The sequence below is a fragment of the Vipera ursinii genome, assembly GCF_947247035.1.
Source record: "Vipera ursinii genome assembly, chromosome: 3".
In the NCBI taxonomy this organism is placed as follows: domain Eukaryota; kingdom Metazoa; phylum Chordata; class Lepidosauria; order Squamata; family Viperidae; genus Vipera; species Vipera ursinii.
The window spans coordinates 116,795,636-117,083,993 of NC_139516.1; the positions used below are offsets into that span (position 1 = coordinate 116,795,636).

Sequence of the window (288,358 nt, forward strand, 5' to 3'; positions counted from 1 at the left end):
ACACACACTGGCCAGCCACTCACACAGCCCGGTGGCCAAGAGGCGACGGTCGGGTAATGGGCCGCAGCCCATAGGTTGGGGACCTCTGCTGTAGCAGAGCAAAAGCCATGAGATCAAAGGAACTGCCTGCAGAAGGCTTTTCAACCGCTGGTACGCATACCATCGGTGGTACATTGGCACCTGGCAGGTGGTTTTCGACCCTGCCCAGCCCAGCCAAGTGTAGCAGGGGAGGGAATGAGCCAAAGCGGTGCAGCACAGGACTTGCCATGAGAGATCCTCAGGAGCTGCAGGGCAGCTGGAGCGAGGCAAAGGACCCAGAATTGGCACTTTCGGCTCACCTGAAAGAGAAAGGAGAAGGGGGGTGGAGAGGAGAGGCTATAAAAGAAGGTAGTTTGGGCGGGAGAGGGAAAAAAAAGATCCAGCCTTGGGAAGAGGAGTCAGCTGGAGCTGCACCCAAGGAAAAAGAAGGAGTGGGGGGGGGGAGAGAGGAGATCAAACAGGCTGGCTGGGAGCCGATCTGCAACTTCTGTGGCAGCCATCTGTGCTGGGTGCGCACACAGGTGGCAGCAGCGACAAACAGGCAAGAGACGCAGCTGGGGAGGGGTCACCCCCCATGAGGAATGAAGAAAGGCAGCATGGCTGGAGGTGAGGCACGGTGGGAGGGAGGGAGGAAAGAAGTTTTGGAAGAAAAAGCTGGGGACTTGCTTTCCAGCCAGGAGGCTATATCTTTAAGAAGAAAGAAAAAAAATGAAGCACTGCTGTTTGAAATAGGCGAGATGAAGCCGGCTGTTCTGGCTGCTCCAGAGGAGATTTTACTGGCAGAAGCGAAGTGCCGTTTCAGCAGTTCGGTTCTGGATCATCTAAATAACAAACTGGGAGAGTGGAAGAATTCTTATGTGATTTTGAAGTTCTGGAATTTGTGCAATGTGGGCTTGGTGTGTTCTTAAGGAGTGTTTGTCAATTTCTTTTGCAGCTGATGGCTGATGTCCCGTGTTGGATTTTGGGTTCTAATTCTATTGCTCTATTGTTAGCTGTAAATTTTGCTGCAAGAGATTTCAAAGTATTTTTTGTCCTGAATGGATTTTGCTTGTAGCATTTGTTTACTTATGAATGGAGCCATTTAGGGAGGCTACCTTAGTCAGCAGCCAGTACTTACTACATTTGGTTTTTTTCCTTAAGTGCCGGGTGCCGGCTCCTTATCTTTCCTTTCTAGCCAGTAGCTAATTCTTGAAGGGGAATGCACTCTTTTAAGCTAGTTCAGCAACTTGTCTTTTCTGTCTCCTTGTTTGATAAATGTATGGAAGAGGGAAAATATGGGAGGGGGGGTGTTCAAATTCTTACTTCAGAAGGAAGGAGATGGGAATGACAGAGGGAGGGAGGGAAACAGGAAGGCAGAGATGAGGCACGGAGATTGGAATGAAAGGGAGGGTCTGAAGGAAGTCCTGCCTTAGCACTTGGCCACCAGCAGCCCTGCCATTGATTTTGCTTGTCAAAACTTTGCAAAAGGGCATCACATGACCCTGGGACGCTGTAACCATCATATTAATCAGTTGCCAAGCATCCAAATATAAATCACATGATCCTGGGAATGCTGCAACGGTCATACGTGTGAAAAATGGTCATAAGTCACTTCAGTGCCATTGTAACTTTGAACAGTCATTAAGCAAATTGTTGTAAGTCAAGGATTACCTGTACTTTATCACTTTTTTCCTTTTTTTTGGTCATCAAGTTTTTGACACCTTGCTAGGTGGTAGTCAAATATTGCCATATCCTAAAAGTGGTACAATCAGTGAAAAGTTGAAAAACCCTGTCCTAGACCTCTCTCACAGTTATTGCTGTTGAGCCAGGTACCACCTATTCTGTACCTATGTATTGACTTTAAAACTGAATTTCATTTTGTTAGATAGGGCAGTCTGACAAGATCTTTCTGGATCTTCACCCTATCTTCTGGGATATTGGCTATTCCTGCCAGCTTGTTCTTGTCTGCAAACAATCCAAGCATCTAAATTGTTTGGATAAGCATGATACACTGGATATAAAAGATCAGCACGCAAACAAGGTCAACAAGTAATCGATTGGAGTTGTAATTAGGAGAAAAATATTACTGAACTCATTGAGCTTCTAACCAAATATGCCTTTGATTCAGCAGCAGGATGTCTCCCACTTAACAACTTTTATTAAAACCACAGACTTTGGTTTTCAAGGGAAACTACTGTAAATTTTAGCCTAGGGACTTTGTCAGCTTAGAAACTAAATTAGTATTTGAACCAGATATCTCGTTACCTTTAACTTTGTTCTTTTAACTTATTTTAAATAGTACGCCCTGGCGTCAACCTCAACTTTTCTCACTCTTGGGTGCAACCACACTGTGCTTTATCAAAGTAAAGAAGTATTTTTTGACTTCCCAGGAAAATCAACTACAAAGTGCAAAAAGAATTTCAAGGGTTTCATTAAGAGCCTAAGTGCACGAAGCTCTTCAGACCCAGTGGTAGGTGGAGAGGACACAAAATGAGAGAAGGCATGGTCTGAAAATGGAGCACTTCACGTTGCTATTTTTTTCCCCTCTTTCATTTGCTACCATCGATCATGTCCCGTTTATGAGTGAAAAGCAGACGCCGAAAGGAGAAAAGTCCAACTTCAGAGTACCGAATGAGAAAATCGACAGTTTAGATCAGGGGGGGTCTTCAAACTTGGCTCATTTATGACTTGTGGACTTCAACTCCCAGAATTCCTCAGCCAGACACGCTGGCTGAGGAACTCTGGGAGTTGAAGTCCACAAGTCATAAAAGGGCCAAGTTTGAAGACTCCTGGTTTAGATCTACCGGCTTTCCGAGAAACTACGAGTCCCTGAGTTCCTCGTTAAATTCCCGAGATGCTTTGCCCGCGGAAGTGAACGTGAGGCCGGAGGGCGCCTCTGGGATATCGGGTGGGTGATGGAGACGGCAGGGTTACCGAAGGGGGCTACGGCTGTTGGATCGCGAGCTCGGCGGAAGCTTCTTACGGGGGAAGAAGAGGAACTCTTCGAACTTGCGCAGGCTGCGGGGAGCGCCATTGACCCGGAAGTGTTTAGGTGAGTGAGCGGAGGTTGAGGTCTTGCAAGCTTGTGGCCATTGCTTATTGGGAACTGTAAAGGCGTTAGGGCAGGGGTAGGCAACCTCGGCTCTTTTATGACTCATGGACTTCAACTCCCAGAATTCCTGAGCCAGCCATGGCTGGCTCAGGAATTCTGTGAGTTGAAGTCCATGAGTCATAAAAGAGCCGAGGTTGCCTACCCCTGCGTTAGGGTATTTCACCCGCTTTTCTTCCCCTCCGCAAAGAAATAGATGGAAGATAGTGACGGGACGCTTCTTCGCCCAATGAGATTATAGTTGCCTAAAGCATTTAATTTGTTTTCTTTGTAGATAATAACACTCAACCCTCTTGAAGAGGTGTGTCTATTTAAGTTTTGCCTGCAATTTTAACCCTAGCCCAGGGGTAGGCAACCTCGGCTCTTTTATGACTCATGGACTTCAACTCCCAGAATTCCTGAGTCAGCATAGCTGACTCAGGAATTCTGGGAGTTGAAGTCCATAAGTCATAAAAGAGCCGAGGTTGCCTACCCCTGCCCTAGCCTGTATAATAAAATGGCTTGAAGTTCCTATTTCTTAGACTACAATTTAATATATAGTTTGGGGGTAATAAAAACTGATAAGAGTTGTACAGGGCCCAGCTAGTAATATGATGGTGTTATTAGTGAATTGAAGGTGAGGGTCAGTTAGATTACCAGAATAACAGTTGGAAGGGGCCTTGGAGGTCTTCTAGTCCAACCTGCTCAAGCAGGAGACCTTATGGATGTCCAGTCTCTTTTTACATGCCTCCAATGATGGAGCGTCCACAACTTCTGAAGGCAAGCCGTTCCACTGGTTAATTGTTCTCACTGTCAGGAAACTTGTCCTTAGCATTAGGCTGGCTCTTTCCTTGATTGGTTTCTATCCATTTCTTCTTGTCCTGCCTTCAGGTGCTTTGGAAAATAGGTTGACCCCTGCTTATTTGTGGCAGCCCCTCAAATATTGGAACACTGCTATCATGTCACCCCCTAGTCCAGGGGTAGGCAACCTCGGCTCTTTTATGACTCGTGGACTTCAACTCCCAGAATTCCTGAGCCAGCCATGTTGAAGTCCATGAGTCATAAAAGAGCCGAGGTTGCCTACCCCTGCCCTAGTCCTTCTTTTCACTGGACTAGACATATCAAATTCCTGCAACCATTCTTCATATGTTTTAGCATCCAGCCCCCTAATCATCTTAGTTGCTCTTTTCTGCACTCTTTCCAGACTCTCAACAACTTTTTTTTTATATTGTGGTATTTATTTTCTCCCCTTCATGGATTACTGCCTTGTCGTGGCGAAGGGGCTTGTGTAATTCAATGAAGCTATGAGCTATGCCGTGCAGGGCCACCCAAGACGGACAGGTCATAGCAGAGAGTTCTGACAAAATGTGATCCACTGGAGAAGGAAATGGCAACCCACTCCAGTATCTTTGCCATGAAAACCCTATGGACAGTACCAAAAGGCAAAACGATATGACGCTGGAAGATGAGCCCCTCAGGTCGGAAGGCGTCCAATATGCTACTGGGGAAGAGCAGAGGGCTAGTACTAGTAGCGCCAGAAAGAATGAAGCGACTGGGCCAAAGCCGAAAGGACGCTCAGCTGTGGATATGTCTGGTGGTGAAAGGAAAGTCCGATGCTGTAAAGATTTTTTCTCCATAGGAACCTGGAATGTAAGATCCATGAATCAAGGCAAGCTGGACGTGGTCAAACAAGAGATGACAAGACTGAACATCGACATCTTAGGTATCAGCGAACTAAAATGGACAGGAATGGGTGAATTTAATTCAGATGACCATCAGGTATACTACTGCGGGCAAGAATCCCTCAGAAGAAATGGAGTAGCCTTCATAGTCAATAAAAGAGTAGGAAAAGCAATACTGGGATACAATCCTCAAAATGACAGAATGATCTCAGTTCGAATCCAAGGCAAACCATTCAATATCACAGTAGTCCAAGTCTATGCCCCAACCACCGGTGCTGAAGAGGATGAAATTGACCGGTTCTATGAAGCCCTACAGCACCTTATAGAACTAACACCAAAAAATGATGTCCTTATCATCATGGGGGATTGGAATGCTAAAGTAGGAAGCCAAAAGATAACCGGAATAACAGGCAAGTTTGGCCTTGGAGTACAAAATGAAGCAGGGCACAGGCTGATAGAATTTTGTCAAGAGAATACGATGGTCATAGCAAACACTCTTTTCCAACAACCCAAGAGGCGGCTCTACACATGGACATCACCAGACGGTCAACACAGAAATCAGATTGACTATATGCTCTGCAGCCAAAGATGGAGAAGCTCTATACAGTCAGTAAAAACAAGACCAGGAGCTGACTGTGGCTCAGACCATGAGCTTCTTGTTGCAAAGTTTAGGCTTAAACTGAAGAAAGTAGGGAAAAGCACCAGGCCAGTCAGGTATGAATTAAATCATATCCCCGTTGAATATACAGTAGAGGTGACAAATAGATTTAAGGAATTAGATCTGATAGACAGGGTGCCTGAAGAACTATGGACAGAGGTTCGCAACATTGTACAAGAGGTAGCAACCAAAACCATCCCAAAGAAAAAGAAATGCAAGAAAGCAAAATGGCTGTCTGAGGAAGCTTTGCAAATAGCTGAGGAAAGGAGGGAAGCAAAAGGCAAGGGAGAAAAAGAAAGATACGCCCAATTGAATGCAGAATTCCAAAGAATAGCTAGAAGAGATAAGAATGCCTTCTTAAATGAACAGTGCAAAGAAATAGAAGAAAACAATAGAATAGGGAGGACCAGAGATCTTTTCAAGAAAATTGGAGAGATGAAGGGAACGTTCAATGCAAAAATGGGCATGATAAAGGACCAAAATGGCAGGGACCTAACAGAGGCAGAAGAGATTAAGAAGAGATGGCAAAATTACACAGAAGAACTATACAAGAATGAGCTTAACGTCCCTGATAATCACAATGAGGTGGTCACTGACCTTGAGCCAGACATCCTAGAATGTGAAGTGAAGTGGGCCTTAGAAAAGCTGAGCAACAACAAAGCTAGTGGAGGTGACAGTATTCCAGCTGAGCTATTCAAAATCTTAAAAGACGATGCAGTAAAAGTGCTACACTCAATTTGCCAGCAAATTTGGAAAACTCAACAGTGGCCACAGGATTGGAAAAGATCAGTTTACATTCCAATTCCAAAGAAAGGCAGTGCCAAAGAATGTTCCAACTATCGCACCATTGCACTCATTTCTCATGCTAGTAAAGTTATGCTTAAAATCCTACAAGCTAGACTCCAGCAGTATGTGGATCGAGAACTACCAGAAGTACAGGCAGGATTTCGAAGAGGCAGAGGAACTAGAGATCAAATAGCCAACATACGCTGGATCATGGAGAAAGCTAGAGAGTTCCAGAAAAACATCTACTTCTGCTTCATTGACTATGCTAAAGCCTTTGATTGTGTGGATCATAACAAACTGTGGCAAGTTCTTAAAGAGATGGGAGTACCAGAACATCTTATTTGTCTCTTGAGAAACCTATATGCGGGCCAAGAAGCAACAGTGAGAACTGGACACGGAACCACTGATTGGTTCCAAATTGGGAAAGGTGTCCGGCAAGGCTGTATACTGTCGCCTTGCCTATTTAACTTATATGCAGAGCACATCATGAGAAAGGCAGGGCTAGAGGAGTCAAAAGTTGGAATTAAGATTGCTGGAAGAAATATCAACAACCTAAGATATGCAGATGATACCACTCTAATGGCAGAAAGTGAAGAGGAACTGAAGAGTCTCTTGTTGCGAGTGAAGAAGGAGAGTGCCAAAGTTGGGTTGAAACTAAACATTAAGAAAACCAAGATCATGGCATCCGGCCCTCTCAATTCCTGGCAAATAGATGGGGAAGAAATGGAGGTAGTGACAGATTTTATTTTCCTGGGCTCCAAAATCACTGCAGATGGGGACTGTAGTCAAGAAATTAAAAGACGCTTGCTCCTCGGGAGGAAAGCCATGGCAAATCTAGACAGCACACTAAAAAGCAGAGACATCACCCTGTCAACAAAAGTGCGTATAGTCAAGGCTATGGTTTTCCCAGTTGCAATGTATGGCAGTGAAAGTTGGACCATAAGAAAGGCTGAGCGCCAAAGAATTGAGGCCTTTGAACTATGGTGCTGGAGAAGACTCCTGCGAGTCCCTTGGACTGCAAGGCGATCAAACCGGTCAGTCCTAGAGGAGATCAACCCTGACTGCTCTTTAGAAGGCCAGATCCTGAAGCTAAAACTCAAATACTTTGGCCACCTAATGAGGAGGAAGGACTCACTGGAGAAGAGCCTAATGCTGGGAAAGATTGAGGGCAATAGAAGAAGGGGACGACAGAGAATGAGGTGGCTGGATGGAGTCACTGAAGCAGTAGGCGTGAGCCTAAATGGACTCCAGAAGATGGTAGAGGACAGGAAAGCCTGGAGGAACATTGTCCATAGGGTCGCGATGGGTCAGACACGACTTCGCAACTAACAACAAAAATTTATTTTCTCTCGCCTAAGTGTAAAATCTTATTTTTTTCATCATTGAATTTCATTTTGTTAAATAGGGGCCAGTGTTCTAGTCTGTCAAGATCCTTCTGGATCTTCATCCTATCTTTCTGAGGTGTGGGCTATTCCCACCAGCTTGTTCTTGTCTACAAATTTGACGAGTTCCCTTTCTAAATTGTTTATGAAGATATTGCAGAGTACTGAGCCTAAGACAAGTATCTTTAGGTATCCCACTGCATAATTTCCTCCATGTAGATGTAGTTCCATTGAGGACTACATGTTGAGTGCAGTCAATTAATTGCAAATCTATCTGGTGGTGATGCTGTTTAACCCACATTTTTCTATCTTATCAAGTAGTAGATTGTGATCTACTTTATCAAATGCCTTACTGAAGTGCAAGTAAATTATGTCCATAGCACAGGGGTGTCAAACTCAATTTCACTGAGGGCCGCATCAGCATTGCGGTTGCCCTCAGGGGGGCAGGTGGGTGTGGCCTGGGTGGACGTGGCCTACTGGGTGGGCGTGGCTAGAGTGCGTATGGCCTACTGGGTGGGTGTGGCCAGCTCTACAGCGTTGGCATCAAGGGTGCCTATGGGGGGCCTGGGCAGGAGTGGGACAGATCTGGGGGTCTCTGGCAGAAGGAGGGTCTCTGGGCCAGGGCCAAGGCAGTGGGGGCCATTCCCTCCCTGTTTCCAGGATGGCTTCGCGGGCCACATGAAACCACTTCGCGGGCCGGATCTGGCCCCCGGGCCTTGTGTTTGACATGTCTGCCATAGCATTTCACTGTCAAAGAATGTAGTAAGATTTGTCTGGCATGATCTATTTCCGACAAACCCATGTTGGTTCTGGTTGTAACTTTATTTGCCTCTACTGTAGGTGTTTGTTGTTTGACAGTCTTTTCCAGGATCTTCCCATCTATTGGTGTCAGGCTGATTGGCTTATAGAGAATTATGTCAGCTCTTTTCCAGTTCTCTGGTAGTTCCCCAGTTCTCCAGAACTTTGAAAGATATGATTCAGTGATTCCAAGATCACATGCCAGTTTCTTTAGAACTCTAGGGTGTAATCCATCTGGTCCTGGTGATTTGATCTATGGTGCACAGGTGTTCTATTGCTATTTTCTTGCCTATTTTAATTTGTATTCCTAATCTTTTACAGTTCTGCTTTTGGTAGGTTGGACTATTTTTCTCTCTTGTGTGAAGACAGATGCAAAGAATGAATTAAGTAGCTTTGCTTTCTCCCTGCCACCTTTCACTTCCTTGCCATCTTCTCCCATTAGTGGCTCAATTGTTTCCTTGCCTTTTTAAAATATATTTTGAAAGAATTTTTTTCATCAGTTTTGACATTTATTGCAAGTCTTACTTCATTCTGAGACTTAGCTTTCCTGACTTCATCTTTGCAGATTCGGGCTATCTGTTGGTATTCTGCCTTATTTATGTGCTCCTCTTTCCATTTTTTTATACTTATCCTTTTTGTCTTTCAGTTTATCATAGAATGCTGTATGCAACCATGCTGGTTACTTCTTGGATTTCTTATGTTTCTTTTTCAGTGGTATTATAGTGATATATTTCAACTGATTTGTTGAAATCAGTTCTTTTAAAGTCTAAGACATTAGTTTGATTTTATTATATTGCTTGTGTCTGCATTATATTGAATTCCAATATGACATGGTACCTCTCACCCAGAGTTCCTGGAACTTCAACCCCCTCTATCATTTCACCTCTTAGTAAGAATTAAGTCCAGTGTAGCTGACCTTCTGGTTCCCTCCTCTATGTTTTGGATGACAAAGTTATTAACTAGGCTCATAAGGAACCTGTTCAATCTCCCACCTGCTGCAGAATTTGTCTCCCAGTTGATGTCAGGATAGTTAAAGTCCCCCATTACTATTGTGATGTGTTTCCTACATACATTAGTTAAATACCCAACTTTTTATTTCGACCCCAAACCACCCCAGTGATGCCCTCGCTGTGATGTCCCGTTGCCTTGAGGCGGTTCGGGTCTAGATGGGGAGGAACAGACTTCAGCTCAACCCTGACAAGCTGTACATTCTGGCATCCCAGGACATTCAAAATGTTCCATCTCTTTCTATGGGGGGTGAGTTTTTACCCCCCGTGGACAAAGCTCGCAACTTGGGAGTCCTCCTAGATTCACAGCTTACTCTAGAAGATCACATAGTAGCTGTGACTAGGGGGGCCTTCGCTCAGGTTCGCCTGGTGCGTCAGTTGCGGCCCTATCTGGACCGGGATGCCCTGTGTACGGTCACTCATGTGCTTGTGACCTCTCGTCTGGACTACTGCAATGCTCTTTACATGGGGCTTCCCTTGAAGACCACTCGGAGGCTCCAACTGGTACAGAATGCGGCCGTGAGAGTTGTCTTGGGAGTTTCCTGGTACTCCCATGTTACACCTTTGCTCCGCGAGCTGCATTGGTTACCAGTTGTCTTCCGGGTGAGGTTCAAGGTCTTGGTGATGGTTTTTAAGTCCTTACATGGCATGGGTCCGGAATACCTCGGGGACCACCTGCTGCCGGCGTCGACTCCCCTCCGCCCTGTGCGTTCCCACAGAGAGGGCCTCCTCAGGGTGCCTCCGGTCAGAGAATGTCGGCTGGTGGCCCCCAGGGGGAGGGCCTTCTCTGTGGGCGCTCCGGCTTTATGGAACCAACTGCCGGTTGAGCTCCGGATGGCACCGGATCTTCGCTCCTTCCGGCGCGGGTTAAAGACCCATTTATTCGAACAAGCTGGCCTGGCCTGATGGGGGAATGTTAGGGTTTTAATGGGTTTCATATTCTGATTGTTTTAATTGGGCAATTATTTAATTCTTTTTTTAACTTTTGTATTTCTATTTATATGCCCTGTTCACCGCCCTGAGTCCTTCGGGAGAAGGGCGGTATAAAAATTCAATAAATAATAATAATAATAATAATAATAATAATAATAATAATAATAATAATAATAATAATAACTGATTAGCAAAAGCTTCATCTCTTTCTTCTGCTTGGTTGGATGGCCTGTGCTAGACATCTATGGCAATGTCATTCTTTTTTCCTTTTCTCGGATTCTCGGTGAATATTTTGACTTTTATGTTGAATCTGTATATTGCACAAATCATACCTCAGCTTTGGCAACAGATTGTGCTTGTCTTCATTATTGATGCTGTTATGATATACAGACAGATCAATTTGATTCCACATATTTTAATGCAAATGATACCATTTTGAAATAACATCTTTTTCTAATGATTTAATTCACAAGAACTATGTACTGGTATATATTTTCAGACAGAACCAATGAGCTCACGCAATTACCAAGTTTAAAAATTTCTCTGAAAGAACAATTCTCTTGATTTTTCATCCTTTTTATATACAATCTGCCTGAAAATGTATACATAAATTATAGAATGAAAAAGATGGATACAAATATTAGTGCTGCATTTCAGCTTCAAAAGAAAAAAGGCATTTTGAGGCACATAAGTGACATCTGTTGCAACTCAAATCAAACTTTTTTCCTGAGGTCAGATGGGTACTATGGAAACAAAGGATCAGCGTTTTGGGGAAAGAGGTAATTTAAAGAGTTGTTGAGTATTACCTGAATGATCCCATGTGTTCTGAAGCACCTTTGACCTTTATTATCCAAAACAGTGAACAATAAATCTTCACATTGCAGATTTAGACATCAGTTTAAGGATGAATATATGCGAGTTTGCATTACTGCCAGTGTATTGCTTGGCCAAGGCATAGTCACTGCTTACACAAACTTACTACAATCAATATATAAAAAAAACAATGGTGACAATTTGTCTTAATGATCTTAAAGTGGAAATCAACATAGAACGAGGTGCGCCCCCCAAAATTGCCACAAGGCCATGGATGCGAGCTCCAGAGGCTTGGAAAATGCAATTTGGCGCCCTCCCCATGGCCGATCCGGGTGGCATAAGCATTTGCCAAGCCTCTGGAGCTTGCATCCATGGTCTTGCGGTGATTTTGGGGCGCACAAGTGGCCCAATCCGCACTGTGGAGGCCTGGAAATGCTTTTGCCTGGATCTAGGGCTGCAGAGTGATTTTGTGCACCCCTCACAGCCGATCTGGGCGGCATAAGCGTTTGCCAAGCCTCCGGAGCTCGCATCCATGGCCTCGCGGCAATTTTGGAGCGCTCAAGCGGCCCGTTCCGTGCTCTGGAGGCTTGGAAAACGCTTCTGCCGCCCAGATTGGCATGAGTTGCAATTAAAAGATAGTTTTAAAGATACAGGTACTCCTCACTTCCCTTTAAGATCATCTCTTCCCCCACCCCCTTCAATATCATCTATTCCCCCACCCACTTCAGTATGATCTCTTGCTCCATCACTGGAGGCTTTTAAGTAGAGATTGGATATTCCTTTGTCTGGAATGGTATACGTCCCCTGCTTGAGCAGGGGCTTGGACTAAAGACCTCAAAGGTCTCTTCCAACACTCTTTGAGATAAGCGCTACTAACCTCTCCTCCTCCCCTCATCCCTTCCTGGGCACAGAGAAAGGAAGGGAAGGAAACAGGAAGAAAGAAAGGGAAGGAAAGAAGGAAGGAGTTGGGAATGAAAAGGAGGGAGGCAGGGAAGGAGGGGAGGGAGGGAGGAAGGAAGGAAGGAGATTGGGATAAGAGGGAGGGAGGGTCTGAGGGAAGTCCTGCCTTAGCACTTGGCCACCAGCAGCCCTGTTGCCCTTTCGCCATCCCCTGATGGTCTCCCATCCTATTGCTGAGGATGCTTTGATTACAAAGCCAGGTCTCCCTCACGTGGAGAGGGAGTGGGCCTCCCTCTGACCCACGCACTTTGCCCTCCTGTACCCACCATGAGCAACCTGGCCAAGGAGAGTGAGCACAGAAGCAGTAGCCTTGAGGAGGAGGTAAATGCAGCTGGGCATCCCCTCGAGGAAGTGCGGCTAGGATAGGCAGGGCTGTGGGGTCCTGGTGCTGTGGGAGCTCAAGGGCCGGGCTGGGCGCTTGACCTCCGTTGCACAGGGCTCCAGGCAGTCTGTGCCACCATCCAGGGGTCCCCTGTATGGCCTGAGGATCAGTGAGGCTCCTCCAGGGGACCATGCCCCAGCGCTCGCCCTGGTACCACCACCCCTGGTGCCAGAGATCCTCAGGTCCGCCCCAGTCCTGCCCAGGTCTGCACAAGTGCCCCTGACGCAAGTGACGTTAAGATGGCCACACCCATCCAGTAGGCCACGCCCATGCCAAGCACACCCACCCAGTAGGCCACACCCACCCAGTGGGCCACGCCCACCCGGCATCCAAGGATAAATAAGTGGGGTTTGGGTTGCAGTTTGGGCACTCAGTCTCTGAAAGGTTCGCCATCACTCTTACAGCTCATTCTGTGCAGAGGAGTGTGATTTAATGGTAATTTCAGTTGGATTTTTATTAAAACTGTGAAATCATAGCTCTGTCTTTTACGTTTCATCACAAACTTGTAAGTGCAACACCTGTTTTCAAGTAATTTTTAAAATCAAGATCTCTAGTCCCAGTGAGGGGGCAAAATGAGTTCCCATTGATTTTATATTGTAATCATGGGGTTATAGCTGAAAGAGTTCAATATCCATAACCCTACTTCATGATGTTATATCAAAGATAAAGAGAAGCTATTTTAAAGGAGTGAATGATATTTCACAAGGACGTTGTGATTGAATGGATAGCTTATGCTTTCACTGGAGAGAATTTCAATCATAAATTACATAAAGGAACCAAAATTCTATACTTGTCAGCACACATGTATTACATATTAAAGGTAATGGAGATTTGCTACTATGTTGAGCATAGAAACCATTGAGCTATTTGGTTTCTGCAGGGTACAGTATATGTCAAATAAATAAAATGGGAATGGTGGAAGCTTGTTCTCTTCTATTTTTGTGAGAAAGGGTTAAAGTATGTGTTTTTCAGCAGCCCTGAGTAAAGCCTTCAGTTCCTGGCAAGCAGACACAGTCAGTCTAGAAAGAATAATTGCTGCATAATCAATGCTCCTATGGAAGAACAAGAATCCAAGACTATAAACTTATAGTATTCTGATGTAGCAGCAGGTACAGAAATAAATCAAAACAGCGTAAGTCAATCTCAGATATAGTTTAAACTAGATTCAGATTGATTGGTAGTGGAAAGGCTGGTTACCTCTGAAAATCCTCAAATACATTATTGCCTGAAATAAAACTTGAACTGGAACGGATTCTCTTGTTTCTATATTTTTGGGGTGGGGCTCCCAAACATGTATGTATTTGAGTCATGGAGTACTGTAGTCCATCAGTTCTTTTAAACACTTGTTAATTTTACTTAACGACCCAGAAACAATGGATTCCGGGTACTGTAATCAAGAAATCCTGTTTGCAAATAATAAATGAAAATATTACATTCTTAACATTTATTTTCTCTCCGTAGGATTCTGCTGGATCTTTTACGCATGAATGTGGCACCTTTGGCTGTCTTTCAGATGTTGCGTTCTATGTGTGCTGGGCAGAGATTAGTTAGTACTGAGGCTCTTCCTGATACAGTACGAGGTCAGTGGTTCTCCTGTTTGTTGAGACGCATGTATTAGGATGCTTCAGAGTCAGGGTTTGGTCTAAGGCAGGAAATGAGCAGCAGTGACATGATTAATTTGGATGTTTGGAAGATTACCTACACAATAGTTTGATAATTTTCTATTTGACAAACATTCTGCAGACACAATAGAGTTATGCTAATTTTTTAATGTCCTGATATTCTTGATCTGAGACAACGTTCTAGAATTACTAAGTGTTAGGCTTTTAATGTCTGTATTTTTCGAACAGTTCACTTTGTGTAGTTGGAATTAAAATTTACAAAATATTGTTGTTGCTTTTGCTTTATTTGTTTGTTCAGTCTCTTCTGGTATCCACCAACAATATAAGTTGCATTCATTTCTTGAAAAATAACACATCAAAATGTATGCTTTTTAAAAAAAAGTTAAATCCCAGTTTACTGCATTTTTAAGCTCCGCATGGTGTTATTTTTCCAAGTAACTTATCATTAGAAGCATATAGAACAGTCATATGTTGTATCAGATCATTGAATTATCCATCTGAGTATTATCTTTGCTGATTGCTTCAACTGTGCCAGAGTTTGGACCTAATATTTTCTGAGCCAAAACTGGGGTTCCTTCTACAGTATGTACAAAGTATATAGTGCTATACTTTGTATATATTGACCTGGCATGTTTTCAATTAAATATAACAACAGAAGTAGTGCAGTGTTATAGTTTATGTTGCTTTCACTCTAAAAATTTATCAGGCTTTCTGGAGTAAGCTTTTCTAATTTAAATAATAGCTGTTTCATTAATATGCAGCCATAAACTTCTGTTGCATTACAGATGGTTCTTTGTAAGTATGACTCAGGACAACATAATATTGCTACTGTTTCTCTGCAGTTCACTCTGTGTTCTGTTCAGCAATGAAAAATATTGCCTGTTTGGTTTTAGAATGGCAGCTGCTAACTATCGTGTGTTAGGGGAAAACAGCACGTTTGAATAGTTAATTAATATCAAGGTTACCTTGGTTGTTAACCTAAGCTTCTTCAGAGCATTTGTAACAATAATTGTCCTTGGCACTGCATATATCATCCAATACTTCTATAGCTTCTAGCTTAGTGTCAATCACTAGAAGAGCAGCAAGGCAACCTGATCAAATGGAGGTTTTAAACAGCAAAAACCTAACTTAATGGTAGAAAGTGTACGGTTCTAGGGTGAATTTTTCAAGTATTAAAACTGAACAGGAGAAAGTATGAAGAGCAGTAGAAGACCAATTTATCAACGGGGAATTAGCTTGCAAGAACGGAAGTTGATAAAAAATAGGCTCTACTGTGTGTTGTGTTCTCTTTCATGGCTCTTGTCAGTTACATTATGAGCATTTGTGTTAGCCCTTGTGTAGAATTCTCGGTGCTCTCTGAGCTTGGTTGTTTGCCTGCAGTTGTTGCATTATCCAACTTATCACTACAAGCGCTAGCTGACTAATGAAATCTTTGCAAGCAAACAACCAAGCTCAGAGAGCACTGAGAATTCCACAATTCAGCCCTGATATTCTCTTCTATTAGTCTTTGTGTCTTGATTTTTCTGGCAACATGAGATTATCTCCCTGAATGTCAACATTCCTAGTAAGATCTTACATAACACTGTTGAATTTATTCTGAGGGGATTTTTTCCCTAATACTGGGAAATCTCTGATGTCCCATCTATGAGACTTAAATAATATTAAAAATGAATTTTGACCATATGTCATATTATTCACCTACTCCCTGTTCTTATATAACCCTCCTCACTCCACACTCCAGTCCTATTTTTTTTCCAAGTTGTAAAAGCACTATAGGTCTAAAAAGATGGACTGAGTTGTAATAAAACCTCATGTTGAATTCATACATCAAAAATGATTGTCTTTCAAGAAAACTTGGTTAAGCAAACTGGCTTAGGATAACATACAAAATCAGTGTGTCCTTTCTGATAGTGGAGGATACTGCTACTGCTCTTACTAGGTTGTTCCTTGCTATAAGAAACCTCTGAATTAAATTAAGGGCACATCAGTACATCTAAGAAGGCAAACATTTTTATTCATAAAAAATCTTTTGAGGGAGGGAAGAGTTTGAAAAGCAAGTCTAAGAGAAGTCTTAACCCCTTTCTTGCTATTTCTCCATTCTACCATTCGCCCCAGACCACCCTATCACGTAAGATAAAAAGAAAATCACCTCCCAGTTTAGTTTTTAATGGTGACTTGCAGAAATACGCACCTTCAGTTTTCTAGGTATGATAGAAAGAGACTTGGCACTACATTTTTTTAAAAAAAAATCCCAGTCAAGATAGTTCATGTATTACTCCTCAAAAGTGTGCCTGGAGAGTTGAGTAGAAAATAGTTAAGTATCTCCTTAACTGTCCCCAAAGTGTTTTTTCCAAGAGGCAACTGGACTTTGTTTTTCCTTGAAGATGTTTTGCTTCTCATCCTTAACTGGTGCGTTAACTTATCCTTCTTATCCTTAACTCATTCTTCTGCTTCCTTAACTGATTATCCACTCTAAACTGTGGCCCCACACTTAACAGTAACATTTAGTATTCAGTTACATTCTTTTTTTTAATAAATGTTTTATTAATTTTCTATTTTCACAAAACAAGTGCTCCATAGACAACGTGATGACTGAGTCCATGGGTGATTCTGTGGTACATGTAAGCTTCTTCCAACTAAGTCCAATATTAAACCCGCCAGTACAGCCTCTCTTCTTCTGGCAATAACCATTTTCCCGCACTAAGCAAATACAATTCTTGTTATTGTTTGTAAACATACAATTGCCTATCAACATTTGATACATTTTTCTAATAGTGTTAATAATATTAGTTTAGAATATCTTTATTAAACAAAGCATACCTTAATTGCATTTGCACTCAATTTCCACTTATTTAATCCGTATCCTATTTTTGCTTTTTTCAGTTTTAATTTCCCATCCATGTTCAAAGTATCCCAATCATTTATAATTTCAAAACAAGTTATATTTGGGCAACCAAAAGCATCCCTTATTCAAAGTTCTTAGCATACTCTTATTTCCCTTTTCATACCAAGATACAACATTCTGATTACAAATCCTAACTATCTAGTTATAATAATACTTCTGTTTCTAACAATCTATTCTTAACCATATTCAAACCTCTAATTAATAATATAGCATCCCCTCTAATAGGTCAAAGCTTCTGTTTCCTTCAATCTTGCTCTAGCTTTCTTTCTATGTCAACTAACTTTCCAAGTCAGTGCATTTGGATCATCAAATAATTCTTTCTCTGTTTTTGTATATATTATTTGAAACAAGAGAAACAATTTGGTTAAAGTGTTTTTGGAAGAGCTAGCCTGTTGATATTCATTAAACCACCTCCCTCCTTCTCCCGTTCCACACAGTTCTGTTAACGACTTTATCTTCCATTCCATCAGCTCTCCTTCCTTGTCATCCAGTATGTACTGAAACCTTAGTTTATAAAATGTCTTTTCCATTTCCAATATTATCATTGTGTCTTCTGAGTTTTCATTTATCTGAGTCTGGTCATTAGTTTCTTCCTATAGATCATCAATGTTTGTGTCAGCATTCTCTAGTTTTCCTTCTATTTTCTGGGTTGCTGGTTCCTTCTCTGTAGTTGTTTTCTAAGTTTGTAAATTTAAATTAGAAAATTGTTCTTTTATCTCCTTTGTGTTATTTTTAATTTGCTCATCAGCTAAAGTAATTGGTTTTTGTATTAATTTCAACATGGAGAGAATTTCTTTCTGTGTTTCATCAGTATTTTCTTGGTGATATGGCAAGTTAAGGCTACTGGGAACAGAAGTTAAAGATGGTGTTTTACTATTTAAAACTGAGTATGAATCATCCATTTTATTTTTTTTAAGTAGCCTTTATAAATTTATCCAATCAACTGTCTTTTCCTGAATCTCCCCATAGCAGATATAAGTAAAATTCAATTTTTTCTGTCCAGTAGGAAATATATCCTTTCTGTCCAGGGAGAAAAAAAGAACAATTAAAGGTTGTTTAACAATCAAGATTTATAATGCAAAGTGTTCCATGTGTTTCTTCCACAAGAAAATAAATCCACAATACAGTTCTGAAAGTCAGTATTTATGTTCAAAATTCAGACAGGCCAAATTTAGAATATTTGTTATCTCTGCCACAGAGATAAGCATCCCCCAAGCCTGTTCCTTTTTTCTCAACTGCATTTCTCAATAGTGAAAGCTTCCAAAGCCAGCCAAAGTCTTATCTAGTTCTGGGCTTTGAGCCAGGTTGCTTTTAGGCATAAATAAGTTGTAGTGCTGCAATTTGCCACTAGATGTCATCAACACCGCTTTCCAGTTTTTAGATCCAAAATTTATATTGTAAACTTTTTAAGTTTTTTTTAAAGGTCTTAAAAACACTTTTAGTCTGCAAATTTTCAAGCTGTATGTATATATTAATTCCAAATAAGTCTTACAGCTTTTGCCATTTTCCCCAAGTAATTAATTTGCCACTTTTCTTTTCTGAAAGAATGGGGCGGAAATTCCCTTTCCCTCTTTCATGGGGGGGGAATGCTTTGGGCAGATTTTCAGGAAGAGGTCCTTAAATTATAAAGAAAGGATCAGGTCTCACCCAGTTTCATCTATGTTGCTGTAAAGTTGCTTGGTAGTGCTTGTTGACTTCCATTGTCAGCAGCTTCGGACTAGCTACATGAATGCAGCGTCTTTCCCCCGCCAGTTTGGAGGGCTTCCTTGGATCAAATGGGAGGGCTTCCATGCCCCTCCCCACGATCAACGAGAGTCCCCTCCTTACTTGCTGCCTTTACGGGGCAACTTTTGACCCTTTCCAGGGTCCCCCAGCAGGGCAAAACCAAATGCAAAAGATGGAGCCCCTTCTTCCTGCATCTGCATCACCGCAAAGTCAAAACCGGAAGTCAGTATTCAGTTACATTCTTCTTGTAAATCATTCTTCTTTGCAATTCACTACCTACATAGGCTGCTCTACTCAGTACAATAGCTTACATAGGTATTGGATTGTGATTTTTATCATCCTTAGCCAGTGGTACAAAACATAGAACAATAGGGTTGGAGTGGACCTTGGAGGTTTTCTAGTCCAGTCCCCTGTTGAAGCAAGGGACCCTATACCATTCTGGATAAATAGCTGTCCAGTCTCTTCTTGAAAACCTCCAGTGCTGGAGCAACCAGAACTTCTGGAGGCAAGCCATACCACTGATTAATTGTTCTCTGTCAGGAAATTTCTGCTTAGGTCTGAGTTGGATCTCTCTTTAATAATATTCCACCCATTATTTCTTGTCCTGCCCTAAGGTTCTTTGGAGAATAGGTTGAGCCTCTCCTCCTCTGTGGCAGCCCCCTCAAATACTGGAAGACTGCTATCATATAATCCCTAATCCTTTTCATTAGACTAGACATACCTAGTTCCCTCAATCATTCATTATATGATTCATCCTCCAGATCCCTTATCATGTTTGTTGCTCTTCTCTGTATTCTTTCTAGAGTCTCAACATCTTTTTTGTATTGTGCTGACCAGAAGTGGATATAGTATTACAAGTGTGGTCTCACCTGTGCAATATAAAGCATTACTAACACTTCACATCATCTTGATTCTACCCCTCTGTTGATGCAACTAGGACTGCCTTAGATTTTTTGGCAGCTGCAGCAAACTGCTGGCTCATACTTAAGTGTATCTTCTAGGACACCTAGATCTCTCTTACAATTGCTACTGTTGAGCCAGATACCACCTATTCTATATCTGTGCATTTGGTTTACCTTACCTATGTATAGGACCTTACTTTTTTCACCAATGAATTGCATTTTGCTGGATAGGGCCCAATGTTTAAGTCTGCCAAGATCCTTCTAAATCTTGAGTCCATCGTCTAAAATATTAGTTATTCCCACCAGCTTGGTGTTGTCTGAAAATTTGATGAGTTCCCCTTCTCATCTCGATCATCTATGAAGACGTTGAAGAGTACAGCTCTAAGACAGAACCTTATGGTACTCTTCATGTAGACGTAATTCCATTGAGGACTGCTTGCTGAGTGCTACTTGGAGGTGTTGTAGTTCAAAGAGGGCAATGCATTAGATTTCATTCAGTCTTGGAAAATCATGAAAAAACTGTAATGCTATCAGAAATTGGAAACAACTGCTAATGAATCTATGGATTTTTGAAAGTACACAATGACAGTGATACTGTTGTGGTAATGAAATAGAATATATTTAAATTTCCCATACTTACTGATAAGGTCTGAATTGCAATTGCTATTTTGCTCATAAATTTAGCTTAAAGAGGTATTCTGATGCTCATTAGATTTTATCTGCTATTTAATAATAATTAATTTTAGATGATGCGTCTGGCCTATGGGCCAGCAGAGTGACACCCCTGTGCTAGGGTTACCTGCCATTGACTTTAAGCTGGTTGCATTTGAATAAAACACTTTCTAAGAGAGTTTATTGTATTACAGATGGAAGTTTAGTTCTGCCACCTATAACTTCAACTGAGTTTTTAATCATGTAGTATATCAATTAAACGCAGTTTGGTGTAGTGGTTCAGGCATCAGGCTGTAAACCAAGGGAACCATGGAGTTCTAATCCCACCTTAGACATAAAGCCAGCTGGGTGACCTTGCGCCACACTGAACAAGTGCAATTCCTGTTTGTTTGCTTATTTCAATAGAAGAACAGAATCAAGAAAAAAAGTATCAAAGATAAATAAGGGGGGGAATTAAAAGCAACGTAAAATAGAATAACAAAATGAAGAACATTTATTTAGTGCTGCAGACTTCAGAAAAATATTGAAATGCTTCATAAAAACCACCAAGAGTTTTTGGATTGTGACAGGATTGAAATACAGTAAATAAATTCAAGCAAATATTCAATAATTAAAAACAATAGGCAGTATAATATGAATCATGTCAGAATAAAAAATTAACAAATGTTCCTTTATATTCTAAATCCTATCCTTATTTAGCAAATCAAACAAAAGCTATTACTGTAAAGCTTCCTGCTAAGAGAAACCTCACATCTGTATGTAGAACTGTAATCTATGGATGGTTTCTAAGCTGAATTAAATTCTGTATCAGACTTGATTCTCAAATGTAAGATTATTTCTGACATTGAAATATACTTCCATATTTTAGGTTGCCATTCTTCATAGAGACATTTATTTGCAAGGACACTTTTTGTTGCTTTCTTTTCTTCAACTACTAGTTATATCAAAATATATAAGAGAGCAGTTTTCAAGTTATGCATGCAAGAGTTACTGTCGTATAAGAATCTTTCCCACTAATCAGAACCAGTAAAATAAAATAATTGGCTGCAACTGTTGTTGCTACAAAAAACTAACACTTCTGTTCAGGCATTATGTGCTTCAAAGCTTCTTTGAATTTCATTAATTCACTTATATTTCTTTTACTAAGCAGCATTTAAGCATTTACTGTGAATTTGTCTGTGAAGAGAAAAAGCTAGTTTAAAAGCTTTAAGTAAACTGTCCTTACCTTCATGTTGTAATTATTAAAAAAAAAATCCAAGGGGATGTTATTTTACACGACTGCATTTAATCAAAACAAAGCAGTATGATTAGTTTATGAAGTATAGAGACATTTAAATTGCTGTACTATTTATGGTTCAGTGTACTTGTAATGTGTACTAAGTGTTCTGGGGCTCTGTTAGATTTGGAAGAGATAGACTGTGCTAAGATTGTAGCAATAGAGCCAGTACATTTCCTTTCCCTGAGCTGTGTAGGCTAAATTCTAGCCTCATTGCATATACCTTAGAATAGAACTTTACTGATAGTGCTCTTATTGTATAATATACAATTAAGGATGGCTTTGAAATACATAGAAGGGACGCGGTGGCTCAGTGGGTTAGGACGCTGAACTTGTCGATCGGAAGGTCGGCAGTTTGGCGGGTCGAATCCCGAGTGCCGCGTAGCAGAGTGAGCGCCTGTTACTCGTCCCAGCTTCTGCCCACCTAGCAGTTCGAAAGCACGTAAAAATGCAAGTAGAAAAATAGGGACCACTACGGTGGGAAGGTAACAGCGTTCCGTGCGCCTTTGGCGTCTAGTCATGCCGGCCACATGACCACGGAGACGTCCTCGGACAAGCGCTGGCTCTTCGGCTATGAAATGGAGATGAGCACCGGCCCCTAGAGTCGGAAACGACTAGCACGCATGTGCGGGGGAGCCTTTACCTTTACCTTGAAATACATACATTAAAGATCTTTTACAAAAATTAATATTACACAGTGTCTTTATTTGTGGCATCCCCAAATTATTTCGAAAATGAAACAATTAAACCTAATAGAGCAGCTAGCTCCCATTTTCTCCTAAATACTTCCAAGCTGTTTAGAATTGTATGTGGATCTACAGTTCTTCAATCTAGGAGCTGCATGTGTGTAAAACAACAAACCCCAAAAAAGCAATATTACTACTTGGTGTGTAATAGCATTTAAAGTATGTAAAATATAGATTCACATGTTTATTTTTGTGTCTGTAGCCTTGTGGTGTTTCTAATTTGTTTCTGTGTCTCTCTTTGAATTAGAGCCCCCAATTGTGTCTGCCAAGGCCAGTAAAATCCCTGCGCCACTCTTACTTTCCTCTGTCCTTCGACCTCCACGAATAAGAGTCCCTAAGGCTGCGGTCTACGGTTCTGCTGCAGCTTGCTCGCCTCTCTCTCAAGGTCCCCCTGGCTCTTTCCAGTTTTCTTGCTGCCTGTTCTCTCCTTTTGCAGGTTGTTATCTACTGGGTTTTAGGGCAGTCTTGAGAAAGGAAAGTGACTCTCTTGCCTTCAGATTTGAAAAAGTTCTTACTTGGACTAAGAACTCTTGATTTCAGCAGAATTTGCTTCCGAGTAAACGTACTCATTACTTTAAGTTCACACATTCTGAACACCGTGCAAACGATATTCATTTCATTCTAGTGATTTTTTCAGTCCTGGATATCATGGTTCAGTTGAAAGGTTGGGGGAGCCCATTATATTTTTTATTCAGTATACAGTGTATTATTAATATGCAGACTGTTTCTAATGTGAAACAACAGCTTTTTAGAGTTTAAAGCAGATTATTTAGAATAGTACCAAACCTCTGGTAAGGTTGGAACAGCCTTGGAATGCTTGTGGTAAGGTGGGAACAGGTGTTGAGAATTTCAGCTCCAAAATGGGGGTTCTTTTAGGTCAAAACATTTTAAATTTTAAATGTTTGTACATCACTAGTACATGCCTCCAAATATATCGTCTTTGCAGCACTGCAACCTTGTGAATTATGACTGAAAGTTCCTTGTGTTTTCTGAAAGGAGTTTTACAACCACCCATATCTGTAGCACCAAGTAGGAAATGGCATGCAGATTGAGCATAGCTCATTTGGATCATACTGTTGCTATTGCATCATTTAGGTCAAGTATAGAATATTTTTTATCTATCTGGCACTGTAAATCCCTCCAGTCATTTGGAAATGTTTAAATATATACTGTATTAAACTTTTGGTTGAAGAATCTATTTCATCTAGCACGTTAGGTTGCAAGATATTATATTTTTTGTGGCAGAGTTATTTTTCTAAGATATTTGTTCTATGTCTCTTCTTCCATCAACATGTTCAACCTTCATAAAGTTTTTTGCATTAAGATATTATGTTGATCCTTGACATTCAGAATTGTGACTCGTATGCTTTGTGACACCTGAATGGGATATTCTTAATCAATTTGGGGCACATTTTACAACACACATTTAGTGGAATACCCTATTTTAAATATAAATATGTGGCGTTCACTTTTTATTCCCAAAATATTAGCTTATACTTTTCTGAGAAACATTCTCTACCCTATCTCATTTTGTCATTGTTCCACCAACTACTCCAGTTAGCAAATTTCTGGAGCTTCTAAGTTTCTTCTGCAAGCAGAAGACAATGCAGCAGCTTCTACAGATGACAAATATCTGGGACAGAAAATGTTTTTTTAGGAATCACACCAGTGTGAACTATCCTTTCTAAATCTCCATGGAGAACACTGATTTAAATCCTTGCCCTAAGATTATTGTATCTGAGGAAAGTTTTGTTTGCATCTGAGGATAGTGAAAGGTTTCCTTCATTCCTTTTTTTAAGGTAACTCGCAATTTTGTGTCTGTACAGAAGAGAATGGTGGATCCAGTAAATTATTAATGTACTTTCTCTGATTTAGTGGATCATATAATAAGTGTGAGATATCTGGAAGAAGTCTGAAAAGAAAAATTTCTTCAAAATGTTGATTCTTGTTTGGAAAGGATCAGTCATTGCTGTGAAACATAGATTTGTGGGACTGGATTTTAAAAAATTTAACGGAAAAGGTTCAAAGATCTAGTCCAACATTATTAAAAAATTTTGGTGAAATTAAACACTTTCCTGTCATACATGACAGAAGTGACCCCATAAGCTCTAACTTCCATTAGAGAGAGTGTGTAAAAAATGTATTATTTCTGTCCATGTCCTTACTTTCAAAGCCAGAAGCCAGAATTGGCTTGTAAAAGTGCTATTTTCTGCTACATTCTTCCATTTCCTCGTGTTAGTGCTGGTAACCATCTATGGTGGCCAGTGCTGACATAGTTACATAAGGCATACATCAAGGACAGATACTTTCAAAGATGCATTGAATAATAAAATTAATATGGCTTAAAATTAATTAATGGAATAATTCAGATATATTTGGATGCCAACAAGCTCTGTGATACTATTTAAGAATATCATTTTTGTTAGAGTGCTTTGAGTACAGATTCATTAAATATTATAAAAGCCAAGGGCTTTGAACATCTTCATGTCATTGACAGAAAGAAACACCATCTTTTTTCTTTTACTGTTAATTCTTAAATTGGAAATCAGGGTTCTAAGCCATGAACTATTGCAACATTGTGAAGATTCCAAACCATTACTAGAATAACATTTGAGCTTAACAAAATGTTAGTTTTGTGACTTTTATGGAAAAGAACATTTCTTGAAGTTGGGCCCACAGGGAAAAATTGGCACATTTATCAAAAGGGAACCAAAATTTGTACCCATTAAGAATTAAAATGTACCTTTTAGTCTTTGACTAAAGATGTTCTGATTGTAAACTTATTTATACGGATTAGTCTTCTTTACATCAACTAGAGGATTTTGGAGTTTGGGTAGCAGTATTATTTTACAAAGTAATTTTCCCTACATAAAGAAAACACCACCTCTAGTACTACATGCTGCTCTTAACAAAATAGTTTGGTTGTGGAGCAGTCGGGTTAGGCTACACTGCTAAAATACATAATTCATTTTTATTTCAAGAATACAAAGCACATTTTGTGAGTGGGGAGAAATTCATTAGAAGTCTTCAAAGAGAGAGTGAATCATCATCTGTCAGAGATGCTTTAGTGCAGCCTGCACTGAGCAGGTGATTGGACTGCAGTAATGATTTCTGTGATCTCTTCCAATTCTGTGATTCTGCAGATTTATAAGAAAAGGATAGAATTTGGAAAAAGTTGAAAGACGTTGTGTTCATTTTCATGTTGCTCAACAGTTGCAGGGAATATGTGAGGGTCCAGAAGAAGAAGTTTGATTATGCTATTAGCTAGTTCTTGTTTTCAGCAGTGAGTCTCAGGAAAACAGATCTGAAAAGCAGTGATTTGGATAATTCAGCTACTCCAGACCCTTAACAGTAGCTGAATTATCCAAATCACTGCTTATCAGATCTGTTTTCCTGAGACTCACTGCTGAAAACAAGAACTAGCTAATAGCATAATCAAGCTTCATATATATATTTAGGGATGCAGTGGCTCAGTGGGTTAGGATGCTGAGCTTGTCGATCAGAAGGTCGGCAGTTTGGTGGGTCGAATCCCGAGTGCCGCATAACAGAGTGAGTGCCTGTTACTCGTCCCAGCTTCTGCCAACCTAGCAGTTCGAAAGCATGTAAAAATGGAAGTAGAAAAATAGGGACCACTACGGTGGGAAGGTAACAGCGTTCTGTGCGCCTTTGGCATCTAGTCATGCCGGCCACATGACCACAGAGACATCCTCGGACAAGTGCTGGCTTTTCGGCTTTGAAACAGAGATGAGCACCGGCCCCTAGTCGGAAACGACTTAGCACGACTACCTTAGTATATTTTTAGTCTTTTATATTGTGATCTTATAGCTTGTTAGATTTACATCCCTAGATACATTTCAAAATTGTTTAAAATATTCCAGCAATCCTAAAAGTTGATAGGTTGGTCATAATAAATATCTGAACTTAGCCTTTCTTTTCCTCCAGGGAGAGCCAGAACCATTTCTGCAACAACTGGGAACCAACCTGTGTCTGATCATAGCAACCGAGAAGGATCTGGTCAGCGTGTACCACGGCAGCCAAGTGCCAGCAGACTGCAGAAGACTGGGTGTCCTGTGAAAAATACATAGATATTTAGAAAAGGGTTAAAAAATTATTCTGATGTTACAAATAGCCAAACACTGCTCATTCCAGGAAAGCCAATGACTAGAATGCTATGTAAAGTTCTAACTATTAAAGAATATAATGAACCTGTCCAAATTAATTTATTGTTCAGTTTAACCATCAGGCAGAACATAATATATAGTATATTCTGTATTTCTCATATTGCTATTTATGATTACATGTAGCTTTGTTACTTGTTTTCTGTTTGGGGGGAATTTCCTTTTTGAAATTAAGATTTTTTTAAAAATCACTTAACTTGTCTCCTAGGGAATCCATGAGCTTATTCACAGAGCATTTTTGGCAGTACAGGTGGTCCTTGATTTATGACCACAATTAAGCCCAAAATTTCTGTTGCTAAGTGAGACAATTGTTAAGTGAATTTTGCCCCATTTTATGACCTTTCTTGCCACAGTTGTTAAGTGAATCACTGCAGTTATGAAGTTAGTAAAATGGTTGGTAAATAAACCTGGCTCCCCCAGATTCATCAGGTCACAAACAGTAATCACATAACCTCAGAAAACTGCAGCCGTCATAAATATGAACCAGTTGCCAAGCATCCAAATTTTGATCATGTGACCATGGGGAGGCTGCAGCAGTCATAAGCGTGAAAAACCGTCCTAAGTCCCTTTTTCCAGTGCTGTTCTGACTTTGAATGGTCACTAAATGAATTGTTGTAAGTCAAAAACTACCTGTAGTACAGAAGTGATTTGCATTGCCTTCTTCCATAAATGAATGAATGAATGAAATAAAATCTCTCTCTCTCTCTCCAGTCAAGCCTATGGCTCTGGGATTTTCTGATGGTTTTTCATGCAAATAGTAATCAGATCTGACCCTGCATAGTTTTTCCAAGATCAGCCAAAGCTGGGTGGATACTGCTACTCAGCTTGGCTTTAAAACACACATGCCATCTTTCACCCAATAAGCAGCCATCCCTAAACCCTGAAGTTTTATACAAATGTTTTTGGGAATAAATTCAGTAAGAATTGGGGTTATTTCAGTCTGCTATTGTATTCCTGGAACAAATTCATTAACAAATACAGAGCAAAGATGCAAATGCAATTCTAAGCACAGTTAGTCTCTTAAACATGCTAAAGGACCATTCAGGAGCACTAATTAGAGAGAAAATAATTTTGTAGTCAAAGTATTCTTCAAGAAAGGTAGTGACTGGAGGTTCAGAACAAAATAAGGCTGTCAATGACTTTATCCTTAATATAGAGCTGCATGAATTTGAACAGCATTTGTTGAGGAACAACAGCAGGAGAGTCCTATACATGCTTATCACAGTTGTATAACTGGTGTGATTTCTGTAGTATTACATCTGTCCCTCACATAGCTCACTAACAGTTTTCCATTTTTGATATAAAAATGGAGAACTGTGCAGTTCTTAAATAATTTTTGTATTCCATATAAAAGCTTTCCTTCAGTACTTCTCTCTGACGTTTGATGTGACTGGGGAAGGTTTAAGTTTGGCTACAGTAGGATAGGCATTTGGAGAACTGAGGTGATTATGAGAGTTAGATAAAACAGAGCAAGGAGTTTAAAAAAAACAAAAGATTGCAGAAAAAAATGTCTCTAAGAGATAGTGTAAAGAAACTAATCAGTTTGTGGCATATTTTGAACTATTGCCTACATTCCTCACCATCATCTGTAGAAAGAACTGCTTCCCTGTATTCTTCAGTAATGTGAAAGCCCTATTTCTAATATCTTGAGCCATCTTGTTTCCCCAGCAGCTTCAGCAATATTTTATCTGCTGCCCTGACCTCTTCCCTAAATTTCCTCTGCAGCCTTTCACCTGAATTTAAAGTAGTATCCGTTGGCACATTACATTCTGGGAGGCAGTTCCTCACCGCAATTGTCCCCTCCTCACTGCTATTTTGTAAGTGTATATTATACACTTAAAGTAATAAAATGAACTATTTTTTTTACCTTGGATGCCTCTCTACACTAGCTGACAGCTGTACTAAATCAGTGTTTTCTTTGCCTGGAGATACAAGATATTTAAATAACAATGTTTGCTTGCTCATAGAAAGATGTATGCTTACAGGGCAAAATTTCACTTCACTTTGTGGCAGCCTTAAATATTATTTTGGTGCCCAGAATTTTGTTTGTCATTTGATCAACATAAATGATTATCAATCAAAGTGGAAGGCAAGGAATTGAGAAATGTGCAACTTGCTTAATTAATTATAACAGTATGTGTGTGTGTGTGTGTGTGTGTGTGTGTGTAAATTTTTTTGGATTGCTAACAAAGAATTAAAGGGAGGTTTAGCCCGTATTTGGGCTGGCAAGGTATTCTAAAATGCTTAACAAATACTATATATGTGTGTGTGTGTGTGTGTGTGTGCGCGCGCACACATGCATGCTAGTCGTTTCCGACTCTAGGGGCTGGTGCTCATCTCCGTTTCAAAGCCGAAGAGCCAGCGCTTGTCCGAGGACGTCTCCGTGGTCATGTGGCTGGCATGACTAGACGCCAAAGGCGCACGGAACGCTGTTACCTTCCCACCGGAGTGGTCCCTATTTTTCTACTTGCATTTTTACGTGCTTTCGAACTGCTAGGTTGGCAGAAGCTGGGACGAGTAACAGGCGCTCACTCTGTTACGCGGCACTCGGGATTCGACCTGCCAACTGATGACCAGTTTTCAGAGCTATGTCCATTGGAACATCCCCATAGTTACATGATCAAAATTTAGGCACTTGGCAACTGTCATGTATTTATGACAGTTGCAGTGTTCCAGGGTCATGTGATCACCATTTATAATCTTCACAACTGGCTTCCAGCAAACAAAGTCAATGTGGGAAGCCAAATTCCCTTAACAGCACATGATTCATTTAACAGCTGCAGTGATTTGCTTAACAATTGTGGCAAAAAGGTCATAAAATGAGGCACAAGTCACTTAGCAACTGTCTTGCTTAGCAATAGAAATTTTGGGCTCAATTGTGGTCATACGTTGAGGACTACATGTATTTGCTAAATACATAGTAAGCTGATGGCAGTATTATTGTTATGGCTATTTTTGCCTCCTTCAAGGTAGGCATAAATAATAATTTATTATTACTGCAGTACAGTAGGTAGTTATCCACAAATCAGCTTCTGGTAAAACATACAGAAAATACAGTATTAAGATGAATAGCATTAGAAGAAGAAATGCTCAGGTTTAATTTAATTTGGATGTATTATAACTGTTTTAGGAAGATTTGACTTTGAAGAATGGCATGTTCTTTCGGAAATAAAATACTAAGCACATTAAATAAAAGGAGTATTATAATTTGTATATGTATGCATATATGAAAGCCAAAGTTATATTAACTCCTAAATACTAAACGTGGGAAATTTTTTGTTTGTTTATTAGTTCAAGCCACTTTTGGCAATGAGGAAGTAACCATTTTCCAGACTAAATCCTACCTCTGGGTGCTGTTTGCTTTACAGGGCAGCAGGAAAATACAGACTTAACACATTACAACTAGTTAGAACTCATATGGAAGAGGAAGGGGTCCAAAACAACCCAACATTCATGGATGGAAAGTTTTAGATTTAGATTCTAGTCAGGACAAAACGGGAAGACACCTTGATTAAAGGTGGCCAGCTCTTTAGAAAACCTTGGGACTGAAAGTTGATGCTACAAAAAATTGCAAAAGCCTAGTTAGATCAACTTGTGTACTGTTACTTGTACTGAGTATACTATTGGCTGCCATGATAAGAGCAGGGAGGGGCTTACCAGAGCTCTGTAGTACCCTTGGGGTGTCTTTAAAAAAGCTGGGGTGGCAGTTCAAAGCTTAGTTGGATTGTTTAACCAAACTGGAAAATGTTCCGGCTTTTCAGACATACGAAGCAGCTATGTTGCTTTCAGATGAAACGAACATTGCAGAAACCACTTTGGCCTCTCACTTTTTCAGCAGTAACAAAGCAGAACAGGTAAGTGAAGAAAAAATAGCACTAAAAATGTTGACATCTTCAAGCTCTGTAATTAGGGTTTTACTTTTACGCAAACTTTTCCAATGGTGATCTACCTAGAAAATTGGATAAGAAAATTCTGCCTTAATCATAATGAGTATTGGAATAATAGAAGTCAGGGTGTTTTAAAATATTAGGATCACCAGCTACAAATCTGTAAAAAGCCTCTTAAAACTCTTTTCTCTATGAAAAGCATACACAAGCATTTTCAACTTTCATCTTCTGTCTTGCCTTTAATCTTGATATAACTTTCGCTATGTCTTAGCATTTCTTCTGTTTGTGAAAGATCATTTGTGAATGTGTATATCTGAACCCTACAAGAACAATGGCTTATATCATTTAAAGGAACCCAGAGATTCTGATCCATGAGAATGCATGTGTGAGAAAAACTTTTCCAAATTATGTAGTTTTTTGAATAGCAAGTCTTAGGTAATCTTTTTCTTCCACTTTTTCCTGTTTTGCTACTTTTATACTCTAATGTCCCATCCACTATTGCATTGAAGTCTCCTACTAAGCAAACATTTTGATACTCCATTTTTCAGATCTCAAGAAGACAGTTCCAATGGTCTCACATAATATTTTTCATCAATGAAATATTAAACCGAAAAGACAAATGTCAATGCAAGATCCAAAATTGGGATTCAAAATTCTCCCCACGCTAAATAGCATATTGATGCAGACCTTATTCCTTTAAATAGGAAAACGCTATTATTTACTTTGATATCCACTTTTTTTCTAAAGCTAATTTTATATTTATAATAAAGTAATCCAAATTAAAATTAGCATTACAGGTAGTCTTTGACTTACAGCAGTTCATTTAGTGACCATTCAAACTTACAACGGCACTGGAAAAAAGTGATTTATGACTATTTTTCACAGTTATGACCTTTGAAGCATCCCCGTGATTCTGTGATCAAAATTCAGGTGTTTGGCAACTGGTTCATACTTGTTGCAACCTTCTGACAAGCAAAGTCAATGGGAAGCCAGATTCATTTAACAACCAGGTTACTAACTTATCAGTGGCAGTGATTCATTTAACAACTGTGGCAAGAAAGGTGGTAAATGGGGCAAATCTCACTTAACAACTGCCTTGCTTAACAATAGACATTTTGGGCACGGTTGTGGTGGTAAGCGGAGGACTAGCTGTATCTCTATGACAATAGGAAGAAAAAATCAGAATAAAAACAAGGAGACTGGATTTTTAGAATACTCTTTTTTAAATTTTATTTTTAATTTTAACTGGGGTTTTATTTGTTCAGGGACGGATATAATTTTTTTAAATCTGTTTTTAACTTTTGTATTTTTTGTTTTAATCACCCTGTAAACCGCCCTGAGTCCTTCGGGAAAGGGCAGTATATAAATATAATAAAATAAATAAAATATTCTAAGGGACAATAACTTAAGTAATACATCCACATACTTACCCTTTGGACCTGACCCCTAGTGCTGTCCAGCAATGTTGATCTTCTGCAAATGTAATCAAAGGTCTTTGTATTAAACATTAACCTCTTGATAACAATATGTCAGGGTTAGGATGAGTGAGTATCCTCTGGGCTATTGGAATGCATGTGTTTTTAAGATGCTGTAGATCACAACACAGTAAAAGCCTTAATTCCGCAGTTCACCCAAATGCTAAAGGGCAAAGAAAAACTTAGATACTATTCAAATATCTCATTTGTTCATCCGTATTTAAAGTAAATGTTTCTATTTTTCTCTTAATACAAGTTTGCAAAAAAGTAAAATCTATAAAGTAAAATCTGTAAAGTACTGCCACAATACAGTCAGTGACAGTATAACAAAACAGAAATTATAGAACTAGTTCTCACCAGTTCTCAAAGCCCTTTTTAAGAGAAAGAAAACATAACTGTAGAAAATAAAAGGAGGCCATTTCAAGAGCCTATCTGAAAAGGCAGCACCTGAATATCAGGGTGAATATCAAAACGTATTTTGGTAGAGACTTACCTAATTTTCTTCAGTGGCAGAAAAATTGAAACAAAATTCGTTGGAACTCGAGCATAGAAGCAAATCATCACTACCATTAATAGGACCTTCTTTTATTTGTTTATACAAATCAAATTTGTTGATACAGATCTCACAGAATTGGGGGTGCCTGCAATATATCTATCATTGAATGAGCCCTCTCTTAGCACTAGGAATTTCCACATTTATTTATTTGAATGCAGCAGTAGTCTTATCTGAAGGCTGCCACTGCAGCTCCAAGCACTTTTGTGTCATTGTTGATTGTAAGGTACTTCACTTTTCCAAAGCTTCACAGGGGATATTGCAGATGGAGTGACAAAATAAGCGCTGCAGTAAGTTGCTTCTCAGATTGTATGGTAATGCCTAAACGTGGAGCAACAGCTGTTTACACAATGGGGTTTAATTATAGTAGCCTTGGTGGAGCAGTAGGCTAATGCCTCCTTAAGTAACACCAGCTGCCTGCAATTAGTGCAGGTTCGAGTCCCACCAGGCTCAAGGTTGACTCAGCCTTCCATCCTTCCGAGGTAGGTAAAATGAGGACCCAGATTGTTAGGGGCAATAAAGCTGACTTAGTAATAATGCCGCTTGGGGGGGGGGGGCTGAAAGCCCTAATAAGCAGGCATATACATAGAATGAAGGCTATTGCTAAGCACATTGATTTGTGCTTTAGATTGTAAGCCGCCCTGAGTCTTCAGAGAAGGGCGGGATATAAATGGGATTTTAAAAAAAATTACCTAGCTAACAAGAGATTGTGAATATTCCTTTTCCCTGAGTATAAATATACCTGTCCTTGTTATTTACTTGTGGGATATTCATAAGACGAGCAAGGTCCTTACCTACATCAGCCTGAAACATGTTTGTTTTGTAAGGTATTCCTCCTAATAGTGTAGAAGCCAGAATTATATCTAAATGTGTATTGTGAAAAACCTTTCCTCTCTACTTGTTTTGCAGTTTCTCCACAGATTCTATACAACCACTCCAGACAAATTCTCCATGGCCTAAGGATGTGGGTATCCTTGCTCTGGAAGTATATTTCCCATTCCAATATGTAGAACAAAGTGAGTTAGAGAAATACGATGAGGTAGAATCAGGGAAATACACCATAGGCCTAGGCCAGAAGCAGATGGGTTTCTGTGCTGCACACGAAGACATCAATTCCTTGTGCCTGACTGTGGTACAGAATCTGGTACAAAGAAACAATCTCTCCTGGGATTCTATCGGCCGCCTGGAAGTTGGAACAGAAACTATTATTGACAAATCCAAAGCTGTTAAAACTGTTCTGATGCAGCTCTTTCAGGATTCAGGGAACACAGACATTGAGGGCATTGACACAACCAATGCCTGCTATGGAGGTACAGCTTCTCTATTCAACTCTGCTGATTGGGTGGAATCCAGCTCCTGGGATGGTAAGTGTTGGCAGACTGAGTTCAGTTCTTTTAGCTGGAGAATCTAAGTTTTCTTAACTTCAGCAACTTTAAGATAGGTGGACTCCAACTCCTACAAATCTGGGAATTGGAGTCCACCCACCTTAAAGCCACTGAGGTTAAAAAAAAACAGTGGTATAGCTAATGTGCCTTAAGTGCACATTCTGAAAAAAAGTAACTATTCAAATTGTTTAATTGGTTAAATTTCAGAGGTAAGGAAGCTGATCCTTTGATTCTACTAAGCTGTTAGCTACTAACACTATATACGGTATTCAGCATAATGTAGTCACAACATATACCCTTTTAGCAGCAGATAGAAAGTGGAATACTTTCAGAATTTTCTCAACATATAAGTCATTACTGCATAGCAATAACAAAATAATGCTGGAGACACAAGGTCTCTTGCTACAGAAGCAACTTTGCTTTAATGTTTCTAATATTCTCCAGTTTTCTGATTTTCCTTTTTCATTTAATCTATTATCAACTCTTAATCTACCAAGCTTCAAAATACAGTTCTGTTTTTTTCTAGGGTTTTTCTTACTCTCAGTTCTATCCTATTTCCATTCAGCCTAGTTTTCTGAACTTTTCAGTTCTTCCTTACATTGCATTAATGATTTAATTTTATCCAGAAACAATGCTATTTTTTTTGTCCAAACAGTTTGTTAATATATATTATGTCTGGGACTGACAGAGACAGAAAATGACCCTGGGGTTGCGAAGAATTAGCTGTAGTACTTTCGTTGTAGAGAAAGAAGAGGAAGAGGTATGGGAGTCATCAGATATACCTTCCATTATTCCCCGCTCCCCTTGAGCTTTTGAAAAATAGCCGATTCAAAGTCCATGCACAAATTCTAGGATAGCAAAGAAAAAAATTGCAAAGAAGAGGCAAAAGTGCGTGATGACAGGCCATTTGTAATCATTGACCGTGTCCCAAGAGCAAGAATGATGTAAAAAAGCAGAAAGTACGTGAAGATCCCCTCTCAGCTACTTCTGCAAAGAAGCAGAGCTCACTCTGGACAAAATAAAATAGAGCAATTAAGAGATTACAGTATGGGATGCATTCCTCGTGTCACTGTCCTGTGCTATTATGTCAGCAAACAAGGAAGCAGTCCTAATGTTGTCCACTAACTAATGAACTAATGCTGCCCATTAACAGAACCACCAATGTGGGATGACCCCAATGCTATTATTGGGAGAAAATATAGAGGCTTCAATATATCCTGAGTTTCCTATACTTTAGCTGTTAGTCTAGCCTACAGCCCCCAAAAGGAAATCCCATAGAGTTTCCTGAGTCTGACCTTTGAATAAACATGTTATGGATTAGATTTTGAGACACTTGATCACCCCCTTAAAAATAGGAAATGTGTAGGTAATTAAATCCTACTTTTCTCAGTTGCAGTACAATTATTCTTGCCGAGAAGGTTCTGCATAGAAGCTCCTTTCTTATTTCAAAATTGCAGTGCAGATTTCCAGATTTCAAAAGTGCACATTAGTAGTTTTCCATTAATCTTTGAATCATGATATAATAAGTTCTGCCCTTCGGTTCTAGAGCTTTGCCTGCTTAGAATCTGCCTGACTGCTTACCAAAAGTAGTGTAGACCATTAAATAAAAGCCCACACTTTAGTCTCTGAGATGTTAATTCTGTGGCCCTTGGAAAATTCAACTCCATTTCAACCAACTTGGGAAGAATAGTTCTACCACTGCTATGATAAAGTTCAGAGAGTAGGCTGGGGAGGTTTGGGACTCCCCAGTGACTTTAAAATAGTCATTTTGTCCTTGCTTAGACACTTGGCCTCTACCCAGAGTTCATTGAGGGGACTATTGGACAGCAGCTAAAGAAAGGGCAATAAAGGTTGTGGCTGCTTCCTTCCACAAGGCTGTCATGAATATTACTACTGGTAGGAAATGGCTACTGTTTGCTAAAGGAGCCACAATTTCAGAAAATGTCATTCTGTGCCATCATAATATTGAGTTTGGGGATGCCCCTCGAGGTCTTTTTTTTAAAGCACAAAATTTAGCTATGCAAGCTATATCTACCCTTGTTATGAGTTTTATGACTGATAGTGCTGTTGTGATTTCCCCCATAGCTGTTTTCACCAACAGGGAATGGTTGAAAAGTATTCCTTCCCTACCCAGGTTTCCCAAATCAGGCTGCAACTTCCACTGCCACATCTTTCAGCTGAAAGGACAATTTTTAGGGGAGGGGGAAACCCTAACATATTATCACATGTATTTTTGATCTAGATCCTTCCTTTCAAACCTCTCTACTGTGTATCCATTCATGAAATCTTAATTCTCACCATATGTAAACTGAATTCAATCATCTCTGTGTTTCATCTGTCTGGTAATTTTTTGCTTACCTTTTCTGTACTTCTATTGGCTCTTTGATGTCAAAACGGAGGTCCTTGGTGTAGGGCATGGGTGTCAAACTTGATCGCATCATGTGATGTATCATGATGTATCACAACATTTTTTGCCTTTGTGGAGCTGCGGTGGGTGTGGCCTGTGCGTGACGCATCTGGCCCACTGACCGCCAGTTTGACACCCCTGGTAGGGGCCTCTCTTTTTTTGTTTAGGCCAATGTTTCAGCAAAGTTAAGATGGGTGGACTTCAATTCCCAGAATCCCAGAGCTGAACACATCTTAAAGTCAGTACTATTCAAAAGCGTTGGCTTAGGTAAATATGTTCTTGAATAGATAACAGCTACTGGAACAGGAACTGAAGCTACAAAAGAACTTCAGCCCATTTTATGAAGAAAATTAGGTAGAATTTATCTATTTATTTATCTCTTCATCAGTGTTGATATTTTGGTGATGCTCTTGTCATGCCAGGACGCTACGCCTTGGTAGTTTGTGGTGATATTGCTGTGTATGCAACTGGAAATGCAAGACCAACAGGTGGAGCTGGAGCTGTAGCTATGTTGGTTGGACCAAATGCTCCTCTGACTTTAGAGAGAGGTCAGTAAAAACATTTACATTTACAGTATTTATGGATTTCAGCTAAAGCCAGTTTGGTGGGAGGAGAGGAGTATTCATTGCAGAAGAACAACATGGGTGGATGGATGAAAACAATTCCTTTAAAGGGGGAGGTGATAATGAAGATGATCCTCCAACAACATGAGTCTTGTTGCAACCTTGTTAGCATTAATAGTTACACTGCTCTGACAGGCACACTGCAGGGCAGACACTTGTAGGGTAGAACAAGTCCAGAGCTATGAATTTATTCTACTGCAAGTGAAATAGATGAATAGGACAAAGGTGGGTTTCTGCCAGACTCCATGGTGCTTGCTAATTACTCAGAAGTCAAATACTCTGATGTATGCTGAACCAGAAATTCAAAAGAACTTGCTGGTGGAAAAGCAGATTGGTGATGGTAAAAATGTGTCTATTTCAGGGACATAGAAGGCTTCTGGGACAAAGCTGCTCTTCTCTTTATAATAAGCTTTTCATCTGCAAGAAAGAGTCCTTTGTGTCTGAACCATTAGTATGCTTCAGAGGGTATACTTAGAGTAGCTGCTTGTATTTTATGACCAAACCACACTTACCTTACCTCTCCCTCACCCCTCTACCCTAACAGTGAGGAATTATGTTTGCATTATCTGGAAAATGAGCAACTTCTGAACAAAGCTAGTCAGAGCTTATATAGGGAAGATTTGGGGAACAGTCTACTTTTACCACATGTCATATCAAGAGTCCTTTTTAGGTATTTTCCCACTGTACGATTACCTTCTGTGGGGATAGTTTGGGAGGAAAAATGAGAAAATAGAGAATCTTTCCTACTTAAGGAACTTCCAGTGCATTTCAAAATTTTGGTAGTCTAGGGTTAGTTTTAAAATGATATATGAAAGGCCATATTCTAATAGCTTTCCCAAAAGTAGGCTCATGTTCTGATACAATTCTTTCTCCTTAGCAGCATTGGCACTGCCTTTACCTATCATTTACCGGTCATACAACATTACCTGTCAGTAATTTATTTCCATTATTCCAGTTGCTCTGCAGGTGAGATGGGCAATCTCTAAATTTGATATTAAAATAAATAAAATTATGAAGAATATCTTTTTTCATGAACTAACTTTTGTGGAGATACTGAACAAATGCCACTTATTTACACTGTGTTCATGACCAAGAACACATAACTGAACAAACGTCTTTACAAAACACTGGTCCATGTTCTTGTTAAATTCATCATGGAAAAAAAACATTTCATATCATAACCGAGAAGATTATATTCCTTTACTCTTGAACCTACTCCTGCTTCTTTGACAAGCTCAAATCACACAAGATCGTTAAAATCCCTTTGGGTCAACAAATGCGGCTGACTTGAAATGTTGAATTTTTGAATTAATATTTTCCCTTATGTGCCCTTGTATGCATTATCAATATCAGTAGATTAATTGCACTAAACATCTGGAGGATGTAGTACAGGCAACTGCTTACTGTGTAGGATTGATCTCATTGCACATGGTAAATCAGAGTATTTTACAATGTGTTTACTTTTAGAGTGATTCCCGTTGCACTTGTTAGGCAGAAATTACAATCTAATGAATGGTCTTTTGGCTCCCCCCAAAAGATAAGAAAGGCAAATGGCTTATAGCATTTAACTATCTTGTTAGAAATCTAACATGTCACACAGTAATTGTGTGGGCCCAATTCTTATCTCAATCAGCCACTTTACAACCAAAATAAATTTCATAGCATTTTTGACAGGTGGGATGTAGTTTCACTTCTGAGTTTTAACAGTTAGCTCACCACATGCATAGCAAAAAGTATCAGGATGATTTGAACAGTTTTATGGCAGGATAGCATTATGTAGATAATCTATGTAAACATAACGCTACAGTATAAAAATTAAACTAATATTTAATGGAATACAGGAAATATAGACTTAAACTTCATACTCTGATCTAAAACAGGAACTGCTTTTCAAGCAGAGATAGGACTCATGTGCAAACATGATTCAACCTGCATAATGAGCTAGCTATCATGTCTACTTCTTTTGTCTTGAGGTTATTTACATTGAACAATGATAACTAGATTTTGCTCAATGTTTGTTACAAGCATGTTTCTCTAGTTAAAAAATAGTATTATAATAGACCTAGTTAAACTGAGTAAAATGAGAGTTCCGGTTTTGCGTCATAGCAATACAGCCGAGGGATTGCAGGGCTCCGTACCCTACAGCTGGTTTCGTCCTGCTAGGGGACCCTAAATGGGTTTAAAGTCGCCCCAGAGAGCCAACGAAGGAGATCCCCCCCTTTCGATCAAAGAAAGATGGCGCTCAATCTATTTGATCTGTGGGAAACCCTCTAAACCGACAGGAGAAAGGCTAGCTGTAGTCCGGTGACTAGCCCAACCTACCAGCATCTGAACTCCAAAAGCACTAACTAAGAACAACTGTGAACAACGTGTTTGGAACTGGGTGACAATATTGATCTTCTCTTCTCTATTTTGAGACTGATTTCCTGGAAAAGATCCCCAAGAAGCAAAAAATCCTCCAAAAGTGAGAAGGAAGGGGATTATAACCCCACCCCTTCATAGATGGAAGCAGCGATTTAATTTTTATGGGAGACAGAAATACATTGAAATGAATTAATATAAATCTGCAATCTGGATGAAACTGAACATTATGGAAATTGTTCAGATTTTCCATTTGAAAGAATATTGATGAAATTACTAGAAAATAATTTTTCATTTTAAAAGTTGGAAAATAAATAGTTACTGACATCTAATCATGGATTAGAGTATAGAACTAGAGCTGTCTTGGCTCAGAAATTGGCAAGATGCCTAGAAACAGAGAACAATTTGTTCCTTTGATCCTCAGTGACTCTTAGCTAAATAGAGAACAGCTGGGAGCAGAGGAAAGAAAATACACTGGGCTATCTATTGCAGAATGAGATTACAATTACAATAAATTACAATTACAATAAAAACTGCTGAACTTTTTGGATTACAAACACTTACTGAGCTGTGATCTTTAAGTTCAAGAATTGTTTGCAGGAAAAAAAACCTTGACTTTTTGGCTATTCTTATAGAGGGGAAACTACTGGATAGTTTTTAAGAGGTTGAACACTTTGAACTGCAACTTTGGCTGGTTGATAATTGTAGGATCCCTGAGCAGAAGAACCATTATAAAATATTGCTGTTAGTGGTGGACTGACAATTGAAAACACATTGGACTATAAAGGCCATACATAAAGATAAGGATTATATAAGACTTTGGTGTTTGGAATGTAAGACTAATTGGTTTGATGAAAATGGAGGTTGCATACTAAAAGTGGTAGGAAACCACACTCAATATTCTTTTCCAAAGTCCCCAGTCTGGAACATCAGAGACCTGTAGGAGTAATACTTCGAGACAAGACAAATATCTTCCAGAAGGAAATGCATGCTATGTTGCAACTAATTCAAATGACAATGTTTCAAATCATGATGAGATTAAAAATAATTTTGATGATATAAATGAGCACATTCTTGATCTAAGCTCACAATTTAAAAAATTTGGTCTTTGGCTAATCTTCTAAATGAGAAATTACTGGAAAACTTTTAGATGGTCAAATACTTTGAACTGAATCCTGGCTGGCTGATAATTATAAGACCCCTGAAAATAAAACTGCCACAAAATATTGTTTTCAGTGGTGCATTGAAAATTGGAAATGTACTGGAATATAAAACTATTATATAAAGACAAGAACTACATAAGGTTTGGCTGTTGGGATTTTAAGATGGATTGGCTTGCTAAAACTAATTAAAAAGACTATGACACCAATGGAAAACTACTTAGAGAGGAGAAATCAAATGGATATTATATACCTATCTAAAAATAATATAAAACCATACCTAACACCTCTTCCTGAAGAACCCAGTTGGAGCTTCAAAGATCTACAGGAACAATGACTCAAGACAACACAAATACATTCCAGGAGAAAATACACACAATGCTGCGACAGATTCAAACAATAATTGTTTCAAACCATGATGAGATTAGAAATCAGTTTGACAATATAAACGAACATATCTCTAACTTAAACCTACAACTAAATGACATTCAAAAATGACAACAAAGAATGAACAAACAAATCAGATAACAGAATATAAATTAAATGAAAGTGACTTAAATAGAAAAGCTACAAATGAAGAAAACTACAATTTAGTACAAAGAAATCTGCAAAACCTTACTAAAATAAAGACAAAAAAGATGCCTTATCCTCCAGGACTTCAAAACAAATTTGAGGATAAAAAAGAAGAACAAATAAAATGGATTAAAGGACTATCAGATGAATCATCAAAACGTGGGAGGCAAAAACTGGATACCTTACTTGCTTTGTCTTTTTTGTCCCCAATAACATTTACAAAAATACAAACTGGCAAGCTAAATTTACTGATCTGGAAAGCGACTTGGCAAAAGAAGAAGATCAAAGCTGGAGTCAAGAGACCTGATTTAACTTATCAGGTGGAATATTATATGATTAAGCATTTGTTTGAATATTACACACACACACACACACACACACACACAGAGTAAGAGGAATAAGATATATAAGTAGTATAATACTTTTAGAATATATGAAATGTTAAAACATTGAGAGGATCTATTTAAATGAAAAGTTTGGATTTTAAAGGTAATGAATTTTGAGAAAACTATGACTGATAAGAATGGTTTGAATACTGAAGGGAAATTAAGCTTCAATAAGCATCTTGAAAACAGGACATATAATTTTTTTATAAATACAATGGAAATAAGCTCATTAAAACATGTTATATGTTGATATTATTATATGCATAAATACTAAAAAAGGTTTATGTCCAACTTGATTTGTACTGAAAATATTAAGAATTATATTTGTTTAATGTACACAAAAGGAGAATATTACAGGAAGAAGAGAGGATCAAGAAATATATATATTAACATTGATTAATTTGTTGTAGCCACAAGGAAACTAAGCCTGATGAGAAAAAATATTGATTTCATTTTTGAATTCTGCATGGAAAAGTCTGCTTAGAACAACAATTACATCCTTGTTATAAAATTTTTATAACCAGTATTACCAGGGTGGGCTTCTAAGCCCAGGTAGAACTTTAAAAGGAAGAATCCTCAGTTTTTATACTCAGAAACTGATCGTTTTTCAAAACTAGTGAGATATATAATCAAATAATCGGAGCGTACTATATTCAATTACAGTAACTTAATTCAGTTTTTGTTTTAATCAACTGAAGTTTTTACCCATCTTTAATAGCATCACTATGGGAAACTCATTATAGCAGGTGATCCTAGAAGATTCCAGAGCAAGGGTGGCTTATTCAAGACAGACGATAACTGGTCCCCACTACAAGCTGACAATTCACTATAGAAGCTATATAGGCCATCAATTAATTACAATAATAAATTCAGGAAATGCTCTAGATCAGTGATGGTGAACCTTTTAGAGACCAAGTGCCCAAACTGCAACCCAAAACCCACTTACGTATCGTCAGGTGCCAGGTGGACATGGCCCATTGGGTGGGTGTGGCCAATTGGGTGGGTGTGGCCAATTGGGCGGGTATGGCCCATTGGGTGGTAACGGCAGATTGGGTGGGACTAAAAAGTTCAATCGATCAATTCCAACTTTGCGAGATCTTTTTTTTTCCTGCGAGAAGTTGAAATTGATTGATTGATTGAACCTTTTTTTCACATGGCGATGGAGGCCTAAAGTGAAAAGGTTTTATAAAACCCAGCTGAAGGCCTAGGACTGGGGCAATGGTGCGCGTGCCCACAGAGAGGGCTCTGCGTGCCACCTGTTGCACGCGTGCCATAGGTTCGCCACCACGGCCCTGGATTATGAACTTTAGAGGGGTCACAATCCCTTTCAGAAGTTATAAAATATTTCTCCAAACAGGTAACCCACCTGACTACTAGCTTTCTCTCTGGTCAGGATGATGTGGTTGTTTTAATTCACTAGTAGTCAGGACCAAAACCAAGAAAGACATATGGTGATTCTTCCCAGCTGAGTTCTTTATTGTTTCATATCTATAGACATAAGTTTTATAAGCAGGAGAAATTAGAATCTTCTTGGAAGAATCATATGCTTAGTGGAAATTGCTTGGTGAGATGACCAGCCATAGAAATCACTCAATCAAATACTGAATGTCTGTCACAACTTCAATGGTCATAACATAAAGAAGATCATGTTTCTATGACAGATTATCACGTCTATGGTATCATCTTCCTATTCAGGTGTCCGAGGAACCCACATGGAGCATGTCTATGACTTCTATAAACCAGACCTGGCTTCAGAGTATCCTATGGTAGATGGACCACTTTCCATTCAGTGCTATTTCCAGGCTCTTGATAAGTGCTATGCCACATATCGAAAGAAAATTGAAAGCCAGTGGCAGAAAGGTCTGTATGTCTTGAAAGCTAAAGCTAAGCTTTCCCCTATTTTTCCTCATCCTCTTATATGCTGATCTCTTTATGCAAGTATGGAGTGCATGGAAGTTGTACTTAAGATGTGAAAAGGAAATAGTAAATACAGGAATAGGAAATAAAAGAGAAATAGCCCTCATCTTATGCAACCCTATTGAAAGGGGTCATGATCTTAAAACTAACTAATCTGTGTTTTAGATTAATATTTTGGGCAGTAGAAAAGGAGAGGGAAGAATCTTGAACCCATAGCTCTACTCAACAATGGAATCTGAAGTAAGAAATATACTCCTCCTTATTTCAGGGCCTTTCCTCATGACTGAGTTACTGAGTATCTACCTTGTAGAAAGCAATATTTACATGAACATTCACTGTCCCCATTGCCAGTTCTTCTCTGACCTCAGTTGTCTCTGTTCCAAGCTGATTCCCTTATAAGATAGTACAAGTGATATAGCCTAACAGATTTTACTTACCTTAATAAGGGCTTAGACTTAGAATAACGGAAGGGACCTTGTAGATCAGGGTTTTTCAATTGATGGTACACGTACCACCTGTGGTACATTGGCACGTGGCAGGTGGTATGCGGCCCTGCCCAGCCCAGCCCAGGGTAGCAGGGGAGGGAACAAGCCAAAGCGGCTCAGCGCAGGACTTGCCATGAGCGAGTCTTCAAGAGCTGCAGGGCTGCTTGAGGTGAGGCAAAGGCCCCAGGATCAGCCCTTCTGCCATCCCCGTAAGAGAAAGGAGGAGGAGGGGGGGCGGAGACAGGAAGGGATATAAAAGATGGCAGTTTGGGCGGGAGAGGGAGAGAGAAAAAAAGACACAGCCTTGGGAGGAGGAGGAAGAGTCAGCTGGAGCTGCACCAAAGGTAAAAGAAGAAGGAGGAGGAGGGACAAGAGAGGAGAGGACAAAAAACAGGCCGGGTGGCAGTGAAAAACAGGTAAGAAATATGGCCTGAGAGTCCTTCCTTCCTTCCTTCCTTCCTTCCTTCCTTCCTTCCTTCCTTCCTTCCTTCCTTCCTTCCTTCCTTCCTTCCTTCCCTCTTTGTCGCTGGTTCACCTCGCCTAGCCGCTCCATGCGGTGAGGAGAATGCACCTCTCCCTGCCAAAACCAGGCTGGAGTCTGGGCGGCGTAGTGCAGGTAACATGGACTCTCATGCCACTTGCAGTGTCCCCTTCCCCGGAGTCCACGGGTGTGTGAAGAGGGCGAGGGCCATTTGCTGATCTCCTTCAGGGGATGCCTGTTTTTCTCCCTCTCTCATTACAAATATCTTCCTGCCGCTCTGCTCTTAACGCTGTGCGGCTCTTGTCCAGCAATTTAGAGTGGCCTTTCAAGCCATGGCCACCAGCAGCACAGCCACCAGCCATGCTGGCAGCCTGTCCCCCTCCCCTTGTCCCTTCCTGGGCAGGGAGGGAGGGAGGGGGGAAGGAGGGGGGAAGGGACAAAGAGGGAAGGAAGGAAGGAAGGAAGGAAGGAAGGAAGGAAGGAAGGACAATGAGGGAGAGAGGGAAGGAAGGAAGGAAGGGACAATGAGGGAAGGAAGGAAGGGAGGGAGGGAGGGAGGGAGGGAGGGACAACGAGAGGAGGGAGGAAGGGAGGGAGCAAAAGGGCCCATTGCAGACCCATCCCCCTCCACCAGAGACCCACGGATCCCCTCCACAGCCCTGCCTGAACCCCCCACAGGTGCCCCGCAACCTGAGCAATGAGCTGGCCATGCCCCCTCCCAGCCATTGACTTCACTTGTCAAAAAGTTGCAGAAGGTGATCACATGACCCTGGGACACTGTGACCATCATAAGTATGAATCAGTTGCCAAGCATCCAAATGTAAATCACATGACCCTGGGGATGCTGCTATTATTATCCCTCTCACAGTTAATGCTATTAAGTCAGGTTTCACCTAATCTGTATGTGTACTTCAGTTTTTCTTGCCTAAGTGTAAGACTTTACTTTTTTCTATGTTGAATTTCATTTTGTTAGATGTTCAAGACTGTCAAGATCATCTGGATTTTGAGCTTATCATCTAGGATATTGGCTATTCCTGCCAGCTTAGTGTCATCTATAAATCTGATGAGTTTCTATTCCTTCATCTAATTGATTTATGAAGATATTGAAGAGTAGTGGGCCTAAGGCAGAACCTTGTGGTATCCCACTGCTTACTTTCCTCTATGTAGATGTAGTACCATTGAGGACTAACTCATTGAGTATGGTTTGTCAGCCAGTTACAAATCCATCTGCTGATGATGCTGTCTATCCCACTTTTTTCTAGCTTACCGAGAAGTAGGTTGTGGTCTACTTTGTCGAATTCCTCACAGAAATCTAAGTATATTATGTCCACAGCATTTTGCTGGTCTACTAATTTAGTCACTTTGTCAAAGAATGAAATAAGATTGGTCTGATATGATCTCTTTGTAACAAATCCATGCTGGCTTCTAGTTATAACTTTGTTTCTAGATGTTTGCAGGTCTGTTTTTTTATTATCTTTTTCAGTATCTTCCCAGGTATCGATATTAGGATGATTGGTGTGTAGTTTCCTGGGTGTAATTTTATTCCTTTTTTGAAGGTGGGAAACAAATCAATTCTTTTCCAATCCTCAGGTAGTAATCCGGTGCTCCAGGATTTTTTTTAAGATATGATACAATTTTTCTGAGATCACATCTGCCAGCTCTTTCAGAACTCTGGGTTGTAATCTGTCAGGTCTCGGTGATTTATATTTATCAAGATCAGACAGCTGTTCTCTTACCACTTTCTTGCTTATTTTAATTTTTATTTCTAGTTTGTCTTTTACAGTTATGTTTTAGGTAGGTTGGGCTATAGTTTTTTTTTGCGTGAAGACCAATGCAAAGTGTATGAGTTAAGCAGCTCTGCTTTCTCCCTGTTGCCTGTTATTTCCTTGCCATCTTCTCTCTTTAGTGGACCTAGTATTTCCTTGATTCTTTTCTTGTTATTTATATGTTGAAAGAAACTTTTAAAATTATCTTGAACTTTTGTTGCATATCTTTGTTTGCTTTGAGCCTTTGCTTTCCTGACTTCATCTTTGCAGATTCTAGCTATCTGCTGATATTCTGCCTTAGTTATGAGTCCCTCTTTCCATTTTTTGTACTTATCATTTTCGTTTGTGCAACCATGCTAGTTTCTGCCTGGGGGTTTCTTGTTTTTCTTTTTGGTATTGTGGTATTGTGCTGGACGGGGCTTTTATGATAAAATCTAAGATTTTTGTATGACTATGTTCTATTGCTTGTGGTTGCATTATGTTGAATTCAGTGGTGGAATTCAGCCGGTTCACACCGGTTCAGCAGAATCGGTAGCTAATTTTTTTTGAGTTCGGAGAACTGGTTGATGCGTGGCAGAAACGCCCCCCCCCCTTCCCTTCCTCAATCGGACCCATGAGACATCTTCTTTCCAACTCCGACGTAGTCCTCCATCACTTCCTCCACTGCCATGGGCAGACTAAAAAAAAAAATTAATCTATCAATTCAAACTTCGCAAAATCTTTTTTTTTTGCAAGAAATTGGAATTGATTGATTGAACTCTTTTTTTTTTAGTCCCACAAACTTCTTGTTTGTGAGACTGTGCATGGTGGCAGAGGAAGTGACGCAAGAGCTGGAAAAGTTAGAAAAGAGATGGTTTGGAAAGCGAGGGCATCTGGGCAGTAGTGGGTGGGACAAGCTCTCCAGCCTTGTGGCGGCAGAGAAATGCTTTCCAGCTCCAGCGCTCCACCTGCTGCTTTGGCGGCTGTGTGGGCAAGAGCTTTGAAGAAGGCTCGGAAAGGGAGTGAAAGGGAAGAGGGTGGCAGGTGAGGTGGGGTCTGTTGAAGCCATCCGGAGGAGAAAACGAAAAGCAGCCCCACCTCATTCACTGCTAGCAGTTCGGAGAAGCTGCCTCTGAGCTGGACAGCCAGCCGACAGCTGAGGAGGTGCTGCAGTGGGTCAAGCCCCAGAAAAGGAGAGTATGCGAGGCTAGGAGGGCTGGGACCGGGGGAGGGGAGGGAAACCAGATGGGCTGGGATGCATCTGGCCACGTGGGGCCTCAGTGAGTTAGCGGGCGACTGGTTGAAGAGAGGGACAGTTGCGGTTCTGCCTGCTTTATTACGCAACAGGCTATTAACAGGCAGCCCACTCCATTTAATTAAAAATAAAAAAGAGTTTTTTTAATGAAATGGAGCGGAATGCCTGTTAAAAGCCTGCCCCATAATAAAGCAGGCAGAAGTCCGACCATCCCTCTCTTCAGCCACCCGCCCACTAACTTTGGTTCCATAGGAAGAAGGCAGGTATCAAATGGCGACTTATATTTTTTTCTCCAACCGCCTGTTTCCGGTGTTAGAACTGATAGTTTTCAGGGAGACTGTGTGGTCGAGGAAGGTACCACTTGTAATCAAAAACATAAGAGGCGCTGTCCTGCATCATGGTGAACCACCATGGAGCCCCATCGGTGCGGGTGGAGACAGCCTGGGGACAGCCAGAAGGGGGCCCTTGCCTGGCCTGGGCCTCATCCACTCAGTGGCTCTGACGGGGATGGCAGCTACTACGGCTCCTGCTGCTACGAGCCCCTCAACTGGCTGGCCACGCAGGGAAGCAGGAGAGGCAGCCGGGGGTCTGGAGCCACCTTGGCTGCCCACTGGCCACAGCCAGCCCTGTCTCAGCAGCCAGACAAGGCAGCAGATCTGACACACTGGCTGCCCAGCCTCATGGGGCAGCAGGGCCTGGGCAATGCATGGGGCTGGGCAGGAGGTTGCGGCTGCAATCCCTGCATCGCCAGGCCCGGTCAGCAACAGTTGTGTCGCCCATCCTTGTGCTGCTGGGGGCGGTGGTGGGGGAAGGTGGGTTCTGGTGTGTGCCCATCCCTCGTTGCTGCCACTCCACATCATCCTCCGTGCGCCCCTGGCCCACCTCCACCCCAACAGATGCTGCGCTGTGGAAGCGAGTTGGTGACGAGTGGTCGGGGGCATGCGCAGGATGATGTGGAGTGGCAGTGGCGAGGGGTGGGCGCGTGCCAGAGCCCGCCTTCCCCCTACCAGCCCTCCTCAATTAGTGGCTCCAGAGGAAGGGCAAGGGATTTATTTATAGTAAATAATTCAATTTTTTTATGTTATGCATAATTGCAGGAAATGTTGGTGGTTATGCAGCAAGGGATGGGTTGCAGAAGTAAGGGCTTCTTACAGAGAGGAGCATGGTCTACTGAAGAAGTTTGAAGGGCTGATGGGGAGGAGATTTTCTGTATCTGTTTTATAAAACACCCTTCTCTTTGGGTGTATTTGCCAAGTTATTTCTATTTCTTATTCTGTAAATTATTTTACTTGAGCAGCTGGGATAAACAAACTCTGTACTCTGGAAGATTTCCAGTTCATGATCTTCCACACGCCATTCTGTAAGCTGGTGCAGAAGTCTTTTGCACGGATCTTTTTGAATGACTTCCTTGCATCTCCCAAATCAGACACAGACAGTGGAATCTACAAAGGGCTCAAGGATTTCAGGTCAGTGAAGGCTACAAGAATTCCTTCTCCAATTCTATACATATATATATAAGGAAATTCACAAACCTTTTGATGAGAGGTGCCTTTTTTATTGAAATTTTTACAAAATTTAAAAAACATATAAATTTAACCCCCCTTATAACTCTTTAACTCCCTTATAACAAAACTGTGGGGGGGGGACAGTGAACTACAACTATGAATTTAATAGCTACTTTAGAATTTAGACAGCAAATTTTAGGAATGATCACTACCTGGGTGATTCCCTACAGAGAAATAGATGATGAGCATAAATTTGTAGAATCTTAAAATAATCAACTACATTTATTCCTTTGTAATTCCCCATTAATTCATAGAATTCGTTCCCCATTTAAGTCTCCTGTAGCAGAGCCATTTAGTGTGAACAAATCTAGTCTGTCTATAAGCTGGGCCACTCAGAAGCCTGTCCTATTACAGGGTTTAGACTGTCAAGCCTTTAAAGCAGGGGTCCCCAACTACTGGTTTGCGGACCACTATCAGTCTGTGGCCTGTTTGGAAACTAACCAGGGGTAGGCAACCTCGGCTCTTTTATGACTCATGGACTTCAACTCCCAGAATTCAACTCCCAGCATAGCTGACTCAGGAATTCTGGGAGTCCATGAGTCTGACTTTTTTGTCCATCACAAAATAAGAAATCAAAGCTAATGGATAAAAGCACACCTTGAAACTATGGTAAATAATCAATAACTTTGTCTCAATTTCTTAGTAAAACCTGTTTTTGAAATTAAATGGTATGATCAGGCAATTTGGTATTAGTGCATTCTTTAATGGGACAAAGTTATAATTAAAAAATCATGGCACATGATTCTTTATTGGGATAAAATATTTTCCTTTTGTAACAAAAAAATATCAGTATCTGATATAATGGGAAATTTTGTTCATTGTTGTAACTTAAGTTAAGAAATAATTTTTAAAAACACCGTATACAGTATCTATCTATCTAGTCCGATTCACTCATAAGGAACTAGACGTGCTTGCTCTCTTTCAGCAATGTGAAATTGGAAGAAACCTATTCAAGTAAGGAGGTGGACAAAACTTTTCAGAAGGCCAGCCAGGAGCTGTTCAAGCAGAAAACGCAGCCCTCTCTCTTTCTTTCTGCCCGGAATGGCAACATGTATACCCCATCAGTCTATGGCTGCCTGGCATCCCTCTTGGCCCAGTAAGTTGTAGGTCTGATCTCACACCCCAGGAGTCAGTGAGAACATACAACACCCTTCAATTCTTCAATATGCTGCATTAAGAGTAGAATATTAAAGTTTTGTAAATGTTGTGTAACAAATAACTAAATGCCTTTCTTACTTATGAAAATCTGCAGAAAATGAATTCTTCTAAATAAGTGTTAGGGCTAAGGCATCCAGATATATTGGTGGTCCCTAATATTGTTACAATATGAAGTAGTTTTTTATCCAAACATTTTTATATTTATATTTTATATTTTTATATATTTATATCCAACATTTATTTTTTTCCTTTTTAAAAAAAAATCAAAGCAATGTCAAATATTTAGATTTAGCAGTTTATTGCTCTCTGTTTAGAACTGGGTAGTTTAAATTTTTGCTTGAAATGGAGTTATAGTAGTCATTTATCCTTTTCATATTGACATTCTATGTGTATTTTATGCATTATTTTGTTCTTTCTAGAGAAACAAATAGATTTAAGTATAATTAGAAGGTCAATATCCCCCTCAAGGCCTCAAGATTTCCAGACATTTTTGCATCCCATCCATGTCAGCATGAATTAGCGCAATTTATAATTGTCATCTTCAGAAAGGAATGGTTTTATAGGGACACAATATGCAGATAAACAAGCTACTGGAGGGAAAAAAAACATGGTCTTTCCCCCTGGGACTTTATTTACTCTACATTTTTGCAGGTATTCTGCCAAGCAGCTGGCTGGATCCAGAATTGGGGTTTTCTCCTACGGCTCAGGATTGGCTGCCAGCATGTTTTCCCTGAAAGCATCTCAGAACTCAGATCCAGGTAAGTCTGTTAGGGCGGATTAGGAAACCTTTTTCATTTCTTCCCACACATTTGGCCAACTGGAATGGGCTTATAAATTAAGCCATTTAAAAGGCTGTGTTTCAGAAATAATATTTTATGTACATATTGTCTTATTTTCTTTGTTTTCATGACAAAGGAATAAAAACTATATTGGGTTCATCTCTGGATTTAGGGTTATTGAATAAAGTGAGAGCATTAACCCAAGGAGGGACATGCATAATGTTGTTTTCCAACAGCGAAATTGCATTGGTGGATTACATGATTCATCACGACCAACCTCTTTTCCTGATGCTTTTCTTTTCAAAATCTCATTTTTCCTGATACGTTCTGGCAGTATAGTATGTTATCAAACTGCAGGAAACTTCTAAAGGTATCATAGAAGTCATCTAGTCACTGAAGACAATATGTATTTTTTTAAATACATATTATTTAAAAAAGCAGGGGGAAAAGCTGCAGAGTTTTTAATCTGCTTTGTAAAGGAGCTAAAAGATTATAAAATTGAGTAGACTGTAATAAAATGTGATTATGAAATTGACTATGTGCAAAAAAAATGCACGATAAGAGGGAAAGGATATCCTCAATTTCTGTTTCTCCAAAAGATTGATTGATAAAAAAAGACTTGTTTTCTTTTCTTAAAAGACTGCATCTAATGAGCAGGAAAAGAAAATTGAATTTGTAACACTCACAAACAGAAAATGAAGTAAACTAGCCCAGCAGCAATTGGAATCTCCAGTTACAATCCAATAGGTATCCACAACACGTAGCCTTTTTATCCTTCTTCTCCCTCGGTCATGGGAATGTGCCTCATGTTCAGATTCTAAACAGAACATATGTTGCATTGATGCAGTTTGTCTGTCATGCAAATAGATAAACCTGAACTACCACAATACTTTAGAAGTCCTCAAACATTTTTTTTATTAAAAAGTTTTACAATACATTTTATGTTTAACAAACCAAAAAAAAGAAAAAAAACCCTCCCAACCCCTTCCCCCCCACCCTCTTCCCCCTCCCCAGCCCTCCCCAACCCCTCCCTCCCTTTCCCCTCCCCCCCCCCCCCGCTTCCCAGAGCAAAATACAGGGTATAAAAATACAAGCAATCATAATCTAACTTACGCAAACAATCCTAAACTATTTAAACTACCGAACTTTAACTCATATAAGAAAACTCCAAACATATATATATATATATATATATATATCATATCAATAATTATACAAATACAGAATAATACTTTCCAATCTAATACCAAGACACAGGGTATAAAAATACAAGCAATCATGATCTAACTTACGCAAACAATCCTAAACTATTCAAACTGTCAAACTTTAACTCATATAGGTAAATTCCAAACATACATATATATATCATGTCAAGGATTATTCAAATACAAAATAATACCTTCCAATCTGATACCCAATAAAAACAATCTCAAATAAACCAATTTATATCAATTGTCTAAAACTATTCCTCATTCCAACTAAGCTTTAAATTTACATTATCCTAATGTGTTATACAACTTAAAATACCATAGATTACTTTCCAAACTTAAGAAATTTTTATATAATCACATCATTCTTGTATTCTTATATTCTATTACCTATTCCAATATTACCCATAAAAATATTACAAATTAACTTCAATCACAAAGAAAACAATTTATATCAATTTTATAAAACTATTCTTCTATCCAACTAAAAGCTTAAAATTTTTCATCCAAATAACAAATCATAACCTACAGAATATCAATAAACACTACTACAAATCTTCCCAATTAACTTTTCATAATCATCTTAGAACTAAAGCAACACGAAATATTACATAATTATTTTATAAGGGTAAAAAATATATCCCCAAATATTTAATCCTTCTAGCAATTCCAATTCCCATAATCCTTATTACATTATTGTCTCTTACAGTTATGTGACTAAATCTTCAGGCTTGATTCATTCGTCCAGAAGTAACACGCCTCTTCCAATTTCTGGCCTTCTCCAGTGATAATGAAATTTGACCCCCTCCTGTATCTTTCACATCTGCCTGCGTTAACCCTTCAGCAACTTGCGGGTTCTCTCTAGAACGTTGAGACTCTCTCTCACCTTTTTTCTTTGTAGATTCCAAAGATGGCATGGGGACTGCTTTTAAAACATTACTGTAGAAATCACGTGCCTGAATCTCCGTGGTAAAACAGTACCTCGTACCTTCATAGGTCACCACCATGCCCACTGGTATTTGCCATCTAAACTTAATATCACGTCGTCTCAATTCTTGTGTCAAAAAAGCAAATTCCTTCCTTTTCCTTAAAATCTTTGCAGGGATCTCTTTTAAAATCAGAACTTTTTGCTCAGCAATTACAAAATCAATATTGTAGGAGGCCTGGATAACTTCATTTCTAATCATTCTCTTTGTAAAATAAACCACCACATCTCTGGGTAATTTCCTTTGTCTTGCGATCCATGAATTAACACAGAAGATTTTATCTATATCTTGCATTATTTCATCTGCTGGTCGCTTCAACACCCCTTCCAAAGCCTCAGAAACCATTTTCTCCAAATTTTCCTTAGGATTTTCTATTAGGCCTCTGATTCTTAAAGCAAACTCCATCTGAGAATACTGTGTCGAAATCAAATCATAATTCATTTTCTCTATTACATTTTCAGTTTCTGTCATTTTAGCTTCCAATCTAATATCATTTTGAGCACTCTGTCATCCAAAATCTCAATACTTTTAACCATGCTTTCTATTGCAGATGTGATGTCTGCTCTCATTTCTTTTAATTTCTCTGTAAACTTCTCCTCCAACTTTTTCTCCATTATCTCAACAAATTGCTGCATTTGCTTTTCCATAGTCTCTTGCAACAGATTCTGCAAATCTTTTGCTGTAAAAGCTGATACAAATTCAGATGCAGAGGACAATGAAGTTTTCACCGAAGACTGCTGCCTCAGGGCAGGAACTTTAGAAGATATAGCCACCATTTTCACCCTCTATTGTTAACTACGCACTTTCACATGCAGATTCAGCAAAGTCCATTGAGTTAAAGATCAAAACATCATCTTCACCAAAATCTCCTGCATCGCTCTGCCTGCGTCCTCGTTCTCAAAAGCTCTTCCTTGCTAGCAGGGATGGTTGCGAACGCCCTGTTCTGCTCCAAAAAACCCGGAGCAGCGGCGCCTCGCAATCCGGAGCATGCCCAGGCTTCGGGGGGGCTCAATCCTTCCGCCGCCAAAACTCTAAGTTCTGGCAGCCCCGGAGAGCTCTACCCCTACCTGGACGCTCACCCCCTCCTCTTCTCCTGAGGTGGGGGCTTCTGAGCCGCCGAACAGCTGATCAACGCTGTTTTCGGCGGCTCTACAGAGCTGCGAGGCTGACAGCCAAGAAATGGCTGCCTCCGGCGTCGCCTTGCCATCCGGAAGCCAGAAGTCCTCAAACATTTATTTGCCCTTCAGTCTCTCATGCATGGGCAGAAATATGGTATGGCAGGAGTGAGTGAGCAGCTTTTGCATGACCAAGGACTGTACTTTACTGAAAAAGGGCTGAAGTCACAAAATGGGTGGGAGCACACATATCAGCAAGGCTGAGTATAGAAGAAAATTTGCATTTGACTAAGGAAAACAGGATATAGCCTAGGAAATCCAACCCAGTGGTATTTTGCATGCTTTATTTGTAGGGCAATCTAGACCTGAACTGAATGTTTGTACCAGTATTGGATGAGAGTTTGGAAGCAGGTGGTGACTCATGGCACAGAGGAGAAACAGCCAGGCATGTGGATATTAAACAAGTGGCCATACATATTGCACATAGCAAAATAAGAATTGAAACTTGATTCAAGCAATGACAAGTGAGTGGGGAGGACAGGAGAGGACAATGATTTCCCAAATGTTGTTGAGCTGCAATCAGCCCTACCAAAAATAAAATCAACTCCATAGGTTAACTAAAACTACTTTTATTGTGATTGTCTACACTAATGGAATCATGTAAGTCTGATATTGTTGTGCCTCCTTCCCTTTCTTATGTTGTTGTTAGCTGCGAAGTCGTGTCCAACCCATCGCGACCCTATGGACAACATTCCTCCAGGCCTTCCTGTCCTCTACTATCTTCTGGAGTCCATTTAAACTCACGCTTCAGTGACTCCATCCAGCCACCTCATTCTCTGTCGTCCCCTTCTTCTCTTGCCCTCAATCTTTCCCAGCATTAGGTTCTTCTCCAGTGAGTCCTTCCTTCTCATTAGGTGACCAAAGTATTTGAGTTTTAGCTTCAGGATCTGGCCTTCTAAAGAGCAGTCAGGGTTGATCTCCTCTAGGACTGACCAGTTTGATCACCTTGCAGTCCAAGGGACTCGCAGGAGTCTTCTCCAGCACCACAGTTCAAAGGCCTCAATTCTTTGGCACTCAGCTTTTTTTATGGTCCAACTTTCACTGCCATACATTGCAACTGGGAAGACCATAGTCTTGACTATACGCACTTTTGTTGGCAGGGTGATGTCTCTGCTTTTTAGTGTGCTGTCTAGATTTGCCATGGCTTTCCTCCCAAGGAGCAAGTGTCTTTTAATTTGTTGGCTACAGTCCCCATCTGCAGTGATCTTGGAGCCCAGGAAAATAAAATCTGTCACTACCTCCATTTCTTCCCCATCTATTTGCCAGGAATTGAGAGGGCCGGATGCCATGATCTTGGTTTTCTTAATGTTAAGTTTCAACCCAAGTTTTGCACTCTCCTTCTTCACCCGCAACAAGAGGCTCTTTAGTTCCTCTTCACTTTCTGCCATTAGAGTGGTATCATCTGCATATCTTAGGTTGTTGGTATTTCTTCCGGCAATCTTAATTCCAACTTTTGATTCATCAAGCCCTGCCTTTCTCATGATGTGCTCTGCATATAAGTTAAATAGGCAGGGCGACAGTATACAGCCTTGCCGGACTCCTTTCCCAATTTTGAACCAATCAGTGGTTCTGTGTCCAGTTCTCACTGTTGCTTCTTGGCCCACATATAGGTTTCTCAAGAGACAAATAAGATGTTCTGGTACGCCCATCTCTTTAAGATCCCTTTCTTATACTTCAGTGAATTAGGAAGTTGTGTGTCGTGAGTTGCTTACAAATACTATCAGTTTGTTGTAGACAAAATATTTTTTCACCTCTCTGCACTTTAATACTAAAATGCATCCTGCATATCTCCATCAAAATCATATTTCTTACTTGCTACAGCTACAATTCCCAACAGTCCCAATATGTATCCCTGAAGTAGAGTCTGAATTCAACAGTAGGAGCATGCAAATAATTTCATGAAGATGGGAATGATGAGCATGCATCAGCAATGCTGATAGCCTGAAACCTATCCCTTCACAATTTAGTGAAAGTAAGGAAGATTTGTCTGCCACAACTTAAACGCCTCTCTTCCATGCTTGGCCTCAAGGAAAGCATCTTAGAGCCAGCCTAATATGAGATGAAGACAAAAATGTGGGGGCCTCAAGCAAGCAAGAGGGCACTGCCTTCCTCTATGTAATGGATCCAGAGTTCTATTCTATTTGCAAGTACTAAGGCAGCCACCAATTTCACTGTATTTGTATTTGTATCTGTTTTTCAGTCCCAAGAGTGATTTTTTTAGCTATGTTCACAGTGCTTAAACATATTACCTCACAAGCTTTTTAATTCATACTGTGTGCAAAATCAGCATTTATCAACCTTAGCAATTTTAACTTCAACTCCAGCTGAGGAATTCTGGGAGCCAAAATTCCACCATCTTACAAGCTGACAAAGTTGAAAAACACTGAGTAAGAAGGTGAAATACTCTCCTTCCGGAGCATGAAGTTGTTGTGTCTCGAGATAGCACCGGCTTTATCACTGAAAGGTATCTGATGTTTTGTTTCAGGCTCCCCTCTGGAGAAATTGGTATACAGTCTTTCAGATTTAGACAGTCGCTTAAACTCCCGGAAATGTGTTTCTCCTGAAAAGTTTAATGAGATCCTGAAAATCAGGGAAGACACTCATACTTCAGGTGAGCTTAAGAAAACAGTCTTAGTTTTGTCTTGTGTACACCAATGCCATCCATCTGTCCACTCTCAAAATATTCTTGAAAAAAGTGGTAATCTGTGGAGATTGCTGCCCTCCCCAATGGTTGGCTTTCAAAATTTGGGACTATTTTTGGAATTGAGGAGAATGAAGGGGCAAAACAGTACCTTAATAATTGAAGATGCTTCAGGAATTCATTCAATCCTTAAACTTCTTGCAATACCATCACAAAAATGGTTATTGACCTCCCTACTTTCAGAAGGTGTGGCTGAAATGTTAAATAAACTATTGATCCTTTGAGGTAGAAAAGTCCTGAAACACTCGACAAGGATTCTGGAACTCAGCAGAATCTTGAAAACCCAAAGGAGATTCTTTCTGTCCTTCATATACTAAAGAAAATCAGGGTGGGGGATTTTTTTCTTACATCCTCATATCTATTCCAGTTGAATTTCTTTTTTGAGGACATCTCTGCTCTACAGGAACGCTATACTGCATGATAATTTGGGGATTGCCCCAACCATGTTAATTTCCTATGCCATGACACCCCATGCCCATGCCATGCCATGAGATACAAACATTTCTAGTCTTCCTTGTTTCTTAGTCACTGATTCTTACTACCATGTTTCCATGAAAATAAGACCCACCCTGAAAGTAAGCCCTATCCTGATTTTTTAGGGTGGGCCCTATCTCAAAAATAAGCCGTGGGGGGGATGGGCTTGGCCAGCACAAGAGGTGGCAAGTGCACATGGACCGATGGTGTCCAGCAGCAGCCCCAGCCCACTGGCCCCTTGGTGCAGCGCAGATAAGTCCAAGCGTGAAGGCAGAGGCTGGGGGGGACACAGGTGATCTGGATGTGCTGCGTGGCCACCTGGATCACAGGAGGCTCGCAGGAGGCTTGTGTGGTGGCACTGGCAGCAGGCAGAGGCAAAGGAACAGTGGGGAGGCAGGCAATTCTGTTGAAGCAGTGGGCAAGCTGAGAGGCGGGAGGACAGAGTGGGTGGCATGTCAGGATCTCCTGCCTCCCCCCCCCCCGCCCGGTACCTCTGCCTCCATCTGCTGCCAATGCCATCATGCAAGCCAGGTAGCTGCACAGCATGTCTGGATCACCTGCCTCCCCCCATGCCTCTGTGTCTGCCCAGCTCTTCCACACACTATTCGCCCAGCGGGAGACTGGAAGCATCGTCTATTTGAAAATGGGGCGCTTTGAAACAGAACAAATTGCTCTGTTTCAAAGCGCCCCATTTGCAAGCAGACGAAGCTTCCAGTCTCCCTCTGAGCAAAAAGTGTTTGGGCGCCTATGGGGAACAGAGCAAATCTCCCCACTTCCAAGAGCCCCATGGGAACCAGAACACTTTTCGCCTGGACGGAGAAATGACAAGAGACTGGAAGCTTTGTCTGCTTGCAATTGGGGCACTTTGAAACGGAGCAATTTAGCAAATAGACGAAACTTCCAGTCTCTGTCATTTCTCTGTCTGGGCGAAAAGTGTGTCTGCCCTGGGAAGTGCATCTGGCCTGGGAAGCCCTGTAAACCACTGTGGCCACGGGCAGGCAGATGGTGGGAGGGAGCAGGCGGGCAGCTGCAAAATAAAACATCCCCCGAAAATAAGACCTAATGAGTCTTTTGGTCCAAAATAAGACCCAGTCTTATTTTTGGGGAAACACTGTATTGCTAAGTATTCCTAGAATAAAAAGACTACACATCCCTGAACACCCGAACTGAATGCACAGGAATCTCTGCTGGACTTTTGAAGGAGAATTGTAAATGTACGTAGTAGAAGGAAGACAAGTGAGCATGTTGTGATTCAGGGTCAGCCAGTGGGTTCGGCAGTTGGGTCGGATGACTCAGAGGAGGAGGAGGGGGGTGTTCAAGACCTTGCTGAGGGGGTTGAAGATCTTGCTGATGAGAGCCCTCAGCCAGGCCCCTCCCACTTGGTCACCACGGAGACCCAGCTGTGTGAGCCTGACAGCATGGATGAAGATGACCCACAGCTGGCCCTGTTCAAGGACACCCGACGCAGGAGGCAGTCAAGTAGGAGTAAACAGAGGAAGGCAATGGGGCTTCTCGGAAGGAGGCAGAGAGAAGCCACGCCCTGAACTCTATATAAGGGGAATGTGTGGGGAGGGCTGGTTTGCTGAAGGCAACCGCTTGGATAATTCGTGTTTCTTAAAGCTCCTGTTTCTTGGCTCGTGTCTTGTTTGTTTTTGTAGTAATAAATTTGGCAGGCGTAATTCCAGCCTCTTGCCTTATTGTAAAAGGGGTTGTCCCTGCCTTTTCTGCAGGGCCAGTAGCAGGCTGGTACAGAAGAGAGCATTGCTTTGAGAAAAAGTGTGAGGTATCAACGCTAACTCTTCATATTGATTTTTATTGATTCGTATTGACTCATGCTGATGTTGCTCTTATCTTCCCATAGTTGATCACACTCCCCATGGATCCGAGGATGACCTGTTCCCAGGAACCTGGTACTTGGAGCAAGTGGATGAAAAAAACCGCAGGAAATATGCACGAAAACCAGTTTAGGAACATAGAGCTGTCATTAATGAGAGCTAGATCTAAGAGCCCTAGATCTAAGAACCCTTCATAGAAAGGAGACATGCAGACGGAAGGATCAGTTGCCATATCAGGCAAAAAGAAAAATGAAAATGCTTATGGAAATAAGAAATTTGTCATAGTTTGGCAACTGCCTGTCTACCTATCCTTCTGTACAGAAACATTTAAAATAAAGCACACAACCATTAGACTTTTGTAACTGGAAGAGGAATATGCCAATACTGTTCTTTCAAGCTATTATGTGTGTGCATTGTTCAGCTGGGCATCAAAATAGGCTGATAAACAAAGTTTGAATGGTTGGTTATTCATAGACACGTGCAATAAAGAATAATAATAATAATAAAATAATAATAAAAAGAGCCTTGGTGGAGCAGTGGGCTAATGCCTCCTTAAGTAACACCAGCTGCCTGCAATTAGTGCAGGTTCGCATCCCACCAGGCTCAAGGTTGACTCAGCCTTCCATCCTTCCGAGGTAGGTAAAATGAGGACCCAGATTGTTGGGGGCAATTAAGCTGACTTTGTAATAATGCCGCTTGGGGTGTGTGTGAAAGCCCTAATAAGCAGGCATATACATAGAATGAAGGCTACTGCTAAGCTTGTAAGCTGCCCTGAGTCTTCGGAGAAGGGCGGGATATAAATGGAATTAAAATAAAATAAATAAATAAATAAAAATAATATATCAGAAAATAAAATTCCCACATGGCCTGTATCCCTTCTACCTTGCTTGATATCAAAACAAAAGGTGAAGAAAAATCTTACAAATACAGGTTCTCCTTGACCTGTGACCACAATTGAGCCCAAAATTTCTGTTGCTAAGCAGGACATTTGTTACTTAAGTGAGTTTTGCTCCATTTTACAACCTATCTTGGCACAGTTGTTAAGTGAATCACTGCCGTTGTTAAGTGAATCTGGCTTCCCCATTGACTTGGCTTGTCAGAAGGTCACAAAAGGTTAAGAGTCTGTCCCATATTTAGAACTTTCATCACTATTGTAATCTTTGCTAATTTTCTCACTTTAACCATAAACAATCTGTCATGTAGATACATAACATGTTTGAGTGACATATTAAGAACAAGCTGCCCTTTCTATATGCAGATACTCATTACTCACAATTCTGATTCTCTGATCTCTGAATGGCCCAGTTGCTTTTTCTGTGCTTCCATCTTGCTCATATCCGTTCTTCATATTACAGCAGAATAGCTTCCACCATTAGATCACATTCATTCAGAAAGTTACATGATTGTTCCCAAATTCATTTTCGCTTCATTTTTACCATTGACTGGAGCAAACCTATCATCAGCCTAAAGATACCAATTTTCAAATGCACCTTCCACAATTCTAGACGGTACCAATTTATATTTTGTGGTACATATTTTAATTCATTCATTAATAATTAGGTTTATAGCTTCACTTCCCTGCATATATTTTATCAATTTTACTTCACAAAATCAGATGTTCTTCATTCAGGTTTATTACATATTTCCCACTGTTATACAGCATACTTATGATTCATTTTATTCGTTAGCTATACTATTTACTCCACTTACATTTCTATATCTTGTATATGCCACAGTGTTTATCAGAGAACCTCTGGTATCCATGATTTGATCAATACAGGCTTTCATATATATTTTAGTAAGATAGAGGTGTTGATAAAGTCACCAGCCTTAATCATACCTGTGCCAAATTCAGCATTCCCACTTACAATACTAATATGCATTTAGGATAGACGAAAGCATGCTAATAACAGGGGGAAAAACCCTTGCATTTATTTCTATTTAGAATCTTTCATCCTCATGGACAGAATCAAAGTAATAGCTTAACAGGAAATAGGATAATCTAAGCTTTTGAAGATGGCTGCTGGATTTCTATTGTACTGTAGAATTTCATTGCTTATTCATGCTTGCTACCAGGACTCCAATTTACCCCTTAGGCTGTATGTGGGGCAAATTTCAACTTTTGTATTTTGTGATTGTTGAGTTGCCATGGTCACCTGCCACTTATCTTAGTATCCGCCTCAATTATATACTTTTCTGAGTTTTGGGATGGGTAAGAACAATAGTACATGTATAATGATATCAAGAAGCATCTGTCATGTCATATTATTTCCATCAGATTGTGGCTCACAAGTAGGTAATAATGCATTGGCTTGGTCATACTATAGCAGATACGTTATTTTTGGCATCCCCACAATTTGTTGTGGATACTTGACAGTATGAGTGATTTAAAGGAGTATTTTAATTTTGTTAGGACTGAAAATAGTGGTAACACAATATACATTTGTATGCTGAGATGATTACTTTGATTATCTGCAAACTGGGTTTAATTCAGCACCCACACTTTCCAATATATCAATCTGATACCAAACTCCATGCCTCAGCTTTACAGTTTTATTCTTTAATATTTTTTTTTTAAAATACTGGGAAATTAGCATGCTGCAAAGGAAATCATCAGCCTCAAACTATCATATTTATTTCTGGGTAGCTCTCATAAAGTTTTATTTTTACACTGTGGTGAGCAGCCCAGAGTTGATCTTGCTTGAGGCACAAATGACCAGGTTCAAATTTTATCCTATTTTGGACACCTTATGTGAAGATCCAGCTCTTTGGAGAAGACTCTAATGCTGGGAAAGATAGAAGGAAAGAGAAGAACAGGAAGACCCAAAGTGAAGTGGCTGGATTCAGTTACAGTGGCAATGAATGCATCATTGGGAAACCTGAAAGAATAGGTTAGGGATGGATCATCATGGAGCACACGTATCTATGTGGCTAGGAGTCAAAAATGTTTTGATGGCACATATGTGCTGAATGCCATTATTACCTTAAAGATTGGCTATATTAAATAAAACTTTCAGAACTACATGTTCATTAGTTTTTCAAAAGGTTCACCTAGCTCTAGATGCATGCTATATAAGAAATTCAAGCAGTTATTTTTTTAAAACATGCTATTTTAAAAAAATAACTAATGAAGAATAGTGTGTTTTAAGCAACTAGTGACTGTTTTAAAGAGATGGGTGTTGGGGAGTTATTGATATTTCAACCAGATACTTGAGGCATGAATATGGGGAACTTAAGGGATTAAGGAAGTTATGTAGTAGGACTGGGATGGGAAATTCTATCTCCAATTAAGCTTAAAATAGCTGTTTTAAGGGAGCAGATGTGAGGTGCAAGAATTCAGGAACCAGGATAGAATTCAATGGTACTACAAGTTTATTGCATGCTACCTATACACAAGAATCTGATCTACTAACAGTCAAAGCAAATTGGTACCAGATAAGAGTTAATGGACTTCAAGGGGGACTGGACTTAGGTCATAGGGGTATAGAGACTCCAGACTGATGATGCATTTGATCGTACCTACAGGCTCAGCCTGGTCCTCTTCTACATCAGAATTACATTTTATAATGTTTAAATTATAGAAAATATTGTTTGATAGCACTCAATACATCAATGCTTATTGCCTTCCTAAAAATATTTAGGTCCATAGCTATAAAAAGATAATCAGAGGACTGAACATTTCTGTGTACTAATAAATAAATTAGTGAAAAATAGAGGGAGGGAATTTTCTCAAGAAAAAAGAAAGAAAGTTCCACATAAGTCTGCAGAGGATGCTGGTTTCCTGAAAATTTTGTTTCAGATATTGAAGGTGGTAACTGGGTCACTCACCCAAGATACAAATCCTCTGAAGAATTGAGGTACAATTTTTTCCCCGAGTGTGAAATGTGCTGAGTGTGGTTTGTAAAATACTATCCTTCAGACTAACTTCTGAAAAATGCACTGTAGAAATAATATTAAAATGAATCTGTTATTTGCAAACAAAAGTAAGAAACGTATGAATACTGAATAGTAAAGCTACACATTCTGGGTTTTTTTTTCCAGAACTAAGAGCCAGCTTGAAAGTTTTTTATCAGTAAGTAGTCAGGAAGAGCATTTCACTTCTCACACTGAAATACATTGGTCAGGTCTCTCAAGGACAACAACTGTATCATACATAAAAACGATGATGCACAAAATTATTTTTGCATTATTTTTAATTAGATATATAAGATTCACATTGCAGAAAGTGGTGGGCCCTGTCAGGTTCTTCACCAGAACTTAAAGTGTCACCTGGAACACTTCTGTCAGAAGTGGCTTCAGTTCCTGCAGGTTGTGTAGAGCAGAAGATAGACTGAGGACATTCCACTCGTATCCACTCTCAGTGCTGGAACGGTGATAGCACAGCAGCTCTATTTTGGTCTTCCTTAGCAGATCTGAAATCAGAATAACACCCATTCCAGAGAGCTGACTGTGCATTTGCAGACCTGTAATCCTCTAAGCCAGGGGTATCAAACTCAATTTCATTGAGGGCCGCATCAGCACTGCGGTTGCCCTCAGGGGGCCAGGTGGTTATGGCCAGGGTGGGCGTGGCCTACTGGGTGGGCGTGGCTAGAGTGCGTATGGCCTACCAGGTGGGCGTGGCCAGCTCTACATCGTTCGCATCAAGGGTGCCTATGGGGGCCTGGGCAGGAGTGGGACAGATCTGAGGGTCTCTGGCAGAAGGAGGGTCTCTGGGCCAGGGCCAAGGCAGTGGGGGCCGTTCCCTCACTGTTTCCAGGATGGCTTCGCGGGCCACATGAAACCACTTCGCGGGCCAGATCCGGCCCCCGGGCCTTGTGTTTGACATCTCTGCTCTAAGCCTACACTGCTAAATACTGGTACTAAAACACAGTGATATTTTTTTAAAAAAATAAAATGGGTGCACAAAACAGATTTCTATTTTAATTTTAAAATACTTCATACACTCCCTCGATAAAGGAAAAAGAAGCCCAAAAGTTATGCCACTGTTGACACACTCCCTTATGCACTGGGAAACTTTAAAAAAAACAACACCTTCTTCATAATGGCTGCCTGTCATATAGCACATCTTACGAGTTCATTACAGATTTCTTTCCATACAGGTAATCCTTGCTTAGCAATTCTAACTGGGGAAGGAATTTCTGTTACAAAGCAGTCATTACATGAAACATGTGATCACACCACTTAACAACAGCAGTTCTGGTAGTCCCAGCTGCAGTTGTTAGGGCCAATAGCTTCCTCAGCTTAACACACTTCATCAACAGAGGGAGGGGGAAGATGCGGGGAGATGGCAAAAAACAGCTGCGGGTGGTGAAGGATGGCAAAAATAGGTGATGGCAGTGGAGTCCAGGATGACCAAAAAGCCAGATATGGGGGGGGGGGGAGTTGAAGCACACTCTGTGACAGTAAATGTGGATGGACTGCTTGGTGCCTGAAATTTGATCACATGACTGCAGGGCTGCAGTAATCATAACTTTGAGGACCAATCATAACTACCATTTGTTCAGTCCTGCTATAACTTCAAACAGTTAGCAAATGAACAGTCATTAAGTGAGGACTACCCATATTTTCCTCCACCCCCAAATCCCATAAGCAGATGCTTATAGGTATTATCTACCATACAGATCACATTATTCATTAAATCATGTTTAAAGTATCTTCCTACAACTATCAATTTTTCACCTGCTCTTTATCATGCCTTGGAGCACTTATCATAAATGTTCTTCTAAAATCCAATGTTATTCATAGATACACCAAAGGAGGTTACATTCATGACTCATCCTTGTCTATGGTTTTAGTCTTTGGGACACCGATTGGAGGGAACTTGGTTCTAAAGAAAATTCTTACTAAAAAGGCAGTGAAGGGGATGAGAAATGTTTTGCCTTACCAACAATTGTTGGTAACACACTGACACTGGAGGTCTTGGATTTGTAGAACAGTAGAGGGCCACTGAGGGGAACCAGCTGCTTGAAGATTGCTCCGTTGAGTTCTAGCAGGCATGGAATGGTGCCTTGCACAGTGCCAACAAGCACATGAGGGGTATTGGTCACAGTTAGTTGCAGTTGTTCACTATTGCCCAGTGCTCTGTCAGTGTGAGTAGTGGTGATCTGGGAATCAGAAAGAGGGAAGTTAGTTTTGTTCCAAATTTCTTCTTCCAGACATGGCAGAGCTATAGTCTGCAGAAAGGGTTATTATTATGTGCAGCTATAACTGTGCTTTGGAAGATGCATACCTTGAATTTCAACCTGTTTTATAATTACAAAAATATACAGAATGAAACAGCATCATGTCTTAAGAGAAATAACTTTACAAAACATTTCTTTAATGATCCTGCAGCTGTCTCAAAGGCCTGCAATAAACTAGCTCTTAGATCTGGGGATAAAGGGGGTTATGTACCTTCAACCCTGCCTCTTGAGCCAGAAGCAGCCCATTCACAAGGTTCACATCCTTCTGTGCTGTTTCTTGAAGGAGCCCCATTGCCACTGCCGGAATCAAGTAGTTGCTAGACCTCTGCAAGGTTGAACCTAGTGAAAATTGCAGGCATGATCAAATCATCAGAAGATGTATAAATTGAGGAGCCAAGTCCAGGGTTTCAAACAGAATAAGAAGAATTTCCCAGAATTAGTTTAAGTGAGAATAAGCAAGCTGAGGGAAGGACTGGATTAATCTAATCTCATCTCATCTCATCTCATCTCAAATCTAATCTAATCTAATCTAATCTAATCTAATCTAATCTAATCTAATCTAATCATCTAATCTAATCTAATCTATATCATCTTGTTTGTCTCTTTTCAGGGTAAGTAAATTCAGGACTACCTTCTGTTCTTTTCAGGCAATTATAGTACTACTTACTAGAGACCTATGCTTTAGCACCAAGAGCAAATGAGATTTTATATGCAAACAGGGAATGGACAATGACAACCTCCCATAGGATACCAACTGCAAAAATACAAAATGAGAAAACTGTTCCTACACCATGTTTTCTTAAAAAAAACCAACAAACTCTAAGAAGAAAGCAGAAGCCAACATAAAGAAGGAAACAAAAGGCATTTCAGAGAGGGTGAAAGTTACTAATTCTCTTTAAAAAGACGAAATCTTACACAAGAGAAATTATGTAGGCTGAAAAATAACGCTTTCCTGTTTAGTCGAGTAGGAAGATGAGAGTACAAAGGCAGAGGAGTGAAAAGATTTTGGTAAAAAGCCAATATCTGAAGGCCAAGCACTATGCCTGGATCTCTCATCTCACCCTCGGTAATAAGCTGCACTCCTCCATTCACTTGATGGCTCAGTCCCCGTAGCACACTTCCTAAAGCTCTGGCCAGTGCAATCCATGGCTTGGTATGGGGTGCATAGGCACTGCTGAGAGCCTGCCCATTTACCTGAGAAAGGGAAGAACAGGAGCGTGAAACTGCCTATTGGACTAGACTTCCAAGCCACAACCCTTCCCCCCAGTTACTTTGTTTACAGTGCTTGGTCACTTAATAGGTTTTCTTTATTATATACGCAATAATTACAGATGGATTACCATTCAAGCTCTAAAGCACAGTGGTACCTAGGTAGTTTATCATCAATTGGTTCCAGGAGGTGCAATGAGTACCAAAAACAATAAGTAGCAAACCATTTTTCCCATAAGGAATAATATAGTGAGTCATAAAGCAGCCAATACTGCCAGGTTCTAGCTTGTGCGTTGAATACCAAACAAACAACGATTACCGGGACAATATTTTCACGTCAAAATGCATTAAGTACCAACTTTGATGAGTTTCATAGCAGTTGAATACCGAGGTATCACTATATTGTCTTCTTTGAAAATCTATCCCCTTGGGGGATTTATCCTGAGGCCTGCTTTCAATTTTAGAGCTGAATAACTTTACACTGAGTAAAGTTCTATTTTTATTGTCATTTGTTAAAAAAAATACTGGCAGTCACACAATGAAAGTTAGCACTTATAAGATGGACTGGTCAGTACAAGCACAATACCTTGAAGCTTGGCTGAACTTTAGGTTTAACTTAGTACTGCATGTTTTAGCCTGTATTCAGGTTAGCTATGTTTATCACATCTCAAATGTGTTGTACGATGCTTTGATTTTGCTTACAAATTCAACTCTATTAATTTTTGAAAAAAATGTGCTAGAATATGCAGAAACTGAGTTTAAAATTTGTGCTGATCTTTGACCACAAATGATTTATGATGATGATGATAAGTTTAAAATTAAAATTAGTTACATGAATTTTAAAAATGATATACAAATCACAACTCGCTGAGGACTGTATGTAGGACTCACAGTGCCAACCAGTGCCTTGCCCTGGGCCAAGTCTACAAGCTGCATGGCAATCTCTCTTCCACAGCGGCTCTGAGCTTCTCTGGTACTGGCACCCAGGTGCGGACAGCTGATCACATTGGGATGGTTAACCAAGGCTTTATCCTTGGGTGGCTCCTAAAAAGGAAAAAGAATTTGTCTAGTTATGAAATGCTAAGTCCAGGCTTAGTTGAGTTAGAAAGAAAATCTTATCCTTAATAATGCAAACACTGTAAGACTCCAACTAGTTTTGCAGTGAAATAATAAGGAGCAGCATTTTCTATAGAGAAATCAGATAGTTAGCTCTAGAACACTAATAGGCAACTATGAATTTTTCATCCTGAGGTGCACACTTTCCCCAATCAGAGTACATGACCAAAAATATGGCCTTTTGCTTCCAGAGTTCCTCAGCCAGCTTGGCTGTCAGAGAAATCTGCTGTAGAACTACTAGACCAGGGGTCAGCAACCTGAAAGAGTGAAAGAGCCACTCGGAACCAGTTCCCTCACAAAAGGAAAAACTGGGAGCTGCAAAAAATGTGTGCACATGCGCGTACATGCACGCATGCACAGAACAGGGTTTGACTGAAGAGTGGAGCCAAGGCGAGATATGCACCTACCCTGCATATTTGAATTGATTGGTTGAACTTTTTTACTCCCACTTTTTTTTTTTGGACTGCACGTGGCAGAGGACTGGGAGCCGCAGGTGACCGCGGGTTGCAGACCTGTGTACTAGACCCAACAGCACCACCAGTCTGACCACCTGAACTGATCTGCTGAAGGCAAAACAAGATGTCATAAAGCCTCACCTCTGTGAAAACATCTAAGGCTGCTCCTCCACAGCGGCCAGACTGGAGAGCCCGCAAAAGGGCACCTTCATCCACAATACCTCCTCGGGCACAGTTGATCACCTGGACGCCATGGCGGCACTGACCAAAGGTAGTGTCATTGAGAAGCCCTAGAAAGAAAGCAGCAGCAAAATCAGAGAACTTGGGAGTAGAAGTCCAGCCATATTCTCCTTCTTATATTTACCCTTGTTAGAAGTTTGCAACACCACAATTATAGCACATGCCAAGAGAACTGACTGCCTTTCTGTTTATATAAAAGATTGTGTACTATCTTTTCCTGAAGGAAAATTCAAAGCTACGAACAAAGCAATAAACCAGCTTAGAAAGCCTTTTTCTAGTAAGTTATCATAGTAACTGCTTCTCTCATGGTTACAGCTGCAAAATTTTAATACAAAGACACATAATTGCTCCTCCCCCCATTAGCCAGAATTCTTAGCTGACACCTTCTACAATGTAGTAATCCTTGTCTGTACCATTAGGGTTTTCTAACATACATCCATAGTCTGTCTTCTCCATTCCTTATCCCCAAAGGATTCCTTTTGCTCATTCAAGATGCCTGTTTACCACATGTAAGTTCTCATGGTCAATCATTCCAACTTTCCTTCCTTCCTGTCAGCCAACTAGTTAGAACAGACCAGGAAATTAATTCCAGATAGGCTAAAACTACTTTTATTATATTGGTTATACATTGGTTATATTAATAGAACCATCAAGTCTGATTGTGCTATACTTCCTCCTTCCTTCAGTGAATTATAGAGGTGTCTGCTTCAGCCACTTCATTATTTCATTGTAGATTTAAAAATGTTTCACCCCCTTGTGACTAGGCAATGAATCCTGCAGATCTCTGTCAAAATTTCTTTCTTGCTCCCTACACTGACTCCTTCCTCACTCAGCTTTATTTCCGTAAGTTGTGGGTGGAGCCTTGGTGGAGCAGTGGGCAATTAGTGCACGTTCGAGTCCCACCAGGCTCAAGGTTGACTCAGCCTTCCATCTTTCCGAGGTAGGTAAAATGAGGACCCAGATTGTTGGGGGCAATAAGCTGACTTTGTAATAATGCCACATGGGGGGGGGTGAAAGCCCTAATAAGCAGGCATATACATAGAATGAAGGCTATTGCTAAGCACATTGATTTGTGCTTCTTAGATTGTAAGCCGCCCTGAGTCTTCAGAGAAGGGCGGGATATAAATGGGATTAAAAAAAATTATATACCTATTCCATTTGCTAATAATAAGCAGCAAACATGAGCATGCATAACTCAGGACTACATGTTGTGACTCAGGGCCAGCCTGTGGGTCCGGCAGCCGGCTCAGATGTATCGGATGACTCAGATGAGGGGGAGGAGGAGTGTGTGGGAGACGAACTGGCTGATGATGACTTGGAGGCTTGGCAGAGTCCCCAGCCGGGGCCCTCTTCTCAGCTGCGTGAGCCCGATAGTGCGGAGGATGATGACCCACAGCTGGCCCTGTTCAAGGACGCCCGACGCAGGAGGCAGTCGAGCAGGACCAAGCAGAGAAAGGCTGCGGGTCTCCTCGGGAGGAGGCAGAGGGAGGCCACGCCCTGATCTCTAAATAAAAGGAGTGTTTGGGGAAGGGCTGGTTGCTGAAAGCAACCCTTCCGTTTGAGGATTCAAGTTCCAGTGTTTTTGTTTCTTGTTCTGTTGTTTGAGTAATAAATCTTGGCAGACGCTTTTCAGCCTCAGACGCTCTCCAGTCTCTACTGTTTGAACAGGGGTTTGCCTTATTACAAGGCCGGTAGCAGGCTGGTTCAGAACACTACACAAGGATCCCTCCGACACAAAAAGAGACCTCAAAACTGGCACTTTACCTGTGGTGGAAGGCAGGAGTGGGGTGTGCACTGTGATGAAGTCACACAGTGGCCAGATCTGTTCCAATGACAACTGTTCAACACCAAAGACAGCCGACTCTTCAGGAGTGATTATGGGATCATAGCCTATGGTCTACATAGAGAGAAGAAAGAAATGTTGTCTGAATGGCTGAGATGTCCATCTATCACCACTAGGAAACAGGAGCACTGGCTATCCATAGCCTTTTTTCAGAAGAGGAGGTCCAAGGCAGCTGAGGGGGAAACCACTCTTACCTTCATGCCAAAGGACTGCATCCGAATGGCTACCTCTCGTCCAATCCTGCCAAGGCCTAGGATGCCTAGGGTCTTCCCTTGAAGTTCCATCCCCATAAACTGCAGCGGAAAGATGCATTGGTTTCAACCAATTCCTCCTCTCTCTATAGATATATGATTGCCCTCTCTGACATCCTCACAGGATCAACTTCTTACCTTTTTACGGTCCCATTTCCCCTCTTTCATTGAAGCTGCAGCTTGCGGGATTTGCCTGAAATAACAATTTCTGTTACAAACAGTCTCTAATAAATAAATAAAAAAGTTCCCAGGCTTTTAATCAAGTGGATACTGTTATTTCTTATTATTCTGTTTTAGTGTGATGATTACTGAATTTTGATTTCAAAACTATGTTTGATTACTACCAATTATATGCGTACCATGCCTAATATAACCAGAACCACTATATTAAGACGTACTTTACTTAAATTTATATCCCATGTTTGGAAATACAAAATACAAGCATAATAGTCAGTCTAATGAAGTAACTACAACTTCTCAGGGTGCCACCGGTAAGAGATTGCCGGCGGACGACACCCAGGGATAGGGCCTTCTCAGTGGGGGCGCCTGCCCTTTGGAACCAGCTGTCAGTGGAGCTGAGGACTGCCCCCGACCTCCGTTCATTCCGCCGGGACCTGAAGACCTGGCTCTTCGAGCTTTCTGGCCCAGGCTGAGGATTAATCTTAATTTTAACTGGGGTTTTATTTATGCAGGGACAAATATATATTTTTTTAAATTTGTTTTTAACTTTTGTATCTTGGTTTTTTAATCACCCTGTAAACCGCCCTGAGTCCTTTGGGAAAGGGCGGTATATAAATGTAATAAATAATAATAATAATAATAATAATAATAATAATAATAATAATAATAATAATAATAATAATAATAATAACAACAACAACTAGTACAGTACCTCTTAACGCCTTATGACAGTTTAACTCTTTTCTCTCAGTTTGTTTAATATTTAACTTCTTGAAAAACACAGAAGTTCAAGGTAGCCTGAGCTCTTGCAGGGACGTTCCATTCTTTCTCAGAAATACTACTTACCTGGCCAGACTCATGATCATGCCACATGTTAGCTCTGCTGCACTGAGACTGTTGCCGGTGGGAGTACTACGGGGCAAAGCAATAAGAAAGAAAGTTAATGTTAACAGTTCCTAGTCACTTGGGAGAGCAATTAATGTATGCTTCTATGTATTTATTTCACCATATTGTTTTCCCAGAGTTAAAGTAACATTCCAAATAGACACTACACACAGAACATTGAGTGAAAAACTGCTCTTCAGGAAGTTCTAAAAGATAGGTAAAGGTAAAGGTTCCCCTGCACATGCGTGCTAGTCGTTTCCGACTCTAGGGGGCGGTGCTCATCTCCGTTTCAAAGCCGAAGAGCCAGCGCTTGTCCGAGGACGTCTCCTGGTCATGTGGCCGGCATGACTAGACGCCAAAGGCGCACGGAACGCTGTTACCTTCCCACCGTAGTGGTCCCTATTTTTCTACTTGCATTTTTACGTGCTTTCGAACTGCTAGGTTGGCAGAAGCTGGGACGAGTAACAGGCGCTCACTCTGTTACGTGGCACTCGGTATTCAACCCGCCAAACTGCCAACCTTCTGATCGACAAGCTTAGTGTCCTAACCCACTGAGCCACCGCATCCCTGTCTAAAAGATAATGCCCCTTAATTGAAAATTGTGCTTTCAATCCTTTGTAGCTATTTATCATTTATGGTGGACATGTGAATAAGGCAAAGAAATATTGGAGTAGGATTCATATATTAATGCAGAAAATTCTTAAAGTGAACATAAAGATAAAACCAGAAACTTTCCTTCTGGGCCTAATGGAAAGAGAACTGGAAAAAAAATTGGAATTCTGATTTTATATATGGTGACGGCAGCAAGACTGCTCTATGCACAAAAGTGGAAGGATGCCTCGAATTCCTAACATGGACGAATGGCTACAAAAGCTGATGGAATTAAGCAGAGCTGGCCAAATTGACTGTGTTAATAAAAGAAAAGAACATAAGTACTTTTGTTTCTGCTTGGAAACCGCTTCTGGACTTTGTGCTTGAGGTGGGAAAAAAATGATATTATGGTTTTGAGTTTTACTGATTAGACTTATTTGCCAATACAGAAATGGCTAGTGCATACTACTATAGAAATGTAAAAAGTTGAGATTTGGTTTTAATGTCTGATTTTACCACAACAGAGAGAGTCAGAAGTCAATGCCTTTTGTTTCCTCCCCTCCCTTTCTTCACACTCTTTCCCCCCCCTTTTCTACTATTGTCCCCTACTATTTGCTTTTGCTTTTTCACATTTTATGTTATAGATGAATAAAACTAATTAAAAAATCCTTTGTAACTAGACGAATCCTGTGAAGAAAAGGAGGACCTTTCAAATTAAACACCACACATAAATCCCTTAATATCTATGCAGGCAAAATATCATTTACCATACACTTTTGAGGTATCACAGATGTAAACAGACGATTTTTTGTTCATTACTTATATTGCCCAAACAATCACAGGGTTTACACGTTAAAATGTAATGTTAAACTATAGCTTAAAACTGTAGGAATGAACTTAAGAAAATGTAGAGTTTGCAGCTTACCTGTGACAATGAGATTGGAATCATGATTATGTTTAACATTCTGACATATTAAAAACTGTAATTTGGTAATAAATTTTGGAAGACTGCATGTAGTCCTAATACCATATAGCTAGTTCATCTCTGTATTAAACCACTACAATCCATCTGTACAGTTTCAGAGATATTTCCAGTGGTCAGAGTGCATTTAAACAATGAAAAAAGTAAGGAAAGAATGATGAATGTGGACACAGCACAGCAGTGACGTATAAGTGAAGGCAAAAACACCATATAACTTTAAAAGCAACCTGAAATATTTTTAAAGGCAAAAACAAGGATATTTTCTCCTCCAGAGTTAATAGGAATTGTTATTCTTAAGCAGTTGCAGCTTTGGCAATGAGAAGGGGGAAATGTTTTTTTTTAATTCCACCTGCTGGTTCCTTCCTTCAAGCTGAGTTGCATGGATTGAGTTGAATACAGGTAATCCTCGACTTATGACCATAATTTAGCCCAAACGTTCTGTGGTTAAATGAAACATTTGTAAAGATAGTTTCGCCTCATTTTTTGACCTCTCATGCTACAGAATCATTGCAGTTGATAAGTTAGTAAGCTGGTTGTTAAGTAAATCTGGATTCTCCAGTAACCTTGCTTGTCAGAAGGTTGCAAAAGGCGATCACATGACCTTGGGACACAGCAACGATTGTAAGTATGAACCAGTTGCCAGGCATCTAAATTTTGGTCACATGATCATGGGGATGCTTCAAAGGTTGTAACTGTGAAAAATGATCATAAGTCACTTTTTTCAGTGCTGTTGTAATTTTAAATGTTCACTAAATGAACTGTTGTAAGTCGAGGACTACCTATGGTTGTCCCTAGGAGGAAAAGGAAGACAGTGTTTATCCAATTTCTCTTTTCCTGAGCCTATGTGGTGATGAATGTAGGAGGAGGGAAATGATTCTCTTCCTATGAAGGAATAAGTGAAAAAACAAGAAGCTAAAGATCTTTAAGAGGGTTTTTATTTTATTTATTTTAATTTCATTTATATACCGCCCTTCTCCGAAGACTCAGGGTGGCTTACAAGCTTAGCAGTAGCCTTCATTCTATGTATATGCCTGCTTATTAGGGCTTTCACACACACCCCAAGCGGCATTATTACAAAGTCATCAAGGGCAAGGAAATAGCATGCTCAGTTTGGCAGGTAAGGAAAGACCTCAGAAGATATAAAGTTATTCTGGGCCTTCCCTTCTCCAGCAAGGGCCACCCACAACTCTAAAATTCAGCTCTGAGAAAGGAAGATAGGGATTGTCACTACAGAACCCTAGTACCATATGTGTTCACCCTTAGAAGGAAAGGCATAGTCTCTTAAAACCCAGGCAACTAAAACTGCTTTCATTGAGAGCAAATGTCTTTCAGAAAGAAGCCTGCCAATTCATTGCTCCTGAATTCTCTGCTTTATGAGCAAATCCAGGAGTGAAGATTAGACCAGACAGGCCTGCTCTGAATTAGGCGCCTGGTGACCTCTGCATCCTCTTCCATGTAAAAGCAGGGAATGACTTTGCTCTCTGACAACGTCTTGCTGACTTACTTCATGACTAGGATTCCTTTCCTTGTAGCAGCCTCCACATCTACGTTGTCAACCCCAGTTCCGGCTCTCCCAATGATCTGCAACTTCTCCGCTGCATTGATGATATCTGCAGTCACTTTGGTTGCCGAGCGTACAATGAGCCCATCAACGTCCTGAAGAAATCAAAATCCAATCAGCAATTGGATGAGAAGGAAGGTGCCCAGAGAACTATCATCAAGGCTTAGAAACGTGTCCTCTATTCCTCTCCCTAATCTGCACAGATATCAGGAAACTATAAAGAGGGCTGAAAGCTACATCAGTTATAGAGATAGGGTTTCCAAATAGTGTTATAGGCACACCGATTCTTAAATCACCTCTATATTTCTTACTTTTCCACAGAAACACTGCAGAAAAGAAGTAATTTTAAACAAAGAGCCTCAGAAGGGCTAAAATGCCTAACCCACCTCCTCCTTACTTAGCTCTACTCCTCTTAGTAAGAGAACTTAGTAGGTAATGGTACTGCATTTTCAATGCTGTAAGTCAGTGGTTCTCAACCTGTGGTCTGAGGACCCCTGGGGGGCTGCAATGCCATCATAAAGGATCTGCAAAGGCTTGAAGAAATGTTATGATTTAAATATTGAGTTACGTCTTGGGGGGGGGGTTCCGTGGCCATGGTCCATGACCACAAAAGGTATTTAAAGGCGATCCATGGTGAAGAAAAGGTTAAGAACCACTGCTGTAAGCAATAGTGTGACTGATTTCAGGAGAGGAAAAGCTAGTGGGCTTTCCATTCCTGTCAGTAAAGATAGCTGATGTACCACTTAACAAATGGATTGTCAGAAAGTTACAAAAGTTGTGAAAAATGGCACAATTTGTCTAGACAATCAAAACGTGAATGCCTCATCATCCATACACTTTATATAATTTTATTTGCATAATTCTGATCAGGTTATTGATAAAAAGGGTTATTGAAATGCAGCCCTTCTGACCCCTGGAAATCTAATTCAGCCATGGAATTTAGAATAACAAAACAGGATAAAAGAATTACAGAGTTGGTAGGACCTTGGAGGTCTTTACTCCAACTTCCTGCTCAAGCAGGGGACTCTACCCAATTCTGGACAAATGGCTGTCCAATCTCTCCTTAAAACCTCCAGTGAAACAGCATGTACAACCTCCAGAGGCAAGCTTGCCTCTGGAAGTTATGTGTGCTCCATCACTGGAGATTAATTATGATTGTTAATGATTGTTTTCAGTGTCAGGAAATTTCTCCTTAATTCTGTATCTCCTTCTGATAATCTTCCATTGTTATTTCTTGTCCTGCCCTCAGATGCTTTGGAGAATAGATCAATCCCCTCTTCCCTGTAACAGCTCCTCAAATATTGGAAGATTGCTATCATGTCACCCCTAATTAGCCATAACTAGTTCCTGCAAATCATTCATTATACAGTTTAGCCTCCAGTCTATCTTTGTTGCTGTTTTCTGCATTCCTTCTAGTGCCTCAACAACTTTTTTGTATGGTGGTGACCAGAACTGGATGCAGTGCAGTATATAGCAGTATTTATTTCATATGACTTTGTTACTATCCCTGCATTGTTTTTTTGGCAACTGTAGCACATTGCTGGCTCATACTTAAGTAGTTGTCCACTAGATCCCATTCACAGCTACTGCTGTTCAGCCACATATCGCCTACTCTAAACTTGTGCATTTGGTTTTTCTTGTCTAAGTTTAAGAACTTACTTTCTCACCACTGAATTGCATTTGGTTGTACAGAGCCCAGTGGTCAAGTCTGTCAAGATCCAGATGGATCTTGAGCCTATCTTCTAAGTGTTGGCTATTCCTTCCACCATGGTGTCATCTGCAAATTTGAAGAATTCTCCTTCTATCGTCTCATCTAAATCATCTATGACAGACATGTCAAACACAAGGCCCGGGGGCCAGATCCGGCCCGCAAAGTGGTTTCATGTGGCCCACGAAGCCATCCTGGAAACAGTGAGGGAACGGCCCCCACTGCCTTGGCCCTGGCCCAGAGACCCTCCTTCTGCCAGAGACCCTCAGATCTATCCCACTCCTGCCCAGGCCCCCATAGGCACCCTTGATGCCAACGATGTAGAGCTGGCAACGCCCACCCAGTAGGCCATTTGCACTCTAGCCACGCCCACCCAGTAGGCCACGCCCACCCTGGCCATATCCACCAGGCCCGAGGGCAACCGCAATGCTGATGCGGCCCTCAATGGAATTGAGTTTGACACCCCTGATCTATGAAGATGTTGAAAAGTACTGGACCTAAGACAGAGCCTTGAGGTAACCCTCTGCACACTTTCCTCCATTTAGATGTAGTTTCATTGACGACTATATGTTAAGTGTGATTGGGTAGCCAGTCATGAATCTATTTGGTGGTGGATGCTATCTATCTCACATTTTCCTATCTTACCAAAAGGTAGGCTGTGGTTACTTAGTGAAGTTTAAGTAATAACTGCAGTATGTGCACAGTATTTCCCCAATTCACTAATTTAGTCACTTTGTCGAAGAATGCATTAAGGTTTGTCTGGCGTGATTTTTTGATAAACTCATGGCTTCTCATAATCACTTTGCTTGTTTCTAGGTGCTCGCAAACCCTCTGCTCGATTAACTTTTCCAGGACTTTCTCAGGTACTGATGACCAGTCTGTAGTCTTCTGGATTTGAACCATATTAGCTCTTTTCCAGTCCCCTGGAAAAATAATGTTCCTGGTGCTCCAAGATTTTGGAAAGATATGGCTTCCTTTTCCCATACCTCCCAGCGTTGTTCAGTCTCCACCAGCTTTTTCGAAGTGTATACTCAGGGCTGCAGTTGGCCCTTTTCTTTTTCCTGGAGCAGTACCGCACCTACAGCCACATGGCTAGCATCAGCCTAAATGACAAATGGTCTCTCTGGGTATGGGTGCCTCAGTACCGGCTTGTTGTGACTCAGGGTCAGCCTGTGGGTCCGGCAGCCGGCTCGGATGTCTCGGATGACTCAGACGAGGGGGAGGAGGAGGGTGTTGAAGACGAACTTGCTGATGGCTTGGAGGCTTCGCAGAGCCCCCAGCCAGGCCCCTCTTGCTTGGTGGAGACTCAGCTGCGCGAGGTCCACAGTGCAGATGAAGAGGACCCACAGCTGGCCCTGTTTAAGGACGCCCGACGCAGGAGGCAGTCAAGCAGAAGCAAGCAGAGAAAGGCTGTGGGACTTCTCGGGAGGAGGCACAGGGAGGCCACGCCCTGAACTCTAATAAAGGGAGTGTTTGGGGAAGGGCTGGTTGCTGAAAGCAACCGCTCCGTTTGAGGATCAAAGTTCCGGTATCTTGTTTCATGTTCTGTTGTTTTGCTTGTGAATTAAACTTGGCAGACGCTTTCCAGCCTCAGACGTTTTCCAGTCTCTACCGTTTGTACAGGGGTTGCCTTTCTGCAAGGCCGGTAGCAGGCTGGTACAGAACAGCTCTGCAGAAAAATGTCTTTTCAACTTTTCAAATGAGGCTTGGCATTCCATAGTCCACTTTCAGCTTATCTACCCCCTTGATTTTTAACACGTTTGTAATGGGAAGTGCAATGTGCAAAGGAGGGAATGAACTGCCTATAGAAATTGGTGAAGCCCAAGAAGATTTGTAGTTGCTTCCTGCTGCATGGGGTTTCCCATTCAAAAATGGCTCATACTTTTACTGGGTTCATTTCCACCCCCTCATGCGATATCCGGTAGCCTAGGTAGTCAAATCTTTTCTTTGTGAAATCCACACTTCGAAAGTTTAGCATATAGCTTGGCAGCACAGAATTTGTTTAGGACCACTCTGACCAATTTTACATGCTCAGCTTTCATTTCAGTGTAGATTAATACATCGTCCAGGTTCATCAAAACTCCCTTTATACTAATACTCATAAAGTACTTTGTTTATCAGTTGCATAAACACTGCAGGGGCTCCATATAATCCAAATAGGTGCGCCTTAAATTGGAAGCAATCCAGGGGGGCAGTTAAAAGTGGTTTTCAATTTGTCTCCTTTAATTCTGACCCAGTAATAAGCCTTCCGTAAGTCCAGTTTGGAAAACACATTACCCACCTTAGAAAGGTGGGCTAGCGTGTCCTTCATGAGGGGCAAGGGGTACACATTTTCCATGCATACCATGTTCAGATCCCTGTAATCAACACAGAGACAAAGACACTCATCTTTCTTTTTCCATTACAATACCGGGGCTGTCACCCTGGGTCTGGCTGGCTGGCTGGCTGAAACCCCGAGCCAATTTTTTATCTATGAACTGGTGCAGTTCGTCTCAATTCCCGGGGGGGGGGGTTGTCATGTACTACAATTTAGGCTTTGGTAGTTTGGCTCCGGGGACAATCTGAGTGGCATAGTCAGTGGGTCGGTGAGTTCATCTGAGATCCTTTCACTGGATACTTCAGCCAAATCGTGGTATTCTCTGGGTATGCCTCTCAGCCACTTGCTATTTGCAGTGGCCGCCCCTTTTTGATTAGGTTCATGAAGGACATGCTGACCCTCCTCTCTCAGGGGAATGTGTTCTCTAAACTGGACGTATGGGAAGCTTATTACTGGGTCAGAATTAGAGAAGGGGATGAATGGAAAACTGCTTTTAACTAACTCCTTAATGATTTTCTACCGGTTACTTCTTTTCCTGCCCTCAGGTGCTTTGGAGAATAGGTCGATCCTTTCTCTGTGACAGCCCTTCAAATACGGTACTATCACATCTCCCCAGTCCTTCTCTTCTTTAAAAAAAAGTAATAAATTGTATTTCTATTTCTCATTCCTTTACTTCTTCCATTTTGTAGTACGCTGCCTAGCAGTACGCTACTGCCATTCTCAATTGTCTCGCTGCACATCCCACTCTTTCCAACACCATTTATTTTCCCTCTCTGTGCCATTCCTTCTCTTCTCTCTTCTCCACCTCACCTAATTTTCCTTCACTTTTCAAATTTTACTTTAACTGTGTTTTCCTTTTTCTTCTACATATTTAAACAAACAAATAAATAATAAATAAATGAGGGAGGGAGGGAGGGAAGAAGCCAAAACTTTTAGAGAAAAATTAGAATTTCAGTGGCTGCCCCTACCCTAGAGTAGGGTCCCCAATCTCTGTGTACCAGGAACTGGGCCTCACAATGGGCTGCTGAGCATGCAAAGCTTCATTTGCACATGCGTGGTAGCTAGGCTGCATGCATGAAACCACCCCCTTCCTCCCAGCTGCCACTACCATTGTCAGTCTGTGATGCCAGAAAGATTGGGGGACCACTGCTATAGAACACCCTGCTCCCTGAAATTTGGCAGGGCTCAACCCTATTAAGCCTTCTGTAAGGCAGAGTGAGTGCCTGTTACTCGTCCCAGCTTCTGCCAACTTAGCAATTCGAAAGCACGTAAAAATGCAAGTAGAAAAATAGGGACCATTACGGTGGGAAGGTAACAGTGTTCCGTGCGCCTTTGGCGTCTAGTCATGCCGGCCACATGACCACGGAGACATCCTCAGACAAGCGCTGGCTCTTCGGCTTTGAAACGGAGATGAGCACTGGCCCCTAGAGTTGGAAACGACTAGCACGCATGTGCAGGGGAACCTTTACCTTTACCTTTTTAAGGCACTGAAGACCTGACTTTGCCTGCAAGCACTGGGTTAAAATGAAGTGGCTGCACATCAGAAACTTGACTTGAGACCAAGTTTCTGTTTTTATGTGTTTGGTTTTAATAGTTTTAATATGTTTTTATATTATTTTAATTTTTGATTGGAAACTCACCAGAGTTGGTTATAAGATGGGCATAAGATAATATCCTGCATAAGATGAGCAGAATAATGATAAGCAAACATTTAAGTTTCCCTGAACACTACTTGGGAGTCAGTATGACTAACGTGTTGCAGAGAAAATGGATAAATCTAAAAACTTGGTCTAATCAGAAAAACTATCTATAGCTTATGTTACTCTAAAATAAACATATAAATAAACCCTCCAAGGTTTCTTATTAGTGGGGATATTTGGTATTTCAGTTGTTATATAATGGAGAAAACCTGCCCATTCATAAATGCAAATAGCATAAAACAGTCATATTTGCAGGAGCAAATATCTAAGGCTAAAAGAAAAATACAGTAATTCTTCAAATAAATTAAGTACAAAGCAGCGAGGAATAAAGGAATAAGTACACAGCTCCAGAAATAAAACCATTCTTTCAAAATCAATTCTCTGCTCCCGTGTCGTTTTATTGAAGGCAAAGGGCAGAAGTTTCATGTATGTGCATCGTAAATCCTTTGCATGAAAAGGGCAAATAATCTTAACATGCAGTATATGGTGTTGCATCACAAAGAAGAAAACAACAAGTATAGGTCCTACTACGCCCATCACTTTCTCTACCCCCAAGATCCTCCCTAGACCCACACACTGCCTCCAGCTGATTTTTCTGGGCAAGGCTCAAACTGCAGCAACCAAGAGTTCCTTTGTAGAATGGCACACTGTATACAGTTCACCTTCCTTTTCTTAAGCTCTGAGACTAGAAAGATATTGTGTACCATACAACGTTTTACATAATTTACCCGTTCGGGAGGGGGGGTACGGAGAGAGGTTTTTCTGGGTGTTTATATTGATCACCAGGAAGCAGCACATGATCAGTTCCACCCTGCATAAAACTCATCAGGCTGTGGATCTTTCTACCCCCTTGTGTCCAATAGGCAGAGCATGAGGAATATTAAGTCAATTATCTACTCTTTGGGTGTCAGGGTAAACAAGTTCCTTTCCCCTTCCACAATCTTCCTCTGAAGCCAAGCAAATTTCATCTTCTCCCCCTTCCTCCAAACAGGAGGGGTTGGAAACAAGGACGGACAGAATTTTCCACCAACTTCCTATTTCTAACCTGGCAAAATGGTCTTGGTATTAGGAACAGCCATTGGGAACAACCCAAATCCAACAGTTGCTCTCAGGACTAGAGCCAAGGGTGAATTGGACCAGTTCCCAACCAGCTCTTAGTTCTACAATCTTCCAACATAATTGGAACAAAGGAATGAGGCAGAGTTATGCAAATCAGAGCAGGCTCCAGCTACCACTGGAGCGCTGCCTCCAACTAACTTTAAAGGACAAATGGTTCATCGGGCGAGATTCATCCCCAAATCTAATCACCCCAATTCTTCAGGTTCATTCTTCAATTTTCCAATCATCCCCAAAGCAATAGCAATAGCACTTAGACTAATATACTGCTTCACAGTGCTTTGCAGCCTTCTCTAAGTGGTTTACAGAGTCAGCATATTGCCCCCAACAATCTGGCTGCTCATTTTACCAAAAGGCTGAGTCAACCTTGAGCCTGTGAGAATTGGAACTACCAAACTGCAGGCAGCCGGCAGGCAACAGAAGTAGCCCGCAGTACTGCCTTCTAACCACTGCGCCACCAAAGCAAAATATCTTTTAAAGAAAAAACTGAAAGGTTTAGATTCGGGCCGCTAAGCACGTTTGATTTACCAATTCAGCAACCTCTATTCCAGCAAACTATTCTGGAATCTCTTATTTTTTCCCACTACCCAGCCAGAGAAACAGTTGCACTTTGTGCATCCGATTTCTATCCTGCGATACACGCATTTCGTTTTGGATTTATTGTAGTCGCCCGCTCTAGGGGACTCTTGGTGGCTCACAAAACGTAACAGATCAAAACAAGTAAAAACTTTTTTTTAAAAGCCATTAAAGAAAAGCACGACGGGGAAAGGGGGGGGGTTTGAACTAGGAACTCTTGAGCCGGAATAAATTTATCTCGCATCGCTACATCCTCCAACCTCCACCATCGGATCGCAAGAGTCTAGAGACGGATGGGAAGACTAAAACAGCGATCTCCAATCCCTTGTTACTCTTAAAACGAAATGAGGGAAAATATTCTAATTTTAGTCCCGGCATAGGGTTTCCTGCCTGAGCAGGGGGTTGGACTAGATGACCTCCAAGGTCCCTTCCAACTTTATATTATTATTATTATTATTATTATTATTATTATTATTATTATTATTATTATTATTATTATTATTATTTATTAATTATTACTATTACTATTATTATTATTATTATTATTATTATTATTATTATTATTATTATTATTATTATTATTATTATTATTTACAATACAGATATGAATTCATGAACACAGCTGGAAACTCTTTATCTTGCCTAGCTTAACGTTTTGCTTCCCCTCTCCCGACTTTGAAAAACTTATCCAGGGGATTGTTCCGACGGCTGGAGAAGCGAAGGTAACCTCACAGTTCTTCTGTCTCACCTTGATCTCGGCCTGCAATTGTTCTTTGCTGAGGTTAATTTTCTCGAGGACTTGGATGCCGGCCGCCTGCAGGATCTGCTTGCAGCAGGGGTCCAGGCTATCGCTGATCAACACTTTAGTCAGGGCCATCGCTCCTGCAGCTGCCGCCGGGGCCATCCTAGCTTCACCTCTAGGCTTCTTCGAAGTACGGCTGGAGTAACAACTCCTTTCCTAAACGCTTGCAAGCGAAAAGAGGGAGAGAGAGCTGGTTCGCAGCGCGTGATAAAGACTGACTCGCCCCTTCGTTCATTGGAGCGGAGTTGCCGAGGTCCCACCTCCTCCCCGTTTTCCTCACCAACCATAACCTTCGCCCCTCCCGTGGAATTTTCCTGCACCAGCACAAAACCCTGCATTCTTCCACCGTTGGGTGCCTCGTCGGCAAAAGTCAAGTGGGCTGGCAGCCAGCTGGCCTCGCTGCTCCCTAGCCAGCTTTTTTTAGTTTGTTAACAGTTGTGAACTGCTTACTCTAAAACAGGGGTCGGCAACCTCGGCTCTTTTATGACTCGTGGACTTCAACTCCCAGAATTCCTGAGCCAGCTATGCTGGCTCAGGAATTCTGGGAGTTGAAGTCCACGAGTCATAAAAGAGCCGAGGTTGCCGACCCCTGCTCTAAAATCTAGTGAAAATGTCTGAGCAATTTTAAAGACTCTCCAACATATTGACTGGGTTTGTACGAGATACTGAATTCAAATAAGTACTTGTAAACATGCTGTGTAAAACCAGGCATCAATTCTTGTCTTGAGCAGACCTGGGTGCGTCGTGCGGGCAACACTCGGTTGCCCCGATGGCGTGCTTGGAACGCAAAAAGGATGCCGTCGGGGAAAAGGGCAGAAGGCGGACTCCTGCTACCAAAGGGCCCGTGCTTGGCGCTCGTTTTCGGGTGTTAAGGCACGAACGAGACTGGGCGTTCATCCGAAGGGAACAACACGTGTCTGCGTTACGTCGGCAAAAGTCAGTTAACTACCACGTCGGCAAGAATCCGTCGAGGCTTATTGCTGTCTGGAAGTCTATCCGCTCAAACCATTCAAGCCTCTGCACCCTGCAGGTGTGGTCTTAGCTCAGGGGTAGGCAACCTCGGCTCTTTTGTGACTCATGGACTTCAACTCCCAGAATTCCTGAGCCAGCCAGGCTGGCTCAGGAATTCTGGGAGTTGAAGTCCATGAGTCACAAAAGAGCCGAAGTTGCCTACCCCTGTCTTTAGCTCGTGCCCCTGAACTTGTACAGAGGCTGTGGCTGTACGACTTTCTCTCCGGCAGATGTAAGCTTCAACTGGTGATATCAAAATGCAAAAATGTTCATGAACGTTGCCAAAGTCATTGGACTGGAGCAGGACATAATTGCAGTCAGTCAATAACCACAAATAAGTATTACTGTGAGTAGGAAGCCTTATTCAGTCAATATTCACCTGATTGCTCTCTCTATCTCTCACACATATGTAAAAGACATTTACAGGGAGCACTAGAATTTGTGATTTCTTAGAAGTGAAGTTTAAAACAGTTGTGAACTGCTTAGTCTAAAATCTAGTGAAAATGTCTGAGCAATTTTAAAGATTCTCCAACACATTGACTAGGTTTGTACGAGATACTGAATTCAGATAAGTACTTGTAAACATGCTGTGTAAAACCAGGCATCAATTGGAGAGTAAATTTAGACTTAAGATATATACATTTTAGGTGTCTGTTCTAGTGACCAATAAAATCCCCAGCTTGGGTCTCTATGTCATTTATAGTCATCTAAGTAATGGTTTACAAGGGACGTGGTGGCTCAGTGGGTTAGGACGCTGAGCTTGTCAATCAGAAGGTCGGCAGTTTGGCAGGTCGAATCCCGAGTGCCACGTAACAGTGAGTGCCTGTTACTCGTCCCAGCTTCTGCCAACCTAGCAGTTCGAAAGCACGTAAAAATGCAAGTAGAAAAATAGGGACCACTACGGTGGGAAGGTAACAGCGTTCCGTGCGCCTTTGGCATCTAGTCACGGCTTTGAAACGGAGATGAGCGCTGGCCCCTAGAGTTGGAAACGACTAGCACGCATGTGTAGGGGAACCTTTACCTTAAGTAATGGTTGTGGGAAGTCAGCCCTCCCTCCCCCAAAGAAGGAAATATTAAAAAGACAGAATATTATATTTCCTCAAAGGATCTTAAAAAGGCAGAAAAGCATGGCCAGTTTTTCTGAAAGGATTATCACATCTGCAGAGCTGGTTTCTGCTTGGGGGAGGGAGACTTGGGGCTATTAAAAAAACTGGGCATACTTTTCTGCCTTTTTAAGATCCTTTGAGGAAAGATAATTCTGTATTTTTAATATTTCCTTCTCTGGGGGTGGGGGGCTGACTTCCCATACGGTAATGCTGGAAATACCACACTAGAATAGCATATTGGTTGATGCATTGTCAAGATTATTCACCCAAAAATGCCCTTAACACAGAGGTCCCCAACCTTTTGGGCACCAGGGACCGGTTCCGCGGAGAAAGTTTCTCCCATGGACCGGAGAGTGCTTGGTTTTGTGTGCTGCCTGCATCCTGTGGATGGGGCTTTGCTTGTTTGTGAGGCCCAGTTGCTGGCATGCCAGGCCCAGTTGCTGGCATGCCAGGCCCGGTACTGGTCCACAGACCAAGGGTTAGGGACCCTTGCCTTAACAAGCTTGATTTTAGGACAGTTTTCAATGTAACAGAGAAATACACATAATTGTTATAATTAAGCTGAACATCTTTTTGATTATATTTTTGAAAGGTTTGATTGGTCAAACCTGAAAATGAGAAAAGCAGTGAAAAAGAATAAAATCATGACACAAAATTGCATTCCAATCAGAAAGATGGGGGAAGAAATTAAAATATGTTGTGTAATTTTTTGGCTGAAAACCCACTGAAGCAAAAAAATGTAAAATTTTAGACATAGTTACTACTTTTTTATCCCTATCTATTTTTATAGGGGTTTAAATAAATGAGTCCAGGTAAACCTTGACTTATAACCACAATTGAATCAAAATCAAAAAGGGGATCACATGACCCTGGGACTCTGCAATTGTCATAAATATGAGTTAGTGACCAAGCCTCTGAATTTTGATTGTGTGACCATGGGATGCTGCAATGGTCATAAATTTTGAAAATAGTCATAAATCACTTTTTTCAGTGCTGTTGTAACTTTGAATGGTCACTAAATGAACTGTTGTAAGTCGAGGACTACCTGTATAGCATAAATAAATTGGAATTATTATCAGCAACTTATCATCTAGTGATTTGGAAAGTTTTATACTTTATTTAACTTTTAATGCAGTCGTTAACCAGCACAAGAGAATTGATATTCAAATATCCAAAAAAATCTAAAATTAAATTGACAATGTTAGGATAGTTTTAAAAAGTACATAGAGACAAAAATCAAATGGCTAAAAGACAATATTAAATCAAATATGCCAGAGGGCTTGGTCAGTCTATATATATATGCAACAAGGAGAAAAGAAATTAAAAATAGCCATCTGGATAATATAAACTTTGAAACAGTATAAAATACAAATGTGCACATGCACACATATAAATATGCATATTCAAAAATAAAATAAAGTTATCCAAAGGTATTATAACTTCTCTTACAATCTCCTGTCAAATCTGAGAAAAATCTAGTATAGTAGCTGACATGGCATATACAATGGTTAATGCTGAATCTGAGCCATTTCTGGCTATCCATACTACAGCACATTCAATTGTTCGTAATTATTCTTTGCTGAAAAGACTATTTTCTCCCCTGCTGAATCAGAGAAAGGAATAGTACCAATTGTTGTGTCCATAGCATATTTAAGCGGTAACCAGGAGTTGGGCAGATTTCCACTCTTTTTTTTTATTAAAGAGTTTTACAAAAACAAAATTTTACAATATATCCCCAAATCCCTCCCACCCCAAACCCACCCACTTCCCCCCCCCCCACTTCCCAGAGCTAAATACAGGATTATAGTTACAATAATCATATTCTAAATAAAAATTATGCATAATATACAATTAACCAAATTCATAATGCGCTTTAACTCTCTTTTAACATAACTACAAACAACATACCAATAACAATATCCCACTAAAATCTACTCATAAGCTAAATGGTATTTTTAGTCCCATATTTGTTTTGAATATAATTTATCCATCTCCTCCAAACTGAAATATATCTTTCCTGTGAATGATCCTTCAGATAAGCAGAAATCTTAGACATTTCTGCAAGATTCGAAACTTTAAACACCCATTCTTCTACAGTGGGCAAACTATCCTTCTTCCAATATTGTCCCACCAGTAACCGTGCTGCCGTTATCATGTTCAACATCAAGTTAGTTTCTTTAACATCACAATCTACAACAATGCCCAATAAAAACAATTGCGGGGAAAACTTTATCTTTCTCTTAAAAATCTTTTGAATGTTCCACCAAATTTTAATCCAAAAAGCTTTTATATTTCTACAAGTCCACCACATGTGAAAATAGGTAGCTTCTAAACTACCACACCTCCAACATTTAGACTGTAAATTAGGATACATGTTGGACAGCTTCTTGGGATCCAGATGCCATCTATAAAACATTTTATAAAAATTTTCTCTTAAATTTTGAGCCTGGGTAAATTTAACATTTCTAACCCAAATTATCTCCCAGGTGTCCAACGAAATTGGTTCCTGAATATTTTGTGCCCACTTTATCATGAAGTCTTTAACCAGTTCCGTTTCCGAATCCAATTCAATTAAAGCATTATATATCCTCTTTATATACATATAAAGAGGCAGATTTCCACTCTTGACCTCCTTAATCTTCAGTTCAACGAAGAGGGAAAACACTACTTTAATATCAAAACAAATAAAAATGACTAGACTGCACTGGGCTGAGAAGAGGCAATAAATACGTCTCTCTTGAAAATAGCAGTATGGCAGTTAGCATGCTGTGGTAAGTGGGAAATTGAGTCTTAAGTGTAGGATAGAATAAACTTTCATGGACTAGAATCTGTATTATGAGAGGCATGCAATGCTATTCACAATAAAATCATGAAACAGGGACCTTAAAATTATTATGAATTTTCACAAATTGGTAAAGTTCAGTTTTATTTAGATCAATAACAATGTAATTTTATTTTAGAACTATCCACTAAACGTCCTTTGCAGGTGAATAATTATTTAAGGTCAATAGTAAGTAATTATGTCTTCTAAATTATGTCATTTCTTATGTCAAAATTTTGTCCATTTTTTAACACTTATTTGTTCAAAGAGCCAAAGTTTATTATTATATGTAGCCTGATTATCATATTAGAAGAAGGTCAGGGAGATCAAGCCAACATCACTTGATCCTGCAAATTACTGTTTGACTACAGTAGTTATTTACCACATGCTGTAGTTACTAAAGATGACTTTGCCAGATCTCCAAGGAAGAGAAATGAGGCTGCTTTCAGGGAGTTTAAATAACTATTCGCACGGACACACCTCTGTCACAAAAAGGTTTGCCTTGTATTCCTAATTAGTTATATTTTACCTGAGGAAGAGGGAAATTTGCACCAAAGACCAGAGGTCACTACAAGAAGACTAGGTCCTGCTAGATAGCAACATTTAAGGGAAGAGACCTGAAGCATGCCCACCCTGTCAGATCTGGCACAACTGGCAGATAGCTTCAGGGAGAGGCAATCACACAGACAACCTGGCCCTTGTCATTCAGCACTTTAAAGCAGATAATCAGCACCTTAAGTCATACTGGAAAGAAATCTTTTCAACATCAGTAGTATAATATGGGCAAATTGTGGGGCACCCAAAACTATACATGCTGCCTCATTCTAGACCAGTTATAATTTCCAATTAGTCTTCAGGGCAAGCCCCATTTAAAGTGCATTGCAATGATCCAACTAGGATATGGCCAGGGCATAAGTGACAATGGACAAGCCTCCTGGTCCAGGAATGGGCATGATTGGCAAACAAGAGTCTGTGGAAAGGCCCTTCCCTAGCCACAGCTGCAGAAGCTGCAAGTCCATGGAAACTCCTAAGTCTCTAACTCTGTCCAAGGGAGTACAACCTTGGCAAAAGTCAAAGCTGATAACTTCTCTGAACCAGGGCACTAAAATCCGAGAACCAGTGTTGAGCCAAAGCTAATTCCTTTTCATGCAAACCCTTCCAGGCAATGGGCCAACATTGGTATAGTATCACCTGGATGGCCAGAAGCAGAGATATATTACTGGATTGTCAGTGGTGATATTACTTTCCATGCTGTCAAATCTCAGTGATTTCACGTAGATGTTGAAGAGATGGGGTGAAAAACACAAGGCATCCTGCATTGCAGTGGCCTAAACTTTGCCTCTTGCCCTATCCCAACTCTTGGTGGAACTTGCCATAGAGGAAGGAGAAAACAGTGCTCTGTGCTACCATAAAACAGTGCCCCTGTTTCCAAACCTTGAGCTGGCACAAAAGGTTAATATGGTTGATGCTAACAAATGCTACTGAGAGATCCAGGAAGGCCAGGTTTAATGCACCACTCCTGTCACAGGCCTTCCACAGATCATTCATAAATGCTGTCTCAGTGCAGTAGCCCAGCCGAAATCTTGACTGAAAATAGCCTAAATCAGGGGTCTTCAAACTTGGCCCTTTTATGACATGTGGACTTCAACTCCCAGAATTCCTCAGCCAGGGTGAACTCAGACAGCACATTGGTTGAAAAATTATTACTATGTGTATGGAAATAATAAAAATAAAAACTTCTACAAAAAAAAGAACGACAGCAGAAAACCAAACCAAAATTGAGGGATGAGGGAGAAAATATATTAAAGCTTTTCTGCAAAAAAAAGTTGTGTGATATAGGATTATGTGGGACTATACAGTATATGATATAGGATTATGCAAGCTCCATAAATTTGTTATTTTATGAGGGCATTAGGAATGATTGTTATTAAATGAAATCATTAAATTGTCATTCAATATTAAATAATAATTTGTTAAATTATATAATCATTAAAAGTGACGATGGCATATTTCATGATTTGGGACAGGACAAGATAGAATCTGCTAATCAGCAAACATCTGTATTGCTACAGATGGGTGCAGTGACATCATAGGAGAAAGTTCAAGGCAAACTGCAAACAGACAAAGGAACATATTACAAGACTTGTCTCAAACAGACGTGTTTCAACTTGACACTATTTCTATGTAGGCATACACGTACATGGGTGTACAGTACATAAATACGAAAAATTCTTCATTATGGCCTCCAGCCTCTCTTCACAAACTGCAGGAGCAATTTGGCTGGCTTTAATTCTTCACAATGTCTTTCCCTCCAGCTGACCAATAAGAAGCATTAAGAAAGACAGCTAGTGGTGTCTTGCTACCTTCTCGGTGTTTCCTCTACTACAACTGCTTTCTAGAATGCTGAAAAAAAGTCAGCATAATCATGATTACAGTGTACCACACCGGTGTATAGTAAAACCACCCTTCAAAAGAGCCAGAAAGCAGCAGAGGAACACCAGAGTGCCTTGACTTCAGAAGGAGAGACAAAATCCCAGGAAATGGAGGCAGGATGAGGAGGAAGTTCTTGTTGAAGACTGCATCATCTCTTTGCCAGTCTTTGCCTATATTGACCACTAAGGGAAGGGTGAAAGACCTGGTGCTAACCTTTTTTTTTTTTTGCTTAAATGAATCTCTGGGTTTAAAGGAAGGTTCTCCCTCGCTCCAAGTTGTAATTTAGACAGAACTGCTGATTTCCTACTCCCGTATACAGTCCTCAACTTACAACCACAATTGAACCCAAAGTTTCTGTTGCTAAGCAAGACAGGTGTTAACGGAATTTTGCCCCATTTTACAAGCTTTCTTGCTGCAGTTGTGAAGTGAATGACTGCAATTATTATTTATTTATTTTATTTACTTATGGGACTTATATGCCGCCCTATCTCCCGAAGGACTCAGGGCGGCTCACAACAATAAAACAGCTATAAAAAACAGTAATACAAATATTAAAAAAGAATTAAATTACAAAGCCCCATAATTAATTACTAAAACCAATAAAATTATTTAAAAACCCCATCCTCAGTCCAGGTCGGCCAGTTGGAAAAGATACGTCTTTAGGTCACGACGAAAGGACCGGAGATCTGGGGACATCCGAAGTTCTCGGGGGAGCTGATTCCAAAGGGCAGGCGCCCCAACAGAGAAGGCCCTCCCCCTGGGGGTCGCCAGCCGACACTGTCTAACCGACGGCACCCTGAGGAGACCCTCTCTGTGTGAGCGCACAGGGTGGAGGGAAGTCGTTCCTGGCAGCAGACGGTCCTGTAAGTATCCTGGACCTAAGCCATGTAGGGCTTTATAAGTAAGAACCAGCACCTTGAACCTCACCCGGAGGACAACTGGCAACCAATGCAGCTCACGCAGGAGGGGTGTAATATGGGAGTATCGGGATGCTCCCATCACAACCCACGCGGCCGCATTCTGCACCAGCTGAAGCCTCCTTGTGGTCTTCAAGGGCAGCCCCATGTAGACAGCGTCACAGTAATCTATACGGGAGGTAACGAGTGCATGAGTGACTGTACGTAAGGCATCTCGGTCCAGATAGGGGCACAACTGGCGCACCAGGCGAACCTGGGCAAATGCCCCCCTGGCCACGGTTCCTATATGATGATCTAAGTCAAGTCGTGCATCCAGGAGGACGCCTAAGTTGCGCGCCCTATCAACGGGAGGCAACACCTCTCCCCCCATAACCAAAGATGGTAAATCTTGGACGGTAAAATCTTGGATGGTAAAAATTGGCCTAACACGGCAGAAAAAAGGAAATGGAAGCTGCCAATTTAAAGCTCTGCTGATAACTTAGTTGTTAAGGGAATGTGGCTTCCCCATTGACTTTGCTTGTCTGGTCACAAAATGTAATCACATGACACCAGGACACTGCAATCATTATAAATATGACTCAGGTGCCAAGTGTCCAAATTTTGATCATGTGACCATAGGGAGGCTGCAGTGGTTGTAAGTGTGAAAAATGGTCATGAGTCACTTTTTTTCAGTGCTGTTGTAACTTCTAGCAGTCACTAAACAAATTGTTGTTTTAATAAATCTAGCTTCAAAATATAGTGAACATCTGTTAGTATTCATTGATTGATTTAATTTGATTTTATTTATTAAATTTATATGCCGCCCTTCTCCCCAAGGACTCAGGGCGGCTCACAACAATAAAAAATTAAAAGACATAAAATGCAAAATTTAAAAAAAGAATTAAACAATGGATGTAATCAATAAATGACAATTTAACCCAATAAAAGTCTAATTTAAAACCACAGTCAGCCCACTGATGACTGGAATGCCAGAAGAAACTATGAAGCAATATTCTTAAGCCAATCAGTTAAGGATTTCCACTTAAATGGAAGCTAAAATCAAGTCTCTGCTATTTCAACAAGCAATTCTTTTTCCTCTTCCTTCTCACTAATATGTTTTTTGTTTCTTGTGGAAAAAGAGAACTTCCTTGTGGAGGCTGCCTGGTCATCGGGGGAGCCTTCCATTTTGAACTAGAAGTGCTTCAAATGATTACTGTCCCCAGTTTATCTAAGGTTGCTGGAAGCAATGTATATCCATTTGTTGTCAATTAGCGGTTAAAAGTTCGCTGTCTATAGTTCACCTCTGCCGGCCAGTGATCTAAGTGCCCGAATGAATACAGAGATTAAGTTTATTACTTTCTCAGCTTTCCACATTTATTGCCTTAACAGATTAAGGAAACATTGCATTTTATGAATGAAGACAAGCTTTTTCCAATAATAAGCGATGCCGGCAACAGCACAAGTGGTTTAAAGAAAAATAAAAGGGAGCAGGGTGCTTTCTGGTGTGTGTGTGTGTGGGGGGGAGGGAGAATCTCCTAATTTGTGGAGGGTTCAAAATAAACTGTACATTTCCTTCCTTCCATCACCATAAAATATATAGCATTCCCCACACAAATGTCACCATTTTGTTTGTGCACATGTGCATGGATTTGGCTGATGACTTGCAAAAACAACAAAAAAGAAAATCACAAAATAATTTCACAGCAAGATTGGTTATTGAAACAGTTTGCAAGTTCCCTGGAAGACCTATAAAATCTTCCTCTCTTTGTGGTGCTAGATCAGCTTTACTGAGGTGTGTTTCTTCCTGCAGCAAATATAACTGACAAAACAGCATTTCTGAGTTTCTCAAATTTAACTACTTCAAATATAGCTGGGAATCAGGCTTTGTCAAGCAGTTTCTCCCCTGAGAAACAGGGACCAGGGTTGTCTGCAGGGAATGGCCACAAAAATCAAGATGGCAGCTGTGATGGTGCAGTTGGAGCTTTGTTGTCCTGACTGCCACAACCAGGCGCCTGTGGTTGTCCCTGGCTCAGAGAAGCTGGACTCACTTGAATATGAATGGCACCTCTAGCCAAGGAAGAGAAGAAAAACTCCTCATTTTGAAAGGGTAGGTAGGAAGCAGCTTACTTGAAAATTATAGCATGTGTTGTTGTTAATGCCTGCAAACATCAGGGATCTGTATAATTAATCCAAAATACAAGAAACTCATAAACTGGTAGGCAAATAGTGAAGGAAACTGGAGCTTAACCAAACTTGAAGAGGAACAGTTTAAGAGAATACTATCCTACACATGTCTAAGACTGAAATAAACAGGCAAGTCTTTGCATGAAATTATGTACTTGCCTTGAAGTTCCTTCTGATAGAAAATGCCTAATGAAATTGTATATTCAGAAAGCCCAATCTAAATGTATTGCTTTAAAATGCCTTTGCTGCTATAGTTATGGCAAGAAAGGAAGAAGAATCAATTGAACTCTTTTCTTTTTTCTTTTATTATAAAGTTGGAAGGGACCTTGGAGGTCATCTAGTCCAACCCCCTGCTCAGGCAGGAAACCTTATACCATTTCAGGCAAATGGCTGTCCAGTCTCTTCTTAAAAACCTCCAGTGTTGGAGCATTCACCACCTCTGGAGGCAGGTTGTTCCACTGGTTAATTGTTCTAACTGTCAGGAAGTTTCTCCTTAGTTCTAGGTTGCTTCTCTCCTTGACTAGTTTCCATCCGTTGCTTCTTGTCCTGCTTTCAGGTGCTTTGGAGAATAGCTTGACTCCCTCTTCTTTGTGGTAGCCCCTTAGATATTGGAACACTGCTATCATGTCACCCCTCGCCCTTCTCTTCATTAAACTACACATACCCAATTCCAGCAACCGTTCCCTATATGTTTTAGCCTCCAGCCCCCTAATCATCTTTGTTGCTCTTCTCTGTACCCTTTCTAGAGTCTCAACATCTTTTTTACATCGTGGTGACCAAAACTGGATGCAGTATTCCAGGTGTGGCCTTACCAAAGCATTGTAAAGTGGTATTAGTACTTCATTTGATCTTGATTCTATCCCTCTGTTAATGCAGCCTAGCACTGTGTTGGCTTTTTTGGCAGCTGCAGCACACTGCTGGCTCATATTGAAGTTATTGTCTACTAAGACTCCGAGATCCCTCTCACAGTTACTACTATTGAGCAAGGTACCACCTATACTATACCTATGCATTCGATTTTTCCTGCCTAAATGTAGAACCTTACTTTTTTCACCATTGAATTTCATTTTGTTAGATAGTGCCCAGTGTTCGAGTCTGTCCAGATCCTTCTGTTTCTTAAGCCTATCTTCTGGAGTATTGGCTATTCCTGCCAGCTTGGTGTCATCTGCAAATTTGATGAGTTCCCCATCTATCCCCTCATCCAAATCATTAATGAAGATAACTAGGCTAAGCCAATATCTGCATCCAGGACAACCGTACTGTATCTATCTGCCGGTATAAATAAATGATGGCTCTGCTACTTAATTACTCTGGTAAAATGATTCACTGTTGCACTATTCAAAATGAAAAATACTGTGTTATTTCTTAAAATATACTTGCAGATTAGAGAGAAAAAGGTAACAATAATTCCAACTATTTTTCTGATAACTCCACTACTACTGGGACACTCCAGTCACATTAAAATATTATCTTCTTTGCAAATGATCTGAATATGCATTGTTATGGGAGAAAACTCCCGATAAGGTTGTTCTTAAGTATCGTTTCCTCTTGTTTCATCTTTAGATGGTTCCTTGTTTTTATCAAGAAGCTTAAGATTTCCAAGTGGCAAAATAAAAGTTAATGAAAGATGATGGAAAGTCTAAGTTCTAATGAACAACTTGAAAATCTTTCTGCTTCTGCCATCCTAGTGTGCTCTGATTGCATCACAAAAGCCAAGTTGCAATATGTTGTAAGAGTCTATGAAATCTACATATTATAGTGAAATACAGACTTTTATCAGTTGCAATGAAATGTCATCACTACAATGATGGCATGCAACTGGTTTTTTGGTTTTTTCCCAACATTTTCGGGAGAGGTGATACGAGCTGATCTCTTAGAATGGTCTACATGAGGCAAAGATGGTCAGGCGTTGTGAAGTGATTATTTCTTCTTGAAGAAACAAATTAATCACCTGGGAGTTCTTCAGATTTCTTTGGATTTGAATCTGATATTTTCATCACTGCTACTTCCAAAACTGGGCCAGATACTACCTCTAAAAGCTAACACTCCGAGACTTTAAGGATCAGGAAAAAACATAGGCGACTTAATATTAGGACAAATAAAGCCACTAATTCTTAACCCAATAGCAGAAAGTAAGCAGGGAAACAGCATACCTATTTGTGGGGAGGAAGGGCTGGCTTCACCAAGTCCATAATTTTATAAACCTAAGCAGTGGTGGGATTCCAATATGTGAACAACCGGTTCTCTGTGTGGATGCCACTTCCGGGAGTCCATTCTAGGCCTGGGCAACAAAACATTAGCTAACTACCGTATATACTTGAGTATAAGCCGAATTTTTCAGCCCACTTTTTGGGCTGAAAAATTCCACTTCGGCTTATACTCCAGTCAACAAAAAAAACTTACCGAGGACTTGTGCGCGGCCGAGGCTTTGGTGCTTCCGGGATTGCGCGCACCTCTCCCAAGCAGCCGCCGTCCGGAGACCTGCTGAAGTTTGGGGAGGTTTGGGGAGGTGCGCGCGCACCTCCCCAAACCTCCCCAAACGTCGGCAGGTCTCGGGATCTCCGTGCCTTGCCTGCCTGCTTCTTTCCGCTGCGGAAAGAAGCAGGCAGGCAGGTCACGGAGATCCGGAGACCTGCTGACGTTTGGGGAGGTTTGGGCACCTCCCCAAACCTCCCCAAACGTCGGCAGGTCTCTGGATCTCCGTGCCTTGCCTGCCTGCTTCTTTCCGCTGCGGAACAAAGCAGCCTGAACGAAGCAGGCTGCTTCTTTCCACTGCGGAAAGAAGCAGCCTTCTTTCCGCAGCGGAAAGAAGCAGCCTGCCTGCTTCTTTCCGCTGCGGAACGAAGCAGCCTGAACGAAGCAGGCTGCTTCTTTCCACTGCGGAAAGAAGCAGCCTTCTTTCCGCAGCGGAAAGAAGCAGCCTGCCTGCTTCTTTCCGCTGCGGAACGAAGCAGCCTGAACGAAGCAGGCTGCTTCTTTCCACTGCGGAAAGAAGCAGCCTGCCTGCTTCTTTCCGCTGCGGAACGAAGCAGCCTGAACGAAGCAGGCTGCTTCTTTCCGCTGCGGAACGAAGCAGCCTGAACGAAGCAGGCTGCTTCTTTCCGCTGCGGAACGAAGCAGCCTGCCTGCTTCTTTCCGCTGCGGAACGAAGCAGCCGGCGGCGGAGGCTTGCAGAACGGCGGATCGGCTTATACTCAAGTCACCAACTTTTTCCAGTTTTTGGGGGTGAAATTGGGGGTCTCGGCTTATACTCGAGTCGGCTTATACTCAAGTATATACGGTAGTTCTGCCAAAGTAGTGCAAACTGGCTGAATTCCACCACTGGACATCTCCGACGTTTGTGTGCACCCGGTTATGTAGGGTGGTGACGGTGGAGGGAGCTGGAAAACACTTGGGAGCTGCCATGCTTCTATGGAGGTCTTTTGAGAAATGTACAGAAATTAATGGGTGAGACTGGAAGGATTCAGTTCAGTTTCAACTTAGTGCTGTCATAGACCAATAAAAGCAGAGTGTTCTGTGAATATATGTATGTACTCTTTAATCAAACTAAATTTTAAGAATGAATTAAAATACGTTTATAAAACAACTTAACATCTATAAGTGACACCCAGGATGCCGCCTATATTGAATTGTAAATCCTACAATTATTTTATATTTGATAACATTTAAAATTACAACAAAATGATAATATCTAAAATTTAAATGAATGATAGTATTCATAGAATGCTCTGCAGAAGATTGGCCCATCAGAGTCCGATAGATCTTCCGTGCTGCTGCACAAAACCTCGCTATATGCACTGTAACAAGGAGTATTTCATCTATGAGCACCACCTGGGCATAGACTGAATTTGAGTGACCAGGATATCTACTAATCAAAGATAGTATGGGTCTGGTTCTGATGTCTCCTAAAAGGGGCAATGAAGAGCAGTTCTGTAGTTTCCACTCCCCCAGAATCATAGGGGAATCAGCCTTTCAACCAATGTTACCTTTTTATATTTATCATCCAATACTGCAGAGGGCAGCACAAGGCAGAGAAAGCTTCCCGACGGCTGGCTTTTTCTAGCTGTATAAGGTAATCGGCAGTAGTGACAATATATCAGTCATGTTCTGGTGACAGGAAGTCTGCAGCCTTCCCTAAATCCATTTGCTGCTCTGTATCATTTTGCTTTGCTTCAGGTTTTGTTTTACCTGATCATATTCTATCTTAGCAACTGAGGAGGAAGAGTAGCCTAGATTTAAAAGATTAGATTCAACAGGCTTGATCCTGGTGGATTGAAAACTGTCCTGATGGTGCTAGCCCTTACAGATAGAAGTTAATCCTTAATGAAAGGTTTATAGAAGCTAGAAACAGTCTTCACTCAATTGTATCACCTTGTCTCTAGACACAGAGGTGCATTTGCAGATATCTGGAGGCAGTTGTTGTTGTTGTTAGCTGCGAAGTCGTGTCCGACCCATCGCGACCCCATGGACAATGTTCCTCCAGGCCTTCCTGTCCTCTACCATCTTCTGGAGTCCCTTTAAGCTGACGCCTACTGTTCTGTACCAGCCTACTATCGGCCCTGCAGATAAGGCAGGGACAACCCCTTTTACAAGAAGGCAAGAGGCTGGAACTAAGCCTGCCAAATTTATGGACACAAAAGCAAACAGAGCAAAAACAAGACACGAACCATGAAACAGGAGCTATTCAAATGGTTGCCTTCAGCAAACCAGCCCTCCCACGCATTCCCCTTTTAAACAGTTCAGGGCGTGGCTTCTCTCTGCCTCCTTCCGAGGTGCCCCATTGCCTTCCTCTGTTTACTCCTGATTGACTGCCTCCTGCGTCGGGCGTCCTTGAACAGGGCCAGCTGTGGGTCATCTTCATCCACGCTGTCAGGCTCACACAGCTGGGTCTGCGTTGTAACCAAGTGGGAGGGGCCTGGCTGAGGGCTCTCATCAGCAAGCTCTCCAACATCCTCAGCAACCTCTCCAACACCCCCCTCCTCCTCCTCTGAATCGTCCGACCCAACTGCCGAACCCACAGGCTGACCCTGAATCACAACACCTACTGCTTCAGTGACTCTATCCAGCCACCTCATTCTCTGTCATCCCCTTCTTCTATTGCCCTCAATCATTCCCAGCATTAGGCTCTTCTCCAGTGAGTCCTTCCTTCTCATTAGGTGGCCAAAGTATTTGAGTTTCAACTTCAGGATCTGGCCTTCTAAAGAGCAGTCAGGGTTGATCTCCTCTAGGACTGACCGGTTTGATCGCCTTGCAGTCCAAGGGACTCGCAGGAGTCTTCTCCAGCACCATAGTTCAAAGGCCTCAATTCTTTGGCGCTCACCACTGGAGACAGTGGTGGGATTCAAATATGTGAACACTGGTTCTCTGTGTGGATGCCGCTTCCAGAAGTCCATTCTGGGCAACAAAAAATTAGCTATCGGTTCTGCCGAAGTGGTGCGAACTGGCTGAATCCCACCACTGTCTGGAAATCTGCTTTGATGAATTTAAATTGTACGCTCTCCAAGGAGATGAAACACAAACTGGGGGGTCAACTAGAGTCCCATAAAGGAGCTGGGGTAATGACTTAACCTGAAAAAGCTTTAGGGAGGCTGCAACACAATATTTTACTTTGGATCAAAAAAAATTGAGGATATCATTGGCAGATCTTTGTCCAGGAGCAGTAGCATATTCACAGTGATCTTTCCTTGAGCCAGTGGTATGCATAACTACTCCTAAATTCTTAAAGCTAGTCACTCATTCTATTTTATGGCCATTAATGCTCCATAAATGGAACTTTGTCCTTTTGGCAAAAGCATAATCTTGGTTTATTTCCAGATCACATACATTTGTTAACTGGTTGGCAAAGAATTCATCTATTTCTTCTGATTGGTTGGCTGGCCTGTAATATACACCTATGGCAATGTCATTTTTTTCTCCCTTTTATATTGACTCATATACATTCTGGAGGGATTTTATATTGACCCATACGCATTCTGGAAGGATTTTATATTGACCCATATTCATTCTGGAGAGATTTTATCTTCCATCACGTGGCATTTCTGTAGATATGTAGTGTTCTCGTACATATAGTGCAACTCCCCTCCTCTTTTTGTAGATCTATTTCTTTAGAACAATTTGTATCCATCCATCAGTACATTTTAGACATGGGTTTTGTCCCACCAGGTTTCTGTAATGCCAACTATGTCATATGCACCCTCGTTTACTATTGCCTCTAGTTCACTCTGTTTGTTCCCCAAGCTTTGAGCATTTGTACATAAGCATTAAAGACCTTTATGCTTGTCTTTGAGTATGTTTCCTGCATCTCCTGATTGTTGATGGAGTTTTTCTTTTTTTCTCATCGCTCCCTACCACATTGTTTGATTTGTTTTCTTGGGATTTATGATTGGTTTTGTGTTCTAGAGATTCAAAAGACTGGTCACCCTTCCCCCTCAATTTTAGTTTAAAGCCCTCCTGATGAGTTGGGCCAGTCTTTTTCCAAGTACATTTTTGCCTGTTTTCGTGAGGTGCAGCCCATCCCTTGCCAAGAGTCCTCCGTGCAGGAAGTGCAGTCCATGATCCAGGAAACCAAAGTTTCCTTGGCGACACCAATCCTTTAGCCAGCGGTTTATTTCTAGAATTCTTTTTCCCCTCAATGAGGGGTTGGCCTTTCATTGGGAGTACTGATGAGAATACTACTTGTGCTCCTAGCTCCTTAACTTTATTGCCTAGTTGCTTATAATCTCTCAGTATTGTACTCAGGTTCTTTGTTGTGTCATTCATCCCAATGTGAAGGAGAAGGAAAGGGTAGTAATCTGTGGGCCTAATTATTTTGGTTAGGTTCTCAGCCGCATGTTTGATTTTTGCTCCAGGGAGACAACATACCTCCCTGGTTTGTATGTCCGGTCTGTTTCTTGGAGAATAGAATCTCCTATTACCAACACTTGCCTTCCTTTTGGGGGAGGTGCAGTCTGGGGTGCCTTTCTGTTTATCTGAGGTAAGTTTGTTGATGTAGCTCTTTTGGGGATATTTGGTGATGTTTCTTTGCTAGGTGTCTGCATGTTTTCTTTGAGGGGGAGGTTGTGGGTCTGTATATTTTCATCTAGGGGGAAAAATCGATTGCTCAGTTTTAAAGGGGCTGCTTCTGGTTGGGTTAGATTGGGCATTAGGAGTTAGATGTATGCTACTTCTTTCTTTGATTATTGTGTTTCCTTCTATGTGTGACATACCTCCATTTGTCTTCCTCCAAGGGTTAATCAGTAGGGTCAAATCCTCTGGGAGTTATTTGTTCATTATTTGATTCTGTTTGGGTATAGCTTTCTTGTGTACGTTGGAGTTTGGCTAGAGTTGCCTCTAAGTCCCTTCCTTTTTCCTCTAGTAGTTCACATAGTTTACATTTAAGGCATGTATAATTTGGGTGTTCTTTGGGCATGAGTACATACATGGAACATATATTGCATACACAATAGTAGCAGTCACCTGTTCCATGAGTTTGTTGTTTGAAAATCCCTCTTTTTATTTGGTGCATGTGTTTTGCTGTTAGCCCTGTTTCTTCCTTCCCTGTCCTAGGTAATTACGCCTATTTTTTTCCTATCCTTTTTTCCACCTGTTTGTGCTCGTTTTTCTACCTTGTTATTTATTTAACCTTCTTACTATTATGTTAGTTTTATTTAATCTTTCCTTACCTCTATTTTTTTTAAGTTTTTGAGCTCCAATTCCTCCCTACCTTATTATTTAAGAATTGCCTTGTTAAGATTTGCCTCTTTATTAATCCTATTCTTCCTTGATTTCTAATATTCCACTCTTGTCCTTATTATTTGCCTATTTATTTGTTGACCAGAAGAAAAGCTGATTAATAAACTATATAATTTTCTATTAAATTTAAAAATGGAAGATGAACAAGTGAAATAGACAATGATAACATGAGCAAAAAAACTTTGGGCACAATATAGAATTAGAAAAATAGCAAAATCTTTGGGAAAGAAACTATAAGTTGACAATGGCAAGAAAATTTATATAAAATGTTTTATAGATGGCACTTACCACTTGCAAGGTTAGCAAAAATGTTTAAAAACATGTCAAATATTGTTGGAAGTGCAATAAAAAAAAACAGGCACGTACTACCATCTTTGGTGGACATGCCCTAAAGCAAAAAAAACCTAGGACAAATATACATATCTGGCTAGAAAAGATGTTAAGAAAACATGTAGATTTTAAACTGGAACTATTTTATTAGGTATATTATCAGGAAAATATGATAAGAAAGTATATATTTAATGTTGCATGTATTAACAGCAGCAAGAATTGTATTTGCTCAGTACTGGAAAAATGAAGAAACACCATCTGAAGAAGAGATAATCAAGAAAATACTGGACTGCGCAGAAATGGATAGACTTACACTGAAGATTAAAGAAAAAGAAGACAGAATATTTTCAAATATGGGATGTATTTTATTAATGGCTGGGAAAAACGGGGTAGGAATTTAATGTGTATTATGAAAACAAATGGACCCATACAACCCGTTGTTTACTAAGCACTTGTGAATTGTAAATGTAGAAAACTAATAAAATATTATAAAAATTATTTGTCTATATTTATGTCTTATTTTCTGTCCTGTATTTATTTTTATTCTTTACTGGTCCCATCCTATTGGGACCTCAAACTTACCATAGTTGTTGCCTTCACTGCAGTTGCTCGCTGCTCCGGCCTCTTGTTTTCTCTGCTAGTCCTATTCTGTCTTTCGGTGCTCGGGTCTTTTCAGCCTAATCACTGCTCTGGTCAGGCCTGCCATTCAGCTTTCCGGTTGGGTCAGCTCTGCTGTGTGGTCTGCTCCTCTCAGCCGGCCACTCAGCTTTAGAGACCAGAGCTGTTTTGCTGGCGTTTTCCTCCTTACCCCAATTTCTTCTTTTCCTTTATCCTTTCTATCTTCATCTAACTTTCTGCTCCTTTTTTCTCCTACTTAGTTTAGTGACTTATCTCCCTGTGATCCACTTCCTACGCTGTCACCATCTTGAAAATAGATTGATCACCTGTTCTTTGTGGCACTCTCAAATATAGGAATACTGCTATTGTGTCATCCCTAATACTGCTATTGTGTCATCCCTAGACTAGACATACCTCTCCATTTGGTTTTTCTTGCCTAAGTGTAAAACCTTCTGTAAGGTCACTGGTCCTTGGCAAAACTTGAGAAAGCATAAGAATCCAATCACGAAAACTCAAGCAGAGGCTTCTTAAAGGTACAGCTCTTTATTTTCGATCAGAATAAGTCCTGGGTGGGAACACAATCTGAACACTGGCAGCAGTTGTGTTCAGGAGGGCCACACCTTAGAAAGTTAGTAGCATTGCTTTATAAACTTTGTTAGCCAATAAAAATCGGACAACAGAGTTATTACAATATAAGGAAGACATCAGTCATTCCTATACAACCCTTATTCCCTCCTTCAGTACATCACATCCTTGCTTCAAGAACAGATCTATCACAGTCCAAATCACAGTGTTCCCTTACACTTTCTGGCAGCTGTACAATAAAGTCCATGGCTATCTCCTCCCAAGATCTGGTCGGGTCGATTACCCATTGTAATAACCCCAGACTCTTCCCTGGCAGTCTTGCTGGCAGCACAGATCACACAACTCCCCACATAGTTCTCAATGTCCTTCATTTTTGGCCACAAGAATTGACAGCAAGATGTAGAGTTTTCAGGGATCCAAAGTGACCTGCCTGCTTGGCATGGCTGCATTGCAAGTCTTGCAATCGCAGGTGGTCGGGGACATACAGCTTGTCCCCTTTCCATGCCAACTCATCTCTCATAGGTCAATTCCACCTGGTGAGCCATGAACCATGGATTGGTCATCAACTCTTGTTTCAGCTGCTGGGCAAACACATCGATGGGGGGGTGAGCTTCTCTTTTTCTCTTGCCGCCTAGTTGTTGCTTGCACCTCTTGCTGTTTGTTGGGGATGACCGAACTCACCACCTCCTGCCGGGTGTCTTTGTACTGAGGCATACAGTACAAGGCATCAGCTAGGAAGTTTCCCCCCTACAGCAGGGATGTACTTCAGCTCAAAATCAAATCTCTTGAAAGACTGCACCCATCTGACTTTTTAAGGGGAAAGCTTGTGTGGGGTTTTCAAAGCCTGTAAGTTTTTGTGATCAGTCCAAACTTTACTCCCTTCTAGGAACTGTCTCCAAGTTAACAGTGCCCTTTGTACCGCAAAAGCTTCTTTCTCCTACACTGCCCATCTCCATTTTGTTTCATTCAATTTGTGGGATGCCACCCCCACTGTTGAGGGCAACATTTGATGTAAGCTCAGAGAAATTGGCATTCTTTCTCAATCAACCCACCTCGATCGGCACAGAGATGACTAGCCTGAGTTGCTAGTTCCTTCTTTGTTATCATTTTCTGAGTTTGTAGATATAGATTAGAAAATTGTTCTTTTATCTCCTTTGTGTTATTTTTAGTCTCATCATGAGCTAAAGCAATTGTCTCTTATATTGATTTTAACATGGAAAGAATTTCTTTCTGAAATTCATCAACATTTTCTTGTTGGTATGTCAAGCTGGGGACTTTGGGGACAGGTGTTAGGGATCATTTTTTATCATTTGAAGCTAAGTATAGAACATCCATTTTGTTTTCGTATGCTGTCTTTATAAAAGGTAAAGGTAAAGGTTCCCCCGCACATGCGTGCTAGTCGTTTCCAACTCTAGGGGCCGGTGCTCATCCCCGTTTCAAAGCCAAAGAGCCAGGGCTTGTCCGATGACATCTCCGTGGTCATGTGGCCGGCATGACTAGACACCAAAGGCGCTCGGAACGCTGTTACCTTCCCACCGTAGTGGTCCCTATTTTTCTACTTGCATTTTTACATGCTTTTGAACTGCTAGGTGGGCAGAAGCTGGGATGAGTAACGCGCTCACTCTGTTACATGGCATTCGGGATTCGACCTGCCAAACTACCAACCATCTGATTGACAAGCTCAGCGTCCTAACCCACTGAGCCACCGCGTCCAATCTTTTCTTTATAGTCCAATCTATTTAGGGATTTTAAAAGTTTCAGTCAATTGTCATTTCAATTCTGAATTATCCAGCTGTCCTATCAGTCTGTCCTTAAGTCTCTCCTCAGCAAATTTAAGTAAAATTCAATTTTTTTCAAATTTTTCTGTTCAATGAAAAACATATCCTTTCTGTCCAGAGAGAGAAGAGCAATTAAAAATTGTTCATCAATCAAAGGTTTATAATCCAAAATATTCCATCATCTCAATCAATAATGCATGTTTCTTCTACAGGGAGATAGCTCTGTGACACAGCTCTAAAAGTCAGTTAGTATTTATATTCATGGTCCAGGCAGGCCAGTTTCAAAATAGTTTATTGTCTCTGCCACACAGATAAACAGACCAAGAGGGTTTTTTTTCCCTTTTCCCAGCTGCAGTCTTCAAAAGTGAAAGTTTTTCAGAACAATAAGAGTCTTATCTGAGTCTGGGCTTCAAACCAAGTTTCCTTTAGGTATAATAAATTGTAGTGCTGTAGTTCACCACTAGATGTCGTTGATGCTGTCTTCCAGCTTTTTACATCCAGACATATACTACAAGCTTTTTAAGCCTCTTTTTTTAAAGAAAAAAAATCTTAAAAGCACTTTTAGTCCCCAAATTTCAAAGTTATATATGTGTATTGATTCCAAATTAATCTTGTAATTTTCTGTTTTCCCCCAAGCAATTAATTCACCACTTTTCTTTTCCTGAGGGAATGGGGTGGAAATTCCCCTTCCCTCTCTCAGGGAAGATTCTTTGCTTTGGGTGTTTTTTCCCCAGGAAAAAGTCTTAAAGTCATAAAGAGAGGATAGAGTCTCACCCAGTTCGATCCACGTTGCTTCAAAGTTGCTCATTAGTGCTTATTTTCTTCAGTTATCAGCAGCTTCTGACTGGCCACATGAATGTAGTCAGTCTTTCCCCTGATGGTTTGGAGGGCTTCCTCAGATAAAACAGAAGGGCCGCTCCCCTCCTGCAATCAACAAAGGTCCCCTCCTTCTTTTGACCCTTTTTAGGGTCCCCAGCAGGGCAAAATTGAACACGGAAGATGGAGCCCGGTCTTCCTGCGCCTGTCATGCCATGACATCAAACTGGAAGTCTCTCCTCCAATGTAATCTTTATTGAGCAGAATAGATAGGATCAAAGTGATCCTCCAACACATAATGGCATTTCAGGTGAAGCAGTTCTCAAATGTGGAAACATTAATTATAAGTATTACCTAAATAGCTGCAATTTTACTGCAGTTTCAAATGTACCATGACTGAGTTAGAAATAAATTGACTTATTTTTGATCAGAGTTAATATCATGGGATTACAGAGATCTGGAGGTGAATTCAAAATGATTCAAAATTCTTCAAAAGTGGTGATAGTTTGCCTCAGTTTCTGTCTAGGATCAATGTCAATATAAATCTTTTCTTCAAAGTGGAAAAATAAACCTTTAAAAAAATCACATTCTGAAAAAAAATGGAGGACAAAAATAAGACACATGGAATTTCAGGAAAGTTCTATGCGTAGAATTTCTAGTTTTTTAGCCAATGTAGAGATCCCAGTTTTTGATAGATTTGCCTTTTTTGAGGGGGAAAGTACATTCCTTAATCTCATCCAGATTTTAAATTTCTTCTAGGTTTTATATGATGGTGAGAAAAATGTCACTTGTTTCCATTTCAATATTGTACAAATAAGGATTTCAAAATAACAATCTAGGAAATAGGTCAGATTACGTGAGCCAATCCAAACTGGAAGAGACATCACCTCAGTTTTTATGAATACTCAACCATCCCACTCATTTAAAACAAAACAAAACAAACAAAAACCTTCCCCAAACCATTTCCCCATTTATTCTACTGAACTGGAGTCATGGATTCTAGTGACCCTGAAATATGTATACATTTTATTTTTTAGATTTTTATCCTGTCTCTATAATTTTTATAAATAACTCAAAGTGGTAAACTTACCTAATTCTACTTCCTCTTCATATTTTCCTTCCCACTACAGGGAAGTTGGGCTGAGAAGTGGTGACTGGCCCAAGGTCATTGGTAAAAGATTGTACTCTCATTCATAATGTTTATGGCATTCAGGTAACAGCAGATTAGAGTGAAAGTTGGATGAGAAAGAAAATGTTTTTACTCAGTGCTGGATGCTTAACTCCTCATAAACATAATTTGAATTCAGTCATGTTAAGGGAGGGATTTTTACTTTAGCTCATATTAATGTCAGAGCCAGAAAATAGCTCAATGACCATAATTCCACTTGAGATGAAAATTATATTTCCTTCCAAATAGTGTCTCCATTTTGTTTTCTACTTCTGTTTTGAATTAGTAGGATTGTCCATTACTTCGATTTTGGAAAAAACACTGTCTCCTTACTAGCAATGCAAGCAGACAATTCAAAAGAGAGAATTGGAGCCTCAGAGCCCCATCATATTCTGGGTTTTGCTTCTATTATTGGTTAAACCACCAGCCACCACTTGCAGGGTTGCCAACCCAAATCACAGGCTTATTTGGAGATTCGCTTGAGTCTTTTCTGTTTTTTTATGCTTGTTAGTCCACAGAAATGGAACTTAAGGAGCTTCTTCCTAGTCTACTTGTCTTGTCATGGTGCTGTACTTTGTCTTACCTTCCTAACACCTGCTGCAGTCACTATTTGCCTATAGTCCTGAAGAGAAAGATTAGTTGCCAAGTTTTCTATTTCCCTCAGGCTTATTAATCTCCTCCAGTTGGTGTGGGATGGCTGTGAAGTATCAGCAGAGTTACAGAGCAATCCTTATCTCAGATTACACCACTTGTACATGTGTCTGTTTGTCCATGAGAGTCTCTGCCAGGAATTTCTTAAATACTTCCCTGAGATAAAAAAAGCAAGTGATTCTTAGGCTCCTTGTGCACTGAGTAGGGCTTTTAGTTTCACAGTGCAGCTGATATTCAAACACTGAGTTCACTTCTGTGATAAACCTCCCATATGCAAGTATAGCCATTTCTTTGGCCTTTTTTTGCTTCACAATGTTATTGGTGTGAAAGGGATGAGAGAAGACTTTCACCCCATGGATTCCCAAACATGTCTAATGGATACCGTACACTGTCTCAGCATCTCAATGACCTGAAGAAGGAGAACTTCAGCCTTAAGCTGCGCATCTACTTCTTGGAGGAGCGCATACAGCAAAAGTATGAAGACAATAGAGAGGACATCTACAGACAGGTGAGTTGGTAGTTTTGGTCTGTCTGTCTGTCTGTCTGTTTGTTTATTTATTTAGTCAAACAAAAATTACAAATTCAAACAAAATGAAAGAACTAAAACGTGACAGGGATGATAGGCATGCTAGTGCACTTATGCATGCCCCCTTAGGGACCTCTTAAATATGGGGTGAGGCCCACAGAAGTTAAGTTGGAATTAAAACTGCAAAAGTTAGTAGCTGAGACAACTGAATCGGGTAAGATATTCCAGACTTTGACAACTCTTTTACAAAAATCATTTTTTTGCAATCAAGTTTAAAGTGGTTTACATTAAATTTAAAGTGATTGTTTGCATGCATTAAATTATGATTAAAACTAAAGAAATCATTCACAGGTAAGTTGTTACTATGTACAATTTTGTATGCAATACCTAAATCTGACTGCAAGCATCACAGTTCTAAACTATCCAAACCAAGAATTTCAAGCCTAGTAGCATTAAGATATTCTATTATGGAGAGGTGTGCAAGAACTTTTCTTGAAAAGTACTTCTGCACTCGCTTGATTGTATTAATATCTGATATATGGTAAGGATTCCAAACAGTTGAACAATATTCTAGGATTGGCCTAATGTATGTTTTATAAGCTCTAGTGAGCAATTTACACACACACACACAAAATTCATAGAATTAAATTCACAACTTTTAGTGCTTTTTTAGCAATGCTGTTACAATGAATTTTATTACATAAATCATTCGAGATGAGTATACCCAGGTCCTATAGGGACTGGAGGATGGGGTGGTGGTGCCACAGTTGAACTTTTTTGAATCTTTAGGCAGAGTTTATTTTTATTTTTATACTATGTTGAAAAAAGTCACTGTAGGAAACTAATAATGTTTCAACATGCTTAAACGATTTGTTTTGTCACTGAAAGTTATGTTCCTGGTAAAGTTGGCTTTCAGTCAGGACCAACAGCTATTTCACTAAAGAAGGAGACAGGATTCTGATCCAACTACCTCTGCTGTTATCAGCTTTTATGCATAATTTCTTAAGAAAAATTATTGATGCATAGTCTCCAAAAATCCTGTAAGCATAGTGTGATATATCAAGTGCCTGTATGAATTTATATGTATATGTTCAGGGAACTGAGCACAAACCCGAGATGAAAAATTGCAGTGCCTGGATCTATGTACAATTTTAGTTGTAAAAAATAAAGGTGGGACATAATTTTAATAAATGTAATGGCACATGGTCCTCTCATTATTAAATATGCCTATAACTACTTTCACCTATAGCATGAAAATCATCAGTATAATCTGGCCTATCTGTTAATTAAGTCAAACAACATTAATAATTCATGTTAATTTTGAACCTGGAAAGTGATATCATTTAACAGTGTGTCAACAGTAAAATATAGAATACAATATTATATTTGGGCAAATAAAACATTTTTAAAGATGACTTTTTATTTAGAAGTTTGCTGATGGAAAGTAAGGCTTAAACGTACAGCTGATGAATACACCTGGGTGCCCACCAAAAGAAATTGTCAGGTAGTTCAGATGTATTACTTGACAGACTTGGGCTAACCAATATTTCTGCATTAATAGATTTTATAGCATTTTTGTTCTTCTACTCTTTCTCAACAAATTAACTATAAAAGGATGCATCTAAAACACTCTACTGCTTAAAATACTGGAGAGACCACAGTATTTCAGATGATGAAATAATAACTTTTAAGCTGTGTTGTGAGAAATCCTGATGTTCCTTAGATGATTATCTGGGAGTTTCCACATAAAGGTCACAAATGGTAGAAAAGCTTTCTTGAAAGACAGCTTGCCTGTCTCTGTTAATTTTCCTGACAATCTGCAGCTGTTACAAGAGATCAGAATGGTTTGGGGGCACATTCTCTATTCATTCAGTGGTGGAATGATGGACAAATGAACTTCAAGCATGTGTGGTCTGTTTTGATTGTTTAGTAGAACAGAGGTCCCCACCCTCGATCCGTGGACCGGTACTGGGCTGCAGCAAGCCAGCAACCGGTCCTCATAAACAAGCAAAGCTCCATCTGTGGGATGTAGGCAGCACACAAAACCACGCATCCTCCAGTCCATGGAAAAAACTCTCCGTGGAACCAGTCCCTGGTGCCTGAAAGGTTAGGGACCTCTGTACTAGAATACTGACTCTGCCAACTGGAGCTAAATACAAATAAAGGCTCAGAAGAAGAAGACTCTGTGGCATATATATCACACTGACGTATATACATCTTTTTCTGAAAGACTAATGTATTTTAATATAGCTGTCGGACTCTATTTGCACAATACAGATACCCATTTTCAACCATGATATAATAGTGAACCATAAACCCATCACAGAGGTGTGTTCTCACTAAAAAAAGGTTGGCTTATTTGCGATTCATATGCCATGAAATGAAAGCATTAAAACAAAGTTGAAAAAAGTCTAAAATATCCGATTAATACTTCTTATTTTGCAGATGAGGAACACTGAGACTTAGAGATAATGCATTGCCTCTAAATCAGTTATCCTACTCTTAAAATATCAGGAATAAAAACTGTTGGAGATCTACTACTACAAATTACAAAAAAAATCTATCAGGAGAACGATGTACAGTAATTTATTCATTCATTTATTTTTGCATTCTCCACTTTGAGATGCAGTTACTGCAAAATTCTTTACAGTGTGCTACAGCTCTATAACAAAATAATAAATTTAGTTTTCTCCCCTTTACTATTATATATACAGTAAATGTAAATATAAAAATGTTGTTTTAAGCATCTATGCCAGGAGTATCACCAGTTGCAAAATTTACTTCCCATCCACATAGATCCACCTCCTTCACTCAAAGGTGCTCTTAAAATGTTTATTTAGTGCCAGTGAACCTTAAATGACATGGTGGGGTAACTTTTTTAAAAAAAAGAAAATAGGGAAGAATGGACTAAAGTTCTTTCCCTAGGTATTTTGATCCCTCCTTAGTATTGCCTAGATCAGACATGTCAAACACAAGGCCCGGGGGCCGGATCCGGCCCGCGAAGTGGTTTCATGCGGCCCGCGAAGCCATCCTGGAAACAGTGAGGGAACGGCCCCCACTGCCTTGGCCCTGGCCCAGAGACCCTCCTCCTGCCAGAGACCCTCAGATCTGTCCCACTCCTGCCCAGGCCCCCATAGGCACCCTTGATGTGAACGATGTAGAGCTGGCCACACCCACCCAGTAGGCCATTCGCACTCTAGCCACGCCTACCCAGTAGGCCACACCCACCCTGGCCATACCCACCCGGCCCCCTGAGGGCAACCGCAATGCTGATGTGGCCCTCAATGAAATTGAGTTTGACACCCCTGGCCTAGATAGATAGATAGATAGATAGATAGATAGATAGATAGATAGATAGATAGATAGATAGATGATAGATAGATAGATAGATAGATAGATAGATAGATAGATAGATAGATATAGATATAGATATAGATATAGATATAGATATAGATATAGATATAGATATAGATATAGATATAGATATAGATATAGATACATACATACATACATATGCATATATACACATATATATATAATCACCTTGTCATAGATCCTGTTTTTAAAATTCTCATTTAAATTTATTTTCCCGGCAGTGTTCAAAAGACATTTTTCCCTGTTAAGATTTTCTTAGAGTTAATTACACTTAAGTATTTAAGTCTTCTTCCTCATGCAAGCCATCCCAACACTTTTACGTTTCTCATATCTTAAAACGAAAACAAAGAAAAGGGAAGAAAAAAAGAAAATATACTACTTCTTAAGCTAAAATACCTTTATGTCCAAACATTTTTGTATTCTTTTTAAACATATTCAAACCAATATTTAATCTTTAATTATTCTGTCTAATAAATCTACAGCTAATCTTTTAAAACTATTCAGAACATTCTTATTAATTAAAATTTTCTCAAAATCCATTATCCTTAAGTGTCTAAAACATTTACCTCATATAAATCATTTTTATATTTCTCATATCATAAACAAAGGATCCTCAATTCATCATGCAACCAGACTTTTAAGAGTGGTCAAGAACGTATTTTCTTCTGCCCTTTTGGGGGGGGCATGGTGGTTCAGAAAGTAGTATTTGTGCACCTGCAGGCATTCTTGAGGAGAAGGTTTTTTAGTGTTCTTCAGTCTGAGTTACAGCTTGATCTTGGAATAAAAGTAGCAATGGTTCACCTTCTCCTATGGGAACATGGCGCAAAGAATGTATTTCTATTGCTGCTGCTTTACCTATCTCATCAGAAACTTTTGATACAGTTGGTGAATGTGACTCTACGGCAAACACAGTTGTGTACCCATTTTACAGAGGAATAATATTTGGAGCATCAGCTAGGGTAATACCTGTCTTGCTATGTATGTGTGTGTGTGTGTGTGTGTGTGTGTGTATGTGTGTGTGTGTGTGTGTGTGTGTAGATCTTTGGTCATTCGGGTTTTTTCCCCCATAGAATTGGAGGTATCAGGGCAACGTTTCGACGAAATCTCATCCGTCATCCTCAGGCTGGTGACTTCAGCTTCGTTCTTCTGGGAGAAGTGTGGAAAAAACCTGAATGACCAAAGATCTACATACAAACACCCACGAAAACCTCAGAAAACATATATATATATATATATATATATATATATATATATATAATTTTTGAAAAGTGTCAACAACTATAGAAATAAGTGATCTAACACAATCAATCTTTTCAACCTGGTATCTTCATGATACATTTAAATGTAACTTTTGAAATCCCTGGTCTCCTTGATATTGTCTAATGATAGTTGGAAAACAGCAGAAGTTGTAATTGAACGCCCTAGAAAGGCATCAAGTTTAGAAAAAGTTCAAGGTCAAGGTCAATATGGATTACTAAAAAGTTTGGACAAAATTCTTCATTTAAAATTTCTGAGAAAGCATGTTATATCAGGGATAAGAGATAAATTATTTATTTATTTATTTATTTTATTTAATTAAATTTCTATACCGCCCTATTCCCGAAGGACTCAGGGCGGTTTACAGGGCAGCATAAAATACAATATAAAAGATAATATAAAATTAAAATACATTAAATTAATTAAGCCCAATTAAAGCAATATTTAAAAAGCTAAAACCCCTTCAGTCCAGGCCTGATAGATCGAAAAACCAGGACATAGCATGGAGAAATATATGGACAATTTTTACGGTACAAAAATTAATACCCGCGGGGAAGGGTGAAACAAGTCTTTTACTATCCAAGAATGGAAAATAGACTCTTGTTGATTCAATAGATCAGTACTAACTAGGTATAATACAGCTTCACATCTTGATAATAAGAGCTTGTACCTAAACGTTTGTAATCATATTCTGCTAGAGAAAGGTCACTGTGGCGTTGACAGTTGCTGTTGACAAAGCAAGAGCAGCTGCTCTGGTACTGAACGGCTTGTTGTTCTCAAATAGAGAAATTATAAATAGCTAGGTTACTCAAATATATGTTTATGACTGAGGCATGGGACTCAGCAGTCTTCATGAAAAGTAGTATCACATTGTTCCAGGAAAAAAAGTGCTACTGCTTTTAGCAATATTTGCTAATTATTTACTCAGAGCTGTAACACACTATGGATACATAGACAGCTCAAAGTCATGGGGAAAAAGAGAAAAAATGGAGGGGGTGGACTTTCTGATTCTCTTCTTTCTGATTTCTCATCAGCTCTTGATAGCATAAACCAAGATATCCTTTTGGAAGGGCTATCCTAGACAGATATTGGACAAACAATTTTTCAGTGATTTCAGTGGGTAGTGCTAAGATGTCGCTTCATCTCATAGTAGTTCTACTTTGTTGTCAGGCAAATGTGCTGTTTAGAATCTCCATGAAACCATTAAAGTTTATTTATTTATTCATTTATTTATTTATTCAATTTATATACTGCCCTTCTCCCGTAGGACTCAGGGCAGTTCGCAAGGTTATTTAAAAAACAGATACAACAGTACAAAACTTAAAATCAATTAAAAAGAATTATATAAACCTTGCTAAAAAAAGGTAAAGGTAAAGGTAAAGGTTCCCCTGCACATGCGTGCTAGTCGTTTCCGACTCTAGGGGCCGGTGCTCATCTCTGTTTCAAAGCCCCAATTAAAAAACAGTTAAAATCCCAATTAATATGCTCAGACCCAGCCAGAGAGCTGACTAGAAATGTGATATTTGTCATCAATGTTACATAGATGACATCAGATTTCTCTCTCTTCCTTTGTCCTTCTAAGTTTCTTAAATTTAGACAAGACCGTAGTCTATACCAGTGCTTGAAAATGATAACCAACTGGATTAGATCTAATAAACTGAGGATATTTTCACACATCTGTGATCCCATGCCATCACATGACATCGTGAGATGTATTGGGACTATTTTGCCATTGCCTGCAATGGGGTAGGTGCGGCTTCCGGTTGACACGTCCACCCCGCGGGCCGGCAGTTTGACACCCCTGCCATAGAAAGTCAATTTATTTTCTTTTTACTTAGTTGCAGTGATTTATACGCAGAGATGTCTTAGGTGTGTGTACCTCATCTCTTAAAATGTTTTCATTGGTACCAATAGAAAACTTGATGCTACATTTAAATACCAAGTGATTAATTAAAGGGATGCAAATGAAGAGAGAGTTTATAATCCTTCTTTCTGTAATCTACATAAAATCACTACCTCTCAAGATGATTGTTAAATTTAAAAGAAAAGTTTTATTTGTGTTAATTAAGGGTCTTTTTCTAAGCTTAAGAAAAAGGTCACAGAGGTCACAACTGAGGAGAGAAAGACATATATTTCTATTTCAATGCAGAAGAAAACAGAAAAGAGAAGAGATTAAGATACCTAAATGCGGAAGAGTGAAAAATGTTTATTGGTCTAATTTAATTACTTTGCCAGTCATAATTTGGTGGAGCAGTGGGCTAATTATTATTATTATTATTAAATGCCTCCTTAAGTAACACCAGCTGCCTGCAATTATTGCAGGTTCGCATCCCACCAGGCTCAAGGTTGACTCAGCCTTCCATCCTTCCGAGGGAGGTAAAATGAGGACCCAGATTGTTGGGGGCAATTAAGCTGACTAAATAATGCCACTTGGGGGGGGGCGAAAGCCCTAATAAGCAGGCATACACATAGAATGAAGGCTATTGCTAAGCACATTTGATTTGTGCTTAGATTGTAAGCCGCCCTGAGTCTTCGGAGAAGGGCGGGATATAAATTGGATTAAAATAAAATAAAATAAAAAAATAATTTAATTAAATATTTTGTCAAAGCTTTGCTGAAGTTAAGATGTTGTAAAACAAACCACCCTAATGCTGACCATTGTGAAGTTGGCTGGCAGACAAGCTACATGGCACTAGGTTTATAAAGTTGGGGTCTTTGTAAAAAAGGAAAGAAGAGCCCGCAGTGGGTGTAGTGGTCTCAAGGCAAGTCTCCCTGACCTCTGAGTCATCCTCAGTTTTGGTCTCTAGTATTAAAGAAGAAGAGAAGTTGCTATTAAACTAAGTTATCTTAAACTAGGAGGAGGAGAGGGAAAGAGGGAAAGATAAGTCAGAAAAATAAAAAAGACTGGAGAAGAGAAAAGGAGAAGAAAGATCTGTGGAGCAGAAAGGAGAATCAGCTGTGGGGCGGAGAGGAAAGTCGACTGAGGGCAGCGCAATCACCAGCAGAGAGGAGAAACAGGAAAGCCTGTGAGAGAGTGGAGCAGGGAGGAGAGCCAGCCTGGGAGAGAAGATGAAAGCTTATTGTGAACCATCCAGGCAGCCCTGTTTGCTGAAGGAAGTGATGGACCAGCAAACAGGAGCCACGTGGCTGCAGAGATTTTGGCGGGGGTGGTGGAATGCTGAAGCACAGTAGACCAGGTACTACGGACAGCAGTAGACCAGGGCCTACAGATGACAGCAGACCAGGTGCTATGGACAGCAGTAGACCAGGGCCTACTGATGGCAGCAGACCAGGTGCTACCGGAGCTTGACTGGAAGGCCTGCAGGCGGCAATGAGGGAGCACGACAGAGGCGGCAGAGCAGAGCAGGGGAGGACCCGATGACAGCTCGAGAGAACCTGGCTGAACATCGGAGACGGAGCAACAGCCGGAGACAGAACGGCAGAGCGGCGGATGCAGGCAGTTGGTAGGAAGGCCCAGTGGAGAAAACCCAGCTATTAAACCTTCTCAGCAGAGAAAAATCAATTAGCAAACCTGCCCAACTCAGAAAGACCAGTTATTAGACCATCTCAGCACAGAAAAACTAGCTGAACACAGAAGAGACTTCAGAAGAGCAATGGCTGGAGGCAACGAGGGGCAATTAGAAAGACCTTCTGAGTACAGGAAGGCAGTCAAAAATGCAAGGTGGAGAGGATAGAGATAAACAAGGAGCAAATTAAGAAAAGGAAGGATAGGGAAGACTTTTTAGGCAGAGAGCAGAAAGCTAAAAACAAACCCCTTGTTGAGGAGAAAGCAGTCCTTCCCTTTGTTAAATAGCCCTATCCTAACACCAACTTTTAACTTCAATATAAACTGCATTTTTTCCTTTAAAACCAAAGGGCATACCGCCACATACTTTTACCTATACCTAAATAACAAGGCAAAAAACAAACAAACACAAACAGGCAGAAAAACGATAGGAAAAAAATAGGTATAATTATCTAGAACAGAGAAGCTAGAAACAAGGCTAACAGCAAAGCACATCCACCAATCAAAAAGAGGGATTTTCAAACAACAAACAAATCAGGTGATTGATACTACCAGGGCTTTTTTTCTCATAGAACGCTCAGAACGGAGTTCCGGCACCTTTTTTGGATGGAACCTTGTAGGGTAGGCAAGGCAGGTTGTATGACATGTGTGAGTTCCGGCACCTTTTTCTTTTACAAAAAAAGCACTGGATACTACTGTGGTATGCAATACATGTTCCATGTATGTGCTTATGCCCAAAGAACACCCAAACTGTGCATGCATTAGATGTAAACTATGTAAACTACTGAAAGAAAAAGTAAGGGACTTAGAGGCAACTCTAGCCAAACCCCAACACACAAAAGAAAATTGTCCAAACCGAACCAAATAACGAACAAATAACACCCAGAGGATTTGACCCTACTGACAAACCTTTGGAGGAAGACGAATGGAGGTATGTCACACATAGAAGGAAACACAATAATCAAAGAAAGAAGTAGCATACTTCTTGCTAGATTGCTAGAAATATAAATATTATCATAACTAGATAGTTAGGATTTGTAATCAGAATATTATTTGTATGAAAAGGGAAATAAGAATATGTTAAGAACTTTGAATAAGGGATTGTTTTGGTTGCCCCAAATACTTGTTTTGAAATTATAAATGATTGGATACTTTGAACATGGATGGGAAACTAAAATTGGGGGGGGGGGGGGAAAGGAAAAATAGGATATGGATTAAATATATGGCAATTGAATGCAAATGCAGTTAAGATATGCTTTGGCTAGGAAAGATATTTTAAGATGATATTATTGATATTATTAGAAAAATGTAATAAATGTTGATATGCAATTGTATGTTTACTAACAATAATAAGAATTGTATTTGCTTAATGAGAAAAAATTGTTATTATCAGAAGAAGAGAGATTGTACTGGCAGGTGTAACATTGGACTTAGTTGGAAAAACTTATATGTATCACCGAATTATTAATGGACTCGGTCATCACATTGTTTATTGAGCACTTGTTTGTGAATATAGAAAATCAATAAAATGTTTATTAAAAAAATTAAAAAAGAATTTAATTTGTAAAAGGAAACATCTGATCGTGCTTAAAGTTGGATAAAATTAAATTAAAGAGAGAGAGATGATGGCACTCATCAAATAAGTGAAAGTTGGAACAGGTAATTTGCTATTGCTCAGGAAGACAGGACTAAAAACAGTTTGTACTGAAGTGTAAGGTCCTGCCTCAGCTAGTTCTACCAAAAAATCAGAACATTTGAAACTGGCATTGTTTCAAAAGGAACTTATATTGGAAGATAGAGAAAGCAGAGAGACAAGGCAAGATTTGAATATTCCCGCATGAAAAAGTTACTTTCAACCCCTCTCTTCAATACTCCTCCCAGATACTCAACTGCTCAGTCCATTTCCAACCAATCCATCACAACCCAGATAAATATGTTTCCCGCATTTTCTGGCAGCTCTACAATAAAATCCATAGAAATCTCTCTCCAGAATGCTGAAGGATCAGCAACCAGTTGCATGAGGCACGGGGTTTTCCCTTGCTCCACTTGATTGCTGTGTAATGGGACAGCTAGCCACATAGTTTTCAATGTCCTTCTTTAGGGATGGCCACCAAAACTGCCTCTTTAAAAGGTGGAGGGTTTTTACAAATCCAAAGTGCCCTGCAAGTTTTGAATCATGGCAGGTTTGCATAGTCTGACTGGCGGCGATGAACAACTTCCTGCCCAAACCAGGCTAATCCCTCTCACATGAAGCAAAGATTCTTATGGCTCAGAAACCACTCATGTTTCTCCAGGGCCTGCTTGAACGCAAGGGTAGTGGAGTTTCTAGTGGTTGGGCTGCTTGTGTTTGTGCTCTGCCATCTGTTTTGCTGGGAACAAGGGCTTGACAATTTTTTGGGGGTACTGTTATACTGGGGCAGTCTCAACAAAGTGTCAGCTAAAAAATTCTTTTCCCCCAGTAGGTAGCGGAGGGTAAAATTTAAACGTTGAAAATACTGGGCCCACTGCAGCTGTTTTGGGGACAATTTCCTCAGGGTCTTCAGGGCTTCTAGATTTTTATGATCAGTCCAAACTTGAAATGGGATTTTGTTCCCTTCCAGGAGGTGCTGCCAGGAGAGAAGGGCCCACCTGATTGCATAGGCTTCCTTCTCCCACACTCCCAATGTTGTTCTGTCTGTCAATTTTTGCAATGTGTAGGTACCAGGCTGCAGCTGGCCTTGGTCATTCTCTTGGAGTAGCACCATCCCTATAACTACATTGCTTGCATCAGCCTGAATTACGAAAGGCTTTTCAGGGTCTGGATGTCTCAACACCAGTTCAGCAGAAAAAAGTCTCTTTAGTTTTTTGAACACCGCTTGGCATTCCATAGTCCATTTTAGTGGTTGACTAGGCTTCAATTTGTCCACCCCTTCACCCTTAGTAGGTTGGTGATGGGGAGAGGGATTTGTGCGAAGGAAGGGATGAACTGTCTGTAAAAGTTTGCAAAGCTGAGGAAGCTTTATATCTGCTTCCTGGGGTTGCCCACTCTAACACCGCACTTTCTCTGGATCCATTTCTACCCATTTGTGGGAGATGTGGTAGCCCAAGTAGTCAATCTTTTCTTTGTGGAATTCACATTTTGAGATTTTAGCATGAAGTTTAGCAACCGGGACTTTGTTCAGGACTGCTCTGACCAATTTCACATGTTCGGCTTTTGTTTCTGTATAAATATATCGTCAAGCTACACTCAGACCCTCCTTGTACAGGTGCTCATGGAGTACTTCATTTATCAGCTGCATAAAGGCAACATGGGGTCCTTGAGTCCAAACGGGAGCACCTTGACTTGAAAACAGCCTAGTAGGCAGTTAAAAACAGTCTTCCATTCATCTCCCTCCTTAATCCTGACCTCACACAAGTCCAGTTTGGAGAATATTTTCCCTTTTGAAAGATGGGCTAGCATATCCTTCATGAGTGGGAGGGGCAGGGCTTTTTTTCTCATAGAACGCTCAGAACGGAGTTCCGGCACCTTTTTTGGATGGAACCTTGTAGGGTAGGCAAGGCAGGTTGTATGACGTGTGTGAGTTCCGGCACCTTTTTCTTTTACAAAAAAAGCACTGGGGAGGGGGTACATGTTTTCCACACATACTGCGTTCAGAGCTCTATGGTCTATGCCAGGGCTTTTCCACCTTTTCACAGATTGTACCACTTTTAGGACATGACAATATTTGTGTACCACCAGTGCTTAGTAAGGTGTTAAAAACGTGATGACTAAAAAAAAGGAGGGGGGATTTGGGGTTTTACTGATTAGATTAATTTGTTGTTATAGAAATGGCTAGTTTATAACATTATGGAAAAGTAAAACATTGAGGTTCAATGTTAATGCTTCCATCTACGCAACAGAGGAAGTCTGTTCTTTTTCCCTTTTCCCCCTAACTTCCCCCCCCCCTTTTTCCTTCCCACTATATCCTACTATTTGCTCTTATATTTTTTTATTTTATTTTATAATCTAATAAAATGTTACAAACCGTAGAAAAAAGTTTAAAAAGTACTGGTTTTAATTTCTTCAGTGGCTGTTCCTTTACTGAATCACTTTCCCTTTGCACTAACAAATGTGTGATGAATTTATCCATGTTTATTAATAGCAGCTCTGATGGGGGTGGCTGCTGCTGCTGCTCCTGCTGCTCTAAGCCCCTCAACCAGCTGGCGATACCGTGAACCAGGAGGGGTGGCTGGGGGTCTGGAGCTTCCTCGGCTGCCCGCTGACCACAGCTGGCCCCACCTCAGCAGCCTGATGAGGCAGCGGATCTTGTATACCGGCTGCCCAGCCTCATGGGGCAGTGGTGCCGGGGCTGGGCAGGAGGAGGAGGTGGTGGCAATGATCCCTACATCACCAGGCTCTGCCGGCAGCAGCTCTGGAAGCAAAGCTGTGCCGTCCATCCTCGCGCTGGTGGAGGCGGCGGTGGGGGAAGGCGGGCTCTGGCACACACCCATCCCTCACCACTGCTGCTCTGCATCGTCCCACGCATGCCCCTGGCCCACCACCGCCCCGGAAGATGCTGTGCTGTGGAAGGGAGATGGTGGCAAGGAGCCGTGTGTGTGTGTGTGTGTGTGTGTGTGTGTGTGTGTGTGTGTGTGTGTGTGCAGCCTGATGATGCAGGGATTGCCGCTGCTACTTCCTCCTGCCCAGGTGCTGCTGCCCCATGAGGCTGGGCAGCCAGTGCATGAGATCTGCTGCCTCGTTGGGCTGCTAGGGCAGGGCCAGCTGCAGCCAGAGGGCAGCCGAGGTGACTCCAGACCCCCGGCCACCCCTCCACTTCCTCCTGCTTCCCTGCATGGCTGGCTGATGGGGCTGCACTGTGGAAGGGAGACAGCGGTGGCTCTGATTGCCCCTTCTACACATTCCTACATGACTGCGGTGTGGATGAGAGGCTTGGCCAGTGGGGGGGTGGCTTTCCTTCACGGAGGCATCCCAATCTTCCTGCCCCCCCAGCCAGACCCCCTCACCTTCCCCCAGCTGGCACCTGCTGATCCCCCACCCTCCTACACCTACCCCAGTCAAAGACTCCTGCTGCTCCCCTCAACCCTACCCTTCTGCCCCCCCCAGCTGGGACCTCCAGCAAGTCCGCAACTGGGAGCTCCTTCCCTCCACTGGGACCTCCTGCACCCACCCCAGCCAACCCTCCGAGCAGCTCATTCTGACCAAGGTGGAGGGAAAGTGAGGCAGAGAACCAGTTGTTAAATTATTTGAAACCCACCCCTGCACTATTGTATGCATTCAGCTGGCAGAAGGAATATGTACATGTAACAGTCTTTCCTCCCTCCTTCTGTCATTCCTAATTGCTAGGCAAATGCACATAATATCTACTGGAAATTTGGACCAGGAACATTAGCTTTACTTTACTTTTTCTCCTCATGCAAATTCATGCCACAAGTTATTATTTCTTCTATTTTTATTTTATTTTTATTAAATACTCCAGCCATTCTAATTTGTTTTATCTTAAAATGGTATTATGAGATCAATTCGACTCCATCTCTCTGTCTACACCAAGTATGGCTCAGTAGTCTGCACTTCACCATGGTAGGACCGAATCTAACCCCTCTTAGATATTTTAAAATACACACACGTGCGTGCACACTCAATCTTCCTTTCGTGTTTTATTCTAATGAACTGCAATTTCTGTATTCTAATTCTGGTCTATGACCAAATAAAGATTTGAGATTGAGATTATTTTACTTTGTGTGGAGAGAGTGTGAGAAATGTCTTCCTATGGGAACTGTAGCAATTTAGGGCATGTGCTTTAAACTCTCCTGCTGGAGGCATCATTCCCCAGTTGTTTTTTCAGCTTTTTGATGAATCCAAGGTCAGCTTCAACTTGTTTTGTGAGATCCTGGAGTGTGGACATAGAATGAAAATAGTGCCTATGGAACTACCAGTATCTCTAGTATTTGATGAAAAGAAAAAAATATCTTAGCATTTTTACATAAAATATTTGTATCCCACGTTTAAAATAAGTCCATAAATAAGTAAAATAAATACATATTTTAAACAAAATAAAATAAATCCATAAAATTTATGACACTTCTGCTTCTCGTTTCAACCAAAGATTGTTAGGGCATATTGTTTTTCCTTTTTTGTTTGAATGTTTCTGATTGGCTACCATGAACAACAGAAAACGCTGACTTGTAGTTTTTGCAATATACTTTTGTTTTATCTATTTCCATCTCGCCAAAAAAATCAAAGGAAGGCTTTCTGTAACTTTTCACTAAATTAATGTTTGCATTTAGGAAGCATCTCTCTGTTTGTTACAATGCTTTAATGAACATCATTGGAAAGATATTTTTGGTTACACAGTAAATAAAATAAATTAAGTTGCACCTGTATGGGTTTGGATGGTTTCTTCATAGGTATGTTTGAAATAAAAAGCAATTCACTTCGGAATTTGAATTTCTAGAACAGAAAATTCAACACTACAGTTCAGTAGATTATGTTGATTCTTCACTGTTCTTTTTTTAGAACATTGAGCTAAAAGTGGAAGTGGAGAGCCTGAAGCAAGAGCTCCAGGAGAAGCAGCAAAGTTTAGATAAAGCATGGTAAGCAAAGTATATCATGTAGATTAAAATTTTATGGACATGGGCCCTGATCAATATGAGTCACAAATGTAATATGCTACATTAAGAAGCACCAAAGGTATTCTATAAAATATCAAATCCTGCCTCTCCTCCACCTCTGTGGGCACTGAAAGTCTCAAGGCCAAGGAGTATGGCAGCCATTGAATGGCACTGCCAGCAAGGAGGCGATGGAAGCCCATAATCTCACTTGCATTCTAATGTGTCCTATATGGAGGTGCCTTTTGCTTTCAACTGCTCCTCAACCTATGACCACAACTGGGAGAAGAATTTCCATTGCTAAGCAAGGCAGTTGTTAATTGAATCATGGCTGATTTTACGACCTTTTTTACTATGGTTGTTAAATCACTGCAGTTAAGTGGATTATGCAGTTGTTAAGCAAATCCAGTTTCCTCCATTGACATTGCTTGTTGGAAGCTGGCTGGGAAAGTTGCAGATGACAATCACATGACTCCAGGATACTGCAACCATTGTAAATATTCAAGTGCCTGAATTTTGATTACAGGACCATGAGAAAGTGCGAGGACCAGTCATAAGTAACTTTTTTCAGTGTCATAAAATGAATGGTTGTAAGTCAAAGACTATCTGTATTCATACTATTAAAACAGTGATTATATGGAGTATTTGATTCCTTGTTAAAAACAGCTCCATTGTTTACTAGTCTGCTTCTACATCCGATTCAAGTACTGAATATGACCATATTCTCTTCCCATGTGCCTGCAAATCACTGTATAACTGATTGTTCATTAGGTATAAACACGAAAGAGCAAGAAGAATTCTTACTTTCAAAATAATTGGAAATAATAGTTGGTGCTTATTTTTGCCTCCTGTCTGGGCTTCTAGAAAAATGAGAGAACTGTTCTTTTGAAAATGGAGTCTAGGAAACCTGGGATAACGTTTTAGCTGGGGAGTCCATTTACTTGCTTGCCGCACTCTTATGAATGCTTATATTGAGTCCTGGGGGGAGGGGTCCTAAGGAGAAAGCAATTCCTGCAAAGGAAACAAAAGTGCAGGTTAGGAATCCCCCCTTGACCTCTGAGGATGCCTGTCGTAGAACTTTTGTATTAATCTGCCTGCCTTCACATCGGTATGTTTCACTCAGGTAGCTTCTGACAAGGGGTAACCTTTCCATTGCACCAAATATTGTGATTTTCCTTTATATAATCTAGAACCAATGATGCATTTTATCTCATGGTGAGTTTCCCCCTCTACTAAAACGGGACCAGATGGTTTCTTAGGGATTGGCCTCAAGGATGACTCTGTGACTGGTTTTAACAAGCTGCAATGGAAAACGGGGTGGACCTACCCTAATAGCCTTGGGAGCTTCAACTGAACTGTGACAAGAGTTATAATTCTGACTATAAGGAAAGGAATGAGAAACTTAGGTCCCAATTTTGTGCTTGGTAATTTTAGTCTTAAATATTTAGTAGAGAGGTAAACCTTCTCCCCCACATGAAATGGCTTCTGGGAAGACTGCTTCTTATCAGTTTGTTCTTTGTACTGTACATCTTAGTGATTTGGGCTAAAGCTTTTTTTTAATGTTTGCCCAAACATTTTGCAAAGAGGTCACCCACTGATCTAGAGTCTGCGAAGTGGGAGGCTCCTGGAGATATTCGGGTATAGGAACAAACTCCTGAACAGTGGCTATCTTAAATGAAGTAAGCCCAGTGCTACTGTGAGCTGTATTATTGTATGCCACTTCAGTGAAAGACAGGAGGTGCACCCAATTAGTCTGTTGGTGGTTAACATAGCATCTGAGGTATTGTTCCACCATTGCATTTGCAAGTTCAGCCAATCCATTCGTACTCGAATGATAAGCAGATGAAAGTCCCAGGGTGGACCCAATCAATTTTACAAACTCCCTCCAGAATTTTGCAGTAAATTAAACCCCCTGTATGATATAATCCTTTTCAGGGGGTCCATGGAGTCGATAGATGTGTTTTAAAAATAACCTGCCAATTTCTGGGCAGACGGAAGCCCCAAACAAGCGATGAAATGTGCTTGCTTTGAAAAAAGGTCAATGGCAGTCCAAATTAATGTGCTTCCCCTACTTTCAAGCAACTCAACAAGTCCATGGCTATCTCTTCCCAGGGTTGGGAAGGATCTGCCACCTTCTGCAACAGATCAGGAGGTTCACCAGGGCATTTTTTCATAGCTACACAGATGCCATAGCCTTTTACATAACTTTCAATGTCTTTTTTCATTCCTGGCCACCAAAACTGCCACCGCACCAAATGTAAAGTTTTTAGGAGGGCTTGAATTCTGAGGGACATCGGAAGGTACAGTTTAGATCTCTTCCAGGTTAGTCCATCCCAATAGGTTAATAGTGATCTATTGCCACTGAACCAGGGGTCCGTTCTTAGTTCCTCTTTGAGTTTTTGTGTTAGACGGCTCTCGGGCTCATCAGATTTCCCCTGTGATTGATCCCTCGTGGTTACTTGAGAAGCCGACTGTGGTAGAAAAATGATGGAATTGGTAATTTCTTCCCGGAGACTTTTATATTGGGCATTCTAGATAATATATCCACCAGAAAGTTCTCTTCCCCCCCCCAGGGAGGTATTTGAGAGTGAAATTAAAATGGTTAAAATACTGTGCCCACCAAATTTGTTTAGGGGACAACTTTTGAGGGGTTTTTAGTGCCTCTAGGTTTTTATGATTAGTCCACACTTCAAAAGGCACTTTGCTCCTTTCCAGGAAATGGCACCAAGATAGGAGTGCCCATCTTACTGCAAAAGCCTCCTTCTCCCAAACAGCTCACCACCTCTCCGTGTTTGAAGGTTTCCTTGAAGTATAGGCACAGGTTGTAGATCCCCCTTAAGATTTCTCTGTAGGAGAACATTGCCCACTGCAACATCACTTGCATTGGCTTGGATGATGAATTGTTCCTCAGGATCAGGGTGTTTAAGAACTGGTTCTTCTGCAAACAGTCTTTTCAATTGTTCAAAAGCAGCCTGGCATTCCATAGTCCATTGCAATGGCTGACAAGATCGGGGCTTCCTCCCTCCTTTTTCAGTCTTCAATAGTTCATTAATTGGCATAGCTATTTTTGCAAAGGAGGGGATGAAGTGCCGATAAAGAGTTGCAAACCCCCAAAAACTTTGAAGCTGCTTATGGGTCCATGGGGCTGCCATTCTAGCACTACCTTGACTTTGGCAGGGTCCATCTCTACTCCCTCACTAGAGATTCGATATCCCAGGTAATCGAAGCACGTTTGGTGAAATTCGCATTTAGACAGTTTATCATAAAGACTAGCTTTCAGCAGCTTCTTGAGAACCTCACAAACTAATTTGACATGCTCCTCCATGGTCTCAGTGTAGATAAGGATATTGTTGAGGTAAACTAAAACTCCTTTGTATAGGTGATCAGGTAGCACTTGGTTAATCAACTGCATAAACATGGCAGGAGCCCCCTGGAGACCAAACATCACCTTGAACTTGAAACTACCCCAGGTTCAATTGGGTATCATAGAGTACATCGCTAGATGCAATGGCTAGGTTAGGTGCATTGCAGGGGAACCTCCAATAAGAGACCCATCTGCCTGTTCAAATTTCATGGCTAGAGGCAATAATTTACCATGAATGCCCAGCTTAAGCACTGTGAGGAGGTTGATTAGGCATCTGGTGCAACCTGAGTCTATCAAAACCTTTAAGTCTGTTTGGGTCCCTGGTTTTGGCACTATAATTTTGGTGAGAATAGCAAAGGGTGGGATGGCTTGACTTACCATCAGATCATCTTTGTCCTCCTCATCACTGTCATAAGGTGCCAGCACTGGCTGGTGTTCCAGTGGAACTCTTGCTTCCCCCTGTGATGGAGAAGAGATTTGGATGGCTTGCTCCTGCTGGGCCCAATTTCTCGTCCTGCTCGTGGTGGTTTTCTTGGCTTAGTGTTTTATCATCAGTATCAGGTGGGAAAGGTCCTGTCCCCAGTCTTCATTTGTGCATTCCCTCCTCCCACCAGATGTGAGGATGCCATTTGTCAAGCTAGCCTCCAAATTACTGCTTCAGTCATCTTCGGAACCACCACAAAATGGATGATTTTCCAATGCCGACCCATTTCTAAATGTACAAGTTCAGTTAAGTGTGTGGCAGGGGGACCTCCGAGGAGGGACCCATTGGCCTGCTCAAACCCAATGGGATGAGGCAATAGCTTGGCTCGGATGCCCAGTTTCAGTACAATGGATAAATTAAGTAAGCACCGAGAGCACCCCAAGTCTATTTGCACGGTCAGATTCATATGAACCCCTGTTTTGGGTACTATCAGTCTGGTGGGAATGGCAAAAGGGGGAATGGGCTGACTCACCATGGGGTCCTGCTTGCCTTCTCATCGCTGTACTCTGATAAAAGACTAGAGTCCTCCCAAACCTTGTTGCTCGATGTGTGAAAGGGGTGGAAAGGAGCCTTGCCATGCAAAAGTCTCTGCAAAAGAGTCAATCCAAAGATTGTGGGAGGTCCTGCAAGGGACTCTTGACATATAAAGCAGGTGCTCAAACGAAATGGTACCAAGAGCTATGGGAAATTCAGGCTCAAGGGTCCTGCCAGAATTTCTGCTAGGGAGATTGCTAGAAGTCTGGGACAAAAAGACGTTGCCGGTCCAGGCAGGGACGAAAAGACACATGTGTCCCAATTACATAAAGAATGGATTTTGTTCAGGGATGAAGCAGGCAACCAAATTTGACTGATAAATGGTACTTTCAAATACAAAATATTAAAAGCACTAAATCTGGAGCCTTGCTGAAGGATCTACAGGAAATTGGGTGAAAACCATTGAACTGGTCAGAATTTCAATACATTGGGAGGGAGAGACGCCCTATGCTTTCTGGGTCCGTCTCCTAGATGCAGGGGTTGCTTATGCCCATCATGACATGAGCAAGCCTGAGGGCCAGGAATCTTAGCCTCTTTCACTGAGCAGTCGGCCAGTGACATAAGAGGTCACTTTCATAGGATTGTGTCTAACTGGTCCACCATGGAAATATCAGAATTGCACAGAATGGCCAATTTTGTGTTCAACCGAAGGGAAAAGTTAAAAGACGAAGACAAGGAGAGAAAGGAAGCAGAAAGAGAGAGAGAGAGAGAGAGAGAGAGAGAGAGAGAGAGAGAGAGAGAGAGAGAGAGAGAGAGAGAGAGAGAGATAGGAAAAGAAGGGCAGAAAGGAAGGAAAATCTGAAAAGGTTTGTAGCCCTGTAAAATGACAGGAGAGATTCTAATTACTGGTCTTCAGATTGCCAGAAAAAATGCCAGGAGAGGAAGAATGGCCCAGGAAAAGATGTCAATATTGCTTTAAAGGTGAAAAAAGAGGGACATTTCAGGAATGAGTACAGGGACAATTTTTTTAGGATGCTGAAATCACTACCTCCCCCCCCCCCAGAAGCCCCATTCACCAAAGGGTCTCCCATCCCACATAGAACTCAGGAGGCTCCAGGGCAACCTCATCATTTGCAGTTTGAGGATGATTTTGAAATATTATAACTAGACATGGGACCAGTGAAGTTTAGTGCAACTTTCACTGGCCTCACTATCCCTCTAAGGAATGGCCCCGAAAGTGAAGCCCTCATAACCCTCACAATAGGAGGGAAAGCCTATGAGTGTCTAGGCCCTTGGTGGCGAACCTATGGCACACATGCCACAGGTGGCACGCAGAGCCCTCTCTCTGGGCACGTGCACCATCGCCCCAGTCCTAGGCCTTCAGCTGGATTTTATAAAACCTTTTCTCTTTAGGCCTTCACTGCTGTGTGCAAAAAAAAAAGGTTCGTTCAATCAATCAATTTCAACTTCTCGTGGGGAAAAAAAGATCTCGCAAAGTTGGAATTGATTGAACTTTTTAGTCCCATCCAGTCTGCCGTTACCACCGTAGCCACGCCCAGCCAAAGGGCCACGGCCAGCCAATTGGCCACACCCAGCCAATGGGCCACGCCCACTCGGCACCCGACGATACATAAGTGGGTTTTGGGTTGCAGTTTGGGCACTCGGTCTCCAAAAGGTTCGTCACCACTGGTCTAGGCGATACTGGGGCAACATCCTCCCTAATTACACAACCTTCATTTAAAGGGTTGATGGTGTCAGCTACAAGGGAATAACATCATCAGGATGGGAGGAAAATTATAACCGTGGAATCCACAAATGACATATGAGTAGTAATAGGACCTTTATTCCTAGATCACTCCTTCACAATCACCCTTGACAGACTTACACTAGATATCCCCACCAGGTGTACACATTACTTAGCTACCCACCTCCCTTCAAAAGAAAATCCACTACACCCAGACTTACAGGATCTGCCACCCTCCTTATGGGTCTGGGTTTCCACCAAAGTAGATTTCCTGAAAGGGGCCACCCAAGTTAAAATATGGCTTAAAGCAGGGCCTCTCCCATGCATACCACAATACAAAATATCTGTAAGAAAACTGATCAAAGTGTATATGGTGCAAGGGCTCCTCCAAAGCTGCACATCTCCATGCAATATCCTAATCTTCCTAGTCTAATGCTGGATAAAAACACGTAATAAAATTAATTATAAAAGATTATTTAAAAGATCTAAAATTTAATTTATGTTTCTGGTGAATCCCCAATGCTGCTGCACAGAATCTAGCCACCTGCACCATCATCACTGCCTGCTCGTCCTTAAGCAGCCACTGGAGATAAATACTTTCAGAACGACCAGGATACCTATCAATTATGGGGAGGATATGGTTTTTCCGAATGACTCTGTAGAAGGAACATCGAAGGAGTATGTGTCCAATGGTCTCCACCTCTCCTAAGCCACAGGAGCAGAGTTTTTCAGCCAGTGGTGTCTTTAATCTTCCTAGTGAAAAAACCTTGGACTGACCTAGAAGGAAACCCTATCTTTTGCTTTATGTTTTGTAAAATTTATGTGATACCCAAAACATATAAAAACCCACACACTCACCAATCCAGTTTGCCAGCTGCCCCCAAGAACATGCTGGTTGTTGTTGGGAATAAACCATTTCCTTTCCTAGCAGTTTGCCTCATGACTTCATTCTTTTCGCTTGTCGTGCCACTCTCCTTCTCTTAGGTTGAAGGACAAATCCAAACCTTTAAACAGTGGCTTGACTTGCCTCAAGAGTTTTCACTTTTTCTGTAATCTAATTAGTTCACACTTATTGTAAGTGTAATTTGAGTCCTCCATAGGTAGGAATATAAACATTGCACACAGTTTGCATGTAATGTTGTTGTTAGACTGCTTCCCTATGGCTTTGTTTTTCTTTGTATAGTTTGTTTATAGCTCCACTATAAGCAGACAAACAATGTTTTTTTTCTCTTGTGGCACTGTTTACAACTCCTCAAGAAGTAGAACAGAGTCTTTAGAAAGTATAAAAGTCTTTATTAAAAAGTCCAGTCAGGTTACGTTGGAGAAAGAGCTGGATTTTCACAGCTGTTCAAATGAATGCATTGCACATTTGGGGCTCTTTCTACTAATAGTGAGTTTCACCTGTCCATTTTTTTTTTTTACTTTTTAAAATTAATTTAGTGGTGGGCGATGGCATTTTTTGTCTTCCAGTTCCATTTGGAATATTCCTGACTGCTGCCATAGGTGGACTCTTCTTGCCAGTATGCCATTCTCTTGCTGTTATATGGGAGTCAAGGTGAAATGGATAAGAATTCTTGTCCTTGTTTCTCCTTTTTAGCTTGAGTTACAGGTTATAAGCAGTACCAAAAAGTGTTGAGTGAATCACAGCCACTTTCTGTCATTTTTCTGGCAAGGCTTATTGATTCTTACCTCGCCTCAATCTGAGGCCAAGCTTTTCACTGGGGTAGCCCATGCTGGGAGACTATTTTTTTACTCATGAAATACTGTAATCACAATAAGGAACAAATATACTGTATAGGCTGATATATCTATGGAGGCAATGACTGAGCAGAGGCAAAATAGCAAGATATGGGGTGGGCAGAATGGTGGCATATGGGTAGTGGAACAGTGGCAATGGCAGTGGCAAAGAAGAGGCAGCCTTGTATACAGATAATGCAGGAGAGAGAAGAGAGGATGATGCACACCAACCATGCCCCACTTATCCTATGCAATCACTCAGAGTTCACAACTAGTTTATTTCCACTGAAACCTAGAACAGCCAAACTTGCCAGACTTTGTTGTTGTTGGACCAATGTTGTTTGGCAAAACTTGCAGAATACTATGGTTTACTATAGATTAGAAAGAAAGCATATTTTTCATTCTTTGACCATCAGTTGAAACTATGAATTTCAGGACAGAAGCAGAGAACCAGAGCAATAAAGATGAAGCCGAGATCTGTCATCAACCGAAGAATAAGGTTGTCTGTGAGAACCTGGGGGAAAAAATCCAGACACAACACGAGGTAAGAAAAATACTGACTATTTTGATTGATTCAGTCAAGCCATACTATTGCATAATTTACTGTCGTGGCTATAAACAAATGTCAGACCTGCCCCAGACTACTCTCTCAGGAAAGTAAGACTCACAACTCCGTTTAGTTGAAGCAAATGAACTTTTACTGAAAGAAACTGGTTGCAGTAAAGTCAGGTGGCATCTGGTGTTCCCAAGCAAAATACAAAACTATTCTTTCCGATTCTCAATCCCTCCCCCCCTGTGACCAGTCTCCTAGCCAGTCAATGTGATGCTGGTATGATATTTTGAGAAACTCTGAGGTGTGAAACTGGTAACATTCCATTTTCAGGGCAAATGGCCTTGAAGATCCTGGTACAAACTGGTTTGGTGATCTGGTTTTCTTCCATTATCACTTCCCCCTCCCCTTTCCCACCAATTGATACACAGGTGTGGATTGACCCAAATGCCTCTTCCCCCCCCCACACTCCCCTTTGATAGTAGAACCCAGCAAGGCACCAGGACGACAACCCCCTTAGCAAGGATGTTAGCCCTGCAAAAAAAGAGAGATAGAGAACAAGGAAAACCAGATTTAGATCATTTGGTTTGTCAGGGTATTGATTGTGAAAACATTTGAGGAGTTTGGCAGCTGTAACCTGTTTGAGGTCCACCCACTCCATTTCGGAAGGGGAAAAGTCCATGCCACCAAGTACTGGATCTTCCTGTGCTGTTTGCTGCAATCCAGAATGTTTTTGACTTCAAAATGCTGTTCACCTTCGATCATGAGAAGGTCAGGTGAAGGTAGTGGTATTGGGCGCAGTGGGAAAAGTGCCTGAGGTTTCAGCAGACAGCAATGGAAGATTGGGTGGATGCGTCTGAGTGATTTGGGGAGTTCAAGTTCTACTACAGTATGACTGGTTTAACCAGGCGTTTAATGGGAAAAGGTTCAACATACCTGGGTCCAAGTATTTTCAAGAGTTGTCTGGATTGCAAGTACTTGGTAGATAAATACTCCCACTCTCCTACATTAAAGCCCTTAGGCTTTGTGCATTTTTGCTTGTTTTTATAGACGTCTCTCAACTCTTTCAGTGATTTTCTAGCCACTGGCCTGTTTTGTAATTGGGTCACTTAGTCTTTGAGAGAGGTGACAGAGGGGGCAGTCATGGGTAATTAGGGCTCGCAACTTGGGAGTCCTCCTAGATTCACAGCTTTCTTTAGAAGATCATATAGTAACTGTGACTAGGGGGGCCTTTGCCCAGGTTTGCCTGGTGCACCAGTTGCGGCCCTATCTAGACCGGGATGCCTTGCGTACAGTCACTCATGCGCTCGTGACCTCTCGGTTAGACTACTGCAATGCTCTCTACATGGGGCTGCCCTTGAGGACCACTCGGAGGCTCCAACTGGTGCAGAATGCAGCCGCGCGAGTTGTGTTGGGGGTCTCCCGATACTCCCATGTTACACCTCTGCTCCGTGAGCTGCATTGGCTTCCAGTTGACTTCCAGGTGAGATTCAAGGTGCTGGTAATGACCTATGAAGCCCTACATGGCATGGGTCCGGAGTACCTTAGGGAGCACCTGCGGCCGGCATCAACTTCCCTCCGCCCAGTGCGCTCCCACAGAGAGGGCCTCCTCAGGGTGCCACCGGTCAGATAATGCCAACTGATGGCCCCCAGGGGGAGGGTGTTCTCTGTGGGTGCGCCTGATCTTTGGAACCATTTACCGGTTGAGCTCCGGATGGCTCCTGACCTCCGCTCCTTCCGACGTGATCTAAAAACCTATTTGTTTGAACAAGCCGGCCTGGTCTGATGGGTTTGGGGTTTAAATTATTGTTTTTAAGTAATTTATTTATTGTATTTGGGCACCATGGTTTAATCTATTTTTAATTTTTGTATTTTGGTATTTTTGGTATTTATTGCCCTGTTCACCGCCCTGAGTCCTTCGGGAGAAGGGCGGTATACAAATTAAATAAAATAAAATAAATAAAAATAAATAAATAATTCAGGTATTGAGGCAAAGCCTTGGCCCATGGCCACTTTGAATGGGATGAAGCCTGTGCTGTTATGGACGGAATTATTGTATGCTACTTCGGCAAACAGGAGGAGCTCAGTCCAGTTGTTGTGCTGGTAGTTTACAACAGGGCTTTTCAACCGGTGGTACGCATACCACCGGTGGTGCATTGGCACCTGGCAGGTGGTACACAGCCCTGCCCAGCCCAGCCAAGTGTAGCAGGGGAGGGGACGAGCCAATGCGGTGCAGCACAGGACTTGCCCTGAGAGAGTCCCCAGGAGCTGCAGGGATGCTTGGGGTGAGACAAAGTCCCCAGGATTGGCACTTCTGGTTCACCCAGAAGACAGGAGAGGCTATAAAAGGAGGCAGTTTTGGTGGGAGAGGGAGAGAAGAAAAGACTCCAGAGAAAGAGGCAGAAGAGAAAAGGCTTTTGTCAGAGAAGCAGTGAGAGAGAGACAGAGAGACAGAGAGAGAGAAAGAAGAAAGGACCCTCTTTTACCGGTCTACTATAGAGAGCGTCCTCTCATATGGTATTGTGGTTTGGTATGCTGGTTTGACAGCGGTGGATAGGAAAGTATTACAGAGGGTGGTGAGTACAGCACAAGACATTGTGGGCTGTCCCCTGACACCACTGGATGACATCGCCAGAGCTCATTGCCTTGGAAGAGTGAGGAAGATTCTCAGGGATGACTCACACCCTGGATGGTATCTCTTTACTCTCCTACCATCTGGTAGGAGATATAGGAATATAGCCAGCCATACCAACAGGCTGAAAAACAGCTTCTATCCGTGGGCTGTTAGGCTTTTGAATGAGAAATAACTTTTGTGAATTTTATGCAGAATTGACTTGGGAGGCCGGTGTGTGGTGTAGTTGGTTCACATGGTGTAGTAAGATGGAGGGTTTGTTGTCACTGTGTGTTGTGGGGTGGGACCCCAAAGGGAGGCTCAGCTAATCTCAATGTACACATAGTTGTACTTTGACAATAAAGGTTCATTTCATTTCATTTGGAGGAATGTGTATGTGAGAATGGGGAGGATATTTGAGGAACATGTGTGTGAGACTGGGAAGGATTTGGAGGAATGTGTGCATGGGAATGGAAAGGATTTTGGAGAGATGTGTGCATGAGAAAGAGAGAAAAGGCTTTTTGTAAGAGAAGCTGTAAGGAGAAAGGAAGAAGAGAAGGAAGGAAGGAAGGAGATGGGAATGGGATGGAGGGAGGGAGGGAGACCCTTGGATCTTCTCCACAGGTCTCCCCCCGACCTGAGCGATGTAGAGCTGGCCACACAACCCCACTCCCCCCCCAGTAACCACAATGCTGATGCAGCCCTCAATGAAATCAAGTTTGACACCCAATATAAAAGGACGAGGCGGTGGGAGAGGAGATGATATAAAAAAAGGAGGAGGAAGAGGAAAGGAGAGGATATAAAAGGAGGAAGCAGGAGAGAGGAGAGGATATAAAAGGAGAAGGGGTAAGAAATTTGTTAAATGAGTTTTGTCCCATTTTATGACCTTTCTTGTCACATTTGTTAAGTGAATCACTGCAGTTGTTAAATTAGTAACATGGTTGTAAAATAAATCTGATTTCCCCATTGACTTTGCTTGTCAAAGGATTGCAAAAGGGGAATCGAATAATCCTGGGACACTGTAACCATCATAAATATGAATCAGTTGCCAAGCATGCAAATGTAAATCACATGACCCTGGGGATGCTGCAATGGTCATAAGTATGAAAAATGGTCATAAGTCATTTTTTTCAGTACCGTTGTAACTTCAAACAGTCACTAAGCAAACTGTTGTAAGTCAAGGACTACATGTACTTTCACTTTTTTCCTTTTTTTGTCATCAAGTTTTTGACACCTTGCTAGGCGACTGGTGGTACTCGAATATTGCCATATCCTAAAAATGGTACAATTGGTGAAAAGGTTGAAAAGCCCTGGTTTACACAACTTCTGAGGTACTGCTCTAGAACCCCATTGGTCCATTCACACCCCCCATTAGTTTGGGGGTGATGAGTGGAGCTTAGTCCCTGGGAGGTCCCCTAAAGGCCCAGAAACTCCTGCCAAAACTTTGAGGTGAATTGCACTCTGCAATCACAAATTATTTGTTGAGGTGCCCTATGCAGTCTATAAACATGCTGAACAAAAAGTTTAGCCAAGGCATGAGCAGATGAGATCTTTTGTCAGGGTACAAAATGTACATGTTTGGAGAATAGGTCTGTTACAACCCAGATCACCGTATTTCCTGAGCTCTCAGAGAGTTCTACAATAAAGTCCACGGAGATTTCTTTCCATGGAGTGCTGGTCTCCGCTATTGTTTGAAGGACCCTGGTGTTGTCCCTTGCTGTCATTTGGCTGAGGCATATACTGGGCAGCTTGCCACATACCCTTCAATGTCCTTGTCAACCATCAGTCTAGCGAATTCAAAATTAAGGAATCTTCACAGCTCTGAGGTGCCATAAATTAAGATAAACTTCACTGAATATACATCTCAGTACTGAAGAAGCAAAACCAACTCTAGTTTTCCCATGCTTAAATGTGGTTAGTTAACAATAGCTTTCCATAATCTCCACCCACCAAATGCTCATGTTTCCCAATCACACTTCCTTGATTTGTTATGACAACAGTCCACTTCTCCATCAGACAACCTGCTTTTGTGACCTTGGTTCTCACAGTCCGTGGATGGCTTCTTAGAATCCTTTTCTTTTCCAAGCTTTCTACCCCTCCCCACTGTTTCTATGGCAAATTGAACAGCAGTAGAAGTTAGCAGGCATCTTAGCAATTCAACCTTGGCATGCCGACCCATCAAAAAAAAGCCAAACATAGGGAATTAATAAGTACAATTATCCAAACAATCAAACATCATCCCCTTGGACACTCAGGATATTTATCATGAAACTTTCATATTAATCTGTCATCATTCACCAGAACTTTGTGGTAAACTGCACCCCCTCTGGTGAGAGATGATGTGCCTTGGGATTCCATGTAGTCTATATATATACATATGCTGCATGAACAACTTGGCCAAGGTTCAGGCTGAATGGATTTTTTGTAGCTAATGCCACAAAATGTGCTTGTTTTGACAACAGTCCAGATTACTGTATTCCCAGAACTCTCAGGCAGTTCCACAATGAAGTCCATGGCTATCTTGTCCCACGGGCTGCTGGGATTAGCCACTGGCTGCAACAGTCCAGGAGAGTTTCCTGACAGTCTTTTCATAGAAGCGCATGTCGGGCACCCAGCAACATAGCTCTCTATGTCTTTGTTCATCTTAGGCTACCAAAATTGCCTCCTGGCTAAGTGGAGGGTTTTCACAAATTCAAAATGGTCTCCTGGCTTTATGTCATGACACCCTCATCCTTTGGTTGAGTGGCACAGTTTGGAACCCTTCCAAGCCAGACCCTCACTCGTCTTCATGTCTCCTTTATGGTTCCTAAACCATTCATCTTCCTCCAGAGGGAACTACCGGAAGATTGGAAAAGAGCCTAGTTGGCAAGGGAAGAAAGCCAAAATAAGGCTGAAGAAAATTGGGATTTTAATTTATTAGAGGGGATTTCATATTATTAATTAGAGGGTTAAAGGGAGAAGTTGAGATAAGGGGAATTCTGGTCATTAGATTTAAAATATTAGGAAATTAGTTGAAAATAGGGATTTTTATCTGTTTAATATTTAAAAATTAGACCTAAAAGAAAAAAAATAAATTATTATGAATATGTTTGATCTATTGATTAACCCAGGTAATATATACAATGGTTTTGATTTATTAAAGGGGATATTGTATTATTAAGTAGATGATTTAATATGGTGGGAAATAGATAACTTTTAGTGAATAGAACAATATTATATTTAAATAGTTAAAATGTGTATTTTGGATATTAGATTGTTATGAATTGAGATAAGGGAAATCTTGGCTACCTAAAACCTGAAAATTATAAATATCAAAGATTAATTTGGAATATTGATGGGAAACTAAAAATTGGGGGGAAAATTAATAACAGGATATGGATTGTTTATGAAGATTGAATGTAAAAAATAATTAAGATATGTATAAGCTAAAAAATATTGATAAATGTAATAATGATGTTTTTACTGAGTTGATATAGTAAGAACTGTATTAGCTTAAATACGAGACAGTAAATGTTAAAGGAAAAAGAGGAAATAGTTGATGTTGTAACTTGAGATTTGTACTAAAGATTTTGTTATCGAACTATTGATTAACCTAGCCAATACGTTGCTTTTTAAATACTTAAATGAAAAATTGGAAAATTAATAAAATATTATATAAAAAAGAAGAAATAGGGGTGACATGATAGCAGTATTCCAGTATTTGAGGGGCTGCCACAAAGAAGAGGGGGTCACGTTATTCACCAAAGCACCAGAGGGCAGGACAAGAAACAATGGTTGGAAACTGATCAGAGAGAAGCAACCTGGAATTAAGGAGAAACTTCCTAACAATGCGGACAATTAACCAGTGGAAGAGTTTGCCTTCAGAAATCGTGGGCACTCCATCAGTGGAGATTTTTAAGAAGCAACTAGACAGTCACTTGTCTGAAATGGTACAGGTTCTCCTGCTTGAGCAGGGGTCTGGACTCCATGGTCCCTTCCAGTTCTATCTTATTCTAATTCAAAAATCTCGGATTGACAGGAGTTATTCTACATATGCAACACAGTAATTAAATTGAAACGAGGTTATACAGCTTTGCTTGTCTTTAATCAGCAAATCAAATATAGTTTCAGAGTCAGTAAGGCAATTTCTATACGAAAGTACGCTAAATGCATTCCTTCAACGCATTCGTCTCGGGGAAACCTCGCGTTTTTACATTAAAAAGGGCGCGGTTTGAAGCCAGCTAGAAGGGAGTAGAAGATGATGTGGCATCTTGAGCATGTATTATTTATTCGCTTGGCAGGCTGGCCAACTACATTCCCCAAGAATCTTTGCGCGAAAAGTGGGCGGACATTGTCACGGCCGCCATCTTGAAATCTGAACCGCTATCAAAAAAAAAAAAAGATTTGCGGATCGCATCAATCTTTCCCACTCTTGCGGCAGCCTGGGGAAAATGGGGGTGGTGGGGGGAGACTTAGTAGCAGGTCCAGCTTGTTGGAAGGAGGCGCTTTAAGGTCCTGAAGTCCTCAGTAGGTCAGCTGTGCGATTTGGGCGGAGACGTGTGTGTGATTGAACGGAGGGGCATTTTTGAGCCAGGCAGATCTACGGGGGAAGGGATTTTTTTTTTTTTGCTCCTCCCATCCGAGTTAGTGATGTTTCGGTTAGCAGCTAAAGCCAACCCAGCTGAGCAATAGCAAGCGAGAGGGAGAAAAGAGAAAGGAGGCCGCGAAGGAGGAAGCTGGAGGGAAATGAGGGAATCCTGTCGAATTTGTGGCCGGGAACTTTGTGGCAATCAGAGGCGCTGGATCTTCCACCCTGCAGCTAAGCTCAATTTGCAGGTTTTGCTCTCGCATGTTCTGGGCAAGGAGATCTCCCGAGATGGCAAAAACGAGTTCATCTGCAGCAAGTGTGCCTTTATGCTGGAGCGCATATACCGCTTCGATACGGTCATTGCGCGCATCGAGGCGCTGTCAATTGAGCGGTTGCAGAAGCTGATGCTAGAAAAGGACCGCCTCAAGCTGTGCGTCGCTGGAATATACAGGAAGAACAATGACGAGCCCACCGACGAGACGACGGACGTCTCCAGCCTGCCGGATCTGCGCTACTCTGCTCTCCTGCAGGAAGACTTCGCTTATTCCGGCTTTGAATCCTGGACAGAGCCGGAGGAACGAGTTGGGGATCCACAAGCGTGTCACGCTGGAGAAAGCCGCCCTAGGCGGTGTCGGGGTTGCGCTGTCCTCCGCGTTACTGATGCCGACTATGAGGCAATTTGCAAAATCCCACGAAAGGTGGCGAGGAATCTCTCCTGTGGGTCGTCCAGGTGTTCTGCCAACGTTTGTAGTGAAGACTTACTTATAGGCGAGCCAGGAATTACTGACTTGCTAAGCGACAAGGCGCCTTTGGATGAAAAAAGCGTGGAAGGGGAAACTCCCGCATCGTCCCTTGAGTCGTTGGATGCAACCGCTGGTGCATTACCTCCAAAAGAGGAGGAAACGGACACAGAGGCAAAGAGAAGCGCGATGTGTAACTGTCTAGATGATTGTGGGGCCCAAAGCTTGTCACTTCAGGGCAACAGGTTAGAGGTAGCCCTTAATTTGGTGAAAGCTTTTGACTGCAAGCCAGTCCAGAGTCCCAGAGGGAGCAAGTTACCTATTCCTGTAAAGTCAAGTTCTCATTGCCAGAACTTGGATAAAAACTCTTCTTCTGGCTTCCCAGATGTGGTGCTGAAATCTCAACCTGGCTTTGCCTTAGCTTTTCCCTTGGAGATGTCCGATCTTCAGGAATTGTGGGAAGACTTATGTATGGATTATGTTCCACTTCAAACTAAGGTAGAAGATTATTTCTTCCAATTCTGCCTTTCAAATTCTCGAATATTGTCATCTTGTACTTTTGATTCACTTTTGGCTTGAGATCCAATATTTTTGTAACCCACCTATAGTTTACTGCTTGCTTTCTTCACCCATTATTGTTGTATTCTGAAAATTGCATGTTCATTTTCTGCTGTTTTTGCCTGAAGTTTTTTTTTATTTTCTTTTAGCCTTTGGTTATGTTTGCTTTGCAAATGATTAAAATGAATGTTATTTTCTGCCTTACATGTGAAATAAGAGTTATCTTTTTAAAAAGTCTTTGTGGAGTTGAGTCTTTAGTCTAATCTTTAGTCCAGATTTGTGCTAGCTATAAGCTGATTAGGATATTCACATTAAAAATGGCATATCTTCTGTAGTTTTTTTAAAGGGAATTGATAGCAATTGCCATAAAAACATACCACTTCAGATGGTCCTCACTGGCATGCTAGATATCATGTGTAAAGAGACTGCATTATGAATTTCATTGACTTCGTTAACAAAATTTTATAAATTTTACTGACACGTTATGTGACTATTCTTAACAAATAGTACCTCTAACTGCATTTTGTTAGATTTTTTTTATCCTGCCTATTATTTCTATATACAACTCAAGGCAGTGAATGTACATAATGCTCTTTCCTCCTAGTACTTTCCATTCAACAGCAACCACCTATATGAAGCAAGTTGGGCTGAGAGAGAGTGACTGGCCAAAAGTCACCCAGCTAGCTTTTATGCCTATGGTGAAATTAGAACTCAACGGTTTCTAGTTTCTAACCTGATGTCTTAACTGTTAGACCAAACTGGCTTTATACTTATATATCTATCATATCCAGTGCTTTTTTTTGTAAAAGAAAAAGGTGCCGGAACTCACACATGTCATACAACCTGCCTTGCCTACCCTACAAGGTTCCATCCAAAAAAGTTGCCGGAACTCCATTCTGAGCGTTCTATGAGAAAAAAAGCCCTGATCATATCTATATTTATATAGCAACAAATGCTAATTTCAGTTAGCAATAGCAGTAGTACTTAGACTTATAGTGGTTTACAGCATTCTCTGAGTGGTTTGCAGTGTCAGCGTATTATCCCCAACAATCTGGGACCTCATTTTACCAACCGTGGATGGATGGAAGGCTGAGTCAACCTTGAGCCTGTCAGGAGTGAACCTCAGACTGTGGGCAGAGTTAACCTGCAATACTCCATTCTAAGCATTGCGCCACCAGGGCTCGTTACCTTAGAAAGTAGAAGGATGCTTGTAACTATAGCAGCTGGTTTTTGAATGATAATTGTAAATTTCAGCAATTTTGTTTTATCCTAGTTTTTTCACATTAATTAAGTTAATGGCATGGTGGAAACGCAGAGATAACATCACACACAGAATTGAGCTTTGCTGGAGATTATCTTCTTGCAATATCTTCAGGAATTCTATTAAAATCATGAAATTACAATTATTCTAGAATTTGTGAAAGCAAAGCTGCTTTCTATAGTTTTAATATGTATGCGCAATTTTAAGCATGCATTCAGAAATCATACTGAATTTAATAACATAGTCTTGCTTAAAATCATAAAATGTTAGAAAGATCTACTGGACTCGAACCAGGTACTTTTTATCTATATTGATATCTAGGGTGAGTTGCTTAAATTTATCATGTATGGAAAAGGGGGGTCAAACAGGCTAAAAAGTGGTTGAAAAAGTAGGTAGGTAGATAGACAGTCTTATGAGCACATCAAAGACAATAAAAGTAAAATAAAGGGTCTATTTCCAGGATAAAACAGATAAAATACAATAGTAAAATACATATACAGTATACTAAATACAAAGAATCAATAATCAGATAAATACATCACCTTTATATGGTACCCCAATCTGTTCAATATAACAGAGTTTTAGCTGAATGTCTCATCTATAAACTTAGCTATTCTGATGTAGCTAAAATATTAGAAGACAAGCTGCATTCCATTAAAAAACTAATTTTACTTCTCTCTTATGGAGATATATTGCAGATGTCTTAGTGAAAGATGTCTCTGTCTAGGGGTGTGTATACTTTATATTTTGAAATTATTTGCAAAAAATGCCTTCAAACTTATATAATTGCAGCACTTCTCTGCTATTTATTAAAGAAGGTGAATGTTTCAGCTTCATGATCCAGAAAAAAAGATGATGCTTTAACAAAATCTTCTCAAGTTCAGCAGCTTAAAGAATACGGAGCTTTGTATAAATGCTGCACTTTGCCTCTTCCAAGCAGTTTTAGTGAAATGATATAACAATGAAAGGTAAAGAATGTCTCAGCAAATACTATTTTTCTTATTCTCTTTATCTCTTCAGAATATGTTTGAGGCTAATCAGCAGCTACCTTACTGCAACATGTCATTCAGCGAAGAGGAAACTGTATTAAATGATACAGAACATATGGAGAAAATCAGCTCTTTAAAGGCTATGAATAAGGTATTTATTTAATTTCAAAAATGTTGAACATTAGCTTGGGCACAACAAAATTGTTTCTAAATGTAACATCTTCAGACAGTGTGCTGGCTAGAATGCACCTTAATGTAGTTTTGGCTTTCAAGGTTGGAAGCAATTAAGCAAATACCTTACAGCAGACATGTCAAACACAAGGCCCGGGGGCCAGATCCAGCCCGTGAAGTGGTTTCATGCGGCCCGCAAAGCCATCCTGGAAACAGTGAGGGAACGGCCCCCACTGCCTTGGCCCTGGCCCAGAGACCCTCCTCCTGCCAGAGACCCTCAGATCTGTCCCACTCCTGCCCAGGCCCCCATAGGCACCCTTGATGCGAACGATGTAGAGCTGGCCACGCCCACCCAGTAGGCCTTAGGCATTCTAGCCACACCCACCCAGTAGGCCATATGCACTTTAGCCATGCCCACCCAGCAGGCCATATGCACTTTAGCCGCGCCCACCCAGTAGGCCACGCCCACTCAGGCCACACCCACCCGGCCCCCTGAGGGCAACCGCAATGCTGGTGTGGCCCTCAATGAAATTGAGTTTGACACCCCTGCCTTACAGGGCAGGAAGATCTTAATAAGCTGAAAAATTGTGCAGAATCCAGCACAATGAAATTTTAACAGAGTCGAATTAAAAATATGAATACAGGATGGTGGGCACCACAGTGCATGAAAAGAAAAATCTGAGGTGTCTTGGTAGCTGAATGAGTCAACAGGTGCAGCAAGGCAGGAAAACGCATGCGTCTGTATTTTCTTCTGTATAAAGAAATGTTGTGTGTTTCTGTACTCCCTGCTTGTGCTTATGTCTGCTTATGTCTGCACCTGGCAGCACAGGGCAAAGCTATGTATACTCTACTAAGGGTCAAATGTCCAGGAGACATAGGTGAAAATAGAGCAGTTGGCAGCATTTGAAGAAACAACTTAGACAGATGCAGAGGAGGAACATTTTTCTGATTGAATTTCTATTCAGCCCATTTTCATATTTACTTTTCCAAGCCTCTCTGCAGCATATCAGATTTTGGAGAATTAGGCTGCCGATGGATAGAGGAGCAGGCAGGAGCCAAAGCTATATAATTTTTTTCCCAACATTTTGTTAGGTTGTCAAAGCATAAAAAATAAAATGCAATCCTAGGTGGCATAAATAGTGTAGTATCAAGATTAAGAGAAGTCGCTATTCTTCTCTATTCTGCATCTCTTAATGCAGCCAGTTCTGAGCAATGTATTTTAGGAAGGACAGTGACAAACGAGGAGTCCAGAGAGTAACAGGCCTGGAAAGAAAAATATAGGAACAATAGTTGTAGTAGTTGAATATGTTTAGTTGGAGAATCAAAAACTGTAGGGAGATAAGAATCTGAAGGACTGTCATACGGAGTAGGGATTTTCAAACTTTTTTTAGCCATGGGACCTGTTAGTTTATTTTAATCCTGAATCCCCCCCAGTTGGCAAAGCTCTACCAATAGAAAATTGGCTGTGTTCAAGTAAATTTTTATTTTATACAAATTTTAATGGAATCACATCAGGTGCCCACAGAACCCAGTTTGAAAAACACTGATCTAGAAGATGGGATAGAATTGTTCAGTCGTTTTGTGGCAACAAGTAAGAAACTGTAGGTTTAAATTGGCTGTGTTCAAGTAAATTTTTATTTTATACAAATTTTAATGGAATCACATCAGGTGCCCACAGAACCCAGTTTGAAAAACCCTAATCTAGAAGATGGGATAGAACTGTTCAGTTGTTTTGTGGGAACAGGTAAGAAACTGTAGATTTAAATTACAATAAATTTATTTTAAGTGAACATGAGGAAAAAATTCCTACAGGAGGTGCTGAAAGAAAGGATGGATGCTATAGCAGTGGCTTTCAGCAGTGAGCAGAGTGTTCAAATATATTATCTTCAAGATCCAACTCGTACATTCATATCGCAGCAGTACCAAAATAATACAGAAATAATTTTTGACTGTTAATCCATATTGTAATATTTTGTGCCTGCTATAAAGACACATTGATGATGCCTTAAATAAATGTGATTCAAAATTATCTGAAGGTCAGTAGCTATAGAGTGATTGGGGTTTCTGGTGAAAATTTAGCTATTCTAAATTTTTAGTTAAATAAACTTTAGCTAAGTTTATTTTTGATTCAGTTACAAAGAAATTGAGTTTCCGCCTAATTGAAAGCATCTTCGGCCATTCATTTTCCTTCTTTTGTTTTTGCTATCTGAAAGTTAAGTGTTATTTGTTTAAATCAAGATGAGTGCCTTGTTTGTATAGAATATCTCTTCCTAAATTAGCAAATCTTTCAGTGCAAAACTCCTGTATGGAAATCTGAAAAGCTTTTGTAAGCTAATGTGCTATCTGGTAGGCACACCTTCTTTCCATAAGTATTACCATAACTCGTGTGGACTGTAAATATATGTTTATAACTGTAATTGTGCACATTGAAAGCAATATTATGGAAATTATCCAGTAAGCTTAACAAACTAGCGTCTAAGTTCAGGCCTCAGAAAAACTGACATCTAGTTTGTGAAGAAATTATATCAATCTTAATTTCTCCTTAATTTTTCTCCTCTGATTTGGAGTACTTTTCCATATTTTTTGTGGCTGACTTCTAAAACAAATTAATAAGCTGAGGAATGAAGTATTTATTGCATTATATAGATATTGATTTGAACAGAAACATAAATTCTTGTTTATAATACAGACAACCATTTGCCATTTTTGCATTTTTGAGCTTAAATTTGTGGTGAGCTCTCAAACTAAAAAAAGTAGTTCCATTTTTGTGCCAGACTAGAATATAATCCTTTCCTTGTTACATGAATCTGCTAATATTTTCCTTTATTCAGTTATTTATTCCTTTAATATAAAAATGTTATAGAAGAAAAATGTGTGCTGTACTTGCAAGGCTAATGAAATGGGAGAAACAGTGCACTCAAATCAGAATGCGACAGACACAGCGAGCTGGATATATAGATTGCTTCTTATTTTCCCTTGAATTTGCATATATGTATAATGCCTGTGTCTGCAGAAGGCAATAACTTCCCGCTGAAACATTTAGATGCTTTATTGTACCTAATTATATTTATGATAATTCATAGTTTCAAGACAATTTGCTGTTAGTTCGCCTTTTCTTAAATGTAAGAAATAAATATCAAAATTAAATTAGTGATATAAATTTATTTATGGTATTCAGCAGCTCCAAGAGAAAGTGAATGAAATGGATTTTGAACTGAAATCTGTCCAGCATACATCCAAGAAACAGGATCACATGACCCAGAAATTGAAAGAGATGTTGAAGAGCAAGGAAAATGAGGTTTGTAATTCTTTGAAAAATAAATACTGATATAGATCTAATGACTGAAATATAATTAGGATAGGGTAGGGCAGAGCAGAGCAGGACAGGGCAGGGAAGGGCAGAGCAGAGCTGGAAGGGACCTTGGAGGTCTTTTAGTCCAACCTCCTGCTCAAGCAGGAGACTGAACAGGTGGCTGTCGAGTCTTTTCTTAAAAACCTCCAGTGATGAAGCACCCACAACTTCTGAAGGCAAGCTGTTCCACTGGTTAATCGTTCTGTTAGGAAGTTTCTCCTTAGTTCCAGGTTGCTTCTCTCCTTGATTAGTTTTCCATCCATTGTTACTTTCTATCCATTGCCTTGCCTTCTGGTGCTTTGGAAAATTAAGTTGACCCCCTTTTCTTTCTGGCAGCCCCTCAAATAGATTTTTTCCTTCTCAGCTTTCAATATTGTTTGCAAATAATAATGATCAAGGATTTGATTCAAATCACTACCAATAAATATGTAGTCAACTATCAAGATATAGTGAAACTGAAAATGCTCTCTGTGAATTTAGAATTGCCATTGTTTCCTGTAGTGTGAAGAACTAAATCGTGTAATTCATAACCAGAATGAGAAAATAGCCAAACTGCAAGAAGTGCTATATAAGAATCAGCTTGGGCAATTACAGGTATGGCTTTTACTTGAATTTCTTTTACAAATTAACATTTTTGTTTATATCTCTCCAGAAATTGGAGTTTACAGTAATTTTTTTGAGTTTTACAAGATGATTAACCCTAATAATGTATACTAAAAATATCAAGTAAAGGTAAAGGTTCCCCCGCACATGCGTGCTAGTCGTTTCCAACTCTAGGGGCCAGTGCTCATCTCCGTTTCAAAGCCGAAGAGCCAGCGCTTGTCCGAGGACGTCTCCGTGGTCATGACTAGACGCCAAAGGCACACAGAACGCTGTTACCTTTCCACCGTAGTGGTCCCTATTTTTCTACTTGTATTTTTACGTGCTTTCGAACTGCTAGATTGGCAGAAGCTGGGACGAGTAACAGGCGCTCACTCTGTTACATGGCACTCGGGATTCGACCTGCCAAACTGCCGACCATCTGATCGACAAGCTCAGCATCCTAACCCACTGAGCCACCGCGTCCCAAAAATATAACGTACACTAAAAAAAAATCCCCGTTAAATCCAAAAAGAGCAATATGCCAGCTAAACCATTTCCAGTATTAACACAAATGATACAGTAGTATATTATAAGATGCAAAGATCTTACTTTTCTTAAGGAAAAGTTTAAACAATTAAGAACTTTGGAAACTAATTCTTTACCTGCTTATAGCCAATAATTAAGATGAGCAGATAGAACAATACAGTAATGATCTGCTGTCTAAAGTTTAGAGTCTGCAGTAGAAAGAAATTGATACATTTGCTAGTTTGAAAATACTTCAGGATTTTAGAATCTTGAATTGTGTGTTAAAATATATGAAGACAATTGCTAAGAAGATGTAAGCCACCCAGAGTCACCTATGTATGAGCTGGGAAGCTAAAAAGTATGTATAAATAAATAAATAAATAAATAAATAAATAAATAAATAAATAAATAAATAAATAAATAAACAAACAGGCTTCCTAGTTCAGGACCTAATTCATCAGTGTAAGACTCTGAAGCATAAATGGGTTTCTTCTTATGGAGGTTAGGGAGAAATTTGTTTGGCTAGAACCTTGCAAATCTTAGCAGAATAGTTTTAAAGAAGACAGGAGAAAAGGCAAAGAGCCCAGAAATGTAGCTGCAGATATCCTCATAGAGGAGTCACGAGCCAGGAAATACTAACTATAAATCTCCAATTTCTAGTGATAGAGAGATGACCCAGCAATGACATCTGTAGGTTCCAATGTTTACACAACAGTGCTCAAAGAATGAAGTAGAATCCTAACATGGGAAAGCAATAAATATTAAAAAACGCAGTGACAGGAGAATCATGATTAGAAGGTAGAAATCAGAGAATATAAATTATTCAAAGAAATAGACCCAATATTATCACAGTACAGGTTTCTCGACTTGCAACTTTTCATTTGACAGCCATTCAAAGTTATGACAGCACTGAAAAAAAATACTTATGACTGTGCCTCACAGTTACGACTATTGAAACATCCCTCTGATTATGAGCAAAAAGCATTCCTCTGATTGTGAGCAAAATTTGGGTGCTTGGTAACAAGCGTAAATTTATGATGGTTGCAGCATCCCAGATTCACATGGGGACTTCTGATAAATCAGCATGAGCAATTTCCTTAATGACTAGAGCAGCAAAAGTCGTAAAATTAGACATGATTCACTTAAGGATTGCATCGCTTAGCAACTTAAGGATCACATCGCTTAGCAACAGAAGTTCCAGTTCCAATTGTCATCATAAATCAGTGAATATAACAATCTCCGGTGCCTTATGATAGAATGCATAAAACCTATGTTCATGCCATCATTTTAATGACAAGGGATTGCCTCTGTTCTGTTTCCTGCTTTTGAATCTTTTTAGAACTTAGAGGGCTGTTCTTCATTACAACAGAAACAAAAGGTAGCGTTTCTTGATATACAGAATGCCCTTTTCTTCAGTCAGTTGGAAATCCAACAATTGAAATATGCCCAGCAGCAAAAGGATCGCAAGTTGGCTGAGGCTAAAAGGACCAGCCACTTTCTAGAGACAGCGTTGCAAGAAGAACAACTACAAAAAGAAACAGCTTGGAGACATAATAAGGTATGCTTTTTGAATAATTGGCTTTAGCAATAAAGGTGAAAGATACCTTTTCTGAATCATCTAAGTCACAATCAGAGGAGAGAAACATAAACCATATTGTCAGTGCATAATCCTCCCAGTTAGAGAAAGGAAAAGAAAGGAGTCCCTGCAGATTTTACTCCTCTGTTTGTTGCCGATTATAAGGCGCAGCGCACATTTCCATTCTGAAGCCATGAGCCACCGCTGTCCAAAAACGTTTCTGAACTGGACACAATGTTCTAAATACAGTCTCACCAGTGCACTGTAAAGCAGTACTGTCACTTCTCATTGCCATGGTACTATCCCTCTGTTGATGCAGCCTAGGACTGCATTGGCTTTTTTGGCAGCTTCAATACACTTCTGGCTCATACTTAAGTGATGGGCTACTAGGACACTTAGATCCCTCTCACAGTTGCTACTGTTGACTTAGGTACTACCTGTTCTATAGTGCATTTGTTTTTTTCTCTTTAAGGACCTTGTTTTTCTCTCCACTGAACTGCATAGGGACCAGTGTTCAAGTCTGTCAAGGTCCTTCTGGATATCTTCCAAAGTGTTAGCAATTCCACCCAGCTTGATGATAAGCAATGAGTTCCACTTCTATTGGGGTATCCTATTCCATGCTTCCCCTCAGGTAGTTCTGTTGAGGACGATCTGCTGAGTGTAATTGGTCAGCCAATTGCTAATCCATCTGGTGGTGGTTCTGACCATCCCATATTGTTCTATCTTACAAAGAAGTAGGTTGTGGTCTATTTTGTCAAATACCTTGCTGAAGTCCAAGTATACTATCTAGCGCAGCATTTTGCTAATCCACTAATTTCATTATTTTATCAAAAAAGGCAATAACATTTTTCTGGCATGATCTGTTTATAACAAATCCACACTGGTTTCCAATAATCATCTTGTTTGTTTCTCGGGTGCTCACAAATCCTCATTTGATTAACTTTTCCTGGATTCCTGGATCCATTTTTTCTCCTTTTTTGTAGATTTTTTGTAGATTGGAAGCACATTACCGGTAACTCTTTTCTAGTCCTCTGTTATTTCTCCTGTGTTACATGAGCTTTAAAAGATTATATTCATTGGCAAATTACATCTGCCAGCTACTTCACAACCCTGGATGTGAACCATCTGACCCAGGTGTTTTGTACTTATCCAGGGTGGTTAGGTATTCTCTTATTAATTCCTTGCCTATTTTGTCTTATGTACCTGTTCTACCTCCCTCAGTACTGCTTTTGATAGGTTGGGCTATTTCTTCTTTTTCCATTAAAAAACAGATGCAAAGAAAGAAGTAAGCAGTTCTGCTTTCTCCCTGCTGTCTGTTACTTTCTTACCATTTATTTCTATTAGTGGACCAGTAGTTTCCCTGACTTTCTTCTTGTTTCTTACATATTGAAGTAAACTTATTATTATTATTTTTGGCAAAGTTTTAGCTCATTCTGGACCTTAGCTTTTCTGACACACACACCCCTCCTTGCAGATTCAGGCTATTTATTGGTATTCTATTTTAGGAACTGTATGTGTCCCTCTTTTATATTTAACCCTTTTCCTTTAATTTTTCAGACAGCATGTTATGCAACCATGATGGTCTCGTCTGAAGTTTTTTTGTTTTTCTTTGTCTGTGATATTGTTTTTGCTTGGGCCTTCATTAGCTCATTTTTCAGGACTTCCCAAGCATCTTGAAATGTTTTTTTCTTTTAGGATATCCATCCATGCAATCCTTCCTAATCTCTTTCTCAGCTTGTTGAGTCAGCTCTCTGAAAGACTAAAACAGAGTCCACTAACTTTCCGGCTTTGCCGACCAGTGTGGGGGGAGAGGGGATAGTTCCACGTGAGCAGCCGGCAAGGAAATGCACAGCTCAATTTGGGCAAGTGGCAGGTATACCCCCTACCATTCACGCAAATGGAGCATGTTCACACGTTTACTCACTGCTTGAGTAAGTGGGGATGTGTGCATGTGCTTGCCCGCCGCTTCTGTGGCCCGGTTGCAAAAGCTCATGGCCCAGTAATGGGCCGGTGCCTGGGGTTGGGGATCCATGGTCCAAAACATTAGTCTGACTTGATTTAGTTACATGTAGTTGCATGATGGTGAAATAGTCATTCTCCCCTAAAGTTCCTATAACTTCTACTCCCTCAATCATCTTATCCCTATTAGTAAGAATTAACTCCAGCATAGCTGTCCCTATATCAAAATTGTCAGCTAGGCACGTCAGAAACCTAGTTAGGAATTTAATTGGAAATCAAAGTTGTCAGCTAGGCATATCATAAGAGCATGGTAAAAAAACACAAGGCATTGTTAGGGCATGTAGTAGGTACAAAGTAGTAAAGGCCCAACAACTCTTTAGGAGAAGATAAAATGCCGTTGACTTTCAGAACACTACCTTAAACCAGTATGAGAAATTTTATCTTCAGGAGATGGCAAGGCAGTCTCCATTTATGAAAACATTTTACCACATCAAAATGTGTTTCAATGCTTTCTTGCTCAGGTCATTTATTCAGCTATATTCAACTTAGCCATGTTGTTTAAAATAATTATTGGTTGAAACTAATATTATCCAATGGGTTTGGGGCATTTCTGACTTTCAGTGATAATTTTAATTTATCCTGAAAAAAGGCTACTGTGTGCATGATGTGTACAAGTTTGAATTCCTTTCTCAGAAATTAATTTCTCTTGTAACTAGAATAAGAAACAGGCAAGTAGTATAATTTTCTGTTTCTCCCTTATTTTGATTTAAATATTTCTGTCTCATTTTGGGCTGTAATTAAATGTGTCAGGCCCTAAACTTAACTTATTTTTTCTGTTATTTGTCATGTGAAGGGTTTTCTTTTCCTAATTTGCTTCAAAGCTAATGGGACTTGTTTCTTTTAGGAATTCTTTGCTACTCTTCAGCAGTTAAAAACAAGTCTACAGAACAAGAACATGCAATGTGGTACTTTAGAAAAGGGAACATTGTTGAGGATGCACAGACAAGACCAGAAAATTAAGGATTTGACATACAGTCTAGCTTGCAAAGAACGGCTTCTACAGGTAAGGATCAGACAGGGATGGGCTTTTAAAGCCATCGTAGGAGCTTAGAGTGGCAGGAGAGAAGAAGCGAAAAAAAGTTTGAATAATTAAAAAACTATAATCAATAAATGCCCAAGAGCATATTTTGTGGATCCTATTCTATTGAACTTGAAGAATAGCCTCCTAAATCACTTTTTTTTGTTTGCTAGAAGGTAAGATATTTCCAGCCATATACATAATATGTACTCTGCCTCTGTATCAGGTACTGGAATGTGATAAATGGCAATATCAGTTCTAAAAAGAGAAGTGAGCTTCAGAGTTCAGTTACAGATTGGCAAGTAAAATGTTGAGAAGCATTATTAAAACAATGTATTTTATTTATTTACTTTATTAAAACAATTATTTGGCTTCTATAAAGGTACTAGTCTTTCTTATGCAGTGTTAAGAATTTTTTTGAAGGGGTCAGGTGTATGAATAGATAAGCATCTAGAGCAGGGGTGTCAATCTGCAGGCCGGATGCGTCATCCGGAAGCTGCACCCACCCCATTGCCGGCAGTGGCAAAACCGTCCCGATACATTGCGCGACGTCATGTGATGTGGCGAGTTTGACATGTCTGATCTAGACTAGAATAAACACTGATAGGACTTTTAAAAGACTAATTGTAGTTATCAAATTGTAGTCATCAATTAAAAGGTTACCTTAGAGAATGGTACTTCTTTCAAGAGAATAAAAAAATTGGGGTGGTTCACATTTTGAAGGCATTCCGCAAAAATGTGCATTAGGAGCAGTGCTTTTTACCTTATTTACAAATTATAATTAGAGACAGGAGTAATAAGTTAATATCCAATTACTGTCATATTCCAGTTGAAAAGCCAAACTAAGAAAAACACCAGAGGCATTGTGAACTTCAATATTAACTTTATTAGGCATGATCAATCTGACAAGATAGAATGAAAGCTACTAACTCTGAAGCAGTGTCGCTAAACAGATAATTAAAAGAGTAAAACCCTCCTGTTGGATTAAGTACTGCAACTTTCCCTTGTGGATTCTAGAATCGAGGATCTGCTTGACCTCATAGTGTGTTTTTCCCCCCACCACTGCTGCTTCCCCTACTGGTCTCATTGTGGATCCCCTGTGTGGTTCCAGTAAGCTGCAATGGAGCACTGAGTGCACTTTACCTACTGTGTTTCCTCGAAAATAAGACTTGGTCTTTTTATTTTTATTTTTTGCCTCCAAAAGAGGCACCAGGTCTTATTTTCAGGGATGTCTTTTATACTCATCTTCAGCACCGACAGCTTCGCCCAACCGGTCCACTTCTTCTGTGGCCGAAGGAGCAGCTTCATTCTACAGCAGCATTCTGGCCTGTATTTTGCAGTCAGGCCTTTCCAGAAGGCCTCTGTAGCTGAGTACCAAGCTGTGGATTCAATCCATAGTTTGGTTCTTGGCTATAGAGGTCTTGCAGAACTGAGCTCGATTCTCGGCTGCAGTGGCCTTCATGGAAAGGCCTCTGACTGAGAAATGCAGGCCTGGCTGCAGAAGATGCCACAGAAGAAGTGGGCCAGCAAGGAGAGGCCTGGCTACAAGGTAAGTGGGTGCAGGGCAAGTGGGGCAGCTCTACACACCCCATCCCGCCCTAGCTTGATTTTTAGGTGTGTACCCCACTCCAAAACTAGGGCTTATTTTGAGGGTAGGGCTTGTATTAGGCCCACCCCCAAAAAATCAAGCTAGGGCTTATTTTCGGGGTAGGCCTTACTTTCAGGGAAGCATGGGCAATAGCTTCGATAGTTTTAATTCTACTGTTACTGGGTTTATGTTTTAATTCTACTGTCACTGGGTTTATGATTTTTACATTAGGGAAAGGACCTATGAACTTTGGCCCTAACTTCTTGCAACTTTGTTTCAACTTAAGATACTTGGTAGGCAGATATACTTTATCTCCTACACCAGGGGTAGGCAACCTTGGCTCTTTTATGACTCATGGACTTCAACTCCCAGAATTCCTGAGCCAGACATGCTGGCTCAGGAATTCTGGGAGTTGAAGTCCATGAGTCATAAAAGAGACGAGGTTGCCGACCCCTGTCCTACACGGAATGTCTGCTGTGGAGCTCATTTCTTAGCTCCTTATTTTTTCTGGGTTTTGGCTGCCTTATGCAAAGTTTTCTCCACACCGCTCCAAACCCTTTGGAAAGAACCACCCAGTCACTTAAGGTGGTCTTGTGGGCACTCTGGAATGGGCACGAACTCCACCCCTGTGGCTAACTTAAATGGAGTGAAACCAGTACTACTGTGCACTGCATTGTTATACACCACTTCTGCAAACGGCAAAAGCTCTGACCAGTTTGCTGATATTTGACATAGCAATGCAATTCTTATACTTTACAGACAAAATACAAATTTTGTATTACATCTTGGGGAAAATGTATTAGATCCTGAACAGGCTATAGGGAACTCACTAGATACTCCTGGTTATTTCTAATAGGAAAAAAATGTATACATTTTCATATAGATTATTGATGATTCTGATATGCCTTCTGTTTTCCTAGGAATCCAAGGATCTCTTTGCGTATCATCAGGATTTGGACAAAAATTCTACAACAGCTGATAAAATGGTACAGAAATTGCAACAACTAATTAAAGACAAGGATGCTGCCCTGGAGGTACTTGTAGAAACTTCTGGGAAAATCTCCCGATTGTTAATTTTTGTTTACGTTTGGGATAGGCTTTGAGGCAGTGTACTCCTTTCCTTTCTATGGGCGATACAGGACTGCCTCCGTTCAAATTCTAAGAAAGAAAATCCCCGACTCCATTGATTTAGAGAAGAGGTATTTTTTACTAGAAAGAACTGATAGAAGCGAAAGCAGGCAAGATCTGAAGCAAAACCGCACACAAGTTACAGATAGCAAATCATCCCAAATCCCTCCTCTCAGGGTCCAGCACAAAGAGTCCAATCAACGTCCAGTAAGATGTTATGGGAAACAGGTCCTCTGCAGGTGTTTCTTGACTCCGGAGTCTCCATAGAGTTGGCCTTGGAGAAGTGTAAACCAACTCACTCAGTGGTGCCGTAGCTCATGAGTAAAAACCTTCCAATTCCCAGGAGACACACACACACACCAACACTTTTCCCACCACAAATATCTAAGCCCTCTTCCCCATTTCAATGGCAGCTGATAGCAAGCAAGTCTTGAAAATCCACTGGAGATCCGGCTGACAATGTCAACATTTTTTTTAATTAAGTGAGTTTTGTGTTTCTCTAATTTAGAAATATGTAAGTCAGATTCAAAATGGAAAAAGTACTGCTGGGTATGCACATGTTTACTGCACCTGCCAATGCTGCCTTAAGGAAACTGCAGCTTGAATGCTAGCTGCTTGATCCCAAGAAAATGCATATGTGTAACCTTCTCATGTCATTGTCCCCTTAAGCTGAATACATATTTTATTTATTTATTATTTATTATTTATTTATTTGGATTTATATACCGCCCCTATCCCGAAGGACTCGGGGCGGTGTACAAGGCAATTAAAACACTATATACAACACATAATATACAAAAATTAAAATAAATTAAACCAAGTAGCCCTAAACAATAAAACACGTTCTAAAATGTAAAATTTAAAATCTAAAATCCCAGTCCCTCAGTCCAGGCCGGCAAGTTCAAATAGCCAAGTCTTCAGGTCGCGGCAGAAAGAGCGAAGGTCGGGAGCCATCCGGAGCTCAACAGGGAACTGATTCCAGAAGGCAGGCGCGCCCACAGAGAATGCTCTCCTCCTGGGGGTCGACATTCCCTGACCGACGGCACCCTGAGGAGGCCCTCTCTGTGGGAGTGCACAGGACGATGGGAAGTTAACGCCGGCAAAATGTACTCCCGTAAATAATCCGGACCCATGCCATTTCCTTGAGCCACACTGCTATTATGGAAACCCAAGAAAAAGTAACACTTATTTAAGTTGCAGTTGCAGCAAGACCCCCGTCTGAGTATTTAACTTTTTGCCTCTTGTTATTCATGCAATACTTTCTGGGGGTGGGTGGGATTCTGTTATAGCAAGCAATAGAGGAGAAGTTCTCTGCACTTGAAGATAAAGAACAGGAAATGAACCAGCTTTATTTGTCCATAAAAGAACAAAATTGTGATCTGAAAGGTCTACACCAAGTTATTTCCGGCAACAAAGCTACTATCCAGGTAAATTGCTACCATAAGGGTTGTTGCTTTGGTTATATTGTAGGCCATAGCTTGCTAACAATTAGTGAGATTGAAACTAAAATGCAATTGTTTTTGACAACCATGGCTTGAAGGTGAATCAAAGAAGTTCACACCTAATACTTATTTTTTTAGATTGGTTCTATATAGGTAAGTTAGCAGACCAATGGCTTATCTATCCTGGCATGGCTATGCTGACTGCGACATTTTGCAAGATCTCAGTACTACATAAAATTGCTTTTTTTGCTAAATATAAATTGTCTTTGGACAACTATTTGTCTGAAAGGGCATAGGATTGCACTAGAAGACCTCCAAGGTCCCTTCCAACTCTTGTTATTCTGTTTCTGATCTGAGATTGAATAAAACTTTGTAAGTTAGGGAAGACAATCTAGCGTTCCTAATTATTTTGTACTGAAGTGCCATGAATGCCAGCCAACACAGCGGTTGGGGATTGCAGAAGTTGCAATGCAATGTAGCTGGAGGCATTAAATTCCCTTCTTCTATTGTAAGAAATAGAATTTCAGCTTGGGTGGGCGGAGCATGTTTGCTTCATGGATAATTTATCTTTTGTCCTAATACTGTATGATTGGCTTTAAAACTGTAAAAAATAAAGGTTGGAATTAATACTGTTTTGGGCCTCAGGAAATTCAGAAACAGATTTGATTTGTCTTATCTATTTGTTGTTCATGTTTACCTTACTAGTGTCTAGAGAGCTTGCTGAAAGCCAAGGACCTGGAACTGGAGAAGCTGTTAGCAGCGAACCAGAATTTGCAATGGCTGATCAAGAATATAGAAGCAAAATCTCAGAAGTGGCAGTCTGAACAAGAAGGGATTATTCAGAAGCTTCACGACAGAAACAAAGAGGTAGAGGTAAGACTTGTGATTCAGCTTGTTAGGAAAGAAGCTGGAGAGACAGGAATCAACAGTTCAAGACTTGATAGAACAATTATGTCATTTTAAGATTTAGAGCACAGTGGCTGGGATGCATAAGACATACTGCCCCATTTGGTTAAGTAGTTTTTGCAGCGGTACAAAACCAATGGTGCATATGGCTTAGGCATTTCGCTATCTTTATTGAGTATGCTGCTGATGGAACATTGCTATTAATGTTTTGCAGTTAGGGCAGCAGCAGCAAAGCCGTAGGGCAGGGGTGTCAAACTGGCGGCCCACCCCGGCTCCGCAAAGGCAAAAAAAGTCATGATACGTCACGTGATGCAATTGAGTTTGACACCTGTGCCGTAGGGAATAGAAGGCTGATCTCCTCCAGGCTTATCTTTCTTGTTGTCTTAGACCCTTTCAGCAACACTGCTCTGCAATCTGGAGCCTGGACAAAGGGACATCGTGGAAGCCCTGCACTTTCACCTTCAGCAAAAAGATCAGATCATAAAAGAATTCCTAAGGGATAAGAGCCGGCAAGTTGTAGACCCTGTGGTTGAGCTTGAGGAGTTACTTCAATCATGGAACACTAGAGAACAGCAGAATTATGTAAGTGGGACACCGTGAGTGAGAAAATCAGTCTGATCATAGAATCACAGAAGGAAAGGGTGAAAGAAATCTTACAGATCATCTAGTTTACTTCCTGCCTAGTGCTACATCTTCCTCTGTAGACCCAGCCATATTTATATTCTTGTTTGGATCTCAGTGGGTTAGGACGCTGAGCTTGTCAATCAGAAGGTCGGCAGTTTGGCGGGTCGAAGCCCGAATGCCGCGTAACAGAGTGAGCGCCTGTTACTCGTCCCAGCTTCTGCCAACCTAGCAGTTCGAAAGCACGTAAAAATGCAAGTAGAAAAATAGGGACCACTACGGTGGGAAGGTAACAGCGTTCCGTGCGCCTTTGGCATCTAGTCATGCCGGCTACATGACCACGGAGACGTCCTCGGACAAGCGCTGGCTCTTCGGCTTTGAAACGGAGATGAGCACCGGCCCCTAGAGACGGAAACGACTAGCACGCATGTGCGGGGGAACCTTTACCTTTTTACCTTGGATCTTAAGAAAACCTATTCATTGGTTGAAGAGCCAGATATAATAAAATCACAATGAAACTAAGAATCTTATTGTTAATAAAATTTCACCATTATCCTATTCCTGCAATATTCAGCAGAAGTATCCCAAGTAGCCTTCCGGTGGAATGTCCACAGGTCCATAGTCTGGCTATCATTCTAAACATCTGTTCTCGCTAAATGGGAAGTTGATGTTATTTTATTTACTTTTTATAAAAATGCTTTTTTATGAACTAAAGATTAGTTAAAAAAAAACTTGAGAAAGGAGGGCTATCAGATATTGCTTTTCTTCTTTCCATCTGCCTGAATGAAGAAGGTGGTAAATGCCTGTGATAGTGTATTTTCATCACCTCTCAAGAAAGATGCCATGACTAAAGTACCCATTCTAAATAAATTCTTTTATGTTGCTGATTGGATCATGAGGCATAGATTCAGGGTCTTTTCTGTAATGAAATCAAAATATATATTAAAATAAATATGTTTGGCCTTTTTGCAGCTTCTCTTATTTTTTCTAAGCTTTCGAGATTTTGTTTTTGACTGCTGATTTTTGGTTTCCTAGTAATTTTTCTTTTTCTTTTAAATTAGTGATGCTCAAAAATATTTGTGCATTATTCTGTAAAATTGGGAACAAGTTGTATTTGTCTGGTCACTAAGTATAGATATGTACGTAAACATGATATTGAACATTTTTATTGTGTGATTCATTTATTAATGCTTGCCTTTCTCTCTCCTGGCCTTGTTGTATAATTAGATATATTCCAAGAAGATTGCACAGGTTCTTATAGAGAAGAATTCTGAGCTGCTAATCCTGAATCAGCAACTGATTAGCCAAATTCTTCATCAGAAGAAGGAGTCTTCTATTGTTCAGTTTGTACAACAAGAGGGCTCTACTGAAGTAAGAGTATTTGGGTTTATGAGACCGCACAGTTAGGCAGATGAATATCAGGCAAGCCACAGATGGCAACAGGCAAGAGCAGTAGTTTGGTTATGAAATGAAAGGAAAGAGTGGTAAGGGCTAAACAAATGGTATTTTAAAATAGAATTCTGTATCTGAGCAAAGGTTTTGGGTAACTATTCAACATTGTTGCCCTTCAGAATTTATGTAGAATGGGTGATTTGCATAGTAATAAGTCCATCTTTGAAAAGGGGGAAATGCTATGTAGGTCTGTCATCTTCAATCAATAAAGGAAACCTTTCCAGAATAGGCTAATTAAGTGGTTGAGTTATGGACAGTTGAAACAGTACATTAATTATTTGGAAATGGCATGAGCTTATCAAGAATAAAGGACACAAGACCAACTTTATAAGCAGTCCTGTATGTCAGTTCATTCAGTGATTTTTACAATTAGGCTGAAAAAAAATTAGGCTGAAAAAAATGGGCTTACAACTGGTTCTTGACATTAGCAGGACCCCTGTGGTCAAGCGATCAAAATTTGGCCAGCCCACTGTTAACAGCTAGGGCCCCCTGCTGCTGCCAACCACTTGTCTTTGGTAAAATAAGCATGCACATTTTATTTTTATTCCAAGGCACCAAGGCAAGAAGATACTAGCATGAACATCCCAGCCATGATTTCTGACAGAGATGGCAGTAAACCCAGGAGGGATAAAGGTTGGTCCATAAACAATTTCTGAATAGTCTGATTTATCTGTTGTTATATCCTACTTGTCTAAGATTACTTTGCTTTCTCTTCAGATGATTTGCAAACAACTGCTAGACTTGAGAGGGAACTTACTAAAGCAAAAGAGCAGCTTGAATTGTTGACACAAAAAGAAAGAGAAAGCACAGTAAGTCTGAGGAATCCTGAAATATCTACAGACCACTTTTAACACATAAAACAATTTACTAGTTGTACAGGTGATCCCCAAGATATGACTGCAGCTCCAGTTGCCCCCTACAAGTCACTAAGTGGTGATGGCTGCTAAAAGACATGGTGTCACTTAAAGGCACCCACATCCTGCTCTCCCGGATGCAACCGTTAAAGGAATACATGGGTCGTTAAGCAAAGCACAGGTGTCTTAGGAGGTGAGGGAGTCCCTGGGAGGCCCAGTGCAGGCCACATGCAACTTACAGAGGTGCTGCAGCATGAGCCCAGGGAAAGAAGTTGTAGCTGCCTCAGTCTGGCCCAGCAGCACAATATAAAGGCCCTTTGCCAAAGAAGCACTAAACACCTCGGAAGGTTCCACAATGGGGCATGAAACAGCCAGCCCCCCCCTCCCGAGTGTTGTGGGGGTGGAGGAGTTTACTTCTCACCCTCAAGTGTGAATGACCTTGGGGGCATTGTGGTGGCTATACATTTGAAACTGGGTCAGCTTTCACCTTTATTGGGTTCCACACTTCTAGGAAGTGACTTCATTCCATAGTTTGGCTTTAATGTTCCATAGACGTGAATTGCTTTGTATTTTTTTAATGGAGCACTTTTTCCCAGCCATTCTCCTCCTCTTATGAGACCCGTAGAACAATGGAGTTTGCAGCTCAATTTTTAGCTTGGTGAAAATAGTGTTTTAATGCCTAACCCCCTATTCTTCTAATCAAAGGAAGACTGCTCTGGAGGACTGTTAGACCATTATAGAAAAGATCATTGTGCCAAATGGTTGGTCTATCACTATCAAGGGATTTTGGGGTACAAAATTGTCTTCATTTTTTTTCCTCCCACCTCAAACCCCTTAGCTGAAACTCTCTGCTCTTCAGTCTGTGGTGGCTTCCCAAGAGGAGGAGCTGCAAGTTCAATCCTCTGATATTGAATCTCTTACCAGAAGTACCCAGATCAAAGAAGAACTAATTAAGGTTAGTTGAATGTTTACAAAGACTCTCAGTCATCCAGGTCATGGTTGTCCCAAAGGTGCTATTTCAGGAGGGAACTGGACTTTCTTGTTTTTCTTTGAAGACGTTTGACTTCTCATCCAAGAAGCTTCTTCAGCTCTGACTGGATGGTGGGGAATGGGAGGATTTATAATCCTTGCAGACAGCTGTTCCATTTGCATTCTTTTAGAGAGTCACTGAGGCCATTTACCTGCGTCCTCAGGGTCACCTGAGTTATGCAAATGTGTGTGGAGCCTTCTTGGCTGCGGGAAGTTTTCTGCCCTGGTCCCCTGTTGAAGACAGGCACAGGCTGTTGGGGATGAGTCTAGGTTAGATTGCTTACAAAAATATTTTCAGTTTTGTCTTTCTGCAGATTTCACGGTGTTTCTAATAGTGAGCAAATTGTACTGATTTCCTGTTTCTTTGCCGTTGCTCCAGAAAGTAGAAAGTTTACATTTTTAATACCAATATATTATATATAATTATAAGCAGTAGGACTTTTAATATAAAACAGACCTGTTTGTTTTGTCTTTAATCCCAGACCTGTGCTAGTTTTTTTAAATTTGAAAGCCTCTTTTTTTTTTTGAAAATTAACCATATCATTCAAGTTTTGAGCAATGTTGTTTACCTCTGTCAAGATGCAAGTTCTATAACACCAAGTTGCTTTCTTTAATTCTCCAGGAAACATTCTTGTTCTTTTTCAGGACTTGCAGATGCAGTTGATTGACCCTGAAGAAATGCCAGCAATTGAACGACTTACTCAAGAGGTTTTGATGCTTCAGGAAAAGGTAGCAAAAATGAAATCACAGGGACAGGAAGACACAGGAAACAAGAGGCAGCAGGTATGATTTAAAAGGTGTCACATAATGAATTCAAGCTATCGTGACTTAAGCTTTTGTTCAAAGGAAATGGGATTCTGTATATTGTGTTATGTTTATTTTTATGATATTGCTGAGATACATTGGGAGGAAGTTTGGTATAGCAGTTAAAGCATCAGGCTAGACATTGTGAGTGATTCCTACCTTAAGCATAAAGTGAGCTGGGCCAGTCCCTCTCTCTCACTCCCGGGAGGAAAACAATGGTAAACCACTTCCAAAAAACCTGACAAGAAAACTGCAGTGACTAGTCCAGGCAGTCACCAGAAGCCAACAGGGGACTTGTAGTAAGCTTAAATAGAAGCAATAACATCAACATTTATTGCTAAGTGAAGTGGACTCTTCATGTTGCAGCTACTGGTGATGTTGGAGGGTGTAATAGCAGAGAAGAAGCAGCTGAATGAAACTCTGAAAGTAGAAAAGCAGCTCTATTGCAATTTGGTGAAGTGTCATGCTCATCCTGACAGGTGAGGAAAATAATTTATTAATTTTTTCTAGTTGCAAAAAAAAAGGTTTGGAATATATTTTCCTATTACTCACTGCACATCTTAAAAAGATTGTTGGTTCACAGTGCTGGATAGGATTGGGGAGCCGGAGTTGTTTGTATGCCTATAATTTTTCACTTTTTTCTTCATGTCAGTACAGTGGTGATGTTATTGTTATCATTTGTAGGATTCCTATTGTGTTCAGTTGGTACATTTTGTCCTAATCTCCTTGCTTTTGTGCCTGGTCTCACCAATTCCAGACAAGAACAGATCCTTCAACTAGAACTAGAAAAGATCCAGGCACTCAGTGGACAGCTAGAAGAGGTCCTTGGAAGAAGCCAGGAGCGCCTGAGCAGACTGGAATCATTGGACATCATAGGAGGTGGGGAACAGGAGCGTGTGACAATCCTGCCCAAGCATGCCTGCTGAGCTCTGGCCTTCCCACTGCCCTGACGCAGAACAGAAGCTGAACTAACAGAGCAAGCTTGTGTTGACACTAAGGGGGGGTTCGATTAGTACTTGCTGGAAATGGCTTTTTTTACAAGCTATTGTAAAATGGGCATCATTCACATTCCTGTCAGGGGAATGTAAATACATTTCAGTTTCTTAATTCCTTTCTAGTTGCACCCACTTTCTTTCTTCCCTCCTTTCAATTTGGCTAAATAAAGATTATTTCTATCCCCACTTGGTGTTAATTGTTATGTGCCATATTTTATGTGCATGCATAATAGAGATGTGGAGAGTAGGAATAAGTGTTTCTTTTTTATTTGCTGCATTTGTTTGATTTTTTTTTATTCTCCCCATGTTTTTGTGTAAAAAATTCTTAAAAGTCTAGAATCAGCACAATATTATTTTAGTTCATCTTAAAATTATGTTGAGCGTATTGTGAAGAAATCACACACAAATTTGGCCTCAGCAGAAACAGAATATTTCATGTTTTTAGTTGTATCTTGTGCAAACTTGCAAAGGAATAATATATTTTTACTTTATTGGTTCTCCTTGCATAAAGTGGAAGTCTTGGTTTTTCTTGCCAGAAAAAAGTCGCCTCTCAAATGTTAAAGTTCCTGGGGTTGCCTAAGTTGGTGTGGGTCCACATTCATCCCAACCGCTTTCAGAATTTTTCTGTTAGGTTAAGATAAATTTGATTTTTTTTGTGTTGATTTACTTAATCTTCCCTTTCTTCCTAAAGTCCCTAATGTAAAAAAATATATATCATCATTGAAATTTTAAATGATAGTACAGATTTTACGTTGTATCATATTCAGAGGAGTACAGGTTTAAAGTTGATAACTTATGTTGGAAAGGAATCCTATCACACATACATATCTTCTCTAGGAAACAATAAGGAAGGTAACCACCAAAATCATTTGAAATTCCTCATATTTGAATATTGTTACATACAGGTTTCAAAATCACATTTTGTTTTGAATGTGAGCATTCTTCAGTCATGTATTAGCTTAGATTATGTTTTTTAAAAACATGTTATTTCACATGAAAAGTATTTGCTACTGAATATCATTAAAACTTTGTATATGTTCTGGTATATAAAGGGTGTCAGAGTAAACATCAAAGTTTGCTCCCTGTTTCATTCACTTCATAAACAGACATCCAACAAGTGATGTGTCAATATAATTATTCCCCCCTCCCTCATTCATTCAATCAATTCAAGCAAAGGAATATTAGGATCAGGAAGATATTCATTAAATCATCAGGACTGATTTAGTCCAGCTGATATAAATCTCTTTTCCTTCACACATTTTAGAATACCAAAGTCTGATGACAAGAAAAATATGCAAGGACAATCAATAAACTACCATCATTTTCCCCAGGTATATGAAATTGTTATGTGCTTCTGGCTACTTTCCTTCGTGATCAGAGGCAGGCTCGCCTGACCAATAACCAGCCAAGAAAACAGCAAAGGCCTTTTGTTTCGTGTATTGCAATAAGCAGGGGGAGAAGCTATCAAAGCTTGGTCCTCTCTAAAGTTTCAACCCAAAATATTCTCTTCGTTTCCCATGTAACCCCTATGAGGTTACACTCTTCCCGACTGCCTCCTACGTATTTCCTGCTATGTACTAAATCATACATCACATGTACATTAAAATTAGGAGATAATTTTATGCAAGGTGTGTCAAGTTTTGGAGAATAGGTCAACCCTTGTTCTTTGTGAGAGCTCGTCAAATACTGGAAGCCTGCTATCATATCACTTCTAGTCCTTCTCTTCGTTAGATTAGATATACCTAGTTCCCTCCATTCATCATACAGCTTAGTCTTCAGACCCCTTATCATCTTTGCTGCTCTTCTCTGCACCCTTTCTAGTGTTTCAGCATCAGTTTTGTATTGAGGTGACCAGAACTGGATGCGATACTCCCAAGTATGGTCTCATTATTGCAGTGAATTGTGAATCCATCCGGTGGTGGTACTTTCCATCCCGTGTTGTTCTACCTTACCAAGTATGCTGCAGTCTACCTTGTCAAATGCCTTACTGAAGTCTAAGTATCCTATGTCTACAGCATTTCCTTGACCCACTAATTCTCTTTGTCAAAGAAGACAATAATTTAATAGCAGCTTTTGTTTTCTTGAAGTATACAGTGCCCAAAACACCCTAAATTCAAAAGCATAAAAATAATTAAAAAAAATAAAAAATTAAATCAAGGAGAAATAGAAACAAAACAAACAGTAGTTTGGATAACAGTAAAGATGTTTTAGGTGGCAGAGACTGATATAGGGATGGTGAATTCATGATTCAACACCAAATTGGCAAGGTCAGAATATTGCTTTCTTGTAGGAGCTGGGAAGGCCTTTGATGTTTGTTTTGTTTTTAATTTCACTAAGATTGCTTTGGCCTTCTATAAAAGTTTTTGACACTTTGCATTTTGAATTTTTTTTGATCTATCATCATAGTAAGATGTTTTGATTTTTTTGATTTGTATCTCGAAATGTTAGCAAATAGTAGAGCCAATTTTAGCTCGAATCTTTTGAAGAGCAAAACTCTTTGGTCAGTTTTAGGGGTTTGTTTTGATTGTATTAAAAAAATGCGCACTACTACTTTCTGTGGTCAACGGGAAAATTATCCTCCACCATGTGTTCCAGTTTTACTGTAAAACTGATAGTCCTTCAGTGATTACAGACATTTTCAATCTTTCATTGCAGCAGGCAGTGGTTCCGTAAGACTGCCATTATTTTGCCAGTACCAAAAAGGTCTTCTATCATGGGTCTTAATGATTATCATCCAATTGCACTTATGTCCATCATTATGAAATGTTTTGAAAAAGTTGATAAAGGACTTTTATCATTTGACTCACTTCAGTTTTCTTACTGTCCAAATCGTTCACAGAAGATGCTATTTCCTCTTCTCCATCTGAGCTTGGCACACTTAAAAGAAAGAAATACTCACATGCAAACGCTGTTTGTCAACTTTAGTTCGACATTTAATATGATCATTCCTCAAAAATTAGTAGATAATCTGTAGATAAACTGGGCCTTTTAGGCTTCAATTGTTTTGTGCAACTAGGTTCTTGATTTTCTCACTGATAGGCCCCAGTTTGTGCAAGTTGAGACTAATATTTCTAACACTATGTTCTTGAGCTCGGCTGTGTCCTAAGTCCGCTGTTATTCACCCTGCTGAACCATGATTGTTGTGCAAGGTTTGCTACCAACCATATTGTGAAATATGCAGTTGATGCAACAGTAGTGGTGGGCCTTATTCAGGATGATAATGAGGATGATTACCGGAAATAGTGGGTTTGATGAACTGGTATAATAAAACCACCTGGTTTTAAAGGTAGCAAAAACAAAAGAGATCATTGTCGATTTCAGAAAAGGCAGGCATTGCCATACATCTCTCTGTATTAACGATTCAACTATGGAGGTAGTTAGTAGTATCAAGTTTTTGGCTGTGCGGTTGATGAGCAGGTTAGCTTGTGAGACACTGGGGAAACAGCAGTGTCTGCATTTTCTGTGTCATGAGAAGAGCACATCATCTTTGGAAGTATTATTGTTTCGGACAGGAAGGCTGTGCAGAAAAGGTGAGGATGGCATAAAAAATTATTGGAGGTTCACTTCCTTCCATCCAGACATAGCATATAAGCTGCTTGACCAGGGTCTGCAGTATTGTCTTGGATGCTACATATCCTATCCACGCCCAATTTTGTTTCTTACCTTCTAGGAGGAGGGTTCGCAGCATCTGAAGCAGAACAAATACATTCTGTAATAGTTTATACCATATAGTATCAACCTTGTTAACTTTCAGAATTCTTTTTTCTACTATGTATTCTAAATTGTTTGTACATATATATACAGATATACAGTAAATAAATATAATTGTATAAACACACACACATATATATATATATTGCATGTGTGTGTGTACACATGTGTATGTATACACACACACACGTATATACATGTGTGTGTGTGTGTGTGTGTGTGTATAACTCAGTGGGTTAGGACGCTGAGCTTGTCGATCAGATGGCAGTTTGGCAGGTCGAATCCCAAGTGCCGCCTAACAGAGTGAGTGCCTGTTACTCATCCTAGCAGTTCGAAAGCACGTAAAAATGCAAGTAGAAAAATAGGGACCACTACGGTGGGAAGGTAACAGCGTTCCATGCGTCTTTAGTGTCTAGTCATGCCAGCCACATGACCACGGAGACGTCCTCGGACAAGCGCTGGCTCTTCGGCTTTGAAATGGAGGTGAGCACCAGCCCCTAGAGTTGGAAACGTCTAGCAAGCATGTGCGGGGAAACCTTTATATAATATTTATTTACTCTTATATCTGTATATATCTGTATAAGTTTTTATACAATTATACTTATTTATATCTAGGCTGAATTAGCTAGCATTCCTGGCTAACAAATCCTGCTTCCTGTTCTCTCACAGAATTAAAAAATAAAACATTCCATTTGAATCCATCTTGTAATGGGAAACCCACCAGTTTGGGCAGTAATTGGGTCTACTTTTGAACGCTTCTTACTGTTTAACATTAAATCAGAATGTGCCTTCCTATGTTTGGGCATAATGGCACAGAAATTGATGTCTTCAAAAAAAGCCTACCAAATCAGTTTTTCTCCCTATACGGTTGAGATCTAAAAACACAAGTTGGTTTTTGAAATACTGGCTGATTACTAGCACCAGGAATTTGAAAGGCAGCATGTGGAACAAGAGTTTATTACATTTTTTTGTAGTAACGATCTAAGGGCAACAATTCCAGGCAATAATGGTGAGGTGTTCGAATGACCCAGGGACTGGTACACTCTTCGTAGTATCTTTGTGGCAAGTTTATTTCAAGCCAGCCTTTTGCCACTGGACTTGCAAGCAGTCCAATAAATATGAGCCATTGTACAATTTGCAAATCACCATTGGGTGATTTTTGAGCTAGTCATTCTCTCTGAGTCCAGTTCGCCTCACAGGATTGTTGTGCAGGAGATTGGAGGTAGAACATTATGTATTTTTGTCAGTTTAGCCATCTATCCATCCATCATCATTAGGTTTTTTTATAGTTTTAAAGTTTTGAGGACTTGTATTATAGAAAAATCATTCAAAATCAAGATAGTCATTTAAATAACTAATACACAAAAAAAAAACTGAGTAGCAAAAGGTACAGAAACAAATCACAAGTAATTTACTATGCTCAAACATTTATTATTGTCTCAGAAGTTGTGAATGTTCCAACACTGGAAGTTTTTAAGAAGAGATTAGAGAGCCACTTGTCTGAAATGGTATAGGGCAGTGGTAAGCAACCTTGGCTCTTTTATGACTCATGGACTTCAACTCCCAGAATTCCTGAGCCAGCATGGCTCAGCTTGGAAACCTCTCCCTTTCCCCTCAGCATGGCTGGCTCAGGAATTCTTGGAGTTGAAGTCCACGAGTCATAAAAGAGCCAAGGTTGCCTATCCCTGGAATAGGGTTTCCTGCCTATACCTAGAAGACCTCCAAGGTCCCTTCCAGCTTCTATCCTATCCTATCCTATCCTATCCTATCCTATCCTATCCTATCCTATCCTATCCTATCCTATCCTATCCTATCCTATCCTATTCTTCTATTCTATTCATTGTGTAAGACTTTCTTATCCCTTTTCCAACTAACCTCATCTCTAGCTGTCAGTGCAGGAATGTTGGGACTCCAACAAAATTTATTTCTTTTTTTTTTTTTTTGTAGTCTTGCCCTTCTGGCTGTTTGGCTTCTGAAAGAGAACATCAGGAAGCCAAGATTTTCCCTCTGGAAAAGAAATGAAGACCACAGGGTTAGAAGTAGGAAGGACTAGTACCATGAGAACTGCAGTTCCAAATAAGATGGTCTAGGGCAGGGGTCCTCAACCTACAGTCTGTGGACCAGTACTGGGCCACGGCATGCCGGCAACCAGTCCACACAAACAAGAAAAGCCCACAGGATGCAGGCAGCACACAAAACCATGCCTCCTCCGGTCCACAGAAAAATCTCTCTCTACAGAACCGGTCCCCGGTGCCCAAAAGGTTGGGGACATCTGGTGTAGGGAATGAGTCTGTAGAATGGAATGAAAGATTTTCCTAGACAAAAAATAGAACTTGCTGTTCATTTTGTATTAATTTCAAGAATTGTGAACTAGATGTGCATGCTTTAGAACTTGCCAGTGAACAAGGAAGTGATCAAGGAATCTCTTCAAAGTTCTAGATGCTGTCATGATTATACATCACAACCCTGTCCTTACTATAACAGTTTCATTCATTCAACATGTGGACTCAGGCTTTGAGCTACACCAAGGCCTCTTTTCTTTTGTGAGCCAATCTTTTGGAATTCATTTGAGAGTCATTGTTGAGGTAAAGACAAAGAAGCTTTCTTGTGAATCCCCAAATCCTGAGATCTCAAATCTTACTGCAATTATTTTGGGTCTCCCAAGACAGGATCTACTCTATTAAGTTCCCAGAGACTCGCTGATTAGCAGCAATTCAAAAAAGAAATACTTTAGCCTTCATAGATCAATTACTCATTACAATCAAGGTGAGTCTTAGGAAATAGTTAAAATTTTCTTCTGAGCAAATATCTCTCCAATAACAATACTGACTCAATAGGTGGTTACAGCTATATGGCGGTAGAGTTTGTAACTGAAATAACATTTTAGTTAACTTTTTTTATTAAAGAGTTTTACAGATACATTTTAAACATAAAAAACATAAAAACCCATCCCCCCACCCAATTCCCTCTCCCTCTCCCTCCCCCCCCGACTTCGCAGAGTATATACAGGGTATTGACCCTAACAATCTTAAACTATAATATGCAAACTAACTATAATAACACTTTAAGTCCTATCACACTTTAACTCTTCTTAAAAATAACTAAATAATAACAAATCTTAACACAGAATACTTTATCCATTTCCACAAAAAAATCTTCCAGTTAAATTCCCAAAATAGGCGCCAGAGCATCCACCAACATCTCTTCCAGATTTTCCTGTGGATTTTCTCTTAAGCCTCTAATCCTCAGGGCAAACTCCATGTCTCTATATTGTGTCATAACCACATCATCATCCATTTTCTCTATTTTATTCTCAACATCAGACATTTTAGCCTCCAGCATCAAATTATTCTGTTTCACTTCTTCCACACATTCATCCAGACTCTCAATACAACCTGAGAGCCCTTGAAATGCCATCAAAATGTCCTCCCATATTTTCTTATTTTTTTCTTCAATAAGTTCTGCCACCTGCTCAGATATTTTTTCAGACTGAAGTTTTAAAGCATCTTTTAAAGAATCTTGTAAGTCTTTTAAAGTCAGTGGAGGTGCAGCAGCTGCAGCAGGTAACATCAAAGATTGAATTCCAGATTGCCGAACAGGTGATGCCCCCAGACTTTTAGAAACAGGAATTCTAGGCGGTTTGGAGGCCATTTTAGCACCTAATTAACTTTCTTTACACACTTTCACTTTTCCGCCCTCTTGCAATTGTAGTTTAAATGTTAAATATCCAAGTCTTCTAGTCACTTTTAAACAGCTCCAAAATTTAACAAAATCTTAAAGTTCTGAAAATCCACTTTAGATATTCCTCCTCAGTATCCAAACAATCACTTTCACTTTGAGAAGAGAAAAAAAAAGAAAAAAGAAAAAGGACACTTTCAATGCTTGTTACAAAGAACCACTCAGGCGCCATCTTTCGTCCTTTTTAAAATTGAAACAGGAAAAAAGTTAAAGTTCCAGAGTTAAAGTATTATACTTGCTGTTTTATATTGCTCCTGCATCCGCTCCGCCTGCATCAATTACTCCAAAAAACAAACAAATCCAGCAGGAGTGCATTCAGCGTCTTGTTCTGCTTAAAAGCAGAAAAATCCTCCGACCTGGAGTGTTTCCGGGCTTCGGGGGAGCTCTCACCGTTCAAGCCCCAGAATAAACATTCTGGGGCTCTAGGGGAGCTCTACCCCTACCCAGAGACTCCTCTTCCCGTCTTCGCCCGAGGGGAAGGGTTTTTAAGCCGCGGAACAGCTGATCGTCGGCTGCTCTGCACCTTTAACAAAACCGGAAGGCTTGACGCTGAAGCACCACCCGGAAGTCCGTTTTAGTTAACTTTTTTATATGGGCAATAATTATATCCTGAATTGATCCCATTGTTGTGGAAAGCCAGGAAAAAGTCAGATTTCAGACATCAATGTTACTACTATTGACTTACAACTTACAACCACAATTGAGCCCAAAATTTCTATTGCCAAGTGAGATAGTTGTTAGTGAGTTTTGTCCCATTTTACGACCTTTCTTGCCACAGTTGTTAAGTGAAATGAATCTGGTTGTAAAGTGAATCTGGCTTCTCCATTAACTTTGCTTGTCAGAAGATTGCAAAAGATGATCAATGACCTGCAATATGAATTAGTTGCCAAGTATCTGAATTTTCATCAGATGACTATGGGGATACTGCAATGGTCGTAAGTATAAAAAATGGTCATAAGTCACTTTTTTCAGTGCCACTATAACTTTGTACAGTCACTAAATGAATGGTTGTATTTCAAGGACCACCTGTACTAGTACAAAAGTGCTCCTGCAATGATCGTATCAGATGAATCTCTTTTACATTGTTTTATCTAATTTCTTTATTTGAAGTTTTCTGTGAATTATTTGAATCAACATGGTGGTAATCTTCAATGCTGAGAAGATCTTGGGCTTAGATTAAAACTGTTTTAATCCTTTTAGAAAGCCTTATTACTCTGCGCATCAGAAAGAAAACATATAATAGGTTAGAGTAGAGAGAGCAAACTGGAATTTTACAGACATTTGTGGAGAAAGATCAGTCTATACCTCAGAAGTGAAGAACTGGGCACTCACAATTATGGAAATGCCTTTCAAACACCTAGAGAAGTTCATTTTTAAACCTTTTCAATTATTTCAATTATTCATGTAAACTGACAGGGAAAGAAACACCTGTTCTCTCAGTAAAAGGTTTGATTATTATAATTTTTATCAGGTTTTATGAAGAATTATTTATTTTATTTATTTTAATTCCATTTATATCCCGCCCTTCTCCGAAGACTCAGGGCGGCTTACAAACTTAGCAGTAGCCTTCATTCTATGTACGGTATATGCCTGCTTATTAGGGGCTTTCACACACACCCCAAGCGGCATTATTACAAAGTCAGCTTAATTGCCCCCAACAATCTGGGTCCTCATTTTACCTACCTCGGAAGGATGGAAGGCTGAGTCAACCTTGAGCCTGGTGGGATGCGAACCTGCACTAATTGCAGGCAGCTGGTGTTACTTAAGGAGGCATTAGCCCACTGCTCCACCAAGGCTCTGAGTTAGGCTTGAGTTTTGTAGAATTACAGAAAGTTTGAATATTATTTACTGTGATTGAGCAACATCAGTATCTCACCCTAAAGATACTGCTTGTGTACCCTTTATCTTGAAGATTAGGATTAATTTGCTTTTTTTAGATGTTTAAACAATGAACTTGGTGAACGATTCAATTCATGTGTCTCCTTCGTAGAACTAGTTATGTTTTGATGGTCCCCACTCAAATGAGAGGGTGAGCTATCCCAATTTGGTCAGTTAGAAAATAAAGTCTCTTGAATCCATTGTTAACAAAAATACACTTTAATAAAGCTAAGTGATTACAGGGCAGCAAAGCTGTATGTGATGTTTTACACCCAAAGCATCTGGTTAACTTTTCCCTTCTTCCCACCTTACCTCTGGTTATCTCAAAGTGTCCAATTACATTCAAACAAATTATTTTGGTAACAGTCCCTGACTTGGTGGGCTGGATGGTCTCCCATTCCATTCCATAACTTTGAAACAGCCAGTGGCTCTCACAGGATGGCATGAAGAGTAGTTTCAATTCTGCTCATCACCGACTTTCCCTTTACCTCCCTGCACCTCCCTCCCCCCACTGCCTATGGCAGCCTGGCATCTGGCAAAGCATGGCTGGTATAGCCGGATGACAGTCCTGACATTCTGCCCGTCCTGGAAAAAAGGATTAAATCTAGGAAGAAAGCAGAGGAAAGGAAACAAGTTAAAAAGTAAATGTCATCTAGGTTTATCAGGTACAGGGAGTGAGGTGGGGCAAGCGCACATGTTCATCGACCCATTCAGTGTTGGAAGGGGGGAAATCCAAAGAATTAGATATTGTAGTTTGCCCCTATAAATGTGAGAATCAAGAGGCTACTGTTCTCCTTCAATCAGAATAAGTGGAGGTGGTGGTTTTATTGTGGGCTGAAATGTGGGTGAGGTGAATGCAGGTTTCAGCCCCAATTTCTTAGAAGGCTGTCTGTACTGCAGAAATTTGGTGGAGAGGTACACTTCTCCAACTTGGAATTCCTTTTGCAGCACTCTCCTTTTGTCTGCATATTTCTTGTAAGTGTCCCTCATGTCCTTGTGGATGACTGGCCATGTATTTTGCAGGTTTTTGATATCATCAGCTAATGAGGCATTTTGGGGAGATTGTTGGGGAGGTTCTGGCATAGGAGAAAATTCTTGGCCGGTAGCCATGGAGAATGGGACAAACCCAGTGCTACTATGAATAGAGTTATTGTATGCCATTTCTGCAAATGGAAGGAGATTGCTCAATTATCTTGTTGGTAGTTAACATAGCAGCAGAGGTATTGTTCCAGTACCCCATTCACATGTTCACAAGCCCCATTAGATTGAGGGTAGTGAGAGGAACTTTGGGATGATCCTGATAATTTCAAAAATTCCTGCCAAAATTTAGACATAAAGTGCGCCCTTCAATCAGAGATAATTCTCTCCAGGGCTCCATGGAGCTATATACATGTTGCAGAAAGAGTTTTGCTAGAGTTCATGCCAAGAATATTTTGAGGCGAGCCACGAAATGCACCTGCTTAGAGAAGAGGTTGGTAATGGCCAAAATCACGATGTTACTTGAACTTTCCAGTAGTTCCACCATGAAGCGCATTGGACTCTTGCTTGCTGAAGACCTCTTCCAATTCCCTGTATTCTCTTAGGATGAGAAAAATTGAGCCCTCCCACTCGCGAGTAGCTGCCACGTCTTCCCCTTTCACTTTCTTAATACAGTAGCCAGTGCGAGGTAATTCGGCTTTACTTTCTCTGTGGGCTTTTTCTTGGAGTGCCTTGGGAGTAATTTTAACAGTTTCTTCTTCCAGTATATTAATGGATTCCATTTTTCTAGCCAGGTAAGCCCAAGTACAGTATTGGGCCAGGGCCCACAATGAAGCTTATGGTTTCCTCGTGGGACCATATCTTTAAAATGTTAAAAATGTGACAGGGCCTCCCCCTGCTAGAGTCCATCCACTGGGAGAATGTGAGGAAAATATATATAGACAATGTACCATGAGGGATTCACAGGAGGGAAAACTTCATAACAGACTAGCTTCATATTTGAAGAAGCTTTTTGCAAGCAGTAATTGCAAAACGATGGCATATCAATATGTTTCTAATTAGGTATTCCCCTCCTTTCCTAATAGCAGTATAATGTTTGTACAGTGTTGCGGTAACTGGATTATGGAAAACGGAGAGATACCTTCTAAACAATGCTTATCAAAGCTGTCTGGATCAGGACACACAAGCCCTGGTGGGAGGGAGAGTGATGCATACACTGAATCCAGGAGCCAGAATTCAGCCAATGGGAACACCGCCATCCACAAACTTTACACAGCTGCAGTATTACAAAAGGAAAAACGAAATCACTGTGTTTCGGCTTCAAATAAACTGGTGCAGAGCTGGAAATAAGTGAATTCAGTTCCTGTAACCATCTGTTGCTGTAAATTTGAGCTTCCAAACTGAAAAACATTCAGATAGAGCAGGGGTGTCAAACTCAATTTCATTGAGGGCCGCATCAGCATTGCGGTTGCCCTCAGTGGGCTGGGTGGGTATGGCCTGGGTGGGCGTGGCCTACTGGGTGGGCGTGGCTAGAGTGCATATGGCCTACTGGGTGGGCGTGGCCAGCTCTACATCTTTGGCATCAAGGGTGCCTATGGGGGCCTGGGCAGGAGTGGGACAGATCTGGGGGTCTCTGGCAGAAGGAGGGTCTCTGGGCCAGGGCCAAGGCAGTGGGGGCTGTTCCCTCCCTGTTTCCAGGATGGCTTCGCGGGCCGCATGAAACCACGCATCTGGCCCCCGGGCCTTGTGTTTGACATGTCTGAAACAGAGCTATGATTAATCTCTTTCCTTATTTTTCTACTTAGCTTGTTATTCATTTCCTTGCTCTCTTTTTTGCAGGCTATGCCCTTTGTGCTTTTGATTTTTTTTTTCTGTTTTAATCTTACTGTTAAAATGTTACCATCAGATTAAGGCAAATTAAGTTAATTATTGCTAGATTCCTTAGCACTTGGAGACTTGCAAGGTTTTTCTTTTGTCCTGTTTTGTTTTATTAGTAAAGTCCTTAGCTGGAAAGGAGTTATCTGCTACCTACCTGTATAGTTTTCTTGGCTGATCATAAATAAATTAAACAAATTAACAGATTTTAGAATTGATTAGTGAATACTTGGATGCCCAAGAAAGAATAGACTGTAGATTAGATTGGGAATTAGAGAAAGAAAATCTCAGACCAGCTATTTCTGTATGCTTGCCAAGACAATCCAGAAGGCAGCTTTTTTCAGGTTAAACTTGGGTTGAGTCACAAAGTTATTGTATTTCGTTGGTAAAAATCCAAAGCCAAGCTTGCTGATGATTGTACTGGAGATCTCAGATAAAATTTGGTGCTTAGAAATTAAAGTACCTGAGACTCAAAATGATGATTCTCATTTTGTCACATCATGCCTAGATCTAACTACAGCTGATGACAGTAAAGATTCCAGCACTGAGTTTACAGATAGCATTGAAGAGGAAGTACAGCATTGCTCTCACCTACAGGTAAATCCCCAAAGCGTTCAAAGTGGGCTATCTGCAATGATGGTAAGGACAATGATTGTGTGAAGTGTACAAATGCTCAAAGTGTGTGGAACAAAAGGATGAACTTGAATTATTAGTACATGAGGGTAGATAAGATAGAGTTGCAATTACTGAAATTTTGTGAGATGAAACCCATGACTGGAATATATTGATAGAAGGATACAAACTGTTCAAAAAAAAGCAGATGCAGCAGAGGAGGTGGAGTTGCATTATATGTAAAAGACTGCTATATTACTGCAGAAATGTATGAAACCAAAGACAAAATCTTCCTAGAATTCATATGGATCAATATAAAAGAAAAGAAAAAAGAATGACACTGCCATAGATGTATACTACAGGCCAAGGTGAAAAAATAGATGTACTTTTTGCTAACCAATTTATTTATTTATTTATTTAATTGAATTTCTATACTGCACTTCTCCCGAAGGACTCAGGGCGGTGTACAGGGCAATAAAAGCATTACATACAAAAGTTAAAAGTAAGATTAAATTAATTAAGCCCTAACAATAAATACCAAAATACCCCAAACCCTTAGACCAGGCCGGCCTGTTCAAATAAGTAGGTTTTCAGATCACGGCGGAAAGAGTGAAGGTCGGGAGCCATCCAGAGCTCAACCGGTAATTGGTTCCAAAGGGCTGGCATGCCCACAGAGAATGCTCTCCCCCTGGGGGCCGCCGGCCAACACTCTCTGACCGCCGGCACCCTGAGGAGGCCCTCTCTGTGGGAGCGCACAGAACGAAGGGAAGATGACGCCGGCAGCAGGTGCTCCCGTAAGTAATTCGGACCCATGCCATTTAGGGCTTTATAGGTAATCACCAGCACCTTGAAACTCACCCAGAGGGCAACTGGAAGCCAATGCACTCGCGGAGAAGAGGTGTTAACAAATTAACAAATATATGTAGGACACACACTACAATAGTAACGGGGGGACTTTAATTACCCTGTCATCAACCAACAGATTGGATAGGTTCCTGAACAACCTAGCTGACATCTTTGTCGTCCAAAAGATAGAGGAGGGTACTAGAAGAACAGCCATACTGGATTTAATTCTTGCTAACAGAGGAGAAGTGATAGAAGGGGTTGAAATTATAGGAACCTTGGATGAGAGTGACCATGCCATATTGGATTTCAATATAATGCAAACACAAGCAATAGAATATAATCATACCAGAGTTTTAGATTTTAAAAGAGCTGACTTTAACAAACTCAGAGTTAGAGAAAGATTCCTTGGATGAAAATCCTAAAGGGGAAGACAACCCAAGAAGCTTGGAAAACTGAAAAATATGATCATAAAAGCCCAGTCTAGTACAATACGAGCAAAAAAGAACAAGAAATCCAAGAAGAAACCCAACACGGTTGCACAAAGATCTCTCTGATAAATTAAAAGACAAAAAGGATAAATACAAAAAATGGAAAGAGGGACATAGGTAGTATATCAGCAGATAGCTAGAATCTGCAAAGATGAAGTCAGGAAAGCAAAGGCTCGGAATGAACAAAGACTTGCAACAAAAGTCAAAGATAATAAAAAAAATTCAACCTTTAAATGGCAAGAAAAAGATCAAAGAAACACAGTCCACTAGAGAGAGAAGATGGCAAGAAGTAACAGGCAGTAGAGAGAAAACAGAGCTGCTTAACTCATTCTTTGCATCGGTATTCACACAAATTATAGCCCAACATACCAAAAAAAACCTACTGCAAAAGACAAACTAGAAATAAAAATTAAAATAAGCAAGAAAATGGTAAGAGAACAGCTGTCTGATCTTGATGAATATAATCCATCACCGGGACTTGATGGATTAAATTCCAGAGTTCTGAAGGAGCTGGCAGATGTCATCTCAGAACCACTGTACCATATCTTTCAAAATTCCTGGAGCACCAGGAAACTACCTGAGGATTGGAAAAGAGCTGATGTGGTTCCCATCTTCAAAAAAGGAGAGAGAAAAAACAGACCCAGGAAACTACAAACCACCCTGGAAGATACTGGAAAAGAATGAAAAAATAGATCTGCCAACATCTAGAAACAAAGTTTTAACTAGAAGCCAGCACAGGCTTGTTAAAAACAGATCTTGCCAAACCAATCTTATTTCATTCTTTGACAAAACTAAATTAGTAGACCAGTGAAATGCTGTGGACATAGTATACTTAGACTTCAGTAAGGCATTCAACAAAGAAGACCACAACCTACTTCCTGGTAAGCTAGAGAAATGTGGGATAGACAGCATCACCACCAGATGGATTTGTAATGGCTGACAAATTGCATTCAACGAGTAGTCCTTCATGGTACTACCTCTACATGGAGGGAAGTAAGCAGTGAGGTACACAAGGTTCCACCTTAGGCCCAGTACTCTTCAATATCTTCATCAATGACTTACATGAGAGAATAAAAGGGGAACTCATCAAATCTGCAGATGATACTAAGCTGGCAGGAATAGCCAACACCCTAGATAATAGGCTCAAGAACGATAAAGACCAGGCATATCAAACTCCCAGCCCATGGGCTGGGTGCATCATGCTAAAACTGCACCCACCGCATTGCCGGCAATGAGGGAAAAAGTCGTGATACATCGCACAACGTCACATGACATCGCGGGTTTGACATGCCTGATATAGACAGACTACAACACTTGGGCCATATCTAACAAAATGAAATTAATGTGGAGAAAAGCAAGGTTTTAAACTTATGCGGATAAAACCAAAGGTACAGATACAGATTAGACAAAACCTGGCTCAAAAACAATCTGTGAGAGGGACCTTCGAATCCTAGTGAACGATCACTTAAAACATGATCCAGCAGTGTGCAGCAGCAGCCAAGAAAGCTAATACAATCGTTGATTGTGTAAGGAGAGGCATAGAATCAAAATCATGTGAAGTATTAGCATAACTTTATGAAACCTTAGTAAGATCACAGATTGAATACTGCATCCAGTTTTGGTTGCCACTTGACAAAAAAGATGTTGAGACTTTGGAAAAAGTTCAGAGAAGAGCAACAAAGATGATTAGGGGCCTGGAGGCTAAAACATATGAAGAACAGTTGCAAGAACTGGGCATGGCTAGTCTAGTGAAGAGAAGAACCAGGGGTGACATGATAGCAGTGTTCCAATATTTGAGGGGCTGTCACAGGAGGGGGACAACCTATTTTTCAAAGCACCCCGAAGGCCAGACAAGGAACAATGGATGTAAACTGATCAAGGAGAGATTCAACCTAGAAATAAGGAGAACTTTTCTGACAGAGTAATCAACCAATGGAACACCTTGCCTTCAAAAGTTGTGGACGCTTCACCATTGGAGGCTTTCAAAAAGAGACTGGATAGCCATGTCAGAAATGGTATAGGGTATCCTTCTTGAGCAGGGGCTGGACTAGATGACCTACAAGGTCCCTTCCAACTCTGTTATTCTGTTCTGAAGTCTCTATCGTGTTTCTTAGGAACCATATAATTGGCAAGGTATATGGAGGCCCAATTTGCTAATTCATGCTTTGAGACACAATGTCAGACCTGCCCCTGACCTGTCCCTTAGGAAAGAAAGACCCTCGACTCCATTTGGTTGAAGTGATAAGTTCTTTTATTAAAGAATGCTGGTTGCAGTAAAGAGACTAGGGGTAGGCAACCTTGGCTCTTTTATGACTCGTGGACTTCAACTCCCAGAATTCCTGAGCCACCATAACTGGCTCAGGAATTCTGGGAGCTGAAGTCCACGAGTCATAAAAGAGCCAAGGTTGCCTACCCCTGGACTAGAGCAAAGTTTGCCCATGCGAAAAAGCTACAAAATGTTTCCCCTCATCTCAGTCTTCTACTCATAACCAGTCCACCTTCAGCTAATGAAGATTTTCCTAGGTATTTTGAGAATGCTGAGATGTTTGGGATAATCCACATTCTCTTCTCAGGGTGCATGGCCCTGGGTGCTGGCACAAACTGGTTCCAAGCTGCCCTGTTCTTCAGATTGCCTGGAATTAATTCAAGGATCACATTGAGATTTTTTTTACAATTATAGAGGCTAAACTATATTCAATTGGTTGACAAGCTTCTTACAGCAAACAAGACTATGAAGTGCAACCTGTCATCGACGATTCATTTCCTGCATTCACATTTGGACTTCTTTCCTGAACATCTAAGTGCAGTCAGTGACAAATATGGTGAAAGTTTTCACCAGGACATTTATTATTTATTACTTACCATGCAGCATACAATGGCAGGGAGTTTTACAAATGTTATGCTGTCCTGACAGCCTTTATTGCTAGTTCATTCTGTTTGGCATGATGTCATTCTGTTTGATCCTTGGTGCATTGCGGGGGAAGGGGGGGCAACTAGTTTCAGAAGCCAGATTTAGAAGACCTCCAAGGTCCCTTCCATCTCTGTTCTGAAATTTGTAGGGAATCTATCATAAACGCCAAAAGTTTTTCAGGAAGACAAATTTTTGGGGGGAAAAATGTCCAGTATTATCTATTCATTCAATTAGTTTAAATTCTCAGCCTGAATATTTTTGTATATAATGCAGGAAAGAAAGATTTCCGCAACTGGCATAGCAAAGTATTCCAACTATAGCTTTGTCTACAAACTGTGTCCTAGAAATGAGATTCCAGAAAATGCTATGTAATGAATGCTTTTGTCACAGGTAATCTCTGTAGCTAAATTTACTGAGATATGCTACTTGAAATTATCATACTGTCAGGAATCCTTTCAATGCTTCTCATCGGGGCTCTGCCATTCTGACGGAAGGGGGAGATTTCGCTCTACTGGGAGGCAGGCTTACAAATGTATTTCCTCTACTTTGTTCCCCCTAAACTTTGCATCTCTTTGGGTGTGAAAAGTGGGGAGAATGTGCCAGGGGCAATCTGCCTTATCTCCACTCTGTTGTGACATCTGTTGAAGGACCTGGGAACCATTCCTTATCAGCTCCAGTTCCCATAACAACTTCGTACCTGTGGATTGGCTGGATGCGAACTGAACAGCTGGGCTCTGTTTGTGAAAAGAAAGTTTTAATGTAACGATTTGCGCAGGAATTCTTTAGATCTTGCTTTGCTTTCTGCTATCACTGTCTCCCAATAAAAGTTCCTGTTTGAAACAATGCCAGTTTCAAGAGTTTTGTTTTCTTGGGAGTATTAGATGAGGCAGGACCTTACATTAAGCAAGATCTGCAAAGTGGTCAACCTGGAGAGGCATCTGCCCTACTGTGGGGACCATGTATTCTATGTTGCTCCAGTACTAAGCAACTGCTTACTCATAAGTAGAAACCCCTTTAAATTTATAAGGCAGGAACAAACTATGTTCACAGGAAAACCCCAGTTAACAAGTCTTTAAATGCTTGCTGAAGCAGTAGCAGTCCCAGCTCACATGGCTAAGGCACTTTTAATGTCAATTAATTAGTACTTCACACCCAAAGAGTCCCAGGAAACCTGAATCTTGGCAAAGAAACCTTGGCAAAGAAACCTTGGCAAAGAAATCCAAGTGAATGAAGTATCCAGTAACATGAACACTTGTCTGTCACAAACAGCCACTCCCCAAACCCCTCCTATTTATGTTACAGCCAGGGAGGGGCTGGCTAATGTCTCCTTCTTTTCCCTAAGAGCTGATAAAGAAGGGAAGTCCCACCGAGTGCAGAGAGATAGCGGTCAATCCAATTGGTCCGGGAAAAGTCTTCCAGAAACCAGCAGAGAAATTCTAGCTTAACTTCAGAGTCTAGCCCAGGAGTCGGCAATCCGCGGCTCTGGAGCTTCATGCAGCTCTTTCATCCCTCTACTGCGGCTCTCAGTCCTCCGCCGCCGTGTGCAGTCTCACAAACAAAAGAAGTGGGACTAAAAAAGTTTAATCAATCAATTCCAACTTCTCGCGGGGAAAAAAAAGATCTTGTGAAGTTGGAATTGATTGATTGAACTTTTTTAGTCCCACTTCTTTTGTTTGTGGGACTGCCCACAAACTTCTTTTGTTTGTGTAACTGCGCATGGCGGCAGAGGAAGTAAGGGAGGACCACGGTGGAGCTGGAAAGAAAGTGCCAAGTGGATCCGATTGGGGGCGCAGGGGTGCTGGATTTTTTGCCAAGGAACTTGTACAGAGTTGGGGAAATGGGGCAGGTAGGGGGGCTGCCAATGCCATTGCCATGAGGCTTGGCAGAGCCCCCCCAAGTAGCCATGATTCCCCCCTCCCCAGCCAGTCAGCCACCATTGCCCAGCCTACTCCTCACCTAGCCAGTCGCCCTCACTCTCTTCTCCTCCTCCTCGTCCTCCCCACCCAATCAGCTGCCAGCAGCTTGGATGGGTCTGCTCTGTCCGAGATGAAGAAAGCAAAGGTGCAGCAGTGGGATTGCTCTTAAACAATGAGCCAGGTGTGCTGCTCACTCATGTGTGCCCGACTTATTGAGAGCAATCCCACTGCTGCGCCTCTGCTTTCTTCAACTCAGATGGAGCAGAGGCACCCAAGCCACTGGTGCCGCTTGAGTGTCGAGGACAAGCTTTGCTGCTGCTGCTGGGCCACACCTGGGCTATGCCCTGCTGCTGCCTCCCAACGTCCACCTTTGCCACTGGGGAAGCAGCAGCAAAGCACTCTGTCCTGGGGGGAAGCAGTGGCGGTGGTGGAGTGCTCCATTGGGAAGGTGGGGGAAGCAGTGGTGCTGGGATGCTTCATGCAGGGGGGGGAAGCAGCAGCGGTGGTTAAGCGTTCTGTCGAGGGGTAACAGAAGCAATGGTGGCAGGATGCTTCATGCGGAGGGGAAGTAGCAGCAGCGGTGGAGCGCTCTGTCAGGGGGGGTGACGGAAGGAGTGGTGGGATGCTTTGTGCAGGGGGAAGCAGCAGCGGTGGAATGCTCCATTGGGGGGTGACAGAAGCAGTGGCAGTGGGATGCAGCAGTGGAGCACTCCGCTGGGGGGTGGGGAGAACCAGTTGCTGGCGGCAGGTGCTTTGTGCGGAGGGGAAGCAGCAGCAGCAGTAGAGTGTTCCATGTGGGGGGTGATGGAAGCAGTGGTGGCGGGACGCTTCATGCGGGGGGAAGCAGCAGCAGCGGTGGAGCACTCCATCGGGGGGGTGGAAGCAGTGGCAGCAGGGCACTCCATGTGGGAGGGGGGTAAGCAGCAGGATTCTGTGGTTCCCGGTTTTTTATTTTCTCTGGGAAATGGGTCCAAATGGCTCTTTGAGTCTTTAAGGTTGCCAACCCTTGGTCTAGCCCAAGCTACAAGCAGCCGAAGCCCAAAAGCACTATTTTAAGCCGCAAAAAGCCTCTGAAAGTGAGAAGAAGGGGGATCTTTGCCCCACCCTCCTACAGACAGAAGCAGTGAATTAAACCCTTAAGTGGGGACAGAAATATACTGAAATGAAATGAATATACCGTATTTTTTGGCATATAAGATGACTTTTTAACCCATGAAAATCTTCTCAAAAGTCAGGAGTCATCTTATACGCTGGGTGCTGAAACTTTAGGGACAGGGCTGGCTGGAAAACCTGGAGCAGATCTCCCATTTGGTCTGTGCAGGGAAAGCGGGACCAATTGGATAAGAAGCTGCAGTCTGTGATTTTTTACAGGCTGGGGTCTGGGCGTCTTTCCTTCTAAAGTTGAAGAGCAGCTTCAGTCTATCCCAACTTGAAAGGCAGGTGGGGAATGCAGCAGCCAGAGCAGCTGCTTAGCTCTAAGGACACATTTGACTCAGGAACTGGGCGGGCTGGCTGGAAAACCTGGAGCGGATCTCCCATTTGTTCTGCACAGGGAAAGCTTTAGAGTGAATTAGGAAAAGTTTAATCCACTTGCACTGTTTTATGTTTACATGTTTGATGACAAACAGCCTTATGTTTATAAGTGACAGTTTTCCTACTAAGCACCTGCATGTCATAAGCATTTGAATTAAAATTACCATATTGAAATCAAATCTGATGTTTTTAAATTTTTATTTGGTGTGCGTTGGAAGAGGGGTAGTCTTATACGGCGAGTATAGCCCAAACCCTATAATTTAACAGGAAATGTAGGGGGTCATCTTATACACCCAGTCGTCTTATACGCCGGAAAATACGGTAAGTCCTAAATCTGGATAAGTTTGAAATTGGTGGAAGGTGTTAGATTTCTTTTTTAAATCATGAAAATAGGAAAAAATAATTGTTTATTTTGAAAACTGAAAACTGAAAAACAAACTACTGACATCTCATGGTGGATGAAAATATAGTAGTTGCTTCAATACAGGAACTGGCAAAGCCCAGGAAAAGATAATTTGTTTTTGGGTGACCTTCAATGTCTTAATAACAGAGAACAGCTGTGACAAAAAGAAAACATCTTGGGCTACCTATAAAGAGAGAACTATAAACTTTAGAGAAAAAAAATTGACCTTTCTGGTTTACAAATACTTACTCAACTGTGACTTTAAAGCTGTCTGCAGAGAAAGGAAAACCCTGATTTTTGGCTTTTATGGAAAACCAGAGATTTGCAGAAAGAATTAGACCAAGAAAAACAAATACTTTCCAGGAGATATGTGCTAATGTTGCAATTAACTCAAACAATAATGATCTCAAACCATGAGGAAATTAAAAATAACTTTGAAAATATAAATGAATGCATCTCTAATTTAACTTTACAACAAAAAACCTCTCAGAAAATAAAAATAGAGAGTGAGCAGATAAAACGGACAACTGACGAACCAAAGAAGAGAGATGTAAAGATGGAACCATTGTGAGATTCATTGAAGTGCCTGGGAACCATTCCTTATCAGCTCCAGTTCCCATAACAACTTCATACCTGTGGATTGGCTGGACACGAACTGGACAGCTGGGCTCTGGAGTGGGGTTTGTGAAAAGAAAATTTTAATGTAACGATTTGCATGGAAATTCTTTAAATCTTACTTTACTTTTTGCTATCACTGTCTCCCAATAAAAGTTCCTATTTGAAAGTGCCAGTTTCAAGAGTTCTGCTTTCTTGGGAGTATTAGCTGAGGCAGGACCTTACACATACCTTCATTAGCTCAATATCTCTAGGCTATAATGATTCTTTTTATTTCAATTACTGTCTAATTGGTCAGAAAATTCACTCTCTTATCAAATCACCAAGTGTTGTTTTAATAGCAAGATTTGCTTTTCATGTTCAATAGTATCAATATCAATACCTAATAACTCTCCTGTTTATTTGTTTCTTCCTATACTTCCTATAGTCTCTACACAGAGGTTTTAATGCTAACAGTCTCAGTCTTCGAAATGATTTATCTAAATTAAAGTTTCACCTGTGTTGGCTGTGTTTAACTTATCTTTTATTCCATTTTGTTTTATTTATTTTAGCTTTTATTTTATTTTATGGTTTTTGTTATATAAGGCTAGTTAATATCCAAAATAAAAAGTTGACTTTGACTACATTGTCTCATAGGCAAATAATGTAGATTACAAAATATTGAATTCCTGTTCTAGGATTTGCTATTTCTTTCAATGTTAATTGATGCTTCTCCTCACTATTAAATTATGTAGTGTTTTTCTTATTTCATTGAAGGCATTTTTATTGCTAGAACTGTGTATTTATATACTTATTTAACACCAAGACAGGGGGCTGGAGGCATCCCCAGATGTTTCTGACATACAATTTCCAGCAACCTCAGATGGCAATGGCCAGTAGCTGTAGTTTAGCAAAAACATGGACACCCCAAAATTCCTTATGCCTGATTTGGCCATTTATTTTCAGAGGATTTAGATCAGACATGTCAAACACAAGGCCCGGGGGCCAGATCCGGCCCGCGAAGTGGTTTCATGTGGCCCGCAAAGCCATCCTGGAAACAGTGAGGGAACGGCCCCCACTGCCTTGGCCCTGGCCCAGAGACCCTCCTTCTGCCAGAGACCCTCAGATCTGTCCCACTCCTGCCCAGGCTCCCCTTGATGCGAACGATGTAGAGCTGGCCACGCCCACCCAGTAGGCCATACGCACTCTAGCCACGCCCACCCAGTAGGCCACACCCACCTTGGCCATACCCACCCGGCCCCCTGAGGGCAACTGCAATGCTGATGCGGCCCTCAATGAAATTGAGTTTGACACCCCTGATTTAGATTATGTCATTAGGAATAACTCTTTTATTATATCTGCACATTCTAGAATGCTAAGGGAGATATTGATGATAGTCTGATGAGCCATTCCAATTATCCTGCTCTACCGACTTTGAATAGTGAAGGCAACCAGCAAGTGGTGCTGCAGTCTCCAAAATCTATGGTTCAGCATGTTTTGGAAGAGAAAAGGAAACTGGAAGAAGAGCTACAAGACATTAAAGAGCAGATTGAGGAAGCTGGGTTTTCTTCGATATCTCAGCTAAGGTAAGCCAGACTGATGCCAGAAAACATGCTGGGCATCCAGCAGTCTGAGTTCTTATCTGTGGGCTCAATACATTTCAATATAGAAACATTAACAACTGTTAGGCTTGCCCCAGATTAGGTCCTTAGAAAAGAAACACCCTCAACTCCCTTTGATTGGAATGATAGATTCTTTTACTAAGGTTAAGTGGTTGCAGCAAAAGAAAGGTGATGACCCAGAGCACAGCACAGAGGCAATGCAGTCAGCTGGCAATTCACAAACAGTTCTTTTATTGCTCCAAATTTTCCCCAAATGCTCCAACAAAAGAACACACACACACACACACACACACACACACACACACACACACATACACACACTTTCAGCCGACTCTGGCTGAAAGTAGGTTCAGATACAGTCTGATTAGCATAAGAAAGTACTCAAGGCCATAGAGATAACAAGGAAGAAAACATAAACTTAACGAGTCTGTTTGAATCCAAGCTTGCCTGAGCAGTTTTCAAAAGAGAGAAGCCGAAATACCATCCAAAGTCTTTAAACATTGAAGCAACATGGTCAGTCAGTCCCATAGTCAGAGTTTCCAGGTTTCCAAATAGAAGTCACAGAACAAGAGATCAGCAACAATACACAACACTCCAAAGAATCAGCATTTGTTCCTGACAAATGCCCCTCCCCACCGTGTCTCCTTAAATCTCAATCTCCAGGTGTGCCTTGTGGAGAAGGGCGGGATGCTCTCGAGTAATTGAGCCTGCCTCTGTTGTTCCCTCCTTCTCTCCACTCTCCATGCTCTAGGATCAGGTGGGGGTGGCACTTGCTCATCGCCTGAACTCTGCGTCTCCTGTTCCTTCTGTTCCAATCCAGAAGGGCCCTGGCCTGCCTCGGCCTGCTCTTCCCCACATTCCTCTGAAGCCACAGACACCTCTCCCTCAGCCTCCATAGGGTCCAGTTCCAGTTCATTTTCCTCTGCAGATTCAGGCTCAGACAGAGGCATGACAGGCTAGATCTGCATATTCCCATGCAATTTCTTTTCCCTCTTTCCTTGGCCCTGCTCCTTGACCAGTTCACCAATGTCCCATAGTGTGCCATTCAGATGTTTTGAGAATTGCTTAGCTGTTTGGCACCACTCAATGCAGTTTCACACTCCATTCTCAGGCCAGGTGTCCTTGAAGAGGACTGGCATATTCCAATCTTGGCACCTCTGGATTCTGTTAAGGCTTCACGCTCCCATCTTTTATCTTTACGTTCCCATCACTACTACTCTACTCTCCTCCTCCCTTGCATTTTATGACAAGATGCCAGCAAAGCGTAGAAGCTGCAGATGGCAGATCTGACAAAAACATTATTATTTGGAGGTGGGGGAAATCTGCATTAAACAAAATCTATGCCAGATCTCCCTAAAAAGATCTACATTAAGCCAGCCAGTGTTGTTTTTGTTCTTATAGGGATATTGATTCAAGATTTCTTAATTCTTTCTAATTGTGCAATTTTTTCTTCTTTTAAATAAGTTAGTAAACAAAAAAAATCTGGGCAGGAAAAAAAGGAAAGTCCTCAATCATCACAATATTTGATGCAAAAACAGCACCAATTAGTTGAACAGAAATTTGAGGCTGGTATGTAATCAATAACACAATGTTTGAAATTATTATAAAAAATAAAATGCATTTTAATATAATGTTTTTAAGGAGCTGTTTCTCTGAAATAGAGTTAAAAAGAATTTATGAAAAAAAAGACAACCCACAAGATGTTCAGGTTTTGTCAATAAACCGAGCTCATGAACCAATGAGGAGCCAGAGTAATTTGATCACAATAGACATGATGTTCAAAATGCCTTCCTTTCGTCCTCACAGAATTATAGGATTGAAGAGGACTTTGGAGGTCTAATCCTATCCCCTGTCCAGTGTGTGAATCCTCATACCATTCTGGACAAATTGCTATCCAGGCTTTTCTTGAAAACTTCCAATGATGGAAGGTATTTCCACTGCTTAATAGCTCTCTTTATTTCAAGGATAATAAAAAAAAAGTTTCTTTCAACATATTAATAACAAGAAAAAAGTCAAGGAAACAGTAGGTCCACTAAAGAGAGAAGATAGCAAGGAAGTAACAGGCAGTAGGGAGAAAGCAGAGCTGCTTATTCTTTGCATCAGTCTTCACACAAAAAGAAATAATAGCCCCATACCAAAAAAAACTATTGTAAAAGACAAACTAGAAATAAAAATTAAAATAAGCAGTAAAAATGGTAAGAAAACACATATCTGACCTTGATGAATACAAATCACTGTGATCTGACAGATTTTATCTCAGAGTTCTGAAAGAGCTGGCAGATGTTATCTCAGAACCATTGTTCTTTCAAAAATCCTGGAGCACTGGGGAAGTACCTGAGGATTGGAAAAGGTCTGATTTGGTTCCCATCTTAACAAAAGGGAAAAAAAACAGACCCAGGAAACTACAGACCAATCAGTCTAACATTAATACCTGGGAAGATCCTGGAAAAGATAATAAAAAACAGATCTGCAAACAACTAGAAGCAAACAAAGTTATAACTAACGGTAGTAGCCAGCATGGGTTTGTTAAAAACAGATCATACCAAACCAATCTTATTTCATTCTTTGATAAAGTGACTAAATTAATAGACCAGCGAAATGCTGTGGACATAGTATACTTAGATTTCAGTAAGTCATTTGACAAAGTAGACAACAACCTACTACTTGGTAAGCTAGAAAAATGTGGAATAGAAGGATTTGTAGCTGGCTGACAAACTGCACTCAGAAGTCATCCTCAATGATACTACATCCACATGGAGAGAAGTAAACAGTGGGGTACCACAAGGCTCCGTCCTAGGTCCAGTACTTTTCAATATCTTCATAAATGACTTAGATGAGGGAATAGAAGGGGAACTCATCAGATTTGCAGATGACACTAAAGTGGCAGGAATAGACAACCACCCAGAAGACAAGCTCAGGATCCAAAAAGATCTTGACGAACTTGAATAATGGGCCCCATCCAACAAAATTTTAATATGGAGAAAAGCAAAGTTTTACATTTAGGCAGGAAAAATCAAAGATACAAGTACAAATTAGGTGAGACCTGGCTCAAAAACAGTAACTGTGAGAGGGACCTTAGAGTCCTAGTGGATGATCACTTGACTATGAGCCAGCAATGTGCAGCAGGAGCCAAAAAGCCAATTACAACCCTGGGTTGTATAAACAGAGGCATAGAATCAATATCACACAAATTATTAAAGCAAATTATCCTCAGACATATTAGCAATAAAAGAAAATATCTTGAGAATGATTGATTATGAGAACAGTGAAGTGGTTCTCCACATCCATCCTCCGAGGGTTAGGTCTGGGAGTCATCTCGATTCTTTCAATACGATCAAGTATAAAACCTCCCATAAATAATCTAAGTCCTACTTATTATGTCACTCTTCCAAACCATAGACTTTTTCAAGACATTTTATATCACTTTTTTCTAAATAACTTTTCATATCTGAATCAGAAACAAAATGGTGGCCTTTTTGTTTCCTTGCACCATACAACAAAGTAATAGAAAAAAAAGCGACACATTCTGTTCATTAGTGATAGTATCAACTGAACATAGCATTCTCTCTCAGAAGGGTTAACAGACTAGAGATCCTCTGTTCCAAATCCCATCAAAATGACCAGTCACACAGCTGGTCAAATAGTAGAAATTGCAATGCAGACAAATATTTAGAGATGTGCATTTTAATAATTTAGCTCCAGAGATTTGTGGAATTATTTCTTCTGGAAATGAAAGATTTTGTTCTGTAAAAAAGTCCTTCAATGTACTTTCACTGATTTCCACAACAATCATATAGTGTCCCATGTCAGCTAACCATTTCATTTCAATAGCTTTCCCACAAAGTAGAAAAAAATATTCTTAATTCCTTTCTGCCATTGACAAAAATATCCAGGTATTTCTTCAGGAATTGATGTTCTTTTTTTTATAAAATCCAATATTGTTTCCCAGTAATGTAGCTGTTCTTTTTTGATCATCACTCAATCCCATTGTAATTTTGGATCATCACAATCTTCATTTCTAGAGGAGCTGGAGTAATTTTTCATGGTCCAGACAACCTGAGCGAAGAGTAAAGGCAGTGACGAGGCGCCAACGGGCATAGCGCTCAGCTCCTTGGTCCTCCGGAGACCATTTTCCTAATACTAGCAGACTCAGTAAGGTCTAGACTTTGACGTATGACCACAATTGAGCCCAAAATTGTTGCTAAGTGAGACATTCGTTCATTGGGTTTTCTCCATTTTACACCCTTTCTTGCCACTGCTGTTAAATTGAATTATTGGTGTTGTTAAGTTAGTAACATGGTTTACCCATTGTCTTTGCTTGTTAGGTCACAAAAGGTGATCACATGATATTGCAACCATCATAAATGTGAGTCAGTTGCCAGCTCTCTGAATTTTGATCACATGACCATGGGGATGCTGCAATGGTCATGTGAAAACTGGTTACGTCGCTTTTTCCAGTGATGTAACAATCACTAAATGAACTGTTGTAAGTTGAGGACTACCTGTATTAGGACATAGGAAATTCAGTAGCATGGTGCATATAATAGTTGCCTGGCTTATAGAAAACCACTTGTTTGCAATACGGGGAAATGGCTTTTCTTTTTGTTGTTTAATTACTATTTTTCTTTTCCCAATTTACCCACTTTTCAGCTGAGTTTTTCTTTTTAAATAAGTCCTTATTTTTTTAAGAATCATGTAAAAAAGTACATAGCTCAAGGAGATAAAAATAATAATTAAGAACAAATTAGCTTATTTCTGCCAGATTTCTAACTGATGACATTCTACATGCAGGCAACGTGCTACTGAACCTCTGTTCTTTTTTTTACTGAAACAAACTAAAGGGGCAATCTTCAAACTGATGGAGTCTCAAAATATTTGTTCTGTTATTAATGGCAGAGCGATAACTGAAGAAGTATCTGTAGACTGAATAACCACCAGGGGAGTGTTAAATAATATTTCATTCTCAATGTCAATCTCTGTGTTTCAACAGGAAGGCCCTGCTTAGTCTTTGTCTCGAGAATGCAGAACTCAAGGAACAAATTGGAGAAGCAAAGTTGTCAGAGGTTTGGGAGAAAGAGGATGAAAAGGAAGATAAAGAGGACTTGAGGAGGGATATCAAGAAACTGCAAGAGAAACTGCACACCTCAGAGATTATGATTGGCCTCCTTGAAGAACAATTGAATCTAAAAAACCACGGATGCAAAGGCACCACCATTCACCATATGACAGCTAGCACAGCTCTGATTAATGAGCAAGGGCAGTGCACTTGCCAAGCTCTCCATGACCATTCACCATTGTTGCACTGCCCACCCAATCAAATTATGGGCAGCCCAGAAGAAACCCAGGTATGATCAGGGTTTAAAGAAACTGATTAAACCAGCACCTGCCACCATTTATTAGTAATGCCTATTCACCTGTGGATCATACTGCCCTTTTGTCATCTATATTAGAAAAGTCTAAGCTTGGTCCTCTGTGAATTAGGTTCCAGCTGCTACTCATAGGCCAAAGCTGGGATTGCTGCTATCTTCTATCATAGAGAATTAAATTATGGTGGTGTGAGAAATCTCAAATAGTCGGTGAAAACTAATCATGCTCAATAGCCAGGAAATATGGTGGATTGTTGGAAAGGGGATTTGAGTAGTGAACAAAACCCACCTATGCTCATTTACCAAGTTCTACTTGCAAACAAACTAGTGCAAATTAAATGCAATATTCTTTTTATAAAAAATTAAAACAGCCGTGGCTGTTGCTTACTTTAGCCATGCCTGTTCTGTATCATAAACCCTCCTGAGAGAATATTTATTTTCTCATATTTAAGACCCCCTTCTCCCTGGCAGAGAGAATCTGTACAGTAAAATAATAAAAGGATTTAAAAAATATATAATTTAAAAGATGTAAGAGATGTTAAGAATCTCATAAGGTGGGAGGAAGGGCTATCAGGGCACCAACCAACCCCTCAGTTGCCATCTCAATTACACGCCCCAAACAAGGGCAAAGAGCCATGTTTCTATGGCTTTCCAGAAGGCTGAAAGAATGGGACCCACCTCACCTCTGGAGAAAGCATGTTCCACCAGGCAGAGGCAATGGCAGAAAAGGCTCCATTCCTAGATTCTGCCAGTCAAAATTCTTTGGCTGATGGGGGTCTGCAAAATACTATCCCTGCCTGACCAAGTGTGCAGCATACATTGTCCATCTGTCAGGCTGGTCCTGACTCAGATGTTTAGGAAAGAAAGATCCTCGACTCCATTTCTTGAAGTTAAAAGTTCTTTTACGAAAGTCAGGCATACAGAAAAAAGCAAAGCTGGATCTCAGTATTCCCACACAAAAGTTGCAATTTTCCCTTTCCACCTGGGCCTCTTGACCAGTCCATTAGTGTCCAATAGTATCTGTTTTTGATGTTTTGGGAACGGCTTTGAAGGTTGGTGCTTCTCTGGTGTTGTTTCACATACCATTCTCAGGCTTTGTCCTTGATCAGCTTGTCTAGTCCAGATCAAAACCTCTGTTTCCTGTCACTCTGTCATCTCCCTCCCTTTTTCCTGCTCAATCCCATGCCTTACTTCCCCAATTGTCTCCCCACCCTTGCATTTTATGGTTGAATGCCAGCGAAGCGAAAGATGCTGAAGATGGCAGGCCTGACACCATATATCTTCTAGGCCAAGTAATGCAAAGCCCACCCACATCTATCAGGCCATTTCTTTGGATGGATGAAGCACTCATGTTTCTTCTTGCAGGCTGAAGAATGCAGAGTATCAAGTGGTTTTGTCCAGAAGTCCAAACAAACCCAATGCAGGCAACAGTGTCACAAATTACAAGACAGACTCTTGGTGTCAGAAGCCATCATCCAGGCACAGATAGCCCAGCTCAAACAATTAAAAGCCCTACTCAGTGAGTAAAATTACCACCCAAAGTGATAAGCTGAATAGTTCTTCAATATTTTAATTACTTGGATGAAAATATGAAGGGATTGCTTATCAAATGTACAGTATGCATAGATGACATAAAATTAGGCTAAATAGTTAATACCTGGAAGAGACAAATGTTTTGAGAAATGGGCAAAAAATAACAGAATGACATTTAACAGAGATAAATTACAAAGTATCTGTACTGTTTGCTAGTTTGGGGGGAGGGGTGTTGTTTAGTATTAATATTTTAATTTTATTGTTGTTTTAGCTGCTTAGTCCCTCCTTAAACCAAAGGAATGTATTCTTGAGTTCCAAAGAGGGAGCCCATAACAAAGCTTTCTTGCCAGCTTCACATCCAGATTATTCTGGATCAAAGCTGTTGTACTTTAATTAATCTCTTGATAAGACCTCTATGGTCTAAATACGCAATTTCCTTAACATTAACAGATCTCTCCAGATAGTTTGAACTCGTAGAAAACACCTTTTATATAGAAATACCTTTATTGCATGTAGAATGGAATACAATAGGTGGTTGCATTCAGATGGTATTCATATAGCATTTCCAAGATATTCCCAAGATGTTCCCAAGGTTAGAAAATGGTGATATTCCCAAGATCTGCTATTGAGTTTGCTTGGTATCACATGTTTTGCTGGTAATGAGATTCTCTAGGGACAAAGGAGGAGGAAGTCCATCTCAGAAAGGGGAGGGGAAAAGGATATACATCATAGGGTAGGAGGGTCTGACTGCCCACATTGTGATTTCTCCACACAGCCATGTGGTGGCAGCACACAGATATTCCTCATTTTTAGTAAAGATTAAAAGAAACCCAGAAAATACAGGATTGTGACAGAAGTAAAAACCGTGTGTTGAAATAGATAAAAAGAGCTTTACAAAAGGAACTCCTGCAGAGTGAATGGAATTAAAAATAAACCCAGTGAAATTATTTAAGGGAGAAATTGAAATAAGAAAATGCTAAAAGGCATAGTTTAGCAATTTGTATCGAAATATCAATATATCAGAGTGAATTGAAATCAATATTACTTAGTATCCAAAAAAATAATAATAAATGCCATGAGAAGGTTGAAAAATGGCAAGGCTGTACATGGAAATTGTGTTAATATTCTATTGTGGTTGATAGCTTTAATGAATGAGATATTTTCCTGTTTCGGAGTTGACAAAACATGATATTTCAGCTAGGGATGTCCGAAATTTATAAAAAATTATATAATTAGATTCAATCCAAGTCTTTAAAAATATACTACTTTCATTTTAAACACAATATGCAATGTGGCCAAATAATTTCTAAACTTCAAAAAGTCCTGTGCTTGCACAGCAATAGGGGGATGTTTCAAGAGATCTTTCCTCCTTTCTGTAGAATTTTCTGGAATGGCAATTGTTTACATAACAGTGGGTCTTCATAGTAGATTAAACAAAGCTGAAAAACATAAATCAGCCACCTCATACATATAAGCACTTCACATAAAAAGTAGGAGAGGTTTCCAGACCACCTGTGTAGTTTCTTTATTGAACAGGCAGATATCTGTGGTAGCTAGTGGTTCTATCATGAATATCTTTTTGGATAATCTCACTAAATTTGCTATCATGGTAATTTTTTTAATGTACCTAATCATAAGTATGTGCACATGGAGTCTTCCAAACCTCATTTAACAATTCCTGTCTTTTGCTGGACTTTCCTACTAAGATTTAAACCAAACTAATAGTGTGCATGCAATATCTTGTGAGCATCTGGATTTCTGGCAGAAGATCAACGGAAAATAACTGAAGCATATATTGTGACAGGTGAACCTACGGTACAGCAGGATAACAAGCAGATGCAGGTGGATATTCAAGACCTGGGCTATGAAACCTGTGGGAGAAGTGAAAATGAGGCTGACAGGGAGGAGGCTACAAGCCCTGGTAATGTAAGATGTTCCTCTGGTTGCCATCCTTAATGTTTTCAATTGTTTGACTTATAAAGGACTCCTAAACAATCTTAAGCAAAGAGTTCTTAATATAAGAAGGTACAGAAAACATATTTCAAAGTTCCATTTTGGTCATCATTGTACATGCAAATTGTAGATATTTACAAACAAAAGAGATACAGAAAATTGGAATTTGCTGTGATTCAAACTCAATTAGCCTGGAAGCCTCGATTATTTGTTTAGTCCTAATTCTTAGTCTTTTGTTGTTGTTGTTGTTTTGTTTTACTCAGAATGCAGAGATCATGATGAGCAACTAAACTTTTGGAAGAAATCACTGGAGCCCCCTCTAAAGAGACTGGCAAAACAGAAAGCATTCCTGGGTGTCAGCCAATGTGATGATGCTCCAGTTCTCCGCCAGCATATTCAGGCCCTCCAGATGCAATTGCAAAGCTTCCACGAAGTTATTCAGAACTTACAAAGTTGTGTACACTCTGTATCCACTGCCAGCGACTATGGTTCTATGGGAGATCAGCCACTCCAATTGAAGCAAGGCTACACTCTGGGCAATTCACCTTCCCACAGTATGATTGATGAAGATGAAGGCTGGCAATCTGATAGCTTTGGAACTTTCTGCCCACCAAGTCTCCAGCCCAACAAAGATTTGGCCAGACTTATACAGAGAGTGTCCCTGTTGGAAGCTCATCTGAATGAGACTAAGCCAAAGGAATTTTTGCCAGAGGAATTGAAATGTACAGCCTCCTTGGGGTAGGACATTCCAGGGTGCAGGGATAAATATGATCAGCTAAGTCTGACAGAGCATTGGTGAAAGGTTTCTGCAAAATCAGAATGGCCAATAAAGCACCTACATTAAGAGGTTGGCTTTTACATATTCAAGCAGATGGTATGATCAAACTAAACATCACTGGGCAGTTTAAGTCTCTACTCTAGCTTCCTTTCTTCTGGTAACTCCAAACAATAGTTCCCTGCATGAGAACTACTGCAAGATAAGTACTAGATAAAATTAATATAAAACACTATGCTATGTAATATATGAATCATTTCTGAATTATCCACTCTCCGCTTAAGAATTTGTAAACTCACTCCAGAATGAGAAAGTGAATTCAGCCCCCTATGATGAATGTATGAGATACTTCAGGTATGGATGTCCTTCTGGTGAATGGGACAAAGTGTACAGAAAAATCCTTGTTTCTTACTTGTCCTGAAGTTGGATCATTTAATAACTTTGGTTTGCTCTCTTTTCCCCAAGGAAATATGACTCGTTAGTCCAAACTCAGGCTCGGGAGCTCTCCCATCTGCGCCAGCTGCTGCGAGAGGGACAAGGCGTGTCTCATATGCTAAACAAATTCTTCAAGGACACCATCAAATCCTTTGAAGAGCTTCTACGAGGCACTGACATTGACTACTACTTGGGTCAGAGCTTCCGTGAGCAACTTGCAGAAGGGAACCAACTGGCAGACCGATTGGCCAGAAAACTGAACCAGGGTGAGTTCAATAGGCACAGACAAAGTTTAAATCAGCTTTATTTTTGGGTTTTTGAAATACATTTCCCATAGATTTTTTCATCAGTACTTCTGCACTATAACATAAAGAGTACAGTTCCAAAAAGATGTACATCTTGTACATCTTGAAAAGTTGTCCACATCCTAGTTTGGTGATCTCTATCTTATGGAGGGATTTACTGAAAAACAGTATTTTTAAAATGCTACAGAAAGAAATTTAATGTCAGTGACAGATACCTCAGTAGAGATATTGAAAGATATATGGGGAACTTATTTCGCATTAGAGTTTAGGGCCTGATTAAACTCCATAAAACAAGGGTAGGAATTTCTGGCCTCAGCCCGGGATGTCAACTAAATGAGTGAGGGATGCTGACTATTTGAAGATGACGATACTTCACAACTATGAAACATGGAATTAAAACTAATGCTCTCTCTCTCTCACACACACACACACACGGTGTTATGTATTCACATATTATTAATGTTATAATAGATATTAACAGGGCTGAGGTAAAAGCCACGGCAGCTTTTGACAGCTGTCAAAAGCTGCCGGACAGAACTACGCAGGCGCCAACCGACTGACAGTTCTGCACGCGCTACCGATGACAGCTCCGAGCTGTCAAAACCAGCCGGCTCCAATTGGCGGAAGCGAACGGCGCGGGAACCCGGCTCAGCCCTGATTGGCTAACCTGTTGACAGCTGCCAGTATAAATAGGAGTCATGTTCTTCTGTTGTTTGCCTGGTTCGTAAATAAAGTTAAGTTCCTTAACTTTGCTGTCTCACCTGCTTCTTCACTAAAGCACTGGCGACGAAGGTGGGATGCCTGCTTGCATAGCTGAAGTCACCGCCTAAGGGGAGAAGAGATTTTTTCCCTTAGCCTGAGCTAGTCACTCGCTGAAGTCACTTGGGAGCCTATCCCACACACGCAAGCAGCTGCACCCTTGACTAGACAGACAGCATGACGAACCACGGCCACATTCGAGAGTTCAACACTCGCCACCCAGAATGCTGGGAATCTCATCTGGGCCAGGTAGAAGGATACCTGGTGGTAAAGAAGATTACAGACGACCGGGCGAAGGCAGCCGCCCTCCTCTGGCTCAGCGAGCCCGCTGTCTACGCCGCCGCTGTGGGACTCTTCAGTCCAGAACCTATCGCCACGATCTCCTACGCTGATCTCACCGAGGGGCTGAGTAAACACTTCATGCCCACGAAGTCAGAGCTCTTCTGGAGGGTAAATTTCGTCCGAAGAATACAGCTCCCTGACGAGCCCGCCAATGACTTCATAACCCGGGTCAGACACGCCGCACGGCGATGTCGGTTCCCGGACTTAGAGGACCGAATCCGGGACCAAATCGTCATTGGGCTTAAAGATGAGCGGCTGAGGAGAAAGCTGATCGCCAAGCCCGAACTGACACTGGCTGAAGTGGCGAGGGAAGTCATCGCCTACGAGGACAGCCACGGTGACAACCAACGTTCCCCTGACAGCGGGCCCAGCGGGTCTGTGCACCAGGAGGACGGCGGTTTCAGCGGTCCCGAAGAAGACGACGGCTCCATGGACATCGATGCTGTGCAGCGGCGGTTCGAAAGACTCAGGCTGCCACGCAACAGCAGAGGGGGCCCTGCCAACAACCAGAGGGGCGCTAACTACCAGCCAAACAGGGCCAAGTGTGCCAGTTGCGGCGGAAGCCACCCGAGAGCAACGTGCCGGTTCCGCAGTGCCAAGTGCCATGGATGCGGAAAGACAGGTCACCTCAAATCCGTCTGCCTTCAATTCGCGGACGTCTTTGACAGCTCACTTGGGAAATACACAGGGCCACCTGTATCATTAAAACTAAATCCTAATGTAATGCCTGTTAGAATCAAGGCGCGAAGAGTTCCCTTCGCCTTAAGAGAAAAAATAGAAACTGAACTAGACCAATTAACTAACTTAGGGGTCCTAGAACCAGTAGAAGGGGCAGAATGGGAGACACCCATAGTGACCCCAATTAAGCCAAATGGCCAAATTAGAATATGTGCTGACTATAAAGCGACCCTAAACCGCGCTTTAAACACCCATGCCTACCCGCTCCCGGCTGTCAAAGACATCCTCGCGGCCATTAAGTCAGGCGCCATTTTCGCCAAGTTAGACTTGGCGCAGGCGTATTTACAGCTGCCTGTCACCCCTGAAACCGCCTTAGCGCAGACAATAGTAACCCACAAAGGAGCTTTTAAAATTAACCACCTTCAATTCGGCATCTCTGCAGCCCCAGGGATCTTCCAAGAAATCATGGAAAAAACACTGAAAGGGATCCCTGGGGTCTGTCCGTATTTCGACGACATCTTAATTGCAGGGAAATCAGAAAACGACTTAGCTGACAAATTAACAAAGGTGCTCCTTAGATTCAGGGAGGCTGGCCTTAAACTAAGACGAGACAAATGCTCCATAGGGGTGCCCTCAACAGAGTTTTTAGGGTTTAAAATTGACGCAAAGGGAATTCACCCCACTGAAACAAAAATTAAAGCCATTAAAACAGCACCAACCCCTAAAAATAAACAGGAACTACAAGCCTTCCTAGGGTTGGTTAATTTTTATCATACCTTCCTGCCTCACAAAGCCTCCATCGCTGAACCCCTCCACAGGTTATTAGATAAAGGCAAACCCTGGAACTGGTCACCTCAGCACGATAAAAGTTTTAATCTCCTAAAAAACTTACTAACTAGCAATGCAACGGTAGCACTGTTCAACGAACAGCTACCCTTATGTCTGGCTTGCGATGCCTCTCCCTACGGCATCGGAGCAGTCCTAAGCCACTTAACTAACGAAGGAACGCAAACCCCTGTAGCGTTCTATTCCAGAACGCTGTCAAAACCTGAGCGCAATTACGCTCAGATTGATAAAGAGGCTTTAGCTATAGTGGCTAGCGTAAAAAAGTTTCATGACTACCTATACGGCCGACATTTCACCATTTTTATGGACCATAAGCCCCTATTAGGAATCTTTACAGTAAACAAACTAACGCCCCAAATATTATCTCCCCGCATCCTGAGATGGTCCACCTTTTTGTCAGCCTATTCATTCAATTTAGAATACAAACCAGGGAAAACCATGGGCCATGCTGACGGCCTGAGCAGACTGCCCCAACCAATAATCGACCCAGACCCAGCACCAGCTGGGAAGATACTGGCTATCTCAGATCTGCCTGAATGCCCTTTATCGGTTAAGGACATTTCTGCAGCCACTGTTGCAGACAAAACACTAGGCAGAGTCTTAGGCTATGTCACGTCTGGCTGGCAATCCACACCCCCAGACCCAGAATTCCAACCTTATATTTTAAAGCAAAAGGAATTATCCACCCATCAGGGATGTTTATTATGGGGCAGCAGGGTAATAATACCTGAAAAACACAGACTTAAGGTATTAGAAAGCCTCCATGAAGGTCACCCAGGGACCGTCAAAATGAAGGCTCTGGCCAGAAGCTATGTCTGGTGGCCAGGATTAGACAAGCAGATAGAAACGCATGTAGCCGGCTGCTATCCCTGCCAACTTGTCAGAGCAGCCCAGCCCCAGGCTCCCATACACAGATGGGAAACTACAAAGACACCCTGGTCACGTATCCACATAGACTATGCAGGTCCATTCCAGGGACAAACATTCCTAATAGTCGTGGATAGCTATTCGAGATGGCTGGAGGTGGCCCCAGTGACTAGCACGACTTCAGCAGCCACAATACAAGTTTTAAGGGGGTTGTTCGCAACACATGGGCTTCCGGATGTAATAGTCTCCGATAACGGCCCCCAATTTACTTCCTACGAATTCCAAAGTTTCACAACGGCGAACTCTATTAGGCACACCACCACGGCTCCTTTTCACCCATCCACGAACGGCTTGGCAGAGGTGATGGTGAAATCAACAAAAGAGGCACTGCGGAAAATCATCTCCGGCAACTGGCACCGCAGACTTGCTCAATTCCTTTTATCGCAACACACCACCCCATGCACAACTACAGGAAAGTCTCCAGCAGAGCTTCGCTGGGGCAAGAGACTAACTACCAGACTGGACCGTCTACATCCTGACAGATCCCATCCAGACCCAGAACTGCCCCTCCAGCACAGGACTCTCAGCACAGGGCAAGCTGTCTGGGCAAGGAACTACGGAGGGGGCAACAAATGGACACAGGGGGTTGTCATTGAACAAACTGGTCCCCTGTCATACATCATAGACACAGGACACAATTCCCACATCCGCAGACACATCGACCAACTTCGGCGTCGCAGCCCTCAAAATATAGGGGAAAGGGGGAACGACGAAATGCAGGCAGAAGCCCCGCCGCAAACACTATCACGCCAAACCCCCCCCCGATCAAAATGTACTACATCAAGACCCCGCTCCAAACAACGCTGAAACAACGGAGCCATGCCCCATGCCCCCTGAGCCAGATCTCGATACGCCTGGGGAAAGGGAACAACCAGCTGAGGCAACCCCCCGGCGCTCCGAAAGAATAAAAAGACCCCCCGCCTACTTGAAAGACTTCGAATGGGGAAACCCAAAAAAGAAACAGTTGGGGAAACATCAACTCAGTCAGAGGGAGGGGTAAGGGGTGTTATGTATTCACATATTATTAATGTTATAATAGATATTAACAGGGCTGAGGTAAAAGCCGCGGCAGCTTTTGACAGCTGTCAAAAGCTGCCGGACAGAACTACGCAGGCGCCAACCGACTGACAGTTCTGCACGCGCTACCGATGACAGCTCCGAGCTGTCAAAACCAGCCGGCTCCGATTGGCGGAAGCGAACGGCGCGGGAACCCGGCTCAGCCCTGATTGGCTAACCTGTTGACAGCTGCCAGTATAAATAGGAGTCATGTTCTTCTGTTGTTTGCCTGGTTCGTAAATAAAGTTAAGTTCCTTAACTTTGCTGTCTCGCCTGCTTCTTCGCTAAAGCACACACATACACACACACTCAGATACAAGGACATACACAGACACACAGACACACACACACCCCTCAATAATAGAGCAAAGTGGGAAATCCCATAAACACAAACACAACCTAACAATCTGGGAGTTACTTATCCACTTTTTCATTAGGTTAAGCCTAACAAAAGTATGTCCAAAGCAGCTAATGGAACCATAGGTCAAAGCAAGCTTACAATTAGGCTTTATAAGGTCGTAGTATGTCCAACATGAAAGGGACGTGGTGGCTCAGTAGGTTAGGACGCTGAGCTTGTCAATCAGAAGGTCGGCAGTTTAGCGGGTCGAATCCCGAGTGCCGCGTAACAGAGTGAGTGCCTGTTACTCGTCCCAGCTTCTGCCAACCTAGCAGTTCGAAAGCATGTAAAAATGCAAGTAGAAAAATAGGGAGCACTACGGTGGGAAGGTAACAGCGTTCTGTGCGCCTTTGGCGTCTAGTCATGCTGGCCACATGACCATGGAGATGTCCTCGGACAAGCGCTGGCTCTTCGGCTTTGAAACAGAGATGAGCACCGGCCCCTAGAGTTGGAAACGACTAGCATGCATGTGCGGGGGAACCTTTACCTTTATGTCCAACATAGATTATGGAGAAAACTATAGAATCATGGGCACACTATATGAGAAACTTAAAAATTAACAAGGAAGCTAGTTGGAAACATTGGAATGGAATATTTTTTATTCTGTAAGCTCCATGTTTCTCTGTTTTTAATTTTGCACTAAAAGAAGCATATGGGGAGGCTAAATTGCATACCAAGTGATCAGTAAGGTCCCGTGATAGAGAAGCTGTACAATCACTAACTTTTTAAAAAATTCTGTTTTTAGGAAATGATCTAAACATGGAGGACAAAACAGATCATGAATTGCTTATGAGGTAATTATTATGGATTGCTAAATGCGGGCTTATTTTGGAATTATCCAAATTACCTTCATTCATTTTTCTGTGTAGTTTGTATGAAGTCCATGAAGCTATATAGTTTGCCACTCGATAAGTATTCATTTGTATTTATTTATTTGTATTTATTCATTTGTATTTATTTATTTATTATCCTTTTGGCCAAGTTGTTTGCCTCAAGAAAAACTCCCTTTTCAAATTATCAAGTAACAGTTATCTTTCTACAGGGCACCTCAATTTATTGAATTCCTTGTGCTGGAATCTATTCCATACCAGTATAAAATCCTTTATAGCCACAACAACAACAACAACAACAACAAAAACAATAACAACAACAACAACAACAACAACAACAATAATAATAATAATAATAATAATAATAATAATAATAATAATAATAATAACAACAACAACTACTGAGCCTTGGTGGAGCAGTGGGCTAATGCCTCCTTAAGTAACACCAGCTGCCTGCAATTAGTGTAGGTTCAAGTCCCACCAGGCTCAAGGTTGACTCAGCCTTCCATCCTTCCGAGGTAGGTAAAATGAGGACCCAGATTGTTGGGGGCAATAAGCTGACTTTGTAAAAATGCCACTTGGGGGGGCCCAAAAGCCCTAATAAGCAGGCATATACATAGAATGAAGGCTATTGCTAAGCACATTGATTTGTGCTTCTTAGATTGTAAGCCGCCCTGAGTCTTTGGAGAAGGGCGGGATATAAATGGGATTTTTTTAAAAAAAATAACAATAATAATAATCCTACATACACCATCACATTTGCCTATCCCATGTCCTTGGGAAGAATTTGATAGGTGCACAAAAATGCCAAAAACAGTCTGAATATCTTGCTGACTGTGCAATGAACCCTAATATTCTTCATGGGATTATTTAGCTCACTTACAGATTGTGAGAGTTGATCAAAAATCACAGAATCAGAGGGGGGGGGAGAGACGGAGTACATATCCTAAAACTGAAAAAGTGGGCTGTATCACTATCTTTGGTAATCTTCAAGGTTTGCCTTTCCTCAGGATAAACAAGGAGCTCCAGAAAGAACAATCCATCAAGATTCTCCAAGCAAAACTGCCAGGGCGCTCAGTGACCCCTTCCAGTAGCCATATTACCTCTGAGTCACCCTGCTCCCATAGCAACATCTCCTTCCTCTCTGATGGCCCAGAGGTCTGCTCTGATGTGGATGCCTTTAGTGAAAATAATATAAGTGAAGGCCAAGTCTACAATGTTCTAAACAAAGGTATGAACTTAAGATCTGGGGGTATATAATCTGGTTTGGCACGTAAGAGAAACTGTAACCATTGCTGAAGGTTTTCAGTAAAAGATTTGCCCAGAATAGTATAAAGTCTCCTGCCTTGCGCAGGGGGTTGGACTAGAAGACCTCCAAGATTTCTCCCAGCCCTATGATTCTCATAAGCAGTAATTCTTTCTATCTCATTTACTTGATAAACCAGAGTAATCTAATTACTTATTACTATTTCCTTATCTACTTATCTTTGACTAGTAAAAGGACAACTTGCTGCAGTAAGCTTGCCATGGCCAGCTTGCCACCACCAGCTCGCCTCTGCCAATTCATTCCCACCAAGTTGCCACAATATAACGCTACAGGGACAACTCGCCACAGGTGGCTGGAGGAAGAGCTGGGCAGGTGGATGAGCAAGCAGGTGGGCAGAGCACATAGCACAGCGGCTGGGGATTTTGCATTTTCAAACCCCTTGCTGCCAGTGCCGCTGCGGTAGGCTCTGAGTGGAAGATGCTGGGGATACCAGTGGCAGTCGGGGCAGGTGGCCAGGAGGTGGCAGCAGCTGAATCTTCCCATTTTCCCATTCTCTGCTGCTGCCACAGTGGACTGGGACCTGCCACTCAGAGCTACTGCTGATGCTGCTACCATACTGGCCTTGGAGCAATGGCAGTGGCAGTGGTTCTGAGCCTGCCATGGCAGCAGACGCTTCAACCCCAGTGAGGCAGTGGTGGGGAGTGTAAAAATGGGAAGCCCCCCGGCTGCCACCTTCTCTTCACTGCTCATACCAACACACTCAGCTCTGCCCACTAGCTCACTCATCTGCCCACCTGGCTCTCCCTTCAGCTGCTTGCAATGAGTTTGCTCTGTGAAGTTCTCCTGCAGTGATTTGGAAGCAGCCAGTTGTCAGTGGTGAGTTGGTGGCTTTGAACTGGCAGTGGTGAATGGGTCGTAGTGAATGGTCCCTTTCCATATGTGGAGTTCCAAAATCTGATATTGTTTTGTAATCTTATCAGTGGTATCACTTCTGTTTTTATAATACTGGACAAGATTTTCTTAGAATCAAGGGCAACCCTCTGTAACCTTCTTAACAAGTAGGGCCTCATGTTAAGTCTTATGTATTCTGTTAAGTTACTGTACTTCTCAGCTGTCTCCTTAATGTTCTGCAGTGTGGATGTACATGGTCAACAATGCATGTATGGTAAGAAGGAAGCATATTCATGATTTCTGAAGATTCTCTCTGAATCAGGGTGGTGTGATGGCTCAGGGGTTAAGCATCTTGAGTTTCTCAGCTGGAAAGCTGACAGTTCAGGTTCAAGACCCAAGCATCACATGACAGGTTGAGGGCCTGTCTTTGAGTAGCTCCTGCCCACCTAGGAGTCCAAAAGCATGCAAATGCGAGTAAGAGGAAATAGTGCTCTGGATGGCCATATGACTACAGGAACATCTTTGGATGGTACTGGCTCGTGGCTTCAAAACAGAGATGAGTGCCACCTCTTATACTCAGCAATGACTAGCAGAGTAAAATCTACAGGGACTTCTTTCCTTTCCTTCTTTGACAAAAGAACCCTGTATCTCTGGTTCAGAAGCCTGGTGCTTCTCACTAGTTGTGTTATTCTCTGTACGGAAATTTAATGAATATTCCCTTTTCTGTGGTTCAAACAGATCTTAGCAGTCAATCTGGCAAAGTTTATGGTCAGCCAACTTGCCCAGCTGCTACAGCTACATCCCACACTGTTCCAACAGAATGCGCCTCAAGAAACTGCTCCCTACATTCCTTGCAGTTTACCAACCAGGCTTCAAGAGGTATGGACTACACACTAAACAGTATTTATTTATTTATTTATTACATTTTTATACCGCCCTTCTCCCGAAGGACTCAGGACGGTGTACAGGGCAATAAATACAAACTGAATACAAAAGTTAAAAATGAATTAAATAAATTCCCACAATTAAAACAATAAAAGCTATATTAAAACCCCAACCCTAACCCATCAGACCAGGTCAGACTGCTCAAATAGATACGTTTTTAAGTTGCGCCGGAAGGAGCAAAGGTCTGAATTGATCATCAATCTTTTTTTTTAAAAAAAATCTTTCAATGTAGCTTTATGGGAAATAAATAGCAGGAAGAGTAAAACATAGGAAAGAGTGATGAGGGGGGAGGGGAGGAGGGAAGCATGGAAAGGAAGGGGGAGAAGTGAGGAGAAGAGGAGAGGAATATAAAGTAAAATAAAGTGGAATAAATAAAGAATAATACCTTCCTTAAAACATACTTTAAACTACTGTATTCCAAATGCAGGTGTAATACAGTAGAAGTTCAAAACTTCCAAGGTCAATATGAATAGCAATGCGGATAGCGGACATCCTTGTCTTGTGCTTTTCTTTATATTAAACCTCTATCTAATCCCCATTTACAATTACTTTTGCTGATTTTTATGATATATTCTTAATTACATTCATAAACTTTTCTCCAAAATCCATGCAGTTGATTGTGTCATAAATTGCCCGCTTACATTATCTAAGGCTTTTTGAGCATCTAAAAAAAATAGTGTCATTTGTTTTCCTGGGTGCATCTCATAGTTTCTAATGTATCTGCCTCTTCTCCTCCCTTGCATTTTATGGCAGGATGCCAGCAAAGCGAGGTGTACTGAAGGCAGGCCTGACAGTTACTTCCAATGTTCAGCACGTATTAACAAATTTAAAAACTTTTCACCCCTATAAGCTTACTGACACATATCTCTTCATCCCGTATCCCTCCCTTATATATAAGCAGATCAATAAAACAAAATATTTAATCCTGGTGTCAGCAGGAAGTCAATAACGTGTGGCCAGAAATGACAGAAATTGTCATACTTTAACTTTGGTCAGATAAATCTATTTTATGTTCCTTCCATTTACTTTTAACAGTTTTAATCTTTAATTCAATCAAATACTGTTGTAAGATTTGATTTTTCTTCAGTTATTTTTATCCCATTTCATATATTTCATCAATGTTCTAACAAGCTTCTTTTGTAGATGCACTAAGAAAACATTTTCCAGGTGATTTTCTTAGTATATCCTTTGTATTTCCTTTTTAATTTTTAAACTTCAACCAGTATTTAGTAAGCGTGTTGTTTGGGTTTACATATTTAACATTAATAGTAATACAGTTTCCATTCCTACCGTTTATTCCATTTTTCTAACCATTTATAAAAAATTTCCCATGTTTGGAAGTATTCTGAATCTTGTTTCCCTTTCATTTTCAAGGTGACCCTATCCATTTCTTCACAGTCCAGAATTTTCTTAATTATATCTTCTTCAGATGGTATTTCTTTGTTTTTATAATATTGAGCAGATGTAATTCTTGCTGCTAATACATGTAATGTTAAGTGTACACATTTGTTATCACAGTTTTCTGAAATTATACCTAACACAAATAGTTCTGGTTTATAGTCTACATATCTTCCTGTCATCTTCTCTAGCCATCTATGTGTTTTTGACCAAAAGTTCTTTGCTTTAGGGCAGGGCTTTTCAACCATTGGCACCTGGCAGGTGGTACGCAACCATCCTAGAAAATTGGTAGAGGAAGAGGGGACTGAGCTGAACTGGTGGCAGCACTGCACAAGCCTGAGTGGCTGGAGCTGCACGGCTGTCAGGGCTCAGCGGAAGCGCCAGGATCAGTGCCACTTTTCAGCTGATCAGCATTTCTTCGGGGCTGTCAAGGCTCAGTGCAAGCACCAGGATCAGCACCAGGCTCCAGCTGGAGCTTGGCGCTGATCCTGGCACTTCTGCTGAGCCTAGAAGAAGTGCCAATCAGCTGGAATGTTACAGTATCTCCATGGTCTTGTGATTTACATTCAGATGCTTGGTAACTGATACATATTTATGACGGTCACAGTGTCCCAGGGTCATGTGAAGTGACCAAAACCTGTTGCAACCACCCAGCAGATGGGGGGGGAGAATAAAAACCAAACACCCCACCTCACCCCACCCCTGCTACCAATCCTCAACAGAAATGCTCACAACAATGAAAACCTCGGACAGGAGGAAGAGCGCCACCGGGCAGGCAGGTGTCTTGCTCAGCTGTGGCTTGGGGGGCTCTTTTTTCAGTGCCATTGTAACTTCGAACAGTCACTAAGGGAACTGTTGTAAGTCGAGGACTACCTGTACTTCATCACTTTTTTCCTTTTCTTTTTTTTTGGGGGGTCATCACGTTTTTGACACCTTGCTAGGCGACTGGTATTGCCATATCCTAAAAGTGGTACAATGAGTGAAAAGGTTGAAAAGCCCTGCTTTAGGGCGTGTCCACCAAACATGGTAATACGTGCCTGGATTTTGTCTACATTTCCAACAATTGCTAGATATATTTTTAAACATTTTTGCTAATCTTGCTGATGGTAAGTGCCATGTGTAGAACATTTTATATACATTTTCTTTATAAGTAGCTGCTCTTGTTATTTTATGGTTTCTTTCCCATACGTATTGCCATTTTTCTCTCTACCTTGTGCCCATTTTTTTTTTGCTCATTATCATTGTTTCTTCAACTTGTTCATCTTCCATCTTTAAATTTAACAGAACACTACAGTTTCTTAATCAGTTTGCACTCTGATGACAATAGTATCTGGTCAAAGGTTGACTGATCTTTGTAAAAACCATATATTTTTGCATCTTTCTCATATCTCATTTGCATTTGAAAATGTGGCCAGCATGATAGTTCTATGCCCTGTTCTTCCAATTCTTGTTTAGTTTGTAGTTTCCCATCAGTATTCAAAATATCTTTATAGGTCACAAGTTGCTCATAATTAAATTTGGGTGTACAAACACCTCCATTGTCAAACTCTATCCTGGTATTTTCATATAAATTCTTGATTTTATCTTTTCCCATGTCAGAAGCAATGCATTTCTTAGTGGTTTTGAAAGTTCTTCCCATACCATACAAAGGCATGCCATCCAAGTTGTAGATCATGCCCCTCTAGGTATAATAATCTAATCTTTCTAAGGGTTATCAACTTTTAACCAAGTTAGTACAGCTGCTTGATAGTATAAAACCCAATCTAGTAGCCCAACGCCTCCATTTTCTTTCGCTTCTTCTAACATTTTCAATCCAGTTCTAGCCTTTTTCCCTTGCCAAATAAATTTCAATATTGATGCATTTAATTCATCAAAAAATTCTCATTTTTTATCCTTTTTGTTTGAAATAAAAAAGTAGTTTTGGTAGGATATTCATTTTGACAGTCGGTATTCATCCCAAAATTGATAGTTGTACATTTTCCCCTTTTTCCAGATCCAGTTTTATTTGTTTTAGCAATCTTATATAATTCTTTTATTGTTGCACATCTTGCTGTTAAATAAATTCCCAAATATTTAACTTCTTTAACTATTTGAAGGTTTGTTTGTTTTTTGGCTAATTGATTTTTTTGCTTTTCTGTTAGATTTTTAGTTAGCAGTTTAGTCTTTTCTCTGCCACTTCTCCAAATTCTTCTATTTTCTCCTTAAGTTTAGTGCTTGTTTCAAGCAGTTCTTCCAATTTGAAAACCAAGTCATCTGCAAATGCTTGTAGCTTATATTTTTCATCTTTTGTCTCCAATCCTTTAATTTCTATATCTTGCCTGATATTTCTGTTCAATACTTCCTGTGTTAATATAAATAATAATGGAGATAAAGGACATCCTTGCCTTGTGCCTTAAGGTTTGCCTGGATGCTTTTAGCACTTTAAAAAAGGCAAAGCTAAGCAGCAGGCAGAGTTGACCAGTAATTGGGCTGCCTGCAGGCATACTGCTGCCAATTTCATTTCCTGAAGTGCTGTTGGGCTCTACTAACAGCCCGGCTTGCAGGAACTATGCTAAATAAGCTTGCTATCACCACACTGTTATTTTAAAAAGGAAAAGAAAATCCTTCCCAATGAATGGTGATGTGTGTAGAAATAGCTGTACACGGTGGCTCAGTGGGTTAGGACTCTGAGCTTGTCGACCAGAAGGTCGGGAGTTTGGCGGGTCAAATCCCAAGTGCTGCATAACAGAATGAGCGCCTGTTACTCGTCCCAGCTTCTGCTAACCTAGCAGTTCGAAAGCACGTAAAAATACAAGTAGAAAAATAGGGAGCGCTACGGTGGGAAGGTAACAGCATTCTGTGCGCCTTTGGTGTCTAGTCATGCTGGCCACATGACCACGGAGATGTCCTCAGAGAAACGCTGGCTCTTTGGCTTTGAAACGGAGATGAGCACCGGCCCCTAGAGTCGGAAACAACTAGCATGCATGTGCGGGGGAAACTTTACCTTTTCCTTTACCTAGTACTGGTAGATAAGCTGCTTCTTTTGTTTCTTCTTGGTTTATCTTAAACAATCTATTAAAAAGTGTTCAGCATGCCTTCTTAGCTGCTCATCTAAATTTTGGCTCAGCAGTATTCATAATTACCACCATGTTTTAAAAAAGAGGAAACGTTATTCTGTTTAACAATCTGTATCTTTTGGGAACAATCTGTTTCCTCAGGATGTCCTAATTTAACCTGCCAGTCTCTTTGTTTCTCCTCTTTTTCCATCTCTAGGCTTTTATGATGACTCCTTGTCCAAGCCAACAGGTTTGCTTTTGGCTTCACTGGACTCAAAACCATCCTCCTGCGTGTCTTTCGGACTCCCATCTTCATGCTCAAGGCCCCTGCTTGGCTGCTGCAGAATGCCAGCCTTCTCCCTGACTGAGGCTCAGCAGGAGTTGCACATGCTACAGAAGCAACTTGGAGAAAGTGAGCTTTCCTGGCCCAGCACCCCATCTGGCATGTAGCTTTGCATGATGTGCCTAACCTTTTCTGCATGGTACCTTCATCACTGTCAAGGATAGCATAGACCATTGTTTGCTTCTTTCCTTGGTGATTTGTGGCTGACCTTTTAGAGGTTCCAAATATAAAATACAGCTTAGCAGGTTTAGTGTAGTGGTGAAGGCGCTGGTGTAGAAACCAGGAGATTGTGAGTGTTAGACCTTTAGGCATGAAACCCGGATGGGTCACCTTGGGCTAGTCACTCTCTCAGTCCAGCCTTTTTCACAAGTTCGTTGTTAGGGAAAAGAGGAGGGAGTGTTATGTATGCTCATTGCCTTGAGTGATTTATAAAAAATAATAGAGGGGATAAAAAAAATCATAGATAAATTCACTGGTGTGATTTATTTGGAGCTTCTATGGAAGGAATTAATATTGTTCTGCTCCATGAGGAAGTTCAGATAGTTTGATCAGAGGTAGTCAACAGTTTAGCAAAACTGCTGCAGAAAATTCTTAAAGTGAACATAACAACTAAACCAGAAACTTTCCTGGGTCTAATAGAAAGAGAACTGTAAAAAAAATTTGGAACTCTGATTTTATATATGGTGACGGCAGCAAGATTGCTCTATGCCCCAAAGTGGAAAGATGCCTCGATCCCTACCATGGACGAATGGCTACAAAAGTAGATGGAATTAGCAGAGCTGGCCAAATTGACTGTGTTGATAAAAGAAAAGAACATAAGTACTTTTGTTTCTACTTGGAAACTGCTTCTGGACTTTGTGTTGAGGTGGGAAAAAATGATATGATTTTGTGTTTTACCGAATAGACTGATTTGCCGATACAGAAATGTAAAAAGTTGAGATTTGATTTTAATGTCTGATTTTACTGCAACAGAGAGAGTCGGAAGTCAATATCTTTTGTTTCTTTCTCTCCCTTTCTTCACCCACTTTTGTTTTCCCTTTTTTTACGGTTGTCCCCTACTATTTGTGTAAGGACCTGCCTCAATTAAGCCTCCCAAGAAAGCAGAACTTTTGAAACTTGCATTGTCTCAACAGGAACTTTTATTGGAAGGCATTCACAGCAGGATAGTAAGGCAGGATCTGAAGATTTCCCAGGTGAAATGTTATATTAAAAGAACCCTTTCAAACCCCACCCCAACTGTCCATCTGGCTGGTTCAAATTAAGCCAATTCATAGGTGTCAAATTGTTGAGAGAAGAACCAATAAGGCTGTCAGGTTTTTCTGTGTCTTCTTCCCTCCGCCTGGAGATAAGGTAGATGGCCAGAGGCACATTCCATTCTCACACCAAGAAAAGAGAATAGAACAAAGCAAAGGCAATACACTGCAGAAAGAGAATAGAACAAAGCAAAGGCAATACACTGCAGAATACTCATGTCCCTTCCCCACATTAGAATGGCAGAATCAGAAAAATGTAAATATAGGAAAGGCAAAATGCATTAGAGTTCTGACAATTTGCTTTTGTATTTTCACATTTTATATTATAAATGAATAAAACTAATTTTAAAAAACAGTTTAGCAAAACTGCCAGGCTGTGGTGAACTAATACTACTTAATTGTAACTTGGTTTCTGTGAACATGAATTACATGACTTTGATGTTTCATTGCAGCACAAGACACTAAAATACAAACTAGTCAATCACACTTTGGGCTACCATACTATATGGATACTATTCTTGAGCATGTATATGTTGTATAAATCCAGAAATCTGGATTGAATATACTCTGATTAAGTGAATCATGGGTAAGGATCTTGTATAAAGACCTTCAGTGATCATCACTGTTTTCCTACTATATACATGTATATTCCCTCCTGAAAGAGAACAATGGGTTGGAAGAGCAGATATATCTTCCTGTGAATAAGAAAGTATTTAATTGCCCCTTTTAAGATAGAGAGGTTGAACTAAACAGTCAGATTACTACCGCAGTACCAAAAGGTTGATGCCCTAACTTCTCATTAATATCTCTAAAAGAAAAATCCTGAAGGCTATTGACATCCATGATGAGAGTGGGTCAAAAAAAGTAATAATATTTATTCAACTCTCAAGGAATCTGGAAGCTGACTACAATTAAAGAAATTATAATAAAATCAATAAAGGATAAAAGATAAAGATAAAAGATACAAGGGAAACAGACTAGATGGGAAAAAACCCAGTACCTAAGGCTTGGGTGAAGAGCCATTTTAAACTATAGCAGAGTGGGAACCATCCAGATCTCAGGGGGAACCCCATTCCAGAGGATGATGATGGTGGACACTGATTTGCAATATAGGTTTTGCCTTTTTTGGACAAACATTAACATCTCTCTCACGCACACACAAAGGGGTAGGCCTTGCATGAGTATACCATTCCGCTATCTTGCCCATTTTGACACACCCAAACAGATACATGTCCATGGATTCTGTTGAAGCAGGCTGTTCTTATGTAGGGTTTGGTAAGAGTCTCCCATGCATCAACTACAGCTAAATTCATTCTTTGATTACCATTCTGCCCAGGGCTTCTAAAGTCGGACAGACACATATAGGAAGAACAAAAATGTACATACAGATGCAATATGTTACTTCTTTACATGACAAGAAAATAAAATATTTCCTATTGACCTCTTCTGGCAAAAAAATCCAGGAATCATGCTCTATAAGAAATTCCAGCCTCTGATGTCCTGTTATTTGTTTCTGATCATTAAAACGCTTTTAATGAAACATTTTTGAGAAAGGAAGGAAAAAGGAAACAAAAAAGAGGCAAAAGATGTGAAGAAAAATAAAACACAAAGTGAATAGATATGGAATATAGAAGCATCACAGAATTAAATAAATAAATATTTTCAATATTTCATTAGTTTTACAAAGCTGAACCTTATGGGATTTTAAAAACCACAACCATTGTTAGTATATATCATCAATGGCAATAAAGCAAGTATAAACCATGAAAATAAAGTAATTTCAGCTTGAAGAATGCAAAGTAGAAAATTATGACTTTACTGGAAGCCAATTTCAGATATATGGAATGTATGGAATTTTATAACGTATTTATTATAATTATAATAAAAATGATTTCCAAGTTGTATTATTTTTCAAAAGCAAAGTTATTCTGAACACAGTCCTACTACCACAACTGAATTACTCATTCTTCTGCAGAAGGAACCAGAACTAATGTTTTCTGATTGCATCTAATTTCTTTTACCTACCAATACCATTGTTGATAATTTGATTTCATCTCCTGGTAAAAAGTCTGTGAGGCATTAGTATTACTGAAACTTGACAAGTATCACTTTGAACCATGAGATGGATGGCAAATAAATTTAATAATAATCTACTTACCAAGGAAGATAGGCACATCAGATGGTTGAAGAAGAAAAAAGGGCATTGGAAGAACATATGAAGAACAGTGAAGAAGATGTACTGAAGTTAGTATACCAGGAAGCCTTACTACATACTGGAGAGTCCAATCTGGGCTACAAAAATAGAGCCATGGGAAGACAAAGTATTACACGGCCAGTACATAAAAAAAACTAGCAGGCAAGGTAGATAACAAGCCTGGCAATGGAAAATTCAAGGATAATTCATAAAAGAGGGGATAATTCTGGCTGCACAAGACTAAGCCTTAAGAACAAATGCATACAAAGCTAGAATTGAGAAGATAGCAAGACAGCAAGTGCCCCTTCTGCAAAGAAGCTTCATAAAGAGTGGGCTACCTGGTTGGCTGCAGCAAGAAGATGGCACAGTCTGACTACAAATAATGGCATAACAAAGTAGCAACAATGGTGCACTGGAAGATCTGCAAGAAATACCATTTGCCTGCAAGCAAGAATTGGTGGGATCATAAAGAAGAGAAAGTAATAGAACCTAAGTTTCTGGGGAATAATAATAATAATAATAATAATAATAATAATAATAATAATAATAAGGAGGAGGAGGAGGAGGAGGAGGAGGAGGAAGGGACGGAGGTCATCTAGGTCATCTTTAGAATTCAAACAGACAGAAACCTCAGATTTAATTGTGGAAAACAAAGACAAAAATGGCAAAGAAAAATAAAAGAGAAAGATAATAAAATACAAAGACCTTCAAATAGAAATAAAACAACTGTAGCAAAAGAAAGCAAAGATAGTACCAGTAGTAATAGACACCTTGGGTGCAATCCCAAAGCATCTGTGGAGCACCACTTGAACATCATCAGCATTTACAAAATCAATTGCAAAAGGCAGCTTTATTTGAAATAGCTTACATCCGGCAGCAATAACTTTAACACCATCAAACATAGACATCTGCCTATCCAAGATCCTTGGGAAGAACTTGGTGATTAAAAATGCCAAGTCCAGTCTAAATATCTGGCCGTCTGTGTGATGAACCATAATAATAATAATAATTGTCTGTAAAAACAGGGCTTGTCCCTGTAGAATTGTGCCAATGCACTGATACTTTCTAATTACTGATACCCCTCAAAATACGCCTATGCTGTGGTGAAAGATTTGTCCATAGGACCTTCCCTAATCCTCTTTGTTCCAGGTTTGTTTGTTATTTATTAAATTTATATGTGCGTCCATGTCACAAAAAGTGACTGGGCAGTGTACAATGTAAAAGTGTGTTATATTTATACTGGTATAGATACTGCTATATACTGCATGTTCCTTTGTCTGTGGTAGCGGGCATGATATGTATCTCTCCTCTAGTAATTTATCTGTACCTTGGCTTCCAACTTTGCCATCAATAAAACAGAATAATTTATTGGCATTTTTCCTGCAGGTGGCAAAATTATCTCTTCCAAAAACAGCCATCATCCTTGCCACCATGTTCCTCACTTATTTCATGTAGAAAATACTGCTAATTCGAAGACTAAATCCAAAGAACAATTGGAGGAAAGCTGCATCCCCCCACGTACTCATCCATGCAGGCAGCCTCAGGAGGGACTTGCCTCTGCATCATGTTGCCCACCCACCCTTCCTACACATAAACCCTCACGTAAGTTCTGTGATTCTACCCTTTGGTGAATATGTGAGAAATTATTTAGAATAGAATAGAGCTGGAAGGGATCTTGGAGGTCTTCTAGTCCAGCCCCCTGCTCAAGCAGGAGAACCTATACCATCTCAGATGTCATCCCTATTTTTATTTTCTTTAAACTAGCCAAATCCAAGTCCTGCAGCCTTCATATGTTTTAGTCTCCAGTTGCTCTTCTCTGAACTTTTTCCAAGGTCTCAGCATCTGTTTGTAGTATGGTGACCAAAATTCTTCGCATTATTTGAGGTGTAGTCTTACTAGGTTTTTATAAAGCGGTACTAATACTTCATGTAATCTTGATTCTGTGCCTCTGTTTATACAACCCAGGAATGTATTGGCTTTTTTGGCTGCTGCTGCACACTGCTGGCTCATAGTCAAGTGATCATCCACTAGGACTCCAAGGTCCCTCTCACAGTTACTGTTTTTGAGCCAGGTCTCGCCTAATCTGTACTTAAATCTTTGATTTTTCCTGCCTAAATATAAAACATTGCTTTTCTCCACGTTAAACTTATTTTGTTGGATAGGGCCCATTGTTCAAGTATGTCAAGATCTCTTTGGATCCTGAGGTCTTCTGGGTCATAAACAAATTGATCCTTTGAGTTACTTAGGACATTACATGTAAGAGCTAAATAAACACATAAGAAATCAGTTTCAAGAGTTTCTTTGGGTATTTTTTTCCCCTTAGGGATAGAATGCATGATAATATCATGACGTTAAAAGTTTTAATGATACTATTATTAATTTACAAATATGTGCATTTCATCTGATCTTTTCTTATCCATGAATTTCTTAAGGTGCCAAAGTTAGCTCTTACCTTCTGAACACTATCATGATTCTCTTTTTCATTTTGTTTGCACCCTTTGTTTTTGAATTAATATAGGTGCTGATTTTCTAGAGGAACACATGTTTGAGATTCGAAGTCTCTGGCAGTGTCTAGAGAAGTCCATCTATACCAATGACCGTTTGCGGGAACAACTGGAAATATATCTCACCTCAGTGGCAAAGAGAAATGGTGCGAAAGAAGCAGAATCATCTGCTCTTGGAGTGTCAGATATAACATGCATGTGCTGTCAGCAATACCTAGCTCTTCCCCCCATTCTCATCCCCTAGTAGTTCAACAACAGGAAAAATGCTTTAATGGTGTAAATAAGATTACAAATGGCAACAAGTTTTGATAAGCACATTAGACATTACTAAAGCACAAGTTATGGTTATTAAAGTTGTTAAAATCAAAAGTTATTAGACATTTCTAAAGAGTCTGGCCAATGAAAAACAATAATTTGATGAAGTGATTGTGATTGCCACAACTTCATTTTCATTATAAAACCTTTGCTGCAAAGGTTTTAAGTATGGAACAACCTCAGTCTTTAGTATTTTGAGTCACATAACTGAATATAAAAATCTAGTTTAAAAAAACCTGCTCTATTTTGCTCTTATAAGTAAAGTTTTATTATGTCCAACCATTAGGGCAAGTGACTTCTGAATTCTGAGCTCCTTTAATGACTAGTGTCTATTCATTAGTTTTGTTATCTACTAGCATATCAATTTAAGAGAACTTGTAAAATTCAGCTTTTGGAGAGACCAAACATCTAGAAAGCAACATTCTTATGCCAACAAATATATCTCTATACTGTATTATAAGATTTCCTTAATAAATTCATATATTACAAGATCACCTCAGATACCTCTCTCAATTTCCAGAGCTGGAGCAGCTGCAGAAGGCTCTGCTTGAGTCACATTCAAAACTCCATGATGGCAAGCTGAAGCTGGAATGGCAGCGGATTGAGCAGCAGCGACTACAGGAAGACATTCAGAGCAAGCAGCAAGATCTTGCACTGCTTCAAAAGGAGGTCATAGCTTTACAGATGAACAATTCCAGGTAGGATAAGCTGGTGGGAATCTGCTGAAAAGGGGCATAGAAAAAGAAGGGTGGACTTTTTTTTCTTGACCTGGTACTTACGGAATTCCATACTAATTTTTTTGATCTTGAGATGGAAGGGGGTGTATTTTATGAGTAAGGTGACTGATACTTCAGATGGGTTATCTTTAAAATATCTAAAGAGCTCTATGGAATTAGGCCATCTGGTTCACCATTTGGTATCACAGTTGGATGCATTTATGAAACTCACTGGACTGGATGGCCAGAGTTTTCTTCCACTGCTGCTTTTAGTGATGTGCATCTTCACAAGGACTGGTCTGGTCTGACAAAAAATTTACCATGGCAGAGGTTTGTTGAGGATCACTGTTCTTTCAATCCTAGCATTTAATCCATAAAATCTTTTGAACAATAATGTTAGTTCTACCGTGTCATTAAATTCCATGAGAAATAGACGGATTTGTAACTGGCTGACAAACCACATTCAATGTGTAGCCCTTACTGGAACTGCATCTACAAGGAGGGAAGAAGGCAGCATTGTACCCCAAGGTTCCATTTTAGGCCCAGTACTGTTCAGTATCTTCATAAATGGGCTGCATAAAGAACTCTCTGACAAATTGAAAGATAAAAAAGACAAGTATAGAAAGTGGAAAGAGGGGCACATAACTAAGTCAGAATATCAGCAAATAGCCAGAGCCTGCAAAGATGAAGTGAGGAAAGCTAAGCCTCAAAATGTACTAAGGCTTGCGACCAAAGTGAACAATAACAAAAAAAGCTGCTTTCAACATGTAAAAAACAAGAAAAAAGTGAAGGAATGATTGGTCCATTAGTGGGTGAAAGTGGCAAGAAGATGACAAGCAACAGGGAGAAAGCAGAACTATTTAACTATTTAACTCGTTTTTTGTCTTTACACAAAGGGAAAAAACAAACCATCCTATCAAAAATAGTTCCATAAAAAAACAGAATAGAAACACAAGTTAAGATAGGCAAGAAAATGATAAGTGAGCACCTGTCCAGTTTAGACGAGTTCAAATCACCAGGACCAGATGGATTACACCCCAAGATTCTCAAGGAACTGGCAGATGTGATCTCAGAACCACTGAACTATATTTTTCAAAGATCCTGGAGGACTGTGGAACTACCAGAGGATTGGAAAAGAGCTGATGTAGTTCCCATCTTCAAAAAAGGAAAAAAAATGGATCCAGGAAATTACAGACCTATCAGTCTGACCTCAATACCTGGGAAGATTCTGGAAAAGATAATCAAACAACGAATCAGCAAGCACCTAGAGGCAAACAAAGTCATTACTAAAAGCCAACGTGGGTTTGTCAAAAACAGATCAAATCATTGATAAAGGGGGGGGGGGCTTATAACTACTTGATAAACTTTCCAGAGAAGAAGATTTTACTCCATGAAGTCAAGCTGGAAGGAGTGAGGATCTAGGATGGATTTTTCTTTGACATTTGTAATTGAAAGAAAGTCTTAATCCAAAATTTTAAAATGTAATTTTCATATGTTTAAGTAATTCATAAAGTATGCAAAATGTTATTGAAAATGTATTTGAGAAGGATGTTTACAAAAAAAATATTCTATAAGGGTAGTTTGGAGGGCGGGATCTAAATTTAATACTGCAGTTCAAACCCTGTATATTAAGAAGTTAAAAACAGATGCATTCGAAAGTTTTGATTCTAGAAAAATGTTTAGAGAAATAAGATCAAAGTATTTTTAAAAATATAGTGACCATTTTTAATAAAAATGATAGATGACAAAGATTATTAGGTGCAAATAGAAATACATATTATTTCCATAGCCAGGAAGATAAAACAGGAATAGTTAAATTGATCATTTTATTCAAAGAGGAGAATATATTTGAGTATGTTTTTCATTTGGGTATCACTTCTGGATATTGTTCTTGTGATAGAAAAAAAAATGAATGACTTTGGTTTATCTATCAGATAGACTTTTCGTTGAAGAATAGCTAATTATTTATTGTGTAAAAACAAAAAGTTTAGGCTGTAGGTTTTTATCTTGTACTGTGTTAAAAAGAGTTGGAAGTCAAAGCCTTTTTTTTCCCCTTGTACCTCACACCTTCTTTTCCCCTCTACTTTTCTTTCCCTTAATTTCCTATTTCTATTTTTCTTTGTATGTTATATATTAAATAAATAAAAATAGAATGTCCCAATTATCTGGGATAGTTTGAGGATTCCTGCCCGGGAAAGGAGACCTCCAAATTCTCTTGTAATCTGTTGATTCGATTTGTGAGGAAATTCAGTCTCTTTCCATGAGACTTCAATGAAATCTTCAGTGAGCAGGTTTTGGCAGAACATTAGTATGAGCACTGCAGTGACATCTGACATTCAGCCAATGGAAACCTCAATCACAACTCTTGTTTGCTGGTGGGGGGATTTTTGCAGGCTTCAGCAGAGAATGATAATGCTTCAGCAGCAGTGTGAAGAAAACAGAGTGCTCTTCCAGACCCAGAAGGCTGAATTATGTGTCTATGAAGCACAGCAGGGACCACTGCAGAAGGCAGTCTCTGGTATGTCCTTACTCCTCTCCACTCAAGCTTTGCTAGTACACTATAGGATGTTAAGTTAAAATATTCTAAGATATCAGAAAGCAGTAGGTCCATCTGAAGCTTCCTGAACAAATACTATACTTCTCTTTTTCTTTCTGTGGTTGTAGGAAACAGCAACTGAGTCACTGTACAGGAACTATAGTTGCTGATGCCAGAGCAGTCCAGAACTGCAACTTCCAACTTAGGCTAACAGTGTGGTTCTTCCTTTGTAGGGGAGCATAAACTGCTGCTGACAGAAGATGACAAAAAACAAGGAATTCATGTCATAGGATACCTTCAGGACTATAATACTCTTAAGAAACAGATTTTGGATGCCAAGACTCGAATCCACCAAATGGCATCACTTCTGCAGCCTCACCTGAAACTACAGGACAACATGGTAACTGGGAAGATTACGCTGCTGAGGACAGAGTACTTTCATTGAGATTTAAATTCCTTAAGGGTTCCATCTTTCACCACTGGAAACAGTTTTGACCAATGTTCTGAATGTCCAGGATAAATGATAATTTATAATCCACCTCCATATTATTGGGAATGGTGCACTGCTGGGCTCTTTCAAGCTAGGGATGGTAAGCTTCTAACCCAAGAGTGAGACAGAACATTTATGAAAAGGTACTTCATGGAGATGAGAGGTGTTGCAAGAGAGATGAGACAACTATATTCCTTCACCAGAGGGAGGAAGGAAACATCAGAGGCTACCAAGGAGCGAGGAAAATATAAGATATTTGCATTGACCAACCTCTCTATTTCCACAGATTTTCTGCCAAGAAAACACTAGGAAACTACTCATCCATACCAGCACTTTGCATCAGATCCTGGAGAATTCCACTTCCCTCCTTGCAATGTTTTGGAGAGCATCATCTCCCATGCCTCTCAGCCCAGCTCAAATAAGGCAACCCACAAAGGGAAGTATCTTGCTATTACTGTGGAGCAGTTTCTCCCCACTGGGAAATTTGAGGTGACAATTTGATTGGCCTGGGTAAATAGTAGCTGGAAATCCATCTCAATATTGTAGAATTCTAAAAAACCTTTTCCAGTTCCGTTTAAATAGCGTTGATTGGGTTTTCTCTCTATGCCAGTATATTGCAAAATTCCCCCCAAATCATGTTAAGGTGTTTGGAAGCCAACCATTTTCCCATCTGGTGACCTAAGTACCAATCCTAGAGCTGTGTCCTTTGATAAGAACAGGCCACCTCACCTCTATACTCTTCAAGATGGTTTATCTTCCCTTCCCTCTTTTGCTTGGTACTCTCTTTAGCTTTTTAGACAACTCAGGATGATTTCCAAGTGCCTCTTATTTGCATCATAAAGTTTATTAGGGTGAATTATTAAGGGAATATTAGGGGGAGAATTATTGGGGGAATATAAAGGGAACAAGGAAGCAACATTGTTGATACCACTTCCCCTATTCTTCAATGTGTGGCAGAGATGGCCCTATTTGCCCAGTCCATTGCAGACGACCAGACATTCCGCATTGCTCCATCTAGAATTTCCGGTGATCATTCTGAACAGTTTAGAATTGCTGGGGCTGGGAAGCTCTTCCGTGCTATTGTTGACAAATTCTGTAACAAACATAGGGAGCAGTAGGGTGGCAGATACATGGATGAGGAAATAAGAAAGGGAGGGTGTACAGATATCAACAGTAAGAAAAGAATACGTTAAAAATGGGGATATTGATGGAGCTGCAAATACCAGTGGGACTAGCATCTACAGATATAGCTTGGCAATCACAAAACTGAGAAATTAAAATAGGGAGCTAAAAGAACAGAGAATAGATAGCTCTATGAATTTGGCTCTAGATATGCTCATCCTTAATTTCCCACTACCACCATAAATATACTTTTATATTGGCTCAGGGAGTTCTACATAGTTTTCAAATACAGTACTTTAGAAGACTGGGAAGAATTTTAAAATACATTCTCTTCACATACGAAATGTTCAGTCCGTCTAATCTTTCAGAGCACTCTATACATCTAGGTAACTTGATAAAAGTATAAGCTTCTTTTTTAAAATAATATGCAATTATTGTAGTCATCCTAAGAAATAAAATACTTGTTTTCACAGGATCAGACAGTAGCTGAAGAAATCCAAATACTCAGAGCCAAATTGGTTGAGCAAGAGAATCGTGTGCAGAGTGCTAACCATATCAAAGGAAGTGTGGAGAATTTCATTCTCACTCACTGTAAGTGTCCTGTTTCATGGAATGGATTGGATAGGACCACGTTCCTGTTTCTGGTAGTCAAGCATCCCAAGAGCATAACTCTAGAGCATTAATGACTCTGTCTGTGTGTCACAGTCTCTCCCCACTACATTTTATTCTCTACATCTCGATCCATTCTTGATGGAGTTTGAGGCAAGAAATCTGTAGAAGAGGGGGCGATCTGACATATTTACCTTGCAAGTTTACAGTAGTTACTCCTGCAGGATCATGGGAATTTTGTGATAGAAAGGGTGGTGTCCTCCTAGAATTTTCAACTGTCGAATGCCCAACAAGCTTTGGAAATCTTTTCCACATGTCACTGAGCTACAAATACCTGTCTCAATGTACTCCTTGATGAAAAGGAAGAAAGTTAAATTTGCTAATGAAAGTTACAGTTATAAATTAGACAAAAAAGGCTAAAGAATCCTTATGAAACCCTCTTTCCAAAATGACAATGGGCTAAGTTTTTTTGGAGACAAAATTATTCCTCTTCGCTTGCTGAGTCAATATATCAGAAAGGAACATTTCACAAAGGTCTTGCCAAGGTAGGCAATTAACACAGAGATGAGTTGGAGACAAAGAAACTAATTCAAATTATGATTGACACTTTCTTTCCTACAGTGACTGGAACATACAATGTGCTGAAGAAAGCAAGAATCAACCTGGAGGTATGTTCACTTTCATCTCTCCTTCATAAGATGCTGGTATTCCAAGACTGAGGATAGAGAGAAGGAAAGCTATTAGTTTCCTGCTTCCCATTCTTGTTTTTTTACCTAGCTTTTTTACTTGTTTCTAACAAGGTAATATGGGCTTTTACACTCCTAAAGTGGAACTTAATATGCTAATATTGACTTCAAGGTGAATCTCTTCAGCAATTGACTCAGTTATACAAATGCCTCAGTCTTGACACCATAAATAGGCATCCTGCTCTTCTGTTCATAGGGCCATCTTTTGATCTATATTTTTGTGGCCAGAGCATTAAATTATAACTAAGGGTATTAGCATGTGTTAAAATAACTGCTGTGAATGCTTCAGGGTGGGATGAGATGTATTAGGACAGGGCTTTTCAACCAGTGGTACGGGTACCACCTGTGGTACATTGGTACCTGGCAGGTGGTACACGACCATCCTAGAAAAGTGGTAGTGGGGGAGGGGAATGAACTGAACCAGTGGCAGCACCGCACAAGCCTGAGCGAGAGATGGCTGGAGCTGCAGGGCTGTCAGGGCTCAACGGAAGGGCCAGGATCAGCGCTTCTTTGGGGCTGTCAGGGCTCAGTGGAAGCACCAGGATCAGCGCCAGGCTCCAGCTGGAGCTTGGTGCTGATCCTGGTGCTTCTGAGCCCAGAAGAACACAGATCAGCTGGAATGTTGCAGCATCTCCAGGGTCTTGTGATTTACATTCAGATGCTTGGCAACTGAATCATATTTATGATAGTCACAGTGTCCCAGGGTCATGTGAAGTGACCAAAACCTGCTGCAGCCACCCAGCAGACGGGGCGGGGGATAAAAACCAAACACCCCCACCCCATCCCCACTGCCAATCCTCAACAGAAATGCTCACAACAGGAAGAAGAGCGCCGCCGGGTGGGCAGGCAGGTGTCTTATTTGGCTGTGGCTTGGGTGGCACTTTTTTCAGTGCCATTGTAACTTTGAACAGTCACTAAGCGAACTGTTGTAAGTCGAGAACTACCTGTACTTCATCACTTTTTTCTTTTTCTTTTTTTTGGTCATCAAGTTTTTGACACCTTGCTAGGCGACTGGTGGTACTCGGATGTTGCCATATCCTAAAAGTGGTACAACGGGTGAAAAGGTTGAAAAGCCCTGTACTAGGAGACAAAGCCTAATAGAAATGCTAGCATCTTTTCTTTACATCATTTAATTACAGGGGACGTCCCAGCAGCCTAAATCCATTTCTTCCATTGGCCAGTGAAGCAACGGGTTCATCCACACGTCAGACATATGGAGAAAGAAAAAATAGATTCAACATTCACTCCTAACCCATCTAGTTTTTTTTTTTCAAATCATCTCTTCATACGCTTTGCTCCTAGACTCAGTGGGAAATTTATTTGGAAATGCTCCAGACATTAGTGCAATGCAATCCCTGGACAAAAATTATGTATATCAGGTGTACAAATACAAATAGAGACTAGACTGTAATCAAACTGCTATTGCAAGAGAAAAGGAGACTGTAAAAATGACATCTCAGAGGTGTCCTAGTCTTAGTGTTTGATTCTTTGGAGTATGGTGCAAGAATCTGCATGCTGTTAGGATTAGGAAATTGATACATCATGCATTATCATTATTATTATATTTGGTTATACAGTCAGCCAGATGTTTAGATTGGATTTGGGATTTTCCTCCACCTATCAAGTCCTTCCCAAGGACAAGGAAAGCAGATGTATTTGTTTCATGGTGTTAAATATCATTACCAGGATGAAAGTTCTTCCCAGCTCTTTTGCAACTAAGTAATGCTGATTTTGTCGGCGCTGATGCTGCAGGTGTTTCAAATTGAACCCAATTATTGTAACAACCTTGCTCTTGGCAATAAGACCTGACAATAAGATCCACCTATTTGATGTTTTTATATATCTGAATTCCCATATTTTAAAAAAAAATCCTATCTGCAATTTACAGGTGGTGGAAATTGGCTCATAAATAGCATCATTTTTTTTCTTATTCTCAGTATAAACAGGCCTGTACTGCCTAAAGAAGCCTTTCATATGATTGCAAACCACTGCCATTCTCTTGCCATTTCAAGAGCCTTTCAAGGTGAGTTTTAGGCCTGGAATTAGCTTGGAGGCCTTGAGAGATGACCTATTCTAGAAGAGGGAATCCCTGTGTGAAATGCAGCTTTTAAAGCCATCAGTGATGGTATCTTTCTTCTAAGCTGTTTAAATTAAGAACTGGGGATTTTTTTTTGACAGTAGCTTTATTTGGATGACCAATAAGAGTAGAAAGTCTGGAGAACTAAGATTTACTCCTTCATATTTATGTTATATGTTTGTTCAACAATAAACCTGATGTGACCTATTGTAGAGTGTTTTACCTTTAATTTTCTATTAACCTAAAATGATTGACTGGATCATTGTAATGGTGTTCGGGATGAGGCTAAAAGAAGCAAATTCGTAGATTAGGACTGTTTCCTCCACATGATTTGTTCAGAAAAGGACAAAATACTTTTTGGTACAAAACAGAAATTTAGCAACTACAGTTCCTCTGAGATTGAGTAATCATGCTGACCAACAACACCTAGGATGGACTATTACAGTGGAGTTGACAAAGGAGCAATGAGTTTGGGGGCCCTTGGCATCTGTGCAGGAATAGTTTTGTCATGTTTATCTTCAAACACCTCATGACTGGATTGCTTTTCTGATTGTAGTCCTAAATAAACAGAAGCATAGAATCAAGATCATGCGAAGTATTAGTACCGCTTTATAAAACCCTAGTAAGACCACACCTGGAATGCTGCAACCAATTTTGGTCACCATATTACAAAAAAGATGTTGAGACTTTGGAAAAAATTCAGAGAAGAGCAATTAAGATGATCAAAGGTCTGGAGACTAAAACATATGAAGAACGGCTGCAGGACTTGGGTTTGGCTAGTCTAAAGAAAAGAAGAAATAGGGGTGACATGATAACAGTATTCCAGTATTTGAGGGGCTGCCACAAAGAAGAAGGGGTCACGTTATTCTCCAAAGCACCAGAGGGCAGGACAAGAAACAATGATTGGAAACTGATCAAACAGAGAAGCAACCTGGAATTAAGGAGAAACTTCCTAACAGTGAGGACAATTAACCAGTGGAAGAGTTTGCCTTCAGAAATCATGGAGATTTTTAAGTAGACAGCCTGCTTGAGTAGGGGCTGGACTAGAAGACCTCCATGGTCCCTTCCAGCTCTATTCTATTCTATTCTAAAATTCTATTCTATTCTATTCTATTCTAAAATTCTATTCTATTCTATTCTATTCTAAAATCTAAAATATTCTAAAAATATTTCGAAGGATATTCCCACTGCATGCAACTATGGTGGGGTCTATTCTTCTTCTGCAACACTCTCACTTATGAAATACTTACCCAGGAAAGCTTTTTTCAGGTGTGCTTTGTTGGGTTGGTCGGGATCTTTTTTTTTCTTTGCATTTTGGCCACCTATTATCTATTTCTTTTAAGAGAATACTCTTAAAAGCTGCTGGTACTAAGTAACTGTTACAATTTATTGCCAGAGATTTTTTTAAAAAAACAGTCCTAAAATGTTTTTGAAGTCATGGCATTAATATATCACAGAAAACCTTATTTTCTTATTTTACTCCCAGCAGGCTGAGGACAAAACATCTTACTTCCCAAGTTGGTCTGGGCTTTTCTCGGAGACCTCCTGCCTCTGGAAATAAAACCTTTCATCCCAAGGAAGGGCTCTAAACTAACTCAAAATCCAACAGGAACTTAGAATTGTTTGTTCTTGTTTCATAGGGTTTTTTTATTTTGGCCTAAATTTTATGAATCACATTTCTTTGGAGTTTTTTCCCCCCTTCATTTTCTGTATACATTAAAAATAGACTTAGACCTCTAAATTACCTCTGAAAGACAGGATATTTGAATAGCATCAATTAAAGACTCTACTCCCCAATAGAAATGTTAGATTACATTAACAAGATAACAGAAGCATCAGTTGCCACTCTGTCTGTGCTCCAACAGATTAGGGTTTAGACTTTTTTCCTTGTCACTGTAAGCAGGTCATACATTGTTTCATATGTGAACTAGAGAAGACTCAGCTTATCCATTCCTTTCTGATTCAAAGAAATTTCTGAACAAATTATATTGCATTTGCATTTAGACACATATCAGATCTGCCTGGCTCAGCTTGCGGCGGTGGGGGGGGGGTCCTTCACAGGAATCCTGTCATAAAAGAGAAGAAGGGAGAAAGAAGAGAGAAGGGTGAAAAGGTATTAAAGCTGTGTTTACGTGATAGGAAATCAGGAGAATGACAGGTGAGAAGGACCAGAGCAGCTGGATCCAATTTGTACCAGCATCCCACAGCCAGGCACTGTGAGAAGTATGCAAATGTGGGATTCGTTGTCTAGTTGAAATAAACCATCACCAGCCAAAACTAAGAGAAAACAATGGTAATTTATTTGTACTACTTTGCAAAGAGGGTGCTCCTTGTGCATGCAAGCACACAGTGGACATACCTTAAATCTTCAATACATTCTTTATATTCTCCGTTGCCATTACAAATTTACCTCCCACCTCTTCTTCATTGGCTTAGTAATCATGCTGTAATCATGCCGTCACAACCTATCCAAAGCTCCTAAATTGAATACATTATTTCCACCCCTGATTGCATCTCCCACCCACCCCTAATTTGATCGCCCCTGCCCTTATTTACAAATTACCTTTTTGGCTGTTAGTTCCTAGAGGTTGTCTAGAGTTACTATCATATTAGTAAATTCTGGTTAAGATCAGTTTTCAGCATAGCGGAGACCTTTCTAGATACAATTCTCAAGCTTCAGGTAGGCCAGTGATGGTGAACCGAGTGCCCAAACTGCAACCCAAAACCCACTTATGTATCATCGGGTGCTGGGTGGGCATGGCCCATTGGGTGGGTGTGGCCAATTAGGAGGGTGTGGCCCATTGGGTGGGCATGACTGCAGTGGTAACGGCAGACTGGGTGAGACTAAAAAGTTCAATCAATTCCAACTTTGTGAGATCTTTTTTTTCCTGTGAGAAGTTGAAATTGATTGATTGATTGAACCTTTTTTTTATACGGCAGTGGAGGCCTAAAGCGAAAAGGTTTTATAAAACCCAGTTGAAGACCTAGGACTGGGGCGATGGCACGCGTGCCCACAGGGCTCTGTGTGCTACCTGTGGCACGCATGCCTTAGGTTCACCACCACAGAGCTAGGTTCATGAGATTGAACTATATACCGGTACAATGTATTTCTTCTCAGGCTAGCATGTCTTCTGCAGTTTCTGTAAAAAACAATAGACCTTTTTCCCCACACGGATTACTCCCAGACATCTGAGTTCTCAAAACATCTTGGCAAGCTCCAGTTGGCTGGAAATGGACTGGTCATGGGGGAGGGGGGGGGAGAGGAGAGATGGGCTGGGGACAAACCTACACCTTATTTTTGTATCCAGTGAGCATGGATTTCAGAGCTAGCTTGACTTTACTGCAACCATCACTTTTATTAAAAGAAACCTTTGCTTTAACCAAATGGAGTCAAAGTTTTTTCTTTCCTAAGGGATTGGATTGGGACAAGTCTGACACCAAGTTCATGAGAACATACAGTGGAAGGAACAGAATAGCAGAGGCCAAAGAGGAAAAAGTGTATTTTGATTTACACTAGCCCCAAAGCCAAACATTATACTCTTACTCTACCATAGTAACCGACATGCAAGACCATAACTGTTCTGAGACAGGCCCTTTTCATTCTTCCTAACCACTCAAACTATGTGCAGGCTCTGTCTTCTTAAATCTATCCCTTCTGTAGCTGCAACTAGCTGAGAACTTCATCCTGGTCCAGCCCTTTCAACTATCTTGTTAAATTATAATATGGAGCCTCTGAGAGTCCCCTGCTCTTTTGGTATTGCAGATAAATATTGAAAACCTTGAGGCTTTTAAAAGAACCACCTTCACAGTTATTAAACTAAGGAAAGATATCAGTTTAGTAAAGTTTATAACAAGTGCCTTAAGTCCATAGATAACCAGTTTCTTCTTTCCAACTGTTTCCCTCAAAGTTCAAATGCAATTGTGGGACAGAACTAATTCTACAATAGTTCAAAGTTAGCAGTTAGAAGCAGCTGTACATTGGAAACCTAGCAGTCCTTAAATTATGTAAGTCAAAATATCCTTTAGGATTAGAGGTAGCAAAAAACTACCAACTGTGATAATAGAAACAATCTCTATCTTAACAATTACAATTAGAAATGGATTTCTGATTTGACTCAAAAGACCAATACCAGGTTCTGCACCAAGACAGAAGCAGTCAAGCTATGCATGATCATAGCATTGCAGGGCTGGAAGAAAGCTTGAAGGTTTTCTAGTCCAACCTCCTAACTTTTAAAACCAATTTTATTTTTAAAATATGTTTTCGTAAGTTCCATCTGTTTATCAGCTGTGTCTCAAAGCCCATGCCTTATAAGATAGGTTAAACTTACAAGATACTAAGTTTCTGATTGTGGGGCTACCGTAAAAATATGGCTGCCCTCCGGTGGTGGGGTGTTTTTTTGGAGAGGGAAAAAACGAAGTGATGTATAAGTGAATTCAAAGGCATTCTAATTTCAAAGCATTTCTTTCAAAACCCTTATAGAAAATATTTTCTGTCAGCTCAGGACAACGCAGGTACCAGTGTCAGCACAGTGATATATGTCTTCAACCACAGATCAACCCTGAGCTATCAATATTCTATCGGCACGATGATGCGCGCACTGTGTATAAGTAAAAGATTTCCCGTGTCCAGCCTGTCAAAAGATTTCAGAAAGAGAATTTACGGGCACTCCAATGACAGTAAAAATACGCTGTAACGTTTCCAAATTAAAATAGACAAGCCGTGCTCATCTCCCGTTTCTTAGCCGAGGGAGCCAGTGCTGTCCGAAGACACACACACACACACACACACACACAAGACAAAAATATCTATTTTGATTTTGAAACGTAACAACGCCTTGTTACTGTCAGTGGAGTGCCCGCAAATTCTATTTTGGAAATCGTCGAAAATCCATTGCTTTCAAAGGAAGGCAAGATCAAATGACCCAACACTTTAAAAAGCTCCCCTGCCCAAGGAAGTAGTCGGATGTGCACGCCTTCTCACGTCTCCTACGCGTCCCATTCCTCCTCCCCGCCCGGGCGTGGCTTCTTTTGGTGGATAAGGAAAGCAGAGGGCGATCGCGCCGAGTTAAAGGCCGCTTGGTAATGTGGGGCAAAAAAAAAGACGGCTGCAGGGGGCTGGTAGTGGGCGGGCGTTGGCAGCAGTCACGTGTCGGCGTCATCTTAGCCGGGTGGCGGGTTCGGAAGGTATCGCGTGTCGGCTGGGGCGGGCGAGTTCCTACAGAGCGATCGCTGAAACGAGAGGCGTGCGGGCCCTGCAGTCCTTGGTCGGGCGAGGAAAGGAGCTACTTGGGGCATGCGATCCGATGCTTTTTTTTTTTTTCCTCCCTTCCCACTTGGCATCTCTGGGATGTGTGTGGTGCTAATCCTAAATCGACCATCCTGGAAGGCTCCCAAGCTCTCTGTTCCCAAGGGGCCGAGCTGTTTTCTATAATAGACATTCATCGTAAATATTTTCGTTTAAACATGTACTGGCGTTTTAACATTGCTGAAATTCATCATTCGCAAAAGTGGTACCTACCGGTGGTTGTTGAGAGACACAATTTCCAGTTTGTGGAGTGGAGAGAAAAGCTTTTTATTTAATACACTCCTCAAAATAGTTTTACATCGAGAGTGCTTTCATAGCAAAGTAATAAATTTAGGGACCAGTTCAAACATGCGGAAAAACAGATGTAGGTGTGATTGTGTAATGAAGCTTTAATATCGAGCATAACACTAATCTCAGCCATATGGTAGTTTATATTTAAATCCACACAGAGAGGGTCGGTCAGAGCCTAAATATATCATCCCCTAAAACCAGGGCTTTTTTTTTTGTCATAGAACGCTCAGAACGGAGTTCCGGCACCTTTTTTGGATGGAACCTTGTAGGGTAGGCAAGGTGGGTTGTATGACGTGTCAGTTCCAGCACCTTTTTCTTTTACAAAAAAAGCGCTGCCTAAAACTATTAAATCAGGTTCTTCCCCCATGCCCTTGCCTGTCATCTCTGAGATTTCACCAGGCACTACACACCCAGTTTGAAACTATATGCTGCTTTGTGAAGTGGTCACAGTGGTCACAGAGTGACTGGCCTAAAATCATCCAGCCGACTTTCAAAGGCAGGTTCAGTAAAAGGCAGTGAGAATGATCTAGGCCAGGGACTGGAAACTATATCCTATGCAGAAAAAAATAGAGAAACTTGGTATTTGATCCTGACAAAAAAAGTGACAGAAGTGTATATACAGACAGTCCTTGCTTAATAATTGTAATTGGGATCACAATTCCATCACTGAGGTGATCATAAAGTGTGAAGTCATTTGACCATGCTGTTTAGCAATGACTTTTCCAGCAATCCCCAGTTGCAAGGACCATGAAAGTCATCAAATGACCTCAACATGACAGCAGCTTCTGACTTCCTGTTGGTTTCCCCATTGACTTTGCTTGTCAGAAGCCGAAAGGGAAGGCTACAAATTGTGATCATTGCAAATTGTGACTGTGGGATGCTGCAACAGTCAGAAATCCAGGCTGGTTGCTGAGCACCCTACATCATGATCACATAATTTTGGAGGTGCTGCAGTGGCCGTTCGTAGATGCTACTTGTTCAGCTCCTTTGCAGGTTTGAATGGTTGCTGAATGAGTGATTGTTAATTGAGCACCACCTATAATGGAACTGTCCATATACTTGAAAAGATTTCATTTTCATTTCTATACATCTATGTAGGGACGCGGTGGCTCAGTGGGTTAGGACGCTGAGCTTGTCGATCAGAAGGTCGGCAGTTTGGTGGGTCGAATCCCGAGTGCCGCGTAGCAGAGTGAGCACCTGTTACTCGTCCCAGCTTCTGCCAACCTAGCAGTTTGAAAGCACGTAAAAATGCAAGTAGAAAAATAGGGACCACTCCGGTGGGAAGGTAACAGCGTTCCATGCGCCTTTGGCGTCTAGTCATGCCAGCCACCTGACCACGGAGACGTCCTCGGACAAACGCTGGCTCTTCGGCTTTGAAACGGAGATGAGCACTGGCCCCTAGAGTCGGAAACGACTAGCACACATGTGCAGGGGAACCTTTACCTTTTTTATACATCTATAGGTCATAGTATAATGAATTTAAATTATAAGAAGGCAGATACCAATTACACTGAATGTTAGAAAAAGAACCTTTGCTAATAGAGCAGCTCAACAATTGCTTAGTGTGTGGGCTTCCCTTCTTCGGATGAATCCAAGAGCAAGCATAATTTGGATTCCTATATAGAGCACACGGTTGGACTTGATGGCTTACCTAGCCTCTTCCATCTGTATGATTCTAGGTATAGAAACATTTGATGCAACAAACTTTTTTTCCTTCTTCCACAGATAAGCTATATCAGCACCATCATGCCAAGTCCTAGGCACAGTCCAAAGAGCATTCGTGAAAGACGGGCTTATGACAGCAGGCTAGAGTTCTTGTCATTGACAGATCAGAGGGGCCCAGTATCCCCAGAAAGTATGTCTCATCATAAAGACTCTTCTACTAGTACTGGCCCTCAACAGGCTTTACCCGAAGAGGACTGTATGAAGCTTAATCCTTCTTTCTGGGGTATTGCCCTGCATTCTCTTTTGGCTGTTGATCTGTGGGCCTCTAAACTACTGGGTATATGCGCTGGAGAGAATTCCCCATGGGGTAGTGTTCGTCCTCTCATGATAGTCATAGAGGTGTCAGGACATGGAATTCCTTGGCTAACTGGTACATTGTACGGGCTTTACAGAAGCGGCAGCTCAGCAGGCCGTGAGGTGCTGCTCAATCTACTCTTTGGTAAGACTTTTGTTCCTTGTATTTGTTGATTCTTTCTTTTGTGATGATTGGACCAAGATGTGAATAATTGATAGGGATAAGAATGATATTTTCATCTTTCTCTCCTTTGTCTTTCTTTGTGGATAGTTTCCATAATAATGGAAATTCTTTTATATGGATATATGATGTAATATTCTTCTCCCAGATCGATTGGTTTAAAAACTGCATTGTGTACTTTGGTTGAACACTGAAATACAGGAGCCCTAGAAATTAATTAAAATAGAACCAAAGTACTGGTGCTTGCAAAAATGTCCTAAAATGCATATTTGAAAATTAAATAATCATCCAATAGAGCAGATCAAGTAATTTAAGTATCTTAAAATAGTATTTTGTGCCATAACAGTATGCAGGCTACGCATGGAATATGTAATACAAAAGGCTCAGTCACCAGAGCCCTCCAAATATTCTTCTTTGCCAAAGGAACATTGTATAGTCTTGCTGCACTTTGAATACATTCAGCCCATGTTTGGACACAAATATTATTTGATGCATACATAGGCCCTAACAAGTCCTTTACAAGGGTACATACCGTAGTTTCCGGCGTATAAGACTACTTTTTAACCCATGAAAATCTTCTCAAAAGTCAGGGGTCGTCTTATACGCCGGGTGCTGAAAATTTAGGGACAGGGTTGGCTGGAAAACCTGGAGCGGATCTCCCACTTAGTCTGCGCAGGGAAAGCGGGACCAATTGGAGAAGAAGCTGCAGTCTGTGATTTTTTACAGGCTGGGGTCTGGGCACCTTTTCTTCTAAAGTTGAAGACCAGCTGTAGTATATCCCAACTTGAAAGGCAGGTGGGGAAGGCAGCAGCCAGAGCAGCAGCTTAGCTCTAAGGACACATTTGACTCAGGAACTGGGCAGGCTGGCTGGAAAACCTGGAGCGGATCTCCCATTTGGTCTTTTTTTTTAAATCCCATTTATATCCTGCCCTTCTCCAAAGACTCAGGGTGGCTTACAATTTAAAGCACAAATCAATGTGCTTAGCAATAGCCTTCATTCTGTGTATATGCCTGTTTATTATGGCTTTCACACACACCCAAGCAGCATTATTACAAAGTCAGCTTATTGCCCCCAACAATCTGGGTCCTCATTTTACCTACCTTGGAAGGATGGAAAGCTGAGTCAACCTTGAGCCTGGTGGGATGCAAACCTGCACTAATTGCAGGCAGCTTGTGTTACTTAAGGCTCTGCGCAGGGAAAGCTTTAGAGTGAATTAGGAAAAGTGAAAAAGTGAATTAGGAAAATAGGGAATTGTTGCTGGAATCAGGGGCTGCCACAAAGAAGAGGGAGTCAAGCTATTCTCCAAAGCACCTGAAAGCAGGACAAGAAGTAATGGATGGAAACTAATCAAGGAGAGAAGCAACCTAGAACTAAGGAGAAACTTCCTGACAGTTAGAACAATTAACCAGTGGAACAACCTGCCTCCAGAAGTGGTGAATGCTCCAACACTGGAAGTTTTTAAGAAGAAACTGGACAGCCATTTGTCTGAAATGGTATAGGGTTTCCTACCTTAGCAGGGGGTTGGACTAGATGACCTCCAAGGTCCCCTCCAACTACTTATTATTATTATTATTATTATTATTATTATTATTATTATTATTATTATTATTATTATTATTATAGTTTAATCCACTTGCACTGTTTTATGTTTACATGTTTGATGACAAACAGCCTTATGTTTATAAGTGACAGTTTTCCTACTAAGCACCTGCATGTCATAAGCATTTGAATTAAAATTACCATATTAAAATCAAATCTGATGTTTTTTTATTTTTATTTGGTGTGCGTTGGAAGAGGGGTAGTCTTATACGGCAAGTATAGCCCAAACCCTATAATTTAACAGGAAATGTAGGGGGTCGTCTTATACTCCCAGTCGTCTTATATGCTGGAAAATATGGTATTAAATTCCTCAGATCCTATTCCAAATCCTGTGTTGTGTTTCAGTTGTGATCTTCTTCCATCATGGCACTGACAGTAAGGTTGACTATAGTGCCTGGATATATATTTTCAGATATTGGACTAAACTGCTTTTCTCCCCTAAATCCTCAGGTCCTTACTGACAAGTTTGTTTACTCCTGGGCCATGGTATAAAAAACTGGAATTTGGAGTTTTTCCTTAACCTATGTGCACATGCCAGGGCAAGAATGTACAGTAGAGATAGTAATAGTACCTCTTCACGCTTGAAGACATCCTTAACTACTGTGGAAATATGTGCCATTAATAATTCTTTGCTATTTACTTTTTTCAACTTTTGAAAGGCCATTAAAAGATTGGAATGTGTTTCAAGTACACATTAATACATTCATTAAAAAAGATTGAAAAATCATCTTTATTGTGCTAAGGAACTTCAGGCTTCCCACCTTGCTGTAAAATGAGTTTGCTTCAGGACAGTAGAAAAAGGGTTTTGAAGCTGCTACTTTTCTCAGGATTTGTTTGCTTATTTCAATTTCTCCAAAAGATGCTATAGTGTTTGACTTGATTAATAGTTTTAATGTTCATGGCTTATCCCTTGGTACATATTATACTCAACATGCTTCATTCACTTTGTTTTTCCTCAGTCAGAATAGTGCAGTTACATACACTGTTGAAAGCGTGCTGTGAATTGTCAGTCACTCATTGGCTTTGGAAAGCACAACAGGACAATGACAAGACTCTAACGCAGACATGTCAAACTCGCGACAACATGTGACATCACGCGATGTATCACAACTTTTTCCCCATTGCCGGCAATGGGGTGGGCGCGGTTTCATCATGACGCGTCCGGTCTGCAGGCCAGCAGTTTGACACCCCTGCTCTAATGGTAATTCCAGATTTAGAAAAGTGTTGGAGCTGAGTTAGGAATCTCCCTAAATTATGGATTATAGGACATTTTTTACTCCAAGTTCAACAGCCACCAAAATTATAGCACTATTATTATTTTGTAGGACATTCAGAATCTTTTTTTTATTGAAAAGTTTTCCAATACATTTTATCTTTAACAACCCCTCCCCACCCACCCACCCCACCCACCCCTACCCACCCCTCCCACCCTCCCCTTCCCCCCTCCCCGTCCCCGACTTCCCAGAGCTAAATACAAGGTATAAAAGTAAAAACAATCATAAACAACCATATGCTAACAACAATAAACTATTAGGTCTAACGCACTTTAGCTCTTATAAAATGACTACAAGCAATGCAAATATCACATCAATACTTATTCAAATGCTAAATGAAACTTTTTAGTCCCATATTTATTCTGGATGTAATCAATCCATTTTTTCCACTCTGTAATATAACGTTGTTGCGAATGGTCTTTCAAATACGCTGAAATCTTCGCCATTTCCGCCAAGTTAGAAACTTTTAAAGTCCATTCTTCTATAGTCGGCAGTTCCTCCTTCTTCCAATATTGACCTACTAAAAGTCTTGCTGCTGTAATTAAGTTCAGCATCAACTTAATGTCCACAACAGTAGTATCAGTAATAATGCCCAGTAAAAACATTCAGAATCTTTTTGTACATTTTCAGAAATGGGCTACATCTCAAGCTTTTGAACTGTGTAATGTACAATTTTGAACCTAAAAAGTCCTCTGAAACTGAGTAGAAGTTAGGGTGCTCGACTTCCGGTTCCTGTTTTCCAGCAGAGCAGTCAGAAGATTCAGAATGCCGAACCCTTTGGCTGAAATTTCTTTTTGTCGGGGACCCTAGGGGGCCAGAACCCACCCTGAAGGGGTGGAATGAAGGAAGGAAATCCCAGGGACTTAGGAGACATGGCAGTCTCCCCGAACGGTCCAGGAGAAGCCTCCCAGAAACCAACAGAAGAAAAGGCTAGCTAACTTCTTGTCCAGTCACAGCTGAAAACAACGGAAGTCATAAGCTTTTAAACTAAGCAGATTTTAAACAGCATGCTTGAATCTGGGTAAGAATATTGATTTTGTCTATCCCACCTATTTTCCTGAAGAAGAAAGTCCCAAAAATAAGAGATCTCCAGAGGGGGAAAAAAGGGAGATTCTACTCCCTCCTTTAGGTTACCAGAAGTGGCGAAACGTACCCTTTAGAGAGAGGAAAAAAAGATTAGAAAGACCTGAAAAATGAGCAAATGCTGACACCTATAGGTGGGTGAGGATTTTTTTTCTCTGACTCAAAGTTCTTTAAAAAATGCAGCTGTGTAAACAAAGTGAGAGTAACAAATCTGAAGCAATGAATACTTTACAAAAGGAAACATATGATAAGCGGCAACAATTTCAAAGGACAATGATTTTAAACCACAAAGAAATACAGAACAACCTAGAGAGTATGAATCAACTTATCTCCAACTTAATTTCACTCCAAGAAATTTCCCAGGAAAATACAGTAGAGATGACTGAACATAATTCTGAGGATAGAGACTTAAAGATGGAACTGTATAAAATAAAAATCATGATTTAATTCAAATGGGAAATATTTCAACACATCCAAGCAACTTTGAAGATAAGGAAAAGAATGAGAAAAAAATACTTTACAGGGAAACAAATGATGCCACAAAACATACTGATTAAGAAAGGCAATGGCCAGAGAAAAAATATTAAAATGGAAATCAAGAAAATAGATGATGGGACTTATCAGAGAGAATACTTAAAAAGAGACATTTGTTTGAATATGGCTAAAAATGGAAAAACTTTGGAATATATTACTCTTAGAGGGATGATTTTTTTATAATTAATACAATATGGTTTTTTTCTTTTTCCTTTCTGTAAAAAAAGTTGAAATGATTTTAAAAAAGCAAATGTTTTAGTTATTTAAATGTGACAATAAGAAAAGCATAAAAATGTATTTTGAATGAGAGTTAAAGGATTAGATGATTAGATCTACTGAATGGAATGCTTAAAGTTTAAATAGATTAAATACATTCACAGCTATGATCAAAAAGAATAAGAAATTGAGGGAATAAATATATATTAAATTAGGAGGAATACATATTTTCAGTCGTATGTTATTTTTTGTATCTCAGTGCTTTTGTTGGTTTTTTTTCTTCTTTTTTCCCTCTTTTGTCTCCTCTTTTCTTTTCTCTTTCTACTTTTTTACTTATTGATTAAGAAATATAAAAGTATGAGAGGGCTTATATGGAAAAAATGGAATTAAATCCACCAGTGTAAATGTAGTTAATTGTTGAGAAAATTGTCACTAGTAAGAATATTTGGGGGGAGAAATAAGCTGAAATAAGCACAGTAACAGGATTTACGATAAGGCAACTAAAATGACAAATAGGATTATTGGAAAAACTATATACTTAATTGTTGTTTATCAAAATAATGAGAATTGTTTTAATCTAATGTTTTGCAAAGAAAGATACTTTGGGGAAAGGGGAAATCAACTGAAATTAACATATGGAATAAAGATTATAGAAATCAATTGTTAAAGATTGTCTTATAAATGTTACCCAGACAACATACTGTTTACAAATTACTGAATGATTTATGTTATGTTAAAAATACCAATAAAATATATACAAAAGAAGAAGAAGAATTTAGGGTGCTTACCTAAATTAGGTAATAGTCTGCTTTGCCTCCTGGCCTGCTGCCCTCAAAATGGTTGGGCTGACTGAGAAGAGGCTTGATGTTCCAAGATACTTCCCAGAGTTTAACTAGCAGCAAGAGCAACAAAATTTACTTTCCAAGGCTTCCATGACATGAGGAGCTGGGGAAGGTAGCATTTGATACCAGCATTAGAAAAAGGCCATGGGAGACAGATGGGAAGAAGCAGTCTATTAATACAGGTAGTCCTTGACTTACAACAGTAAAAAGTGACATGACCGTTTTTCACACTTACGACCATTGCAATATCCTCATGGTCACCTGATCAAAATTCTGATGCTTGGTTCATATTTATGACAGTTGCAGTGTCCTGGGATCATGTGATCACCTTTTGTAACCCTCTGATAAGCAAAGTCAATCATAAAGATTCACTTAACAGCTGTGTCACTAATTTAACAATTGCAGAGATTCACTTAATTGTGGCAAGAAAGGTCGTAAAATGGGGCAAAACACACATCAAATGTCTCACTTAGCAACAGAAATTATGGGCTCAATTGTGGTCATAAGCCGAGGATTACCTGTAGTGCTACCTGTTAAAAGAAATTCTTATGTTGTATTTCAATTATAGCTAGTGTGGGAAATGGTGGCTAACTGGTCAGAACACAACATCAGCAGGCACTTTGCAGGCATCTGGGTTCTGATAAGACCCAGCACTTTTTCTTTGTAGACATAATGACAGTTCAGAGGTACCTGGACAAATGAGTATTGTGGTGAAGTGGACCTAGATGTGTAAATATGCATAAAGTTCCTGGGTCAGAATATTGAGGTGTAATTTCTCAGTTTGGAGAGCCATAGTTATTATATGATTTAAGCCTACAATGCTGCTGCAAAAGCCACACTGACTCCTGTTATTTGAGCAGGCTTCACTAAAACTTATAATCAACTTAAAATTCAAATATAATTTGAATATTTTTACATCTGAAAAGTGAATTTACAAGCAATACTGCATTTGTTGGGTTTGAAGCTTTGTAATTTATACTGTTGCTCTTTAAAATATCTGAAAGTTGTTTCTCTGCCTTATCTCGCAGCTCTGATTCTTGATCTAGTTTTGGTGGCAGCCGTAAAAGGACTGGTGAAACGAAGGCGCCCAGTCTACAACAAGATGGACATGTTTGCCACTGTCTCTGTGGACAAATATTCCTTTCCTTCAGGCCATGCTACCAGAGCCGCCATGGTGTGCAGATTTATACTACATCATCTCGTACTTGCAATCCCTCTGAGAGTGCTGGTTGTACTTTGGACCTTCATAGTGGGAATCTCTAGGGTCATGCTTGGCAGACATAATGTAACAGATGTGATCTTTGGGCTAATCATGGGTTACATGCAGTATAGTTTGGTGGAATATTTCTGGTTGTCACCTGTAAATGCTCCTGTCTTCTTTGCCTTTTGGAACTAATGGCTCTTGAGGGAAGAGAAATATTTGTCTCGATGTCAAAACCCATTCCTATTTCATTTCTGTCTATCCCCTCTGACCCAAAATCAAATCTCACCTCTCTCTGGGTTCTGCATACTCCCAAGGGGGAGGGGGGATGTGCCTGTGGGTTATTGCCTCTGCTTCCTCTATCCGCTACAATGTAACATTTTGCTTTCCTGTGTTATATCTCTCTCTGAACTTTCTTTCCTTAAGCTGTCAGCTAGAACAAGGGAGGGAACAAGGAATGTAACCTCCGGTGCCTGGCTTATTTCTACACTCTCAGAAGAAGGTGTGAAGAGCCTCCCAAACATCGCTGTGTGAACCAAAGACAGGCCGATGTTATTTCCCCTTTTCCCACGATAGATTTAACACGTGGGGATTGGCTGTCCCACACTGTCTGGACAAACTATGGGGTGGGGTCTTGCTTGGGGATACTTTAACCTATCGTTCTGCATGGGAAATCTCAGATCCTGTCTATTATGCCTGCTATCAACTGCTCTTAATAAAAGTTCCTGTTGGGAGAAATTGCTTCCAAGAGTTCTGCTTTCTAAAGATGTGGGTTTGAAGTGGGCCCTGACACTTAGTGTAAACATTCATGATACTTCATCTGATCATCAAATTGAGTAGAACCAAGATTTTCACAATATGTGTGATCTAACATAAATTTGCTCTGGAAGGCTTAAATCACAAAAATAAAGGCTTATCAGGCAGCAGTCACTCTTACATGATATTATGCAGTGTTGAGGACATTGATATATAAAATGTATTAAAAATTGGACCTATAAATGCAGGTTGGAGCATGTCATTTAGGTGGATGTTTATGTTGTCGAATCTTCTTCTGACCTGTTACACCTTGTTTAATTGTGATTTGGGAGTTTATTGCTTGGCTGGATTATGAATCAACGTTGAAATACTGAGCCCACTGAACATACTTTGGGGGGGGGGGTTTCAGAGCCTCCAAATCCTTGTGATCAGTCCACACCTCAAAAGGTATTTCCCCTCCCCTTCCAAGAAATGACACCACATTAGCAATGCCCAATGAACTTCAAAAGCCTCTTTCTCCCAAACAGCCCACCTTCTCCCAGTGTCAGTTAATTTTCAGGAAGTGTAAGCACAGGGTTTTAATTTCCCCCTTGTGTGTTTTTTTCCTAGAATAGCACCCATTGCCACGTCGCTTGCATTGGCTTGAATAATGAACTGCTGTTCGGAGTTAGGGTGCTTAAGGACTGGTTCAGCTGCAAAGAGTCTCTAGTTTCTTGAATGCAGCCTGGCACTCTTAACAACCACTGCAATGGTTGACAAGGTTGGGTTCCCCCCCCCCCTTTTTTTTCTTCTGGTTTTGAGTAAATCAGTGATTGGCATAGTTATCTTTGCGAAAGAGGGAATAAACTGACGGTAAAAGTTGGCAAAACCCAAAAAGCTTAAACCAGACTTGGTTTAATGTCATGGTTCCAACAGACAAGAGATGAATAAAGCAGAACTCCAAGGCTTGTAAATTCCTCAAAGAATATGTTTATTAGTTACAAAGTATCAGCACGATCAAGAGTGAAACCAAGTCTGGATACACACGTAACAATTCCCCAATACAAAGTTAAAAGTCCCACCCACAAAAGCTATGTAAGCAACTATGTTCCCCAATATGATTAGTTAGCAGGCTTTTTATGAAATGCCCAGTCCCTAGTCTCGGGAGCTGCCGGTGACCTTGATTCCCATGGGACAAAAGATTATTTTGACTAGCGAAGCACCTGGGCAACCCCCCTCCCTCCATTCTATGTAGCAACCTAGAATGAGAATCAAAATGGCTATAGTCATGCTCATGTGTAGTGTTGACACCAGGCCTTTGAAACTGCCCCCTCCCCCTTTGCTTTTCTGCCTTAAAATCCAGCAGACACATTTTCCTTCTGATCAGCTAAGGCTACAGTAGCTACCGCTATGGTTTTTGGAAGAAGCTGAGTGTACCGGTATGTGTGAGTCCGGCCCAGCCCTGCGGGAAGCAGATCCATCCTCCACGGAAAACCTCAAGGGCTCCATGTAAAACGTCTCTGTGGAGCTGGAGAGGTTGGCACACCACCGCCCATCTCCTCTCTCTTCCCAAAAGCATTTCTTCACTAACCTGCTTTCCAGCTCTTGTCATGTTTCTCCACCACTGTAGGGAGACAAAAGAAGTTTGTGGGGCTACCAGTAAAAAAAATAGTTCAATCAGACCTTCCAACTTCGCAAGTTTTTGTTTTTGTGAGAAGTTGTAAGGTCTGATTGAACTTTCTTTTTTTTACCGGTAGTCCCACAGACTGTTGTGGTTCCTTGACTGCCAGTGGATCCGCCAGCTGAGTCAGATGAATCGGATGAGGGGAAAGGGGTACTTGGGTTCACATTGGAGTCTGCGGAAGGCTCTGAGAAGCAAGAAGACTCAGAGCCAGACTCAAAACCAGGCCCATCTTCTCACGCTCAGGCAGAGAAACAGCTGTGTTGGGGCCCTGAACTGAGCAAAGTGGAGGAACAGCTGGGGCCTGTCCCAGATGCACATATGCGCAGAGAGGAGCGGCACGCAGGACAACAGAGGGCAGTGGGGCTGATCTCCAGGAAAAGTAAGAGACTCTAAGAAGCCACGCCCTGGCTGAACTATAAAGAGGAGAGGTGTGGGAGGTGCCGGTTTGCTACAGGCAACTGTTCATGTTACTGTATCTTGTTCCTCTGTCAGATTTCTTTTGCCAGGATTCTTTGCCAATTCTTTGCCAGGTTTGTCAGCTTTGTGTTTGGGTTGAATTGCTAATTGAGCCTTCCTGCTGGGAACTCAGGGACTTTGTATTTATCTCCGCCAAGTGGGAGCAAAGACTGCTACTATTTGTTTCAACATGTAAGGATTTGTTATCTGGAGTTTATTCCATGAATGCCTTGTTAAAAAGGGGTTTTTCCTCACAAGTAGGCTGTTGAGTAGCACTCAAAAGGCTGGGTCAAAACACAAACGTCTTTTATTTCCCTGCACACGGTGGCAGAGAAATGCGATGGAGCTGGAGAAACGCAATGGAGCTGGAAAGCAGGTTAGTGAAGAAATGCTTTCAGGAAGAGAGAAGAGCTGGGTGGTGGTTCTTATGGCAGAAAGAGCAGGGGCTGTAATCATGACCCAAACCCTGGCATGAAAACTCATGTGGGGGGAGGTGGCAGGAATGCCGGAGGCTGCTGCTGCTCAGGAAATGAAACAGGGCATTTGCTTGCAAGCACGACTTCGGGGAGGCGGGGCATCGCAGGAGGGAGGTAGAAAATTGGAAAATTGGGAGCAGCTGCAGAACCGTGGGAAGGTTCATCCGAAGCATTTTTTCAGTCTTTTGCTGAACAAGGAGGATCTGCATTCTGCATCAAATAAACATTCTGGCAGCAAAAATCCAGCAGCGGGGGGAAAAAACAACCTGTTTCACATACGGGGAATCTGCACCGTCTGCCTCCCCCCATGCCTTCACTTTGCTCAATCAGCCAGGTAGAAGTGAGGTTTAGCAGGCCGAGCACGCATGCAGAGGCACGGGGGAGGCAGGCGGTACAGGTTTCCCATACGTGAGACCGGGTTTTTTTCCCCACTGCTGGATTTTCACTGCCAGACTGTTTAACTTTCTTTAGTTTACCCAGCAGCCTCCACTACATAGAGTGCAAACCATGGTCGCTGCCTGCATCAGAGTCACAAGGTGAGCTGTGGAAGAGAGGGGCCCTTGGTGGCAAAGTTGCCTGGTGCCACAGGTATGGCGGGGCTACCAAGAACACCTCCAGGCACTGGGACAGATGGAACGAGAGGGGAGTCTAGCCGAGCTCGGGGTTGCTTTACCCACATTGCCAATCCCATCACTACACTGAGTCGTGCCATGCACCCCCTCCCAAACACAGGCAGGGCAGCTGAGAGCAGAGCGGCCAGGAGGGCGAAGACCCCTCCCAGGCCAGTAGCAGCACAGGCAACCGCTTGGCGGCCAGCACCATGCCCGTCATGGCCGAGAAGTGTCCCAGCCACCGCAAGGCCAGCAGTCAGGGTGGGCAGAGGCCCCTCCCATTCCCGTTGGCCCCCGTGCTTGCCACCTCCTGTATGTGAACAAAATAAGACATCCCTGAAAATGCCCCTTTTAAGGCAATATATATATATACATATATATACATTCTTTCTTAGCAAGCCAAAAAATATGCACAAATATGAGCTGCCACTGCTGTGGCTACTGCCTGTAGATGGCCTTGGGCTAGGCTGAAACAGGAAATAAGATTTGTCCCGTGTCTGGGACTAAGCAAGTGTATTCTGAATGCTTAACAAACATTTAACATACACACACACACACACACACACACACACAAATATATATATATATAAAACCGGGTCTTATTTTTGGGAAAACACAGTAGTAACAAACACAAGCCGCTTGACTAGCTCCAAATCAACCTGGAATAAGAGAATTGTTTTCAGGGCCTTCTAATAGCAAAAAGGGGCTGCCTTTATTTTTGCAGGAAGGACGTTCCAAAGGGAAAGAAGGGCCTTCTTTCAGGTATATTCAACCTCTTTTAACCTGTGAATCCCAAAATCACCATTTTCCTTTTTTTAACAGAAAGTCCATAAAAAGTTTCCGGTCTTTTATAAAAGTACATATTATTTTTTCCCTGGGCAAGCAGGTCAATTTTGCCATTTCTGAAAATTCTGCCATCTTCACAATCTGCTCCTCCATTGTGGGTATTTCACATTTTGGTGCATACAAGTCTGCTGCAGTTACCAGGTTCAAAACCAATCATCTTGCCTGGCCTGATAAAGGAGGTTTGCAAAAAATCCGAGCAACTAGTGGATAACAGCAGACTTTGCACTTCATCATTCTATCTTTAAAGGGCGACTGAACTGAGATCCCTATATTCAGTGGCAGCCAGTTTTTCCTTCCTGCTCTCGCTTCTGGAAAAAAAATATTTTCCGACATTGGATTAGACTTTTTGCCTGCTAGGAGGGTTTTCTTTCTTCGTGCTCTACGTGTTAGGCTGAACAACAGGATTGGTTTTCTTTGCTGGATCACTAGTTCAGCTGCGCCTCTTTACAAGAATTTCTGGGCCAGAATTGGCTCCAGCAGAAAGACACTTCTTACCCTGAGCTTGGTGTTCCCAATCCTTAAACCTTACACCTTTTGCCCAGGTCTACCAGATTGTAGCTGAAAAGCTCAGGACGACCTGATTTTAACTGGGTTTTTATTTTTTTTTCTCAGGGTTTCATTTAATCTTTTTTTAATTTGTTTTAACTTTCGTATTGATTTTCTTTTAAATATCCTGTATACCGCCCTGAGTCCTTCGGGAAAGGGCGGTATATAAATCTAAATAAATAAATAAATAAATAAATAGATAGATAAATAGATAAATAGCAATACATCTAAATAAATAAATAAATAAATAAATAAATAAATAAATAAATAAATAAATAAATGGCGATATAAATAAATAAATAAATAAATAAATAAATAAATAAATAAATAAATAAATAAATAAATAAATAAATAAATAGCTAGCTAGCTAGCTAGCTAGCTAGCTAGCTAGCTAGCTAGCAACCTTCCCTCTTCCTGGGACACTTTTGTCGGGAGAGATTTTAATAAGAGGAAGCGCCCCAGTACCCTTTTTTCCCATCGCCCTCACGCTCCCTTTGGGAGCGTTTTGTCCAGCGCATCGGAGATTTTAAAAACAGACTAGCACTTTGCGCGTGCGCCGCCCTTCGATTTCTATTTCTGGCCATTCTGGTGGTACCAGGCGGCGGTGAATAAGCAGGAGTGGGGTGAGAGTAATTCTTCAGGTGAGTTCTCTGCCCTTGGGGAAGGAACCCCAGAGAGGACAAGGAAGAAACAAGGGTAAAAAAAATGCTACAAATTCTGGGTTTCGGCGCCTGTTTTAGTGTAAGGAAAAGCAGTTCTCCGCCACAAGCTGGAAAAGGCGGCTGCTGCCCGGTCTCCTGGCGTCGCGTCTCAAAGTGACGTCAGTCTGGGAATTCAGCGCCGATTGCCCGTCGCTCACTTGAACGAGTGGTGGCGCCGCTGTGTACCATGAGACAACGGAAAGCGGGCTTGAACGCTAGCAGGGGTCTTCAAACTTGGCCCTTTTATGACTTGTGGACTTCAACTCCCAGAATTCTTCAGCCAGGCATGCTGGCTAAGGAATTCTGGGAGTTGAAGTCCACAAGTCATAAAAGGGCCAAGTTTGAAGACCCCTGCAAGTATATTGAATCCTCGAGGGCTAAAAGAGGCGCGCCTTAAATCCCACCAATTTCAGTGGGAACCTGAGGCTAGTGACGGTAGTCGGTTTGTGCATCTTCTTCCCGAAATGGTCAGGATGGGATGGATCCTCCTTGCCTGCCCTCTCGCTTCTTCGGAAGGTCGCAGGACCTTTGCCAGGAGCTGATGCACTTGGTTCCCTTGGAATTCTATTCTTTAAAAATCGTTTTAGAGAAATGTTCTGCAGTTAAAAGATGCATCCTGCCTTTCTTCCGCAAATAGGTTTGGGGTTTTAATATTGATTTTTTTAAAAAAAAAAATCCATTTATATCCCGCCCTTCTCCGAAGACTCAGGGCGGCTTACAAGCTTAGCAGTAGCCTTCATTCTATGTATATGCCTGCTTATTAGGGCTTTTAATTATCTATTGCATTGGGCATAATTATTTAATTAAATTAATTATTTTAATTTTCTTTTAACTTTTGGACCTTGTATTTTTGATATTTAGTGCCCTGTACACCGCCTTGAGTCCTTCGGGAGAAGGGCGGTATATAAATCAAATAAATATTAAAAAAAATATAAATGAGAGTTGGGGTGAGAAAAACTTAGCTTTGCCTGATCAAGGACGGATTCCTAGGAATTTTGTCCGAAGTAGAACTTGCGATGACATGACTCAGCGGTCTCAGACGGCAATGTAGAAATCTCTAATTCTTTATTCCATTCGTTTCTTAGCATTCCCATATCATATTTATCTATTGATAATAAGTATCTATAGAAACTAATCGGGGTTTTTTTCGTGTCAAAAGATTTAAGAAGTTCTAGTGTTTCAGATATCTCAGAATCTAAGAATAATGCTGGCCCAAACAATGTTATTAACAAATATAACTATATATTTGCCTTTGGGTTACATCTGGTAGATGATAATTGTCTCTTAACATGTTAGAAATTCATCATCATTTATCAATAGACCCAAAGTCAATATCTCCACTTCCATCCAGTGTTTCCATATCATATTTTCCCCAATTTTTAAAATTTAGTTTCCCCGTAAAGTTAATTTAACATAAAAAAGGGTCAGATCTTTTTTTTTAGACATTATGTGCCATACATTTCTGATATAATTGTTTCTGGAGATACTAGAGGTTTAGTATAATTACATGCTGTTAACTAAGTTATATCTGTTGGTATATGCATACCTAGATATATAATATATTCCATACAAAAATAGAACTGGTATTCCTTAAATGGGCGCTCAGTTATAGGCATCAATTCCAATTTGGATCAATTAATGGAGTATATCTTATTTTATTAAAGGTATCTATTTATTATTTTGCATCAACACTGGAATAGTTTTAGAAATAAAAGAATGTCATCTGCAAATAGAACCAATTTGTGTTAGACTGAGTTACATACTACTCCACAGATCTCCCTATGATGTCTAATAACACAACCCAAGGGTTGTACGCAGATATTAAAAAGCATGAGGGAAAGTGGAGTCCTTCTCTAGTTCCTCTACATAGTGAAAAAGTAAGAGAACCTTACTTAACCATTAACCTTCACTTTAGATCAGACATGTCAAACACAAGGCCCGGGGGCCGGATCAGGCCCACGAAGTGGTTTCATGTGGCCCGCAAAGCCATCCTGGAAACAGTGAGGGAACGGCCCCCACTGCCTTGGCCCTGGCCCAGAGACCCTCCTTCTGCCAGAGACCCTCAGATCTGTCCCACTCCTGCCCAGGCCCCCATAGTCACCCTTGATGCGAACGATGTGGAGCTGGCCACGCCCACCCAGTAGGCCATACGCACTCTAGCCACACCCACCCAGTAGGCCATATGCACTCTAGCCATGCCCACCCAGTAGGCCACGCCCACCCTGGCCATACCCACCCGGCCCCTTGAGGGCAACCGCAATGCTGATGCGGCCCTCAATGAAACTGAGTTTGACACTCCTGCTTTAGATATAGGTTACTCATATATACATCCATTTGATGAATTTGAAAGAAAATCCTAGTATATTTAGTACTAGTATTTTTTATGTATTTTGTCAAGGGTTTTTCATTCTCTAATGATAAAATTAAAAATTGATCTTTGTTTTCATTCAAGTTTAATAGATATAGCATTAATATTATTGCTGCTTGCCTAGCTTCTATGGTCTTAGGACAGATATCCCCAACCACTGGTCCGCGGACTGCTACCAATCTGCGGACTGCTACTTAGTCTGTAGTCTGTTGGCAACTGGGCCATGCAAGCAGCATGTGAACGTGGGAAGCTCCGTTTGAGTGAGTGGCATGTGCATGTGCGAAACCATCCTCTCCGCCCCATCGCTGCTGCTACCGGTCCGCACAGCTGGAAAGGTTGGGAAAGGTTGTGAACTGCTGTTTTAGGAGTCGTGGCACACTTTAGGCTAATTCTGCCACAACCAGGAGTTTGATCCTGACTGGCTCAAAGTTGACTCAAAGTCTTCCATCCTTTAGAGTAATAAAGTTTTAGTCTGGCAAGTTTCTGTCGATTGGGGGGGTGTAAGTAAATAAAGCATCGGTCCCTAACCTTTCCAGCTTGGTGCGCCCTTCACTCGCGCAAATGAAGCTTCATGCACGAGCATAGGGTGTTTGCATTCACACGCGAAGCTCCACTCTTGTGAGCTGCAACACTTGCCCTCATGTGAAGTTCCACTTATGCAAACAGAGGGCGCTTGCACTCACCAGTGAAGCTCCACTTGTGCGAGCAAATGGAGCTTGAGTGGAGCTTCATGTGGATGCACTTACCCATTTCTCCCACAGCCCGGTTTTGAACAGGCGCAGCCTGATAGTGGGCTGCAGCCCAGGGGTTAGCAACCCCTGAAATAAAGAACTGAACTTTGGCTGGGTTGTTCTATGGTGTTCTTGGACTGGACTTAACAAGATGATTTCTTTCAACACATTATGGCTGTCAGCAGACCTACCAGATCTGGGCTATGAAAACCTGATCATTAGATGACAGGAAAGAATTAAGTTTTTTTCCCATGTCTCTTTTTTGCCCTCTAAGTGGTTATCTGAAACTTTGCAGGCCAGATCAAATACTCTTGGTGAGTTTATCTTGCTGAAAAATACTCTCTTGAATTACCATTCTTCAATATTTTTCCCAGAAACCTTGTCCATTTGGGGGTAAACCACATTATTTCAATCTCCCAACAAACACCAGTTTTCATAAATTGTTTATAGAATGACATTTATCCTTATTTGGAGCATAAACTCTCAACACCATAGTTTTAATTCCATGTAAATTAAATTCTGCCCAAACAAATCTGCCATGTTCATCAGTCAGTGCAAGTTTTGGATTTAGTTGAGGATTAATATTCAAATCAACTTCATTTCTCTTTTTAATATTTGCTGAAATAAATTATTCTCCCCAGTATTTATAGGTAAAATATTTTACACCTTTTTTTTCTAATATGAGAGTCTTGTAGGCAAATAATTTCTTGCTTTAACTTTTGGAAAAAAATATTTTTCTCCTTTTGAGGATCATTGCTTCATTTATATTCCATGTTAAATATTTGTAATCTATAACCACTTCAAAAATTTAGAAAAGCTGAAACCTGGAGCACCTAGTTCATTATCTTTTTCTAATTCCTGTTACATGTGTTGTGAAGTTCCTTCTGAGAGCTCCTTTTCCTCCATTTCTCCTTTCTTCCATTTTTCACCTTCTGAATAGAATTCAATCTGAATTTAAGAATTTATTGTTGGTAGCATACGGATGTTTATGATTGTTCTTTGTTTTTATACCTTGTACTTAGCTCTAGGAAGTCGGGGGGGGGGGGGAGGGGGAAGGGGGGGAGGGGTAGGGAGGGACAGGTAGGGGTGGGGGGAGGGGGGGATTGTCAAAGATAAAATGTATTTTAAAACTTTTCAATAAAAAAAAAGAATTCAATCTGAATTTTTGCTGTTTGAAAGTAAAATAGTTTCTTCCAATTTATCACATCGACATATATTTTTTCTGTTTAAATTTTTCCACCAAATAGGAGTATTCTTTTGTCTTACACAAAGTTCTGATGGGAATCTCTTTCCAAATAATTAAATCAATATTATCAATTTTCAATCTTATATTAAAATGCTGCTGCCAAACCTGGTCCCTTATCTGTTTTCTCACAAAATGCACTAAGACAGGGCTTTTCAACCTTTTCACAGATAGTACCACTTTTAGGACATAATATTCGGTACCACCAGTGCTTAGCAAGGTGTCAAAAACTTGATGACTAAACATGTTTTTGGATTTTACTGATTAGATTTATTTGTTGCTATAGAAATGGCTAGCTTATACTATTGTGTGCTGATTCTCTGTATAAATGGGGAAAGACACCTTCAGCACAATGTGATTACGGGGCTCCCCGACAGACTATCCAACATATAGTGAGGGAATGCACTAATAGAAGATACCCAGGAGATTTTAAGGACTTCCTCTGCGTAACAACGGCAGCTACTGACTGGATCTCCAAACTCGACATTAAACTCTGAAATGTTATTTCTGTTTTCCTCTTAGGTTTTATAATTGCTTCTTTTTTTAAAAAAAAAATTGTTTTAACTGTTCTAACTTGTAAATATGAAGTGCTTTTAATTCTGTGTGTGACCAGCCATACGCTAAATAAATAAATATACTATTATGGAAAAGTAAAAAGTTGAGGTTCGATGTTAATGCTTCATTCTACCGCAGCAGAGGAAGTCGGAAGTCAATGCCTTTTCTTTTTCCCTTCTCCCCCTCACTTTTTTTCCCTTCTTCTTGCCCACTGTGTCCTACTATTTGCTTTTCTATTTTTGTATTTTATTCTATAATCTAATTCTAATATGTTACCAGCCGTTTTAAAAAAGGAAAAAAGTACTGGTTTTAATTTCTTCAGCGGCAGTTCCCTTGCTGAATCCCTTCCTGCTGGGATCTCCTTCCACGGCTGCTTCTTCCTTCTCTCTTTTTCCTCCCTGCCTTCCTGGGCTATCTTTCCACGGCTTCTTCTCCGTCCCCTTCTTTTTCCTTGTTGTCTTTTTTTCCCTGCAGCTCCCGTTGTCTCTCCCTCAGGCTTGTGTGGGGTTGCCGCCACTTCAGCTTATTTTGTCTAGGATGGTCACATACCACTTGCCAGGTGCCACCATTTAAAAGGCCCTGCACTAAGACATCCCTAGGAATAGAAGTAAAATACAAATAGAAAGTTCTGAAGGAGCTGGCAGAGGGGATCTTGGAACCATTGAACAAAACCTTTCAGAGCTGGTGGAGCACAGGTGAACTGCCAGAGGATTGGAAAAGAGGTGATGTTCCAGTTTTCATAAAATAGGGGGGGGGAGTGCAACCAGGAAACTACAGACTAATCAGCTTGACATCAATACCTGGGAAAATCCTAGAGAAAAATAAGCAGGGTATTTGCGAGTAGCTAGAAATGAACAAGTTGATTAATAGAAGCCAGCATGGGTTTGTTAAAAACAAATTGTGCCAAACAAACTTTATTGCCTTCTTTGAGAAAGTGACTAAATTAATGGATCAAGGAAATCTGTTGACATTCAGTAGTTTACTTAAACTTAATTAAAGCATTCAACAAAGTAGACCACAGCTTATTTCTGGATAAGATAGAACAGTATTGGATAGACAGTACCACCACCAGATGGATTCACAGTTGGTTGACCAACTGCACTCAGTGTGTAGTCTTCAGTGGAACTACATCTACATGGAGGGAACGTGCAGGGCACCTCAAGGTCTAGAGAATGTTACCTGGAGTGAATTTGATCCTGTGACCCCAGATCAGGTGGACAGAATCATGAGGAGACTGAGTTCCGCCACGTGTTTACTGGACCTGTGCCCCTCCAGGCTGGTATATGCAGCCCGGGAGGAGACACGAGGCTGGTTCCAGGCTGGTAATAACTGCTTTGAGGGAGGGTACCTTCCCTGCCGCCTTGAAGGAGGCGGTGGTGAGGCCCCTCCTCAAGAAGCCTACCCTGGACCCAGCTATTTTGAACAACTATTGTCCGGTCTCCAACCTTCGCTTTCTTGCAAAGGTGGTTGAGAGCGTGGTGGCACTTCAGCTCCCTCTGTTCCTGGAGGAAACTGATTATCTGGACCCGTACCAATCGGGTTTCAGGCCCGGGTACAGCACGGAGACGGCATTGGTTGCGCTGGTGAATAATCTCTGCCAGGCTCAGGACAGGGGTTGTTCCTCTGTCCTAGTCCTATTAGACCTCTCAGCGGCTTTTGATACCATCGACCATGGTATCCTACTGCGGCGTCTCAGGGGGTTGGGAGTGGGGGGCACTGTTTTACAGTGGTTCTCCTACCTCCTGGGCCGCTCGCAGTCGGAGTTGATGGGAGGACAGAGGTCCGCCCCAAGGCCTCTCGTTTGTGGAGTTCCTCAGGAGTCGGTTCTCTCTCCCCTCTTGTTCAACATCTATATGAAGCCTCTGGGTGAACTCATTCGTGGTTTCGGGGTGGGGTATCATCAGCTTTTTCTTTCCACCCTGAACCAACCCAGTGATGCCCTCGACGTGATGTCCCGTTGCCTGGAGGCGGTCCGGGTTTGGATGGGGAGAAACAGGCTTCGTCTCAATCCTGCCAAGACTGAGTGGCTGTGCATACCGGCATTTCAGACTAACCAATCTTTTCCATTGTTAACTATTGGGGGTGAGGTGTTACCCCCCGTTGATAGGGCCCGCAACTTGGGCGTCCTCCTGGATTCACGGCTCAGTTTGGAAAATCATATAGGAGCCGTGGCCAGGGGGGCTTTTGCCCAGGTTCGCCTGGTGCGCCAGTTACGGCCCTATCTGGACCGAGATACCCTACGCACAGTCACCCGTGCGCTTGTGACCTCCCGGCTAGACTACTGCAATGCTCTCTACATGGGGCTGCCCCTGAGGACCACTCAGAGGCTTCAGCTGGTGCAGAATGCAGCTGCGCGAGTTGTGATGGGAGTCTCCCGATACTCCCATGTAACACCTCTTCTCTGCGAGCTGCATTGGCTTCCAGTTGCCCTCCGGGTGAGATTCAAGGTGCTGGTGATGACCTATAAAGCTCTAAATGGCTTGGGCCCGGATTATCTGAGGGAGCACCTGCTGCCAGCGTCAATTTCCCATCGTCCTGTGTGCTCCCACAGGGAGGGCCTCCTCAGGGTACCGCCGGTCAAGGATTGCCGACGAGCGATCCCCACGGGGAGGGCGTTCTCTATGGGCGCACCTGCCCTATGGAATCAACTGCCAACGGAACTCCGGACTGCCCCCGACCTTCGTTCATTTCGCTGGGACCTAAAAACCTGGCTCTTTGAGCTATCTGGTCTGAACTGAGGGGTTTAATGTTTTTAAATTGTGATTTTAATTTTTTGCGGCTAGACTTAATTTTATTTTATTTTAATTTTATATTGTATTATTTTTAAATTTTACCTTGTAAACCGCCCTGAGTCCTTTGGGAGTAGGGCGGTATATAAACCAAATTAAATAATAATAATAATAATAATAATAATAATAATAATAATAATAATAATAATAATAATAATAATAATAATAATAATAAGGTTCTGTCTTGGGCCCAGTACTCTTCAATATCTTCATAAATTATCTAGATGAGTGGATAAAGGGGGTACTCACCAAAGCTGGGAGGAATTTCTACCACTTTGGAAGATAGACTCAAGAATAGAAGGATCTTGACAGACTTGAGCATTGGGCCTAGCTAACAAGATGCAGCTTGGTGGTGAGAAAAGGTGCTGTACTTAGGCAGGAAAAACCAAATGCAAAGGTATAGAATAGTCAGTACCTGGCTTAACTGTAATAACAGAGGAATCGGGATGTCCTATTAGTATAAGGCAGTAGTGTGCTGCAGCTGCCAAAAATGTTCTTGGCTCCATCAGTAGAGGGATAGCCTCAAGATCATGAGAAGTGATAATACCTCTTTATACTGCACTAGTAAAGCCACATCTGGAATACTGTATCCAATCCCCAAAAAATGAGATCCTAGAAAGTGCAGCAAAGACCCAACAGAGATGATAAGGAGTCTAGAGGCTAAATAATGGTTCAGGAAACTAGCTGTGTCTAGCCTAATGAAGGAGATGATTAGAGATTACCTGATAGCTCTCTTCCAGTTCTTGAGGTGCTATCACACAGAAGAGGAGGTGGACCTATTCTCCAAAGAACCTGGGGGGTAGGATAAGAAGCAATGGGTGGAAGTTCATTAGAGAGAGATCTAACTTGTAACTAAGGAGAAATTTCCTGACAGTAACAACAATCAGTGGAGCAGCTTGCTTCCCAGAGTTGTGGGAGGTTTTTGAGAAAACAGTTGTCCATTTGTCTGGGATGCTGTATGGTCTCCTGCCTTTGGCAGGATATTGGACTGGAAGACCTCCAAGGTCTATTCCTTTCCATTCTGTTCTATTCTAGTCTAAGAATAGTGGAATTGAATGTCTGGTTACATAAAAGTCTCAGATTTGGTTCAAGGAGCATAGTCTGAGTTAACTAATTGGTGAAATGCTGGCCTGGGTTTGAGCAACACCCTTTCAGGATTCAGAGATAATGGAACAGGTTAAATGACAGGGCAACCCATGTGATCAAGAAACTTTTGAAGAGAGAAGGAAGAAACTAGATATGTTCAGTTTTGAGAAGAGATGATTGATGATGAATATGATAGGATTCTTCAAATAACCTGAATGAATTAGAAGAAGAATGGGATTCCAACCCAACGTTAGAAACAAAATTCAAAATGGTAAGACCAGTTTGGCAATAGAACCAGTTATCTTGGGAGATAGTGGACTTCTCTTCATATAGTGTCTTAAAGGAGAATCCAGACATCTCTCCGGAATATTTTAATTTGGATTCCTGGAGTGAACAGGGATTAAATTTGCTGCTTAATAGTCTCCTTCCTGCTCAGTGACTACTATTGTCATGAATTTTGCAATTCTACTACTGATTTTGCAAGTCTGTTGATTGCTGCATTTTTTTTTGCATTCCTTCTCATGGCTGAAGGAACTATCCACCACCTGTAAGAAAAAGCAGTACTCCTCTCTGGCTTTGGAAATACAAGCCTACTTGTAAATTGTAAATGGCCCTAATTCTTTTCTTTGCTGTCTTGTTGCAGTGGAGCCATGGGGAACACTACAAGTGAAAGGATGTCGGGCGAACGCCACAGTTCCAAGATTCACCGCTCAGAGGGAGCCATCCAGCATGCCAAAGATCATTCACACAAGATCATGGTTGGCAGCACTGATGACCCCAACATCTTCAGCACCCATGAATCTAAGGTACAGTATTTAGATTATGTTTTTTATGATTTTCAAACATTAGCACTTGTTCTGATATACACAGTTAAGGTTTTGATTATAATAATGATTTATGACATAATTGGCCATTTTATGGCCATTGGGCAATTCTCTAGATTTCTCTTCTTTATAATACTTAAAATAACTTGGAAAAGTGCTCACTCATCACTTGACTATTCCTAAAGCTAGGAAATAGGATTCCAGTTCTCAGGAAGACTTAGACAAGATATAACTTTTGCCCTCTTTCTACAGCTTCCTGGAGAAAAAGAGTTTGTATCATGGCACCATGACCTGGATGAGTCAGTTAAACCATCCCAGCAGGCTCGTCCCACGGTTATCCGCTGGACAGATGGAGGCAAAGAAGTTTTCATTTCAGGCTCTTTCAACAATTGGAGTGCTAAGATTCCTCTCATTAAGAGGTGAAACAGGGTGGTGGGTGATTTTTATAAAAAACTTTGCTCAACATTTTTTATGGAGAGGGGGCTTTGTTTGACCCTTATTCTACACAGGGCAAGAAGCACTGGTTAAATACTTTAAGCCCAACTAAGGCTAAAATGTACTGTTTTCATGTGGAAATTCTGAAATGAATCAGGTATCAGAAATGGAGGATTCCTTTTATATTCCTAAATATAAAAGAACATCTTTTTAATGGAGCAGATCCATGCATTCTGGATCTGAATGAAAAACATGTCTATATGAAAAAAGTATGCCTGAATCATCTTCCATACTGTTACTCATTGTGGGCTCCAAGAATCCAAGCTTATAAAGCAGCAAATTATGAACATTAATTATATATCAATCTCTTTTCTAAAAAAATGCTGAAATGAGACTTTAATCTATTTCATCGTAACGTCAGGTCAGGATAAGGGTATTTTTGTTGGGAATAAGGGGAAAATAGAGCTACAGTTCTCTATTGGCTTAAAAGACAATATTAGGTTCTTTGAAGTCAAATACAACTTCTGTTATCCACCACAAAGGAACTCAGTATCTTTCACTCTGACTTGTATATTTTATTTTATTTATTAAACTTTTATGCCACCCATTTTTCCCTATAAAGTGATTCTGGGCTGCTTACAATGGAGCTCTACATAGATAAGAGAACTTGTAAGCTCCAACTTAACTTTCTGTCTCTAAAACTAAAGCTATGTGAAAAGTGTTTGAATGTTTTGTCAGATTTTGTCTCCATAGACCAATTTGTTTTTTTTCCCCCATTCTCTCCCCCTTTCAAACATCTTGTTAGTGTCCCCAGTAGCAAATCCTTACAACCAGAAAATAGGTATGTTTCCAGTATTCTGCAAGGAAACAGCCCTCTGTTCCCACATAGAACAACTGTGTGATACAAAGATATAGTTGACACATAGTGATTCTACAAGCAAAGGAATATTCAGATTTCTTCTAAAAAATGGAATGCCTCTGTATGTACTGGCACTTTATTTTTTAAATTTATTTATTTTAATTCCATTTATATCCCGCCCTTCTCCGAAGACTCAGGGCGGCTTACAAGCTTAGCAGTAGCCTTCATTCTATGTATATGCCTGCTTATTAGGGCTTTCACACACACACACCCAAGCGGCATTATTACAAAGTCAGCTTAATTGCCCCCAACAATCTTTGACAGCATTCTAGATTCGGAATTAGAGAATGCAGCATAACAGTGATAGATGTTGCAGTGATCAGACTGCTGTTTCAAACTTCACTAAATTAGGCAGAAATTGTCTTCATTAACTAGCTTGAATAATATCCATGAACAATTTTGAAATGTGGCAAATGAAATATCTCTCTGAATATTTCAACATCCAAGTCAGTACTTTTTACCTTATTGCACTGGTGCTATTCTTGTATGCTTCAGTTTGAAGTTGACGCAATCAAGAAAAACATGGAGACCGTTTCAAATTATCTTCTACAGTGTTGTCATTTTCATTAAGCAATAACGTTTGAAACTTACAGTGGTGAATCTTTCTTATGTGACTCCTTTTCTTTTTAAAAAGATGCTGCTTTACGAAGAAATAAAAAAATATGACTTATAAATAGAGAAATTGATGAACATCATCTTTGGCTTAGTATTTCTTTTGAAGCGCCATAACTTACATTTCCATGTGTGTTGCCAGATGGTACCAGGCGATTGCCCTGAAGAATCCCATTTTTGAAATGTTGATAGAGTATGAGTCTAGTTGATAAGGACAAGTCGGAAGTGTAAAGGTTTAGTAATTAAGGATGAATGCTGGTCTTTTGAAAATTTGCTCTGTCCTCCTGTTCCCAAATCTATCCAGCTCTCTGTTTGATATTGGTAAGGGGGAAAAAAGTACAAGTATGGGAAGTGGTTGTAAATGAGGCAGAAAGTTGTGTGATGGATATGTTAGTCCTCCCATCTGGATTAGGACTGTCTAGACATAGTTTCTTCTGGTTGAAGATGAGCTCAGACGGTTAAGACAAACTCCTTGCAGTTGGCCATCTGGGAGATTTCTAGGTCAATGCAGGTTAGAGCAGACATGTCAAAATCGCAACGTCACGTGACGTTGCACGACGTATCAGCTTTTTCTCCATTGCTGGCAATGGGGTGGGTGCGGTTTGCTGATGATGCATCCGGCCCGTGGGCCGGCAGTTTGACACCCCTGGGTTAGACCATCCCATGTGAGGGGGACAACTTTCAGTCTCATTTACATCTCTCTTCCTATCCTTACCCGGAATGGCCCAGACTCACTTGACCTACTCACGTCTCATTGTAAAGGGATTATTTGGTTACTTACTCTGTTTACAATTTATTTCTTGAGAAGCTCTCTTGGTGGAGCAGTGGGCTAATGCCTCCTTACGTAACACCAGCTGCCTGCAATTAGTGCAGGTTCGAGTCCCACCAGGCTCAAGGTTGACTCAGCCTTCCATCCTTCCGAGGTAGGTAAAATGAGGACCCAGATTGTTGGGGGCAATAAGCTGACTTTGTAATAATGCCGCTTGGGGGGGGAAGCCCTAATAAGCAGGCATATACATAGAATGAAGGCTATTGCTAAGCACATTGATTTGTGCTTCTTAGATTGTAAGCCGCCCTGAGTCTTCGGAGAAGGGCGGGATATAAATGGGATTAAAATAAAAAAAAATAAAAAAATAAAAATAAATCGGCTCCATAGGATTGGAGGGAATCTTGGAGGTCATCTAATCCAACTGCCTTCCCACTGCAAGAATCCTCATTCCATCTTGGAGAAAAGGCCACACAGTCTTTTCTTGAAAGCACCTATAACTTCTGGAGGCTGAGTTGCTCCACTGCATAATTGTCCTCATAGTCCAGAAAGTGATTATTTCCATTTTCATCAGTTTGGTAGGTCTCCTTTAAGTTCATTCATGGAAACTTTCATGAAGTAGCTGTGCGTATTCCTTTTGAAACAGTTAAAGCTGCTTAAACCAATCTTTTATATTTTCTTTTGGCTGAGTTTGTCTATGGCTGACTGTCTGATTGATTTTTTATCCAAGCCAGGCAAAAGAGTCAAGAGAGGCCACTTTGTTGCATGTATATATGTGCTGTGTTTTCTCACTGTGGATCCCTCTCCTTTCAGCCATAATGACTTTGTTGCTATTCTGGATCTTCCTGAAGGCGAACACCAGTACAAGTTCTTTGTGGATGGCCAGTGGGTTCATGATCCCTCTGAGGTAATTCCATTTTCTTCTGTCTGTCTTCACCCTAATGGCTGAGAGGCAAAGTGTGGGTGTGGATGAGGTAAGGCTTGGCACCTGACAGACATCCTGCCATCAAAGGCTGAAGGGGTGGGAGGATGGAAGGGCAATAAAGCTATGCCTGTACATGATGGGAAATAGGAAGTGGGGAGTGACAGGTAATAAAGACCAGAGCAGTCTGGATCCAGTTTGTACCAGCATCCAACCAGGCACCCTGAGAAAATATGTGGATTACCCCAAACAATTCAGCATTCTCAAAATATTTTAGCTGGGAACAGACTGGTCACAGGGTTAGGGATGGGTTGCAGGCAAACCTTTCTGCATCTTGTGTGAGCGTGGGAAAATTCAGAGCTAGCCTGAATTTACTGCAGCGAACACCTAAAGTAAAAGAACCCTTTTACTTTAAACCAAATGGAGTCGAGGGTCTTTCTTTCCTAAGGGATCAGATTGGGGCAGGTCCGACATTAGGCCAGCTCTGAAGTTGTGATCAACCCAGAGAAGAAAACGCCTCTATCATGGGGACCGTGCAAATGATGTTGGCTCAAGGGAGCAACCAAGAAGAGATCAGAGCCTGGGGAGAGACATCCTCAAACCCCCCTCCTGGAGGGCTGGATCTATCTGAGTGGCTGGGAGAGCACGACCCATCAAGACCCCAATGGTCCCTACAGGTTCATAAAAAAGGAAGAGTGGGAAGAGAAACCCACGGGAGTGACATTTCCTCGTGTGGGCCGTGGTAGCTGCCGGTGAGAGACGCAAGTGGAGCTGGAAGAACCGGAGGAAGAATCAAGCACAGGCAAGCTGGAGCGAGAGGACTGGAGCTGGAGCATGTCAGAAAGTTCCTGGGGGGGGGGGGCTTTTGGTAACTTCAAAGCATGGGAAGCCCTAGCCTGGGCAGCACATCCCACTGACCAGCTACGGCAAGCCATGGGGCAATTACCTCTGCCACTGTGACGCCAGCAGCAGCAAATGCCCTGTTGTGACTCAGGGCCAGCCTGTGGGTCCGACAGCCGGCTCCGACGTATCGGAGGACTCAGATGAGGGGGAGGAGGGAGACGAACCGGCTGATGATGGTTTGGAGGCTTTGCAGAGTCCTCAGCCGGGGACCTCTTCTCAGCTGCGTGAGCCCGAGAGTGCGGAGGATGATAACCCACAGCTGGCCCTGTTCAAGGACGCCCGACGCAGGAGGCAGTCGAGCAGGAACAAACAAAGAAAGGCTATGGGACTCCTCGGGAGGAGGCACAGGGAGACCACGCCCTGAGCTCTCTATAAAAGGAGTGTTTGGGGAGGGGCTGGTTGCTGAAAGCAACTTTTCCGCTTGAGAAGACAAGCTCTAGTGTTTTTGTTAACTGCGTAATTAAATCTTGGCAGAAGCCTTTTAGCCTTGGACGCTCTCCAGTCTCTTCTTTCTGATAAGGGGTTTGTTAGAAGAGGGCTGGTTCAGAACATGCCCCAGCACCTGGCTCTGCAGCCCAGCCTGCACCGGATGCAGGAATAGTGCCAGCAAGGTGGAGAGGACGCAAGACACCAGCTCTGGGAGTAAAGTTCGATGGAGACCCCAAGCAATTGGGGTTCTCCCTGATGCAGTTTTGGACATACATGCAAGAATAGGATCCAGAAATAGCCACTGAAGGGGCTAAGGCAGGGGTGTCAAACTGCTGGCCCACAGGCCGGATGCATCATGCCGAAATCGCGCCCACCCCATTGCCGGCAATGGAAAAAAAGTCACGTCGCGAGACGTCGCATGACATTGCGAGTTTGACACATGGGATACACAGAATACACACATGATTAGAGAAAATGACAAAAGAATACGTAGGTTTTAAGCCAGAATTATTTTTGTTAGGCATAATTGTAGGAAATTATGAGAGAACGTGTATATATCTAATTTTACATGTATTAACTGCAGCGAGAATTGTATTCACTCAATATTGGAAAAACGAAGATTTACCATCGAAGGAAGAGTTAATTAAAAGAAATTTAGAGTGTGCAGAAATGGATAGATTGACACTGAAAATGAAAGAGAAAGACGATTCAGTATACTTTAGATTCAAGGGATACCTTTTAACAATGGTTAGAAAAACGAGGTAGAGAGAAAGGAATTTAACATGTATTAGTAAGTTAAATGTTGGAACCTAGACAATGCGTTGCTGGTAAAATATTAAGCATTTCTGATTATAAAAAATAATATATCTATATAAAGCATCAGATGCAACCTAAGTCCTACTAGACTCCCTTTTCTCCCTAAGGATTAAACCACCAGTTCTACAGGGATGGTCACTGGCTTGACCGGATGACTTACCAAGGGATCATCATCGTAGTCCAACTTGCTTTCCTCCAGGCTGCTCCCCCGGGTCAGTCAGAGTTCTCCTGCCCTCTTTCCCCTTGGGGGATGAGGTGAACCCTACGACTTCCACTTCCTTCAGGGCAGTTGTAGTTTTGCTGATTTGGAGGCAAGACTCTTGAGTTGCCTTCTGGGCTGGGCATGCAGCTTGGCAGTTGGCAGCTTAGTGCCTCTCCTTCCCACATCTGAAGTAGCCAGCGTATCAGCGGTGTGGGGGTCTGCTCATGCGCTGGTTTTGTGGCCTCTTCATGGAGAGATCTTCGCCATCCATGGCTTGGCCGGTATCTGGATCGAGCCAGATGGATTTCCACTTCCTTTGCTAGAACATACCAGCCATAGAGGTTGGGGGGGGCATCTCTGGAAATGCAGGTGTTGCAGACCTCGTGATTTAGATCGTCTCAGAAGCATCCAAAAAAGAAATCTTCTGACCAGTCAGTCATTCTGCAGGCCAGGACACAAAACTCTTGGGTGTACTCGGCCACACCCCTGCGTCCTTCGCCGATGGTTTTTATGTAATCACTGGATGGCGAACCTTTTAGAGACCAAGTGCCCAAAATGCAACCCAAAACCCACTTATTTATTGTAAAGTGCCAGGGCTGCATCAGCATTGTGGTGCCATCAGGCGGGGGTAGGGAGGCGTGGCCCACTGGGTGGGCATGGCTGCAGTGGTCACGGCAGACTGGGTGAACGTGCCGGGGCCAGCTCCTTGCCATTTCGGGGGGGGGGGCAACGCCGCTTGCTTGCTTGCTCACTTCCTGCCCTGTCACTTCCAAATGCCATGTGCTCTCTACTCTGGTGAGCTCTGCAGGGGCAACGGTGCGTGTGCCCACAGAGAGGGCTCTGAGTGCCACCTCTGGCATACATGCCATAGGTTTGCCACCACTGAGCTAGAGAATCTTTAAAGTGCTTATGAAGTGAAGTCATGAAGTGGTCGAAGTTTCTCAGCTCCAAGGCATCATCATTGTGGAGGGTGACCACCCATTCAGCTGCAGTCCCCTCTAATGCCATGGTCACACAGCATACTAGCCTCTTCGGTGGCTATTTCTGGACCACATTCTTCCATGTATGTCCAAACTTCTGCAAGGAAGATCCCCAATTGACTTTTTTTTTATCCCATTTATATCCCGCCCTTCTCCGAAGACTCAGGGCGGCTTACAGTTTAAAGCACAAATCAATGTGCTTAGCAATAGCCTTCATTCTATGTATATGCCTGCTTATTAGGGCTTTCGCCCCCCCCCAGCGGCATTATTACAAAGTCAGCTTAATTGCCCCCAACAATCTGGGTCCTCATTTTACCTACCTCGGAAGGATGGAAGGCTGAGTCAACCTTGAGCCTGGTGGGATGCGAACCTGCACTAATTGCAGGCAGCTGGTGTTACTTAAGGAGGCATTAGCCCACTGTTCCACCGAGGCTCTTTACTCGCAGGGCTGGTGAGTTGCATCCTCTCTGCCTTCCTGGTACTGCTCCTGCAGCCAGTTCAGGCTGGGCTACGGGGCCAGGTGCTGGGGCAGTTGCAGTTGCCAAGGGGCTTGCTGCTGCTGCCATTGCAGCGGCAGAGGTAGTTGCTCCCTTGCTTACTGTGGCTGGAGTTGCCTGGTCAGTGGGATGTGCGACCTGGGCTACGGCTTCTCGAGCTCTGAGACCACCAAAAGCTCCCCACAAGAACTTTCTGGCTTGCTCCAGTTCCAGTTCTCTTGCTTCAGCTCGCTTGTGCTCCGTTCTTCCTCCAATTCCTCCAGGTCCACTCTGGTCTCTTGCTGGTGGCTGCCTCAGCCGCCATGAGTGAATGTCACTCCCATGAGTTTTTTCCCCATTCTTCCTTCTTCCCGACCCCGAGGGACCATTGGGGTCTTGGTGAGTGTCCTCTCCCAGCCATCTGGATAGATCCAGCCCTCCAGGAGGAGACTTCAAGGATGCTTCTCCCCAGGCCTCGATCTCTTCCTGGTCACTCCCTTGAGCCAACATCCTTTGCATAGTCCCCACGGTAAAGGCGGTTTCCTCTCCTGGTAGATCACAACTACGGAGCTGGCTTAATGTCAGACCTGCCCCAATCCAATCCCTCAGGAAAGAAAAGCCTTCAACTCCAGTTGGTTAAAGCAAAGTTGGTTCTTTTATCAAAAGTGATGGTTGCAGTAAAGTCAAACCAGCTCTGAAATCCATGCTCGTTGGATACAAAAATACGGTTAGATATTTTTTTTAATTCCATTTATATCCCGCCCTTCTCCGAAGACTCAGGGCGGCTTACAAGCTTAGCAGTAGCCTTCATTCTATGTATATGCCTGCTTATTAGGGCTTTCACACACACACACCCCAAGCGGCATTATTACAAAGTCAGCTTAATTGTCCCCAGATTTGCCCCCAGCCCATCCCTCCCTGTGACCAGTCTGTTTCCAGCCAACCAGAGTTCGCCAAGGTGTTTTGAGAACTCGTGAGATATTTGGGATAATTCACATACTTTCCTCAGCCTCTTTTCTGGCTGGCAATGGCCTGGGAAAGGACTCTGATGCCCAGATAGGGCTTCCAGAGGCCCGTGGAAGCTTCCCCCAGCCCCCGTTCTGGACAGCAGCAGCCTGGAGCCCTTTGCTGATGAAAACATAGCCCCAGAGCGATGCACACTCCCTCCAGGGGCTCCATTCTCTTCGGCATAGGTCTTGAGGAAAGGCTTTGCCACTGTAAATGGAGGCCTGGAGGCAGGCATGCATCCCTCCCAGCCTCCGTTATCTTTTGCCAAGATTGCAAAAGGCTTTGCAAATGAAGGGATGGCTTTGAAGTTTCAGCCCTTACCTGTATTTGCAAAGCCTTTTGCGCAGTTCTCCACCAGGTCTTCATTTGCAGGTCTTCAAAGCACCGTGAGATCATGCGAGATTAGTAGCATGAGATCTCGCACCACTGATCTCGCATGATCTTGGAGTACTTTAGGCCTTCATTCTCTGCGAATACACCGAAGGCCTGGAGTAGCCAAGAAAGCGAAGGATGTCTCGATCTTCTCAAGGTGAGTATCCACAGGCTTAGTGCCTAGGGCAGTGATGGCGAACCTTTTAGAGACCGAGTGCCCAAACTGCAACCCAAAACCAACTTATTTATCGCTGGTGAGTTCACAGCTAAGGCAGAATTTGTACTGAATTAAAACTGATATGTCTCCTTCCTATTCTAGTCTGAAATGTAAAGATTAGGCATTATGGAATTGGATCTAGAATGTGAATATGATCAGGACAGCCTTCATACTGTTCTTGTTTTGTGAGTGAAATCTCTGTGTGTCAAAGGTGACAGCATTTGAGTTTATATAATTTCATAATTCTGACTTCTGTTTTTTAGCCTGTAGTGACCAGTCAGATGGGAACAATAAACAATCTGATTCATGTCAAAAAATCGGATTTTGAAGTGTTCGATGCTTTAAAAGTTGACTCCCTTGAAAGTTCAGAGACTTCCTATCGAGGTGACTTTTTTCCACTTCTAGCATGAACAGTAAAAATGATGAGCTAGTTTCTTTACTCACACTGTTTAATTTTCAATAGAACTTTCTGGCTCCCCTCCCGGAATTTATGGCCAAGATATGTACGTATATCGGCCTGAAGAGCGATTCAAATACCCACCAATTCTTCCTCCCCATCTTCTTCAAGTCATCCTTAACAAGGATACTAATATTTCCGTGAGTAACAGTTCCTAAATGCATATCTGTAGCATCGGCTCAACCAATTCAACATGGCAGGGTTGGGGTGCTCCGGGCTACTTCAGTTAAACATTGCCATCTGTCAAGACCCCGGAAACGCACCTTCTCTATCGCAGTGCCTGCCCTCTGGAATCTTCCCCTTGTGACCTGGATGGCCTCCACCCTATTGGTCTTTCAAAGGGCCAGAAGATGTGGCTCTTCTCCCAGGCCTAGTAGGGCAAGGGTGAGTTAAGCCACCTTGGATTCTTTTACTTTTTCCATTCAAGTCTGGCTCTACCCTGCTCTTTGATTTCCTATTTTTGTTTTTAATTGCAATTTCTTTTTGTTAAAAAAAATTACTTACGAGTAGGCCGGTGTCACTGGGAATCAGGAGGAATACAGATTTAATAATAATAAGAACAACATTGTAATAATCAGCTTTCCCCAAGTTTCATGATCACAAAATTCTCAAACCAGAACCTGGAAACAAGACAACCTATGCCTGCCTTTGGTGATATATGTGTAAGATAATTTTTCATAAATGTCCAGATTGAAGTGATGTTTTGACAGGTAACTAGTGAAAAGGAAGTAGTTGCATGATGAGAGTCCTGTGTTTCTTTCAGTGTGACCCAGCCCTCTTGCCAGAGCCAAACCACGTGATGCTAAACCACCTCTATGCACTCTCCATTAAGGTAATCTAGTGTTGTCTGTCCTTACTGTACTCTACCACATCTTGCTGTACTTGTACACTTTACTCCCTCAACATAAGAATAAAAGAAATTGACTTCTTGTCCAATTCAGCGACATTTCAGATGTTCAAGCAGGATGGAAATGGTTGTAGGGTAACCAAGAGGTGAAATTCCAGTAATGCTTGAGGCTTTTAGCTTCTCTGCCCCCCACCCCCACCCTTCGTGGTTTGTTTTGCTTTAGTGCCGTGGGTATAGCATGATTGTTTCCTCTCAGATTTCCCAGAAGGAGCCATCTTGTATATATATTTTATTCTCGGCTCGCTTTATTTTAAAAAATTGGGAGGGAGGTAGAAAATGAAATCACACCTATGAAATACTGCCTGGATAATAAAATTGTGTGCGTGAGTCTGTCATAATTGCTGTTCTTCTTTCGCTACTCTCTTGTGTTTTCTCCCATAGGATGGTGTCATGGTACTTAGTGCCACCCATCGCTACAAGAAGAAGTATGTTACCACTCTTCTTTACAAGCCTATTGGCGTCTGATTTCTGCATAGCTACACAGAGACTCGAGGGCTCTTGCTTTTTCTGCATATGCCAGAATACCAGTGGGCATGAGGATGGGTAGTCAGCTTCCAGATTATTTTATCAGAAAAAAGGTTTGGATGACCCAGCTCCTATTCTGATTTTTCAAGCACAATGAAGTTCATCATCCCCATTCAGGACAAACAACTTGATAAAGCTACTGAAATCAAGTTTTGGGTGCATCATTATTATCTCATATATTGCAAACTGTGAGATTGGTTTCTTCCCGAAACAAGGAGACCTGCCCTGCAGTCTTCCCTTCCACGCTCAAAACGAAAGTCCAGTGCCACCCTCTTTTTAAATTATATGACCATTGTGTACAAGTCATGAAGGCTGTGTGAAGCCTCCAAATATACGAGACCTCTTATCTTTAAAGGTTAACTTCTGTGGAACAGCTCTTATTCTCAAGTATGGAAAGTTTTTTCCTAATAGGAAATGAGATGGTAATTAGACAAATTTTGGCCCAGCAAAGTAGAATTGCTCTTAAGTATCTACTGCTGTAAAGTCTTTCCCATGTTTGCCATTTGTGGGTGCCACTTAAGTGTGATAAGTCCCAGTCCTGGACTGCTTGGGTGGCTGAACTGTACCACTCAGCAGCAGCTTCTCCACTGTTGGGTATGCCAGTGAAAAGGAACCACAGTGTCTCTTCTGAATAAATAGGAAAAAAATAAGATTTTTTTTATCTTTACTAAGTCACGCCTCAAGGCTTATTATAGAGCAAGCGTATGGGATAAAGTCCTTAGCATAAATACGAGGAGTAAATTGTAGTTCTCCAGTCTTTCAGTCATCCAAGTAGAGTTCTTGTCAAAAAATATTTGAAGTTCTTCAATACTTAGTACTGCTAAGCTTGTACGCCACCCTGAGTCTTCGGAGAAGGGTGGGATATAAATGGAATTAAAATTAAAATTAAAAATTAAAATTTAAAACAACTTATAAATAAGATACCATCACTGATGGTTTTAAAAGCTGCTTTCCACAGGGTTTCCCTCTCCTAGAATATGTTATCTCGCAATGCCTCCAAGCTAATTTCAGGCTTAAAGGCTTGTCGTGGAAAAACCCAATGAAAAAAACAAAGCAACAGCAACACAAAGCAATGCTTCTTACTTTAAGATTCAGAGGTTTATTTCAGCAGTAATTTGAACACATAAATGTCAAGTTAAGAACCCATTGCAATGAGGTCCAATGACATAGCAGTTCCAATAAGGACAGCTGTAGGCCAACGGCAAATCAACCGGGTCCAGTCCCAACCTTTTTACCCTTTTTCATCCTAAGACCCTAGACAGATGGTCAGCAATCTTACACTTTATGCTGACTTTCTGTTGAACATAACTTTCCACATACTTGCGTATATTGGAACCCGCATACATCAGCTACTTTTGGTTCCCTGTTTCTTACTGTTCCAGTCCTTATGTTCTAAATATATTTGAAAGAAGAAAGCTTAGCAAAATCATATTAAGTAAAGTACAGTTGTAGTTTAAATTACAAATAGTTCCTTCAGATTGCAAAACTGAGCATAGCACAGACTTTGGTTCAATACTTTTTCCATGAGGCCTGATTTAGTTCACCTGGGACTAAACCTTGCATAGAAAAACAATAGCCAATATTTTTGTTTTCCACACACTCTTGACTTGGTTCTCAAGAGAATGGTAGTGGTTTTCAATCAAGAAAAGAACAACAGAACAGAATAGAATAGAGCTGGAAGGGACCTTGGAGGTCTTCTAGTCCATCCCCCTGCTCAAGCAGGAGAACCTATACCATCTCAGACAAGTGATTGTCCAGTCTCTTAAAAACCTCCAGTGATGGAGCGCCCACAATTTCGGTTGACGGCAAGCGGTTCCACTGGTTAATTGTCCTCACTGTTAGGAAGTTTCTCCTTAATTCCAGGTTGTTTCTCTCTTTGATCAGTTTCCAACCATTGTTTCTTGTCTTGCCCTCTGGCGCTTTGGAGAATAGTTTGACCCCTTCTTCTTTGTGGCAGCCTCTCAAATACTGGAATACTGCTATCATGTCTCCCCAATTTCTTCCTTTCTTTAGACTAGCCAAACCCAAGTCCCACAGCTCTTTTTCAAATGTTTTAGTCTCCAGGCCTTTGATCACTTTAGTTATTCTTCTCTGAACCTGTTCCAAGATCTCAACATCTTTTTTGTAGTATGATGACCAAAATTGGTTGCAATATTCCAGGTATGGTCTTACTAGGGTTTTATAAAGTGGCACTAATACTTCACGTGATCTTGATTCTATGTCTATGTTTAGACAACCCATGATTGTATTAGCTTTTTATGCTGCTGCTGTACACTGCTGGCTCATGGTTAAGTGTTCGTCCAAGGTCACTAGTACTCCAAGGTCCCTTTTACAGTTACTGTTTTTGAGCCAGGTCTCGCCTAAACTGTACTTAAAGCTTTCATTTTTCCTGTCTAAATGTAAAACTTTGCTTTTCTCCACATTAAAACTCATTTTACTGGATAGGGCCCATTGTTCAAGTTTGTCAAGATCTTTTTGGATCCTGAACTTACCTTCTGTTGTGTTGGCTGTTCCTGCCAGTATGGTGTCATCTGCAAATTTGATGAATTCCCCATTTTCCCCCTCATCTAAGTCATTAATGAAGATATTGAAGAGTACTGGGCCTAAGACAGAGCCTTGTGGTATCCCACTGCTTACTTCTCTCCATGTGGATGTAGTGCCATTGAGGACTACTTGATGAGTACAGTTTATCAGCCAGCTACAGAATCATCTGATGGTGTTATTGTCTATCCCACTTTTTTCTAGCTTACTAAGCAGCAGTTTGTGATCTACTTTGTCAAATGCCTTGCTGAAATCTAAGTATACTATGTCCACAGCATTTCACTGGTCTACTAATTTAGTCACTTTATCAAAGAATGAAATAAGATTGATTTGACATGATCTGTTTTTAACAAACCGTTCTGGCTACTAGTTATGACTTTGTTTGCTTCTAGTTGTTCGCAGATCTGTTTTTTTATTATCTTTTCCAAGATCTTGTCAGGTATTGATGTTAGACTGATTGGTCTGTAGTTTCTTGGGTCTGTTTTTTTTTCTTGAAGATGGGAACCACATCAGCCCTTTTCCAATCCTCAGATACTTCCCCGGTGCTCCAGGATTTTTGAAAGATATGGTAGATTGATTCTGAGATAACATCTGCCAGCTCCTTCAGAACTCTGGGATGTAATCGGTCGGTCCTGGTGATTTATATTCGTCAAGGTCGGATAGATGTTCTCTTACCATTCTCTTGCTTATTTTAATTTTTGTTTCTAGTTTGTTTTTTGCAGTAGTTTTTTTGATATGTTTTGGGCTATAATTTCCTTTTGTGTGAAGACTGATGCAAAGAATGAGTTAAGCAGTTCTACTTTCTCCCTACTGCCTGTTACCTCCTTGCCATCCTCTCTCTTTAGTGGACCTACAGTTTCCTTGACTTTTTCTTGTTATTAATATGTTGAAAGAAACTTTTTTTATTGTCCTTGATTTCTGTTTCATTCATTCTGATCCTTTGTTTTGCTGACTTCATCATTGCATGTTCTGGCTGTCTGCTGATAATCAGCCTTCGTTATATGTCCCTCTTTGCATTTTTTGTACTTGTCCTTTTTGTCTTTCAGTTTGTCAGAGGGAGCTTTGTGCAGCCATTCTGGTTTCTTCCTGAATTTCTTGTTTCTCTTTTTCAGTGGTATTGCGCTGGACTGGGCCCCTATGATCATGCTCCTCAGTGTTTCCCATGCTTCTTGAGTTATTTCCCCTTTAGGATTTTTGTCCATGGAGTCTTTCTCTCTGAGTTTGTTAAAATCAGCTCTTTTGAAGTTTAAGACTGTGAAAGACTTTTTTTTAAGGAGGCAGTGTAGGCCTGTTTGTACTGGGAATAAGAAAAAAATGATCCCATTCATGAGCCAATTTCCTGTCTGTAAATCCCAGACTGGGTTTTTTTAAAATGCTGGTGGGAATTCAGATAATCAAAGAAAAAAATGAATTGGGCTAAATGCATCTTATTGTCAGGCCAAGACTACTCTTCCCAAGAATATTTTGAGGTCATAGTACTTTGAAGCAAGATAGCTACGCTAATGAAAATAATGTAATAACGATATATTGGAATATTTATGTAGCGGAGCTGGCTGAAAGGCTTTGCAGGAGCCTGCCTGAGGAGATGGAAGCTCAGACAGCTGCTGCCGATTTTGGGCATGGCTAGCGTGGATTGGGCGGAAGGAAAGAAAAAGGAGGAAAGAAAGGGGGGGTGCTGTGGCTGTTGTTGGAGAGAGACCAGGTGAAGTCAAAGAGGGATTTGAGGTTTTAGCTGATCCCTTTCTGTGAAGGAGAGGGAAGGAGAGAGTGAGAGAGAAGGTGGAATTTTACTACTTTCTTTCACAGGGGAGATATCTCGAGCGGAGGCAAGAGAGTGAGGAGAGAGAGTTGCTGGAGTTGCTAAATTCAGATTTTAACAATAAAGGAAAGGGGGGAGGGGTTTTGACACTGACAAGACCTGAGACTGCAAAGGACGACAGAAGAGAAGGAGAGGCTGGTCGTTACTGTTTTGGAGACTAGCGGCCATCCAAACTTTGATTATTGTTACTTATGCAAGTTATAGACATTGTGGGGAGTTGCCCTTGCGGGGCGAGCTGTTACTGTGGAACGCTGATACCTTCTTTCGTGTTCCTATCACTGCCTTTTTCCCATTCCACTTGTTTCCAAACGGTCGCTGTGAAATCATTGACTATTGCTGCTATGACTACCTGGGGCTGTTAAACACCATCACACATTGACTATCGAAGCTAGGGGCTGGTTATCTTTGTTCCTGAAAGCTCCCCCCACCCTTGACAATGAGAGTCTGCCACCTCCTCACTTCGTGTGAGCTTCTGCTAGAAAAGACAATTCACTAACACCTTGAGAGCTCAGTTGCAGAGCGTGACAGGGGGGCGAGGCTGGGAGGGCCTGAGCTTTGGTGGCCTCTAAGGGGGTAACACTAGACATGGGGACTCATCTGGGATTCCCTGCCTGGCCCTCCCTCCTTAGCAAGGGAGGGTTGGTCTTATGTAGGGATATGAGCCAGGGGAACAAAATGGACTCTAACGCGGCTATCAGGTGGTGCGAAGAGCAGAATAGTGAAATAAAGACGAGCGTACTAATTAATGTTCCTGGCGATGTTTGGTCAGAGGAGTGAATTTTACAGATATTGAGGGTTCTTGTCCCGGATCAGAGGGTATATGTGATAGATACGAGGGTGGATCGGGATTCCCCCCCCCCCCCCATTTTTATGTACTGCTGGAATGGAAGAAGAGTATTCCGGAGTGCTTTCAGGTTGAAAGTTTGCAACTGACAGAAAATGTCAGAGTAGGGGGTGATTTTTCCAACTGCATGGAGCACACCTTTGACCAAACCACTAGACCAGAAGAAAGAGAAACGTGCTTCCTTACCCACGGGGATAGCAGAAGTAGGGTTCACACAGGCAGGGGGAAGTTTGACTTCCATCCAAAACCTGACGGGGGGGGGGGCTATTGCATAGGTGCTGGGTATAGGAAATTATGTACTTTTTCGGGGATGCAATCGGTGCCAGAAGGGGAACAGGAGTATGAAGCATGGATGGAACAGGCAATACAAGTAGTTAAGGAATGGTATGTACTGGACACCCAAAAAAGGCAACAAGTTAGAGTTTAAAGGGCCCTGCTGCAGAAGCTGTTGTTAGCTGCGAAGTCGTATCTGACTCATCGCGACCCCATGGACAATGTTCCTCCAGGCCTTCCTGCCCTCTACCATCTTCTGGAGTCCATTTAGGCTCACGCCTACTGCTTCAGTGAGTCCATCCAGCCACCTCATTCTCTGTCGTCCCATTCTTCTCTTGCCCTCAATCTTTCCCAGCATTAGGCTCTTCTCCAGTGAGTCTTTCCTTCTCATTAGGTGGCCAAAGTATTTGAGTTCCAACTTCAGGATCTGGCCTTCTAAAGAGCAGTCAGGGTTGATCTCCTCTAGGACTGACCGGTTTGATCGCCTTGCAGTCCAAGGGACTCGCAGGAGTCTTCTCCAGCACCATAGCTCAAAGGCCTCAATTCTTTGGCGCTCGGCCTTTCTTATGGTCCAACTTTCACTGCCATACATTGCAACTGGGAAGACCATAGCCTTGACTATACGCACTTTTGTTGACAGGGTGATGTCTCTGCTTTTTAGTGTGCTGTCTAGATTTGTCATGGCTTTCCTCCCTAGGAGCAAGCGTCTTTTAATTTCTTGGCTACAGTCCCCATCTGCAGTGATCTTGGAGCCCAGGAAAATAAAATCTGTCACTACCTCCTTTTCTTCCCCATCTATTTGCCAGGAATTGAGAAGGCCGGATGCCATGATCTTGCTTTTCTTAAAGTTCAGTTTCAACCCAACCTTTGCACTCTCCTTCTTCACTCGCAACAAGAGGCTCTTTAGTTCCTCTTCACTTTCTGCCATTAGAGTGGTATCATCTGCGTATCTTAGGTTGTTAGCAGAAGCTGTTAGAAGTCTAACATTGAGCCGGGGACATTTTACTGGGCCATGCAACTGGAGGTGTGTTGAAAGCGTATCTTCCGTCTCCAGGAATGTGGCAAGTCTGCAGGGGTCTGGACAGAGGTGGGAGAGTGGCGAGGCAGAAGCCGTCTTGCTCAATGCAAAGGTCCTCCAGTGGCTGCGCTTGCAACTGGTTTGCAACATCTGAACTCTGTCCTTCTCTTCCTCCACCTGCTTCTTCTGCTATCTCTTCTGTCGCCTCCTCTTCCTGCTCCTGCTCCCTCTTCCTCCTGCTACTTTTTCTTCCTCCTTTTCTTCCTCACTTTCCTCCTCGCCCCTCCCGGCACCCCAGCTGGGCTAGCGCTCCCTTCCTGCAACTCTCCAAGTTTGCAAGACAAATGCATCAGCCTAGCTTGCAACTGGGGGCTCTCCCAAAGCCTCGTTAGAGGGGGACACCCCCCCCAAGGCATGTGTGTGTGTGAGGGTATCTTTCTCAGGGTGCAAATAGGGGCAGGGAGAAGCTACCTTTTAAGCACTGCTTCTCCAAGGGATTCTCTCTCGTCTGCACCTTTTTGTAAGACCGCTGGGCTCCATTGCACTTCAGCTGGAGTTTCTTGCTTTTATTTTGATGTTCCAGGTGCCTCAGGTTTTGGCAACATCCTGCCTGCTTTTTGAGGTTTAATTTGGTGTGTGTGTGTGTGTGTTCCTCCTTTCTTCATACAGTTCTCCAAGTTTGCAAGGGAAATGCACTCCTACCCAGCTTGCAATGGGGGAGGGGGGGGAGGAGAAGCTACATTTCCCCTTAAGCACCAAGGGAATCCCTCTGTCATTTGCACCTTTTCCAAGGCTGCTGGACTTAGAAGCAGAAACTCACTTTTATAATCTAATACAATAATAGAAATAAAGTGCATTATTTATTTATTTGTTTGTTTAGAAAATGTACAATAAATGTAATGCACCTGAATCATATGCTAATGCCCTTGGTTAGAGTTTAAGGCTCTGATTACAGCAATGTAAACCAATGAACAGAAGAGCAGAATGCCTGTTTATGTTGTCGAGATTGGGCTATTTGTATAATGGGATTAAGAGCGAAAGACACTCACTCTGAAGTGAATATTAGTATATTAAGACTGAGCTTTAGAATTGTAAGGGCTCATATTATCTTTTTTAAATAAAAAAACAGAATTATGTAAAAAGCAAGAATGAGAAGCATAAATCTGATAATCTTACTCAGATGAGCTTTAACAAGCCTTTGTGGGACAATTAATGAATTAGTAAGGAGAATATGCTCCATGACCTGGAAGCTTCCTCTCCAGGACTAGGAGACTAACAGCTTTTCAATCTCTCTCTCTCCTCAGCCCTGGAATACCAGCATCTTATGAAAGAGCTTAGATTGAACATACCTCTAAGTTAATTCAGATTTCTTCATGTGTCCCTCTCACTGTAGCAAAAAAAAAAGCCAACCAGAAATTTATTTATTTATATATAAAATTTATGACACACAAGGGAAGCCATGTTACTGATCTAGAGTTTGTTGTGTGGGGTCCTTGGCTACCAAATACAGGAAGTCAGTCCTATCCAATTCATTTCATAGAAGAGAAGGACACTTGAGTGAGGATAAAGTTCTTCATACTTCCTTTAATATGGTTAGTACTGCACACGATTCTGGATTTCTTCAGCAACTGACTGCTCCTGCGAAAAGAAGTATTTTTATTTCTTAGGATGACTATAGTAATTGCATATTATTAAAAAAAGGAAGGCATCTATTTTATGAAGTAAGGTGTAGAGTCCTCTGGAAGATTAGATGGATTGTAATTCTGCATGTGTTGGTAGCTGCAGTATTGTATTTCTCCGGCATCAGCAGCTATAGTTATTGCACATTGACTCCGTTGCTATTCCAAAGCAGCCATGAAGACAAATTAGGCATTTAATGAGTGGTTATTGTGGCTAATTATTGTGCTAGTAGCTAAGGCTCTTTTTTTTGCTTACTGTTTTTAGCAATTTTGTTGACATACTTTAATACTTTGTTTTTCAGTGTTTTTCAGTGTTACTTACCGCAAAGAGATAGAGGGTTTGGTGAACTGGTGTAAGAAAAACAGCCTAGTTTTAAACGTTGGAAAACTAAAGAAATCATTATCGATTTCAGAAAAGGCAGGCACAGCCACACTCCTCTATGTATTAGTGATTCACCTGTGGAGATCGTTAGCAGCATCAAATTTCTGGACATGCAGTTAACGAATAGGCTGGCTTGGTCGCCCAACAGTGAGACTGGTGAAGCGGGCACAGCAGCACTGCATTTTCTGTGTCGCATGAGAAAAGCACATCCTCCATCCTCTATCCTTACCACTTTCTATAGAGGGACGATCAAGAGCATCCTGTCATACAGCATAACAGTCTGGTTTGGAAGCATCACTGCTTCAGACAGGAAGGCGGTGCAGAGTGTGGTGAGGATGGCAGAAAAGATTATTGGCAATTTACTCCTTCTATCCACGACATAGCATATAAATGTTGCTTGAGCAGGGTCCGCAGGATTATCTGGGACATAACACATCCTCTTTACACATCCTGTTTTCCTTGTTATCTTCTGGGAGGAGGCTTCATGGTATCCGAAGCAGCATATTCAGATCCAGGCACAGTTTTGTTCCATACAGTATTAAAGTTGTGAACTCTCAAGCTATGTATTCAAGATGGGCAGTGATTAATATTTATTTATATGTAAGGGTGTAGGTATATACATATGTTGTATATAGCATGTTTATATGTGTGTTATGTATGTGTAAACCCTTGAGAGCAGGCAACAGAATTTCATTTTTAATGTGTGCCAGTGTGACCACAGTAAAAGATGACAATAAAAGTTGTCTTGTCTCATCTCTTTGGTATTATTTGATGACTGTTATGAAGTGTGACACACATATTAAAGGTGACGTGCTTACAGATCTGCCTGACTCAGCTTGGGGGTGTGTGTGTCTCACAGGCATCCTGCCTTTAAAAAGAGGAAGGGGGAGGAAGGATGAAAGGGGGAAGAAGGGGGGAAGGAAAAAAGAGGGAAAGATGAAAAGGCAATAAAGCTTTGTGTGTAAATGATAGGAAATTGGGAGGAGGGGAATGACAGGTGAGAAGGACCAGAATAGCCAGATCCTGTTTGTACCAGGATCCCATGGCCAGGCACCCTGAGAGGTATGCAGATTACCCATTCTCAAAATTTCTGAGAGAAGGAAGCATCCTCACACTTTGTTCCAAGGCTCCATGAAAGGCGCAATCCACTACACTCCTTACGCCCACTAATGTTGTATCTGGTATCAATAATAAATAATTCATACACACAGTCAGAATCTTTCCTTATCAGTAGTACATACATTCCAGCAACTTGAGTTTCCCAATGAGATTATTAGGTCTAGTTCATTTAAACAAAGAATAAATATCCATACAAAGGGGAAAACATTGAATACAAGTGACAAAAATCAAAAACATCAGAAAAACAATTCCAACAAATACAATTTTCAACTATACCCCCCAAAAATAATAATAATAGAAGTCTTGTGGAAACTGGCATAATAGTAATGGGGGACTTTAATTACCCCGACATCAACTGGGAGATAAACTCTGCACCAAGTTGAAAATCAAACAGATTCCTGACAAACCTAGCAGACAACTTTGTCTCCCAAAAAGTAGAGAAGGGAACTAGGGGATCAGCCATATTGGACTTCATTCTCACTAAGAGAGATGAAATGATAGAAGGTGTTGAAGCCACAGGAACCTTGGGAGGGGGAGTGGTCATGCAATATTGGAATTCAACATTATGCAAGCACAAGCAATAGAACACAGTCAAACTAGAGCACAGGTCTGCAACCCGCGGCTCCGGAGCCACATGCGGCTCTTCCAGCCGTCCCCTGTGGCTCCCAGTCCTCTGCCATGTGCAGTCCAAAAAAAAAAGTGGGACTAAAAAACTTCAACCAATCAATTCAAATATGCAGGGTAGGTGCATATCTTGGCTCCACTCTTCAGTCAAACCCTGTTCTGCGCATGTGCGCATGTACACACACGAGCACACATTTTTTGCGGCTCCCAGTTTTTCCTTTTGTGAGGGAACCAGTTCCGAGTGGCTCTTTCACTGTTTCAGGTTGCTGACCCCTGAACTAGAGTCTTGGACTTGTAAGAGAGCTAATTTCAATAAACTTAGAGCTTGAGAAGGATTCCATGGATGAGAATCCTCAAGGGGAAAACAACTCAAGAAGCTTGGAAAATTTTGAAAAGTGAGATTATAAAAGCCCAGTCTAGCTCAAAACCAACAAAGAAGAAAAAAACCAGCTTTCAGAAGAAATCAGCATGGCTGCATAAAGAACTCTGATAAATTGACTTCCAGTTTGCCATCGCAGCATCGTGGACCCAGGAAGATGAGCATCAGCTTTTACGTCTGAATTTATTCCGCTGGGGGACCCTGGAAAAGCTCGAAAGTCGCCCTGTAGGGGCAACGAGCAAGAGGGGGACCCCTGCTTGATGGCAGGAAGGCGGAAGTCCTTCCATTTGATCTGGGGAAGCCCTCCAAGCTGGTAGGGGAAAGACCAGCCATACCAATATGCCTCATCACTAAGCTGCTGACAGCCGAAGTCAAAATCGCCACCAAGCAACTTTAAAGAAACGCGGATGAAACTGGGTAAGATCTGATCTTAGATAACTTTTAGAAAACAAAACAAGACTATATTCAAATAGATAAGATGTGTATTTAAGAATATTAGAATTTGTTATGAAAAGTAAAAAAGGAAGAAGTTGAGATAAGGGAAACTGGTTACTTAAATCATAAACAGCAAATATTAATTTGTATATTGATGGAAAATCAAAGCTTGGAAAAAAAGCAATAACAGGACATTGATTGTATATAAGGATTGAATGCAAACACAATTAAGATATGTATAAGTTAAAAATTATTGATAAATGTAACAGATGTTTTTACTAGTTGATAATAAGAACTGTATATGAGATAGTAGATATTAAGGGAAAAAGAGAGGAAATATAACTTGAGATTTATACTAAAGACTTATGTATGTTATTGAACTATTGATTAACCCAGTCACCACATTGCTTTTTAAATACTTAATTGTAAAATGAGAAAATTTATAAAATATTATAAAAAAGAACTCTGATAAATTGAAAGACAAAAAGGACAATTATAAAAAGTGGAAAGAGGGGCACATAACTGAGGCAGGAATATTAGCAAATAGCCTGAGCCTGCAAAGATGGAGTAAGGAAAGCTAAGGCTCAAAATGAACTAAGGCTTGCAACAAAATTTAAAAAAATAACAAAAAAAGCTTCTTTCAACATGTAAAAAACAAGAAAAAAGTTAAAGAAATGATTGATCCATTAGAGCAGACATGTCAAACCTGCGACATCACATGACGTCACACAACGTCTTTGCCATTTCCAGCAATGGGGTGGGCATGGTTTCCCAATGACGCGTCCAGCCCGCGGGCCGGCAGTTTGACACCCCTGCATTAGAGGGAGAAAATGGCAAGAAGGTGACAAGCAACAGAGAGAAAACAGAACTGGACCAGAAGACCTCCAAGGTCCCTTCCAATATTGTTGTTGTTGTTGATGATGTTATTACAGGGTAGGGACCCTGAGTAAGAAGAAGCAAAGCAAAATGTTTGTATCAATGTATCAATTTTTTTAAAAAGCCAACTATGGTGCCACCTATGTTAAGATAGAACCAGGAAGGAGTAAATTTCATTAGAAAAAAGGAAAAAGATGCATCAACACATACTACAATATAAAACGTAGCCTAACTCTAATAGGCACAACAACTATAAGTATTCAGTGCAGAAACACCTTCTATATTGTGCTCATAAAAAATCTAGGGCTGTGTGGTTCCAAATAGCAGTTAGAGATACAGAGGAGACTTCAACTGGTATTATCCTAATGGCATTAACAATATGTGCATAGATTACAAGCAATGCAGACATGAGAATGGTGATCCAATTGAACAGCCTCAAACCAGGCAAATACCATGCATAAGATAACACCGTATAAACAGCAGGCCCAAACATCCAAAATTAACCAGCCTTTGGAGTTATTATGCTTTTTCAATGCAGCAAAGATGTTAAAAGTCCAAGTTCAGTATGTCATATTCTCAACAAAAATGACCATTATGTGGAGGGACGTGTGATATATGCAAGAAGAATAGATCTTCCTGAGTCATCCTAATGACTAATAAGATGCATCAAGAAAAAAAATGGGGCCATGAAGAGTGAAGGAACTCCCAACAAAAAGGGATGCCCTCTGCTAGTTCTAAATGTACAACAAGGATAGAGGACATTTTAAGAGAAAAATAATTAGCCTTTGTGGGACGAATCCAGAGAAAGAAATATTTTGGGGAATATTAAAAAGGCAGAATATATTTCCCCAAAGGAATAATGGAGAAGATCTTTAAAAAGACAGAAACCAGCCCCAGACCCTCTCCTCCAAGCAGAAACTAGGCACAGGCCAGCTTTTAGAAATGCAGATGTAATAATCCATTCAGGAAGATTGGAGCCAGGAAGCTATTAGGAAGACAAAGACACTTCTGCTTTCTGTTTTCAGTGGGGCAGTCGGAGAATTTGATCCTCCAGCTGAAATTTCTTTTTGTTGGGGACCCTAAGGGGCCAGAATCCACCCTGGAGGGGTGGACTGAAGGAAGGAAATCCCAGGGACCTATGAGAGACGGCGGTCTCTCTGAATAGTCCAGGAGAAGCCTCCCAAAAACCAACAGAAGAAAACGCTGGCTAACACCATGTCCAGTCATAGCTGAAACAACAACAGAAGTCAAAAGCTATTAAACTAAGCGAATAACAAACAGCATGCTTGAATCTGGGTAAGAATATTGATTTTCTCTATCCTACCTACTTTTCCTGAAGAAGAAATCCCCACAATAAGAGATCTCCGAAGAAAGAAAAGGGGAGGGAGACTCCATTCCTTCCCTTTCACTTGGGTGGTGAGTTTTTTACTCTTTGGAGAAGGAAAACAACTAGAAAGACATGATAAATGAGTAAATGCTGACACCTGCTGGCGGATGAGGATTTTTTTTCCTTTTTTTTTTGAACTCTTAAGCTTTTAGAATGCACCTGTGTAAACAATAACACATCTGAAGCAATGAATACGTTACAAAAAGAAATATGCGATGAGCAACAACAATTTCAAAGGACAATGACTTTACATAGAAATTCAGAATAATTTTGAGAGTATGAATCAAGTTATTTTCAACTTAATTTCACTCCAAAAAATTTCTCAGGAAAACACAGGAGAGAGGATTGAAACGCCTACTTTACAAAAGGAAGTATACGATAAGCAGCAAAATTTTCAAAGGACAATGACCTTAAACTACAAGATAATGCAGAAGAACCTTGAGAGTAACCAACTTATTTTCAACTTAACTTCACTTCAAGAACTTCCTCAGGAAAAGATAGCAGAGATGATTAAATGTAATTCTCAGGAAAGAGACTTGAGGATGGAACTATATAAAATAAAAAATTATAACTTAATTCAAATAGGAAATACCTTAATACGTCTACACAACAGGGAAAGAGACGGAATATACCAGAAAGAATACTTCAAAAAGAGACATTTGTTTGAATATGGCTAAGAAATGGGAAAATCTTGAAATATACTACTTTTAGAGGGTTTTTTTTCTTTTCTTCCTCTTTTTTTCCTTTTCCTTTTTTGTTTTATTCTTCTAAGCTGAAATGATTTAAACAGGAGTAAAATATAAAAGATGTATTTTAAATGAGTTTTAGAGGACTAGATGATTAGAAATATTGAAGAGAATGTTTAAAGTTTAAATAGATTAAATATATTATTAGCTTTCTTTGTCTTTTTTTCTCTTTTTCTTTCTCTGCTTATTAAGAAATATAAAAGCATAAGAGGGTCTATATGGAAAAAACAGAATTAAATTCACAAATGTAAACATAGTTGAATGTTGAAATGATTGTTATCTGTAAGAACATTTAGAATGTGGATGGAGAAATAAGCTGCTCGTTTTTTGTTGTTTTTTCTTTTTCTTTTTACTTTTTTACTCATTGATTGGGAAATATAAAAGCATGAGAGGGTTTGCATGGAAAAAAAATGGAATCCATCAACGAAAATATAGTTGAGTGTTAAAAAAGATTGTTATTTGTAAAAATATTTGGGGAGATATAAACTGAAATAAATATGGTGACAGGATTTATGATAAGGCAATTAAAACGATATATAGGATTACTGAAACTATATATTTAATTGTTGTTAAATAAAACTGTTTTAATCTAATGTTCTGCAAAGAATGATACATTAGGGAAAGGGGAAATCAAATGAAATTAACATATGGAATATAGATTATAGAAATTAATTGTTAAAGATTGTTTCCTAAATGTTACCCAGACAACATTGTTTTATAATGATTTATGTTATGTAAAAAAAATCAAATAAAATGTATACACACAAAAAAGGAAGACCTAAAATCTACATATTCCCACCCAAATTCTAAGGACAGGAGACATAATAGGATTAACCCATCAATACCAAAAGGGCACACTCAGACTCAGGTCAAAATACATGACACAGGAAATACAAAGCGTCAAACAGGAACAGGACACAACGTCAAGAGCCCCAGAAGGCATAAAAAGGTATGTAGCACTCCCTGCTACATGTGGTCAGTTTTCCCAGAGCCATCTTTCTGTCTGGCTCTCCTTTTCAATAAACTGCAACCTTCTTTCTAAAGCAGTCTCCATTTTGATTATTCCCGGCTTGGACTGGACTCTGATGATTTTTTTCCCAACACCTTCAAAGTCAACCTAGGTGTAATATTGGCCATCTTGTTTAGCATATTCCATGCTATGCAGTCCCTCTGTGCTATGGAGCAAGAAATTCTTTTGTAGAAAGAAAAGGTCAATTATCCCCAGAAGTTACTACCCTCACAATCTGCTACGCCCAGTCTTCTACAAGTATTCCCTGGAGATTCACTTGATGGGGTTTCTCTAAGGTGTAGCTTGCCTATAAATGCACTTTAAATACATGGAACATCTACAATAAATACACATAAGCAATGGAATCATACAAGTAGTTACATACAAAATCTGAGAGGGGAGAAACACAGCTGCAGCAGCAACAGAGACACTTCGAGCTAGAGAGCTCTGATTTCTAAAGCTGAGTGGCCGGCTGAGAGGACCAGATCAGACAGCAGAACTGAGCTGAGCCAACCGGAAAGCTGAATGGAGGCCTCACCAGAGCAGAGACGAGCACTGAAAGACAGAACGGAGCTGCCAAAGAAAACAACAAGAGGCCAGAGCAGCGAGCAACGAAGTGAAGGCAACAATTAAGTTTGAGGCAGGGAGGGAAGACCCCCAGTAAAGAATAAAAATAAATACAGGACAGAAAACTAAAGCTAAATAAATAGGCAAACAATAAGGGCAAGAGTGCAACATTAGACATCAAGGAAGAATAGGACTAATAAAGAGGCAAATCTTAACAAGGCAAATCTTAAATAATAAGGTAGGGAGGAATTGGGAAAAACAGGGAAGAAAAGGATAAATAAAACTAACATAATCGTAAGAAGGTTTAAATTAATAACAAGGTAGAAAAATGAGCACAAACAGACATAAAAAAGGGTAGGTAAAAAAAAGGCATAATTACCTGGAACAGAGAAGGAAGAAACAAGGCTAACAGCAAAGCACATCCACCAACCAAAAAAGAGGGATTATCAAACAACAAACTCATGGAAGAAGCGACTGATACTATTATGGTGTGCAATACAGTGGGGGAAAATTATTTTATCCCCTTCTGATTTTGTACATTTGTCATAAAAGAGCCAAGGTTGCCTACCACTGGCCTAGGAGGTTGGTGAGAAGATGACAACAGTTGGTGCAATTATTGGCAAATGGAAGAAACACAATATAACTGTCAATCTCCCTTGGTCTGGGACTCCATGGAAGATCTCGCCTTGTGGGGTTTTAATGGTCATGAGAACGGTGAGGAATCAGCCCAGAACTACACGGGAGGATCTTGTCAATGATCTCAAGGCAGCTGAGACCATAGTCACCAAGAAAACAATTGGTAACACACTAGGCCATGAAGGACTAACATCCTGCAGCACATACAAGGTCCCTCTGCTCAAGAAAGCACATGTACAGGCCCGTCTGGAGTTTGCCAATGAACATCTGAATGATTCAGAGGAGAATTGGGTGAAAGTGTTGTGCTCATGGGAGACCAATTCGAGCTCTTTGGCATCAACTCAACTCACCATGTTAGGAGGAGGTGTAATGCTGCCTGTGACCACACAAACACCATCCCCACCATCAAACATAGAGGTAGAAAAAATATGCTTTGGGGGTATTTTTCTGCTAAAGGGACAGGACAACTTCACCGCATCAAAGGGACAATGGATGGGGCCATGTACCATCAAACTGGAGATTTTTAAGAAGAGACTAGACAGTCACTTGCCTGAAATGGTGTAGGTTCTCCTGCTTAAGCAGGGGGCTGGACTAGAAGATCTTGAAGGTCCCTTTCAGCTTCTATTCTATTCTAAATTGGGGATGAAAACTTCCTTCCCTCAGTCAGGGTATTGAAAATGGGTCGTGGATGGGTATTCCAGCATGGCAATGACCCAAAATATACTGCCAAGGCAACAAAGGAGCGGCTCAAGAAGAAGCACATTAATGTCCTGGAGTGGCCTAGCCAGCCTCCAGACCTTAATCCCATAGAAAATCTGTGGAGCTGAAGATTTGAGCTGCCAAACGTCAGGCTCAAAACCTTAATGACGCGGAGAGGATCTTCAAAGAGGAGTGGGACAAAATCCCTCCTGAGATGTGCACAAACTTGGTGGCCAACTACAAGAAACATCTTCCCTCTCTGATTGCCAACAAAGGTTTTGCCACCAAATACTAAATCATGTTTTGTGAAGGGGTCAAACACTTATTTCATTCATTAAAATGCAAATCAATTTATAACTTTTTTGAAATGAGTTTTTCTGGATTTTTTTGGTTATTATTCTATCTCTCACTATTAAAATAAACCTATCATTAAAATTATAGATTGATCATTTGTCAGTGAGCAAACGTACAAAATCAGCAGGGGATCAAATAATTTTTCCCCACTGTACATGTTCCATGTATGTGCTTATGCCCAAAGAACATCAAAATTATACATGCATTAGATGTAAACTATGTGAACTACTAGAGGAAAAAGAAAGGGACTTAGAGGCAACTCTACCCAAACTCCAACCTACACAAGAAAGCTATACCCAAACTGAATCAAATAATGAACAAATAACTCCCAGAGGATTTGACCCTACTGATTAACCCTTGGAGGAAGACAAATGGAGGTATGTCACACATAGAAGGAAATAATAATCAAAGAAAGAAGCAGCAGACATCTAAACAAACCCTACTGCCCAATCTAACCTAACTAGAAGCAGCCCCTTTGAAACTGAGTGATCTATTTCTCCCTCTAGATGGAAATGCGCAGACCCAAAACCTCTCCCTGAAAGAAAACACTCAGATACCTAGCAAAGAAACAACACCAAACATCCCTAAAAGAGTCACATCAACAAACACACCTGAGATAATCAGAAAAGCAGTTGAGACTGCATCCCCCCAAAAAAAGTAAGGCAAGTGCTGGTAATAGGAGAGTCTATCCTCAAAGGAACAGAATCAGCCATCTGCAGACTGGACATACAACCCAGGGAGGTATGTTGTCTCCCTGGAGTAAAAATCAAAGATGTGGCCAAGAACTTAATCAAAATAATTAGGCCCACAGATTACTACCCCTTCCTCCTCCTCCACAATGGGATGAACAACACAACAAAGAACCTGATTACAATAGTGAGAGATTATAAGCAACTAGGCAATAAAGTTAAGAAGCTAGGTGCACAAGTAGTGTTCTCATCAGTACTCCCAATGAAAGGCCAACCGCCATTGAGGGGAAAAAGAATTTAGAAATAAACCATTGGCTAAAGGGTTGGTGTCACCAAGAAAACTTTGGTTTCCTGGACCATGGACAGCATTTCCTTCGTGAAGGACTCTTGGCAAGGGATGGGCTGCACTCACGAAAACAAGGGAAAATGTACTCGGGGAAAAACTGGTCCAACTCATCAGGAGGGCTTTAAACTAAAATTGAGGGGGAAGGGTCACCAATCTTTAGAATCTCTAGAACACAAAACCAATCATAAATCCCAAGAAAACAAATCAAACAATGAGGGAGTGATGAGAAAAAAGAAAAACTCAAACAACAATCAGGAGATGTAGGAAACATACCCACGGACAGGCATAAAGGTCCTTAATGGTTATATACAAATGCTCAAAGCTTGGAGAACAAACAAAGTGAACTAGAAGCAATAATAAACGAGGGTGCATATGACATAGTTGGCATTACAGAAACCTGGTGGGATGAAACCCATGAATAGAATGTACTGATGAATGGATACAAATTGTTCAAAAGAAATAGATCTACAAAAAGAGAAGGGGGAGTTGCACTATATGTAAGAGAACACTACATATCTACAGAAATGCACGTGATCAAAGATAAAATCCCTCCAGAATGTATATGGGTCATTATAAAAGGGAAAAAAGTGACATTGACATAGGTGTATATTACAGGCCACCCAATCAATCAGAAGAAATAGATGAACTCTTTGCCAACCAGTTAACGAAAGTATGTAGGAAGCATACCACACTAGTAATGGGAGACTTCAACTCTCCAGATATCAACTGGGAGACAAACTCTGCAGCGAGTGGGAGATCAAACAAATTCTTAACCAACCTAGCCGACAACTTTATCATCTAAAAGATGGAGAGGGAACAAGAAGTAAAGCTATACTGGACCTAATTCTTACTAATAGAATTAGTAAGAATTAGTTTGCATTATATAAAAATATAATGCAAACACAAACAACAGAAAATAATCCAACCAGAATCTTAAATTTCAAAAGATTTTAACAAACTCAAAGAGAACCTAGGAAAGATTTCATGGACAAAAATCTTAAAGGGCAAAACAATCCAAGAAGTGTGGGAAACTCTGAAAAATGTGATCATAAAAGCCCAGTCCAGCACAATACCACTGAAAAAGAAAAACAAGAAATTCAAGAAGAAACCAACATGGCTGCACAAAGATCTCTCTGACAAACTGAAAGATCAAAAGGACAACTACAAAAAATGGAAAGAGGGGCACATAACTAAGGCCAATTATCAGTAGACAGCCAGAACATGCAAAGATGAAGTCAGGAAAGCAAAGGCTCAGAACAAAGAAGACTTGCAACAGAAATCATGGATAATAAAAAAAGTTTCTTCCAACATATTAACAACAAGAAAAAAGTCAAGGAAACTGAAGGTCCATTAAAGAAAGAAGATGGCAAGGAAATAACAGGCAACAGGGAGAAAGCAGAGCTGCTTAACTCATACTTTGCATCAGTCTTCATACAAAAAGAAACTATAGCCAACATAAAAAAACGACTGCAAAAGACAAATTAGAAACAAAAATTAAAATAAGCAAGAGAATGGTAAGAGAACACCTATCCGACCTTGATGAATATAAATCACCAGGGCCTGACAGATTACATCCCAGACTTCTGAAGGAGCTGGCAGATGTTATTTCAGAACCATTGTACCCCATCTTTCAAAAATCCTGGAGCACCAGGGAAGTACCTGAGGATTGGAAAAGAGCTGATATGGTTCCCATCTTCAAGAAAGGGGAAAAAACAGACCCAGGAAACTGCATACCAATCAGTTTAACATCAATACCTGGGAAGATTCTAGAAAAGATAATAAAAAACAGATCTGTGAACAACTAGAAGCAAAGTTATAACTAGTAGCCAGCACGGATTCATTAAAAATAGATCATGCCTGACCAATCTTATTTCATTCTTCAATAAAGTGACCAAATTAGTAAATCAGCGAAATACTGTGGACGTAGTATACTGGGACTGGCGCAAGGGAAAGATTAGCAAGCATTAATGTGTATTACTTTTGTTTTTCAGGTTCTCTTTCCTTCCTGGGGAGGTGACCTGTCAAGCTACAAACCCTAAGGTCTTTAGGACCGCTAAAAGGTAAAGGTAAAGGTTCCCCCGCACATGCGTGCTAGTCGTTTCCAACTCTAGGGGCCAGTGCTCATCTCCGTTTCAAAGCCAAAGAGCCAGCGCTTGTCCGAGGACGTCTCCGTGGTCATGTGGCCGGCATGACTAGACGCCAAAGGAGCATGGAACGCTGTTACCTTCCCACCGTAGTGGTCCCTATTTTTCTACTTGCATTTTTACGTGCTTTCGAACTGCTAGGTTGGCAGAAGCTGGGACGAGTAACAGGTGCTTACTCTGTTACGCGGCACTCAGGATTCGACCCACCAAACTGCCGACCTTTTGATCGACAAGCTCAGCGTCCTAGCCCACTGAGCACCGCTACATGCTTCTAATTTGCCCACAGTGTGGGAGGGAGAGAGGGGAGAAATTTGAATCCACAGGTGTCCTTATCAGTGTGAGAGCCAGAGCTGTTGAAGATGTTTTGGTGAACTAAAGTTTCTTCTCATAATAATTACTGAATGATGTATTGGACAATGTGACCTGAATCTGTCAGAGATTGGAGGGAAAGTTCCATCCTTTTAATTAACCACTTCCTGCCATTTCCTCGGAAATAGTTTTCCTTCAACCTTGCCAGTTTGTATCTGCTCAATAAAGTATACATTAGAGAACACAATGGATCTTGTGTTTTGGTTTGGATGGGCTTTTCAATCAGAGGTTGACACCAATGAAATCCTTGGTTGCATTAACAGAGGGATGGAGTCAAGATCACATAAAGTATTAGTACTGCTTTATAAAACTTTAGACCACATCCAGAATACTACATCCAGTTTTGATTACCACATTATAAAAAAAGATACTGAGACTTTGGAAAGAGTGCAGAGAAGAGCAATGAAGATCTTTAGGGGCCTGCAGACTAAAACATGAAGAACAGCTGCAGGAATTGGATATGGCTAGTCTAGAGAAAAGAAGGACTAGAAGTAACATGATAGCAGTGTTTCAATATTTGAGGGGCTGTCATAAAGAAGAGGGGGTCAACTTATTTTTCAAAGCACCAGAAGCCAAGACAAGAAACTATGGATGGAAGTTAATCAAGGAGAGAAACAACCTAAGGAGAAATTTCCTAACAGTGAGAACAACTTGCACCTGAACATCGGCAAGACGAAAGAGATGCTGCTAGACTTCCGGAGAAAAAAGGAGGAACCTGCCCCACTTACATCGGGGAGGACTGTGTGGAGAGAGTTTCCTCCTTTAAATTTCAGGGAGTCTACCTCTGCGAAGATCTGACCTGGAAAGTTAATACAACCCAGGTGGCTAGAAAGGCCCAACAGAGGCTTCACTTTCTCAGGGTCTTGCGGAAGAACAGGGTAGAACAACGGCTAATGACCCTCTTTTACCGGTCTACTATAGAGAGCGTCCTCTCGTACGGTATTGTGGTTTGGTATGCTGGTCTGACAGCCGTGGATAGGAAAGTATTACAGAGGGTGGTGAGTACAGCACAAGACATTGTGGGCTGTCCCCTGACACCACTGGATGACATTGCCAGGGCTCGTTGCCTTGGAAGAGTGAGGAAGATTCTCAGGGATGACTCACACCCTGGACAGTATCTCTTTACTCTCCTACCATTGGGTAGGAGATATAGGAGTATAGCCAGCCGCACCAACAGGCTGAAAAACAGCTTTTATCCGTGGGCTGTTAGGCTTTTGAACTGGAAATAATTTTTATAAGCTTTATGCAGAATTGACTTGCGAGGCCGGTGTGTGGTGCAATTAGTTCACATGGTGTAATAAGATGGAGGGTTTGTTGTCACTCTGAGTTGGGGGGTGGGAGCACGAAGGGAGGCTCAGCTGATCTCAATGTATATATGGTTGCACTTTGACAATAAAGGTTCATTCATTCATTTGCAATTAACCAGTGGAACAGCTTGCCTTCAGAAGTTGTGGGTGCTCCATTCCTGGAGACTTTTAAGAAGAGACCCGACAGCCACTTGTCTGAAAAGGTATAGGGTCTCCTGCTTGAGCATGTTCTCTATTATGATAAGAGCCGTTCTGGCATAGTAAGAGCCATGGTGGCACAGTGGTTAGAATACACTATTGCAGGCTATTTCTGCTCACATTGCCAGGAGTTTGATTCCTTCAATCCTGACTGGCTCAAAGTTGACTCAGCCTTCCATCCTTCTGAGGTCAGGAAAATGAGGACCAAGATTGTTGGGGGCAATACGCTGACTCTGTAAAATGCTTAGAGAGGACTATAAACTAAGCACTGTGAAGTCTAAGTGCTATTGGTATTGCTATCAGTTGGTGAGGAACAGGAATAGAAAAGTGTCATTTATTCATGTTATCCATTGCTCTCAGAGGAATTGAGTAGCCAGTGTGGGAAAGAAATGTTGGACTAGCTAGAGCAGACATGTCCAACACAAGGCCCGGGGGCCGGATCCGGCCTGCGAAGTGGTTTCATGTGGCCCGTGAAGCCATCCTGGAAACAGTGAGGGAACGGCCCCCACTGCCTTGGCCCTGGCCCAGAGACCCTCCTTCTGCCAGAGACCCTCAGATCTGTCCCACTCCTGCCCAAGCCCCCATAGGCACCCTTGATGCGAACGATGTAGAGCTGGCCATGCCCACCCAGTAGGCCATACACACTCTAGCCATGCCCACCCAGTAGGCCACGCCCACCAAGTAGGCCACGGCCACCCAGGCCCCTTGAGGGCAACCGCAATGCTGATGCAGCCCTCAATGAAATTGAGTTTGACACCCCTGAGCTAGAGTCTAGACTTTTGGCTCTGTGCTTTGCATTCTTATAACCCTGTGCTTAGTAAAGTCTGAGATACCAGAATGCTTATCCCTGCCTGTTAGCTATAAACATCACCAGATCTATTAACCTCGTATGCCTTGCCAAAACAGAACCCAAGCCAGAAAGTTGATTAAAATCGGACTTCCGGTGGTGACGCGACGCTGAAGACAGCCGTTTTCGGGCTGCCCGCTCCGCAGCTGTGTTTTTCCATCGTAAACAGCGCCGATCAGCTGTTTAGATGGATTTGAAGCCCCCTCCTCGGGAGAAGAGGAGGGGGTGAGGCCCCAGGTAGGGGTTGAGCTTTCCGGGGCCGCCTGAGCTGAGAGTTTGGGCGGCTGAAGGATTGAGCCCCCCCCGAAGCCTGGGTTGCTCCGAGCTGCGCAGCGTCTCTGCTCCGTGATTTATGGAGCAGAGCCAGGCGTTAGCAACCACCCCTGCCAAAAGGAAATACTTTTGATTATCAAGATGCAGGCAGAGCGGTACAGGAGGTCAAGGTGATGTGGACTCTTATCTTTACTCTCTAGCTCAATGGATTTTATAGCTTTAAAGTGAAAGTGCGCAATAAGTGAAAGTGGGGGAAGATGGCGGCTAAAACTTCTAAAGCTCTTCGGAGTGCGGGGTCTTCCCTGGTGCAACAGACCTCATTGCAAGCTTTGCTTCCTCCTGCACCTCCTCCGGCATTGACGTTTAAGGATTTACAAGATGCTCTTGGAAAGCATTCACAATTGATGTCTGACATGATGGATGAAAAGTTGAAAAAGCTGGAGGAGAAAATGGAGGAGAAAATGGAGAAATTGGAGAAGAAGATGGAAGAGAAGTTTAGAGCAATGAGGGTGGACATGTTGTCTATGATTGAATCTGTAGCTGAATGT

The 288,358-nt window shown here is 41.0% G+C and overlaps 6 protein-coding genes and 1 pseudogene across 11 annotated transcripts; 5 read left to right on the forward strand and 2 right to left on the reverse strand.

Annotated features, from left to right (window-relative positions):
- Window positions 1-2,846: 2,846 nt before the first annotated feature.
- LOC310638339 (mitotic-spindle organizing protein 2B-like) lies at window positions 2,847-29,726 on the forward strand. Its single transcript, XM_083359339.1, has 4 exons — window positions 2,847-3,070; window positions 13,969-14,087; window positions 22,603-22,740; window positions 26,298-29,726. The coding sequence occupies exons 1-4, from the start codon at window positions 2,934-2,936 to the stop codon at window positions 26,438-26,440; spliced, it is 537 nt and encodes a 178-aa protein (XP_083215465.1). The 5' UTR covers window positions 2,847-2,933; the 3' UTR covers window positions 26,441-29,726.
- Window positions 29,727-30,257: 531 nt separating this feature from the next.
- HMGCS2 (3-hydroxy-3-methylglutaryl-CoA synthase 2) lies at window positions 30,258-60,237 on the forward strand. The gene is made up of 9 exons (XM_083357553.1): window positions 30,258-30,387; window positions 33,358-33,812; window positions 36,663-36,788; window positions 43,039-43,203; window positions 48,524-48,692; window positions 49,717-49,887; window positions 50,601-50,707; window positions 56,583-56,708; window positions 59,134-60,237. The coding sequence occupies exons 1-9, from the start codon at window positions 30,278-30,280 to the stop codon at window positions 59,238-59,240; spliced, it is 1,536 nt and encodes a 511-aa protein (XP_083213679.1). The 5' UTR covers window positions 30,258-30,277; the 3' UTR covers window positions 59,241-60,237.
- A 3,028-nt stretch (window positions 60,238-63,265) lies between these two features.
- On the reverse strand, window positions 63,266-83,003 carry PHGDH (phosphoglycerate dehydrogenase). Its single transcript, XM_083357548.1, has 12 exons — window positions 82,768-83,003; window positions 74,546-74,697; window positions 71,430-71,495; window positions 70,542-70,596; window positions 70,347-70,445; window positions 70,074-70,206; window positions 68,211-68,359; window positions 67,390-67,542; window positions 66,351-66,483; window positions 65,501-65,628; window positions 64,992-65,211; window positions 63,266-63,519 (listed from the first exon to the last, which is right to left on the reverse strand). The coding sequence occupies exons 1-12, from the start codon at window positions 82,921-82,923 to the stop codon at window positions 63,365-63,367; spliced, it is 1,599 nt and encodes a 532-aa protein (XP_083213674.1). The 5' UTR covers window positions 82,924-83,003; the 3' UTR covers window positions 63,266-63,364.
- A 24,179-nt stretch (window positions 83,004-107,182) lies between these two features.
- LOC310637193 (myomegalin-like) lies at window positions 107,183-220,254 on the forward strand. Of its 5 annotated transcripts, XM_083357524.1 has the most exons (36): window positions 107,183-107,457; window positions 122,127-122,203; window positions 130,457-130,565; window positions 141,329-141,448; window positions 144,647-144,766; window positions 145,322-145,414; window positions 147,267-147,485; window positions 150,367-150,525; window positions 153,049-153,162; window positions 154,546-154,683; window positions 155,404-155,571; window positions 155,992-156,186; window positions 157,453-157,596; window positions 158,229-158,310; window positions 158,395-158,486; window positions 159,370-159,486; window positions 160,206-160,343; window positions 160,731-160,843; window positions 161,122-161,243; window positions 174,048-174,136; window positions 184,214-184,428; window positions 189,455-189,809; window positions 191,196-191,349; window positions 193,168-193,284; window positions 193,580-194,054; window positions 194,557-194,792; window positions 200,582-200,630; window positions 201,677-201,897; window positions 203,563-203,703; window positions 208,420-208,614; window positions 213,379-213,594; window positions 214,511-214,642; window positions 215,332-215,509; window positions 217,921-218,045; window positions 218,297-218,463; window positions 218,840-220,254. In XM_083357524.1, exons 1-36 carry the CDS (start codon window positions 107,317-107,319, stop codon window positions 219,044-219,046), a joined length of 5,733 nt encoding a protein of 1,910 aa, XP_083213650.1. In that variant the 5' UTR covers window positions 107,183-107,316; the 3' UTR covers window positions 219,047-220,254. The 5 variants fall into 5 exon arrangements, with proteins under 5 accessions (XP_083213650.1, XP_083213651.1, XP_083213649.1 ...); XM_083357525.1 differs by lacking the exons at window positions 107,183-107,457; window positions 130,457-130,565 and having other exon boundaries at window positions 122,186-122,203; XM_083357523.1 differs by lacking the exons at window positions 107,183-107,457; window positions 122,127-122,203; window positions 130,457-130,565 and adding an exon at window positions 137,661-138,987 and having other exon boundaries at window positions 213,448-213,594.
- LOC310637222 (putative thiopurine S-methyltransferase) lies at window positions 187,555-188,508 on the reverse strand (annotated as a pseudogene). The gene has a single exon. The product of its transcript is annotated as a putative thiopurine S-methyltransferase (transcript).
- A 7,888-nt stretch (window positions 220,255-228,142) lies between the features above and the next one.
- On the forward strand, window positions 228,143-238,382 carry PLPP6 (phospholipid phosphatase 6). Its single transcript, XM_083357565.1, has 3 exons — window positions 228,143-228,186; window positions 230,429-230,867; window positions 237,481-238,382. Exons 2-3 carry the CDS (start codon window positions 230,450-230,452, stop codon window positions 237,846-237,848), a joined length of 786 nt encoding a protein of 261 aa, XP_083213691.1. The 5' UTR covers window positions 228,143-228,186; window positions 230,429-230,449; the 3' UTR covers window positions 237,849-238,382.
- Window positions 238,383-243,496: 5,114 nt separating this feature from the next.
- Window positions 243,497-264,879, forward strand: PRKAB2 (protein kinase AMP-activated non-catalytic subunit beta 2). Its single transcript, XM_083357564.1, has 8 exons — window positions 243,497-243,648; window positions 253,124-253,286; window positions 253,557-253,723; window positions 256,850-256,943; window positions 262,625-262,745; window positions 262,825-262,958; window positions 263,582-263,650; window positions 264,107-264,879. Exons 2-8 carry the CDS (start codon window positions 253,131-253,133, stop codon window positions 264,188-264,190), a joined length of 825 nt encoding a protein of 274 aa, XP_083213690.1. The 5' UTR covers window positions 243,497-243,648; window positions 253,124-253,130; the 3' UTR covers window positions 264,191-264,879.
- The last annotated feature ends 23,479 nt before the right edge of the window (window positions 264,880-288,358 follow it).

Bases quoted from the DNA above. Each gene is read 5' to 3' on its own strand.
- PHGDH (XM_083357548.1), bottom strand. From the start codon at position 82,923: ATGGCCCCGGCGGCAGCTGCAGGAGCGATGGCCCTGACTAAAGTGTTG. The intron at 70,207-70,346 runs GTAAGAGTGGTT...CTCTCTATGTAG, and splicing joins TGCAGTCCTTTGGCATGAAG to ACCATAGGCTATGATCCCAT. The intron at 63,520-64,991 runs GTAAGGCAAAAC...TTCTGATTTCAG, and splicing joins TGTGTTACCAACAATTGTTG to ATCTGCTAAGGAAGACCAAA.
- PLPP6 (XM_083357565.1), top strand. From the start codon at position 230,450: ATGCCAAGTCCTAGGCACAGTCCAAAGAGCATTCGTGAAAGACGGGCT. The intron at 230,868-237,480 runs GTAAGACTTTTG...CTTATCTCGCAG, and splicing joins GCTGCTCAATCTACTCTTTG to CTCTGATTCTTGATCTAGTT.
- PRKAB2 (XM_083357564.1), top strand. From the start codon at position 253,131: ATGGGGAACACTACAAGTGAAAGGATGTCGGGCGAACGCCACAGTTCC. The intron at 253,287-253,556 runs GTACAGTATTTA...CTCTTTCTACAG, and splicing joins TCAGCACCCATGAATCTAAG to CTTCCTGGAGAAAAAGAGTT. The intron at 253,724-256,849 runs GTGAAACAGGGT...CTCTCCTTTCAG, and splicing joins AAGATTCCTCTCATTAAGAG to CCATAATGACTTTGTTGCTA.
- LOC310637193 (XM_083357521.1), top strand. From the start codon at position 137,908: ATGAGGGAATCCTGTCGAATTTGTGGCCGGGAACTTTGTGGCAATCAG. The intron at 150,526-153,048 runs GTAAGGATCAGA...CTGTTTTCCTAG, and splicing joins GCAAAGAACGGCTTCTACAG to GAATCCAAGGATCTCTTTGC. The intron at 201,898-203,562 runs GTATGAACTTAA...TGGTTCAAACAG, and splicing joins CTACAATGTTCTAAACAAAG to ATCTTAGCAGTCAATCTGGC.
- HMGCS2 (XM_083357553.1), top strand. From the start codon at position 30,278: ATGTTCCGGCTTTTCAGACATACGAAGCAGCTATGTTGCTTTCAGATG. The intron at 43,204-48,523 runs GTCTGTATGTCT...TTACTTGAGCAG, and splicing joins TGAAAGCCAGTGGCAGAAAG to CTGGGATAAACAAACTCTGT. The intron at 49,888-50,600 runs GTAAGTTGTAGG...ACATTTTTGCAG, and splicing joins CTGGCATCCCTCTTGGCCCA to GTATTCTGCCAAGCAGCTGG.
- LOC310638339 (XM_083359339.1), top strand. From the start codon at position 2,934: ATGGAGACGGCAGGGTTACCGAAGGGGGCTACGGCTGTTGGATCGCGA. The intron at 3,071-13,968 runs GTGAGTGAGCGG...TTCTCTCCGTAG, and splicing joins ATTGACCCGGAAGTGTTTAG to GATTCTGCTGGATCTTTTAC. The intron at 22,741-26,297 runs GTCCCCCTGGCT...CTTTTCCTCCAG, and splicing joins TTGCTCGCCTCTCTCTCAAG to GGAGAGCCAGAACCATTTCT.